Source organism: Ovis canadensis, chromosome 3 (assembly GCF_042477335.2).
Source record: "Ovis canadensis isolate MfBH-ARS-UI-01 breed Bighorn chromosome 3, ARS-UI_OviCan_v2, whole genome shotgun sequence".
NCBI classification, from domain to species: Eukaryota; Metazoa; Chordata; class Mammalia; order Artiodactyla; family Bovidae; genus Ovis; species Ovis canadensis.
In genome coordinates, this window is record NC_091247.1 from 155,427,535 (window position 1) to 155,708,952 (window position 281,418).

At 40.7% G+C, this 281,418-nt stretch overlaps 2 protein-coding genes and 1 long non-coding RNA gene across 11 annotated transcripts; 1 reads left to right on the forward strand and 2 right to left on the reverse strand.

The window, feature by feature from the left end:
* Positions 1 to 28,102: 28,102 nt before the first annotated feature.
* On the reverse strand, positions 28,103 to 150,358 carry MYRFL (myelin regulatory factor like). 2 transcript variants are annotated; one of them, XM_069584663.1, is made up of 25 exons: positions 149,084 to 150,358; positions 120,387 to 120,477; positions 104,877 to 104,944; positions 104,528 to 104,780; positions 103,359 to 103,450; positions 96,567 to 96,717; positions 92,239 to 92,434; positions 90,136 to 90,212; positions 88,227 to 88,337; positions 85,938 to 86,028; positions 78,319 to 78,519; positions 71,494 to 71,602; positions 70,548 to 70,657; positions 54,162 to 54,325; positions 53,462 to 53,525; positions 47,124 to 47,209; positions 44,492 to 44,566; positions 44,359 to 44,411; positions 44,058 to 44,237; positions 35,100 to 35,159; positions 34,363 to 34,450; positions 32,019 to 32,093; positions 29,028 to 29,148; positions 28,662 to 28,736; positions 28,103 to 28,381 (listed from the first exon to the last, which is right to left on the reverse strand). In XM_069584663.1, the coding sequence occupies exons 1-25, from the start codon at positions 149,127 to 149,129 to the stop codon at positions 28,295 to 28,297; spliced, it is 2,724 nt and encodes a 907-aa protein (XP_069440764.1). In that variant the 5' UTR covers positions 149,130 to 150,358; the 3' UTR covers positions 28,103 to 28,294. The 2 variants fall into 2 exon arrangements, with proteins under 2 accessions (XP_069440764.1, XP_069440765.1); XM_069584664.1 differs by lacking the exon at positions 149,084 to 150,358 and adding an exon at positions 122,486 to 122,825.
* A 14,393-nt stretch (positions 150,359 to 164,751) lies between these two features.
* On the reverse strand, positions 164,752 to 231,387 carry RAB3IP (RAB3A interacting protein). 7 transcript variants are annotated; one of them, XM_069584680.1, is made up of 12 exons: positions 231,158 to 231,381; positions 212,191 to 212,312; positions 201,185 to 201,460; positions 200,089 to 200,347; positions 186,200 to 186,295; positions 179,891 to 179,968; positions 178,848 to 179,051; positions 175,361 to 175,489; positions 173,804 to 173,916; positions 169,362 to 169,461; positions 169,207 to 169,276; positions 164,752 to 165,106 (listed from the first exon to the last, which is right to left on the reverse strand). In XM_069584680.1, the coding sequence occupies exons 3-12, from the start codon at positions 201,433 to 201,435 to the stop codon at positions 165,024 to 165,026; spliced, it is 1,383 nt and encodes a 460-aa protein (XP_069440781.1). In that variant the 5' UTR covers positions 201,436 to 201,460; positions 212,191 to 212,312; positions 231,158 to 231,381; the 3' UTR covers positions 164,752 to 165,023. The 7 variants fall into 7 exon arrangements, 6 of the variants coding, with proteins under 6 accessions (XP_069440781.1, XP_069440783.1, XP_069440785.1 ...); XM_069584682.1 differs by lacking the exon at positions 231,158 to 231,381 and adding an exon at positions 230,322 to 231,101; XM_069584684.1 differs by lacking the exon at positions 231,158 to 231,381 and adding an exon at positions 231,046 to 231,080.
* A 95-nt stretch (positions 231,388 to 231,482) lies between these two features.
* On the forward strand, positions 231,483 to 235,246 carry LOC138437415 (uncharacterized). Of its 2 annotated transcripts, none has more exons than XR_011255950.1 (3): positions 231,483 to 231,627; positions 233,915 to 234,010; positions 235,093 to 235,246. It is a non-coding gene; the product is annotated as an uncharacterized lncRNA (long non-coding RNA). The 2 variants fall into 2 exon arrangements; XR_011255949.1 differs by having other exon boundaries at positions 231,496 to 231,627; positions 233,915 to 234,142.
* Positions 235,247 to 281,418: the final 46,172 nt, after the last annotated feature.

The following is a 281,418-nucleotide window of genomic DNA, read 5'->3' on the forward strand; positions in this document are numbered from 1 at the left end:
GGAGAAGAGTGGAGAAATAGCTCCAGAAAGAATGAAGAGACGGAGCCAAAACAAAAACAAAGCCCAGTTGTGGATGTGACTGGTGATGGAAGTAAAGTCTGATGCTGTAAAGAACAATATTGCATAGGAACCTGGAATGTTAGGTCCATCAATCAAGGTAAATTGGAAGTGATCAAACATAAGATGGCAAGAGTGAACATTGACATTTTAGGAATCAATGAACTAAAATGGACTGAAATGGGTGAATTTAATTCAGATGACAACTCAATCTACTACTGTGGGCAAGAATCCCTTCAGAAAAATGAAGTAGCCCTTATAGTCAACAAAAGAGTCCAAAATGCAGTACTTGGGTGCAATCAAAAACAAAAAAAATGATCTCTGTTTGTTTCCAAGGCAAATCATTCAATATCACAGTAATCCAAGTTTATGGCCCAACCACTAATGCCAAAGAAGCTGAAGTTGAATGGTTCTATGATAACCTACAAGATCTTCTAGAACCAACACCAGAAAAAGATGTCCTTTTCATCATAGGGGACCAGAATACAAAAGTAGGAAGTCAAGAGATACCCGGAGTAACAGGCAAGTTTGGCCTTGGAGTACAAAATGAAGCAGGGCAAATCTAACAGAGTTGGTCATAGCAAACACCCTCTTCCAACAACACATGGAAGAGAAGACTCTAACATGGACATCACCAGATGGTCAACACTGAAATCAGATTGATTATATTCTTTGCAGCCAAAGATGGAGAAGCTCTATACAGCCAGCAAAAACAAGACTGGGAGCTGACTGTGGCTCAGATCATGAACTCCTTATTGCAAAATTCAGATAAAATTGAAGAAAGTAAGGAAGATCGCTAGACCATTCAGGTATGACCTAAATCAAATCCCTTACAATTATTCAGTGGAAGTGACAAATAGATTTAAGGGATTAGACCTGATAGACAGAGTACCTGAAAAACTATGAACAGAGGTTCATGACATTGTACAGGAAGCAGTGATCAAGACCATCCACAAGAAAAAGAAATGCAAAAAGGTAAAATGGTTGTCTGAGGAGGCCTTACAAATAGCTAAGAAAAAAAGAGAAGATAAAGGCAAAGGAGAAAAGAAAAGATATGCCCATCTGAATGCAGAATTCCAAAGAACAGCAAGGAGACATAAGAAAGCCTTCCTCATTGATCAGTGCAAAGAAATAGAGGAAAACAATAGAAAGGGAAAGACTAGAGATCTCTTCAAGAAAATAAGAGATACCAAGGGAACATTTCATGCAAAGATGGGCACAATAAAGGTCAAAAATGGTATGGACCTAACAAAGCAGAAGATATTAAGAAGAGGTGGCAAGAATACACAGAACTATACAAAAAAGATCTTAATGACCCAGATAACCATGATGGTGTTATCACTCACCTGGAGCCAGACATCCTGAAATGCAAAGTCAAGTGGGCCTTAGGAAGCATCACTGCAAACAAAGCTAGGGGAGCTGATGGAATTCCAGTTGAACTATTTCAAATCCTGAAAGATGATGCTGTGAAAGTGCTGCACTCAATATGCCAGCAAATTTGAAAAACTCAGCAGTGGCCTCAGGACTGGAAAATGTCAATATTCAATCCAATCTCAAAGAAAGGCAATGTCAAACTATGTTCAAATTACTGCACAATTACACTTATCTCACATGCCAGCAAAGTAATACTCAAAATTCTTCAAGCCAGGCTTCAATGCTACATGAACTGTGAACTTGCAGATGTTCAAGCTGGTTTTAGAAAAGGCAGAGGAACCAGAGATCAAATTGCCATCATCTGCTGGATAATAGAAAAAACAAGAGAGTTCCAGAAAAACATCTACTTCTGCTTTATTGACTATGCCAAAGCCTTTGACTGTGTGGATCACAATAAACTATGGAAAATTCTTAAATATCAGACCACCTTGTGTGCCTCCTGAGAAATCTGTATGCAGGTCAAGAAGCAACAGTTAGAACCAGACATAGAACAATGGACTAGTTTCAAATTGAGAAAGGGATACATCAAGGCTCTATATTGTCACCCTGCTTATTTAATTTCTATGCAGAGTACATCATGCAAAATGCCATGCTGGATGAAGCACAAGTTGGAATCAAGATTGCTGGGAGAAATATCAATAACCCCAGATATGCTGATGACACCCTCTTTATGGCAGAAAGTGAAGAGGAACTAAAGAGCCTCTTGAAAGAGGAGAGTGCAAAAGCTGACTTAAAACTCAACATTCAAAAAACGAAGATCATGGCATCTGGTCCCATCGCTTCATGACGAGTAGATAGGGAAACAATGGAAACAATGATAAACTTTATTTTCTTGGGCTACAAAATCATTGCAGATGATGACTGCAGCCATGAAATTAAAAGACACTTGCCCCTTGGAAGAAAAGCTATGACCAACCTAGAGAGCATATTAAAAAGCAAAGATATTACTTTGGCAACAAAGGTCTGTCTAGTTAAAGTTATGGTTTTTCCAGTAGCCATATGTGGATGTCAGAGTAAGACCATAAAGAAAGCTGAGCGCCGAAGAATCGATACTTTTGAACTAAGGTGTTGGAGAAGATTCTTGAGAGTCCCTTGGACTGCAAGGAGATCCAACCAGTCCATCCTAAAGGGAAATCAGTCCTGAATATTCACTGAAAGGCCTGATACTAAAGCTGAAGCTCCAATACTTTAGCCACCTAATGCAAAGAACTGACTCATTGGAAAAGACCCTGATGCTGGGAAAGATTGAAGGCAGGAGGAGAAGGGGACGACAGAGGATGAGATGGTTGGATGGCATCACCAACTTGATGGACATGAGTTTGAGCAGGCTCCAGGAGTTGGTGATGGACAGGGAAGCCTGGCGTGCTGCAGTCCATGGGGTCACAAAGAGTCGGACACGACTGAGCAAATCAACTGAACTGTCATTCCTGGTGATGAAGTAAAGATGGGAAGTAGAAGAAAAGATAAGAAAGGAAGCAAAGGAAAAGTGTCTGTAGAAATGTTCTCTTGAACAACGACTCGCATGTGGCCAGTACTTAAATATTTGCTGGGCTTCCCAGATGGTGAGGTGGTAAAGAATTTGCTTGCCACTGCCAGAGATGCGAGAGATGCAGGTTTGGTCCCTGGTTGGGAAGATCCCCTGCAGTACGAAATGGCAACCTGCTCCAGTATTCTTGCCTGGAAAATTCCATGGACAGAGGACTCGGGCTAGAGTCTACAGTGTCACAACTAGCTGGACATGACTAAGCACACTCACACTTTACACACACCTCCTAAATATTTGCTAGATGAATGACATACAGGAAATAGAAAAATAAAATTATATGAACAGCCAATGAGGTCAGTCCTCCTCCCGGCCACAGGTCTTAGCTATATGGATATTATCAGAAAGGTCAGCTATTCATCCCACCCTGAACTCTGTAAATAATGATTTCCCATCCATTTACCTTGAAGACATCTTCTATCAGGTAATCACATGAAATGTCTCTGTGTGTCACATTATGTTTACAGCTTTTTCTTTCTTCTCGCCGCTATAATCTACATGATAGACCAGCTGGGTGAGTAGATTAAAATCCTTTTCAGATCCACTCTTAATGCAGCTCTATGGTTCAGATAGGATGGAGTGTTTGTGAAAAAGCAGTGAAATCTCTTGGAACAAAATGTGATCATTTTTGCAATCATTCTGCCCCAAAGCACATTTATAAGCCAGTAAGTTCCCTGTTGTTCATTTCAAATTCTCATTTCCATCAGCCAAGCACAGAGCTCTGGAAGATTAGATTATTTTAAAACTATTTGAATGTCATTTGCTGATGCTCTGTGCTAATTTCCCTGGGCCAAGTGTTTCTAGTTCATTCCGATTAAGGATTTCCATTAGCAGGTAAGCCAAGTCTCCTGTCCTTGACCCTGGAATTGAGAGTGATGAGGCTGTGACCAAGACCTCCACTTCAACCTAGGTCAGAATTCGGTCTAATTGTCTCAGGAGCCTCTATAAATGTTAACAGAGAACCCCAAAGTTACTTCCAGTTCTCTGAAGAGCAATTTCCAACAGCATATGTCTTTGCTTATCATCCACAGGCTTGAGTCAGATCCCTTGGATCACAGTTTGGTAAGTTACATTCTATTGAGAAGTCTTGCAGTTTTAGAGAGCTGAAACAGAGTGGTCATTCCAAGAAGTAATGTGGTCAAGCGTGAATGTCCTACTAGTGGGGAAAGGTTGGTCACGTGGGCAGTGTCATCCTTAGAGCTAGCCAAGTATGTCCCCTGGCCTGCGCCCCACCCTGGTGTTCCTCTGGGCAAACTCCCTTCCAAGTAATGAGGAGCCATGAAGCCAGGGAGATGTGTCTGCCCTGAAGTCAACCCCCAGCCCCAGATCATCCTCGCCAAATGGCCTGTAGCAAATGCCAGCCTCTTCCTTGAATCCATCTCCCAAAGATAGTGCCACATGCACTCGCCGAGATAAGGCCAAGGCGTGACTGTTGGGTAGGCAGGGGCTGGCAGATTTTAGACTTGATAACTAGGGTGCTCTTATAGTTGCTCACATAAACCACTTTACCCCACCACCTCCCATTGTGATGGGGGCTTGAGTCCTTCATTTGTACTTTTGACCTGGGCTCTGCAAATGGCAGGAGAAGGGCCACAGGAGGAGAGGGGAGTGAATTAGTTGGATCACCTCAAATCTGCAGATTAATGAATCTGATTTGTATACCATAATATGCTAGCTCTCTAGCAAACACAGCCCTCAAGAAGGTGGTACACAAATCAGTGGCCAGTTTTTCTGCAATGAGAACCAAAGATGCCAGGCTAACTGGGATGTTCATACCAGTTGATCAAATATTTGTTCACCAGAGGAAACTCTGTACGGAAAACCAGATTATAATCACATGTGTTCTTATGAAATGTGGAGTCAGAGGAATGGGAGTCAAGAGCAAGGCCTGTGCTTCAGGTTGATGTTTTCTGAGATCCATCTCCAGGTTTGGGGATGCGCCTCCTATGTGGTCCCCGTGCTTACAAAGCCAGCTTCTTAATCAAACATTTCTTTTCTTTTTAGACAAGCTCTGAATGCACTTCTCCTGGAGGAGGGCATGACAATCCACTTCAGCTTCCTTGCCTAGAGAATCCCCATGGACAGAGGAGCCTGGTGGGCCATGGTCCATGGGGTCACAGAGTCAGATATGACTGAGGCGACTTAGCACACAGCACACATGAATGCGCTTCTGGGTTTGCTTTCCCTGCTTGGAATTTACACCTCTCATTTATCTACTGTAATTTTGGTTGTGCTAGGTCTTAGTTGCTTCGCACGGGATTTCTCCAGTTGCAGCAAGAAAGGGCTCTGCTTCATTGCGGGGACTGGGCTTCTCATTGAGGAGGCTTCTCTCTTTGTGGAGCACAGCCTTCAGGCACATGGGTTTCAGGAGTTGTAGCACACAGGCTTAGTTGCTCCTCAGCATGTGGAGTTTTCCCAAACCAGGGATCAAACCTGTGTTCCCTGCGTTGGCAGACAGATTCTCATCCACTATACCACTAAGGAAGCCCAGAATTTATACCTTTTAAAGTGAAATTTTCAGAAAGAAAATCTTGGTGGATGCTTATTGGACTAACCACCAGTGATAAACTTGAAAGAAAGTGTAGGAATCTTCATCGGTCATGAGAAGACTGACAACTAAATACATTATTTTAGAGTTGTTCCCATTCTGAGCAAGGACATGGGAAATTCTCAGTTTTTATTAAAATTACTTACCAGAATTTTACTTTTCATGTCCTTTGCTCATATTCTGGAGTAGCTTGCATTGGTTGTTCTAAACGATGTCTTCCTATATCCTGGATTTGAAATAAAAAACACAGCAGGGATGGTCTTCAAGCTTTCCATTAGCCCTTCCCTGCCAATTCCTCCATCCATTATTACCTTTTCTATTTTGCTAGTTACCCAGAAACAGAATAGACAGTACAGAGTGGTTCTCATCCTCATAGATAGGAATAAACATGAAGTCTGGCAAGTATGTCATGGGATACCTCCATCTCAAAGCTTAAAACGTGTGGGGATGTCTGTACTCAAGGTCTTATAAGAATCACAGAGGATTAAAATTCCAGAGCAGAGCACATCAAAAATGTGCGTGTGTGTATATATGTGTGTTTTGTTGTTTAATCTCTAAGTCATGTCTGACTCTTTTGTAACCCCATGGACTGTGGCCAACCAGGCTCCTCTATCCACAAGATTTCCCAGGCAAGGATACTGGAGTGGGTTGCCATTACCTTCTCCGGGGTATCTCCCTGACCCAGGAATCAAACCCATGTCGCCTGCATTGACAGGTGGGTTCTTGTACTACTGAGCCACTAGGGAAGCCTGAATATGTACGTGCATGTGTGAATATATGTGTGTGCATGGGCATTGGTTCCCTCTGTGCTTGGTGCTTCTAGGGATCTGTGATAGAAGCTGGAGTGTAACTGCCAGCAGATGCTTGGCTTTCCTCAACTGGCGATGAGAAAAGGAGGAATAGGAAAACATTGTCAGAAGAACCTGCTGACTAAACATGGGATGAGTGATGCCAAGTTTTGACAGGCAAAGAATGTGTTTCTGAATGGAATCGATTTTCAGGCTGTCCAAATGTACACAGCATATTTATGAAGAGCATAGATAACCAGCCCACTTGATTCTAAAGCTATATGGAATTTAGAAAGATGGTAACGATAACCCTGTATGCAAGACAGCAAAAGAGACACCAATGTATAGAACAGTCTTTTGGACTCTGTGGGAGAGGGCGAGGGTGGGATGATTTGGGAGAATGGCATTGAAACATGTATAATATCATATATGAAATGAATCACCAGTCCAGGTTCGATGCATGATACTGGATGCTTGGGGCTGGTGCACTGAGATGACCCAGGGGGATGGTGGGACGGAGGAGGAAGGGGGTTCAGGATGGGGAACACGTGTATACCTGTGGCGGATTCATGTTGATGTATGGCAAAACCAATACAATATTGTAATTAACCTCCAATTAAAATAAATAAATTTATATTAAAAAAAAATAAAGCTATCCCCTGATTCGGTGTCCACACTTACACCCTGGTAAGATTTTTGGCCACCTAATGTGAAGAACTGACTCATCAGAAAAGACCCTGATGCTGGGCAAGATTGAAGGTAGGAGGAGAAGGGGATGACAGAGGATGAGATGGTTGGATGGCATCACTAATTCAATGGACATGAGTTTAAGCAAGCTCTGGGAGATGTTGGTAAGGAAGGGAAGTCTGGTGTGCTGCAGTCCATGGGGTCACAAAGAGTTGGACATGACTGAGCAACTGAACACCAGCAAAAAGATTTTATAGCACACAGTATTTAAAGATCTCAGAAAACCCTTTCTAGACAATTGTGTGCTCAAGAATGCCTCTTGCCTTTATTTACATTCTTCTCTCTTCCTGCCTCCTTATGAATCTTAGACCATTGTGGGACCTCATACTTTTGCTGCTCAATGAGGAAGCCAGAAGGAATCAATCTAGATATATGTGTTGTCAAAAGGGGTGCTGGTCCTGGAGAGGTCTGTCAACCACAAACCCCAGCAAACTCTGATCATCAGCCTCACAAAATAAGGGGACAGTCTGTTTGACAAAAAATACCCCAAAGCTACAGAAAACTGGACTCAGAAAACAGTAGTAACAGCAACAATATTTACAGAAAATATAATCATACTTGAAGGCTTGGCAATGAATGATATTTCCACTCAGAATAATGAAAATGCAGTTCTGAATTGTTATAAAACTTTGATGTAAATATATTGCAGGATGGCGTTGAGGGTAGGGAAGCTAGAATCCTCACACACTTTAATGTCTATGTGGATGAACGATAGTAGCATGTGTGTATTATTTAGAAAAATGAGCCACATCCAAGAATCAGGAGCTTAAATAACAGAAAATGGTTGCCTCTGGAGAGTGACATGGGTATGCGTGAGAGAATTGTAGCTTCAGCAATAAGCTTACTGGTCCCGTTCAACTTCTGAAATTACATTCATGTATCACTGTGATAAAACAACATTTTAAAAAATTGAACTTTGTCTAACTCCATATATCACTGCACAGGGAAGTCAGCACAACTAACTTCTCATTCCCCGTGTAATGGCAGAGGTCCACAGTTTGCACACTCCTCAGTTTGGAGCCCTCTCTGCCTTGCAGTCCAAAAACACTGTAACAGGGACAGTGAATTTCCCTGGGCTAGAGTGACTCTGAAGGTCTGTTTTCAACATTCCTGGTTTTCTGCACACACAGGCTTCCTATACAGGCCATATTATCGATAGTTTAGTTGAAGGAGGGCTTGTTAGATAACATAGAAATAATTTGCAAAAAGAGACAAATCTGGCAGTTAGAGGCTGCTTTTAAGGGAATGCACCCTTCCCATTGCCACTGGTGACCATACATTTACATTCTAAATGAAGGGGCAAACAAAGCAGTGAAATGTTAAGCAACTCTTGGTTTGAAGGGACTGTTACTAGTCCCTTGGGAGTTTACACCATTCCCCTCTAGAATTCACTTGCACTTTTTCAGTGTTTTATTTGCACATGCATAAAAGATATTTCTTTCTCTCTGTGCTTATCTTTTAGTTACACACCAGAGGCCTTACCTGAAACTTGAACATTCAGGAGAGGCTGTTCTAAACAAAACTACCAGAGCTCAGAGCCAGAGATTCCCTGGTGACAAAGGCTTTTAAATCCAAGAGAAATGGAGAACTGCACAAAGCAGCAGATGGTCAGCTGTGAGCGGTGCCCTGCCACCCAACTCAGGGTAACCAGACTCCCTACTGTTCTTGGGGAGACAGCACCACCTTCGGCCAGGTAAACGATACTGATTTGATTCTAAACCCAACCATCTCTGGGTGGGGGAGGAAAGTTCTTCCTGGAGTGAACAGTACCGAACAGTGAGCTGCAGCAGCATTCCTGAAGTGCATGGCAGGCACGGCGCTAGCCAGCGCTACAGTGCCTGCCCCTTATCTCCAGGGCTCCTGCCTTCCCGTGCACGCACCCAGTCTCAGCTCCTTTGTGTCAAGAAGACAAACGGGGACAGAGAGACAGTTTGGTGACCACTGCAGTCACCACTGCTGGTGGAACTGTTTGAAACTGATATCGAGGAATCATGACAGACCCAGAGAGTCAGTGAGTGTGGTGAACATACACTCAAGCATCATAAGGGACTAGAAATCAGAGGATCTGTGTCCAGCTATCAGCTCCACTAATTCCCATCTTACAACATTAGTCTAGTTACCAACTAGTACATGTCTGCTACGAAGCAAAAACTCCTTAATGTTTTGTTAGTAAATGTTGAAGTCACTGGAACTTTTTGGGCCTCTGTTGCTCTGTATTAAAAAATAAGAAAGTTTCTATGTTGGTAATAACGATACCTGTTATTTATTGATCAATTACTATGTGTTGGGCACTGTTGTGAATTAATTAAATCCAATTAATTAATCTAAGTAATTAATTAATCCAATAAGCTAAGCTAATGAAAAGGCAAAGTTAAAAACCTTTTAACACACAAGGGAATAAAAATACAGAGAGGTTAAGTAACTGGCCCCAAATTATTCATTTGGTAAGAAACACTATCAACATTCAAAACTTCAAAGCCCATATGTTTACCCACTTTGCTTTTGTCAACTTCTAGCTGTATTATCGTTAATATTATTCTCATTTTTCTCAATTGTTATCATCAATGGGAAAATGTTTAATCTCTTCTTCCAGTTCTATGTATATTTCTTATATTAGTTCTCATAGATTGATCTTCCATGTGTCCATCAACACTTGAGCCTCTGAACGTCACTGAAAAGCCTGTATTTATAATCCAAATATAAGAAATCAGGAATTTTGTACCCACCTGTGGATATGGTGTGAAGTGGAAAGGGACAGCAAGTGTTTAGACAGAATCTCCAACCAAACATGCTAACAGATAATATAAAGGAGCAGACATAACGGGGTGCGTGGACTGGGATTATGCACAGCTGTGTACTTTCTGAAGTGGAAAGACTTGCTATGTGATTTCCCTAAGCAGTGTTACGGGCCAAGAGCTGCTATGTGCAGAGGAACCCTAGTTGTGGGGGAAGAAAAGCACAGGGCTTGGATTTTGACAACTAAATGGCTACACAACCCTGGGCAAGTCTGTTTACTTCATTGAACCTGCCTCCACTTCTGTAAAACGGGGTTGTGTCAGGTACCTCACAGGCTTCTTGTAAGGACTGAATGGGGTTACAAGGAAAATGCTTGGCCAGCTCTTAAGACTGGCTATACAGTGTGGTGCCCACCACAGAGCAGTGGCTTCAGCGCCACTTAGGAGTTTGTTCGAAAGGCAAATCTCAGGCCACATCCCAGCCCTACTGAGTCAGAATCAGCATTTCGACAGGACACCCAGGGTAGTCATAAGCACATTAAATTTGAGAAGTTCTGCTGTAAGACACCATATAAATGCAGCCTGTTGTAATTTGGGGCTCTGTTTTCCTTGCATATACTGCCAATGAACTATAACACGGCCACATTTCAAGGACTGGGCCTGCTCAAAGGCTCCACATCCTCCCTGCCTGGGTCCTGATGAGTGGGCCTAGTATGCACGTGACCAACCAAGCAGGTTATTCTTAGAGAGAAGTTCTGTTTTTTCAGGAAAGGACCACCCAAGAGAGGCATTGTCTTGTGAAACCCTTGGTCATTTTTGAGTTAGGAGAACCAATAAAATGCATACCCACATGTTCAAAACTGTCTCAGCCCTGGGAAAGGTTGTTAAACATGAGATTGAAGGGGCGTGTGTGCTCAGTTATGTCCGATTCTTTGTGACCCCATAGCCTACCGGGCTCCTCTGTCCATGGGATTTCCCAGGCAAGAATACTGGAGTGGGTTGCCATTTCCTCCTCCACAGGATCTTCCTGACCCAGGCACTGAACCCACACCTCCTGCATTGGCAGGCAGATTCTTTACCACTAAGTCACCTGGGAAGCCCATGGTTGAAGGGAGTAGCAGCCAAAGTGGAGGTGATGTAAATTTTAATCTTTCAGAGTCCCTGGGAGCAGCCGCTAAAGGAAGCCACTCAGTGGGAGGGCTTCTTGTCATAAATGTGTCTTTTATTAGATCCCTGTTGCGTATGGGAGACATGGAACAGGTGCTTCACGACTGCCTGTTAACATGGATTTAATACAGTATCTATCAGCTTCCTACCTGTTAATACAACTGTGAACACATGCTGTCCTGAAACATGGATATTGAATATTTTAAACTGAAAGAGTCTGAGAAAACAGCCAAACAGGATCTCTCCCCGCTTCCCCACTCTGTCTTTCTTCTCTGAAACATGGCACAAGAACCCCACGTGAGACGTGACCTCTCTAAGCTCTAGGGAAAGGAGAGTCCTTGTCTCAAAAACAAGAGACACTGCCAGAAGAATTCAAACAAACAGGTCTCACTAAGTTTTCCCCAGTTTACTACATTCCCCTCATATTTTTTGACCTAAAATATTTCTACATGACCACCCGCTCTTCATCAAACCCAGCATAAAGATAGTCAGGTTTAACCATTTCTTCAGGTCTTCATTTTATTAAGATTCCCATATCACACAAAATGGATAGTAAGTACACTTGTATGCTTGTTTTCTCTTATTTGTTTTTGTCATTTGAATTTTCAGACCCAGCCAGGGGCCCTAAAAGGAAAACGATTTTTCCTCCCTTTCACTAGATTAACTCCATTTTATGTGTATAGACGCAGGCTTACATCACCATTATTCCTTTTCGCCACTGTGATCTTCTTCACCTTCCATTCTCCTGGTCAAAGATTAACCAAGTGAACACATAAATTTTAATAACCTGTCAAAATGTCATAATAGAAGTGGAATGATTCTGTTTGTAAATCACTATTGACAAAAAATAATTCAGCATTTCAATAGATACCCTAAATTTGGTTTAAGAAAAGACTATGACTAACATATGAATGATGAACTAAAGTGAATTAATGAAGTATTAGTGCTCAGACAAATCATTGCTCATTGTTCTAAAATGTCAAAGGTCGGAGTCCTTTGCTGTGTAGAAGTGGGTCAGGGGAGGGAAAAACCTCCCAGGTGGAGAAAATCTCAACTGGAGAACGTCCCAGTTGAGCTTATGTGCTCCTCAGGACGAATACAATTCCAAATAGCTTCCTTTAGCTCCCATAATAGAGCACGGAAGCAAGCACATTGGCACCCTCTCCTTGAGCAGTGATTGTCTGGTGTGAGCCATGGAAGTTGCCTGGGAGGACTTGACCATCAAGATCCTCCGAGGCCCTTAACATAAGAAAGCTGTGTGTGTCCTGGGACACATTCGCACTCCCCAAAGTTTCAGCATGAGCTGACTTTATCACAGTGGTAGGTTTATATAAAACACTATTCAGTAACAATGGAAAGTTTGTCAGAAGGTGCCTATACATACGCAAGTATTCATTTACATTTTGTTCTAAAAGCTCCATCACTTAAGAGTCAAGCATCTCTATAATCAGATGGGGTGGGTCCTCAAGGTCTTTTAAAAGAGAGACAAAGAGGCTCATCCCAGGGGAAGCAAGTAAAGCCCCACAAGCTTGTTCTAGGACAAAAGCAGCCTCCCGGGAAGTGTTTTTAATAAAATCCAACGTTCAGATCATCCCCTGATCAATCTTCAAGTCATAGCTGACTTCTCAGAAGAGGAGGCTGCCAAAAAAAAAAAAAAAAAAAAAAAGCTGCCTCAGCACAGGTTCCATGGAAGACAAGTCCCTTGGTGGCAGTGGTGACAGAGCTCTCAACACAGGCTTGGGAGGCTGTGAAGGCACAGACACTGATGGCCAGAATCAGCAGAACCTTCAGCGGCTATCTGGGGCATCAGTGGTGAGCCACTAAATTTGGCGGTGCTGATGACCACAATAACAAACCAAGGAGCCACAAACGAGAAAAGAATGGCAGCTGTCACATGGCAACTAAGGATGATGCTGTGCACAGTGTGAACCCTCAGCGGCTCTGAGAACTGTCTACGGTGGAGTTTAAGTTGGGAGTGGCGGGCCTCCCTAATAGCTCAGTTGATAAGGAATCCACCTGCAATGCAGGAGATCCCAGTTGATTCCTGGATCGGGAAGATCCTCTGGAGAAGGGACAGGCTCCCCACTCCAGTATTCTTGGGCTTCCCTTGTGGCTCAGCTGGTAAAGAATCCTCCTGAAGTGCAGGAGACCTGGGTTTGATCCCTGGGTTGGGAAGATGCCCTGGAGAAGAGAATGGCTACCCACTTCAGTATTGTGGCCTGGAGAATTTTCCATGGACTGACTGTATGTATAGTCCATAGGGTCAGAAAGAGTCAGAGAGGATTGATCAACTTTCACTTTCATTGGGGGAGGGTGGTGGCAGGTGGTGGGGGTGGGATTGGAGGCGAGGGCTAAGTCCTGCACAGCAGGTCACATCAGAGACAAAGAAATACAATAAACTTTTGCTTCCCTCTCCCCAGTTCAAGACTGGTGGGATATGGGAAACAAAGGACAGAATAGAAAAGTCCAAGTTTGTGGAAATTCGAGCTATAAATCTGAGATTCAGTCATCCGTGCTTACAGAAAGCCCAAATGGGAAAATTTTTAACAACATGCCACTATACAGTTGGCAACATTCTCTACTCAAGCTTGTAAATTATAAATTTTTTTGTTGGACTCAATTTTTTTCTTAATTCTTCTCCCCTAGAATGGCACTGCTTGTCTCCATAAATATTATATGCTAATTTAGTGCAATTAAAAATGATAAAATAATAAATTAGATAAAGTAGGTAGTATGAAAAATAGTAGTACTATAGTATTATCATTTGAAGGAAAAAATTTGGATTTTGCACCACCTCAGCTACTGCCAAAATCTCTGCAGCAGCTGATAAGCCCCACAGATGCCAAGAGCACAGGGTCCACTGATTTTCAACTGTGTTTCCTGTTCAACTTTTCCTGATAGAATTCTCACTCCTGCTCACTTCTTCACTGACGGGTAGCAGTGCATTCTTCAAGACCCATAGTTAGGTTAAATGGGGGTAAGAATCAGTTCTATCTCTCAGAAGTACAGGCATCAGATGAGACCAAGAGACTATACTGAAGATATATGTGAGTTCCTTCCCCCGACACTTCCTAGTTTTAAAGGTATGATTGCGTTTATGTATTTGGTTTCGGCTCTGCTGGCTCTTTGCTGCCGCGCGGGCTTTCTCTGGCTGCCGCGACGGAGGCTGCTCTAGCTGTGGCCGTGGGCTTCTCACTGCGGCGGCTTCTCTCACCGTGTCGCATGGGCTCTCGGGCTCGTGGGCTTCAGTAGTTGGGGTGCGTGGGCTCATTAGTTGCTGTTCCCAGGCTCTAGAGCACAGGCTCGGTAGTTGTGGCTCACAGCTTTAGTTGTTCAATGGCAAGTGGGATCTTCCTAGACTAGGGATTGAACCCGTGTCTCCTGCATTAGCAGGCAGATTCTTTACCACTGAGCCACTAGGGAAGCCCATATTCCATGCTTTAGAGTATCTATTCACCACTACCCCCAGCTTAAAAGTAGTAGCCCTGTAGGCCACATGACCCTCTTCCCTGGCCTTAGCTGATGAAATGCCAGAAGGACAGCTGAGCCAGGCTGGACCAGCCAGATTCTCTTTCACAGGAATTTGAGAAACTGAGTCATGTAACCCTGGAGAACCAAGCTGGAAGTTGATGGAGACTTGGGGTCCAAGATTATACTCAGGCGTAGCCCTGATGGGTGTAAGCAAGTGAGTGGATGGAGAAGCCAGCCCACAGAAAGAAGAATGAAGTGGCCTTTCAGATAGAAACAGGCAAGAATCTGCATTCCCCCGAAGAGGAGAGATAGTGGGAGAAACTTCTAGTAACTGCCTAGGTCCCATACATTTCAGCTCAAAGGTACTTCCTATATTTGGTGTATAATTCTTCTATGAGTGAGTGAAAGTCTCTTTGCGACCCCATGGACTGAGGCTCCATGGAATTCTCCAGGCAGGAATACTGGAGTGAGTAGCCATTCCCTTCTCCAGGGGATTTTCCTGCCCAGGGATCAAACCCAGGTCTCCTGCATTACAGGCAGATTCTTTACTGTCTGAGCCACCAGGGAAGCCCAAGAAACCTGGTGGGTAGCCTATCCCTTCTCCAGAGGATATTCCTGAATATTCTAATATAATAAACCTACTGTTCTTGTTTCAGTTTAGTTACTTTAAGTAAGTTTTTGTTGCCTGCAAAAAAATAAAATAATAATAATGAGAGATGATTGTAAGATCATAAGATGGAAAGCACCATGTAAGATTGATTTTGTCTTTGAGTGTCACCTAGGACATAGCAGCCGTGAGGGAAAGGCAAGAGCAGTCCAAGTGTGCTTTCCAGACCCCGAAAGTGACTGACACCCTCATAAATAAGGTATCAGGATCTGGAGACAGCCAGAGGAACACCCTGTGTGGAAAAATGTTCAGATTCTTGACAAGGGCTGGTATTCACCACAACTCTTGTTGGGTATGTGGCAGAATCCAAATGTACTCTACTAAAGCAGATGGTGACTGCAGCCATGAAATTAAAAGACGCTTACTCCTTGGAAGGAAAGTGATGACCAACCTAGACAGTATATTCAAAAGCAGAGACATTACTTTGCCGACTAAGGTCCGGCTAGTCAAGGCGATGGTTTCTCCTGTGGTCATGTATGGATGTGAGAGTTGGACTGTGAAGAAGGCTGAGCACCAAAGAATTGATGCTTTTGAACTGTGGTGTTGGAGAAGACTCTTGAGAGTCCCTTAGACTGCAAGGAGATCCAACCAGTTCATTCTAAAGGAGATCAACCTTGGGATCTCTTTGGAAGGAATGATGCTAAAGCTGAAGCTCCAGTACTTTGGCCACCTCATGTGAAGAGTTGACTCATTGGAAAAGACTCTGATGCTGGGAGGGATTGGGGGCAGGAGAAGAAGGGGACAATCGAGGATGAGATGGCTGGATGGCATCACAGACTTGATGGACGTGAGTCTGAATGAACTCCTGGAGTTGGTGATGGACAGGGAGGCCTGGTGTGCTGCGATTCATGGGGTCGCAGAGTCGGACACGACTGAGCGACTGAACTGAACTTAACTGAAAGCAAAGGGAACTGTATTAGACCCCCAAATGCTAAGTCCATGGGAGGAGGCAAAGGGAAAGGGAGCCAATATCAGGCTTGGAAATCTGATCTTGGAAATCTTATCTCAGCCCCACTTTCCTTTGTATTAGCTTCATTCTCAGGCAAGTAACCTACCATGACGATAAGACAGCTGGCTCCCGGCAGCTCCAGGTTTAGTCCTGCCAGCTTAGTAACTCCTACCAAGAATGCCTTGTAGCTTATAGTTCCAGGCAGACTCCCAGGGATGGTTCTGATGGGCCTGATTTGGGTCATGTGCTTACCCTGAGCCAATCTCAGCTGCTGAGGGAATGCAGTATTTTCTTTTCTTGGGCCTGGGGTGAGGGAGTGGTGCCAACCTCATCTGATTCACACAGACTGAGAGCTGGGTCAGTTAGCTGCCAAAAGAAAATCAGTGGGTGGTGTACCCCAAAATAAAGAGGAAGTCATCCCAGGAGATGCCCTGAGCTTGAGCTTCTGAGACTTGAAGGGAGCTTGAATGAGAAAGGAGCTTCCTTTAGAAAGGAAAACCTCTTTATTTTAAAATGGGCAGAGGGACCAAAAGACTGATGGGCATTGGTTACATACAACTGGCCCTTACCCACTGCACAAATATTTATCAAACCCCTACCACAGAGAGAGGGAAAGAGGTACCTGTGGATGAGTTAGTCACTGTCCTGAGGCTCAGCCTCCCCACCCAGTCTCATCACCAGCTCCCTGAGTCATCCCAGGCCCCACCCAGTGAGTTTTGCCTTTCCCACAGTTTTCCTGAATCTCCTGGGACAGATGGCCAGCTCTTGGAGCTGAAAAGGAAAAGGGGTGTCTTTCAGAAAGAGGAGTGCCTCTCCCATAAGCAAAGCTCACAGAAGAGCTGGCTCAGATGGGCGGGGGTGGTGGTTATTAACTTAGCAATTCCTGATGTATTTAAAATCACATTTTCTCTCTTATAAAAGACTGATTCATAGGTAACTTCTGCCTTTTTCCATTTCTGTTTAAAAACACACACACAGAACACTTATCATCCTTTTAGATCCATACAGCTCAGATATCTCTTCCTGCTTGAAGCCTTTCCTTTTCCTCCCTTCAGTCTTCTTTCTCATTTACCTGAGAGGCAGAATGTATCACCTCCTGTACTCTTATAGCACACTATCAATGTCACAGTTACAGCACTTTTCACACTGTGTGATGGCTAGTCCCTCAGGCGGTGGATGCCTCAGAAATGTCAGGAAGGATGCCAGGCTTTTCTTGGGCCCCAGCACTGGACTGAGAGTCTGGTACATAGTCCTCCACAGATGGCAGTGACTGAAAATGAGCAAACTGTTACAGAGCTCGGAGGTGGGAGAGGTGGGAGATCCTCTGTATCAGAGTGTTTTCTTAGAGGTAAATGGACCTCTGTGAAGTAACTAAGAAACTTTTTCTTCTTAACACAATCTTGAGTAGCTCTCTGTGGTAGATAATTCAGGGCCAAGAATATACACACTAAAAGGAACTGTTTTTCAGTAATTGTATAGGATGTGAAGCCTGAGATCTTACAACTCACTTTAAGGGAAAACTACAACAGCTTAATTACTATCGTAATGCATGCAATGTTTGGATACAATATGAAACCCTTATTATACACTTTACAATTAATTTGCAATTAATTTAGATATGCAGTTGTGCTGTACGGAATAAAATGCAGAAGTGTAAATATAAATGATGAATAATAAGCCATAATGGACTATCAGGATCTGGGATCCTCTAAAGAACAATAGGCCGTTTGACTTTCTAGTTGGAAGTCATTTGCTGCTGCTGCTGCTAAGTCGATTCAGTCCCGTCCAACTCTGTGCAACCCCATAGACGGCAGCCTACCACGTTCCCCCATCCCTGGGATTCTCCAGGCAAGAACACTGGAGTGGGTTGCCATTTCCTTCTCCAATGCATGAAAGTGAAAAGTGAAAGGGAAGTCGCTCAGTTGTGTCCGACCCTCAGTGACCCCATGGACTGCAGCCCACCAGGAAGTCATTTGGGGGTGTTTAAATGGCAGCCCACTCTAGTACTCTTGCCTGGAAAATCCCATGGATCGTGGAGCCTGGTAGGCTACCGTCCATGGGATCCCAAAGAGTCGGACACGACTGAGCGACTTCACTTTCTCTTTCACTTTCACTAGATGTGTTTGGAGAATTAAAAACACTCTATTATTCCAAATAATAGCAAAAAATCACAGTTAAAAAGGGAGAGGAATTCCAACCTCTTTCAGTATGTCATCTTGCCACTCTCCCTGGTGAATGAGAGGCAATGTTCCCATTTACTCACTTTCCATTTAACAAGTGCTGACTGGGCATCTGTTGTGTGCTACATGTTTTCCAGGTGAAGAAGATGGTGGATGGAAATGTAAGTAACTTGCCCTAAGCACAATGGACTGAAGCTCATTAAAGAAAGTGAGGAGGACTTCCCTGGTGGTCTAAGGGCTAAGACTCCACACTCCCAATGCAGGGGGCCCTGGTGGTCTAAGGGCTAAGACTCCATACTCCCAATGCAGGGGGCCCTGGTCAGGGAACTAGATCCCACATGCTGCAATTAAGAGTTCACATGCTGTAACTAAAGATCCTGCATGCTGCAACTAAGACCCAGTGCAACCACATAAACATATATATTTTTAAATGAGAATTTCTAACTCCTTACTTACTCATTCAAAATAACATCTTCCCAGGGACCATTGCTAAAGACTCTTGTCTTTGTACACTTTCCACTTTACAACAAGGTTTTCCATAAATATCTCATGTAGTGTCCACAGTAACCCCTAGTGTAGATAGGACTATTATAGATTCAGTGTTGCAACTGAGGAAGTGAAATAAACTATCCAAGATGACACCAATGGTCAGTTATTGAGCCAGGACCAGGACCAAGGTTCCTGATTCTGAGTCTAGCTCTTTTCCCAGTTATTCTGCGTTTAAACAGGAGGTCAGACTAGTGTAGCTAAAAATGGTTTTAGAATTCAACTCTGGCAAAGACATGCCATCAAGAATCTTTCTCAAATGTGATCTCATCTATATTTGCATGGGGCCATGAAAAAATACCTGCCACCCACTATCTATTTTCTGGGCCTTCCCTGGTAACTCAGCTGGTAAAGAGTCCACCTGCAATGCAGGAGACCCCAGTTCAATTCCTGGAAGATCCCCTGGAGAAGGGATAGGCTACCCACTCCAGTATTCTTGGGCTTCCCTGGTGGCTCAGACAGTAAAGAATTTGCCTGCAATGCGGGAGACCTGGGTTCAATCCCTGGGTTGGGAAGATCCCCTGGAGGAGGGCATGGCTACCCACTCCAGTATTCTTGCCTGGAGAATCCCCATGGACAGAGGAACCTGGCAGGCTACTGTCCATGGGGTTGCAAAGCATCAGACATGACTGAGTGACTAAGCACAGCACACGTAAAAAAATGGAAGGAGAGATTGTGGTCATTGGTATCCATCCCTTCCTCCAATAATATCTCTTAATAACTGTTAAAGACTTTCTCCATTCACAGAATCCAGCCATGAGGAGATGAAACTGTATGTGGAACATTGTTGATAAACTGGAGGCCTCTGAAGTTGTGCTTCTGCAAGCTTTCAACAACCACATCAAAAATGCGCTAGAGTTTAAATCCTTGGGTGCTTCTTAGGAGCTCAACCGGCTGCTTAGAATCAGACACAAAAATCAATGACATATGTCCTTGAAGAAATGAAAACCAAAACACTTTTAGCTTTGCCAAGTGAAGTTTTTCCTGAAGTGTTCCTTGGAGTGAGGTTGATATTTAGCATTCTCAAGTGAGCTGTTAAGCCCTGATGCAATATAAATAGATATAAGTTAGTGGCTGGTGACAGGGGATTTTACTCACGTCTGTCCCTCTGCCCTCAGTCTAGTCTGTATTATGGCCAAACAGCCTGTAATAAATCCTATCCGCTCACAGGGCCTGGTGAGTGTAAGTATCTCTCACCAGAGCCATTAATGTGTTAGTACCTTTGAGGTAGGTCATTATCTGTGTTGGTGGTCTTTTGCAAACTTTGAAGAGTTGTGAGGAAAGGAAAAAATCTCCGAAGAGTAAGTGATGCAATTTTCTGAACTGAATTGTCTCACTGTTGAATTCATATTACTGAACCGAACTGGGGTCCATTCACCTGACGTAAGCAAAGGCAACCTGACACCAGTTGTGGTGAAAGAAAGTACAGCGTTTATTGCAAAGCCAAGCAAGGAGAATGGCTGGTTCGTGCTCATAAATCTAAACTCCCCAGTGGCTTTTAGGGAAGTGTTTTAAAGACAGTGCGAGGGGTAGGGTAGCAGGTGCCTGATCAGCTTGTGCACAATTCTCTGGTTGGTTGATGATGAGGTAACAGAGTGATGTTTCAGGAATCTCATGTTTGACGATGAGATCATAGGGTGATGTTTCAGTAATCTCAACCATCAAGCTTCTGGTTCCAACCAGTTTGGGGTCTACATGCTGATGGTCAGCATGTCGTTAACTTCTTCCACATGATAGGGATTTTATTATCTGCAAAACAGCTCAAGAATATGACTCAGGATATTATCAATAGCCCTTAAAGAGAAACTGAAGATCCTTGACTTGTTTTGTGGCAAACTATTATTTTTGTCTTGCTTGACAGTTTTCCTTTGTTCCTGCATTTTCTCAGTTCTCCAATTAAATTTGCTCTTTGGAATTCCGAGAGGGCCTAGGAGACTAAAACTTTTCTACAAACAAGAGGGACATGAGGAGTGGGCCTTCCCTTGAAAGTTTCCCTCGGGGTCCTGCCAGTTTTATGCTGAAGTCCAGTCCCTAATATGATGATGTTTGGAGATCTGATTTGGGGTGGTAGTTAGGTATAGACAAGGTCATGAAGATACGGCCCCCATGATGGGATTAGCGCCCTTATTTTTAAAAAGACACCAAAGAACTTGATTTCTCTCTCTCTCCCTCCCCCCATGTTCATGTACTAAGGAAAGATCATGTGAGGACAGAGCAAGGAGGCTGTCTCAGCTAAAGGATACAGCTCTGACCAGACACTGAGCCTGCTAATCTTAGACTATCCAGCCTCCAGCACTGAGAAATACATTCCTGTTGTTTAAGCCACTCAGTTTTAAATTTTGTATGATAGCCCACGCTGAATAAGATATGTGTATAGTGAAAGTGGATTAAATTTAACACCAGAAAACCTGGCTCATCTCTTATCCTCACTTAACCTCTTCGTGCCTCGGTCTCCTTATCTGTAGAATGGGGAACTATGAATAACTCTCACTCCACACATCACAAGGTTTTTTTTTTAAAAAAAAAAACAAACCAACTTTTAATTTTGTATTGGAGTTTAGCTGATTAACAATGCTGTGATAGTTTCAGGTGGACAGAAAGGGACTCAGCCATACATATACATGTATCCATTCTCCCCACCTCCTTGGGTTTCCCTGGTGGCTCAGTTGGTAAAGAATCTGCCTGCAATGCAGGAGACAGGTTCGATCCCTGGGTTGGGAAGATTCCCTGGAGAAGGAAATGGCAACTCACTCCAGTACTCTTGCCTGGAAAAATCCCATGGACAGAGGAGACTGGTGGGCTATAGTCCATGGGGTCATAAGAGTAGGACATAACTTAGGGACTAAACCACCAAATTCCCCTCCCATCCAGGCTGCCACATAGCAATGAGCAGCTTTCCCTGTGCTATACAGTAGTACCTTGTTGGTTATCTATTTTAAATACAGCAGTATGCGCATGTCCATCCCAAACTCCCTAACTATCTCTCCCCCTCTTCCTTCTCCCCTGGCAACTTTAAGTTTGTTCTCTAAGTCTGACAACATCAGAAGGTTCTTGTGAGAATCCAGTGAGGGAAGATTTATAAATTGCCAATAGAATTGCTTTTTTGATCTACTCTTGAGGATCTTTAGTTTCATGACTCAAATGATGTGTTGTTGAGAATCTGTCATTAAAGTTGAAATGGTAAAATTGTGTAGGAAAAATAAAAATGGAAAAAGAGATTAAGAGCTCTACAAAATATTTTTATTTTTAAAATGCTGGAGGTCTGAACCCATGCATGCTAATTGTTTTAAGTGAATGAATTTTTATGGTTTGGTTGTTTAAAAAAAAATCTGAGCTAATTTGAATTCCCGTATTAGAACTCAAGAAAAATCATTGTAATTCTTTTTGCTATGTTATGTGTTATTTTATATTTTATAGTATTCTTTAAGGTATTTGAAAGCTAACCCACCAAGCTCTTCTATCCATGGAATTCTCCAGGCAAGAACACTGGAGTGGGTAGCCATTCCCTTCTCCAGTGGATTTTCCTGACCCAGGGATCAAACCCAGGTCTCCCTCATTGCAAGCAGATTCTTTACCATCTGAGCCCCAGGGAAGCCCTCTGAACTGAACTCATGTGATCACAAATGGCACCTTGTGGTACATGTGATATTTTAGCCTAGCTGTTATGGACTGCATTTCTTACTTTTTGAAAGTATTTTTTTTAATTTTAGAACAATTTAGATTTATTTAAAAATAATGAAGCTAGTACACAGAGTTCCAATAAACCCCACACCTAGTTTCCCCTATTATCAATACCTTAACATTAGCATGATATATCTGTCACAGAAAATGGACCAGTATTGACACATTATTAATAACTAAGGCTATACTTTATTCAAATTTCTTTAATTTGTATCTAATCTCCTTTTCCGGTTCCAGGGTCCCCTGTAGAATATCACATAACATTTAGTTACACCTTTTTTTATGTCTTGAGAATTCTGGGCAGTGGTTAGTACTTGGCACTTTCACTACTATGGGCTCAGGTTGGGGAACTAAGATCTTGTGGCGCAAAGTTAAAAAAGAATAGTACTGGGTCAGGTATTTTGTAGAATGTCCCTCAGATGGGATTTGTCTGATGTTCTGCTCATGAGTGGGGCTTCCAAGGTGGTGCTAGTGGTAAAAACCCACCTGCCAATGCAGGAGACGTGAGAGGCACGCGTTCGATCCCTGGGTGGGAACAATCCCCTGGAGGAGGACGTGGCAACCCACTCCAGTATTCTTGTCTGGAGAATCCCATGCACAGAGGAGCACGGCAGTTCACAGGGTCATAAAGAGTTGGGCATGATTGGAGCAACTTAGCACGCGCACACACACACACACTGCTCATGGTTAGACTGGAGTTATGGGCTTTTGCGAGGAATACTGTTACAGACATTCCAATCACATGAATTTGGGAATACTCTAGGAGAGAGTCAGGTAATTCTCTGGCGTAAGGGAAAATCTTTGTCCTGAAGCACCATGGTCTGCAGTGGACATCTAACACCTAGAGAAGTGAGAAGTGTTATCCATACAAAAAGAAACTTACAGCAAGATCTATTCTAGACCTAACTAATCCCAAGAAGCCATAGATTGCCACAGGTCTGTTCTCTATCTTAAATCCTCTTGTTCTGAAGTCTTTCAACACATCTCCTACAGTAAGTTATCTGTGGGGAAAAGATATTCAGTTTATTATGGAATTTAATGGGAAAGAAGTGTTTATTCATTTTCTAAGAATCATTACTCACCTAGATATCTGAAAGCTCTATAGTATCCTGAACACAATAATGTACTGAGAAGAACTCATAAGTTTGCTGCTGACAAGCATGTACCTGTGTGTGCTAAGTTACTTCAGTTATGTCTGACTCTCTGCTACCCCATGGACTGTAACTGGCCAGGCTCCTCTGCCTATGGGATTCTCCAGGCAAGAATACTGGAGTGGGCTGTCATGCCCTCCTCCAGGGGATCTTTCTGACCCAGGGATCGAACCTGTGGCTCCTGAGGCTCCAGGATTGCAGGCGGATTCTCTACCAGTGAGCCACTGGGGAAGCCTCAGGTACCAGAGAAGAGTCAAATTAATGATGTCTCTACCACACCAAGCACCTGGGACATTTTAAAAATGGAGTGGCAACTCCAGTATCCAGACCAACGTCGTGCTGTGGTCAATTCAGAGAACCAACTCTGAATTTGAATCTAAGAAAATGTAGGAATTCTGAACTCCCAAGACTTAGCTACCTTACTTAATTTCCTGCAAAGGTTGTGCTATTAGTGAAGGGAAAACAATTTTCCAAACATAGAAAAAAATATGAATGTTATATAGTACACATGCATATGTTCTATCTGCAGTTTGATTTTTGCAGTTGACAGAATGTCTCCATGTATGTGAGTGTTCAGCTACTCAGTCTCTTTATAATCCCACTATAATCTTTATTCGGTTCTGTATAACAAAGCAGATTTACTTATTTATTTAGATTCTATCTGTGCATTATTTTATCTCATTTAATCCTATCTGTTGCAGGTACTTACTGTCCTATAAAATAAGGAAATTGAGGCTTAGAGAAGTTAAGTAACTTGCTCAAGATACACAAATAAAGTCAGGATTCAGGACCAAGGCAAGGACTATTTGACTCCCGAATCTCAGCTCCTACAGGGTTAAACTACATTTGTGTCCATAAGTTATTTCAAAATGCCTTCTGTGTAAGTAAGCCACATGTCTTTTCTTAGAAGCTCTTGTAATTTCCATCCACATGGCATGTGCTTAATCATACTTGAAAATAAGAAAAGAGGGATTTATTATTCCCACTAATTACCACTGTCAAGGTAATAAAAAAAATCCAATTGTCTCATAATAATTGACTCACAGGCTAAAAAGGATTCTGGGACCCAAGTCCACTCTATGGAGGAGTCTTACCCCCATCAGTTAAGTTCAGTTCAGTCGCTCAGTCATGTCCAACTCTTTGCAACCCCATGAATCGCAGCATGCCAGACCTCCCTGTCCCATCACCAACTCCCAGAGTTCACTCAGACTCACTTCCATCGAGTCAGTGATGCCATCCAGCCATCTCGTCCTCTTGCCCCCAATCTCCCCCAGCATCAGAGTCTTTTCCAGTGAGTCAACTCTTCGCATGAGATGGCCAAAGTACTGGAGTTTCAGCTTTAGCATCATTCCTTCCAAAGAAATCCCAGGGCTGATCTCCTTCAGAATGGACTGGTTGGGTCTCCTTAGAGTCCAAGGGACTCTCAAGAGTCTTCTCCAAAACCACAGTGCAAAAGCATCAATTCTTTGGTGCTCAGCCTTCTTCACAGTCCAACTCTCACATCCATACATGACCACAGGAAAACCATAGCCTTGACTAGACAGACCTTAGTCGGCAAAGTAATGTCCCTGCTTTTGAATATGCTATCTAGGTTGGTTATAACTTTTCTTCCAAGGAGTAAGCGTCTTTCAATTTCATGGCTGCAGTCACCATCTGCAGTGATTTTGGAGCCCCCCAAAATAAAGTCTGACACTGTTTCCCCATCTATTTCCGATGAAGTGATGGGACCAGATCCCATGATCTTCGTTTTCTGAATGTTGAGCTTTAGGCCAACTTTTTCACTCTCCACTTTCACTTTCATCAAGAGGCTTTTTAGTTCCTCTTCACTTTCTGCCATAAGGGTGGTGTCATCTGCATATCTGATGTTATTGATATTTCTCCCAGCAATCTTGATTCCAGCTTGCGTTTCTTTCAGTCCAGCGTTTCTCATGATGTACTCTGCATGTAAGTTAAATAAGCAGGGTGATAATATACAGCCTTATCCCCATATCACCAAACAATTCTCAGATACCAGCTAGGTGCCCAACAACTCAACCCAATTCTGGTACCATCTGTCAGGAGACAGCTTCAGATTCCATAGGTTGAAGGCTGAGTTCTATAGGACTCCCCTCAACCCCCAACTTCAGATGCCAGATGCAAACCTAGATTATCAAGTGTGCTTCTGACCTATCAGCTGTAGATTAGTATTTCCCCTGTACCCCCTCTCTGAGTTTGATTAAATTGCTAGGGTGACTCACAGAACTCAGAGAAACATTTTACTTACTAGATTATGTGTTATAAAAGAATGTAACTCAGGAACAGCCAGATGGAAGAGATATCCAGAGTAAGGTGCAGGGAAAGGGTGTCTTCTCCCCAAATACCCATATGTTCACTGACCCATAAGCTCTCTGAACTCCATCTTTTTGGATTTTTATGGAGGATTCATTCCATAGGCATGGTTAATTAAATTATGCCACTTGTGATTAAAATCAACCTCCAGCCCCTCATTCCTCCCCAGAGATCATAGGTGATGCTGGAAGTTCAAATCTTCTAATCACGTGATTGGTTGTCCTGGTAACCAGCCTTCATCCTTTGGTGCCATGTAGATGTCACCCCATTGACAAAACCAAAGACACCTTTATCTCTCTCAGCACTTAGGGAACTCCAAAGGTTTTAGGAGCTCTGTGCCAGGAACAAGACATAAAAATCAAATATACATTTCTTATTATAAATTACAGTATCACAGATGCCAACAGTAAGATAAGGGAAGGCCAATCATTCAACAGCCCCATTACCTGAAACTAGAGTGACTTGAACCTTCATGTCCTAAAACAGCATATTAATGAAAAATCTGAGGTATATGGAGGTCAACAGACAGAAGATGATCCCCACTGAAAGATAGTTTGTTACAGTTCCCAAGGGGAAGGGATATGACACTAGGGAGCACCAGGGTCAGTCAGGAAGAGGAAGGAGAGGGAAGAACTGTGGGCAAAAGCCTTTATGGTCATTTCCATGGAAGAAACAGGTGAGGCAGGGGAGACAGGCTTAGAATCTGCTAGTGTGAGTACTTTCAGCAGGCTCTGGGCAAAAGGGGCTGTCCCTAGGTGTCCATAGCCCTGGAGCAATCAGGGCAGGGGGATAGTAGTCCCAAATATGAGAACTTGATAAAGGAGGTGGTTGGGGGTGGGGGCTCTGGGTTGGCTGGTTGGTATTTGAAAATCATTGGTGGGCAAGTTTACTATCTCTAGGACTAGACTAAATCTAGGAGCTAGAATCCCATGAGGGTCAGCAAGACCCTAAGATATCAAAACATCAGCAAACAGAAAATAAAAGATACGTAGTTAGTACACTCTAGCTAGAGGATCTCCAGCTCTTCTAAGTTGGGAAGGGCATTCAAATCTACCCATAAGCTAAGTAGAAGTATCCAAAGCTAATTCAGCTGCAAACAATGGAGATGGGTCTTAATGCCCTGTACGAGAAACTCTTACATGTAGAGGAAGAACAATAAAAACAAGGCAATGTGTCTCTCCTCCTGCCCTGCAGATAGGTTCATGTGTACCATTTCTCTAGATTCCATATATATGTGGCAATATACAGTATTTGTTTTTCTCTGTCTGACTAACTTCACTCTGTATAACAGATTTTAGGTCCATCCTCATCCCTACAAATGACCCAATTTCATGCCTTTTTATGACTGAGTTATATTCCATTGTATATATGTACCATGTCTTCTTTATCCATTCATCTGTGATGACCTAGAGGGGTGGGATGGGAGGGCTTGGGGGGAAGCGCAAGAGGAAGGAGATATATGTATGCATATAGCTGATTCACACTGTTGTTCAGCAGGAACTAAAACACCATTGTGAAGCAATTATACTCCAAAAAATAAAAATAAAAGAATTTTTTAAATAACAAAAACCTAAATACAGGTAATGACAACTGAAAGATCAAATGCAACTATCTGAGCCTAGACTGTCTGGGTTAATTTAGAGGACTTGCCGCAAGCCAGTGCTTCCCAGAGGACACAAAATTTAGCACCCATCAACCATTACAAATTAACATTACAAAGATATCATTTTTTTAAAATCCAGTTTATTAGCAAGTTACAGTCTCTACACTAGCGTATGTAGTTCAAGTGCACGCACACACATACACACATAGTAATAGCTTGCCTAAATGTGAGCTCAGCATCAGATACCACCCACCCCTCCCCCAACACACACCAAACCACAGATTCTCAAGAGTCTGTGTTCAGTGGGTCCAAGTTGACATGGCTCAAATGGGTCTTTTGTTTTCCTCAAAAGCAATGAGATATATGAAGACAAAGTAAAGTCAAACCTGCCCATTTTGACTTCACAGCTTCCTTAGGAACAGAAGCAGTATTTTCAAATCCAACAGTGCTGTTTACTCCAGGAAATGTTTTCCTCATAGTCACGGCAAAATCAAACACCACAGTATCTCAAATCCAGCAAACACTTTATTCTCCTCACTAACGTCTCAAAACCTTTGGTAGCCAAAGGCTGGAAAGCCCTTTGGCAATAAACGTGAATGTTTTACAAAGGGTAGAGAGAAGTTGCAAGAGGATAAAAGTTTCTGTTAACTGCATTGGAGTATTTTTCTTTGGTAGAGTCCCCAAATAAACTTGAATAAATTATACACAATGTCGATAGAAGTAAAAGAAGTAGTCTGTAAAGAATTTCCCGGCAAAATAAGGGTCCGTTGAACAGTCAGCTAAGTCCTGTCAGAAGGGGAGTGGAGGGAGAGAATGATTAACATAAGAATTAGTTGTAATTAAAATTATCTACTTATCTGTTTGGAAAAGGAAATGGCAACCCACTCCACTATTCTTCTCTGGGAAATCCCATGGACAGAGGAGCCAGGTGGGCTACAGTCCATGGGGTCTTAAGAGTCGACACAACTTAGTGGTTAAACCACCACCACCACCATTCACCTCTCTATTTATTTAATGGTCCATTTCTTTCTCACTGAAGAGAAAAAAAAAAAAAGAGAGAGCTTACCGGTGCAGCTACCCGGAAATGGTACCCACTGTCAAAGAGTGGTGCTACAGGGAGGCTCCAAATGTGCTGATATCCCTAAAAGATGAATGAAAGAGACACCCATCACATAACTACATTTTACTCTTCGCTGGAAAAAGCCCAGGCTGAAAAGCATTCCCACAGCTTTTGATGGTGTTGCTGGAGAAGTCTGCAGCTTCCAAAGGATGCACAGAAGATGCTGAACCAAATCCTGTGACCAGAGTCAGCAAAGGGAAACACTGACATGTGACTCATGGCATCTCTTTCTTTTTGTGAGGATCAGAGGCTGTGCCACCATTATAGATGCGCTTCTGGAATGCAGAATGCCGAGGAGCTGGAAACTGTTACCTGTGTCATCTCCTGGGAGACTTCCTGTTGACTTTCCATCCCTTTGGCCTCGATTTTACTACGGAAACACATATTTCCAAGGGTGAACTTGCACTGAAAGACTATCAGCGGCTCTGTTGTGCTTCAAGAGACAAAGGGAAGAGCAAATGGAAAAGCAGTTATCAGCGCCCACAGGCTACACCTTGAGAAGAAGAGGGGCTTATGGGAACTTAACTTTGAAATCCATTCAAACTTCCAAATAAGCCTGTTATTACACGAAACTCATGAATGCCAATATACTAGTTCACATCTCATTATAATAGAAAGAAACTCAATCTCAGATCACTACTATTGTCGACTAAATGCTGGTGTCCCCCACCCCCCAAGTTCGTATGTTTAAATCCTAACCTTCAATATGATGGTGTTAGGAGGTAGAGCCTTAAGGAAGTGACAGATCCTGATGGTGAAACCCTGATGAGTGGGGTTAGCGCCCTCATGAAAAGGACCCCAGAAAGCCCTCTGACCCCTTCTGCCATGTGAGGACATGGAAGACGGCTACTTATCAACCAGGAAGTGGGCTCTTATCCTATATCAAATCTGCCAGTGCCTTGATCTTGGACTTCCCAGGCTCCAGAACTATGAGAAACGAATGTCCGTGGTTTAAGCCACCCAGTATTGCATCGTAGACTGGAACTGACTAAAACTAAAACTGAGGTAACATATGACAGTCCTGAAAATCTAGTGTCCTGACTTAAGCCACTTCAACATTAGAACTTCTTCTCTCCATAGATTTTAAAAATAATTTTGAGGTATGTCCCTTGTCTTTTCACTGGCAGCTGAATTTGCTTTCATCTGACATTTCCAGGATTTGAAATTCTGCAAACTTCTGGTCTGGATACGTCTCATTTGAATCAGAGAGGCAGACAACACAGGTATGGGTGTGGGGAGAGCCCCATTAGGAATTATCAGTCCTTATCCCTGGTGGCTCAGAGGTTAAAGCATCTGCCTGCAATGTGGGAGACCTGGGTTCAATCCCTGGGTCAGGAAGATTCCCCTGGAGAAAGAAATGGCAACCCACTCCAGTATTCTTGCCTGGAGAATCCCATGGACGGAGGAGCCTGGTGGGCTACAGTCCACAGGGTTGCAAAGGGTGGGACACAACTGAGCAACTTCACTTTCAAAGCTATCAGAGTGGAAGGCCTGTCAGAAAGAATGGTTCTTCTCTAGAGGTTGGCCCGGGAATCATCATCAGGAGGTCGGCCCATCTCTGGGACAGCCTACAATCTTGGCTGAGTATATGTGTTACTTTTAGATCACCACTGTTAGGAAAAAAATGATTCCTAAAGCCTGATTTATTGCGGGAGAGCCAGTTTCAATCCCTGGGTCGAGAAGATCCCCTGGAGAAGGGAATGGCTACCCACTCCAGTATTCTTTCCTGGAGAATTCCATGGACACAAGTTATAGTCCATAAGGTTGCAAAGAGTTGATCATGACTGAGTGACTAACACCCACTTTTCAGTGGTTCAAGATGGCCTTCTGCCACTCCAAGGGATATACTACTTCAGCTTACTTCCTTCCATCGAAGCTAGGGACAAACGAGGAAACGCTGTCCCAGGCAGCTCAGAGAGTGCTAGAGAATAGTATACTTAGATTTGCCCTGCCTGGCAATATGGTGGATTCTGAGTCATGAAATTTTAGCTGCTTGAAAAAAGACCATTTCAAGGCAAGCAGTTGGCTTGTGTTATTAGCTCATTGTAGAAGCAAAGTTGATGAAAGAAGGAGTATGAAGTCTGAGTGAAACAGAGGAAGAGGCCAGAGTGGAGTGGGAGGAAAGGATGGAGGAAGAATAACAGAGCTGGGGAAGCAGAGGGAGAGAGGGGAGGGCAGAGGAAAGGGAAAGAAAGGGAGAAAGGAGAGAGAGGGGAATGCGGAAGGGACAGAGGAGAAACTAACATCAAGAGACGCAAACGCCATCTTCATGGTGAGTACCTCACTTCATAACGTCCGCGGTAGTCTTCTAAAGCACCATGATTATTCAAAATAGCTGATAAAATAGATTCGAGTTTTGTGATTTTGGAGGAAAGGTAGTCATAATGTGAAGTGCCTGCTGTGTGCCAGGACGGGGCAATGTTCTTACGGGTCTCACCTCACTGGGGAGGCAGGAAAGTGATGGTCGAATGGAAGGGCTGATTGGAAGCCCATCTCCACCACTTATTTGCTCTTTCAGGACAAGCTTTTTGACCTCTCTAAACTAAGTGCTCCCATCTGCAAAATATAAACTAGAAAAAAACACCAACCTCAGAGGGTTGTTGTGAGGACTATATGACCCAGTAGTAAAGTGTAGAGTGTCTGGCATATAGTCTGTGCTCAGCAAATGGTAGTAATTAATTTTGCTATTATTATCACTGATTCTCACAGAGGCTCTCCATGTTATGGTATAATGTCAAATTCATCTTATAGATGAATAAACAGGAGTTCAGTGAGGACAAGTGGTTTTTCCAAGATTACAGAATTAATAAGTGATGGGGACAAAATCTGAACCCCAGTCTGCCCAGCTCCAAACTCTGACTCCATTTTTTAACTCCCCTGGGGGGAAGTAGATGGTGTCTGCATCAGCATTGCTCCCAGGAGCTCACAGAAATGTGCAGCCCCCGCGTCCAGGGAACATGCTATTACTCTAGCTCCCACCCCAATTCAAAGGGACACAGCCAAGGGCAGTCGGCAGCCTGAGAACATCAAATCCAAGGTCAGGCTCACTTTGCAGGTGTGAGCATACAGCCCAGAGCCTTTCTATCCCTTGGAAGAAGCTTGGAAGGCCCCAGGCTTCATTTTGAAAATCCCTCCCTCAAACTGGCCCACCTCTCAACCCAATTGTTGTTCTTTAACTGAAAACTTTCTACCTCCTAAATTATTAATAAAATTGTGAAGGAAACTCAGGCTTGGTATTCAGATAATAAAAACATAATTATAATATATTAAAAACAGAATTATCTTTTACAGCTATGAACTTACTTGATTTCCAGAGAGAATTTGACATTGGTAGGTGTGTACTTATTAACAGGAATATGGTAATAGTAATTTCCAGACCTAATTAAGGGAAAAAATAAAATCACAAATCAAAATATGCAGGGAAGGATTCAGTCTTTTTTCTATTTTTGTATACTACATAAACTGTGAAATAGTCTATTATATGTGATAGATATAGAAAATCAAGTTTAACATGGCATAGTTTCATGTTTTTCAGAGATATACCTGTCAAATTTCAAAGTGATCTCTTTCAGATTCAAACTCTATCAAATATACCACAAACAGATTCATGGTTTCTTAGAATACACAGAAGAAATGATGGAAAGTCAAATCCTCAACCAAATGCACAAAACTAAACCAATAGGAAATGACTTCAACTTCCCTTAAGGAGACAGAGATTTCAGAAAACAAATGAGGCAAAGGCCTCAAACTTAACAGTCCCTCTGGAAAGAACTGGAAATAATAACTACCAGCTTTGATACAGTAAATCACTCCCTTTTAGACAACATCAGCAGGAAATACCAGGTACTTTCAAAAATGGAATCAAGTAAAATTATTACAGTCCTAATTATCATTGAGTAATGGAGAAAACCACAGGATAGAAATGCTTATACAGGGATTCCTCCTACCCTTGGGGAGGGATGGTTGGGGAAAAGGGGGAGTTCCTTTGATTCATATTGCAATGAAAACTCAAGCAAAAAGGCACATTGTATCTAATACAAGTTCTTATGACTTTCCTATCCCTTTAATTATATACAGAAATAAAACCAGATAAATGGGGGAAAGGGCCAGTCATTTTAAATTCTCTTTAATGAATACTAAACTGAGTTGTTACAAATGAGAAAGCAAAACTAAAAGCAATAGATGTGAATTGGGACCAGGAGGACTTTGTCCTCCTAGAGGAAGCTTAGATAAATACAAGTCATTTCCTGCTATGTGCCTCCCAGTATCTGTGTGCTTCCCTGAAACCCAACTACTAGGTAGTAAATATGCTCATCTTACAGATGGGAAACAGGTACACAAGGAGAATGGACTTCTTGTCAGTTGGAATTTGAACCCAAATCATCTTACTGTTCATCATCACATCATTCTACCAAACCAATTAATGTCTGTCTCTGACTTGTTCAGGCTCACTGAACCTCAAGTTCTTTAACTTCAAAATGGGGATAAGTAATACCAACCTTGTGTGATTTTGTGAGAATTCAATGAGATAATGAATGTAAAGGTCATAAACAAATAATAAAGTGTCATACAGGTTATTTTAAAAAATCAGGTCCAGGAAATTCCCCAGTGGTCCAGTGGTTAGGATGCCCGAACTCTCACTACATGGGTTCAATCCCTGGTCGGGGAACTAAGATCCTACAAGCTGTGTGGCACAGCCAAAAATGAAAAAAAAATATATATATATAAATGTTTTTATAAAAGTCAGGACCATCAGCCTGAAGACTAAGCTATATCAAGCTTAAAAAGAAATAAGGCTGAGAGGACTTCCCTGGTGGTCCAGTGGATAAGATCCACCTGCCAGTGCAGGGGACATGTGTTCAACTGCTGGTCCGTGAAGGTTCCGTACGTGACAGAGCACCTGAGCCTGTGTGCCACAACCACTCAGCCCACACGCTGTAACTCCTGAAGACTAAGCACCTAGAGCCTGTGGTCTGCAAAATATGCAGCCTTGCCTGTAGGCTGAAATATGAGCAGGCTTAACTAAACCAGTGAATACTTATCAAATAAAGCCTCTCCATTCTTAATACCTTCAACTTGCATATTGTGTTTACTGAAGCTTCTGTGCTTGCCCTCTATGCTTCTAGATTCATCCTTACCTTGATGCATATGATACACAAGAGATGAACGTTGCTGTGAACTTCTGCAATGCCTAGATTTTTTTCCTCTTAACTGAAAAGGTTAGGATACGCTCTGTTTTTTCAGCATTTAAAATAATGATATCCCTTGTTATTAAAATATATAAATGTCAGCTCACTCGTAACTCAGAGCCATCAGTAATAATGTCTTCCTTTTCTATAAAATTAACTAACAGCTCTGTGCCTATGGTATGTGGCCTCCGAAAGCTGCCCCCTAAGCTTTTTGCTCTGGACTTACCCATTAAACCAGGAGATTTTAATCTTTGGAGCCATGGCTTATTGACATTTGCTAATACCAACCATTTTACGATTCCCTCGTCCACCATGTAACAAATGTGTTTTCCACTTGAGGAGCCATGTAAGCACACATCGATTTTGCCATGTAACATCAGCTTTCATTCCAATCTCCAAAGCTCTGAGCCCTGAGTAAATTCCAGAAACAATGGGAGATAGTGGGGAGGCTTACACACCCGCACTGGAGGCTTCTACTGCAATACCGCTGATCTATTATTTGCTGGATTTCCATAATCTGAATAGAACTGATGGTTGTATCAATCCCTGAATTGAGAAGAAATAAAGAAAGTAAACTCTTCTGCAGAGGAAAAGAGCATTGTGCTCCAGTGCAGGCTCCAAATTACCGAATGTGAAATAAGAGTTTTCTAGATAAATAGATTCCATTTGCATTCAAATGAGATAAAAAGAGAAGGGGAGAAGGCTTTTGTTGCTGTTAGGGTATATTTTAAGAAAACTGAAAAAATAAAATAAAACCCAAGCTCCAATAGATAGCCCCATAACATCCAAAAGAGAACCTGGATCATTGAAGTCCTACTAAGTTGAAATTTATTGAAAATGGACAGTGCAATGGGACATGCGATCTGGCCAATAAAGAAAGATATATTTTTTCAAGAAAACAGAAAATCAACTAAAAACTTAGCAGAAGAATAGGAGAGCAGGAAGTTCAAATAAATTATTAAAGATCAACCACAATGAAGATCAACCACAAATGCCTAGCAATATGCAACCATTACCAGCGCTTCCTTAATAGTTAGGTTGCCATTGATTACAAAACAATGTAATCCCCACAGGCGTTTGGGGCGGAGTGCAGCCTCTGTCCCTGTGCCTCTCTCCAGTGTCGCTTTCGTAGCTTGTTGTTACTCTGCCTTGCTCCACAAAGCCAAAGAAGAGGGTCACTTCAATCTGAACTTACAATCACTCCTCCAGTCGATGTTGGTTTGTGCCTCTGCTGCCAAGAATGATGCACTTCTGCCTGTTGAAGAGGAAAGTGTCTGTCAGTCTTAAAGCTTGTTCAGGATGAGAAGAAACCCAGCGTGTGCCCTAGCTTGTCAGTCAGTCGAATCTTTCTCCACCCTTTCTCTCTCTCACTTTTCAACCCATCACATCCCTATGCCACTATTTGTTTGTTTGCTTTAATCGATGTGACTGTGCCAAGTCTTAGTTGCAGCATGTGGGATCTAGCTCCCTGACCAGGGATCAAACCTGGGCCCCGTGCACCGGGAGCATGGAATCTTAACCTCTGGGCCACCAGGGAAGTGCTCCCTATGCCATTTCTTACAGATCTGGCTTATTGTCACCCTTCTCCAAAAAGCCACCTGTTTTGGAATGAATTAAAATCCTCCAAATTTTCACACATGTAGCCCTAACCTCTGGTACCTCAGAGAGTGACTGTGTTTGGAGCTGGGCCTTTAAAGTAATAATTACATCAAAGTGAAGCTGTTAGGATGGGCCTTCATTCAATTTGTGTGGCAGTTTTATAACAAGAGGAGATTAAGACACGAAAAGCCTTGTGTGTATGGAGGAGAACATTTGCAAGGAAGCAGAGAGAAGGCATCTCTCTACACCCAACTGTGAGCTTCTGGAACACGGCCTCTTGTTCACTGTTATATTCCCACATTCGACAAGGCCACACTCAGCTGTGATGCTCAGTACATAACTGTGAAAGGATAGAAGGGGGGACGTCAAGAAAGAGGGAGGAAGAGAGAAGAGAAAGCCAACTGTGTATCTTCTTTGAGCCCAGGAGTGGGACTTCAAGGAATCAGACCTGGTAACCCTTGAATCTTGGACTTCTAGGCTCCAGAACTGTGAGAAAATAACTTTCTGTTGTTTAAGCCACCTAGTCTATGGCATTTTATTTTGGCAGCTCCAGCCAGCTAAGACACCATCCTGAATCAGATCACTGCAGCTCAGAGCTCCAGCCTTTCCAGTGAAGGGTGTATTATTATTATGCTGTAGTGTGTATTATTACTGAATCCTCAAAGTGGTGACCAGTTAGTGATATCTTCTCTATCACTGTACCAGTGGGCTATTATCTCTGTTTTGTTACTTAACTTTCATGTATTTTTGGCCTTTCTCAACACCTCCAGGGCTTCCCTGGCGGTCCAGCAGTTAAGACTCTCGCTTCCACTGCAGTGAGCATGGGTTTGATCCCTGGTCAGGGGAACTAAGATCCCATGTACTGAGTGGGGCAGTCAAAGAAAAGAAAAGAAAAAAAAAGAACTCCAGAATAGGGGACCTTTATTAGCATTCTTTGAATTATCTATAACTCCAAGCATAATGTGATCCACACAGAAAAAAAAAGCGAGCTTAAGCTTCCCAGGTGGTGCTAATAGCAAAGAACCTGCCTGTCAATGCAGGAGATATAAGAGACACAGGTTTGATCCCTGGTTTGGGAAGATCCTCTGAAGGAGGGCATGGCGACTCACTCTAGTATCCTTGCCTGGAGAATCCCACAGACAGAAGAGCCTGTTGGGCTGCATTCCACAGGATCTCACAGTCAGACATGATTGAATGGACTCAGCACACACACAAAGTAAAAACTGAGCTGAAGTCATCTGAGAAGAAGAATCAAATCACTGCTGTGGGGCCAGAGTTTACTGATGGGGAAGGAAGCCAGGGGAGTAGTTATGATCGTCAGAGCCAAAAAGGCATTTTAAAAGCAATTTTGAAAAGGTAACCATTCAGATAATAGTTGTTAAGGCTGTGGAAAAAAAAGTGTATTTTTTAAAGTGGATTGTGAAAGCCATCATTTAGTGAGTTGCTAAGCTAACCTCACAAAAGAATTTTAAAGTGTTTTCAATAATTTCTTTAAATTTGCAGATTTTTTTGAGTAAATGTCCTCTTTATTGCAGTCCTTTATTTGCATTAAGTAATATCTATGTTTTTCAGTATAATTTTGGGCAAAACACAAAGACATTAACCTTATTTAACAAGAGATATAAGTTAATACAACATGTTCTGCTTTCATGGGAATGAAAAAGAAATAAGATGTGAACGTATGAAATTTCAGGAGAGAAAGCAAAGCTACTGTGTATTCCTGAGTGTCTCTGCCTGTCCTGGTTAGTACTTCTTACATGAAGTGGAATGGCTGGTTTACTTATCCAGTCACCCAACTGTGAGCTTTTGGAACACTGCCTCTCACTCATTGTTGTATTCCCACATTCGACAATGCCAGTCTCATCTGCGGTGCTCAATACATATTTGCGGAAGGATAGGAGGGACGTCAAGAAAGAGGGAGGAAGAGAGAAGAGAAAGCCAACCATGTCTCCTGTAGAGAAATGTTTTCTCTTCTGCATTCAAAGGAGAAACCCCCAGGGGCTGGGTGCAGAGGGATGCTGGGGGTAGATGAGGAAGCTGGACTTTTTCATCTCATTAGCAAGTGGGAGTGAGACAACTGGAAGGCAAGGCCAATTTGCTGAGAGTCTTCCCCAGTGCGATACTTCTCTTTAAGAAGAAATGGACCTTAATATATACTGACTTTCTAGAAAATTGAATATTTATTTCCCTTTACATATAAATATATGTGCTGTCTAAAAAGCCTCAAGATTACTTGGATTCCAGCTCTTCAAATAATAATTTTCAAGCACATGTTTCCTGCTATGAGTTTTGTTTAGGATTACTTCCACAGAAGGCTAATTTACAAGGCAAATGAGGCATAAAGAGAAGGGGAAACCAGACTTATGTATCCTGTTTTTTTCCTTACCTTTTATTCTATTTTCCTGCTGAATTTGCAGGAAAACAGCTCATTTATAAAGTCTGGCAGCCGAACTACAGAGTTGCCTTATTTTATACAGAAGCGTGTTTCCACATTCCTGGAGACATAGAACCCTAGAATAGGATTTAGCTTCTGACGGGATAAGGTATTTTTTAATGGTAATAAAAGGGTGAAGTTGAGCTTGCAGCTTAGAATTATGAAAATGGCTTTTCAAAAGCAAGATTGGAACTAAGAAATGTTGTCTCCTATAAAACACCTCTACTTTGTCACTTTTCTGAGGCAAAACTGTTCAATTCTGAAAGACTGGCTATTGGAAAACTATAAATTCTCCTGTAGTCATACAGCAGTAGCTCTCGTTTTATAAGAGCCTTCTAGCAATATTCCCTATAAACTTAATATACATTCCCAATGGTTTTCATCATAGAGTTGGAGAGGTATTTCACAATCAGCAGATGAGATCTCCCCATAAGCTAAATTAGAAACTTCTGGAGAAGAAAGATTTAAGATGGTGTCCAACCAAAGCATATCCTGTTGTGGTAGAATGTGTATATTGCATTACTTGTAAATCCGTACTGATGGCTGAGTCCCAGTACAGCATCTTGGATACCTTTCTCTTCCCTGATTGAAATAGACTCAGGCCAAGAAAAAGTCAATAAGCCCAACCAATCCATGACTGAGTCCTTTAACACAGGGAAACATTTTCTTTCAACCACTGGCTCGTCTCAGACCTGGTCTCCAAATCAAAGTAAGCATGACTTACAGATGTTTCTTGCTGTGTGAGATTTTTAAAAACTTTACCAAATCTCCTAAAACCTATATAATTCTGTTGGTGCTTTTTGCCATAGGCGCTTAACTTTTCAATATCTAATTCTGTTGCCTATTTAAATCTTTATTAGTTCCATAGATTAAAGTCTACTCCATCATACTCAGTTCCTCAGAAATAAGTTGAATATTTTGAAGTACCTGCTTTCCACTTGTTAGTTTTACTCAAACCTTTTATTAAGTATGGGAAGAGGGGGTATAACCTTTCTGAGACACTTAAAGCAATCAACTCAGGCCCAAAGGAAGAATAATGGCTTGAGCTCAACATGTCATAAAAATGTCAATTTCCTTTTGTTTATTTTACTAGTATTCTTACTCTTCAGAAAGGAGGCTCGTAAGTGTCTTATGGGGCTTGGTAAACTATGAGATATTACTCCACATCCTACTGAAGGTTATTCTACATTTTTTTTAATTGAAAAATGTATTTGTAAATTTGTAGTTGGTCTAAATGCCCCAGAAACACCTGGTTGAAACAAATATTTGCCTGACTTTCTCCGCTGTTGAATTTAGAAACATGGTGCCCTGGACAGAGTGGGGAGATGGAACATCAGCAGGGGGGGAAATACCTTTCTTCAGACCCCCAAAAATATCCTGAAGTGGGAATGACATCTCAATGGCTATAGGCACACAATGGGATACTACTACTACTACTAAGTCACTTCAGTTGTGCCTGACTCTGTGCGACCCCATAGACGGCAGCCCACCAGGCTCTGCTGTCTCTGGGATTCTCAAGGCAAGAACACTGGAGTGGGTTGCCATTTCCTTCTCCAATGCGTGAAAGTGAAAAGTGAAGTTGCTCAGTCGTGTCCAACTCTTCAGGACCCCATGGACTGCAGCCCACCAGGCTCCTCCGTCCATGGGATTTTCCAGGCAAGAGTACTGGAGTGGGTTGCCATGGGATACTGCTGCTGCTGCTAAGTCGCTTCAGTCGTGTCCAACTCTGTGCGACCCTATAGACAGCAGCCCACCAGGCTCTGCTGTCTCTGGGATTTTCCAGGCAAGAACACTGGAGTGGGTTGCCATTTCCTTCTCCAATGCATGAAAGTGAAAAGTGAAAGTGAAGTCGCTCAGTCGTGTCCAACTCTTAGCGACCCCATGGACTGCAGCCCACCAGGCTCCTCCATCCATGGGATTTTCCAGGCAAGAGTACTGGAGTGGGTAGCCATGGGATACTGCTCAGCCATAATAAGAATAAAGTAGTGCCGTTTGCGGCAACATGGATGGACCTAGAGAGGATCATACTAAGTGAAGTAAGCCAGGAAGAGAAAGATAAATACCGTGTGATGCCACTTAAATGTGGAATCTAGAAAGATGACACAAATGAACTTACTCACGAAAGAGACTCTTAGACATAGAAAACAAACTTACAGTTACCAAAGGGGAAAAGGGAGGAAAGGGGAGAAGAGATAAATTAGGAGACTGGGGTGAAAATACACACATTACTATGTATAAAACAGATAACCAACAAGGACCTCCTATACAGCACAGAAAGCTATAGTCAGTATCTTATAACAACATACAGTGGAAAATAATCTGGAAATTATATATATATATTATATGTATATTTCATATATATATATGTAACTCAATCATTTTGCCGCACACCTGAAACTAACACAATCTTGTGAATCAACTGCAATGGTAGTAGTGTTAGTCGCTCAGTCATGTCCAACTCTTTGCGACCCCATGGACTGTAGCCCACCAGATTTCTCTGTTCAAGGGATTCTCCAGGTAAGAATACTGGAGTGGGTTGCCATTTCCTTCTCCAGGGGATATTCCCAACCCAGGGATCGAACCCATGTCTCCTGTGTCTCTGGCATTGCAGGTAGATTCTTTACCATCTGAGCCACTAGGGAAGACCTAATTAGCTGTATTTTCCTAATTTTTTTTTTTAATGGCTATAGGCAAAGGGGAGGAGGCATAGGGAGCTGAAATTGCTTTCTAGAACCACAGAATAGACACTTTCTGCATCTTCTGGAGTTGATCTCAGGTAGATGCACACACAAGCCCAAATAAACAAAGGTTGAATGGTGGAGATGGGCACCTAGATATCGATTTCAACTTTACTCGTGATTCACAGCAGAATCTTAAGAAAAGTGCTAAGCTTCTGTTCCATCAGCAGTAAAATGGATAAGCTGGTACAAATCAGAGATCCTCCTGACCTGGGGACTTTGGAACCCCAGGTGACTGCATAAAGGGGTCTGTGGTATTGGTTGTGAACTTAAAAAGTAACATCTCTCCCATAGATATATACTGTTTTTCAAATGTTGCTGTTAGATTAACAAAAACAATTCATTTGAAAGCTTAACTGAACTTACATTCTCCCTCTATATATTAATACTTTTTCAGTCAAATAATTGTAAAAGCATAATGGATTCATAATCTCAGGGTTAAAAAATCAGGGCACCACTGGAGTAGCTGCTCTGTGACCTTCTATAACTCTAAATCCCCCAGAGTTTTCAAGTTTCCTGAAGGTGATAGTAAACAGAACATTTCAATCCTTTCCATTTTTTTTCTCAAGTGGAAAGAGAGAAGAGGAAACAGTTGCCCAGGGTGTCAGAGAACTTGATAAAGCAGAACTTCAACTCCATTCTTAGCCAGAGAAGTTGACTGCTGTGTCTAGGAGGACACAGCCAGACGCCTGGGGCAGATCTTCTCTCCAGGAGGCTCTCCAGTGTTTCTCGTCACTATGGAAATATAAGGTGAGCAGATAGTCATTGGGCCAGAGCAGAGAGCAGCAAATCTTCATCTGATTTGATAAGGTCTGTTCTTCCCAATCTCCCCTTGATGGGAAGAGATGGTGGCTATAGGAGTGAATTTGCACAGAAGTCAAAAAACCTTTTTGGAAGTGAAGATCAGGCCAGTGTCCAACCTCTTCCTGTTCAGAATCCATGATTATCTACCTCACAAGAGTGAGATGGTCTCATCTGAGCACTGCTCTCAGAAAAGGACACCAAGTGTCCCCAAGGTAGACTCCCACAGTAAGGGAAAATTGACCAGCCACAAGGTTCCATGTGTTCTAAACAAGAGATGAAGGTTCTGGGGGATTTTTGTGACAGTAATGGATTTTTCCATATTTAAAACCATTGAGGATGTGATGACTGAAATTAATTTCTTTCTTTAAAATGAACTTTTATCTTCATTGTAAAGTGATGCATCTGTTTCCAAGTTCAATCAAAAACTGCTTTCATGAGAGAATCAGTATAAACATTGCTTCCCGTAGCTTTGAGGAAAACTCTCTGTGCCTTAGCTCCCTTACTGGGGGAAAAAAGATCATAAAGCTGTCTATCTTTCAAGCTTTCAAGAACTAAACAACTTAGTCACGTAGACTACTTATGACGGTGCCTGGCCTACAGTAGTAATACCTCATAATATGGTGTTACTGATGATGGTGATAACAATGGTTTGTAGAAGCTATTTATTCAAGCTTCAAATATAAAATAATAGAGGAAATTACATGGCTGCCCCCAAACTTCAACTGTTGACCATAATAATGTCATTCATAATTTGGACTATTCAAAAATATTCTGGTTCATCTTCTCCCAGGCATGTGTAGGTCTGCACTTCACCAACTACTTTTAAATTAGACATAACTAATGTCACTTGCTTTGGCAAATAACATGTAAGCAGAAGTGACTTAGTGGAAGCCCCAACAGCCAGTGCACAATTTGCCCTGTTCTTTTGCCACCTCTGTAGAGATTCTGGAAATATGTACTGAGAAGGAGCTTCATCAGCTGAGTCCCGAATAGCACGATGTACACGATCCCTCTTTTGATCCACATTTGATATATAGAGTCAAATAAATTTTTGTCACATTAAGCATTGTGATTTGGGAGTTGTTACCACAGTATTCTAATTGATAAGTCACACTGATATGTATGTATTGTTATTATTAGCATAATCACCATTGTTATATTGGGCTTCCCTGGTGGTCCAGTCAGTAAAGAATCCCCACAATGCAGGAGACTTGGGTCAATCCCTGGGTCAGGAAAATCCCCCTGGAGAAGGGAATGGCTACCCATTCTGGTATTCTAGCCTGGAGAATCCCATGGACAGAGGAGTCTGGTGGGCTACAGTCCATGGGGTTGCAAAAGGTCAGACATGACTGAGTGATGCACGCATTACTATTTTAGACACTTGCTAATATGTGTGTATACAGAAGGAATTTCTGAAAAAAATAACTTACTATACATTTAGATGTGCAGTATTTGATCTTTCAGAGATAATTTTGTCCTTAATCAAGTTTCCATATTTTTTTTTTTTTTTGCCCTTGTGGTATGTAGAATCTTAGTTCCCACATCACGGACTGGACCTGTGCCCCCTGCAGTGGAAGCATGGTGTCATAACTACTGGACCACCAGGGAATTCTCAGGTTTTTTAACATGAACATTCTGATACTAAAAGAACACCAGTATGTAGGTGTGTGTGTGTGTGTGTGTGTGTGTGTGTGTGTGTGTGTGTTTGTCTATGTCCCAAGAAGATAACCTGAAAGTGAAAGCTTTTTTTCATGGACTTAAAGCTTACCCTGAACTCATTAGAATCTTCAAAGCCATTTACATCCTGTCACACTTGGTTTAGATAGAGAGCCCAGATGCTAGGTCACATTTTAAGCTCCACCCATCTGCACATGATGACTTCACTTGTGCTACTGTTACTATCTTGTTTGGCAAAGAACAAATGAGACCCTTTCACATGAATCCACCAACACTTCAATATTTGGGGAATTCAATATTTTAAATGTAATCATTTGATGTGAAAGAAAGCTGAGCAATGAAAAATTGATGCTTCGGAACTGTGGTGTTGGAGAAGACTCTTGAGAGTCCCTTGGACTGCAAGGAGATCCAACCAGTCCATCCTAAAGGAAATCAGTCCTGAATAGTCATTGGAAGGACTGATGCTGAAGCTGAAACTCCAATACTTTGGGTACATGATTCAAAGAACTGACTCCTTGGAAAAGACCCTGATGCTGGGAAAGATTGAAGGCAGGAGGAGAAGGGGAAGACAGCGGGTGAGATGGTTGGATGACATCACGGACTCAATGGACATGAGTTTGAGTAAACTCCGGGAGTTGGTGATGGACAGGGAGGCCTGCAGGACAGGACGTACTGCAGTCAATGGGGTCACAAAGAGGCAGACACAACCGAGCAACTGAACTGAACTAAACTGAAATGATTGCAAGTTTGTGTATTTGTGTTTTTAAAGATCTTGCCACCCCTAACGGAGGAGTGGAACCATTATCTAGACTCATTAACAGTCTAACCAAGTAAACATTGGGAAGGGGAACAAACCCCTCAGATTCAAAGCACTAGTCGTTACCCTTTGGTTGTTCTTTACCTGCCCATGGCCCCTGGTGCAGCTCCTGCTCCTCCGACTGTCTTTGCATGGGGCTTGAGAGGCCGCTTCTTGTTCTCCAGATGGGGCAGCAGTAAGTCTGCTGACATGGCAGGATCTCACAGAAAGTGATCTCAGGTACTTGGAAGGAGGGCAGTGTGGTTGCCAGCGTTGTATTAGGTGCTGCAAAGCATCAGGCAGAGGGGAGGGAAGTGGCAAGGTTAACCTGAAAGGCTGGTTCTTCTGTTGACAATTCACATGAAACCCAGGCTGGGTTTGAAGGTGACCGATGCGGAGATCTTACCTGAGGGGGAAGCTGTGGAGGGCAGAGCTGGCTCCTGAGAGCTTGTGAGGTTGCTGGAGGAAGAGAACAAAACAGTTAACAAAAGGGGCCTTCAAGAATCCTCCCCAAAGGAAAACAAGATGGGAACTCTTACCCGGAAGGGGCACTTGGGGTACATCGGTCTTGATCTTTTAAGCTGAGTATGTAAAGGGAGATTATCGTCAAGCCACTGTTTAAAAAATGACAAAGGAAAGAGTTACGTGGCTGATTTGATTCCAGGTAAATCTCACAGAACCAGCTGCCAGAGATGTGCCCTCCCAGACCACTCAGATGAGCGAGCTGGGGGCGGGCGGCCATGGAAACCAGCACAGTTCTGCTTCTTTGCCCTGGTAAGAACAACCTCCCAGTCTTCCTGGAGCTCAGAGGCTCCTGGGGTAGGTGGAGCTGACGCATTTTTCCACAAGCAGCCCCCTGACGCTGGCAAGCTGTCTCAGAAGTGTCTGTCACTAGTGGAAGATTACAAGAGGAAGTGTGTCAAGCACTGGAGGAAGCCCTCTGCTCCTTGCAGGAAAAAGTCAGAGTAAAGTTCACATCCCCCAGTGGAGGCGGCTGCGTGGTGGTGCAGGGAGATGAAAGGCCACACAGATTTAGTCAGCGGTAGGTACCAATCCTTTTGGCCCCTTCTGACATCTTCCTGCAGCCTGTCTTTTGAGAGCGCAGTGCATCAAATTGGACAGAGGAAGGAAAAGCAGTGCCATAAAGTATCCATTTCCACTTTACGTGACTTCAAAATAATGAGTGTATCATTCCCCACAAAGATTGAAACTTATACATCCAAGTGGAGGCTTTCCTCAAAGATCCTGAGCTTTGGGAAGCTATTCCTAATACCACTCACACATCCTAACACTCAGCATCCTCCTCTCTGGGAGAGGGGGGGCAGTGACTGTAGACCTCTGCCATCCTACTGTGTGTGGACAGAAGGGGACCTCACGTGACCTCCTGCAGCTCGATGTCACATCTGGTTCCCTAGACTCAACTCCTCATTATTTCGTTCCCCAACAAAGGTAGTGGGTTTACCATCATTAAATACCTACAAAGAAATGTACCCCCCATTTTAATTCAGCTCACAGAGAAAGAATTCCCAGAGTTTTCTCCGAAGCAGCTGGTTACTACCCAGCGGGCACAGGGCTGCTTGGTAAAAGCCATGCTGAGTCCCAAAGATGCCGTCAGACAGAATCTGTTGTGTTGCCGTGGCAACTACTTGCTGTGGTCCAGTCTCCCTGACTTTGTTCTCCCACATTCCCCATTCTCTATCTCCCTACTATTAATCCTTAAATATGTTTTCTGATCCATCTGCCATCTGCGTCAATGCATGGCCCAGGCAGCTTCTAGGATCATACACCAAAATAGACATCTGCTTCTTTCTTTAGGGTTTTGACCCCTCTCGGATACACCACAGGCTGGAAACAAGCCTAACACCACCTATTTCTGGTCCTGGAGGTCAACAGCATTGGAATTCATAAGATCTGATGGGCACATTTAAAAAGCAGTCTCTTCATGTCAAAATTAGACTTCCTATACGCTTTGCATTTGGCTTTCATGGGAACCTGTGTCTCTAGAGAATGTTAAGCATGTCTGTGAAAGGTCAAGGTGCTCACTCTGTCCTGAACTGAAAATCCTAGCAGAAGACAAGTTCATTTAGGAGAGAGAAAAAAGTATACCAGCTTCTATGGAAATTCTATGTAGTGGTGTGAAAATACTTGGGTATGCTTCCCACAGTGGGCAGTAGCAGGGGAAAAGTTAAAATGCTGAGGGGAAAGAAGGGTACAGAGAGACCAACAATGTCTCCTATAACTAAGAAGTTGCCTTAGTTCAAGGAACCGGAAGCATCTTTGGGCCCATTGCTTACTTAGCCTCTGAGGATAATTGTCTCATCTGGGACATGGCCCAGGAGCTAGTCCTTTCCCACACTAACACAGCATTTTGGAGGGATAGATAAATACCCATTTTACCCTGTGAATGGTCAGACAGGAAACCAGAAGGCAGGGAAGACACAGGCAAGATGACCAGGGCTCAAAGGCTGAGGAGCCGTCATAGCGGCAACATAGGCCTGAAGACCAGAGGCCTGAGACACACCTCTTATCCCACAGAAGCACGACTCCTCCTCCTGTGGAGGAGGGATGGCAGGCCAAGGGCATCCAGCACTTGCCTAGCAAGTACCTTGTCCTTTCTGTATTTGTTTGCTTTAACTGCTTAGCATGTTTGGCTAGAATTTCGTCATATTGCATATCTTGGGATAATCTCATGGTCTCTTTTGGCACAAAATCCAGAAGAATCCTAACAAATGTAAGTATCCAGGGGAGAGCGGATTGTACCTGATTGTTTACTCACTCTTTTCCTCCAAGTAGATGGGAAAGGAGAGCAAAGATTTTGCAACAGTTATTTGCAGGGCAGGACTAAACAACGTACACACACTTATGCACACACATACGTGCCTACACACAAACATGAAAGCCACAATGAGCTAGTAAAAAATAGCCAGTTGATTATAAAAAAAAGATCATTTCATATTTAAGAGCAGAAAGCCTGTGCTTTTTTTTTTCCTTCAAAGAATGAGTTTACAAAGGACTCCCTCATCTCTACATGAAATCAAAGACCAACACCTGGTTTAAAGGGCTTCTCAGTCTTCAAAGTAAATAGAAAGTCAGTCCCCAGTTCATGCGTGAGAAAGGAAGATGGAAAGAGAAAAAGAGCTTGACGTAGAATAACACTGATGTTTTTCTTACCAAAATGCCATCACAGCAATGAGGGTTATAACCAAGCTCTGGAAAACCCAGTTAGGACATGACTGTTTTTTTCCTGAAAAAGAAACCTATAAAAAATTCAGCAATGAGAAATGACAAGTCAGTGACACCAACTTTGAGAAGGATGTCGGAAGACTCACTCCCCAGGGGATCTTTGCTGCTGCCTTCAGCCTCTCTCTCCCTCCTCCGCTCTGAAAACGAAGTTCTTTCAAAGCCAAGTCTTTCCCTTTCCTTGGCACTCCAGGCCACGCTCTCTTTTCCCTGCAGGACAATTGTCTATGCCATTATTTAGTGCTTATTCTTGAAGTTTTATGAGAAAAGAGGACCTGCCAGACAAGATACTGTCAGAACACAGAGGTCCGTTTCTTTTAATAAGATACTTTCGAAAAACAAAATGCCTTCAAGACATGATAGAATAAATCCCAATGGAAGAATTTCAGGCAGCATGACAAATTGCAGAAAAGGTTTTTGTGGCATGAAATACTATTAATTACTCCTTAAATCATATATATTAGTATCCAATTCTGCCATCTATTTTTGAGAACAGTTCTGGGCCTATGTCTTATTTATTCTTATATCCCTTCAGCAAATATACATTAAGTACTATGATGAGTAACACTATAGGGGGAAATGAAAATAAGTAAATTACACTTTCTAGGAAATGAATGAGGTAAACCTTTAGGACTGGTACATATTGGCATTAAAAACTTGCACATGAGGAATGAGCCAGAACTAGGATAGACAGCTGTGCAGTTGGTGAGGAATCTGACTAGAGACAGGAGAGGTTTTCTGCCCAGCTAAATATAAGCTCTTTAAATACAAGTTTTCCTACTAATGCAATAGAAAGTGTTATGTTTGCTTCCTCCTGGGGGTCCAGGGTAAGAAGGGAATTGAAGGATGGCAGTAGACAAGAAAAAGCTTAAATTGGTCTTTGAATTTCTTGGGCAGATTATCTGCATAGAGAAACTGTTCTTCAGTGTAATATTGTGGGTGGGATTATCTGTACCCTTTTTAACAATTACCCAAATCTTGACGGCTATTATATATATAATATACTATATTATATATGTTATAATATATATATATTATAACTGACTCATTCATAGGTGCAATAAGAAGTCTCTTTGAATACCAATAGGCTTCTCTTGTGGCTCAACTGGTAAATAATCTGCCTGCAATGTGGGAGACTTGGGTTCAGTCCCTGCGTTGGGACGATCCCCTGGAGAAGGGGAAGGCTATCCACTCCAATAGTCTGGCCTGGAGAATTTCACAAAGAGTCTGACAAGACTAAGTGGCTTTCACTTTCACAGAATATCAATAGCTCAGTTGCTAAAGAATCCACTTGCAATGCAGGACACCCAGGTTCAATCCCTGGGTGGGGAAGATTCCCCTGTAGAAGGAAATGGCAACCCACTCCAGTATTCTTGCCTGAAAAGTCCCATGGACAGATTAGCCTGTTGGGCCACAGTCCATGGGGTCACAGTCAGACACAACTTAGCGACTAAACCACCACTGAATACCAAGAAGTAGATGGTTTACACCATTCCTACATCTCACTGGAACAGTTCTGAGGATGCTCTGCTAGTGATCTGTGCACAGAAAGAACTCAGCGGAATTTACTGAATTGATTAGAATTAAATAGTATTAATTTCAGGATAGCAGCTTCCCTCCCAGCCTACTCCCTAAAGGTGTCAGACTGTTTTACATCTCTGTGGTTTTGTTCCAAATCCTTTGACCTCATATAGGAAAATCCCCCAAGACCTGGAGTCAGACTTGGAGTCAAGCCCTGAAGAAGTCATCGAAGTGTCATTGATCCTCATTTCTCCATCAATAAAACAGGAAGGATGAAATCATACCTGCCAACTTTACAGAGTTATTGGGTGGATCTAATTAACAGTGTAATGGTTCTCAATTCAAGTTTGCATGAAGATTACTATGGAATTTGTCAAAAATCTAAATGCCCTGAAACATTCTGATTCAATAGGTTTCCATTCAGACTGAGATGGGGGCTGGGAATCTATAAGAAGCAGGATAATGAAAAGTGTCTGCATCAGTTCCTTCCCTTTCGCCCTCCTTCTCCATGTTCTCAGTGAATTTTTACTTGAACTCTGAGGTTTTTCCGACTTCACCCAAGTCAACAGCACACATTGGTATTTTACCAAGCTCCCTGGAAGACTCTGATACATGCCAAAGTATGAGAATCACTGAAAGAGTGGGTTTGAAAATACTAATGGTGAACACTTTTATGGCACTTATGTGCCACACCCTCTTCTGAGTGCTTTATGTATACTAATTTATTGAACCTCACAATAATTCTCAACAACCCTATAAGGCAAGTACTGTTCTCATCCCTGTTTTAGAGATGGGGAAAAATAAGGCTCAGGGAGCTAAGTTCTTCACTCAAGATCACACAGCTAATAAGTTACAGAGCCAGGCTTTGACCCAAAAAACACTTGGCTTCAGAATCTGTGGGGCTTCCCTGGTGGCTCAGACAGAAAGAATCTTTCTGCAGTGCAGGAGACCCGGGTTCGATCTCTAGGTTGAGAAGATCCCCTGGAGGAGGGAATGGCAACTCACTCCAGTTTTCTTGCCTGGAAATTCCATGGACTGAGGAGCCTGCTGGGCTACAGTCGATGGGGTCTCAGAGTCAGACACAGCTGAGCAATCAACACTTTCAGAATATATGCTGTTATTCTCAATGCCATGCTGCCTCCCTTTTACTATCTGTAAGGAAAGGAGACACTGCACAACCTATCGTTATTATTCAAAAGGTCTTCACGGCTACCAAATGAGCTCCTTAACTGCTGATCCAGAAACTGAGACTAACTCATTTTCAGCCTTAACCTCTCTCCTCCCTAACAAACTCCCACCTAGTCCCTGAAGCCAGCACCGGCTCCCAGGCCTTGGCTTGTGCCATTCCATCCTGCTCTGGCAGCTCCTGTCACTTTCCAGCCGAAGCTTTGCCCCCTTGAAGGCCCAGCTCCCATGCTACTCCCGCAGTGCTCTGAGCTTCTACATTATTTATCACTTCCAGGTATAGCTGTTCTTTTTATTCTCTTCTGATTTTCCCTGGCTACTTTAAACTTCTTTTCTCTTTTCTTTCAGATTTTTAAAAAATGTAGACCCTTTTAAAATTTTCACTGGATTTGTTACAATATTGCTTCTGTTTTCTGTTTGGGGTTTTTTGGCCCCAAGGCATGTGGGATCTTACCTCCCCAAACCCCTGGGTGGGGGAGACCTGCACTCCCTGCAATGAAAGGCAAAGTCTTAACCACTGGACTACCAAGGAAGTCCCTAGCTTAAAATTCCTTAGAAGAGGCGACATCTTACTCACCTTTGCCTCCACAGGCATAAGACAGTGACTATAAGAGGTCTTTGAATTGAATGGATGCTCTTCAATGTCTATACAAGTCCTGGACTCTGTGTTCACACCCCAACACCCCCGCCACCCATGCACCCAAGACATTAAATCTCTTAATGTTTTAAATTTAGATTGTTAGCCTACAGTGAATATTTTCAGACTGGGTCTCCATTCATGCATTGATTTAACGAATAGTTCTTGAGTACACACTATGTGCCCGTCCCTGGGGACAGAGAGTGAGGAAGGCAGACACAGAGTCTGTTCTCATTGACCATATATTGTAGTTAATATCCTGACAAAACTGTGAAGGAAAGAGATCCCTTAGGTACAAGATGGTTGCCACAAAGGTCACACAGGAACCAAATGCATGTGTGCTTGCTAAGTTGCCTCAGTTGTATCTAACACTTTTTCAACCCCATGGACTGTAGCCCACCAGACTCCTCTGCCCATGGGATTGTCCAGGCAAGAATACTGGAGTGGGTTGCCATACCCTCCTCCAGGGGATCTTCCTGACCCAGGGATCCAACCTGAGTCTCCTGCAGCTGCTGCATTACAGGTGGATTCTTTACTGTTGAGCCACCAGGGACGCCCACAGGAACCAAACAGTACCTTCCAATCAGGGCCTCCATTGATGTAGATACAGTTTCTTCTTTTCCCTTGCAAACTGGTTAGTACAAAGAGCACCTTCCCTACACAATATTGTTACTATTTTGTGTTTATTGAGTAACCTGCTATGTGCTAGGCATTGTGCTGAGGACTTTGGATCATTTAATCCTAGCAGTTATTTTTGTAAGGTAGCCACTACTATTATCTGTTCAGTTCAGTTTAGCTCAGTTTAGTTGCTCAGTCATGTCTGACTCTTTGCAACCCCATGGACTGCAGCACGCCAGGCTTCCCTGTCCATCAGCAACTCCCAGAGCTCACTCAAACTCATGTCCATTGAGTGGGTGAGGCCATTCAACCATCTCATCCTCTGTCGTCCCCTTCTCCTCTTTCCTTCAATCTTTCCCAAGATCAGGGTCTTTTCAAATGAGTCAGTTCTTCACATCAGGTGGCCAAAGTACTGGAGTTTCAGCTTCAGCATCAGTCCTTCCAATGAATATTCAGGACTGATTTCCTTTAGGATAGACTGGTTGGATCTCCTTGCAGTCCAAGGGACTCTCAAGAGTCTTCTCCAACACCACAGTTCAAAAGCATCAGTTCTTCGGTGCTCAGCTTTCTTTATAGTCCAACTCTCACATCCATACCTGAGTCTCCTGCAGCTGGAGACTACTGGAAAAACCATAGCTTTGACTAGACAGACCTTTGTTGGCAAAGTAATGTCTCTGCTTTTTAACATTCTGTCTAGGTTGGTCATAATTTTTCTTTCAAGGAGCAAGCATCTTTTAATTTCATGGCTGTAGTCACCATCCTCAGTGATTTTGGAGCCCCCCAAAATAAAGTCTCTCACTGTTTCCATTATTTCCCCATCTATTTGCCATGAAGTAATGGGACTGGATGCCATGATCTTAGTTTTCTGAATGTTGAGTTTTAAGCTAACTTTTTCACTCTCCTCTTTCACTTTCATCAAGAGGCTCTTTAGTTCTTCTTCACTTTCAGCCATAAGGGTGGTGTCATCTGCATATCTGAGGTTATTGATATTTCTCCTTGTAATCTTGATTCCAGCTTGTGATTCATCCAGCCTGGCATTTTGCATGATGTACTCTCCATAGAAGTTAAATAAGCAGGGTGACAATATACAGCCTTAATGTACTCCTTTCCCGATTTAGAACCAGTCTGTTGTTGCATGTCCAGTTCTAACTGTTGCTTCTTGACCTGCATACAGATTTCTCATGAGGCAGGTCAGGTGGTCTGGTATTCCCATCTCTTTAAGAATTTTCTACCATTTGTTGTGATCCACACAGTCAAAGGCTTTGGCATAGTCAATAAGGCAGAAGTAGATGTTTTTCTGGAACTCTCGTACTTTTTCAATGATACAAGGGATGTTAGCAATTTGATCTCTGGGTCCTCTGCCTTTTCTAAATCCAGCTTGAACATCTTAAAGTTCATGGTATTATCTGTTTCCCAATGCAATTAAGTAAACTTTCCCAAGAACACTTCTGCATGTTTATTTATCCATGTATTTATATCTGTTGGCACATACCAAGAAACTTGTCTGCACCATAGCATTTTAGTACTTTATAGTAGAATACTGAACTCTTCTTAAATCCTCTTAGAATAGTTCAGCGATGTACAAAAGTAGAGAGTAAACCAGGACAATGGCCCAAATATCAGGTCAGCCCTTAACAAGATATAGATGAAGGTCATAAATACCTTCTTCTGGGAACATCAGTGGATCTGAGGCATAAGCTGAGGTTCACAGCTTTCTATGAATGCACCTAGGAAGAGAGGACTGAAGCTCCCCTCTCACTGACACTTCTCTGCCATGGAGAGGCTGTCCTTTAAGCTAATAAATGATTAACCTTCACTTTTTACTGTAAATGTTATCCTATTTGATGAAATGCTCCATTCATTAATAAAAAATTGCCACATTTTAAGCTTTGCAAGCAAGTGAATACCTAGTCTCTATTTGCATATAGAGTACCAAATATCAAAGGGAAAAGAGAGATTTAGAGATTAACTGACATCCCTTTGGGATCTTTTGGAACCAAAGATAAGGGACTAAGTTGAGTCAAGGAATATAACCCAGGGCCATCTGCTGATGAATTTCACTTGTTGGGGAATATACACACAAAAACTGGTAGAGTAATATTTCTGAAATGAATGTCCCTAACCTCCTCTTTGAAAAACCAATTAATATCTATTAAAGGAATAATATTTAAATGACTTTGTGCATAAGGATACATACTAGAGAACCCATCAACAAATAAACGATGAGAAAAATTCTTGATTAATTTTCATAAACTCCATTTTAATAGAAAATATCATCTCTGTTCATTATAAATTTAAATCTATTTACCTTGCTGTTTTTTTTGGAAATGGTCCTTTTTGGAGAAGATGCACTAAGAGCTCTGCTAAATTTGCTTTAAAAAGAGAAAGAGAAGATTAATTACAAATCCAATGCCTCTCTGGGAGCCACATGACAAAGGCCCAGGCTGTCACTAGCACAGCAGTATGGCTCATTTTTGTAACAGTGGTAATTTTAAAAAGGAAAGTCAAGGCAACTGAGAGTTCTTTTTGCGTAAAAGAACTTTAGTAAATATAAGTAAATGCATTAAAATGTACATTTCCCTTTTTCTCAAAACTATACCCCAGAAAATATGCACTTACCTCCTTAAGTAATAAGAAATTGAATAATTTTTTGTCCCTGAGGATCAAACATGGTTTTCTAAATTTAGAAATGGTCCCCTTTCCTTGTTAAAAAGAGAGAGGGTCTGTTTGCTAAAATGTAGCACATCCTATAATCACCACTCTTAAACAGATCCATTATATTTTGTTTCATCTTAAAAGCAGCAACAGAAAAAATAAGAAAATTATCACATAAAATAATTGTGTTTCAAAACATTCATTCCAAAAGAAGAATAGAGACTTAATTAAAACAAAGTAATGGTTGCTGCTTGGTAGACAAACCATTCAGATTGTTATAGAAAGGTCTTTCTAGTTATAGAAAGACCTTCATTTTCCCTTTCTCCAAATTTCTGCGGCAGTCGTGGACGTACCTGATTGAGCTCGCCTCACTGGCAGAGGACTTCGAACTACTGAGCCGCTTTAGCCTGGCCAGCTTTCTGTTCCATATTTCTAACTCTTCTATTCTTTCTTCAAGGTTGTTGGTTAATTTGCAAAGCTGCTTCACTGCACCCACATTTTCCATGAAGATCTGGTCCTAAAAATGAAAATAATTCAGAGCAGATAAGTTTACAGTTTGAGACCACTAGACAAGAGTCCACAGCCAATCTAAAAACAGTTCAACACTCCACTGAAAATGGTTATATATATACACACACACACACACACACACGACACACATACAACCTCAAGTTCATTCAAGACAAATCTGGAGGCTTGAAACTTAAAGTGATCTTGCTAAACTTCTGGTTGTGCAGTAAAACTGCTTATGTTCAATTTGCAATAAAATGGAAATATGTCCTTGCAATCTAACAAAGAGAACAGAGCTGAAGGACATTGTCAAGTTTTGAATCCAAAGATTTATTTTCAATGGCCATTATGCTCTATTTAAAACTCATAAAAAGAAAGTAAGAACAGGCTTCTGAATGTTGATTTGTGTGTGCATCACTAAATCATCATAAGGAATGACTCCAGTTTTCCCTGGTAAAATGTACATCAAATTGCTCAGGTGAAGGGGCTGTTCTCTGAGCTCTGCCACCTGCTAGATGTGAAGCCCCAGTTAAATAGAACAACTGCTCTGAGCTTCAGTTTCTTCATTTATAAATGAGAGAACAATTCTTGAGGTGTTAATTCTGTCTTGCTATTACATGTAATTTATATTTTAGCTTAAACACAATTTTTAAAATAACAGTTAATTCTTCCTAATCAGAGAAAGTTATTGACATGTCAGAAAGAGCAAGAAAGGAGAGACCAACCAAAACCATAGGGTGCCAGACATGCCTTTCCCTGTCCACACACTTCAGCCATCATAGGAACATGTGTGTCTATCCTGTGTGTGCATGCTCAGTGACTAAGTCGTGTTTGTCCCTTTGTGACCCCATGGACTATAGCCCGCCAGGCTCCTCTGTCCATGGGATTTCCCAGGCAAGAATACTGGGGTGAGTTGCCATTTCCTTCCCCCAGGGATCTTCCCAACCCAGAGATTGAACCCATATCTCTTGTATCTCTTGTATTGGCAGGAAGATTCTTTACCACTGAGACACCTGGGAAGTCCCATAATTAACAATGCTGCTGCTGCTGCTGCATCACTTCAGTCGTGTCAGACTCTGTGCGACCCCATAGACGGCGGCCCAGGAGGCTCCCCTGTCCCTGGGATTCTCCAGGCAAGAACACTGGAGTGGGTTGCCATTTCCTTCTCCAATGCATGAAAGTGAAAAGTGAAAGTGAAGTCATTCAGTCGTGTCTGACTCTTAGTGACCCCATGGACTGCAGCCCACCAGGCTCCTCCGTCCATGGGATTTTCCAGGCAAGAGTACTGGAGTGGGTGGCCAGTGCCTTCTCCATAATTAACAATACTATATCATATACTTGAAAGTTGATAAGAGAGTAAATCTTAAATGTACTCACCATACACACACACAAAATGTAATTATATGAGGTGATGGGTTTGTTGATAAACCTTATTATGGCAATCATTTTGCAATATAAGTGTATATCAAATCATCATGTCGTATACCTTAAACTGACATAGTGCTGTGTGTCAATTATATCTCAACAAAGCTACAAAAATTCAGTTGTGAGGGAGGATAGTTTGTTTAACTAAAACAAGATCGGAGATGAATTGATAACTGTGGAATCTGAGTGAAGTAGACAAATTTTATTACTGTATATAAAGTATATAAATTTTATTACTCTTCTCTCTCATTTTGTATGTTTGAAATTTTTCACTAAAAAAAATGTTTAAAAATAAATACATCACAAAATAATAACAATTTAAAAAAAAATTTCCTGACAAAGGCTCTTCTAAATTTTCTAATTCTGGTACAGATTTTCCTTTACTTCTAAATTTGTTTTATAAAAACAACTCAGAAATCACAAAGATAGGAATGACATTCTATGGTTCTAAACCATAATAAATGTCATATTACAATTTACTATAATGAGTAGAAAGCCTTAGAGTAGAATTATAACTGTATTATTTAGAGTGGGTCACAAGGTCATATGATGTCCACTTAGCAGTCCAACACAGGCTCCCAAGCATCATCTCTGACTCTCTCCCCCAGTGGGAAATCCATCACACAGGTCATCATCCAAAATCTCCAGAATCTACCTATTTCTCTCCATCCTCACTGGAATTACTATTTCTCATAATATTTAAAATAAAAATTTCTTGGCAACTGGCTTCATTTTTTCTCCTTAAAAAAAAAAAAAGCTTGCTTGATATATTAATCTGTGATTTAGTTCACACTAAAACAGACTGTGGAAAATGATGTTGATGTCCTCTCTAAACCACAGTCAGTTTTTTCTGCCATGCTTCCCCACAGGACTTTTCATGCTGCCTCAAGACACCTGAGTGATGGCTGCATTTGTTTGGTTACATGTCAATAATGAGGAAAAGCCAGCTCTGATCTCTCCAACTCAAATTTGCCAGCACCGTGCATCTTCCATGTAGATCCAATGGGCAAGAAGATAATTCATGTGTTTTCCTATTTAAGAGGAAATAGAGTTGGAGAGGGGATTTACTACTGCCTTTCGATAGTAATGATGGCTTTGACTTTATGGGTCCAAAGGCAGATTACCAAAAAAAATAAATTTCTAGGACATGACATGGGGATTGACTCTTATTAGAAGACTTCTGACTTATCCGATATCACCACAGTGAAGTCAGTACAAATGTATTATTCAAAAACATTACATTTTTAATCAAAAACGTAATCTAGAATTTTCTGAAAATGACCTTTTCTATGCAAGTGGTAAGATCTCCATGAGTTCAATTTAACTATAAATGTACACCTAGATGGCTGAGGAACTTTTTCTAAGTATCCAACTTGCATGTAGAGGTTCATATTCATTAGGACTGAGAAGTGCATAGGGTTGGGGAATTTTGAAAAGCTTCCCCATCTGATGCCCACTGTTGGTTAAGAACTATTTTGTAACTGAATCTAATTTAATTACTCAACTCTGTCCGGTTATTAGTGATCATTTCAAATGAAACCCACTACCTCAGCTGAAATGTAGCTTTACAATCGTGATATAAAAATGATGAAAATTAATATGTACATTATTATGTATGAGGTAGATGGTTGGTGAGAACCTACTGAATAGCGTTTGTGAGCGCATAGTTGCTCAGTCATGTCTGACCCTTTGTGACCCCATGGACTGTAGCCTGCCAGGCTCCCCTGTCCATGGGATTCTCCAGGCAAGAATACTGGGGAGGGTTGCCATGCCCTCCTCCAGGGGATCTTCCCAACCCAGGGATCAAACCCATGTCTCATATGTCTCCTGACTAGCACCACCTAGGAAGCCCATTGTATAGTACAGGAGAAAGAAAGAAGAAGGTACAATCTGTTTATAGGACATTTATTAAGTCAATCTTTAAAATGCATGCCAATATACATTAGGTGCAGAAAAATACCGTTTGATTCCACTTATAGGAGACACCTAGAATAGTCAAATTCATAGGATCAGAAAGTACATTGATAGATGCCAGGGGCTGGGTTGCATGGGGGAGGGAGGATGGGGAGTTAGTGTTTAATGGAGATAATTTCAAATGAGGACCATGAAAAATTCAGGAGATGGATAATGGTGAGAGGTGAATATACTTCATGTCATTGAACTGTGCAATTGTGAAGTCGCTCAGTCATGTCCTACTCTTTGCAACCCCATGGACTGTAGCCTATCAGGCTCCTCTGTCCGTGAGATTTTCCACGCAAGAGTACTGGACTGGGTTGCTATTTCCTTCTCCAGAGGATCTTCCCGACCCAGGAATCGAACCATGTTGCAGGCAGATGCTTTATCATCTGAACCACCAGGAAGGTAAATATGGTTAAAATAGATGTTTTATGTTATGTGACTTTTACCATAATTAAAAAAAAATTTTTTAATGATTAAACCAGATTGCCACCAAAAATTGCTCATAAGTCTGGGGGTAGGGGTAGTCTTTACCCAGCATTTAAAAGACTTGCTTTGGGGTAGGGGTATACATGGACAGTATGAGCATAGTTTTTGGAAGGACACTCAGGGCAGTTTGGCAAGTGTGTGTGCACAGAAAAACAACAGGAAGAGTTTGTGAAACCAGAGACCTTGTTTAGCTTAGACGTGCCTCTGTCTCAGCCTTGCCTTTCACACAATCCCCTTCGCAGGCTGCGCTCTAATCATACCTAACTTTGCGCCCCTCATGGAACATATATCATGTATCCCCTGGCCTCTGACTGCTCCCTCCGCCTAGACCAGCTGTCATCCCTCTTCACCCACCTGCCTTTCGCTTGGTGTCATGTTGACCAGTATTATAAACCCCTGGAGACAGGGCCTGCCTCTCGTCCACAGCAGGTTCTTCAGCACCGGGCATACATGAATGAGCGTTTTTACAGCCGTGATTCAAGAAGCCCTGAAGCACTGGGACAACACAGCCTTGCTCTCTGGTGAAACTGAAGGGAGTGGCCAGACTTCCAGTCTGTTTCTTTACCTGAGGTTTCTCAGAGAAGCAAAGTCTATGTTCCAAATTCCCTTTCCATGTTAGGACATTCGAGTGAATTAAGCAAACCAACACTGGTGTCTGATACCCTCGGTGGGATGGGCCAGTGACTTGCTGGTCACCTGCCATGTGACTTCCACTCTGGTGGTACACATCCTCGCACCGCCTCCTCACCCGCTAGGAGAGAGACTGCAGAATGCTCCCGGGTCCCTTGCAAGACTGACAGTAAATGAGCCCCACATGGTGGAGCAGCCAGGCAGTGGACTTGATTTCTCCTCTCTTTGGGAATCCCAGCTTGTCTCCTGTCTAAAAACACTAAGGAAGGATAACTAAGCCTGATAGCAGAGAATGCTTTGAGAGGTTGGAACAGACTCTTATTGCTTTCCAGGGAGAGTCACAGACTTGAAAAATCTCTCCTTGTGGCATCTGATGTTGCATAGACTGATGTTTTTATAATAAAATCATGGGAATAAAGCTGCCTATAATTGAGTATTATGAAAATGATTGTCCAAGGGAGAAGAACTGTCTTCTAGCCAATGGGTGTGCCTGGCAATTGTTTAGGCTTTGGATAAACTCAGCTTTAGATCTTTGTCCAAGAGTTTATTTGTGGACAGCTCACCAAGCTTTGATGTGGATTTAAAAAAAAAAAAAAAAACCTAGAATCCCCAAACCAGAAAAGCAGGCTCTGAGATGATGTGGGAGCTCAGACTTCAGCTCAGTTTCTAGCAGGTCCCTGGAGGCGAGGTTTCCCTCTTCCCGGGCAGTTTTCTCTTGCAAACAGGGCAACTCCTGGGCTCACTCCTCTGGATGTTGTGTTTTCATCTCTGCTTTACATGGGAGGAGCACAAGTTCATAAAACTGTTTACTATTATGTGTTTTATTGTTGCCCTTTGTTTGTTTGCTTTAGAATTCTTGCTTAATTTTAATTATCTCTGTTTCAATATAATTTTCTGTGGAAGGGCTTGAGTCCTTTGACTGAGATAAGTTTCCAGTTGAACAAACACATGGCACAGTTGGTTGCAGTTCTTTGATTTCTTGTCTTCCCTGGGTGGCCAATGAGCTCTTTCTATGGGCAGCGTCTTATGACTCCTCAGGGCCAATGCATGGCACATGCAGTTCAATAGCCAATTAATGAACAGAATCAATAGTTCTTTTTCAAGGACCTGGGATGTCTTAAGTGTGTGTGCTCACTCAGTTGTATCTCATTCTTTGTGACCCCAAGGACTGCAGCCTGCCAGGCTCCTTTGTCCATGGAATTTTTCAGGCAAGAATACTGGAGTGGGTTGCCATTTCCTTCTCCAAGGGATCTTCCTGATCCAGAGATGGAACCTGTGTGTCTCTTGAGTCTCCTGCACTGGCAGGTGGGTTCTTTATCACTGTGCCACCTGGGAAGACTGTCTTAAGCACAGGGAGAAAACAAAGTAAGATAAGGTAGACAGGATCTTTACCTTCACAGACCATGTTTTCTAGTGGGGAGATTAGCCAAGAACAAGTAAACCAGAAGTAAATAATATAGTTTTAAGTTGTGATTAGCACTAGGGAGGAAGCCATTGAAACAAAAAATAATTGTTCCTCTCTTAAGCCATTGGTATTGATTTGGTCTATTTTATTTAAGAGAGCAATGATGGGAAAAAAAAAAACACTTAAATAACAGCATCAAGTGGAAAAGTATATTCTTGCCCTGCAAAAGAAAGGTAATCCAATGGAAAACTGGGCCAGGCAATTCACATAAGGAGAAACCTAAATAGCTAATATAAGAAAGAGATGTACAACTTTATCACTCATCAGAAAAACACAAATTAAAACAGTAAGAAACCACTTTACCCACATTAGAAGTGAAAAAAATAGAAAGTCTGAAAATGTCAAGTATTGATGAGGACACAGAGAAGCAGTCAGCCTCATGTACTGCTGTTATGAGTTGGAGCTGACTAACACTCTGGCAGCATTTTGTAGAATTAAGGCTGTGCATATCCTATACCACTTCCGGAATGCATGCCAGAGAAAACCGCCCACATATTCACAAGGAGGCTTGTGTGAGAACATTCATTGCTGCATAGTTGTGGTCAACAGAGTTGGAAGAGTCCATCACTAGAAGAGAACGTAAGGATACAAGCCAAGGCATTTCATGCATCAGAGTATGAGCAGATGTATATAATTCAAAGAAATTTAAAACACATTCATGGAACACTAATAATATTCCAGACAGCCTGACTATCCAAGGATATATATGAAACACATGAGCATGGCTGCCATTGTTGTCGGGGGTTGCATGGAACAGGAGGATGCGGAGAAGAAAAAATGTAAGAAAGAAAAAGAGAAGCACAAAGAGGAAGGTAGTACCTGCACTCTAAAGTTCCAGAGATAAAGACAAAGAGGGAAATCTACTAGAGAAAAAACAAAGAAAAGAAACAGATTTTACCTCTTGAGAGATACCACTCTGAGTCCAAGGTTTCTTTACCTACTCTCCAGTGCTCTTAACTCAGTTTGTCGTTCGAAGGCAGAGTGATGGACTCTACGTGGTTGAAACTGAGCTCAGCAATCTAAGAGCTTCATGGATGAAGGCTAAGCAAACTGAACTATATCTACAGGGAAGAAGCTGTTCTGACCTAGTGGTCAGACTTTACAGGTAAAGAAAAGCCAGGACTCCTCAGAAAGGGACTGGAGGATCCTTACAGACTTTATTTTTTAAGAAACTGTTGCTGCTGCTGCTAAGTCGCTTCAGTCATGTCCGACTCTGGGCGATCCCATAGACTATTCAAAAACAGTCTCTTTGAAACTTTTGGCTAAGGTCCGTGTAGTCAAAGCTATGGTTTTTCCAGAAGTCATGTAGGGATGTGAAAGCTGGACAATAAAAAAGGCTGAGCATCAAAGACCTGATGTCTTCAAACTGTGGGGCTGGAAAACATTCTTGAGAGTCTCTGGAACAGCAAGGAGATCAAACCAGTAGATCCTAAGGGAAATCAACCCCAAATATTCACTGGAAGGACTGATGCTGAAGCTGAAGCTCCAATACTTTGGCCACCTGATGCCACTGGAAAAGACTCAGATACTGGGAAATACTGAAGGTGGGAGAAGGGGAAGACAAAGAACAAGATGGCTGGATGGTATCACCAACTCAATGGACAAGAGTCTGAGCCAACTCCGGGAGATAGTGAAGGACAGGGAAGCCTGGTGTGCTGCAGTCCATGGGGTTGCGAAGAGTCAGACACAACTGAGTGACTGAACCACCACCACCACTTTGGTAAATAAAATGTGAAATTCCAGGTATTGAATTAGTAAAGGCATGAATAAATGGGCTACCTGATCTTCAAAGCTTTGCCACCACCTGCTGACACAATATTTAAATTGCAGTTTTAGGTGTCTGGAACAGTGCTTCTTTTCCCAAAATTTTATTACAAAAGTTTTCAAGCATACAGAAAAAAATTCAAGCATGCATTAGAAAAATTTTAATTGCAGAGTAAATGCCCACATACCACCTCCCACTTTAATTTCATAATTAGCATATTGCTCTAATTCCTTTGTCACACATCTGTCCATCCATCCATCCATCAACCCATCTTGTTGAAGTGCATGGAAAAAAATAAATGAGCAATTACTTTTTAAAGATATAGCTACAAAAAGAAACTTTCCAAGAAAACAATAAATGTCTTGCGTGTATGTGTCTGTGTGTGTTAGTCGCTCAGTTATGCCCGACTCTTTGCAACTCTGTGGACTATAGCCCATCGGGCTCCTCTGTCCATGGAATTCCCCAGGCAAGAATACTTGAATGGATAGCCATTCCATTATCCAGGGGATCTTCCCAACCCAGGGACTGAACCTGAGTCTCCTGCATTATAGGCAGATACTTTACTTTCTGAGCCATCAGGGAAGCTTAGTACATGGCATATTTCTCTCTAAAATTAAGAAACAAGAGAATTTTCTCCCTGGTCCCAGTGTAAAGAGCTCCTGGGAAAGATGATCTACATGGATTTCCCTAGTAGTCCAGTGGCTAAGACTCCATGCTCCCAGTGTAGGGGGCCTGGGTTTGATCCCTGGTCAGGGAACTAGATCCCACATGCTGCAACTAAGAGTTCACATACCACTTCTAAAGATCCCACACACTACAACTAAGACCTGGCACAGCCAAATCAATAACTTTTTTAAAAAGATAATCAACAGACAAGTGGTCAGTTGTTAAAATATCCAGAGTTAGTTGCAAAAGCATATGAGCTTCAATCATTCGGCTTGGAGTCAAGTCAATCAGTGAGTGCAACAGGGTGTACTAACTTCTATGGGAAATATCACTGCAAGTAAGGACAGAATTCTATTCCTCTCTTGATGAGAAAAGAAGGGACTTTTAAACTAACTGCTGGGACAGGGCAGAGCAGAGGGGTGGCACTCCTTAGTACCACATTCCCAGATCTGATATCAAGGGAACCAGAAATCTGGAATTTGTGTGAAGATCTCCTCATTTTATTTATTTGTTTATATTTTTGGCATGCAGGATCTTAGTTCCCTGACCAGGTATTGAACCCATGTCCCCTGCAGTGGGAGTTCTGAGTCCTAACCACTGGACTGCCAGGGAATTTCCATACTAATTTTTAAAAGCAAGCAATGAATTTGAAAATTTCTTAAACATGGTGAGGTAAAAAAGTATCTGCAGGCCAGACTTCACCACAGCCTTCCCATCTGTGACCTGCGACCATAACCTTTTCCTTATGAATTAATACCTTCACCCCTGTCTGCAGCTCCCCCTCAATCCCCTAATTGCTCACTCACGTTCTATACTTTCAGTCACCTCCATATGTCTTCATCTGAAAGTTCAGCTGGCATCCCAAACTTGAAACTGAACTCATCTTTTCCCCCAGAAAAACACCTCTCCTTCTGACTTCCTTATGTGAACAGAACCACGTCTCACTGCGATTCAAAAACTCATGCATTAATATAAGCAAAGTCTTATTGAGAACCCACAAGGTATCGGATACTGTTTTAAACAACACAGGATGGGGACTTCCCTTGCAGTCCAATGGCTAAGGATCCACTTTCCAATGCAGAGGATTCAGGTTCGATGACTGGTGGGGATACCAAGATCCCACATACCATGGGGCAACTAAGCCTATGCACCGCAACTACTGATCTCACAACTACTGAGCCTGGGCACTCCAGAGCCTGTGCTCCACAGCAAGAGAAGCTCACACAGCACAGTGAAGACCTAGCACAGCCAGAAATAAAAAAATAACCTGAACATACCCACATACACAAACACACACACGAGATCGAGGAGGCACATTCCTAACCTTGAGAAACTCTCAGTCCAGTGGAGGAGACACTGAACAGAAAAAGAAGGATAATACAATGCGACAAATACTCTAGAAGATGTCTATCCAAAGTGTGTAGACAGGAGCAACCCAGGCATCATGGAATTCATTAACTCAATCACCCAAGATCTCTCAAAATCCTAAACCCTGGGGTTAATGCCACATAGAACGTATTGGAGATAGAGTTTGGAAAAATATAGAAAGATTTGCTCTCACACAACCACCCAGGGAGCTTGGCAAAGAACAAATAGGCAAATAAACGAGCTCATGTCAGATAGGGACAGAAGTCTCCAGGATGCTGGGAGCAAGTCTGCCGTGTGTCCCCTGTTAGAGGCCCCGCTGAGGGGGAGCACGAGGCCTGCGCCAGCTAGAGGGAGTGCCCTTTTCAAATCACTGCCAAGGCGCTCTGCACCCTCACAGCGGCCCTGGATCTTAGAAACAAAGTGAAGTCAAGCACCGCAGACTCTTTTAGCCAAGGTGGTCAGGGAAGGTCTTGCTTTGCGATCCAAGTGATGAGATCATCTGAAGGGAGGGTCTTTAGGGCAGAGACCAGTCCACAGAACACCTCCCAGGCAGAAACAAAACTTGGAGTGTGAGGAGCTGAAAAAAGGCTGGTGGGGAGGAGCTGGGAACAAGACATGCGTGCGTGTGCAGATACATCAGATTCTGAAGGTCTCAGCTCATTCAGATGGTGTTTGGGGGCTGAGGGGTGTGAGTGTTAGGAAATGAGTTAGAAAGGGAAGATTCCATCCAGATTGTGGAGGGTTGTAGTCATAAGCCAGTGGAGATTCAACAATGGGAAAAGGGGATTATAGGATGAGATATTTGTTTTGTTTTTAAGGAAAATGATTCTCTTGGCATCTAGTAGGTCAGTTACAGGGTTGCTATGATAGCCAAGGAGAAAAATGGAGAGAATAAAGAAGGGAGCTGACACGCACGAGATAGTGCCAAAGTGAGAACAGCAGGACTGGGTGTCAGACAGATACTATGGATGAGAAAAAGGAAGGTTGGGGGCCCTTTATGATCCGCTTCCCCCCTTGGCCACACTGAGTCCCCACAACCCACCAATGCCTCCCTTTCTTTGTCTCTCAGTCTCATCACTTCCCTCCCATCTGAGAACCCCTGCCTAGTCTCCAGGGAGCCCCTCTCCTTCCTATGAACTGAGGTAACACTTCATCTATGCATTCCACAGATTCATTACATCTCATGTTTTAACTTGGAGCTTTATTTCTTGTACCTGGCACATCACCCTGCTTAGACTGACAGCTACTTGAAGGCAGGAACCAAGTGTTGTTTTTCTTTGCCTGACTCAAATAGATAATTCTTGCCACACTGCAGTTGTAGGAAAAATAGAACCCAAGAGAAAAAGTGGCCACAAACTAAGTTATGGCACGGTGGCTTCTAACGTGCAGTCTTAAACACACACAAACAGATTATTCAAGAACCAGTGCTTCATAAGATGAACCTCATCTTTATATAGACTCCATTGTGAATTCCTTTAAGGCAGTTGTTACATTTATTATGGACATTTTTATTTTACCACGTATACCTAATAACAAAGCTCAAGAAATGGAACCAGTTGTTCCCAAAGAATCATGCAAGCCAAAAGGCAGAGCCCCAGTAGGCTAGCTCAGGAGACTATGGTGTCCACGCTAAGACTCCCTTGCTCTCAGTATGAACCCCGAGTCCTCTTACCCCATCTCCCATGGCTGAGCTTTCACTGAGCCAGCCAAAACATGAGAAATTTGGAGAAGCAGCACATCACCCCAGGAGAGGTTTATCTCACAAGGTCATCTCTCCTGTTGAGAAGAGAAAGGTTACTTCCCTGGCCATCTAGGGATTAAGATTCACCTTCCAATGCAAGGGATGTGAGTTTAATCCCTGTTTGGGAAGATAACATCTCACATGCATCATGACCAAAAAAAAACAAAACATAAATAAAGCAAAATCAATGCTGCAACAAATTCAATAAAGGCTTTAAAAAATGGTCCACATTAAGTGAAACTCATATGTAAAACAAAAAAGAAAGGAAGAGAAAGATGAGTGGCTTACATCAACTTTGGCTGACATCCCTAATCTCCAACTTTGGTTGGTTGTATGGACAATCTGTAAAGATCCAGAATTCTCTTTCCTACTTCAGCTTCAAGTTGCAAAGTCTAGGTGAAAATGATATAGCAATCACGGAGCACAACATTTCAACATTTCCAGGTTCTAGTTTGCATTTTAGCTCCAGTGAGAATTTCTTTATAAAAGAGAAGAGCAATGGAGTGCAGAGGGAGAGACTTGTATCTTAATTGGATCTCCACCTATTATTATAACACACAAAGCCCAGGAAATGCTATAGAAGGTCTTGAAAACAAACAGGCCTGGACAAAGCAAGAAAGGTTGCCATGGTGCGACATGAATAGGGAGGAGCCCAGGAAAGCAAGAGTCTGTCTGTACATCTTTCTCATTGCACAGCTAAGAAAGAGCCTGGAGGTACTTCCCTGGCAGTCTAGTAGTTAAGACTTTGCCTTTCAGGGCAGGGGGTGTGGATTCGGTCTCTGGTCAGGGAACTAAGATCCCACATGCCTTGCAGCCAAAGAGCCAAAACATAAAACAGAAGCAACATTGTAGCAAATTCAATAAAGACTTTGAAAATAGTCCACATTAAAAAAAAAAACAAAACTTTAGAAAAAAGAAAAAGAGTGTGGACAATAGGAATCACATATCCTATGCCTTTTTTTTTTTTATTTTAACATGCATGCACATTTTATTTAATGCGATCTCATGGACTGTAGCCCGCCAGGCTCCTCTGTCTGTGGGATCCTCCAGGCAAGAATACTGGAGTAGGTTGCCATTTCCTTCTCCAGGAGTTTTTCCATATGCATGGGCAATTTCACAAGAGAATGAAGACTTGAAAACATGACCAGAGCAACAAGCTAAACTTCTAAACTCGTTAGACAAAGAGACAATACATTTGTGAAGAAGCGACACGACAGAGAGATTTGGGTTAGGGATAGAACAAAGTGAAGAAGTACCTAGTTAAGGTTTAGTTAAACAAGGTTTATTTATGCAAAATTCTTTGCCCGCAGTTCCAAAGGGCTTCCTTCCTCCTGGTACAGGGAGCTGCTGCTGCTGCTAAGTCGCCTCAGTCATGTCCGACTCTGTGCGACCCCAGAGACGGCAGCCCACCAGGCTCCCCCTGTCCCTGGGATTCTCTAGGCAAGAACACTGGAGTGGGTGGCCATTTCCTTCTTCAAAGCATGAAAGTGAAAAGTGAAAGTGAAGTCGCTCAGTCGTGTCCGACTCCTAGCGACCCCATGGACTGCAGCCCACCAGGCTCCTCCATCCATGGGATTTTCCAGGCAAGAGTAGTGGAGTGGGGTGCCACTGCCTTCTCCAGTACAGGGAGGGGACCTCTCATATCACCCTGTGCTACTTCACTACAAAAGATAATCTGGGATGAACTTATAATGTAGAAGAGGGATATTCCAGAGCTTTGAGGTTTAAACCAGCAATTCAAGTCTGTCCTCAGAAGTGAGTCAAAGAAGAAAGCCGGGCTTTAGAGTGTGGGGATGTTCATCTGCTCTTGGTGTCACTGATGCTGTAAATGACTGTGGCCTTGGTGGCGTTGCCATAGACCACATCACTACAAGGAAGAGAATCGTCCCTTTTCCTTTCTGGACTCTTGTCAGTTCTAATTATTTATAAACTCAGTGCCCCCTCGGCATGGATGGCTTTTCAGGTGATAAGTGAACCTGGTTGCTTGGAATAGGAATGCCACCCCCCTGCCACCTTCCTAGGATTCTGGGCTTGGTTTCCTAGCAATGAACTTGGGGTATAGCTTCCCCACAGGAAGTGGGGCATTGGCCCTCAGAACTGCTAATCTTCTTGACTGTCTCCATTCAACTCATCTGGGAATGGGAAAACACTAGGCCAGAGGGAGAACTATTAGGCTGGCCAAAACGTTCGTTCGGGGTTTTCCATACCATCTTACAAGAAAAACCCGAAGACATTTTTGCTGAACAGTGACAGGCCTAAGGTCCTCTGCAGGCGCTACCCACACAGGCAACATAGAAATCTCTATCCTGAATGTTCCAGGGAAGGACTGGAGACAGAAGTAAGACAGCTGCTACCAGACGAGACCCCGGGAGCCCCCACCTTGGCAGCCTGGTGACGTACTCCAGGACCCTGAGGCTGACAGCTGGGCTTCTGCTCTTTCTCTCACCCCAGGAAGCAAGAGTGTGAGGGTGACTTTATTTTACATATACCTCTAAATATATTTTATGTTTTCATATATTTTTAATGGCTTCCCAGGTGGCATAGTGGTAAAGAAACTGCCTGCCAGTGCAGGAGATGCAAGAGACGCATGTTCGATCCCTGGATCAGGAAGATCACCTGGAGGAGGAAAGGGCAATCTGCTCCAGTATTCTTGCCTGGAAAATTCCATACGATACCTCTGAATATATTTTATATTTTATTATATTTTAAAATATATTTTATAACATTTTATTTTATACATAAAATAGTTTGTAAATTAAATAAATTAAGTAAATTAAATACAAATTTTGGTGTTGTTTTTATTATCAAAAATAAATTTCTGGGTAACTCCCTGCTGGTCCAGTGGTTGGGATTCAGTGCTCTCAGGGGCCCCAGGTTCGATCCCAGGTCGGGGAACTAAGAAGCCACAAGCCATGTAGCATGGCCAAAAAACTTTTTTTTAATTTCTTCAAATACATTTCTGATGATAACACCTCTCAAGTGAACCTACATCTGAGAGACTAAAGAATTTCTCCTATGGAGGATGTGGTCCTAAGAGGCAGGAAAGTGAAATTGAAAGTTAAATTGAAGTTGCTTAGTCGTGTCCAACTCTTTACCACCCCATGGACTGCAGCCCGCCAGGCTCCTCTGTCCATAGGATCCTCCAGGTAAGAATACTGGACTGGGTTGCCATTTCCTTCTCTAGGGACTCAGAGGCAGGAAGAAGTATTAATAACTCAACTTCTACTACTCGGCCCTTGCAGCCCAGTGAACAGGCCATCTGATGCTGTTATCTAAGAGACTGTTGTCTAAGAACTTGTAGGTAGAAGACTGAAAGGGCCTACCTGGCTACTCCAGATGTGTCTTGCTGACCGGCAGGACTGGCAAAATAGGTTTTACCTGGAGGCTGGTTAGAAATCCAGGTAAACCAAATCCAGGCTGAACCAAAACCTGCATTTTAATAACGCCCCTACCAATGGCACCCCACTCCAGTACTCTTGCCTGGAAAATCCCATGGATGGAGGAGCCTCGTGGGCTACAGTCCATGGAGTCACTAAGAGTTGGACACGACTGAGCAACTTCACTTTCACTTTTCACTTTCATGCATTGGAGGAGGAAATGGCAACCCACTCCAGTGTTCTTGCCTGGAGAATCCCAGGGACAGGGGGAGCCTGGTGGGCTGCCGTCTATGGGGTCGCACAGAGTCGGACACAACTGAAGCGACGCAGCAGCAGCAGCAGCAGCCACTGATTCACGCTCACTTTGAAGTTTTTGAAGCACTGCCCCGATGAGCTGACAAATTACAAATTAGTCTTCACTCAAACATCTCTTCTGACTACCATGAAATCCCCATGTCAATCAGCCTTCCCTCTAGCACCAAATATTATAATGCGATGGAAAGCAAATCAGCCACAGAGTGAGTCTGCAAACCTTGTGAAAGATGCAGGATTTCACAGAATTAACAGATGTGATCTGGGAGAACCCCTCAAATCATAACCAAAGCATCAGCTCGTAAGGAAATGGCAGACTCCTTAACAAGCGAAGAGGAACTAATCTGCAAGGGTGGTGACTTTCCTTCACAAGAGAACGATTTGAAAAAAAGAGAGAGAATGATTTAAATATCAAAGAATTTCAACAGGCCCTTGGGAAAGAAAGATGAAGCTCATGAATATCTTTGTAAAAATGACCCACTTTATGATTGTGCTGTGAAAGTCAAACATACAGTTTTGTTGAAAACCTATGCTGAAAAAAAAAAAAATTCAACATTTCATTCAGTCTTCAATCATTCTAAGAGGAGCACATTGTGTTAATTATAACGTAAAGGATATCATGTGAGAGAAATGACACATTTGCAAGGGTTAGTCTCATTTTTCAAGACAAAGTCTAATCAAAACTGGCTGTCACTATTTCTCATGAGGATGAAGGGCAGTCCGGGTGAGTGGACTTTCCCAGGCCCACTGCTCCTCGGACAAGATCCGTGGTCTCCAGTGTTGTGTGTGGTCTTTCCCCTTTTTCCCTAACGTGACTGCTTTTTTGGTCCCTACGACCAGTGTGAGACAATTAATACCTGCTTACTCTACAGCTCAGTGAAGAATTCTTTTTACTGTCCCATTTCCTGGTTGGATATTCAGGGCACAGTGAATATCAAACATGGAATAATCTGGCCACAGAACCAGATTAATAACCAATAATCTGGTTCACTTGTGGGGTTCAAGTCCTAGGGGAGCTATCTGTTCAGGGGTTACCTTATCCACCATGAGGAAGTTCTCCAACGTCTCTCCGTTTTCACAGGTGACATCGCCAACCTCCCTCACAGCTCTGGGCAGGATCTCTCGCACCTCCTGGGCGATCATTCCTAGACACAAACACTCCATCAGGTTTCGTCAGGAAAAGACCTTTCCCCGAATGGGAATGGTGAACAGGATGACTTTGCAAATAGATACTTATCAGTGTTGGCTTTGATCTACAAGGCATTTGAAGCAAAAGAGGAATTTGGATCCCAGAACCACTCTAAGATTAAAATATGCATACCTATGACTGATTCATGTTGATGTTTGGCAGAAACCAATGCAATTTTGTAAAGCATTCATCCTTCAATTAAAAAATAAATGAATGTTTTAAAAAGTGGGAGTGTTGTTTTCTCCACTCTTTCTTGAGACTCTGAGCCCAAAGTTGGAAAGGATAAGTGCCTTAAAATCCCTGTGCATAGACGTAAGGCTGGAGCTTAATTTTCTCTCTTTTCCTACAGGCGGACTCTGATCCCTAAATGGTCCTTGTTTCTTTAGAATTCCTGGTCTGGAGTATAGACACCACTCTGCCTTTCCTCTGACTGGACCCACCAGCCTGGCCACATTCCCCCTCTACCCAGAGGCTGTCCAGGGCTGTTTGTTCTGCCATCTGCCCCTTAGCCCTCATCCCATGAGCAAGAGGACTCTGGGGAAGAGAAACAACGCATTCAGAATCGTCCACCAGTACCTTGGGGTGCAGGAGTTGGGGCGGGGGGTTGTTGAGTAAAGATGACACAGCAATTTCTTTAGCCTGCCCTGTTCTGGTGATTATAGCTTTCACAGGGGACATGTTAGAACGACAGGATGCTGTCAAGAGCTATGGGCATACAGCCTCTAGATGAAGTGGGAATTAAAACGTGAATAGTCAAGCACATAAAATCAAGAAGCGAGTTTGTGTGTGTACCTGTCTGATGGGCAGCATTTATTCCCATTGCAGATGCAAATTCAGGCTTGTAGTCATATTCAACAATCCTCATTTGGGCTATTCTTCTCAGCTGTTCGTTTGTGTCAACCTAATGAAATTAAAGAGCAGATTTCACGCACGTAGATGTTTGTTATTCAAATTAACACTCAGAGTGACCCAGAGAGACAAAGAATGTTGGCAGTGGGACTGTCCTTTCCTTTTGCCCAAACTATTTTAAGAGAAATTTATGTTTTTCTCCTCCAAGAAGCGAAAGTTTCAAAATTCATGTCAGTGACTTCCATCCACTAGTTTATAAAATTAGCCAGAATTAAATGGCTAAATTACAGGGGAAAACATTTTTAAAGACATAAAGGACTTCCCTGGTGGCTCACTGGTAAAGATTCCGCCTGCCAGTGCAGGAGACACGGGTTCGATTCCTCATGGGGAGGAATAACAGAGCTCCTGCACCACCACGACTGAGCCCACGCTCTAGATCCTGGGACCGCAACTACTGAGCCCAGGTGCTGCAGCTGCTGAAACATGAGTGCCCTGGAGTCTGTGCTTCCACGAGAGAAGCCACCGCAATAAGAAGTCCACACACTGCAACTAGAGAGCAGCCCCTGCTTGCCGAAACCAGAGGAAAATCCCATGCAGCAGAGAAGAGCCAGCAAAGCCGAAGACAAATGAAAGTTAAACAAGTCACAGGGCAAAGGCTCCCTCATTCACTACTCTGGCCTCACCTCTCTCTGCTAAGAGTTAACCATCTTTTTGAGAATGGAGCTGGCTGACCTTGGAGAAAAACAAGTGCTGTCCAAAATGGCAAGGTATCATTTCCAAAGGAGCACACGGTGTAAGCACTCAACAAACACAGCCAGCCTTGTATTTATAAGTTAAAAGAGCAGGGCTTGGTTCAAGTAACAACATTTGAAGAATGGGTATATAATATATCATTGAATTGCTGGTGGACATCTTGCTGGAGAAAACTTCTTCAAGGGGCAGTTTGCAAGCCCAGATGACCCACCAGCAGGTCCCTCAAAATTCAGGGTTCCTTCCTACAGATGACTTCTCCCCTAGACCACCCTACCCAGAGGTCCTCCTCTGAGCTGACCACTCTTACAGAAGTAGTTCAAACACTCCCAACTGTCACTGCAAGCTGCTCAAAATAAATTTCATGGGAGCTAGCAAAACGGTAACGATAAAGACAATATAGTGGAATTTTCCCAGGGCTAAATGTGCTGATTCAAAGACTTCTTTTTCAATTAGAGTTTTTAAAAAATGAATTCATAGTAATAGCATGATCGATTTTTTTAATGACCTAATTTGACAAGTTAAAAAGTTGGCAGTACTATGTGGGTCCCTAAATTTTCTTTTAGGGAACATAACTTGATTATGAAACCAGCATCTCTTGGCAATTAAAAATATACCACCTGGACATCATCTATACGTTGGAACAACTAGAAATGCTTTTCTGTTGTTTTAAGAAATCCCTGCTTTGGCCCTTAACTCCTCCCTGCACTCACTCTGTCGAGTGAGCAGGAAAATTCTTCCAACATCAGAAAGGCTCTCTGTTCATCCATTTGGCTGGTATCAGAAGTTGTGACTTGGTGCTTAACTGGATAAATGGACCAACTTTATTTCAGGTACTTGTCAGGGAACTCACAGCTGTTTTGATCATTGCTGTCATCAAAAGCTTAGTTCAGTTCATTCATTCACTGCTTCATTTGACTAATATTCACCAATCACCTTTGATATAGCAGGTACTACACTAAGCGTTGGAACTTCAAAATGATTGCTCTTTTAAAGTCCATGGTCTAGACAGACTCATCCCATAAAATTATATTACAATGTGAAAAATGCAGGTGAGGATGGAGTTATGAAAAGAGAATCCCATCAACTCCAAGGAGGTACCTAACGTATTCTCAGGGGACTGTGAAAAATGGCTTACCAGAGCTGCTGAAGCCCAACAGAGACCTTGGCTTATTTCAGTTCTCAAACACACTCTGCCCCTCCACAAGGTCAAGACCTTTGCTCAGGGCATTTCCTGCCTCAGAAGCTCTTCCTTCCTGCTCCTCTACCTCCATGTCCCCAATTTAAAACACCCCTTCACCAGAGAAGCATTGCTTGACCTCCAAGACTAGGAAGGCTCCCTCTGCCTTACATGCAGGCGTTAATCAGTTCATCACCAAACAACTAGTGAGTCACCTCTACGGTCTTATTCTATTGAATAGATACCCTTGTGAGGGTGAGGATGTATTTGAGCCCATGGGTTTCTGTTTGTCACCATATCACCAGTTTCTATAACGATTCCTTGCGTGTAGTAGGTGCTTAACTAATATTTATTAAATAAATTAATAACTTTAAGATAGGAGTGGGATTTCACTGGTGGTCCAGGGCCCGGGACTCTACACTCCCAATGTAGGGAGCCCAGGTTTGATACCTGGTCAGGGAATTGGATCCTACATGCTGAAACTAAGATTTCTCATGCTACAGCTAAGACCCGGTGCAGCCAAATAAGTAAATAAATAAAAGATAGAAATTAGTCAAAGGCAGATGTCAGCTAGGGAAGGGAGTGGAAAGGGTAAGAATAAGACGGAGATGCTGGGCAGAAAGAACACCATAAGCCAAGTCCTGAGGCAGCAAATCCCCTGAATTATGTCTGCACGACCGAATGCAGAGTTTGGTGTGTCTAGACTGTACAGCTGAAGGCCAGAGCAAGGAGAGCCTTGCCAGCTGTACCCAGATGGAGCAGTCAGAGTCTCACATTGCCCTGTGTGTACATGTCACTGTGAGCCACTTCATTCATTCAACAATATAAAATGAGTAGCTACTGTGTGCCAGATACTATGCCAAGCCCTGGAGACTCAAGGAGTAGTTCTTATTTGGAGCTTAAATTTTCATGAAAGTTCCTTCCCTGAGGCTGAGACCTGGATCTTGACCATCTAAGAACCTGCAGGGCACCTGGCACAGTGTCTGATAGGTAACAGGCACCCAGACTTTGAAGGAAGGAAAGAAGGAAGGAAAGAATGGAGGTAGTGAAATGGCAGAACCATCACTGACACCAACAGAATCGAAGGCAGGGTCAATCAGGAGACAGTTAGCCAGGCCCTGCCCTGGCCCTGACTCCCTGCACTCTTGGGAGACCTGTGCCCACTTGGCCTACTTCTCATTATCCCCTTGGTTCCTGCATGATGGCCCATCAGAGAGCAAAGCGGAGGCAGTGCCAGTCTCTTTGTTGCAGAGGGAATCCAGAGGAGAATGTGCCCTCATGCCAACAGTCCAGGCTACACAGAGGGAAAATAACTCCTGCTGTCTAAGTGGGATTCTTGACTTTGTTTTCCCCGAAGACATATTCCCAGACATAGCAATTAGATTCACTAGGACTACTACCATTGTATTCAGACAGATTTTTGGCCAAAGAAAATTTTAAGGGTTGACTTGGGGAGCTAAACACCTTCTAGAACAATCTTTATCTAAGAAAATGCTCTCATGACTTCTAATGCTGGATTGTAGACTTTCCAAAGCTAAATATACACAGCTTGAGTTGCATGTTCCCTGTGGCATGTACAGTGGCCCAGGGAAACCCCCAGAGACAAGGGCTGTGCCTCCTTGGAATCCTCTGCTAGGAACTATACCCAGGCCACCATTCAACCCCATGCCTTGCTCAGCAGTGTGTTGAGTAACAGCCTAGTGAGTGAATCTGGGCGTCTGATCTTGCCCACAGCAGCTTTGGAAAGTTTTGACTGTGAATGCAAATGGTTGTCTCTGTCATGCTATCTCACACTCAAGGTTTCCATACCATTAACTCAAGCATTGTACCGCGGAGAAGACATCACAGACCGTGGACTCCAGTCTGTTTAGGGAGGGAGATCTCGTTACACATGGCCCACAGCCCAGGCTATCAGTCTCCCATCAGGAGCAGCTTGAATGGCACCAGCTCACCCTGAACTTCTGATTTGGCTCATGGCCCTGAAGGGAGACTTTGCATGTTTGGCTGTCTTGAGCTCATCACACTTTTTCTTTAACTAGCACACTGCTGGTGCAATTGGGAGAAATGGTCTAGACCATTGTTCTAGACCAACTGAAATGGTCTGGATCATTTCACCTTAACTGATTTTTTTTTTTCTTGGCTTTTCTTGTTTAGGCCTTTGCTGCCTTATTTTCAGCCTTTACCACAGAATTTGACTGATGCATTCTACATTCAACTTCTTTATTTATTTATTAATTTTTTGCATTGACATTGCTGTTCTTCATGCCCCTTTGGTTCGCAGCACACCCTTTCCACCCTAATTTTGCTCAGTTTCCATTGTAAAAGCTGTGTTTCTTCTCCAGGTTATTATCGCCTCAGTAAACACCATGTCTAGGTAAGTGAAACTGCTCTTTCCAGAGGCCCATCTCATTTTCCAGAGCTTCTGTTTTGCAGGTTTTAGTCACATCTGCTTTATCGTCTCTGTGTCTTGGACGTGAGTCCACATGAGTCCAAGAAATCTCCTCCAGGCCTCTCCACACAGGGTGCCTGTGTGCTTATTATCTGCAAAGCCCCCTCCCCACTGCCTGGAGTGAGGAGATGCAGCCAGGCACTCAGCAGCTGCCATTTGTCCTCCCATCACAGCACTAGGCACAGGTGTAGCCACAGCAGTTGTTTCACAGCAGCTAATCCAGAAGCCAACTCTGGTTATCATGCCTCCTTAAAGAATGGGAAAAAGCCTCCAGCCCTATGCTTCCAATCAGATCAACCAAGCTTCACTTCCTGGCATGTTTGGAAGAATGACCTTCTTTTTAAAAGTTGGGAAAATTGAGTCAGGGAGAAGTGAAGATGAAGTTCACATATCTGTCAGCACCATCATCAACATTACCATCATCTCTCTTGCCTATAATGAATGGCGAATGAGACAGATAAGAGTTTTAGAGGTGTGCGTTTTATAAGTGTGGATAGACTTATGAAAGACAAAAATATTAATGTGAAATAATGGATGAATTATGTATATAACTTGCATTTTTATGTCAATAATAGTAATATCCATTTATATCTGCTTAGCTGTATACATCTATAAAATGTTTCCCATATATGAGCTTAGAAAAATCCTTTAATGTGAGTGAAATGAATATGTGTATTCCCCATTCACAGAATAATAAATAGAGGCATAGAGCATGTCTGGGCCAAAGTTCCTGGGCAAGTAGGTATCAGAATCAGGGCTCAGACTAGCCTTCTAACCAGGGACTTGCTTTTCTTTCTTCCCTCCTGCTGCTCTGGGCAGGAAGGGGACACAGGAACATCTCATCTAGAGCCTTGATTGGGTGACACTGTACTTTATGGAGAAGCTTCCTGGAGGGATTTGAGAAGTTCCAGGGAACCTTGTTATTTTAAGACAATATATTTTCTTCAAAGCAAGGAACATCATTCGATGAAGACATTTGATAAATGGTAGCAGGAGGGATTATGGAGGACTCTCCCCACTTGTCATCTTCCGCTTACATTTAGATAAGGCCTGGTGGGGGATTGTAGATCCAGTTGCAAGGATGAGTTTGAGTTGGTGTGATCTGAAGCACAAACAGTTCATCTCTTTTTAAAAGGTAGAAGCATGGTATCTAAGGCTGGTATCTGGAAATGTATATGAGAACCTCCCAGCCCTGAGAGTTCCCATCCAGCTAATATGTCACAGATCTTCTAATATGAACCACAACTTTGCAATCAGTATAAAAGTCTACTATTACAGCCTTTCTCTGGGATTCTCTCAGCCAACGAGGACATTCCTTGGCTAGTTTAGAAAAACCCGTGCAGATCTGCACTGGGAAAGGAATGCAGTCTGGTAGCATGGCCAGTGATTTACAAATTAAGTCTCCTATTAACTGAGAAAGAATACAGAAAGGAGATTTTAAAACACCATTCTGCCACTGCCTCAAAAATATTTACAGGAGACGCAGTATGTGTGAGAAGGTGGGGAGGGGGCAGAAGCAATGAATGTGGCAACAGAATTAAGGTTGGAATGACCTGGCATTTTCATCCTGACCCCTTAGGTCTTCACAGCATTTGTGACTCTCCAAGATGATTCAGTACTTATTGTCTCCATGAGTTAAAAATTATGGGGTTAGGCAGAGAAGCATCATCTCTACCTTATAGACAAAGACACTGGCATTTCAGTGAGGTTAGGCATTTTTATCCAGGCAAGCCCAAAGTGGACAAGTAGCCTCCTGCTTTCAAGGCCTGATTTCTGATTTTTATAAGGCATGCACGCCTCATTACAGAGGGGAAAAGTCTTGACCTGGAAACTGGGGATGATGGATGGGGTTGCCTGAGTGAGGACTGAGGAGGTGAAGTTTCTCTAAGTGTTCTCAGAAGGATGCTGAGCAGGGAAGACAGTGGAAGACAGATGCTGCCAGGCCTGGTACCAGGGACTCTGGGAGGAAGATGGTGGAGAGGCCCAGGAGAAATATGAGCAAGAACGGACCTAAGACAGCGCTCAGAAGATGAACAGGAGGATGAAAGTGTGGAGATGAAAAGGAAAGGCAAGTTCTAGTGGCTGACAACAGAAAAGCAGCAGCCTGTGGAAAATAACTCAGAGACTTCTTGCTTGTGAAGACAGTGTCACGCTGTCACAGCCCACTACTCCTGGGAGGTAAATGCATTCTCTCGGGTAGGAGCTGCATTATAGTTTCAGCAGAGATACCTAACGACTCCAACGCTCATAACTGTTAAGCGCCGTGTTTATCTCACGCCCGCAGGTGACGTGGAGAGCTGCCTCGTGCCCAGCGTGTCAGAGGCCAGGAGAGCCCAGAACTCCTGACTAGGGTGTCAGAGGAGGTGTCCGAGGCCTGCCCCCTGCTCACCTCCTGGACGTTCTGCTTTGCCCGGCTGTCAGAGGGATGCATAATCGTCCCCATCACTTTCATGTTGCCACAGACAACCAGAGCTTCGTCCGGTGCATCTGTGTTTATGCCCACTCGACCGTGACAAACGACAGACTCTGGAACTTGTCCTCGCTGCCATAATGCATCAATGTCATTTTCAAATTGCCCAGGGTTGGAGGCCTAGAAAAAAATACATGAATACATTACAATTAAAGTTATGGACATAGGAACAAATGATTGCTTTATTCCTCAAAGGAAAGCAGAATGTTAGCTAAGTTTTTCACTTGAGAATCATTTGTCAGATGGGACATTCTGATATATTCTAATAATTGCAGCCCAGGAGAACAAGGAAGTCTCCTTTAAATGCTCTGTATCCTCCACAGACCCCCGCCCCTGCCTCCACCAGCAGGAGCTCAGCATGTGATGGTTTGCAACATCCGGTCTCTATATGGAACTAAAAACGTGTCAGTTATAGTAGGTGGATGATAAAGAAGAAGAAAAAAACCTCAAAATGAATATCTTTTTAGGGAAAATAATAATGATTTAAAACCAGAATATTATGTCAGAAAATATTACAAGTTTATTAAAGCTCAGATAATTTTTAAAAGCCCTTGCATTTAGCTAGCCCTTTTATAGTTTCAAATCACCTGCATGTTTATGATTTCATATACAGTTGACAAGCAAATGACAATACAAGCATAATTCATACACCTCTGCTGCTGCTGCCGCTAAGCTGCTTCAGTTATGTCCGACTCTGTGCGGCCCGGTAGACGGCAGCCCACCAGGCTCCCCCGTCCCTGGGATCTCCAGGCAAGAATGATGGAGTGGGTTGCCATTTCCTTCTCCTCCTCAGCTATTCCCTAAGCACAAATGATACTGAAGGAAGCATTGTAACAGCTACATTTGCTGAGTGCTAATCCACACCCCAATTCCATGAGATAAGACCATTATCTTCCTTTTACTATACTGAGACTCTAAAACAGTAAGCCTATTTCCCAAGGTCACAAATCTAGTAAGTTCTAGAGTTGCGGTTATACTTCCTTTGATTATTAAACAATGATTCTAACTTTGACTTTTGTGTGGTATTGCATAGAAGCAGCCCTGGCTGAATGCAGTCTTCAAGGAAAATCCAAGTGGATCTATCAGACTAGAGAAAGCTTTGGAGATTTGTTTTATTGTTATATAAAAATTTTTTGCCAAATAATTTTCTACTTTACTGCTTTCCCTCTGCCCCATTTCCCTGTGGCCAGTGAACATATTTCCACATATCTTTTCAAAAACTATTTATTTATATACTTGGCTGCACTGGGTCTTACTTGTGGCATTCAGGATCTTTTGTTGCGGCACGTGGACTCTAGTTCTCTGACTGGGGATTGAGCCCTGGGCCCCCTGCAGTGGGGGCATGGAGGCTTAGGCCCTGGACCACAAGGAAAGTCCCATGTTTCCATATATCTTTGAGTAGGGAATCAACGAATCCATCAAAATCCTCACAACAAAATTAATGTTTTAAAAATTATGACCTACCCTTCTCTACCTACTCTCTTGGTATTATTTGAATGTTTTTACCGTAGTCATGTGTTACTAATTTACAAATAATAATGAAAAGAAATCTCAAAGTTTATTGCTAAGTTCAGGTTCAGTTAGGAAACCTAGGTGCTTTCTACTTCCGGTTTCATTGCCACCTGTCTGAACCCTGATCTGCCTGGAAGACTCAACCACTGACCCCACACAGACAAAAGCAGGGAAAGAAAACACAGCAACTTTGAACAGTTTTTGGTGTGAATTCACTTGAACAAAGAGCTTTTCTGGAAGGTCCCCAGAGCCTCCTTGGTTGTGAATGGCAATTTGGCTTTGACTCAAATCCTCTTATAGTGAGCAGTCAACTAAATCCAAAGGTATGCCATATAAAATGCTGATGTATTTTCCTCTACTATGAACATAATGAGCCACTTCAAGGAAACAAAACAGGACAGTGATGGATTTTCTTTTTCTTAATGAGCTCTGGGATAATTATTATCCTGTTGGTAACCTGATAGTACTGGAACAGCAGATATAAGTAGGCTCAATTTTGGGGGAACAATTATAAGAATCTCACTTGGCTTTCATCAAATGAAAACTCAAGTTCCTAAAACATATTCAAATCATTTTGGAATGGTCCATAGATCTACAAGGTTCAAAATACAGAGCCTTGAAGAGGATTCCTCCTTAGCAATGTGTGTGTGTTCAGTTGTGTCTGACTCTTTGTGACCCCATGGACAGGCTCCTCTGTCCATGGAATTCTCCAGGTAAGAATACTGGAGTGGGTAGCCATTTCCTTCCCTGGGGATTCTTCCTGACCCAGGGATCAAACCTGGGTCTTCTGCATTGCAGGCAGACTCTTTACTAATGGAAAATGTTATTATAAAATCTGTGAACTGATTTCCCTTCTCTAGTAACAGGAGTGTTAATGTATCAAAGCAAACTGAAATGGAACCACAGAAAAACATTCTGGGATCACAAATTTGTGCTTAGATGTGACCCAATAGTGGTTGATTGCTCTCAAATGCCAAAATAAAGTTTATAGAATACTTTTATTTGCCACAGCCTTACATATTTAGGGATGACCTGAACATTTTAGTTTGTGTTGTGACACAAACTGGCTGTGTGACTTTGGGACACTTACTTAAAGTTTCTCTACAAGTTTTCTCTGACGAATACAGATAATAATGTCTTTACCTATCTTGTGGGGTTGTGGGAGTTAATTGAAATCATGTATGTATGAACACTTTGTAAAAATGAGGATGAATGGTCTCAAATTCATGCTCAATACAATCTGCTGTGCATAGTAAGCACCATCCAACCTGTAGTCAATCAATCTGTCCCCTCAGTAGCATCTGCAGAGCTACACAATTCCGAGGGAGCTCTGTTCACAGAGAATACAATGGAAATGGCGCCCCCTGCAGATGCTTGGAACAGGAACCATCACTAGTAGCAAAGTTGGGAAAGGAAAGCTGAATTTCTTTGCTTTATCAGTTTGGGCTTCTAAAGAGCAGCCAAAGAGCGTAATAGAAAAGCTTGAGCTGAGGAAGGCAAGAAACTTTTGAAAGGACTATTGAAAATGGGCCTAGAGATGTGATCTACCAGGGCTACTCAAAGTGTGGTCCACAGGCCAGCAGTATCAGCATCTCCTGGAAGCTTGCTGGAAATGCATAATCTTGAGAGAGTAGCACTGAAACATATACATTACCGTATGTAAAATAGATTGCTAGTGGGAAGCTAGTGAGAGTCCCTTGCACTGCAAGGAGATAAAACCCATCAATCCTAAAGGAAATCAGTCCTGAATATTCATTGGAAGGACTGATGCTGAAGCTGAAACTTCAATACTTTGGCCACCTGATGCAAACAACTGACTCTTTAGAAAAGACCCTGATGCTGGAAAAGATGGAAGGCAGGAGGAGAAGGGGATGACAGAGGATGAGATGGCTGGATGGCATCACCGACTCAATGGACATGAGTTTGAGTGGACTCCAGGAGTTGGTGATGGACAGGGAAGCCTGGCGTGCTGCAGTCCATGGGCTCACAAAGAGTCAGACATGACTGAGTGGCTGAACTGAACTGAAGTGAGCAGGAAGTTGCTTTACAACACAGGGGGCTCAACCCGGTGCTCTGTGACAACCTGGAAGGGTGGGATGGGGTGGGGGTGAGAGGGAGGTTGAAGAGGGTGTACATACATAAGTATTCATATGTATACTTATGGCTGATTCACATAGCTGTCCAGCAGAAACCAACACAATATTGTAAAGCAATTGTAAAATTAAAACTGAATTTTAAAAGATAAATTAGAAAAAAAGAAGTGCATATTCTCAGACATCTCCAACCTACTGACCCAAAAATTGTGGAGGTGGGACCGAGGCATCCGTGTTTCCACCAGCTCTCCAGGGGATTCTTATTCTTAACATAGTTTAAGAATAACTTCTTTAAAAAAAAAAAAGAATAACTTCTTTATGTCATACACTAGTTCCATACCACTATGAAAGGGCTCATGAGTTACCCCTTCTATAGTTAGTAGGCTGTTCTGTTGAACTCCAACTGCACAGTGAGACAGACATTGCTCTACCCACTGATTCCTTTGGGTAAATAAAAATTCATCTGAACTTCAGAAGAGGGGTGTGTGTGTGTGTGTATGTGTGTGCGCACGCAGCTCGATTGTGTGTAGGGGAAGGGAAGGGAGGTTTGTGGTCAGAAATGGGCAAGGGCCAGGGAAAACAGAGATGGCACCTGGCGTGGCTCTGCTCTCCCCTCATCTCTCACCATCCTTGCATCTGCATTCTTTCCCTTGTCTTTCCCAATCCCGGGTGTGGCTTTCCCACCTTGTGGTACTGTGGTTGCAGAGCAGTAAAAGAGAATTTGTGGGGGGGGGCCTGCCCATTTCTATTCTTCTGGAAAAATAAGCTGGAATAAATTAGTGGTTTTCAAAACTAGGAAACCCTGGCATGTCTTGGAAAGGTGGACGAAACTGATCATTCCTCCTGCTCGCAACATAGCCCTTCCAACCAGGTTTAATTATGTGTTTTAGGAGAAGAATGGAGCTGAAGGAAAGTCTAGCTGTTAATAAGGAGAATCCGAAGGAGCTCTGCTGGGGAATGCTCCCCAAAACAAAGAGCTGGGAAACAAATCTGTTCTTTGGAGTGAGCTTTAATTTCCATTAAATTGGTCAATTTACAGTATGGGACCAAAATATCTTTCCAAAGCTGTTTTGATTGACAATCTGGATGAACAATTGCTGGATCCTGCCCCTGTTTCTCTCTCCTCAGAGAATTCTGACAAGCTTGGTCTCCTGAACTCCCCCTTGAGGCCTGAAATTCATCGACTGCAATCTTCAAGCTGTGTGTGTTGCGCTTAGTCATTCAGTCGTGTCCAGCTCTGTGACACCAGCGACTGTAGCCCACCAGGCTCCTCTGTCCATGGGGATTCAGCAGGCAAGAATACTGGAGTGGGTTGTCATGCCCTCCTCCAGAGGATCTTCCCAACCCAGGGATCAAACTCAGGTCTCCTGCATTGTGGGTGGATTCTTTACCATCTGAGCCACCTGGGAAGCCCAACCTCCCTCCATACATTCACCCTTATGTTAATTTCTGCTATGGGAAAAATGACTCAGTTCTCAAAATGAATCTGGATTTGCTAAATGCAATTTTCAGGTCTCCATATAATGTGGTCAAGTCTTATCTTGGTCACATTTCTCTTCCTTCATTCTAGAACTCGAACTAACAGACCCAGGCCTTGGCCCAAGAGGGCATATCTGGCTTTTTTGTAAAATATAGGCTGGTCTGCCCTCTGCTCAATCCATGGTACATATACCTGTTTAGTACCCTTTAGAATCTCAAGGGCAGGAAACGTGCTCTCTAAAACTCACTGATTCAAACAATAATGCCATTTCTTAAGTTCAGTTTTTCTGCTAGTTGGTTTAAACATTATATGCTTAAATAATGTAAAAGTCTGCATTCATTTTCACTCTGCATTTGGGGTTAGAACAAAATAATCTCAGTAAGATATTTCCAGTGTGAGAAAAGATATTATTGCTATCATATTTTTTTCTCATTGTTGTTAGGGTAACCCTTGAGTTATCCAGCATACATATAGAATAGGGTATTCTCTTTAACCAAAAATTATGGGTAGAAGAAAGCCATTGAATCTGGAACATTCATTTTTAAAAATAAAAACTTAGTGAATAATATGACATCCAATCTATACTAAGCAGAATTTTTTCAATAGTCATACTTAACATGAATTGCAGAAACTTTGGACTTCTCAGGGTCATCATTATGAGTTAAATTCCCTTTGAACTTTGGGTACGAGAAAGAGCCCATTAACAGAGAGTTCTGGGAACAGCGTGTCCGGCCACGTTCCCCTCTCACATTGCTGCTGTGGAGACTTGCACGGCAGCCTAAGCAGAGCTTTGCAGGGGCTGTCGGCAGGAAATGGAGAAATCTCAACACCAGGTAAATTATTTAAAGTACGCAGGTGACTAGCAGACTGCCTGACTTAAGCATGAATTTGACCACTCAAAGCAGCAGTTTCATGGTATCTGATCTACCCTACCATTAAAAAGAAAGGCATTGCCTGTATTTGTTCCTTCCTGTGAGGAATCAGAAAAAATAAGCAACCTAGGTTTCCAGACTTGACTTTAAATCACAGGTATTAGCACACCAAAGCAATCCCAGATGACAGCAGGTGAGGTGTCAGAGACCACCCCGACCCTGGGTGAGGTGTGGGCTTAACCTCTGCCCTTGGCTCATAACCTAAGGAGGGGCCCCACCTGCCTTTGCCCCAGAGGATGCTGTTTTGCCGAAGCTTAGATCTGGCCCCACAGAAACACAGTCCGGTATGCGTGCTGGTGGGCACACAGCCGGCCTCACCCACGGATATCTGGACGCACCAGTGTTTTACTTCATTTCCATCATTACTTTGCTTCCAATAAAACCCTGAGATGTAGTTTCAAGAGTTCCACTAATAGATGGCTTGTTATTTTTTATTGACTAAAAGAATTACACAGAGGGCCCTTTGTTTGAGAACAGTTCAAGGCAAGCTGTGGAAGACTCACTTCCCCAAATGGGCAGCACTTGTCCCCAGGCCTAAGTTTAACAGCCAGTTCAGTGGGCATGCCCCACTGTAAACCAGTTTCCCTACTGGAGTGTGCACGTCTCCCTGTGACACTTCAAAGACCCATCACCAAACAGCCCCTCCCAGGGCTGCCAGGCCTGTGGTTACCTGTTCCCTCATGGCCCTGGCATTCTCTGTGCTGGCCAGCCTGGCCTCACGCAGCTGCAGCTGCAGCTGCAGCTGCCAATAGCTTTATGTTTTTGTGCCTGCCAAGACTCCCGCCCAGAGCTGTGACCAATCATTCATTCAGCAAAACATGCTGAGCCATTACTATGCTCTGGGCAGCAGCCTAGAAGTCCCTGGGGTCACCGATCAGTCTGGGGCATGGGATGCCTTCCTGCCTATTCCCCCACCCTGTGGGCTTGGGGTCAGAGGGAACTGGGTTGTAACCCAGGCTCCATCATTGACTTACTAGCTTTGTGCTCATGGATGACTTTCTCTCCCTCTTAAGCCCCTCTTAAGAACTCTTAAGTTCCTCTGGGTGCAAAGAATGTAATGTAAATGTGAAACAATGTAGAATGATGTCATACAGAAATTATGTAGCCCAGTGCCTACAACATACAGCAAAATCCAGGGCTTCTCATCTACGGCACTACTTACATTTGAGGAGGAGTAACTCTGTTGTGGGGGCTGTCCTGGGCATCGGAACGTGTTGAGCGGCATCCCTGGCCTTAACCCACTAAATGCCAGTAGCACCCCCAGTTGTAACAACCACAAATGTTTGCAGACATTGCCAAATGACCCATGGGAAACAAAAGTTGTGGTTGAGAGCCACAATGTAAAAACTAAAATAACAATATCTGCTATTACTATCATTATCTTTGTCATCACTGGCAATTGAGAAACTTCATGCATACTTCATGCATTCCACTGAATATGTAAAGTCTACTTACAGGGGAAAACAAACAAACAAACAAAAAAAACCATGGGATCCTGAAAAGTCAAAGAACCGCACTTACCCTTACAATGATCCGTTCAGAGATGTGGGCAGACAACAGGTAGAACTGGCCTTGGTTAGCAGCATACAGTCCAACCACCAACATGAAGTATCTAGTTCAGAAACAACAGACCAATGCCCGCACATCAGGAAACAAGAGACATAGTGTGTGCCATCAAACTGATTAATTAACAGAGAATTTACCCAGATGGGTTTACATATTCAAAGATTTTCTCTTCCACTCTAAGTTGCCCCTCTTGTGAAACCACAGAGGAGTTGGTTCACTCACTGTTGTTCTGGGTCTGCCTTTCACTCAGCTTGAGGGATGAGTGTGCTGTTTTGCACACCCACAACAGCCATCACTGGGCAGACTGGGCTTGGCCCATCAGTGCTGGCCTAGTGCAGGCCTTACCCTGCTGGATCCCAGGGCCCTCAGCACAGCACTGCTCACACACACTGCTAAGTGCTAAGTCGCTTCAGTCATGTTTGACTCTGTGCGACCCCACAGACAGCAGCCCACCAGGCTCCCCCGTCCCTGGGATTCTCCAGGCAAGAACACTGGAGTGGGTGGCCATTTCCTTGCACATGCACAACAGAAAGTCACCTTAGAGGTGTGTTTGTCCAGAGCCATCCAAGCTACACATCCTAGGCCCCAAGGCGGGGGGGTGGGGTGGGTGACCCCGCAGGGCTGGCCCAGCCGCACAGGTTCCTTCCCATCCTGATCTGCTCTTGGTCATGTAACCTGCCCATTTCACAGCCTCCAGTCATGACTTCAGTCAAAAACCAGAACCCTCTCTTCCGACTGTTATCAAGGCGATCTTCCTCACTATTTTAAATGCTTCTTCATGTGTACCACTGATGAGACACTTCTAAGATTAGACCATTTCTTCTTTTTTTTAAAGAAGCATGATGTGTTTTTAAAACTTTTTATTGAAGTTAGTTTCTGCTATACAGGAAAGTGAATCTCATATATATGTCCACTCATTTTTAGATTCTTTTCTCACATAGATCATTACAGAGTATTGAATAGAGTTCCCTGAGCTATACAGTAGGTCCTTATTAGACCATTTCTTGAAAGTCAAAATATAAAGTATCCCTACCAGAAAAGCATTTACTTTAAGAATTGCATTAAAAAAAAAAAAACTTTGCCAACTTCTTCTGTAGCACTCTAAACAGTCTCCAGTCCTTAGGGAGTATGACTTTTCCCCTGTAACTAAAGTATGTCAATAATAGTAACAACTGTTACAATGATGATAATAATTAGCTATCATCCACTGAGTGCTCAAAATGGGCCATGTGCTGGACTAAGCAGTTTATCTACATTATTTCATTTAGAACCCTAAAACAACCTTACTGGAGAAGGGTATGGGTATTGAACCGTTTTTACAGAACAGGAAAATGAATCTCAGGGAGGTTAAGTTCCATGCTCAAGGTCACCCAGCTAGTAAACGGCAGTATCAAATAGTCAAACTCAATTCCGTCCAACTCCAAAACCTTTGTTCTAAAATCAGTGGTTCCTAAACTTGAGCATGCATCAAATCAGCTGGAGCGGGGCCTGTTAAAATATAGACTGCTGGACCTCACCCCAAATTTTTGATCAGGTAGGTTTTTAGTGAGTCCCAACAACATGCATCTCTAATAAGTGTCCAGGTGATACCATCTCTGCCGGTCCTGGGAGCACATTCTGAGAATCACAGGTGTAAATCTTTAATGCAAATGTACTTTCAGTCAAAAAAGGATACAGCAGAGCTTAGGAGCTCAGGGCATTAAAGTAGTGACCAGCACACAGAATTCGAGAAATGCCATCAATCCTCAGCCCTCAGCCAGTCACAAGACATGAACACATGGTCCCTCCAGATGCAGCTGTCTCCAACCTTCTTGGCACAAAGGGCCAGTTTCATGGGAGACAGTTTTTCCACGGACTGGGGTGGAAGGGGCATGGTTTCAGGAAGATTCAAGTGCATTACATTTATTGTGCACTTTATTTCTATTATTGTTACATCAGCTCCACTCCAAATCATCAGGCATTAGATCCAGGTGGTTGGGGACTGCTGCAGAAGGATCATGGGGAGAATGAAAACAAGCCACCCGGAGGCTGGGCAGGAGAGGAGGCATCGCAGGGTGTGAGGAAAGGACAGTGTCTAAGGGTGAATGAGATGTGGCAACAGCAGAGTCAGAGAAGGGAAGAAAGCAGCTGAGGAAGGCCAAGGGGATCAGAAGGGGCTCTGGGGGCCCTGGGCTGTCAGGTAGCATAACCAGCTACCCGCCCCCCACACCCCACCCGCCCAAGGCATACACACCACGCCAGTACCTCTGGTCAGGGTTTGGCTTCCCCTTCTTTCTCATGTTATTTGCTGTGGTTTCACTGAAGTGTAACCGGCCCAGAGTTACTTTGGTGACCTGGTCGGCCAGCAGGTTAATTCTAAAGCAAACAGCAAAAATACCAAGAGACTGTAAGAGAACATAGTTCTTGATCATATCTGATTCATTCTTAGATTCTGAGGTATGTTTAGTCCCCCATTCTTATCACACTGTGGAGGACACTGATTTTTGAGATAATACCCAGCCTGGTCCGGAATGGCTGCCAGGGAGTTACTCTTTGCTTAGTCACTAAGTCATGTCCAACTCTTTGAAAACTCATGGATTGCAGCACACCAGGCTTCTCTGTCCTTCTCAATCTCCTTGGCTCAAATTCACATCCATTTAGTCAGAGATGCCATCCAACCATCTCATCCTCTGTTGTCTCCTTCTCCTCCTGCCCTCAACCTTTCCCAGCATCAGGGTCTTTTCCAGTAAGTTGGCTCTTTGCATCAGGTGGCCAAAGTATTGGAGTTTCAGCTTCAGCGTCAGTCCTTCCAATGAATATTCAGAGTTGATTTCCTTTAGGGTTGACTGGTTTGATTTCCTTGCAGTTGAAGGGATTCTCAAGAGTCTTCAGCACCACAGCACGAAAGCATTATTTCTTTGGTGTTCAGCCTTCTGTATGGTCCAGCTCTCACATCCAAACATAGCTACTGGAGAAACCATAGCTTTAACTATATGGACCTTGATCAGCAAAGTGACGTCTCTACTTTTTAATACGCTGTCTACGTTTGTCATAGCTTTTCCTCCAAGGAGAAAGTGTCTTTTAATTTCATAGACTAGAAATGCTCATTCAGCAACAGTTCAAGCCCAGAGTACCTGGCTCTGAAGGGCTTGTGCTCCTACACTGGGGCTCTTTGATCTCGACAGCAGGAGAGAAGCCCTGTTATCTGCGTCACTTCCGCTACACTGCTCTCCTCCTGACAGAAGCAGATCCTCTAGGTTCCTGGTGAACTCCTTCTCATCTCCTTCATGCATTTGCCCTCTCCTGACCTGACTGTGGGAAGCTGTCTGCTCCTAAGGTAGACCACACACAGCCTCCCAGCAAGGGAAACCCAGAGGTACCAGGCAAGTTCAGAGCTGTCTGTACACGCTGGAGCTGCAGGCTGAGCTCACACCTGCTCTGTCCAGGCTCTAGCACCATCTTCTTCCCCAAATAGGACTGACTCAGGCTCAAATCATCCCCAACCAGTCAGTCAAAAAGCAAGTCTCACTTATTTGATATGGCAAGGTCCACCGTATTGTTTTGGATGATCCCAGTCCTGTGGCTTTCTTTTTTTGAAATATTATTTTCATTTATTTCTTGGGCTGCACAGGATCTTAGTAATGACATGTGGACCTGGTTTCCTGACCAGAAATTGAACCCAGGCCCCCTGCATTGGGAGCACAGGGTCCTAGCCACTGGATCACTGGGGAAGTTCCCCGCATTCTTTCTATTTTAGGGCTCATTAAGCAATCTAACAGCAGTGCTTTAAGAAACAAGATAAATGAATTATAAGCACAGCATGGATCCAGAACCTTAATATCAATTCAATCAATAGCATGCTGATTTAAATGAAAAATCGAAAGAAAGATCTAATTATAATCTGTCTCAGGAAACCGAAGTTGTTAGCAAGGTTGTCAGTAATAAATATTCTGTAAATAATGATGACCTAAAAGATGGGGCTTTTATACAGATTTTTTTTGCAATCATTTCAATATATCTTACCTACTTTTGTTGATAAGCATGTGTTCATAATACTAACACATTATTACTAATTTAGTTTGTATCATGGAATTCTTTTAAAATAAAATAAATTTGGCAATAGATTTTCTTCCCAAAATATGTTCACAAGAGAATTCAGAAAAGAAGTTCTTACTTAACAGGATTGAAAATCTTTTTGCTTCTGTCTGCTTGGGACTGTTCAATAGCAATTATTTGATTGGTGGCTTCTACCTATGTAGAATAACAAAAAGTAATTACTTCATAATTAATTTCTTTATTAATTAAAACATTCATTAGTAAATAATTTTCAATTAATTAAAAAATTTCCCAAGGCATTATGTTAAGCACTTGGCAAGAGGCACAAGTCACTGAAGGAATGTATAAGACAAAGACCCTGACCTTAAAGCAGTGTGCTCTTGGAGAGAAAAGAAACAAACACCTGAAGAGCTAAACAAAGAAAACACAAGACAAGAGAGAACTTCAGGTTAACAGGGAGTATAGAGCAGACTATGGATCTTCACGACCCAGGGATTGAACCAGGGTCTCCTGCATTGCAGGTGGATTCTTTACCCACTGAGCTATCAGGAAATCCCCCAAACACAAGAGCAAGGCAGCTCAACAGCTCCATGCACTCATTTATGCATTCATTCTTTCACTTCGTACATGTTTGCTGAGCATCTGCTTTGAATCAGGCATTGCATTAGGCAATAGAGGTGAGAAGACAACACTAACAGAAATCTCAGCCCTTTCAGAGCTTATTAATAAGAAATAACAATAAACAGTAAAAATGAATAAAACATAGGAAATGACATTTATTCAATAGTTGCTACAAAGTCTTCTTGTTATTAGTGAAGAGTAGCAAGTGTCTGCTGGTATCTGCCCTATGGCTTGTAGGTATTTGCATAGTCACTATCTTTCTGGAAAGCAATTAGGCAACCAACATCAAGAGTTTTAATACTGATTATATGTTCAATGTGCAATGCCTATTCTGGAATTTATTCTCATACAAAAATGAATATGCCTGGATGTTCACTGCAAAAAAAAATTTACAATAAATTTGTATTACCAAAAAATTTATAATAATACAAGAGTTAATATGGTATCTTGATATAATGGAAAACCATATCATCTTGGTAAATAATATTTTATAGTCTTTAATGATATTATATAATGCTATTTATTTTAATAGTAGAAAAAATAAGGAAAAATTAAGTTATTAAATTGTGGATCCCAAGTATGAATGAATTTTATCTCTTCTTTCATACTTTTCTATTATATTCCATAATGTCCACAATGGACTCATATTACTTCCATAACCAGAAATATATGTTTTATTATTGTGTGCTTGCTGTTTATTTTATTTTGGTTTGGTTTGCATTGGTTTTATTTAAGAGCTTGGTTTGGAGCAAGAGCAGCTGATATGTTTAGCTGTGAAGCACCACTTTGGGAGACTCGGTGCCTGAGCCCAGGTTAGTGATCAGAAAAACATGCATGCAGATAATGGATATTCCCCACCCTAAGGAGCTGGATCTGAGGTAATAATGCAATAAATCCTTGTTGACCCCTCAGAAGTCATCCTATCTGCATTCTAATCCCAGCTCTATTATTTACTATTTCGGGTGAATGGTGTGACTTTCCTGGGCCTCAGTTTCCCCTCTGTTAACTGGGAAAGAGGGAGCGTCGACTAGATTAGTGGTTCCTTGGCTTTTTAAGTTGCAGACTTCTTTGAGAATTTGGTGAAAACTATGAACCAACTGCATATGGGAACACACCAGCCTCAAAAAGAATAAACGAATTACACTCAGCAAAAGAAGTCCAAGATTTATGCACGAAAAACTTTAAAGCTGTAGTTTGAAGTGATGTTCTGCCAGATTCTGAATTGGCAGCTTCTATTTCCTATGTCTTGAAGTATTTATTCTTAGAGCCCATTCACCATGCTGTGAGGAAGCACAAGCTGTCCCACAGAGAGGTCTACATGGAGAAGAGCCCAAGGCCTACCAGCTACAGCCCTCTTTGAGCTCCTGGCTGATGGCCAGTAGACTTATAGACACTCACGTGAGCCATCTTGGAAAGTGGATCCAGCTAATGACTCCTGGGTAGAGCTGAGCCCTGAGCAAGGGGCAAATTTTTGATCCAAACCAATGAGTGTTATTATTTTCAGTTGCGAAGTTTTGGGATAGATGGTTATGTAGCAACAGACAACAGGGATACTTACTAAACGTTGGCTGAATGAGATGAAACTAAATAAAGGACTTACCTTAACCCCAAAAGGTTTCAAGTAAAACATTTCTATTGGCTTTAGACCCATTTGGGTTTTGACAAATTTTGGACTTCCCCAAACTTGAATATGGATGGTGATCTGAAAATGGTTCTTCTTTTGGCAAACAAAAGCTTCATCTGCTGGCGAAAAATTAAATCCTTTGTCTGTGACGACTCGATAGCCTACATCGGGTCTATGAAAAGTGGAAGCAAGAAACCAGTCTTACAAATATTTTCTACACATTTTCTTTCATGAGCAAAATTAATTATACAAACATTTTAGCAAAATACATTTTGGAAAGTATCTTTTGCTATATCTGAAAAATGTGAAAGTGTTAGTCACTCAGTTGTGTCCGACTGTTTGCAATCCCATGGACTGTAGCCCGCCAGGCTCTTCTGTCCATGGAATTTTCCAGGGAAGAATACTAGAGTGGGTTGCCACTCCCTTCTCCAGGGGATCAAACTCGGGTCTCTGCATTGCAGGCAGACTCTTTACCAACTGAGCCACCAGGGAAGCCCTCTTGCTATGTTTAATCAATCAATTTTGTTAATTTTCACCAAGGAAATGAAAATGGTATTTCAGAACACAGCTGGCTATCTCACAGCTTTTTTCCTTCATGAGAAGGAAGTACAATTCTTCCCAAATGGAATCATTGTCTCCTCAGCCTGCCTTTTCGCTTTGTGTTTCCTAGATTTCTAACTTGACTCCACTACACAATAGAAAGACATTGGTTAGAAGTTGAGAAATTACTATATTACTCAGACATATCAAATATCTGGGATAGAATTCATTTTTTTCCTTCTTAAGAAAAATCTCTCATTTCATCAGCATCACCACACTGAAATAGTCCCTCAGATGAATGACTACTCAGCTTCCTGGTAGTCAGATGAAAAAAAAAAGCAGACTGGTCAGAACTACCAGGAATAGCTTTCAACCAGATTAACCAGAGTCAGTCAAACTACTGATTGAAAACATGTTTTCACTAAAGTATGGCCATTTCCTTTTTATCCTTCTAATCTGATCATAGCACTGAATACCTACCTATGTTGTTTACTTCTGCAGAAAAAAAAAATAATAGGATGATGGTGGGTTAGCTAATCAGACTCTTGCTTTATTTGTTTTATCAAATCATGTTCAAGAGCTATACTTTACATATACGTACATGCTAACTTGCTGCAGTAGTGTCCGACTCTTTGCAACTCTATGGACTGTAGCTCACCAGGCTCCCCTGTCCATGGAATTCCCCAGGCAAGAATACTGGAGTGGGTTGCTATGCCCTCCACCAGGGGATCTTCCCAACCCAGGGATCAAATCCACATCTCTTATGTCCCACAGGTGGGTTCTTTACCATTAGCACCACCTGGGAAGTCCTTGTGTATTACATGCTTGATTAAATACTTTTTAATGTTAATAAAAATAAAACCTATTAAACATGCAACATTATCAAGTAGAAAAGAGAACATAAATGGTGAAAATTTTGGTAATTTTTTCTGTGTGTGTTGTAAGTATGAAACTTAATTTTTAATGCATCAAGTTTCCTAAATGTTCCTCAGGAAAAGAGCTCCTTCCTAGAACAACACACAGAGATGGCAGTTCTTCCTGCTTTGCTAGCTCTCTGCTGCTATGTGGGTCTTTGCTTCCTGGGATCTCAGTTTGGATGGCTGCCATTTAATGAACAACACAGACTTTCTAAATTTTTTTCTAATTTCAGTGACAGAAATATGAATGGATCTCTTGGGAAAAGAGCATTCATGTTCTTGGCAAGCTAAGCACCTCACCAATGGATCAAGTCACTAGGTCACTGAGTACCCTCAAAGTCTTCTCAGATGGCACAGTGGTAAAGAACCTGCCTGCCAATGCAGGAGACGCAGGAGACATGAGTTCTGTCCCTGGGTTGGGAAGATCCCCTGGAGGAGGAGGTGGCAACTCACTCCAGTATTCTGGCCCAGAAAACTCCATGGACAGAGGAGCCTGGGGGCCTCGTGGCATCTCGAAGAGTCCGACAGGACTGAGGGACTGAACAGGAGCACGAACTGATCACAGGCCCCACAGTCACAGCGCCCTCCAGCAGCAACGGGAAAATCCACCGAATGAAGGGTGTGATAAAAGCAGGTATTTTAAGGCATCTGGGACTTTACACTGACTCAGGTTTCTGTAATTTGCTTGTCAAAAGGCTAGATGGATTGAATTGTATAGATTTTACTACAGAGGGTAGTAAGAACAGTTTTGATTAAGAAAAAAAAACAAAGGAAATATGTTTGTGTGTGATCGTCTATGTTTCACTGTCAAAAACTCTGAAGAAAAAAGGTAAGATTTGCAGCTCAGGTACGAGCATTAGCCTGAAATTTAAAGACAGCTGTAAGCAGACACTATATCAACCCATAAAAATTATACAGTTGAAGAGTATTCTGAATTTTTAAAAAATGTCTGATTATAAAAATTATGCTATTTACCTAAGAGTAGTGATTCTGCTTTTGATATCAAAAGTTAATTATAAAATCAACTAAACTGGCCTTTTTAAAGGTCTTTAACACAAGTTGTAAATATCATTCAAAAAATGTAATAAAATTTTAATCTCCTAACTTTATAACTTTCAGGTTATTTAGAAAAATTATGCTTTTGTAACGAGTTACATCTACTAATCTAAGCAGAGGCAAGTGATTTTCCGTCTCAGCGATGTGAGTAGTGAATTTAAGACTTCCTGAGTTCTAATCCAGATGAATATCACCTATCTTTTTTGCTTAAGAAAAGTGAGTTATGGCTAAGCATTCAAAATAAATCTGCTTCTACATCTTTAAGTTGATACTATTCATGTATCTTTTTTTTTCCAGATCAGTGAAGCATAGATGGACTGCTCAGATAAAGTTAAAAAAAACCTACTCAAGTAAGAAAAGAGATAACAGTTACCTTGAAAACTTGATCAACTCAGATACATTACAGACTAGGAAGCATTACAGGTTTTGATTAAAATACTGTGCTTATGTGTGACAGTTTCATATCTGGGTACTCATACGTAAGATACTATATGGAACAACTGCCCCAAAACCATTAAATGAAGTCTGACTCAAAACCAGGACCTTTGGATCCTTCTTTTCTTTCTCTATTGCACACAGCGGCAAAGATACAAGTTGCAACATTTCAGTGATACAACTAGCAACTTGCTTGTTTTTGTCTCCTATTAAACACATTGAGTCCCAAAGTCTAACTCCTCAGATTTTAAGGAGAAGATTTCTTCCTTCTAGTTCATCCAACATAAAATTCCAAGTGATAAATTTTGCTCTTAAAAAACTGTTGGGATTAACATATATACACTACTGACACTATGCATAAAATAGATAACTGATGAGAACGGACTGTAGAGCACAGGGAACTCTAGTCAGTGCTCTGCGGTGACCTAGATGGGAAGGAAATCCAAAGAGGGATATATGGATAAGAATAGCTGATTTACTTTGCTGTACAGTTGAAACTATAAGCAACTATACTCCAATAAAAATATAAAAAATAAAAAATTATTTGGAGTTTGAAAAATACCTTGAAGACCCTCAAGTTTGTAGCCCAGCATTTCTCATTTCATGTTTTATTTATTAATTGAAAATCATATTCTTTACCCATTAACACACTTTAGTGTTTCAAGAAGGCATTTACAATCAGTGAAAATTCTAGAAGAGCTGGCTAAGTAAATTATATCCTAAGGAATAAAGAGAAAGCTTAAAAGATCTTTAAGAGCAATTGTGCATAAGTCTACATTTATTTCTTGAAACTATAATGTCATAAGAATAGGATGAAAATTTTCTAGTTTAAGAATATTTTGTATGGTTTGATTTCAGTCTCTTAATATAAAGCCACCCTCAGCTCTGATCACTACAGGCTATATTGACAATAAACTAACAGTACTGAATTGCAACATTGATGCTGGGGGAGCTAACAATTTAATATGCCCCCCAAAATAATTCTATGAAATTTTCAATTGACTGCAGGATTAAATATAAGTGATTTGGGAAATCTCCATTTCCCAGCTTTTAGTTAAAACTGGGCATTTGATCTCAAAAAGATTCTCTCTTCCTCCATCATTTAGTGGGTAAATTATGAGTTAGAATTACAAATCTGGATTCTTGAAGACCAAAACTCATGTCCCAACTGTTTATTGTTAAAATGCAAAACATAAGAAGCAAGACACAATTTCTCACTGACAAATTCCATTTGATCAGAGGTAGCATCAAAGCCCAAATAACTTGGATTTAGCACTGCCTTGCTCCCCAGCCAACCATAGGGTTAGCCCTGCCTTGCTCTCCAGTCAACCACAGGGGTTCCCTAAGGCCACTTACAGCTTTTCATATTGACTGTTTAATAAGCTATGCCAAGGAACACTTCGGTACGGCTGCCACTTCAAAGCAGGAGAGGGCTGGTCCCCAAGCGTCATGTTCTGTGTCTCGCTGTCCAGGTCTTGCACTTCGATGCTGTGACTCCTCCCTGTCACTGCAAAGAAACTGGTATGTTAGATCTTCCCTCAGAGGCTGTTTTCCCTAGACTCACAGACAACTGCATGGAGCGAATGCATAGTCCACATATGAGGCAGAATGACCCTGTGGGGAATGACAAGTGTTGGGAAGCAGGGGCATGTGGCTAGGTTTGTTTCCTCATCTGTAAATTGAGCAGCTTGGGGCAGTGATTCTAAGGTGACAAGGTGAGCATTTGTTGCCCTCAGTGTCTATCTACTCTATTTCCGATATGGCATCTCTTCATTCCCAGCCTATTTGGTTCTAGTGAATCCCATTCCCAGCCCAAAGAGGTGCAGTTTGAGTGAAGTCCATTCCCAGACTGAAAGGGTAGGGAACCCAGACTTAATCAATAGAACTACAGCGTTCACTATTTGCATCAGTAATTGTACATACATGGCCTAATTCAATCCAAGAAACGTGGGCCTCTGTGCTTTAGGGGAGATAGGTTCAGAGATGCTGACTCTTTTCCATGAGGTTTGAATCTAAGACACATCCCCCCAAACTCCTGGCACCATTCTGGGACAAGAGAGAAAAGCCTGTCTGGAAATGAACCGGCACAGCAGAAGGTAGAGTTGAGAATGAACACACCCAGTCCCAAAGGCATAGTTTGAGTTCTGGCACCCAGTACTAAATCTTGGGTTACAGGAGCCAATAAAGCCCCTCGTTTTGATTTTTTGTTTGGTTGCTGCTTCAGGCAGTTTGAGGGTTTGTTTTTAAATTGGTTTTGTCCTTTGCTTCTTTCTTTTTGCTCTTTACAACCAATACATTCTAATTTGTTACAGGTCCCTGGTGACACCAAGATTCTGTGGTCTAGCTTTTTTAAGTTATTTATTCACTTAGTGTCTTACTTCCTTCAATTGCAAAACAGAAATTAAAACAAGTGTCCTGCCCGTCTTGCAACAGCACACAAGCAGAATATCATAACACAAGTGAAAGCACTTTTAGAAGCTAATATTAAAACCAAGATAAATTAGCAGAGAATGCTTTGTTAGAAGTTAGTATTAACTATATGAAACTGCTTCTTTTGTACATCAAAAATGGTCCAATAACGACAATTTCGCATATGCAAGTTTCTAGTTTTGCATAATGCTTGCAAGTTGTCTAATTTGAGTATGCCTCCAAAACTTATGATTCAACCACAGAAAAATTTTATGTAAATCCTATTAAGATGTTTGCTATTTCCCTTTTCTGTGAGCTCCCTACCATCACTCATGCCTCATACCAGGAGTGAAAGGGAAATAATGTGTGTACATAAAAACTGGTGATGGCTATAAGCAACAAGTCAGGATGTGACACCACCTTCTATACAACGTGCACTTAGCCCACTCACCGTTCTGTCTTTCTTTATACTTTTATTGATGACTTCTTAAATAAATACCAGAGCTACTTCAGTTTGCTTCGTATCCCAAATGTCCCAGAAACTGTTTTTCATGAGATATCACTATTAGATGTCACCTAAGCAGAACATCTATTTTTTGAGTTCTGTGTACAATCATTTTGGAAAAGGATTTTCTCAAAATCCTGAAAAACTTTTTCCCAGCTAAGAATACATAAGGTCAGCAATCCTCGGAGTTCTTCACGTCCTCACTCCTCCAAAAGTCACCTGTCTTAAACTTTTCAAAACAACCAAAAAACCTTCTGTGGTTCTCCTGTTCATACCAAGTTCAAAGAAAGGGAGAAACTAGTTCTTCCATCTTTCCTTTCTCCCTCCTGCAGCGGAGAGAGGATAAAGGAAGTTCAAGAGCTTGGAGTTTGGAACCATATGGGACTGGGTTTGAATCACAACTCCACATTTTACTGGCCAATTAGGAAGCAGTCTAACATCTCTAGGCTTCAGTTGCTTCACCCGCAAAATGTGAGGAACAATATGATGCCTCCCAGAACTGCTGAAGGAAGTCAGTGAGTCATGTCTGCAAGTGTTTGCCAGCGTGTCTGCCTCCAGAGAGAGTTTAAACAACGGTGCCTTGGGTTAGTGTTAGCAGCGCTGTCCTTATCACAGGTACTAGTTTTTCTCAGGTGACTCAGTTCTTCCTAAGAAGCTTTAGCGAATACTTCTTTCTTGGCCTCCGTGGCAACTCTGATGTGAAATCATGTTGCGGGCCTGCGTGAATACCTAACTCAGACCCTTTCCTACTCAAGCGTGGCAGTAAGGTGGCAGGGGAAGCAATCAAAGGTCAGCTCTACCCCTCTGGGTGCTGGCAGGGAGGGTAGGCAGGGGGCAAGGGGTTGCTTACTACTAGTGCCACCCAGGAAGCCCTTACTGAAGTATAATATTCATGAAAAAGAGTGCACAGGTCATTAGTACACAGTTTGATACTTTTTAATAAAATGAGTTATACTGGGTAACTACCTCTAGATCAAGAAAGAGGATGCTTTTCAGCACTCTAAAAGACATGCTCATGCTCTCTCCTGGTGACTACTTTCTCTTGCTCAAGAATAATCACTATTCTGATCTGATACCATAGAGAAGTTTATAGAAATTATGTAATATCATATGTGCTGTTAGGTATTGCTTATGTGATCATTCGTCATTGTTGCAAATGATCGTAGTCCGTTCGTTTTTCTTGCTGTATAGTATTCCATTTGTGGCTATTATAACTAATGCTAGTATGAACATCTGTGGGAACTGTCTGTTATGGGCATTTGTATATACTTCTGTTCAGTGTATTCCTAGAAGGGGAATCACTGGACCACTGGATATGTTTCAGTAGATATAGCCAAAGAGATTTATAAAGTGACTATAAGGTAAGGATTCTTAACCCCATTTAACAAATGTAGAAATTGGGGTTCAAAGACCAGAAACACTTGTTCAGTGTCAAAACTGTTACCTGGGATAGATGGATTCAAAACTTCTCTCCATGCTGCACTGAGGAAGTCTTGAGAAACGTAACAGAAGAGAGAAGCGGAAGTGTGAAGGCAGCAAAGTCTCAACTTTTGGGAGAAAACTCACAGCTTGCATCTGAATGTCTTTCAAAATATTTTCTTTTACTTTACCTTTTTTTTTTTTTGCTGTATCGCATGTGGGATCTTAGTTTCCCAATCGAACCTGCACCCCTGCAGTAGAAGTGCAGTCTCAACCACTGGACCACCAGGGAAGGCCCTATATTACTTTAAAAAAAAAACCAAAACTCTTGGTGAAGTAGAAATTATGATTCTCATGTGATAATCAAGAAAGTCAGGCTTGAAAAGTCCATGATTCCTGGAGACATGAGACAGGTACTTTTCCTGATTCTACACTGGAAATTCTTTCTCTGTGGGCTAATGACCATGAGTCTATAGTTAAAAAACACTCATGCATTCGAAGTTTAAACCATAGAGGGCCATGAGCTCTCTTATATTTAGAATTTTCATCAGACAGGACCCGGAATCCTCTCATATTTGGGGTCCAGACCACATGGGGCCAGGAACCAGCTGGCAGAAGCCTGCCCAACACCTACTCTCTCTCTAAGCAAGTTTTTACATCTGCCTCCAGCAACCCAGTAATTCTACGTTGTGAACCCAATAAATGGGCATCTTGGAACCCTTGACCAACATGAACTGCTGAGAAGAAATTCACCATAAAAACCTTACTGATTGATTTAGGACATCTTCCTGCATCAAAAATTCTGCCTGTAAAACTAGCTCCTCCTTCCATTCCCCATATGCCATTTCTCCAGGACCTTTGTAAAACTCTTGGTCTCTGCAACAACAAATATGAGTTCCCCAGTGGAAGACTTCTGCTGAAAGCATAGCATTTGGATTAAGTGGGTTTTTTTTTTTAATTCCCCTGGGAACCTGCTCATTTTCATTCTGGAATTGCTATCTGGCGCCGATTATCTTTAGAAGGCTTTTCAGGGACCTTTGAATAGAATTTAAATAAGGAATGCAAGACTTCTGCTGTGCTGGGACATTTCAGTTACTTCTCTATGACTATTCTCCAGAGAGAGTGACACATCAATGCCCTCCCTAGGGACAGGCTGCAGCCCATCATCACAGGATGGAGCTGACTTCTGAAATGGCCAGGAGAATTTGAGTAGCAATCTAGCTGATGAGAAAGCTCTTGGAAGGTTTGGGTGACTTACTCAAAAGTACTCTCAGTGAGCTGGTGCATCTGTGGGAGAGTGAACAGATGGTCCCCTCATCTGGCTAGAAATTTACTCAGCTTTTGTGTTTAAGAAGCATAAATAAGCAGCAGGCAGTACGCAAGGATCCTTGAAGAAATCAGAGTAACCATGCATAGGAAGGTAGATGGAGAGCTCTATATTATTCAGAAACAAGGTTTTAATTAGCGTTCTGTGTTTCTAAGGTTGAATAAGGAAAATCAAGGCAGCTGCTGGCCATGATGGGACCATGCAAAAGACAAGAAGGCAGTAGAGGTTTGGTTTATATGATGGCTGGATGCCCGGGGCAGTACTACCACAGCACGTCCGGGGAGTGATGATGTGTGGGACTTGGCCAAGTGAAGTCATCATCCAGCGAAGGACTCCCACAGCCCGTGATGGAGCTGAGGCCAGATGTCCCTAAACAAACCATCAGGCTCCACGGGACTCAGAGGACCAATTCTCATCACGTGGCTGTGAAAGGCAAAGGCAGCAGTTTTCTCACTTGAGCAGGCGAGAAGGCCACGGGCACCTCCTGTCTGGGCAGCATAAACCTCTGGAGTGCGGGGACAAGAGTTGCAGGGGAGCCTTAAGAGGAAAATCTTGGGCTTCTGGCCAAACCGATGAGTAGGAATAAAAGAGACGTGATTTGGTATCCTGAGCTGGGGGCACTGTTCACACTGCCTACGTTAGCTATTTACAGTGGGTAGTAAGATTGGCATGGAATAGTGTCCTTTCCCCTAATAAGTGTCATAGCACTTACTCCAGAAATTCAGAAGTTCAAGGCTTCAGGCTCAAACACTTCAGTTTGTTCTCAATTTGATCAGGTCCCTAAGCTCAAAACATGATGCGCCACGTGATATATAAGACAGAATGAGGTGGGCTGACCACTTGGGCATTGTATAACCTGGTGCAGCCAAGAAATTAAGAGACGCTTACTCCTTGGAAGAAAAGTTATGACCAACCTAGACAGCATATTCAAAAGCAGAGACATTACTTTGCCAACTAAGGTCCATCTAGCCAAGGCTATGGTTTTTCCAGTAGTCACGTATGGCTGTGATAGTTGGACTGTGAAGAAGGCTGAGCGCCGAAGAACTGATGCTTTTGAACTGCGGTGTTGGAGAAGACTCTTGAGAGTCCCTAGGACTGCAAGGAGATCCAACCAGTCCATTCTGAAGGAGATCAGCCCTGGGATTTCTTTGGAAAGAATGATACTAAAGCTGAAACTCCAGTACTTTGGCCACCTCATGCAAAGAGTTGACTCATTGGAAAAGACTTTGATGTTGGGAGGGATTGGGGGCAGGAGGAGAAGGGGACGACCGAGGATGAGATGGCTGGATGGCATCACTGACTCGATGGACGTGAATCTGAGTGAACTCCGGGAGTTGGTGATGGACAGGGAGGCCTGGCGTGCTGCGATTCATGGGGTTGCAAAGAGTCGGACACGACTGAGCGACTGAACTGAACTGAAAAGACTTCTAAAATGGTTTTTGTTGTTGTTTTAGTAGCTCAGTCACGTCCAACTCTTTTGCAACCCCCATGGACTGTAGCCCTCCAGGCTCCTCTGTCCATGGAATTTCCCAAGCAAGAATACTGGAGTGGGTTGCCATGCCCTTCTCCAGGGGATTTTACAAAATGTCAAAGATCTATTGGGAATCTGCTAATTGGAAGCAAGTGCTAAGGAAGCTCAACTCTCTACCTTCTTGCTCCCCTGGAGAAATCCTCTCAAGTCCTGCTTCTCCCAGTAATTTCCTTTCCATGAGCCAGCAGCAGCAGCATCGCCCAGGAGCTTGTTAGGAATGCAGAATTTCAGCCCACACCTCACACGCACTGAACCTCAGCATCTGCATGTTACTAAGATCCCTGTTGTTTGCGTGCACATCTGTGTTGAGAAGGATTCCACTGAACGAAGCACTGAGCACACCAGCAGGCTCTGCAGGTGCTGCCACACTGCACAGCCTCCCCAGGCCTAGAGCCCGGGTCCCCCAAGACACAGCTGCCCCCAAAACTGAAAGGACCAGCATTTCATCTCTGCCAGAGAGACAGTGGCATCTTTTCCCAGGAGCACCTGTATGACCCCACCGAAGACTGCATGAAACATTACATCAAGAAGGAAGAAACAGGATTTCCCTGGCGGCTCAGTGTTAAAGAATCTGCCTGCCGATTCTGGAGACACAGGTTCCAACCCTGGTCCAGGGATATCTCACACACCGTGGAGCAATTAAGCCCATGTGCCACAGCCACTAAACCCGCGCTCTAGAGCCCAGGAGCCACAGCTACTGAAGCCCAAGCATTCCGGAGCCTGTGCCCTGTAACAGGAGAGGCCCCTGCTCACCACAACTAGAGAAAAGCCCGCATAGCAATGAAGACCCAGCACAGCCAAAATGTAAATACATAAATAGAATTATGAAGATGGAAGAAATAAACTCCCAGAGCATATCATCGCCCTTCTATGAGAGAGAAAGTGGTTTTTAGGGCTACTCCAAGGCTGGTAAGAGTCCCTTATTTAATGGCAGCAAGGGGCCCCGGGTTGGCTCACTGGGTCTGGAGTGGTAGGTCCCCACGTGACAGTCCCCGGAGTCCCCCAGCTCCTGTGTGCACTTTCTCTTCTTGGTTGGTGGCAATGAGACTCTAGAATCAAGAACCCAAAATAAGGTTAGGATTTTTCTTTGTTCTCCATGTCACATTAAATCAAATTAAATTTCCCAGGACTCTGCTCTTGACCTTCCTAATTCTAGTTCAAGTTTCTTGCATCCTACTTGTCTGTAATACTGGGTTGATACATGGAGTGGACGGAGCAAGCTCCTATTCCGTGAGCTCTACCAGTCTGAACTTAATTTTCCATTATCCAATGGGTCTGGAATTCCTGTATTTGAAAAAAATAGACAGACAACATTTCCAAAGGCAGAAACCAAGACAGAAGACAGAAGATACTTAAAATTTAAGGGTACATTTTACACCTGAAATTGTTTTTCACGTGGAATTTTGTCACAGTGTTGGATGGCCTTTACTCTTTTGATCATCCTCTAGACCCAGAGGAAGGAATGAAAGAGAGGGAAGGAGGAATGGAAGGGAACGAGGAAGAAAGAATATTGATTGACACATGAATACTGATTGAAAGACAATTGACACATGAGTTTCAGGAGCTTTCACAAATCACTTGAGTGGTCTAGCTGAGGCTTCAAACGCAAAGAGTGCTTTCTCATTCACCCAGAATTATCCCTCTACATTTCTGACATTTTGACTTTCCATCACACTTGGGTTCAGTGGGCTGTTATTTAAAAACTCGTCTAAAGCCAAGGGTACTGGGTATCTGATCTGTGTCTCAACACTGCCATCTACTGGAAAGGACTATACAGTTCATTCTACCAGCACTGGGGAGAGGGGCTGGCTGGACTTTCAAAACTAAGTATCTACAAACATCAACATGAATCAGTATACATAGGTATACATATGTCCCCTCCCTCTTGAACCTCCCTCTACCTTCCTCCCCACCCCACCCCTCTAGGTTGTTACAGAGTCCCAGTTTGAGTTCCCTGAGTCACACAGCAAATTCTATCTACTTTACATATGTTAATGTAAGAAGTAACACAATTCTGTAAAGCAATTATCCTTCAATTAAAAAATAAATAAATTTTCAAAAATTAATTTAAAAATAATAATAAAAAAAAGAAGACAAACAAGTAAACTAAGTATCTAGCCCTTTACCCAGGACTGTGGCACAGAGGCTGCTGATGGTAAGAACAACCAATTCCCCCAGACACAGACTGGTCCAGGGGGCTCGTGAGGTGACTGGCGTCTGGGTAGCAGTTGTGAAAGGCACTGTGGGGATGGCCAGAGCTGCTCATTTCAGACGAGCTGTGCAACTGGTGTGCAGGCGGAATCCCAGGTGCATTTGCCGAATGGAGGAGGCCAACTGGTGTCCCCGGGGCTGTAGGCGTCAGAGTCGGACAGCATGCACCTGGGGGAACACGCAAGTGAGGGAGGCCTCTCTTTCCCGCCACACAGGGCCCAGGAGAAATGCAAGACTTGTGAGAGGGAGGTGTGTCGCACTCACCTTTGACCTGTGGAGGATAGCAGGAATCTGATGCAGAATAGGGTGGGGTGTCCGGGAGCTGGCCTTGCCTGGGGATGAGAGACAGGCATTGCTTTTTTGTTGTAACCTATTTCATCATTATAGTTTTGTCACAAACTGGTAGTGTGTGCAGCAGCCCCCGGGGAGGGTTCTAGGTGCTCCTGGGGGCCAAAGCCCACCAGACCACGCCCAGCGTCTTGTTGACTGGGCTTCAAGTCAAGCAGACCTGGCTCTGAATCCCAGCTCTTCCACTTCCTAGCTGTGGATCCATGAACAAGTACTTATGCTCTCCAGGCCTCCATTTCCTCACCTACAAAGTGGGAATAATCATGATGCCTCTTCAGAGCATCATAGTGAAAATTAAATGAGATACTGTGTATAAAGCCCATAACATACACCCCAAACACAATGAGTACTCAATAAAGTCTAATTAACATTAGCGTTGCTTCTTGACATTCTCAAAGCACTTACACCAGAGAGACGGTTGGGCCAAAGCAGTATAAAATATCACTACTAAGGCCCTGGCTTTCCATCTGTGTTCTGGGGAATCCTAAAGGTCTTGGAAGGAGTTCAGGTGTTTTATAAAAGAAAAATTGTAAATACCTGGAGGGGAAAATATTACAACTTTTTTCTGTTTTATATATTAAGGTGCAAGTAAAATTTTATTTTTTAAAAAAATGAGTACCACCACTAAAAAAAAGTGTGAAAATTTCTGTTTAAAAAAACAACTCTACATATGTATACTTATGTATACCCACTGTTGTATGGCAGAAACCAACACAACATTGTAAAGCAATTATGCTCCAATTTTTTTTTAAAATGTTATTACAAGATAATGTCTATAAAAAGTAAAAAACCACAAACCTATCTTTTATGTTCAAAAAGTTTCTTATGGCTCTGATTCTAAGTGATGTATAAGCATCACCATCTTCCACCTGACTCCCTTGCTGGAGAGTAAACTATCTTGTTTTTCTTGGTTAAGATTTCAACCTCATGCAATAAAGAGAGAAGCGAAAGTTGCTCAGTCATGTCCGACAATTTGCTACCCCGTGGACTATATAGTCCACGGAATTCTCCATGCCAGAATACTGGAGTGGGTAGCTGTTCCCTTGTCCAGGGGAATAAAGTCAGAAGCCTGTCTTTATAAAGGTAATATAGAAACAATATAGAAAAGCTATATTTTCTCCTTAAGTTGGTCCTTTATAGTTTATTCATTTTTATTAATGAGAGAACATTCATTATCCTTCCTCCCAAAGCTCCACCCAAATGAAAGTAAAAAGGAATAAAGAAACACAAACATAAAAGGACACAGAGTCCATGAGTAGCGACCACAACTGACCATATTCCAGTAACAGTGTGGCAGACAGAAGTAGGATAGATGGTAACCGAATTAGCAGAAGGGAAAAGCAAAAACAAGACTGCCTGGGGATGGCAGAGGGGATGTAGGAGCCAACAAGACTTTTCCAAGTTGAATATAACTCCAGCAAAGCCCAAAACACTGATGTCACCAGCAGCCTCTGAACCCAGGGATAAGGTGGAGCTAAAAGTGAAAAAAACTGGGACTTCTCTGGTGGTCCAGTGGCTATGAATCTGAAGGTTCCCCACCCCTGGTGGGGGAGCCAAGATCCCACATGTCTCAGGGCAGCTAAGCCCACGTGCCACAATTCCAGAGCCCTCATGCCATGCTGTGTGCCACAACTAAGACCCTATGCAGTCAAAGAAACATATAAAAATATGAAAAATGAAAGTGAAATAAGTGAGTGAAAGTTTAAAGAAGGAATAGCTGGACCCTTAGATCAGCTTCCCCAACCTGCATAGTCTGGCAACTACCTCCATCTCCCCAACAGAAACTGGAAAGATTTTTATTCTCCAGAGAAACAGATCCCGGGTGATTGTAGAGCTTTGGGACCAAAAAATGGAAGGACTCATTAAAAGTCTAAATGCTGAAAGGTGAGACCCTTCTTCAACTTGGCTTTGCAAGCAACCAAGCTGATTTCCCACAGTAAGAAGATTGCTTCCTAAAAAATTCAGCGTCCTCAGGACAGGAGAGGGGGGAATGAGATTTGGAATTGAAAAGAAATAAAATGGCCAATCCCTGCCTGATCACCCTATAGTGAAACTCATTCTTTAAGATAGTGGTTTGCCAAATAAGTTCTTAAACAGGAAAAAGCACTAAAAGACCAGACATTTTTCAGAGAGCCTTAACCACTGAAGACAGAACAAACAACTAGATTCAAAAGGAATGCAAAAGAGTCACAGAGTTCTACATCTAATAAGACTGGTAAGCTCCAACCAGACTTGACCCTCCCAAAGATAAAAATATCAACTCTGGGAAATTTTATATATATATAGTTGTTGTTTTTCAGTTGCTTAGTTGTGTCTGACTCTTTGCGACCCCATGGACTGCGACATGCCAGGCTTTCCTGTTCTTCACCATCTCCTGCAGCTTGCTCAAACTCATGTCCATTGAGTCGATGATGCCATCCAACCATCTCATCCTCTGTTGTCCCCTTCTCCTCCTGCCCTTAATCTTTCCCAGCATCAGGGTCTTTTCCAAGGAGTCATCTCTTCACATTAGGTGGCCAAAGTATTGGAGCTTCAGCTTCAGCATCACTCCTTCCAAAGAGTATTCAGGGTTGATTTCCTTTAGGATTGACTGGTTTGATCTACTTGCAGTCCAAGGGACTCTCGAGTCCTCTCCAGCATCGCAATTTGAAAGCATCAATTCTTCAGCACTCAGCCTCTTTATCATCTTTGTTATGGTCCAACTCTCACATCTGTACATGACTGCTAGAAAAACCATAGCTTTGACTCTGCAGCCTGGTGGGCTACAGTCCAGAGGGTCACAAAGAGTCAGACACAACTGAGGAACTCAGCACACACTCATGCATATACCTGAAAATACTGAGAAGTAGACAACAGGAAGAAGATCTTGGAGGAGTTCTGAAACTTAGAAGAAAGTAATGGCATAGGGTGAGTTGGCTATTTACAGCTTTCAGCCTCAGGGCCAATCGAATAGCTAAAACTCCAATGTGTGTTAGTTGCCAGGTTTCTCTGTCCTTGGGATTTTCCCGGGAAGAATCCTGGAGTGGGTTGCCATTTCCTTCTCCAGGGGATCTACCTGACCCAGGGATCAAAACCCAGTCTGCCACAATGCAGGCAGATTCTTTACTGTCTGAGCCACCAAAACTCCAATAGAAACCCACAGTCTTTCAAGACTGAAGAATCAGAGAACAGAGCTGGGGGCAAACATAGCTACTGAAAGTGAGAGGGAAATCTTGGGAAAGAGGGATACAGAGAGGGGAAACCCTAAATTCTGTGTAAAAACCCTGGTCAAATGTGTGGCTGAACCATGAACCATCAACATGTCTTACAGAGGAATAAAAGTAGAAGAGACTTTTTAAAAGACAAATAATAAAGTGGCAGAATTAAATGCAATATCAATAATTGCATTAAAGGTTAATGGATTATATACTCCCATTAAAGGGAAGATATTGGAAGAATGAATTTTTAAAAAGCAAGGCCCAACTATATGTTGCCTGCAAGAAACACTTTAAAGACTGATTAGTTGAAAATTAATGGAGAAAGAATATGAGTATGGGAAGACAGAAGTGATTTCATGAATAACAGCTAAAATAGACTTAAAAAATAAAGAGACTCATTCAATAATAATAGAATAAATGGCAAAGTGTGGTCTCCTGGGGGTTGAAAGGAAGGCAAATTAAAAGGAGTGCAAAATAGATGTTCTCTTGAGCTGGTTGAAGTTAGTACATCCAGGACATCTGCATGCTGCCTCCAAAGCAGCCAGGATTCCTTTCAGATTGCAGCCAGGCTGGATTCAGCACTTACTGAGTGCCTAGTATGTGCTCATGACTCTACTAGACACCAGGCAGGACTTAACAGTGCTAAGATGTGGGCTTCCTGGGACTTCCTGGCGGTCCAGTGGTTAAGACTTGTGCTTCCACATCAGTGGGCATGGGTTTGATCCCTGGTGAGGGAAATAAGATTCCTCATGCCCTGCGGTAAAGCCAAAAAAAAAAAGACATGGGCTTCCCATGAACACCCAGCTGGGACTATTCACAATTCTACAACCCAGTCCTCAGTTTTCTCCAGTGACTCCACCCGACACCTTCACATGCCACCTGCATCTTCTCTAAAGCTCTATTGCACAGTGACATCACCTCAGCAGAGTGCCCTGTACAGAGTTATTACTTAATAAATATGAATTACTGTTTTTACCTGACATATGGCCATAAATATGTGTGTGTATATAAATTCATATATCAAGAGAATTTTCCTGACCACCAGTCTAACCTGGTAGAGTCTTCTCCCACCCCTTGCATTCTACCCTCCTACCCTACAGTTACTTTTCTTCATCTTACTGAACAACTTTATACAATCCGTCACTGTCTTTCTCTTCCCACTGGAGTCCGTAAGGACCTTGGAGTGCTAAGAGTGAATGCTGAAGGCATAGGAAGAGCTCTCCCCAGGAGCAGGCAATAAGGAAATGCATTGTCTTCTGAGAACTTAAAAACCAATACTTAAACCCACAGAAAGACAATTTGTTCTTTGTCATTATAACCACACACCACTAAATCAAAGAAAAGTGCCTGGGTGCCCTGCAGGGCAGACTGCTTTACCACACTGTCCTCGGTAAACTGTTAGCAGGAACTTCATTGTTTTGTTTACTGTTGTACCCCATCATGCAATTACAAAGATTGCTGTTACTGAAAGTATTTTCTCCAGATTTTCATGTGTATGATTCATGTCCTCCCACACAGACATTCACTTATGAGCGTGTCTTAATACTGTGTGTGTGTGTGTGTGTGTGTGTGTGTCTCCCGCATTGTGCCCGCTGGCAAGCATGAAGAAGTGAAGTCACTCAGGCGTGTCTGACTCTCTGCGACCCCATGGACTGTAGCCTGCCAGGCTCCTCCATCCATTGGATTTTCCAGGCAAGGATACTGGAGTGGGTTGCCATTTCCTTCTCCAGAGGATCTTTCCAACCCAGGGACTGAACCAGGGTCTCCTGTGTTACAGGCAGACTCGTTAAAGTCTGAGCCACCAGGAAAATCCATGTCTTAATACTGTGTGTGTATGTGTGCGTGTGTGTGTGTCTCCTGCATAGTACCCACTGGCAAGCATGTAGTAGGCACTTAATAAATAAGTATTTGATCAAGCTTGGTACCCCCCACCTGGAAGCTGGGATGGGAAAGGGCCTTGGCAGAAATGTCATCACCAGATAAAGTTGCCCAAGAAAATCATTTTATGATAGGGCAGTGGAAGCAAGAAAAGCATGGTGCAAAGCAACTATCCTACAATTAAAAAAAAAAAAGACAAGCAAGCTGCCACCCCTCATCTTCAGCCCTATCTTGGCAAACTGCAAAGACCCTGACCCTCTCACCACTCTCTCCTGCTGCTTGAGAAATAGACAACTTTTACTTTTTAAAAAATTTTTATTTTTACTTTATTTTACTTTACAATACTGTATGGGTTTTGCCATACATTGACATGAATCCACCACGGGTGTACATGCGCTCCCAAACATGAACCCCTCTCCCACCTCCCTCCCCATAACATCTCTCTGGGTCATCACCGTGCACCAGCCCCAAGAATGCTGTATCCTGCATCGGACATAGACTGGCGATTCGATTCTTACATGATAGTATACATGTTACAATGCCATTCTCCCAAATCATCCCACCCTCTCCCTCTCCCTCTGAGTCCAAAAGTCCGTTATACACATCTGTGTCTTTTTTGCTGTCTTGCATACCAGCCATATTTTTCACAGAACTAGAACAAATAATTTCAAGATTTGTATGGAAATACAAAAAAACCTCGAATAGCCAAAGCAATCTTGAGAAAGAAGAATGGAACTGAAGGAATCAACTTGCCTGACTTCAGGCTCTACTACAAAGCCACAGTCATCAAGACAGTATGGTACTGGCACAAAGACAGAAATATAGATCAATGGAACAAAATAGAAAGCCCAGAGATAAATCCACACACATATGGACACCTTATCTTTGACAAAGGAGGCAAGAATATACAATGGAGTAAAGACAATCTCTTTAACAAGTGGTGCTGGGAAAACTGGTCAACCACTTGTAAAAGAATGAAACTAGATCACTTTCTAACACCGCACACAAAAATAAACTCAAAATGGATTAAAGATCTAAATGTAAGACCAGAAACTATAAAACTCCTAGAGGAGAACTAGGCAAAACACTCTCTGACATAAATCACAGCAGGATCCTCTATGATCCACCTCCCAGAATACTGGAAATAAAAGCAAAAATAAACAAATGGGATCTAATTAAAATTAAAAGCTTCTGCACAACAAAGGAAAATAAACAACTTTTAGAGAGGACCTACTCTGGTCCAGTCACTGAGCTAACCCTTTGCATGTGTTGCCTCATCTAATGTCTGCTATGACTGTCTTTGCCCCTAACCCCCAGACAATGAAACTGAGACTTGATGAGGTTAAGTAATTTACCCGAGATTATTCATCTGGCAGCCAGTCAAACTGGAGTCAAAAGATCTAGCATCAGAGTTTATGCTCGAAGAGATCAAGGTGTTGGCGTCTCTGGTGGCTCTGTGGTAAAGAATCTGCCTGCCAGTGAAAGAGACGTGGGTTTGGTCCCTAATCTGGGAACATCCCACATGATGCAAAGCGACCAAGTCCGTGCACACAGCCACTGATCCTGTGCTCCGGAGCCCGGAAGCCGGCGGGCCTGGAGCCTGCGCTCTGCGACAGAAGCCCGTGCCCGCAACCATAGCGCAGCAACCAAGACCCCGCGCGGCCGAAAAGAAACAAATGAGACTATCTTTTAAAAAAGAATATGGTGTTTTTCGATACAGATATTTAAATATCTTAAACTCTTGACTGTAGGTTATGTCATTTTTTACAAATATCTTTAGAATTGATAAGTCATTGGTAATGCTTTAGCTCAGGATTCTGTTTAGCTTTCCTCCTACTGCATCCGTTTGAACCCAGAAATCAAACTGGTCGATGAACCCAGCCTTCAAAATGCTCATCTCACAGAATTACACAGACTATCCCACTCTCTTTCGCAACATCACAGTGAACAGTTGATCAGCCCTACTATACCAGTGGCAGAACTAAAACATGCAGCTGGTCATTGACTCCTAACTCGTTTTGCCATCCAACTCCAATAAGCCAAGTCCAAAGTGAAACCTGGGCTTCCCTGGTGGCTCAGCAGTAAAGAATCTGCCTGCAATTCAGGAGACATGGGTTCAGTCCCAGGGTTGGGAAGATCCTCTGGAGAAGGAAATGGCCACCCACTCCTGTATTCTTTCCTGGAGAATCCCATGAACAGAGGAGCCTGGTGGGCTACAGTCCATGGGGTCACAAAGAGTCAGACACGACTTAGCGGGTAAACAACAACAAAGCGAAACCCAGAATACCAGATGCTTAAACTCAACCCTTAGAATGAAATGACATGAAACCTGGCGTTGATTCTTCATGGGCCTAATATGTCTGTAAGTTCCTCTCCTGTGAAGTCACCCGTGGAAATCTGTGATTGGATGTCACCTCACTGCCCTAAATTAGTTCCCTCTTAACCCATCAGCAGCATCTCGAGGCCAGCCTAAAGCTTGGTGTGCCATTTACCTCCTTGAACACACTCAAACCAGACTGGATTACTTGGTTTGGGTCTTGGGAAGTGGTGGGGAAGGACATATATGCATGTGATCTAAAGTAGGGCTTCTCAGACTGTAACATGTATGTGAATCCCACAGGGATCCTGGTGAAAGAGCAGACTTAGACTCAGCATTCGGGGTCAGGGCTTGAGGTATGACATTCTTAGCTTTCAGGCGATGCTGATGCTATGGCAACCTCACCCACACTTTGTGTAAAGGAAGGAAGAAGGAAAACCTCTGGGCATTTTTGAAGAAAACAAAGCCTGTCTTGAAGATCCACTGGTCACTTTTCCAGAGTCTTCTTTCCTCTACACACATACACATACACACACACACACACACACACCACACACACACACACCACACACACCACACACACACACACACCACACACACACCACACACACATACCACACACACACACCACACACACATACACACACACACACACCACACACACACCACACACACCACACACACCACACACACACCCCACACACACCACACACACACACCACACACACATACACACACACACACCCCACACACCACACATACACACACACACACACCACACACACACATACCACACACACCACACACACACACACACACACCACACACACACACACACACACACACCTCTTGTCCTATCTCACTGTAACCTCCAGGAGTTTATGCTGCCCCCTAAGTCTCTAGCCTCCTGCTCTACAAGCAGTACTCTGTACCTGGACATTTCCCAGGGTGTTCAGCCACCACAGTTCACCCTTGTTTTTAGTGGGTAACTGTCAGGCTAACCTAGCAAATCAGAGGACTTCAGCCTGCTCCTCCTGCTCCTCCTGGTCAGACAGCTGCCCTGGACTCTCCACACAAGGAAACACAGGGGCGAGGGCAATTGTAAGAACGTCTCATCCTAACAATCCCCAGTTCAACATACCAATTAGAGTCACACAGAAAGATGAGATTGTCTTGAGCAGCACATTCCAATGCTTATATATGGGCCCATGCCTCCCAAAAGGGACTCCCAGCCATGTAAGTTTGAGAACACTACATACCATTTCCCTTTCACAGCTGCATATTAGCACAACAAAGGCTCTGAAAAGTCCTGCAGTAAAGAAATTTATCTAATTTTAACTCAGTAAGTCACAAGCTTATTTATTATTGACCATGGAATTTTAATTTTTTTCCCACAGCATATTATGGGACTACTTTTCCACAGAGCTTTTAGGGACAGCTGTTTCACATAGCCAAAATTTCATTTTTTAATGTATTTGAGATTTGAAAATATACCTATGAGATTCAAATTTGCTTTCAGAAATTGTGTAGCTTAATAGTCTCTTAAGTTGCTTAAAAGTTGTCATTGATAATTTTTAAAGTCACAATTCAAGGGCAATATGGTGGCTCAGACAGTAAAGCATTTGCCTATAATGCAGGAGACCTGGGTTCGATTCCTAGGTTGGGAATATCCCCTAGAGAAGGAAATGGCTACCCACTCCAGTATTCTTGCTTGGAGAATTCCATGGACAGAGGACACTGGCAGGCTACAGTCCAGGGGATTGCAAAGAGTCGGACATGGCTGAGTAGCTAACACTTTCACATAGTAGAGGGGAAGTAATACAGTGTTTGTAGTAAATTCATGCTTGAATCCCAGTTCTGCTACTTATTAGCTGTGAACCCAGGAAAGAAAACCTACATCCCAGGACTTCTGTGAGGAATACAACTAACCTGCAAAAAGAGAGCCTGGAATTTAGAGACACTCAACACTTGGGGTATTTGAATACATTATCCAGATTTATAATGATCACTGGACCAGCTCAGCAACTCCATGAGTACAGACTGGGGCTGCTTCCACTTGTTCTCTCTTGGATTTTTATTGCAGCTCCACTTAACTGCATGTACCTGAGCAAAGGTAGGTTATCTGATCATAGGACTTCTCTTTAACGTGCGAGAACTCTGACAGTCTTTGCAAACAATGGTTCAGGATCTGTCTGAGTCACAGCTTTCAGCACACAATTGTAGACACACTTCATGTGTTTCCCTGAGAGTCATGGAGTCTAAAAACATCTCCAAAATTATCAATTAATCCAAAAGATGCATGTAGAAGAAAAGGCAGGTGTTCTAGCGCCAGGCACATTTTAATTCCAGCTTTGTCTCTGATTAACCGATGAAGACTTACTTTGCATCTCAGCCTCTTCATGTCTAAAATATGGACAATACTGTGCCTATTTTGAAGAGTTAATGAAATGTGTAAAATCAAATATGTAATTAAATAAGTGAATAAATTACAAAGAATAACACCTAATAATTGGTGTATGTTCAACAATATTAACTCTCTCCTCTACTTCACTTCAAACTCTCAAAGGTAGAAAGTAAATCTGATTGAGCAAACTATGTCTGAATCTCAATAGCAATCATCCATGGCGAGATATCTGGTCTTGCTTGCAGGACCATTACTATCAGGGAGACTAAGATCCAATGACAGGTTTCTGAACACCCAGGTAGAAAGACAGCTCTTTGAATAAGACTTAAGACTTGTTCACTTTTCCCCACAAACAGCTAAAGTTCTTTCTGCTAGTTATAAAAGTGGTCCAGATGATTAAACAGATTCCGATGGGATAAGCTTTACCTTATCTTAAGAAGAAATCACGTGAGGGAAAGAAACTGGATAACTTCTGACGGACTATTTATAAGCAGAGATGGTTAGGGTAAACCCACTTGCCCATCCTTCTCGCAGGAATAATGGCAGCTACCTGGATGGACTGAGAGGAATATGAAAGCAGGCAGAGGGGCAATTTGTGTCTGGTGTCAGCCCATGCAGCCACCTGGAGCAAACAGCCAGCTCAGAGTGTGGGTCAGATATGTGGCAACCCATCAGTTGTGTGTGTGTGTGTGTGTGTGTGTGTATGTATGTGTGTGTGTGCTTAATTAGCCTGCAAAATGTTGAGCTTCCATTCTTCCCCACAGTCATTTTGGCATGGATGTTTTTTTGTTGGCAAAGAGCAACAAGAGCCAGGTACCAAAATACCTGCAAATAGCTTTCCCTGTTACTATTGAGATTCATGTCTTGTTTCACTCTCTGTCCTTCATGGGGGAGAGATGGAAGGGCATTTATAGGAACGTCGATGTGGGCTCAGCAACAGGAGGGAATGACAGAGGAGGGTCAGTGAACTTAAAGACAGATTAATAGAAATTATCCAATATAAAAAACAGAGAGGAAAAAAATGAACTGAGCCTCAGGGACCTATATACAACATCAAAAGTCTAACATATGCATCACTGGAGTCCTAGACAGAGGAAAGAAAGACATTGATACAGAAACATAAATGTGAAGAAATAATGACTAAAAACTTCCTAGATGTAGTGAAAAATAGAAATTTACAGTTTAAGAAGCAGAGCAAAACAGTATAATCTCAAAGAAAACCTTCCCGTATCCAGACACATTATAATAAGATTGCTAAAAATGTTATCTTGCAGGTAGAGAAAAATGATATATTATATATACAAGGAAGCAATGATTCAAATAACTGCTTATTTCTCATCAGAAACCATAGAGATCAGAAGACAGTACTGGGGGGAAAAGAACTGAGACCTCTAAATCCACAATCATTCTTGAGGACTTTGGCATTTCTCTTACAGTAATAGATAAAAGAAGTAGAGAAAAATCAGGAAAGTTGTGGAAGACTTGAACAACAATATTAACCAGCTTGAATACTTGACCCAACAACAGTGAATGCACAAAGCGCACAGGGAACATTCACAAGATAGATCGTGTCCTGGATCATAAAGCAAATCTTAACAAATTTAAAATAACTGGAATTATAGAATGTGTTCTCTGTCCATAAGGGAATTAAACAATGAATCAGTGACAGGAAAATTCCAAAATATTTAGAAATTAGATAAACCAATTCCAGCAACCCATGAGTTAAAGAGGATGTCTCAAGAAAAAATAGGAAATATTTTGAGCTGAAAGAAAACCAAAGAATAGCATATTAAAAACTGAGGAAGGCAGCTAAAGCATTGAATGATTAAATTAGAAAACAAAGAATGGTCTCAAATCAAGAACTAAGCCTCCAACTTGAGAAACTAAACAACAAGGAGCTGACTAAGCCCAAAATAAGCAGAAGGAAATAATAAGAATAGAAATTAGTGAAATTGAAAACAAACACAATGGAGGAATTCTTAAACTAATTAATGGCTTCATTAAGATTGCAGGACCCAAGCCCACTATATAAAAAACAAAAATAGTTCTATATGATGGCAATGAATAATTGGAACCTAAAATTTGGGAAAAAAAATTTAGAACCACTATTATTTACACTAACTCAAAGAAAAATCATGAAACACTTGGGTATAGATCTAAACAAAACATACAAGATTTGCAGCTAAAACTACAAACACTGATGAAAGAAAGCAACGAAAGCCTAAATAAACCGAGAGGTATAATATGTTCACAGGGCCTCCTTGGTGGCGCAGCAGTAAAGAATTTGCCTGCCAAGGCAGGAGATGCAGGTTCAGTCCCTGGGTTGGGAAGATCCTTTGGAGAAGGAAATGGCAACCCACTCCAGTATTCTTGTCTGGCAAATCCCGTGGATAGAGAAACCCAGGTGGGCTACAATCCATGGGGTCTCAAAAGAGTCAGACTAGACTTAGTGACTAACCAACAATTATGTCCATGGCTTCAGTCAGTTCAGTTCAGTCGCTCAGTCGTGTCCGACTCTGCGACCCCATGAATCGCAGCACGCCAGGCCTCCCTGTCCATCACCATCTCCCGGAGTTCACCCAGACTCACGTCCATCGAGTCCATGATGCCATCCAGCCATCTCATCCTCGGTCATCCCCTTCTCCTCCTGCCCCCAATCCCTCCCAGCATCAGAGTCTTTTCCAATGAGTCAACTCTTCACATGAGGTGGCCAAAGTACTGGAGTTTCAGCTTTAGCATCATTCCTTCCAAAGAAATCCCAGGGCTGATCTCCTTCAGAATGGATTGGTTGGATCTCCTTGCACTCCAAGTCCATGGCTTAGAAGACTCAATTTTCTTAAGATGTCGTATATGCATGCTCAGTTGCTAAGTCATGTCTCTTTTGAGACCCCATGGACTGTAGCCCACCTGGGTTCTTCTGTCCATGGGATTCGCCAGACAAGAATACTGGAGTGTGTTGTCATTCCCCTCTCCAGGGGATATTCCTGACCCAGGGATCGAACCTGCCTCTCCTGCATTGGCAGTCAGGTTCTTTACCACTGTACCACCTGGGAAGCCATTAAGATGTTGATTTTCCCCCAGATGGATCTCTAGACTTAATACAATTCTAGTCCACATCTCGGAGAAGGCAATGGCATCCCACTCAAGTACTCTGGCCTAGAAAATCCCATGGATGGAAGAGCCTGGTAGGCTGCTGTCCATGAGGTCGCTAAGAGTCGGACACAACTGAGTGACTGCACTTTCACTTTTCACTTTCAATCATTGGAGAAGGAAATGGCAACCCACTCCAGTGTTCTTGCCTGGAGAATCCCAGGGATGGGGGAGCCTGATAGGAGACCGTCTATGGGGTCGCACAGAGTCGGACACGACTGAAGCGACTTAGCAGCAGCAGCAGCGGTCTACATCTCAGCAAGATTGTTATAGATATAAACAAGCTGATTTTAATATTTATGTGAGGTCAAAGGAACTAGAATTATCAAAGTACTTTTGAAAAAGAAGACAAATTTGGAGAACTTATACTATATGGTTTTAAGACTTATGATTACAGTAATCAAGATAATGTGGTACTTGCAAAATAATACATACATGGCTCAATGGATCAGAATAAAGAGTCTAGATACAGACCCATACAAACATGGTCAACTAATTTTTTTTATAACAGCATAAAGACAATTTGATAGAGAAATATTATCCAACAAGGAATTCATAAAGCAACTGGACATCTATACACAAAGAAATTAATCTCAACTTGTATCTCAAAACTCGTACAAAAATTAATTAAAAATGGATTACAGGCCTAAATATAAAACTTAAACTTTTAGGAAAAAAACAGAAGAAAATCTCTAACAACTTGTTAGGCAATATCTATATTTCTTAGATATAAAACACAAAAGAAAAATTTGGTCTATTGGACATCATCAAAATTTAAAACTTCTGCTCTGGGAAAGACATTGTGAAGAGAATGAAAACACAAGTTACAGGCATGGAGAAAGTACTCATAATCACATATCCAACACTGTTCTAATATCCAGAATATTTAAAGAATTCTCTAAACTCCAAAATAAGAAAAATTCAGTTTTTCAAATGAGCAAAATATTTGAACAAACATTTTAACAAAGAAAATATATGAAAGGTAAACAACGACATGAAATAAGGCTCAACATCCGTTGTTGACAGGAAAATGCAAATTAAAACAAACCGGGATACCATGATAAACCTATTAGAATGGCTATAATAACATTTTTTTAAAAACCAATAATTCCAAGAACTGGTGATGAAGAGAAGAAATTGGCTATCTCATATATTGCTAGTGGTAATGCAATTTTATAAAGTTAAGCTTGTACTTATAACATGGTCCAGCAGACTTTATCCAAAGTGTTACCCTAGAGAAATTAAAACTTTTGATCATACAAACACCTATGCATGAATATTTATAAGAGCTATTTATAACTGTCAAAACTGGAAATAATCAAAATATCCTTGAATGAGTAACTGGACAAACTGCTACAACAGAGCTTGCTGCTGCTGCTGCTAAGTCACTTCAGTCGTGTCTGACTCTGTGTGACCCCATAGATGGCAGCCCACCAGGCTCCCCTGTCCCTGGGATTCTCCAGGCAAGAACACTGGAGTGGGCTTATCTCAGCAATAAAAAAGAATGAACAACAACAGCAAAAAGAATGGAAAAAAAAGACATTATGCTTAGTAAAAGAAGTCAGACTCATCGTATTATGTACCATAAGGCCTCACGTATATGACATTCTGGAAAAAGCAAAACTACAGGGACAGAAAAAGAAAGATTAGTGGTCAGCAGGGGTTAGGGGAGCATGATGGGTATGAGCACAAAGTGGAAATGTAGGGGAAATGTATCAGGTGAAGGAATGGTTGTGTGTGGTAACCATGGCAATAGTTACACAACTCTGTGAATTTCTCAAAATTCACAAAACCATACACAAGACAAAAATTGAATTTTATTGCTTATAAGTTGTTTCAAAAGAAAGTGGGCATGGCTATATAAATATTAGAAAATAAAAGCAGAAATCAATGACACAGAAAACAGAAAAACAATTAAGAATATAATTTTAACCAAAAGCTGGTTCTATAAAAGCTTAAGAAAACTGATAAACCTCTTGATAAATTATCAAGAAAAAAAGACATGAATATCAATGATATGATATCAATAATATCAATGACATGATATCAATGACAACACCTGTTGTTCACTATAGATTCTACAGACATTAAAAGTATAATAAGGAAATGTGATGAACAATTTTATGCCAGTAAATTTAATAGGTGATAAGTGAAATTTACAAAGCCATTCAAAGACATAAACTGCTTAAGCTGATAATTAATAATTGATAACCTGAATAGCCCCATGTCTATTAAAGATACAGAATTGGAAAAAAGGATCTTCCTATTAAAAAAAAAAACAAGCAAAACAAACCAAAAACCTCCAGACTTGGTTAGCTTCACTGATGAAATTTGCAGAAGGTTTATATTAATAGAAGAAATAATACCAACTCTACTTAAGCTCTTCTGAAAAGCAGAAGAGGAAGAAGCACTTCCCAGTTCATTTAATTATTTCATAATTTTTTAAACACCAAATGGAGAGCAGTGCTCTCATTACTTACAAGGCTCCCAAATCGAAGTCATTGCCCAAGAACTCCTCCAGTAGACTTGTATCCAGGGTGGGGTTCCCCAGAGTACCATTGGCACCTTGAGCTGCAAAGGCAAATTGAAAAATCTAGAGATTCATGAAGATTTCAGAGTGGTTGATCACTAACATTTCAAAGCAATTGAATGACATAATATATTTATTGAGAATGTAGTCTTCCTTCCATTCAAATATTTCCTTCAGAAATCTTTTTAGATGTTATCCTCTTCCAGTAGCCTTCCTTGACCACCCAAGGTTGGCTTAGGTGCCCATTTCTATGTGCTTTCATTAACACCATGTATTTTGCCTTATGTACTATTTTAATTGCTTGCTTTTGTGTTTGTTTCTATATCTAAATTCTCTAACTTCAGGGACTGTGTCTTTCTTATTGTATCTACAAGTATCTATGGTATAAAAAAAAGAAAAGATTTATTGGCTGGCTGGATGGACTGATGATTGGTTTGTTGGCTGGACAGTTTACTTCCAGTTAAGTCATCAAGAAGTTCAATATCTGGCCTCGTGTTTTTGTTAGACTTCCCAAATATAACACAACAGTTCTGTCCTTTTTCTGGATTTACAAAATGAAAATGAGCTTATTGATTTCCTTCTGATCTTTATAAAGATACCAGAATATTTAACAATACAAAATAGGTTATAAAGAAGACAAAACAATCTTTCTTTGCAGATAACATGACTGTATACCTAGATAATTCAAGAGAAACAATTGACAACACAAGGAAATGATCAGAAAAGTCAATAAAGTAGACAGTTAAAAATTAACTACAGAGACTAATTACTTTTGTATATACAAAAAATGACTAGTCAATCATTCAAATAAATATAATGGGGGAAAAGAAGATTTCACTCAAAATAATGAAAAGCCTAAAATATCTAAACATATATTTGGGGACAATATATTTTTTTAAAAAAACAGCTAAGAAACTCTATGAAGTATCATAAAAAGAAATTTGACAAATGGAAAGGCCATCATTATTCTTAGACTAAAATAATCATTATCAAAGAGCTTTTACTAGACATTATTTAGGATGTCTGCCAAACCCACAGTCATTTTCTAAGACATTTGCCCTTATAAAAAGTCTTGAGTTACCCTTACAAGTACCTGAATCAGAGAAAAAAAAATTGGTTGGACAGTGACCAATTCAATTATTTCTCCTAAAATTTGAACTGCTAAACTTTAATGCTGGTGGGTAAGATTATGTCGCATAATAGCTCTGGCAGAGGACTAGAGTGATAGTCTAAATATTTCTGCCAGGTTCTTTACCCAGATCCTTCACCCAGGTCCTTCATGATTAGAGGGAGGCTGGTTGTTCCCCTTTTCAAAGTCTTATATGCATGCAGTAAACCCTTTTGAATTGATTTGTATGTTATCTGAAATCAAATAATCCCCAAGGAAATGGTTCTGAAAATCTTCTGGAAAAGTAAATACATAAAAATGACCAGAAAACTTATGGAGAGGGGGCGGGGGGGGGGCAATAATTACTAAGAAATACACAGATGAACACATCAAAGGAACACACATGAGCCCAGGATATATCAAGAAATATTACATATGTATGGACTAAATCTGATAGACAGAGTGCCTGATGAACTATGCACAGAGGTTCGTGACATTGTACAAGAGACAGGGATCAAGACCACCCAGGTATAAAGACCATCCCCATGGAAAAGAAATGCAAAAAAACAAAATGGCTGTCTGGGGAGGCCTTACAAATAGCTGTGAAAAGAAAAGAAGTGAAAAGCAAAGGAGAAAAGGAAAGATATTCCCATTTGAATGCAGAGTTCCAAAGAATTGCAAGGAGAGATAAGAAAGCCTTCCTCAGTGATCAATGCAAAGAAATAGAGGAAAACAACAGAATGGGAAACGCTAGAGATCTCTTCAAGAAAATTAGAGATACCAAAGGAACATTTCATGCAAAGATGGGCTCAATAAAGGACAGAAATGGTATGGACCTAACAGAAGCAAAAGAGATTAAGAAGAGGTGGCAAGAATACACAGAAGAACTGTACAAAAAAGATCTTCACAACCAAGATAATCATGATGGTGTGATCACTCACCTAGAGCCAGACATCCTGGAATGTGAAATCAAGTGGGCCTTAGAAAGCATCACTACGAACAAAGCTAGTGGAGGTGATGGAATTCCAGTTGAGCTATTTCAAATCCTGAAAGATGATGCTGTGAAAGTGCTGCACTCAATATGCCAGCAAATTAGGAAAACAGCAGTGGCCACAGGACTGGAAAAGGTCAGTTTTCATTCCAATTCCAAAGAAAGTGAAAGTGAAGTCACTCAGTCATGTCTGACTCTTTGTGACCCCATGGACTGTAGCCCACCAGGCTCCTCAGTCCATGGAATTTTCCAGGCAAGAGTACTGGAGTGGGTTGCCATTTCCTTCTCCAGGGGATCTTCCCAACCCAGGGACTGAACCCGGGTCTCCCCCACTGCAGGCAGATGCTTACCATCTGAGCCACCAGGGAAGCCCAATCCCAAAGAAAGGCAATGCCAAAGAATGCTCAAACTAACACACAATTGCACTCATCTCACACGCTAGTAAAGTAATGCTCAAAATTCTCCAAGCTAGGCTTCAGCAATATGTGAACCGTGAACTTCCAGATGTTCAAGCTGGTTTTAGAAAAGGCAGAGGAACCAGAGATCAAATTGCCAACATCTGCTGGATCATCGAAAAAGCAAGAGAGTTCCAGAAAAACATCTATTTCTGCTCTATTGACTATACCAAAGCCTTTGACTGTGTGGATCGCAATAAACTGTGGAAAATTCTGAAAGAGATGGGAATACCAGACCACCTGACCTGCCTCTTGAGAAACCTATATGCAGGTCAGGAAGCAACAGTTAGAATTGGACATGGAACAACAGACTGGTTCCAGATAGGAAAAGGAGTACGTCAAGGCTGTATATTGTCACCCTGCTTATTTAACTTATATGCAGAGTACATCATGAGAAACGCTGGGCTGGAAGAAGCACAAGCTGGAATCAAGATTGCCGGGAGAAATATCAATAACCTCAGATATGCAGATGACACCACCCTTATGGCAGAAACTGAAGAGGAACTAAAAAGCCTCTTGATAAAAGTGAAAGAGGAGAGTGAAAAAGTTGGCTTAAAGCTCAACATTCAGAAAACGAAGATCATGGCATCTGGTCCCATCACTTCATGGCAAACAGATGGTGAAACAGCATCAGACTTTATTTTGGGGGGCTCCAAAATCACTGCAGATGGTGATTGCAGCCATGAAATTAAAAGACGCTTACCCCTTGGAAGGAAAGTTATGACCAACCTAGACAGCATATTGAAAAGCAGAGACATTACTTTGTCAACAAAGGTCCAAGGCTATGGTTTTTCCTGTGGTCATGTATGGATGTGAGAGTTGGACTGTGAAGAAAGCTGAGAGCCGAAGAATTGATGCTTTTGAACTGTGGTGTTAGAGAAGACTCTTGAGAGTCCCTTGGACTGCAAGGAGATCCAACCAGTCAGTCCTAAAGGAGACCAGTCCTGGGTATTCATTGGAAAGACTGATGCTGAGGCTGAAACTCCAATACTTTGGCCACCTCATGTGAAGAGCTGACTCATTTGGAAAGACCCTGATGCTGGGAGGGATTGGGGGCAGGAAGAGAAGGGGATGACAGGGGATGAGATGGCTGGATGGCATCACTGACTCGATGCACCTGAGTTTGGGTGAACTCTGGGAGTTGGTGATGGACAGGGAGGCCTGTCATGCTGCAATTCATGGGGTCTCGAAGAGTCGGACATGACTGAGTGACTGAACTGAACTGATGGACTAAATATATATATATGTGTGTGTGCTAAGTTGCTTCAGTCATGTCTGGCTCTTTGTGACCCTAGGGACTGTAGCCTGCTAGGTGTCTCTGTCCTTGGGATTTTCAGGCAAGAATACTGGAGTGGGTTGTCATGCCCTCCTCCAGGGGATCTTCCCAACCCAGTGATCAAACCTGCGTCTCTTGAGTCTCCTGCATTGGCAGGAGGCTTCCTTACCACTAGCACAACCTGGGAAGCCTCATAATACATATTATATTTACATATGTGTATATATATATACACACACACAATAGGTACATGATAAGCATATCCTTTCACACTAGTGAGGAAAGATTAATTATTCAATATATGTTGTGGGGAAAATTGGTTATACATCTGGGAGAAAAAAACCTGGATTATTTTCTTGTTCCCACGCCAAAATTCCAGATAGATGGAAAATTTCAACATAAATAAATAAAACCATAGAAAGAAAACATCAGTGACTATACTTATGATCTTGAGATAGAGAAGATTTTTTCAAGCATGGCACAAAAGTCAAAAATTATTTTTTAAAAAAACCTTGATAAAATTTCATTATATACATTTTTTTGTGCAGGGAAGAATTTTTAATGGATTATTTTAAAATAATTTCTAACCTAAAGAGAAACTACAGGAATACAAAGAAAGTCACACATAACCTTCACCCACATTTATCAGTTATTAACACTGTTAACATTTATTAACATTTTTATTATTCGTGCTCTCTCTCTCTCTCTCTCTCTCTCTCTCACACACACACACACACACAGATACATACTCACCTACACATATCATTTTGAATCACTTGAGAACAGGTGCCTTCATCCCTGACTCCTTCAGTATATCTTCCTCAGTATAACCATTATCTTTCCAACCACAATTCAATTATCAAAATCAGAAAACTTACTATTGATACAGTTTTATTATACAATCTACATTCCACATTCAAATTTTGCCAATTGTCTTAATAAATGTCATTAATAGCATTTTTTTCTGGTACATAATTAAATCCAGGGGAACGTAATACATTTAGTTTTCATGGTTCTATAGATATTTTTAAAGGCTATAGGCTGTTTTATAGAACGTGCTTCAGTTTTAGTTTGCCTCATGTTTTCTCAAGGTTAAATTCAAATTTTGTGTGTTTGGCAAGAGAATTACATAAATGATATTACATCTTTCTTAGTGCCTTATATCAGGAGGACCATAATATCATTATTATTGATACTAATTTTCACCTCTTGGTTAAGGTACTACCTGCCAACTTTCTCCACTATGAATTTACTACTATTCTTTCTGTAATTTGTGGCAAAATACTTTGAAATATGCAAATATTCTGTTCCTCATTAAATTTTTATCTAGTAGTTTTAGTATCCATCAAAGATAATAAGCATTTTAATCCACAAGGAAAGTTGAAAACAAAGTGAAGGAATATTTTCAGTATACATGAGAAAGTAACTATCCATAATACCCAAAATATTCTTTCAAATCAGTAAAGTAACAGCTACACTTCAATAGAAAATAGTAAAAGACTTAAAGAGGCAGTTCATAAAATGAAAAATCAAACTGGTTAATAACTGCACATAATATATTAAACTTTACTAAGAAACAATTTAAAATATAAGAAAATTTTCTTTTTTTCTTACAAAATTAGCATATATTCAAGGAATTAATAAAATCCACTGTTAATGATGATAGAAATAAGATGACCCTTTTATGCACTGCTGACAGGAATACATATTAAATAATCTATCTAAAAAGAGCTGGCAGATGTTTCAAAAAAGCTGAATGTGTGTATATACTCTGATCCCAAAAATTCACTTAATATGCTTATGATAATAGACCTGCTATAATAATAGAAAATTGAGAATAGATGACCATTAATTGACATTCACTTAATGAAATACTATGCAGTCATTTAATAAATTCTATAACAATTCAAGAGAAAGTAGTTTGCAAAATCTTTACCTACCCAATTTGTTTTCAAATATAAATGCAACAGACAGACAATTCCAAAATTTAAAAGTTTAGAGTAGAAAGCCTCATGACTTCCTCTTGAAAATAACTCCTTGGCAGTGAAATTCTACCAAGCAAAAATGATTCAAAAGAAAGAATGCAGAAATATAGAAATTGAAGGGGCAAAACAGTGATGAACAGTGAACACAGGACTTAAACTGAATAGCTGAGGGAAATACGGTTACAGATCACAACGGAAAAGTAAGAAGCCCTTAAAAAGGAAAAAGCATCAGCAACAAAATTCACCAGATAGGGAGGGGAAAATGGGAAGACGTGATAGCAATCTCTCTGTTATTCATATCTCAGAGTTCATCTTCATTACACTAAATCTCAACCATTGAGTAAAGAACTAACTGTTCCAGCTTTGTAGTGACTTTCAAATCCCCTTTCTTAATCTTGGAAGAATCATTTAGAACTATCTCTAATAGTAAAGAAACAATTATTTAAATTCTATAATTCCTTCAGTTTCCCTTCAAGTTCTTTTTATCTTATTAAATTCAATTTTAATTGAATAAAATTAACATTTATATTTAATATCAATATTTTATTTAAATAGTACATGTGAGCTAAGATCCATTTTTTACAAAATTATTTCTACCATCTATCTAGTTATCCTTCCATCTATAGATATTCATAGAGAAGATGAAACAATATTCTACAACTGTTGACAGTACGTAGATGGTAGGATTTAGAGTGATTTATAATTTTTTTTCAATTCCTATTACACACTTTGGAAAATTATTTTTCACTTTGCACAATTTTGAATAAAATGATTTTCTAAAACAAGTGAGAAATAAATTGCTAAAATAGATAAAAAACATAAAACCTAAACTAAACCAAAAGCCCTGGAGTAAATAGAGAAAATTTCCACTCATGACTATCACCCTATACTAGCATAAAAGATAAAAGTCCCAGTGGCATCATGAGTTATGTTCTAAAACATGATAATTCTTCTGCCTGCCATTTTCACAATTCTGGAACGTAAAGAAAGAAGTTCAGTTCAGTTCAGTTGCTCAGTCGTGTCCGACTCTTTGCGACCCCATGAACCGCAGCATGCCAGGCCTCCCTGTCCATCACCAACTCCCGGAGTCCACCCAAACCCATGTCCATGGAGTTGGTGATGCCATCCAACCATCTCATCCTCTGTCGTCCCCTTCTCCTCCTGCCCTCAATCTTTCCCAGCATCAGGGTCTTTTCCAATGAGTCAGCTCTTTGCATCAGGTGGCCAAAGTATTGGAGTTTCAGCTTCAAAATCAGTCCTTCCAATGAACACCCAGGACTGATCTCCTTTAGAATGGACTGGTTGGATCTCCTTGCAGTCCAAGGGACTTTCAATAGTCTTCTCCAACACCACAGTTCAAAAGCATCAATTCTTCGGTGCTCAGCTTTCTTCACAGTCCAACTCTCACATCCATCCATGACCACTGGAAAAACCATAGCCTTGACTAGATGGACCTTTGTTGACAAAGGAATGTCCCTGCTTTTCAATATGCTGTCTAGGTTGGTCATAACCTAGGTTGTGGACATTTCCCTGGTATAATTTCAATATGCATTATTTCAGCTGTCTATCCCACACACCCATATCCCTCATGTAATCCAGTGCCTTGAATTCCTCCTAGGGGTAGGGTACCTCGGTACTAGATCACTGCACTGTTTATATGAGTTGTCGGAGGGCCATTTCATCTTCAGCTTTGGGCTTGCTAATTCACCCATGGCATTAAAACAAAATTTTAAAAATCTTAAGCACCTCACAAATGGGAAAAATTGATGGGTGCTGAGACAGGCAGAAGAGAGGGAGGGGGAAAGGGAAGAGACAAAAGAGATCACCAGCTCCATTCAGTGACATGAACTCAGAGGGAGATGGACGGAAGATATCCCTAAAGGTCGAGATGGTCAGAAATGACCTCGTAGTGGGGCTTTGTCTTGAGCTAGACTTGGAGAAAGGATCAGATGGAGATGAGAAGAGACTCATTCCTTCTCTCATTGATTCAACCAGTACTTACTAAGCACCTACTATGCACCAAGCATTGTACAAGGTTCTGAGAACACAGCCTTGAGAAAAATTAACAAGATCCACTCAGGAGGCTTGCATTCGAATGGAGGGGAAGCGAGCCACAGTGGGGGAGGAGGTACATGACATATGAGAAACAATAAATAAATAGGACCTTTTTGGGTGGTGATGAAAATAAAATAGGATGGCATGATAGGCAGTTGAGGAAGGAGCTCCATTCAACCTGGAGGCTTTTCTCAGGAAGGCACCAGCTGTGAAGAATTGAGGGCAGAGTATGCTAGGAAGAGGAAACAGCCCCCAAGAGCCCGGGGGCTGGACTGAGATGGCTTGTCAGAGAAACAAACCATTCTAGTGTGGTCAGAGCACAGGAGCACAGAGGAGGAGGAAGGGAAGGTGCTCAAAGCAATGAGAAGCCTTTGGAAACTGAAATAATATGCTTTACATTTTTTTATTTGTTTGGCTGCATTTGGTCTTGGTTGCAGCACACGAGATCTTCGTTGTGTCATTGTGGGATCTTTCCTTGCAGCCCATGGACTCTCTAGTTGCCCCTCAAGGGCTCAGTAGTTGCCCGTGGGCTTGGTTGCTCTGTGGCTTGTGGGATCCTCCCAGAGCAGGGAATCGAACCCGTATTCCCTGCATCGCACAGTAGAGTCTTAACCACTGGACCACCAGGGAAGTCTCCCTCTAAATTTATAAAAGGTCACCATAGTTGCTTTGCAGGAAAGAACTATCCAGGACAAGAACAGTAGAAGGGAAATCAGCTTCAAGCCTGTCGCAGTTGTCCGGGGACTTTCAGAGGGAGTTTGGAGTTCTTACTCTGGAAAGGAGAAGCACTTTGCCTGACTTGACCAGTCCTCTTAACAGCTCTAGAGTGAGTGAAGTCACTCAGTCGTGTCTGACTCTTTGAGACCCCATAGACTGTAGCCTACCAGGCTCCTCCATCCATGGGATTTTCCAGGCAAGAGTACTGGAGTGGGTTGCCATTTCCTTCTCCAGAGGATCTTCCCAATCCAGGGATTGAACCCGGGTCTCCCACATTGTAGGCAGACGCTTTACCGACTGAGCCACAAGGGATTTCCAGTGTACAGAGAAGGCAACGTGATTACACAGGTTAACTAGCTCCCCCGGGGTCACACAGCTGTAAATGACCTGCAGCCAACAGGCCTGCCCTGATTTCCTGAAAGTGTTCTCGCTCCCATCCCCATCACTACTACCCCCAGCCTGTATTCCTCCTCCTCCCCAACAATGCCAGCCAACTGAGGGAAAGCAACTTGCTTTCAACTGGGCTTTGGTCAAGACAATTGCTAAGAGAAGCAGATGGAGGAAAAGATCTGTTTAGTTTTCCACTGAAGCCCCTGCTGGAGTCCCATCTGCTTTATACAGCCCACCCCACCCCACCCCCAAACACATACACACAACTCCCCACAGAGAAGTAGGAGGTGACCCATAGATTCTCAGACCTGACCTCTGTGCTGCTTGCATTACCTCACCCACCCTCCCCAACCTCCATCCCTAGGTAGAAATAGGAGATGGTCCACGGCATCCAGGACCTGCCTGTGTGACTTGTCCAAATTCCTTACTGAACCAAGAGAGATGAACCCCAGGCTAGCTGGCTTTCTCTAGGACTCCAAAACCACAGCTGTGCTTTCCAGACCCAAAGGAAATTATTCCACAATATAAATCTGTAGTGTCAGATAGAATTGTTTTCAGGAGGCTTTACACACACAGGGTGACACCCAAATGGCTCTTAAAATACATCACATGCTTTTTAAAAAATAATCACTTTGCTCTAAATGTCTTCAAAGCTGATCTATAACACCCAAACCTGCAAAGTGTGTGTTCTTGAGCATTCCACCCACTGTCAGGAAGGCTCAGGTCCAAACCTTGATGCCACCCTTTTCTAGATTTCTCTCTATGGCCCGGAAGGGCTGTCACCATCCTGCTCACAAAAGCTGAAACTGCCCAGGCCTCCAGGAGTCCCAGAGACCCACTCCCTTCATTGCTCTAAGGAAGCAAGGTCCTTTCACCCTAGCTCTCTGCCCCACTTCGAGGCACAGTGACAGCTGCAGGATGCTCACCTGTCCTGTTGCCCCTGGCCTCGGGCAGACCTCAATCCACCAGGGATGCCACAGACAAATCTAAGTTGCATCCACAAGACTCACTCATAGGCATACGTGTGCCTTTGGGGACACAGGGCTTCCCCGAAGTTATGAACAGGGGGCATACAGCAAGGACCTCCCTTTCTGTCTCCCTTCCACCCACCCAGCCACCACCAACCAGTCCTGTGTAAGGACCCTTCTTGTTTCCCTTCCAATATAACCCCCTCAAACCCAGGTGCCCCCTGTTCCTTTTTAACTACTCTTTCACTCTTTATCCCAAAACAGTGCTGCCCAGACTATTCAGACAACAGGTAAGATGACAAAATTTGTCTGTTAGGACAATTCTAGGATTAAAAAAAATTTTTTTTTGGCAGCCCCAGGTCTTAGTTTCATCATCTGGGATCCAGTTCCCTGACCAGGGATAGAACCAGGGATCAAACCTGGGCCCCCTGCACTGGGAGCACAGAGTCTTAACCACTGGACCACCAGGGAAGTCCCTTTAGGTTTTTTAGAGACTCTAAATAGCAACCAGTGTTCCCACCTCCTGCAACCCCCACCCTCATTGCCCTTTGAACTTAAACGTAGAGCTTCCCTCTGATGTACCAGTGCTCATGAGGAATTGTAGCATCATTGTTCGTAGATATGCCAAAGAAGGAGGGGGAGGGGAGGGAGAGGAAAAGATGGAGGATGGGAAGAGAAAGGAGACATCCATTTGCTTAAGGGTGTGTGCTCAGTTGCTTGAGCCACCCCTTTCGCCTTCAGTCTTTCCCAGCATCTGGGTCTTTACCAATGAGTTAGCTCTTGGCACTAGGTGGCCAAAGTATTAGAGCTTCAGCTCCAGCACCAGTCCTTCCAATGAATATTCATGGTTGATTTCCTTTAGGATTGACTGGTTTGATCTCCTTGCAGTCCAAAGGACTCTCAAGAAGAATAATAATCATAGAATAAAGATAATAAAAGCATTTACCTCAGGGAATTGTGAGGATTAAATGAGATAATGCATATAAAGGTATGCAGCATAGTTCTCAGCTCAGTACTGTCCTTTGTCATAACCATCCATTGCTGTGCTCAAGAAGTTCATAACCCAGTGAGAAAGACTGACATGAAAGCACACCATAGCAGCTTGATGTGGCAACTGAGTGTCACAGGGCATTACAGGTCACCTAAATGACTCAACAGGAGCAAAAAGGTGCCAGGGAAGTCTTCCAGGAATAGGGGTCCATGGAGCTGGAACTGTCAGCAGGGGCAAATCCGGGGGCTTTGAATGACGTGAGATTCTTTCTTTAATGTTCCTTACTGAAATTATTTTTTAAATTAATTTTTATTGGCATATAGTTGCTTTACAATATTGTGTTAGTTGCTGCAGTACAGCAAAGTGAATCAGCTATGTGTATACATATATCCCCTCTTTTTTGGATTTCTTTCCCATTTAGGTCACCACAGAACATTGAGCAGAGATCCCTGTGCTATGTAACAGGTTCTCATTTGTTGCTGACATGTATACTGTTTAGTCACTAAGCTGTATGTGACTCTTTGTGACCCCATAGGCTGTAGCCCACCAGGCTCCTCTGTCCATGGGATTCTCCAGGCAAGAATACTGGAGTGGGTTGTCACTTCCTTCTCCAAAGAATCTTCCCCACCCAGGGATTGAACCCGGATATCCTGAATTGCAGGCAGATTCTTTATCATCTGAGCCAGCTGGGAATGTCAATCCCCGTCTCCCAGTTTATCTCACCCTCCATGATGCCCTTAGTATCCATAAGTTTGTTTTCTGATCTGGTGCCATGGAGTTGGGGTCAGAAAAGTGGAGGAGTGTGCAGTGGTATGCTGGAGCCAGCTTGTACAAGCTTGGGCACGTCTCTTCCCAACTCCATAGTTAGAGTCTAGTAACTTGAAATTGGCAGTAGTGGGAAGATTTACACCATGGAAATTGGCAAACATTACAACTTAAGGAATTTCCTCCAAAGGTTTGTTAAACATTTACCAGCACATCCCTGGATGTGAGTAGTATTTGGGAAAAGAATCCCACTGAATTTAGTTACTGACTAGATCCTCCCATCTCTGTTTTGTTGGCTAGTTGGGAGGTGGTGTTGGTGGGTGGGGAGCCTGAGAAGGAGCTGGAGGGGTTCATCCACTCTAAGCCATGTAGTGTCAACCCTGAGAAGTGACCTGCAGGGCACTGCCCCCAAGAAAACCTCCACCTAATGACCTAGAATCCTGGGAGTCTCCCCAGTCTTCCTTGTACAAATAGTCCTGCACTGATCCAGGAAGAAAGAAGCTAATCAGTTCTTTCAGGTGGAGGTAACATGGCCCAGTGTGGAAAGCAGTCACCCAGTTAAAAGACTGTCTCTGAACTTTAACATGATATGAATCACCTGAAATTTATGTGTCTGATAATGAAAGATAAAATGAAAACCTTTATTCAACTTGAGTAAATAAATGAATCAAGCACATTGTGTAACAGGACGGCAATATCCACATAGCTTTTCAGAAACTGTCATGGATGCAAAATTCTAGAAAGGACTGCTGAACACTTGGCTGTTGGCCTCAGAGAACAGCAGAAGATTATCCAGGAGCCTGCATGTGTCCATCAAGAACTGGTCCTGTGGATGTACTTCATCTGCTTTCCTGACTAGATTAGGAACCTGTGCATGGAAATCTATATCTTGATTTCAATTAGACACTTAACAAAATTGTTAATTCACTCATCCAATAATAAATATTTTAATGAAGTGTTTGTGTTAGGCAGTGGGATATAACCATAAGTGACACTCAATCTTACCCTCGAGCCCCGGAATGAGAGTATAGACAGTAAAAAGGCAGGACTAAAGATGATACATAAAGCCCAAGAGACATATAGGAATGCCTTTCCCATTCAGCTGGGGGAAGGGCAGTCAAGGATGGCTATACTTGTAGCTCAAACACAGAAATGTAGAGGAAATTACATTAGAATTGGGTGAATTTGTATCTGGGAGAACAACTGAACTCCAGCACGCTAACCCAGAGAAAATCCTAAAATTTACTGTAAAAATGACTCTGCTCTTACCCTTCTCAATAAGGCTATTTGTAATTTGAACAAGTATAGAGAAGGCAAACCTGCCACATACACAGATGGCCCATAGGAGATGAGCAAGGTGCAAATACAGTATAAAGGAGTCAGGTCACTACAGATAGTCATACCGAGTGAGTTAAAGCCACTCAGTCATGTTTGGCTCTTTGCGACCCCATGGACTATACAGTTCATGGAATTCTCCAGGCCAGAATACTGGAGTGGGTAGCTTTTCCTTTCTCCAAGGATCTTCCCAACACAGGGATTGAAGCCAGGTCTCCTGAGTTACAGGCAGATTTTTTACCTGCTGAACCACAAGGGAAGTAAGACAGAAAAAGATAAATATTATATGATATTGCTTATATGTGGAGTTTTTTTAAACGGTACAAATGGTTCAGTTCAGTTCAGTTGCTTAGTAGTGTCCAACTCTTTGTGACCCCATGGACTGCAGCACACTAGGCTTCCCTGTCCATCACCAACCCCCAGAGCCTACTCAAACTCACGTCCATCACATCAGTGATGCCATCCAACCATCTCATCCTCTATCTTTCCCTTCTCCTCCTGCCTTCGATCTTTCTCAGCATCAGGGTTTTTTCCAAAGAGTCGATTCTTTGCATCAGGTGGCCAAAGTACTGGAGTTTCAGGTTCAGCATCAGTCCTTCCAGTGAATATTCAGGACTGATTTCCTTTAAGATTGATTGGTTGGATCTCCAAGGTACAGATGGACTTATTTACAAAACAGAAATAATAAAGTCACAGAAGTAGAAAACAAACTTACGGCTACCAAGGGAGAAAATGAGAGGATGGATAAATTGGGACATTTATGTACACAATTCTATATATAAAATAGGCAACTAATAAGAATCTACTGTTTATTACAGGGAACTCTATTCAGTAGTCTGTAATGACCTATATGGAAATAGAATTTAAAAAGAGTGAATATATGTATATGTACAACTGATTCACTTTGTTGTACAGCAGAAACTAACACAACATTGTAAATCAACTATACTCCAATTTTAAAAAGCCAGTCAGACTATACTACAAAGCTGCAGTCATCAAGATAGTATGGTACTGGCACAAAGACAGAAATATACATCAATGGAACAAAACAGAAATCCCAGAGATGAACCATGCACTTATGGACAGCTTAGCTTTGACAAAGGAGGCAAAAATATACAAGGGAGAAAAGACAATCTCTTTAACAAGTGGTTCTGGGAAAACTGGTCAACCACCTGTAAAAGAATGAAACTAGAACACGTCTAACACCACACCCAAAAATGAACTCAAAATGGATTAAAGATCTAAATGTATGACCAGAAACTATAAAACTCTTAGAGGAAAACATAGGCAGAACACTCTCTGACATAAATCACGGCAAGATCCTCTATGACCCACCTCCCAGAGTAATGGAAATACAAGCAAAAATAAACAAATGGGACCTAATTAAACTTAAAAGCTTTTGCAAAACTAAGGAAACTATAAGCAAGGTGAAAAGACAGCCTTCAGAATGGGAGAAAATAATAGCAAACGAGGGAACTAACAAAAAATTAATCTCAAAAATACACAAGCAGCTCCTGCAGCTCAGTACCAGATAAATAAACGACCCAATCAAAAAATGGGCCAAAGAACTAAATAGACATTTCTCCAAAGAAGACATACAGGTGGCTAACAAAAACATGAAAAGATGTTCAACATCACTCATTATCAGAGAAATACAAATCAAAACCACAATGAGGTACCATCTCATGCTGGTCAGAATGGCTGCTATCCAAAAGTCTACAAGCAATAAATGCTGGAGAGGGTGTGGAGAAACGAGAACCCTCTTACACTGTTGGTGGGAATGCAAACTAGTACAGCCACTATGGAGAACAGTGTGGAGATTCCTTAAAAAACTGGAAATAGAGCTGTCATACGACCTAGCACTCATTGAGTGCGTTCTAATGAGGTGGACAAAACTGGAGCCTGTTATACAGAGTGAAGTAAGTCAGAAAGAAAAACACCAATACAGTATACTAACGCATACATATGAAATTTAGAAAGATGGTAACGATAAACCTATATACGAGACAGCAAAAGAGGCACAGATGCAAAGAACAGACTTTGGGACTCTGTGGGAGAAGGTGAGGGTGGGTTGATTTGAGGGAATAGTATTGAAATACGTATATTACCATAGGTGAAACAGATCACCAGTCCAAGTTTGATGCCTAAAACAGGGCGCTCAAAGCCAGTGCACTGGAACAACCCAGAGGGATGGGATGTGGAGGGAGGTGGAAGCGGGGATTCAGGACACGGGGGACACATGTACACCCGTGGCTGATTCATGTCAATGCATGGCAAAAACAACCACAATATTGCAAAGTAATTAGCCTCCAATTAAAATAAATTAATTAATTTAAATTTAAAAACATTCAGGTCAAATCTCAGCAACTGAATTGATGGCTGACTTTGAAAAGATGAAATTTAGTAGGTTAAGCGTTCAGCTTTCCATTGATTTTCTCCATTATGTAAATATGAGATGGGGAAACCTGAATTTTGAGTAAATGGTTGATAGAGACATCAATTTAGTCTTGTCATCATGAAGAAATATTGGGAAAACAAACAAATTTCCTCCTGAAATCATTGAGGACAGAACTGGGAGGGTAGGTCCCTGTTCCTGTAGACACAGGTCCAATATTAATGACCTGGGCCCCATACCTTAAGAGGAATGTCCACAAATAGTAGGATGTCTGAATGAGAGCACATCAAGTGAGAAAGAATCATAAGTCAAGCCACAGACAAGATGATCAATGGAGACAAATATGAATAATAACAGTAAAACTTGGTAAATTCGCTGAGCATGCTTTATGTACCCACACCATGCGAAGAATTTTACATTTACTCCCTCACTCATTCCAAACAATAATTTTATTCTGCCAGGTAGGTACAAGTAGTATTCCTGTTTTTCAGAAGAGCAAATAGTCTCAGCAAACTTAAGCAACTAGCTCAAGTTGCAATAACACAGTTGTCGTTGCAGGGCTTCTTTTTGTTTTACGGCAGGGGTTCTTATTGCAGTGTTTTCTACTATAACATAATATACATGTTCCTGAACAAACTTGCACTCTTCAAAATCATGCGAAGTAATGAATGAGTAGGGGATAAATCACTCAAAAGCTAATAAAAGCAATAACATTCCTAGTAAAAATTTAAAGGACACATCAAGTTATAATTCATACAGTTAAGTACTTCAGAAAACACAGGGATTCACCCTTTATGAAAAGGTTGTTAGAAGGAAGAGTTGTGGCTACTGAATGCTGAGGAAGAGAAGAGGGAGGAGGCAAATGAAATTAAGATAACTGGTTTACATCACCTGCATTAGTGCCTACCCTTCCTGGGCTCAAGGACTCTCCTTTGTCTGAACACATTAAGCTTCTGTTAGGAGGAAAAAAGGTCGAGTGTCTGCTGTTTATAGGTTAGAAATATAGTTCTTCCAGCATTAACATTGTTACAATTCCACATGACTGTGTCCTGAATTGCTTTTTTCACAAACTCAGTGTTGTTCAGTGTAAATAATAAACGATGGCTGATTGGCTCAATACCTTTGGAGATCGGTCCTTGTGGCACAGCTTCTGGGAGAATCATCTAATAATTCACAGGATTTAAGGTAGGAGAGGGAACTGGTCTGTCTACTCAGTTTTCATGACAGTATTTCAGTGTCTTCACTAGCTGATTATCAAGTTCATACTTCTTTTCCTTTAAAATTAATTATTTGAAATATAAATTAAGCAAGATCCTCTGGCCTTTCTGGGAGCCTGGGGATCCATTTTTCCAGGAGCCTTCCAGCCTTTCAGCATAAGTATTAAACTTTTATGCTGTGTCCATTTTCTTTTAACAGCACATACTAATGTTAATACATACAGGAAAAATAAAACAAAAGAAGAGAAACAAAACACAATCAGCATGTTAACCATATTAATTTAACTGTGGAAGATAAATCTGGGAAACAGAGACCGATCACATTTCTTTTAAGTAGTATAGGAATACAACAAGGACTCTCTTTTATGTCCAAGATTTGAAGAATTATTGCTGTGGTTTATTCTGTGTGCACATGTGTACTCGATCATGTCCAACTCTTTGCAACCCCGTGGCCTGTAGCCTGCCAGGCTCCTATGTCCATGGGATTTTCCAGGCAAGAACACTGCAGTGGGTTGCTATTTCCCCCTCCAGGTGATCTTCCCGGCCCAGGGACAGAACTTGTGTCTCTTGCATCTCCTGAATTGGCAGGTGGATTCTTTACCAACTGTGCCACCTGGAATTCCCGGTTTGTTCTATTAGAAAGTCTAATTCTCAGCTCACTTCAGTTCAGTTCAGTCACTCAGTCATGTCTGACTCTTTGCAACCCCATGAATTGCAGCACGCCAGGCCTCCTTGTCCATCACCAACTCCCGGAGTTCACTCAGACTCACGTCCATCGAGTCCGTGATGCCATCCAGCCACCTCGTCCTCTGTCGTCCCCTTCTCCTCCTGCCCCCAATCCCTCCCAGCATCAGAGTCTTTTCCAATGAGTCAACTCTTCTACCGAGGGTCAAAATAGAGAAGGAAGGGAAAGCAGAAGGAAGAAGGAGAAGGAGAAGGATGAGGAGGAAGACAGCCCAAAAGAAGCAGAGCTAAAGTGGGGCTGCACACCCACAGTCAACAGGAGGGTTGACTCATCTACAAATCAGTGCCTCCTGGGCCTACTGCACAGATTCCAAAAAATGTGACCAGGAAGCTGCTTGTCCTGTGGCTTTCAATTTTCCTGCCTGTGTCAGCAAAGCCTTCCTTCCTGCCAGCCCAGACAAAGGGGACAGCCTGGCAGAGCACTGGCTGAGGGCTGAGTCTTTAGCCAGGTGTAGGACAGACTCATGTCCTCTTCAATGCAAGAAATAAAGGGGAGAAATCCAGAAGACTTAGGATCTTGAAGAGAGATCAGGCTCAGATTTGTTTATTTATTGATTTGGCAAATATGGTCAATTGCCCACTACTGTGCTAGTCCCCAGCTGCCAAGTCTATAGGAATGAATGAGACATAGTTCCTTACTACCAGGAGTCCACAGGAGATAGACACAGAAAAAGGTAATCCAGGCTTTGAAGGGTGAAATGCAAAGTGCCCTGGGATACACGGGAGCCCTGACAGGTGGATACTGAAGCAGGGACCCCGAGGGTGAACTAACTGCCCTTAGCCAGGTGAATGAGAAGGGGGAGGGTGTTCCAGAAGGAGGGAGCCCCATGTAACCTGGAGGTAAGAAAAGCAGGAGCTTTGGAAAATCACAAGTCAGTCAGACTTGGGTTAAACTCCAGTTCTTGAACCTCTTTGGGTCTGTTTCCTTTTCCAAAAAAGAAGATGGGTTTTACCACCTTAGAGTGTCACTTGCAAACTAAAAGTGATAACATATATAATCCCACTGCGAACAGACTGTACTCAGGCTCCCCTGTACTTTTCTCAGTGAGGTCTGTTTCCATGTTTCTCTCTTCATTTTGCAGTTTTAGCAAGAATCTTCATAAATCAGTTTAACCAGAATCCCTTGTCCTTCGGGTCTGATCACCCTCAATGTCAACCCAGCCCCTCATCCTCCACCATTCCCCAGGTCACCATCTGACTGCCCAGCCTACTTTCAGGATTAACCTGCTCCCTGACTATCAATTCCCACTTGCTGTATTGGGAGTTGAGCTCAGTCTCCTTCCCTCACTGAAAAATTTCACCCCAGTGGTTATTACTTGCAACAGCCCTTCTCTTGAATAAAGTCCTCCTTTATCATGCTTTGTGCTTCCCAGCTGGCTCACTGGTAAAGAACCTGTCTGCGAATGCAGAAGACAAGGGTTTGATCCCTGGTTTGGGAAAATCCCCTGGAGAAAGAAATAGCAACCCACTCCAGTATTCTTACCTGGGAAATCCATGGACAGAGGAGCCCAGCAGGCTACAGTTTATGAGATTGTGAAAGAGTCAGACATGACTTAGAGACTAAACAGCAACAATATCATGCTTTAACAAGAGGCATTGAATTTTTTTCCTTTAATACTATTAGTGTTTGACACATAATAAATATTCTTTCCCTTCCTATCCCTTCTGTTCTTCATCCCCACCCCCAAACACAGAATTTATGTAACTTGATAGATTTGTTTCAAAGCAACAAGATTCTCTAATCCACCAGGGAAGGAAAAAAGAGGATCTTTGTGTCCACATTTTGCCTCTATAAAGTCTCACACACAGAATGCATATGGAGCAAGAGGAGTAAAATTCTCAATAATGCTTTTTCACTATTTTAATATGCATAATGAGACAAATAACCATGCAGATTTAAAAAGCTTTTTCCATATATGCTTTTATAAGCTTTTAAAAATATATATTTTACTAGAGTATTTTACAGGATATTATATTTTTTTAATTCATTTTGGATTTCTAACCTTTACTTAAACTAATTCAGTTCAGTTCAGTTCAGTCACTCAGTTGTGTCCAACTCTTTGCTACCCCATGAATTGCAGCACGCCAGGCCTCCCTGTCCATCACCAACTCCCGGAGTTCACTCAAACTCACGTCCATTGAGTCAGTGATGCCATCCAGCCATCTCAGCCTCTGTCACCCCCTTCTCCTCCTGCCCCCAATCCCTCCCAGCATCAGAGTCTTTTCCAATGAGTCAACTCTTCGCATGAGGTGGCCAAAGTACTGGAGTTTCAGCTTTAGCATCATTCCTTCCAAAGAACACCCAGGACTGATCTCCTTCAGAATGGATTGGTTGGATCTCCTTGCAGTCCAAGACACTCTCAAGAGTATTCTCCAACACCACAGTCCAAAAGCATCAATTCTTCGGCGCTCAGCTTTCTTCACATTCCAACTCTCACATCCATACATGACCACAGGAAAAACCATAGCCTTGCCTAGACAGACCTTTGTTGGCAAAGTAATGTCTCTGCTTTTCAATATGCTATCTAGGTTGGTCGCAACTTTCCTTCCAAGGAGTAAGCATCTTTTAATTTCATGGCTGCAGTCACCATCTGCAGTGATTTTGGAGCCCAAAAAGATGAAAGTCTGACACTGTTTCCACTGATTCCCCATCTATTTCCCATGAAGTGATGGGACTAGATTATCTACATGTAAAAACAATAGAAGTAACTAAAACTTTGAAATCTTTCAAAGAAGTAGAGAATACAATTTTGTTAGGGGAAGCTCAAAGCCACCTTTCCAAACCCTGCCAATCCATGGCTGAATACCCTGTTTGAGGTCAGTGGTTACCAAGGTCATCAAAAAACATTTTTCATATGTATTTTACAGTGCCCCTGCCTTTTCCAAAAAACAACTGATAGATCAAAGAACTGCTCTTACAAGGAGAGCATCACAGAGCAGAAGTAAAATGAAACAAGTTCTCTCCTTAAAGTGAATTTGCAGTGCCCTAACTTCAGAACTTCTTACAGATTTATTGTGAAGTTAGCATAAATGCTTTAGACCATTCAAGAACAGACAATAATACCAATTTATTCCTTTTAACTTTGATTCTATCCCCAATCAAGGAAAGCCCACAAAACACAAATATGGTATTGTTTCTTTATTCTGTTTATTTTTTTTCTAAAATATGATGATTTCAAGATCAACATGGAAAAGCTGAACCTTTTGCAATAAAAGGAACTACTCAGTACTTTGTCCTTTGTTGCTTGGCAACTAAAGGCTATAAATGGATTTTATGATTATAAAGGCTCTGGAATTAATGTGAACATGTAAAAGTTGTAATAACTCCATGGGGACAGAAGTATTCCTTTGAAAAAAATGTATGTAGCTTTTACTCATTCTTGTTTCAAAATAAATAGAACAATTTTGTTCCTTCACACTTGTAAATGCTATAATTAAAAATCAATAACTATCATTTACCTCATCATTTCAATATTTTATCATTAATGCTCACAACCCCAAGAGGTAGGTGCTATTATCCCCATTTCACAGATGGAGAAAACTGAAACTTTAAAATATTAATTTAGGGGACTTCCCTGGTGATCCAATGGCTAAGACTCTGAGATCCCAATGCAGGGGGCCTGGGTTCAATCCCTGGTCAGAAAACTAGATCCCACATGCCACAACTAAGAGTTCACATACCACAAAGACCTCACATGCTGCAATGAAGATTGAATGGCTCAGCTAAGAACTGACACAAGCAGATTTTTTTTTAAGTTGAGATGACTTTAAAACAATATAAAATAAAGAGTATAAATAGTATGATCCGAATAAACACACCATAAGATCAACACCAAAATGTGAAGAGTTGTTATCACTAAATGGTGTGATTAACAGTGATAACTATTTCTTGTTTTAGGTTATCTGTCTTTCCCACAACTGTTCATGTATTCAATGTTTAGCTCCCAAGACATTGTGAAGTCTTCCAGAAGGTGACTTCTAACTCCCAAGTTGAGAAGTTTGACATCAATAACACCAAAGAAAGTGGTGGAGTCTCTGCTCAGAAGCATTTGTCTGAGTAATTTTATTCCAGGATTCCCTAGAGTTGCTAATAACGCTGGCAGGTCTCAAATGTAGGATGTGTGTGGTGACAGAAGTTAGCTCTGACCTAGTTACAGCACATTTTAAATTCTAATAAAATCGCCTTCACCTTAGGGATCCCAGCATGAAAGAATAAAGGATTTTTTTTTTTTCTTAATGGCAACAAGCCCATACCTCTTTGTTCTGGATGCTTCATGATAAAGAAACATAGTTTCTAACCACCTGCCAGCACCAGATAGAAGTGTTCAGATAATTATAAGCTGCTTGCATTATCTGGGTGGTTCTTCTTATCCTTGATGTGTTCTTGTTCCTAGTCTCCTGAAAAGTCTATACTGTTTCCAGACAGAAACAGAGGTGATCTCATCAATAAACAAGGAGCTGCTATCTCTGTGGGATAATTTCAGAGATACTAGGATGCAACATGATGTCTAAAATTCCACCATTAGAGATCAACCAAACCTACCCTTGGAGAAGGTAATCTTTTTGATTCATTTGATCAAAACAAATGTGTTCTATGAAAGTACATTGGATATGAAACGCTTTAGAGATGTCAGGTGGCATCAGCTCTTTCACCATTTGTACCTTCTGTGCAAGCTCAGGTTTTATTGGGACAGAAGGAAGAGGGAAGAAGGATGCTGGTTTGTGAGAGGTGAGAAAGGGGTCCTAAAGTGAATGAAAGACAAAGATTGAGAGACTGGTCAAAGATACCCTTTACCCACAAGACTCTTCCCCAGGGCCAGCCCTCTACACTGCATTCAGTTGCTCAGAGCTTCTGCTTCCAACCATAGGAATTCAGAAACATCAACCAATCAGAGTTGGTTTCACTTTTGGAGGAGTAATATCCAGGAATCACTTGAGACATTTATGACTTTACCTTTGGTAATAATGGAATCTGAGGCTTTCCACCAACTGGCAGCACTTCGTATAATCTGCCTCTGTTTTATTCACTGAACCTTTATGCTGTGTGTGTGTTAGTCACTCAGTTGGGCCTGACTCTTTGCGACCCCATGGACAGTAGCCCACCAGGCTCCTTTATCGATGAGATTTTCTAGACAAGAATACTGCAGTGGGTTGCCATTCCCTTCTCCAGGGGATTTTCCCAATTCAGGGATCAAACCCGCATCTCCTGCATTGCAAGCAGATTCTTTACCATATGCTAGTTTTTCTTCTTCTCATATCTGAACTTACTAGATGCTCCTAACCTAGAGTTTAAACTACTGAGTAGAATAGTCTTTATCCATTTATTCTATAAGTATTTCTGTCTACTGTACGCTGATACCATATAGGCACTTTTCCAAGCTACATTTCTCTTGTCTCAACAATTCTCCCAACACCTTGGAGACTTGAGGACTTTGGTGCCTTTCTAGACACCTTTCCAGATGCAGTCTATCTGGGGTCAGTCCCTTGAGTCACTGCTTTTCTGCTCCAGAGTTTTCAGCACTTTCTTCACTTCCAAGAAAACTTAGCACCTCCATAATATTCCTGTACAACTCATGGGTCGCAGATGTTTTTGCGTAAATCCCTACCACCTTACTTTAACAATGACTAATTAGAATTTTAAATCTTAAGCAGAGAGAGGAGGGCAGAAAATATTTTGACGCTTGTTTGACAGCAGCTTCCTGCAGGGCCTGTTCCTCCTCTTAGATCTCAGGAGCTGTTCAGGGCTTCCTGCACGTGCACAGCTTCTGGTTCTAGAAGATACCTTTCAACCCTCAAGCTTCAATAGGTGAGCAGGAGTTTCTTCAGCTAGTTTCCATCTTCTTCTTTTCCATGTGATTCACTCTTAGGAGAGTCGGCCCTCCATGTCTGCGAGTCACACATTTGCAGATTTCAACCAACCAAGGATGGAAAATATTTGGGAAAAAAGATCCCAGAAAGTTCCACAAAGCAAAACTTGATTTTGCCACATTCTAGCAACTACTCACATAGTATTTACCTTGTACTGGGCATTATAAATAATCTAGAGATTATTTAAAGTATGATGTACATAAGTTAATATGCAAATACTATTGCCATTTTATATAAGGGACTTGAGCATTTGTGGATTTTGGTATCAAAGGGGCTGGATACTGACGGACAACTGTATGTAGTTTTCTCATTTCTGCTCAGTCATGGCAGGAATCTCCTCTTTATTTCATGATAAGCCAACAAGCATTTGAGAACCTACTTCCAGACCCTATGAAGAGGATGAGCTAAACAGCTTCTCACCAACTTAGAAAATTTCTTCTTAAAGATTAAATTAATGAACTATAAAATATTCTCAAATTAGCTTTTATAAACTAAAAGCTAGTCTAAAATGATTCCCATGGGAAATATAAGATGAATCCTGATATCACAGTAGTCCAAAAGAAATACCCATAGGGAAACAAATTTAGAATGTAAGGTCACAGCTATCAAAATGAGTGAAGTAAACTGAGGGATGGGATATAACATACTTTATGTCATATTCATTTTTTACCCAGGGGGTTGTAAGAATTAAATGAGATAATGGTGTAAAGTGAATGCAATAGTACTTCAGTTCAGTTCAGTTCAGTCGCTCAGTCGTGTCCGACTCTTTGCGACCCCATGAATCGCAGCACGCCAGGCCTCCCTGTCCATCACCAACTCCCAGAGTTCACTCAGACTCATGTCCATTGAGTCCGTGATGCCATCCAGCCATCTCATCCTCTGTCACCCCCTTCTCCTCCTGCCCCCAATCCCTCCCAGCATCAGAGTCTTTCCCAATGAGTCAACTCTTCGCATGAGGTGGCCAAAGTACTGGAGTTTCAGCTTTAGCATCAATCCTTCCAATGAACACCCAGGACTGATTTCCTTTAGGATGGACTAGTTGGATCTCCTTGCAGTCCAAGGGACTCTCAAGAGTCTTCTCCAACACCACAGTTCAAAAGCATCAATTCTTCGGCGCTCAGCTTTCTTTACAGTCCAACTCTCACATCCATACATGACTACTGAAAAAACCATAGCCTTGACTAGATGGACCTTAGTCGGCAAAGTAATGTCTCTGCTTTTGAATATGCTATCTAGGTTGGTCATAACTTTCCTTCCAAGGAGTAAGTGTCTTTTAATTTCACAGCTGCAATCACCATCTGCAGTGATTTTGGAGCCCGGAAAAATAAAGTCTGACACTGTTTCCACTCTTTCCCCATGTATTTGCCATGAGGTGATGGGACCAGATGCCATGATCTTCGTTTTCTGAATGTTGAGCTTTAAGCCAACTTTTTCACTCTCCTCTTTCACTTTCATCAAGAGGCTTTTTAGTTCCTCTTCACCTTCTGCCATAAGGGTTAAGATGCCTAGTAAATGTTCAGTAATCATCATTAATCTGGTTTGAATTTAAGATAAAACAAAATCTAAGTTAACTAACTTAAAACTTGGCAACTGTTAAAGGATATATATTTTTAAAGATAAAATCATGACTTACACAAATAAAAGATGAACACATGTCAAAGATTTTCATTTACTTAATTAAGGAAATTAAGATGTTACAACTGATTCAAGGAATATTTAAACAGCAGACCTAGATCTAGGCATCTAGAAAGGTGAACAAAGACAGACAGATGGACAGATAGATAGACCTATATAGTATATAGATAGATAAGCAGATAGATAACCTGAGTCTAGCTATGCTATGGAATGAATTTAATAATAATTGGAAACCTGGGTTTTACTGATGCTGTTGTTTAGTCGCTCAGTCATGTCTGACTACTTTTGCAACCCCATGGACTGTAGCCTGCCAGGCTCCTCTGTCCATGGGATTTCCCAGGCAAAAATATTGGAGCGGGCTGCCATTTCCTGCTCCACTGAAACTCTACTGAAACTATAGATCCCCAAATGGAGATAATTGATTTACATATCTAGACAAAATTCATTGCATTGATATCAATTATCTACAATTTACAGAGTTTCAGAATAGCTCCAAAACAGTAAAAGGTGAAAATCCCATAGAATTTGATAGCCCAGAGGACATGGTGCAGGCATAGTTTTCTGTGGAAGATACCTAGTAATCTTTTTTTCATCCATGTTAATGTCTTTTACAATTTTTCTTCATGCAAAATAGAAACTCTAACAGAAGAGTTTTGTGGAATTAAATCCAATGCCCTTTATTTAAGATTACCTGTGACATAGCACATTCCAAGCTTGAAGCACTGAGATAATAAAGAAGAAACTAAAAATCTCAATATTCCTGCTGCTAAGAGACAACAACTGCTAATACTTGTAGTGTAATCATCCAGTTGTTACCATGTATATGTGCGTGTGTGTATATATAGTATGCTGCTGCTGCTGCTGCTGCTGCTGCTAAGTCGCTTCAGTCGTGTCCGACTCTGTGCGACCCCATAGACGGCAGCCCACCAGGCTCCCTTGTCCCTGGGATTGTCCAGGCAAGAACACTGGAGTGGGTTGCCATTTCCTTCTCTATTGCATGAAAGTGAAAAGTGAAAGTGAATATGTGCATGCATATGTGTATATATAGTAACTCTTTTCAGGTCAATTTAAATAAACTCTGTTCTAGAAATATATATGTATAATTATAATATACCAAATTTTAACCCATGTTTCTGCTTTATATCATGAACATTTTCGTTATCATCATCATTTTTACTAACTACAAAATATTCCATTATATAAAAGAACTATAATATATTTAACTAATTCACCACTAATTTAAGTTATAATCAACTTTTGGTTGTTATACATAAAAAAATGTGCCTCTCCTCTGCCAACTTTTCTCTCGCAGTGATATCAGCTTTATTAAAAAACCAAATATTTCACTTAATATCTGAGCTTCCAGTGGATGTCGAGATCCCTGGAGAATGTGATCCACCTCTTCTGCTTTAGTTGATGGGCCTACTTATTGCGTCACTGGCAGGCAATAAAATGAGGCCTGCCAGTTGCCTAGAACCACTCTTTGTTCTTGTCATTTTCCTGAGACACATGGTAAAGATTTAGCATAATCAGCATGAACTCTGACGTTCAAGGTCATTTAATTCACAATGATATTGTCAGTCCAGATACTTTTTAATACAAAAGTGTTCATAAGGAAAAATATATTATTTAGGATTCAGTTTATTAGAACAAAGAGTTTAAGGAAACGAAAACTTAGCTTTCAGGTGGGTAACAAATTAAGAAAACTTTTCTTGTTTTCAGACCTTGGTTTTTTATACGAGACTGTACTTAATTGGAAGATGATACATAAACAGGAGAACAACATATAACTGGCCCTCCTCATGAGAATAGCATATCCAATTTTGCTCTCCTCATTCTAAGGAATATTTGAGAAAGGAAATCTTAATCTAAGGGAAATTCTTCAAAGCCCTACAGGCTTTCAAAGAGGTGATTTCAAAGAGGCTTTCAAGTTGGACTTGGCATACAGTCAGTGATAGATATTTGCTGAATAGGTAATAAAAAATTAACAACCAGCCCTGTGATTTTCAAGGGGAGGGGAATCACTTAAATTACTACTTCTATTTTTTATTTCAAAGTTCACCATCTTCTCAATCTATTCATTCAAAGATAATGTAAGAAAACACTGAAAATTTTATTCTCTTTCCATGGAGAAATTACTCCTCCCCAGTTAAAAAGTCTCCAAAAGGAGCCCAAGTTTAGTTCAGGCTAAGAAAGTTACAATAATAATAATCGGATTTTTGTAACCAGCTATAGAGAGGATTTGTGGAAACTATATCTCCAAAGACTTCAGAAAATAGCATGAACAAGGACAACATAATGACCCTATAGGTATGACAGCACTACCAAAAACCAGAAGGTAGACCAGATGAACTTTTCAGGTCTTCTCCAGCTCTGGAATGAAAGTAGGTAGGGTTTGCGCTTTTATAAAATGAATGGCTTCTCTAAAATAAAGCAGATATAACTGTAGCTCAGAGCTTGCTACTCTATTCAAATGAAAGTTGCATAAGATATAAAATCAGATGACAACAATTGAGCCACATTATTGTACCTACTGTGTGACCCAAGTGGACACATTGACTTGGACACTGTCGGAGATAGAATATAATATAATGAGATAGACTATAGATATAGAATAACACAATACTTCTCTAGGTCCTATATTTTGCTTGCCCCATCTGGCAAAATTCAAGCCATTGGACCTACTGTACTGTGCTAATGCCTTCTGATAGTGATCTAGAATCTCACTGTTTCTTTGGTAGAAACACTCTTTAGTGTTTGACACAATATGGTCATTCAACCTTTAAACGTCTAGTATTTGTCAGGCACTTTACTAATCACAAGAAATGCCAAAAGCTCTTTCTCAATATGCTGCTAACTACCCTTGGGATTCTGTGAGCGAGCAGGTCTGCCCTCAATTATTCTCATACTCTCTCCTGGGAAATACCTGCAAATGTGCAAAAGCTTTGGCCACATTTCCTGTCCCATGGAAGTCTGAGCATGGCTAACTGATAAGGAGCTCTAGCTGCACTAGTGTGCGGCTCCCAGTGGCTCCCTAAAAGATGTCACACGAAGGCAAGGCCTTGCTGACATTTTCAGTGGACCCATCATGAGAATATCAACCTAACTAAATATGAGAAGTGCCACCACCATTTCAGGTGTTTAGAAAAAAGAAAATCTGTGAAACCATATCATATAGTAAGCCTCCCCTTGGGGAAAAAGATACTTACCCTCAAATACAAACCATCATTCAATAGTTACATATTTTTTAAGTACATATTTTGAAAAACACAGATGGAAATGGGGAAAGAGGTGCTTCTTTGCTGTTAGGCTGTTTTGTATTTAATTATACCAAGAGAAAAAATGTCTTTAGTAAACGTTGACATCTTTGTTGTGCTATATTCAATAATTTTAGAAGTAAGAAAAGTAGTATCTTATTTAGAAGTAAGTAGTAAATATCTTTCTAGCTTTATGAAACATAGGGATTGGAAAAAAATCTAGCACAGGACAGGGACAAATTCTAGTAACATAGAAATGCTGACATCTTGATTCTTTTAATAACCAAACTATAAGGTGGAAATCCTGAATTTAAAAAAAATCACTATCTACACCACTGATTTTTTTGCTACAAACACAACAAACCTGAACTTCTGACTTTAGAACAGTTAGTACAATTTTATTTCTTTGAAAGCCAAGTTTAAGTGAATTCCAAAAAGGTGAAACAGTGATTGTAAGCAATGTCACCTCCCAGGTGTTGAAAACAGGCCTCTTACCTTCAAAGAACTGTTGCAGGGCCTCGTTTTCGCCTACCACATCCATGGTACTTGGTCTCGGCTGTTACTTCCTCGTGGAACAACTACCAGATCTCAGGAACGAAGTGCTCTCCTCTTGGCTCGAAGCCTATGAATGCTCTTGAAAATTTTTCATTTTCTTTTTACTGGAGTGAAGCATCTCTTCAGCCATTGAACTGTGCCCAAAAAGATGGTCAGGTTTTCAAATGTGATTATATAGCCAGAAGGATATGAAAGCATGCAGAAGGAAAATTCATGAAGAGGGAAGTGGTAGCAAGTCCATCTATCTTACTATACAGAACTGCTTCTACTCTGCCTTTTGTCTTTGTTTTAAAGACCTTTGTCCTCGGTGACACATGTAATTACATAAATGGGCAATAAATACATAGTCTTATCTCCTATGTGTCCTTTTACACCAATATATTTATATCTCTGCCTCTATCAACCAGATCAATTTAGCTACAACTAAGCAAAGATACAGTTGATTTTTTCTTTTTACCTAGAAAAAGGGGACAAATCAATATAATCACTTTCATAGACATGAAGACTTGTAAAAAAGAAAAGTTAGGGTTTGTTAAATATTTCCATATCTACGCATAGTGCAAACTTAAATTCCTTAATACACACCTAGTCCATTTCCTCCAGCTTATTTCCTTAGAAAGTATAAGCCATAAAATATGAGAAGTCTCTCTAATGAGCAATAAAACTTTATTTCTGATTCTGTAACTCTTACAGCTAAGTACATGACTGACTGTTAGCTGGTTATATTCCTAAATATAAAGTTATACCCAAATAACTGTTTTGTTTTCATTGCTTAGCTATTAACTTCTCTATTATTAGATAAAAAAGAACATAGTTAGGAAATTAAACCAGGTATTTCGGCTTCTTCCTTTTTCCCTAAGTTTATTTTGAAAGTTTCTAACCTATAGAGAAACTGAAAGAGTAGTATAATGAAATACCCTATATTCTTCAGCTATATTTAGTAATTACTAATATTTTCCCTTATTGTTCACCTAAGAAAGGCCTCATAAGTGAACAATGCAAAGAAACAGAGGAAAACAATAGAATGGGAAAGACTAGAGATCGATTCAAGAAAATCAGAGATACCAAGGGAACATTTCATGCAAAGATGGGTAAAAGGACAGAGATGATATGTACCTAACAGAAGCAGAAGATATTAATAAGAACTGACAGAAATACACAGAATTACACAGAAAAAAAAGTCTTAATAACCTGGATAACCACAATGGTGTGATCACTCACCTAGAGCCAGATATCCTAGAGTGTGAAATCAAGTGGGCCTTAGGAAGCATTATTATGAACAAAGCTGGTGGAGGTGATGGAGTTCCAGCTGAGCTATTTCAAATCCTAAAAGATGATGCTGTTAAAGTGTTGTACTCAATATGCCAACAAATTTGAAAACCACACCAATGGCCACAGGACTGGAAAAGGTCCGTTTTCATTCTAATCCCAAAGAAGGGCAATGGCAAAGAACGTCCAAACTACTGCACAATTTGTACTCATTTCACATGCTAGCAAGATAATGCTCAAAATCCTTCAAGCTAACCTTCAACAGTATGTGAATAAAGAACTTCCAGATGTACAAGCTGGATTTAGAAAAGGCAGAGGAAACAGAGATCAAACAGCCAACATCTGTTGGATCATAAAAAAAAAAAAAAAATCAAGGGAATTCAGAAAACAGTTATTTCTGCTTCATTAACTGCACTAAAACATTTCACTGTGTGGATCACAACAAACTGGAAAATTCTTGAAGAGATGGGAATACCAGACCACCTTACCTGCCTCCTGAGAAATCTGTATGCAGGTCAAGAAGCAACAGTTAGAACCGGACATTGAAAAACGGACTGGTTCCAAATTGGAAAAGGAGTACCTTAAGGCTGTATATAGAAAACTAACCCATCTGATCACATGGACCACAGCCTTGTCTAACTCAATGAAACTACAAGCCACACAATGTAGGGTCACCCAAGATGAATGGGTCATGGTGGAGAGTTCTGACAATGTGGTCCACTGGAGAAGGGAAGGGCAAACCACTTCAGCATTCTTGCCTTGAGAATCCCATGAACGGTATGAAAAGGCAAAAAGATAGGACACTGAAAGATGAACTCCCCAGGTCGGCAGGTGCCCAATATGCTACTGGAGATCAGTGGAGAAATAACTCCAGAAAGAATGAAGAGACAGAGCCAAAGCAAAAACAATGCCAGTTGTAGATGTGAATGGTGATAGAAGCAAGTGCTGATGCTGTAAAGAGCAATATTGCATAGGAACCTGGAATGTCAGGTCCATGAATTGAGGCAAATTGGAAGTGGTCAAACAAGAGATGGCAAGAGTGAACATTGACATTCTAGGAATCAGCAAACTAAAATGGACTGGAACAGGTGAAGTTAACTCAGATGACCATTATATCTACTATTGTGGGCAAGAATCCCTTAGAAGAAATGGAGTAGCCATCACAGTCAACAAAAGAGTCCAAAATGCAGTACTTGGATGCAATCTCAAAAACGACAGAATGATCTCTGTTCGTTTCCAAGGCAAACCATTCAATATTATGGTAATCCAAGTCTATTCCCTGACCAGTAACACTGAAGAAGCTGAAGCTGAAGCTGCAGGTTCTGTGAAGACCTGCAAGGCCTTCTAGAACTAACACCAAAAAAGATAGGGGACTGGAACACAAAAGTAGGAAGTCAAGAAACACCTGGAGTAACAGGCAAATTTGGCCTTGGAGTACAGAATGAAGCAGGGCAAAAGCTCATAGAGTTTTGCCAAGAGAACCCACTAGTCATAGCAAACACCCTCTTCCAGCAACACAAGAGAAGACTCTACACATGGACATCACTAGATGGTAAATAGTAAAATCAGATTGATTATATTCTTTGCAGCCAATGATGGAGGAGCTCTATACAGTCAGCAAAAATAACACTGGGAGCAGACTGTGGCTCAGATCATGAACTCCTTATTGCCAAATTCAGACGTAAATTGAAGAAAGTAGGGAAAACCACTAGACTATTCAGGTATGACCTAAATCAAATCTATTACGATTATACAGTGGAAGTGAGAAATAGATTCAAGGCATTAGATCTGATAGACAGAGTGCCTGATGAACTACGGACAGAGGTTCGTGACATTGTACAGGAGACAGGGATCAAGACCATCCCCGCAAAATGCAAAAAAGCAAAATGGCTGTCTGAGGAGGCCTTACAAATAGCTGTGAAAAGAAGAGAAGTGAAAAGCAAAGGAGGAAAGGAAAGATATACCCATTTGAAAGCGGAGTTCCAAAGAATAGCAAGGAGAAATAAGAAAGCCATCCTCAGTGATCAGTGCAAAGAAATAGAGGAAAACAATAGAATGGGAAAGACTAGAGATCTCTTCAAGAAAATTAGAGATACCAAGGGAACATTTCATGCAAAGATGGGCACGATAAAGGACAGAAATAGTATTGATTTACAGAAGCAGAAGATATTAAGAAGAGGTAGGAAGAATACACAGAAGAACTATACAAAAAAGAACTTCATGACCCAGATAATCATGATGGTATGATCACTCACCTAGAGCCAGACATCCTGGAATGCAAAGTCAAGCGGGCCTTAGGAAACATCACTACAAACAAAGCTAGTGGAGGTGATGGAATTCCAATTGAACTATTTCAAATCCTGAAAGATGATGCTGTGAAAGTGTTGCACTCAATATGCCTGCAAATTTGGAAAACTCAGCAGTGGCCACAGGGCTGGAAAAGGTCAGTTTTCATTCCAATCCCAAAGAAAGGCAATGCCAAAGAATGCTCAAACTACTGCACAATGGCACTCTTCTCACACACTAGTAAAGAAATGCTCAAAATTCTCCAAGCCAGGCTTCAGCAATACATGAACCGTGAACTTCCACATGTTCAAGCTGGTTTTAGAAAAGGCAGAGGAACCAGAGATCAAATTGCCAATATCCACTGGATTATCAAAAAAGTAAGAGAGTTTCAGAAAAACATCTATTTCTGCTTTATTGACTATGCCAAAACCTCTGTCTGTGTGGATCACCACAAACTATGGAAACTTCTGAGATAGGAAAACCAGACCACTTGATCTGCCTATTGAGAAATTTATATACAGGTCAGGAAGCAACAGTTAGAACTGGACATTGGACCATAGACTGCTTCCAAATAGGGAAAGGAGTATGTCAAGGCTGTATATTGTCACCCTGCGTATTTAATTTATATGCAGAGTACATCATGCAAAATGCCAGGCTGGATGAAACACAAGCTGGAATCAAGATTACCAGGAGAAATATCAATAACCACAAATATGCAGATAACACCACACTTATGGCAGAAAGCGAAAAACTAAAGAGCCTCTTGATGAAAGTGAAAGAGGAGAGTGAAAAAGTTGGCTTAATGTTCAACATTCAAAAAACTAAGATCATAGCATCGGGTCCCATCACTTCATGGCAAATAGATCGGGAAACAGTGGAAACAGTGACAGACTGTATTTTGGGGGGCTCCAAAATCACTGCAGATGGAGACTGCAGTTATGAAGTTAAAAGACTTTTACTCTTTGGAAGAAAAGTTATGACCAACATAGCAAAATAAAAGCACAGACATTACTTTGCCAGCAAAGGTCCGTCCAGTCAAAGCTATGGTTTTTCCAGTAGTCATGTATGGATGTGAGAGTTGGACTATAAAGAAAGCTCAGTACTGAAGAATTGACACTCTTGAACTGTAGTGTTGGAGAAGACTCTTGACAGTCCCTTTGACAGCAAGGAGATCTAACCAGTCCATCTTAAAGGAAATCAATCCCGAATATTCACTGGAAGGACTGATATTGAAGGTGAAACTCCAATATTTTGGCCACCTGATGCGAAGAACTGACTCATCAAAAAGACTCTGATGTTGGGAAAGATTGAGGCGGTAGGAGAAGGAGATGCCAGAGGATGAGATGGTTGGATGGCATCACCAACTCAATGGACAGGCGTTTGAGTAAACTCCGGGAGTTGATGACGGACAGGGAGGCCTTGCATGCTGCAGTCCACAGGGTCACAGAGTCAGACATGACTAAGCGACTGAACTGAACTGAAGGCTGTGTATTGTCATCCTGGTTATTTAACTTATATGTAGGATACATCATGTGAAATACCAGGCTGGATGAAGCACAAGCTGGAATCAAGACTGCAGTGAGAAATATCAATAACCTCAGTTATACAGATGACACCTCCCTTATGGCAAAAAAGCAAAGAGGAACTAAAGAGCCTCTTGATGAAAGTGAAAGAGGAGTGTGAAAAAGCTGGCTTAAAATTGAACATTCAAAAAACGAAGATCATGGCATCCAGTCCCATCACTTCATGGCAAATAGATGGGAAAACAATGGAAACAGTGACAGACTTTATTTTCTTGGGCTCCAAAATCACTGCAGATTGTGACTGCAGCCATGAAATTAAGACATTTGCTCCTTGGAAGAAAAGCTATGACAAAGTTAGACACATATTAAAAAGTAGAGACATCACTTTGCCAACAAAGGTCCGTCTAGTCAAAGCTATGATTTTTCCAGTAGTCATGTATCAGTGTGAGAGTTGGACCATACAGAAAGCTGAGTGCCAAAGAATTGGTGCTTTTGAACTGTGGTGTTGGAGAAGACTCTTGAGAGTCTCCTTTGGACAGCATGGAGTTCAAACCAGTCAATCCAAAAGGAAATCTGTCCTGAAGACACATTGGAAAGACTGATGCTGAAGCTGAAGCTCCAATACTTCGGCCACCTGATGCAAAGAGCCAGCTCATTGGAAAAGACCATGATGCTAGGCAAAATTGAAGGCAGGAGGAGAAGGGGATGACAGAGGATGAGCTGATTGGATGGTATCACTGTTTCGATGGACATGAGTTTGAGCAAACTCAAGGAAATAGTGAAGGACAGGGAAGCTGGCGTGCTGCAGTCCATGGGGTTGCAGAGTCAGACATGACTGAGTGGCCGAACAAAAGCAACATTTTTCCCACTTTTGCTTTCTCTCTCTTGCTCTCTCTCTCTCTCTCTCTCTCTCTCTCTCTATATATATATATATATATATATATATATATATATATATATATCTTGCTACCTCTCTCTCTCTCTCTCGTATACACACACACACACACACACACACACACATATATACACACATATACTTTTTTTGGCTGAGCCATTTGAAAATAAGTTGCTGACATTGTTATTTCATTCAGAAATAACTGTATATGTCTCCTAACAAGGATATTTTCCCACATAAATCATGATATTATTACTATTATCATTGTACCCAAGAAATGTCATATTAATTTAATACTAATATTTTGTATATAATTCCCATGATTGTGCCAAAACTATCTTTTATGATTTTTTGTCTTATTGAGGATCCAAGGAAGGTTCTACATTACCTTTGGTTATGCATTTCTTAAAATATAGAACACTCTCCTTGTCATTTTTATTGGTTGGTTTTTATAAGACTGACACTTGTTTAACAATCCTGGTGTATTGTCTGATAGAATGTCCCACATTTTGAATTTGTCATATTATTTCATTTTTGTAAGAATTGGTATGGGTAAGGAGTATGATTCTTAATAAGTATTTTAAAACTTCACACATATAAACTGTTAAAACAAAAGAATTAATTTTATCCTGGAGAAAGAAAATGAGGCCTAGAATCATGTATCTTTAAGGATATCTTAAGGACATATCTTTAAGGACAAGTCATCAAGTTCTTCAAGAAATAGATTTTCTATTTGAAACAAATAGAAAACTTGTGCTAAACTCTCTGTTAGGTGCAGAAAATAAAAAGATGTGTAAATTATGGTCCCTGCCTCCCGAGGCTCAAATGCAGGGCATGAGAAAAATACAAGGAACTGTGTAATTCAAGGTAGAGTCTGATAAGAGCAGCGGAAAACATCCCAAGAGAACAGAGGCAGGACAGATTAATTTCATCTGAAGGGACTTGTAAAAGTGTCATAAAGAGCTAGAATTTGAGGAGACTTAAACAATGGATATGTCTCTAAACACTGAGCAGTGATTTGGAGGGGAGAAAGCCCATGAACTGAGACTAGAGTCACTGTGGATGCATGGTAGAGTGAGAAAAGAAGAAAAAAAAAAAGGAAAGTAGGCTGAAGAAGGGTTTGGATAGATTTTGAATGTTTGGCTAAATCTGAATTTGATTCTATGCATATTCATTCTAAGTATATCTACTGATGTTTTATATTTGGATAGTGTGTGGTACATGATATAGTTAAATCTAATTTAGAAAGAAGCTGTGTTAGAGTGTGCTGATTGGGGCAGTAACTAAACTTACAGCAGCTGAGATGCTACTGCAGAATCCAGATAGGCAGTAACAAAGCCTCAAGATGCTCGAGAACCAGGAAGAGGTGGCTGTTGATTGGATGTGGGGAGTAAGGGGAAATCAGATGTGACTTCTCAAAAGGATTTCTTTACCTTTAGGTGCAGTAAGAATTTAAATGTCTAAAATGTGTGCGTTCATGCTAAGTTGCTAATCCCATGGACTATAGCCTGCCAGGCTCCTCGGTCTGCGGAATTCTCCAGGCAAGAGCACTGGAGTGGGTTGCCATTCCCTTCTCCAGGGGATCTTCCCAACCCAGGGAACAAACCCTTGTTTCTCACGTCTCCTGCACTGGCAGGCGGGTTCTTTACCACTGTGCTGTGTGCTGTAATTAGTTCACTCAGTCGTGTCTAACTCTTTGCAACTCCATGGACTTTAACAGGCCAGGCTCCTCTGTCCATGGCGATTCTCCAGGCAAGTATACTGGAGTGGGTTGCAGGGGATCTTCCCAACCCTGGGAATGAACCCAGGTCTCCCACATTGCAGGTGGATTCTTTACTATCTCAGCCACCAGGGAACCACCTAAAACTTGTAGCCTATGGCTAAATCTAGACTCCAAAGCAAGCTCCCAGCCAAGTTTCCTGAAGGCCATTGGAAATTAAGTCAGCACAGTGCATCCTCTACCAAATGATGATTCAGGATTCTATGCAACAGTTCACCCAGAGACTTGACATAGTCAGCAGAGAGTAATGAGTGATAGGAAACAAATCAGGTTTCATTTCACAAGCTGAGAGACAAAGGTTAGACTTGGAGTCCTAAGCTCAATTATAGGACCAGGCAGATAAGTGAGTAAAATGGGTCAAAATAAGCAAAAACAACCATGCAAGCATACTGATAACCGACAACTGACCCTTAGCCGTGGTGTCCAGGAGACAATTATGGGTGGTGGGGCAGAGAGCAAACCAGAGAGGACACACCCTCAGGGTGGAGCTGCCAGCAGGTGGAGGCACTCAACCTCCTTCACGTGCTGCCTCTCAAGAATGTGCACTTAGGGTTCTTGAAACGGTCAACTTGAAAAGCGGAGCTGGTAACGCAGTTTTAAATCACATTTGTAAATGTTGCATTAGAAACAAAATAAAACAGACACTATCAAAGACAAATAACATGTGAAGGAAGGAAGTGAAGTCGCTCAGTCGAGTCCGACTCTTTGCGACCCCACGGACTGTACCAGGCTCCATCCATGAGATTTTCCAGGCAAGAGTACTGGAGTGGGTTGCCATTTCCTTCTCTAGAGGATCTCCCAACCCAGGGATCGAACCCGGGTCTCCCGCATTGCAGGCAGACGCTTTACTGTCTGAGCCACCAGAGAAGCCCCTTAATAATGCATGTGTGAAAGCACAATTCAGCCTTCAGGTGGCAACGTCTGGGTTGGAGGCTAAATCATAACCAACAGGGTTTGAGGAAAGCCTCAAAAGAATTCAGAAAAAGATTTTGGCAGGGCCAGAAAATATATCTGTATTGATGAATGAGCAGACAGCTGAGCACAATACAACTGGTAGCAACTGGAATTCAAGTGGAAGTTTCTCCCTCACAGTGAATAATAAATATTACCTATATTTTGCCTCAGTTCTGAGCTTTACGTCTCCAATTGCCTAAGACTTTCCAGTTCTACTAGGCATCCCATCTTGCACACATTTAATGGAGATTCATTATCTTGAGTAGCAATCTAATGTAGCTGTCCCTTGGATTTGTTTGGTATTAACATTTCCTAACACCAGTAGATAAATGATCAGAGCTGAGCTGCTGTGGTTAAATCTGGGCATGTAGTGATGGGAAACTTGTCTCTCTTAAGACTGTCCTTGGTGAGTGACCCCAGAGCCTGTTATACAGAGTGAAGTAAGTCAGAAAGAGAAAAACAAATATTGTATATTAGCCTATATATATGGAATCTAGAAAAATGGTACTGATGAACCTCTCTGCAGGGGCAGAAATAGAGACACAGACAGAGAACAGACATATGTACACAGCGGAGGTGGGACTAATTGAGAGAGAGTATTGAAATATACGCATTACCATATGTAAAATAGATAGCTGGTGGGAAGTTGCTGTGTAACGCAGGAAGCTCACCCTGGTGCTCTGTGACAACCTAGAGGGGTGAGACGGGGGGAGGTGGGAGGGAGGTCCAAGGAGGGAGCATAAGGAGGGAACCCGAAGTCCACATTCTTGAGTGGTAGCACGTGTTGTTGCGCTGTGCTCAGCTGTCTGACTCTTTGAGGCCTCATGGACTGAGGCCCATCAGGTTCCTCTGTCCACGGGATTTCCCAGGCAAGGATCTGGAATGGGTTGCCATTCCTTCTCCAGGGGATCCTCCTGACCTAGGGATCGAACCCTCGTCTCTCACATCTCCTGCATTGGCAGGTGGGTTCTTTACCACTGAGCCACCAGAGAAACCCCAAATTATTTTTTAAAAGGCTGTCCCTGAGACCCATAGCTCCAGAGTTCTTGTATTCATACCAGTCCTCCTCTTGAAGTCAGAGTGTTCGTGGGCTTGTACTTCTGGGACAGATGCCTTTGGTGTTTCTATTCTTTAACAAGCTTGCTTCTCTTCTCTATTTTTTTTTTTCATTTTAAAAAGATTCATGAATTGTTTTCAACCTGATTTTTATTGCATTTTTCTCTGTTAACAACCACCACTGTGGAAACTTGATGATTTCCTATTGAGTTTGGATTTATTTTTCTAAGAAGCTATGAAAGGACATTTTGATTTTTGTTTTTAAAATGATCATGTTGGCTGCTGTCAGGAATCATAGAGGGGCAGGAGTGGAAGCCAGGATACCAAGGAAGAAATTGCAGGAATTCAGGTGAAAGATGATGATGGCTTGGACAGAGTGTAAACAGTGAACATTGAGAGGAGTGGATGTTGCCAGGATATGTTTCTGAGACTTGATGGGACTTGCTGATGGACTGAAGTAGTGGTGACAGAAAAGGAGAAATCAAGAAGACCTAGATTGTGCTTAAGCAGCTGGGAAGTGTTCAGCCGTGTTAGATTTGAGATGCCCATTTGAAATCCAAGTGGAGTGGCTAAGTAGGCAAATGGATACAAGAGTCTGGAGCAAGGAAAGGGATAATGCCAGGGCTGGGGATGCAGTTATGAGCAATGGTTATATAAAGCTTTTAAAACCATGAGCCTAAATGAGATGATCCAAAGAACATTCAGATAAGGAGAAAGGGGCCCAGCACAAAAATCTGAGGATTCCAGTATTTAAAAGCTGAGTTGAAAAGGGGCCAGCTAGAGCCTGACCAGAGCTGTCACAGAAAACTCCCAATTTCCAACCATGACTTACTTACAAAGATCTGCATGGTCTGACTGCCCACTCCTCTTCTCTCTCACCGCTCTTCCTACCACCAACTGCACACTAGCTCTCCTTGCCGTTTTTTCATTTCTTCCTCAGGGGTTAACACCAGCTTTAAAACACTCTCCACTCAAGACTGGATCTCCTCACAGCCTCACCTAAAAATGCCAAGTCCTAAATGTGGCCTTTCCACACCACCTAATATGAAGTGGTCATCCATTCCCTCTAGCCATTATCCCATTTTAATTATAGGGGACGTGTCCAATCTTTGAACATTTGTCTTTTTGTCCATTTCTTACTACTGAAAGCTCCATGAGAACTGAGACCTTGTCTGTCTTGCTCACTGCGGTACCTGCCATACCTACAGCAGCTTCTGATACATACAAGACTCTCAGAGATGTGTGGATGAATGAATGAACCAACGTGTGGAGGAATTCTCTTTCTAGCAGTTCTACACACAATTATAGACACTACTAGGTCTTTGTCCACACAACAAAGACAAGAAAATCAGCTATTAAGGTGTATGGCATCCCATGAGGAAAATAAAAAATCATTTTCTAGCACAAATTCATACTGCTTTGGACTCTGGTTTTTAAATTAATTTTTATTGGAGTATAGTTGCTTTACAACATCATGTTAGTTTCTACTGTACAGAAAAGTGAATCAGCTCTCTGTTTTAAACGTTGTGTCATATGGGGGGAAGAATCTATGTAGGGAAAAATCCAATGAAGAAAATCTTTGAAAATAAAAGCTGAACAAAATCAGACCCATTTTAGACTCTGGGTGCATGCAACAAAAACACACAGGATTCACAAGGTGGTGGTGGTGGAAGTGGGTAAGTAGGTGGTTGCAAGTTCTTTTCAGGACGGAACAAAATCTTTATTCTTTCAATGTAGATGTTTAGTTAAAGGCTGTGGGCTGTTAGAGCTGGGAGAAAACTTGGACAACAGCCGATCCAGCTTTACAGAGGAGGCCAGAGAGGAATGGCCACCTGCCTAACTTTCCAGTTTTTGCAGACCCAAGCCTGGACCAGAATGTAGGTCTTCTGAGCAACTCCCAATCCAGAGTTCTCTTCACTGGGCTAGGCGCTCTCCCCAGCTCTGAACTTATCAAAAAAATCTTTTTTCAGAATTGGTAATCAGGGCAATTAAATTCTGGGTAGAAATACTCTCATGAACCTAGGTCACTGATCAGCACCCCAATCTTCCCTCTCCTCTGCCTTTTATTCCAATTAGCTCCTCTGTAGTCAGTCTTCTTCCAGGCTTTTCCTCTCCCTGTCATAGTAACTCAGGGCTCAGCACCATATTTCTCTGACTTCCAAGTATCCCCAAAGCTCTCATGGCTAACTACACCCAAACTTATCTCCTGATCTGACCTTACCACTGAATTTAGACTTGTATATCCAGTATAGGCTTCCCCGGTGGCTCAGTAGTAAAGAACCTGTCTGCAACACAGGAGACGTGGGTTTGATCCCTGGGTCAGAGTATCTCCTAGAGAAGGAAATGGCAACCTACTCTGGTATTCCTGCCTGGGAAATCCCATGGACAGAGGAGCTTGGCGAGCTACAGTTCATGGGGTTGCAAAGAGTCAGACGTGACTCGGCAACTAAAATAACAGCGTCCAGTACCTACTTATTTCCACTTTTAGTGTCTGTAGTGACATACACCTTTTCATTCCCATTACGGGTTATTTGGCATTTTCTTTTTTTCTTCAGGATATTGCTATAAATTTGTTTTGTTCATCTTTTCAAAGACTCAGTGGCTTAGATGATCCTCTACTGCATTCTATTTCTGCTCTTATCTCCTTCATCCTATTCTTGAATAGTTTCTTTAACAGGACACCTAGCTCATTTTTAAAATGTGGTGCTGGGAAAACTGGTCAACCACTTGTAAAAGAATGAAACTAGATCACTTTCTAACACCGCACACAAAAATAAACTCAAAATGGATTAAAGATCTAAATGTAAGACCAGAAACTATAAAACTCCTAGAGGAGAATATAGGCAAAACACTCTCAGACATAAATCACAGCAGGATCCTCTATGATCCATCTCCCAGAATTCTGGAAATAAAAGCAAAAATAAACAAATGGGATCTAATTAAAATTAAAAGCTTCTGCACAACAAAGGAAAATATAAGCAAGGTGAAGAGACAGCCTTCTGAATGGGAGAAAATAATAGCAAATGAAGCAACTGACAAACAACTAATCTCAAAAATATACAAGCAACTTATGCAGCTCAATTCCAGAAAAATAAACGACCCAATCAAAAAATGGGCCAAAGAACTAAATAGACATTTCTCCAAAGACGACATACGGATGGCTAACAAACACATGAAAAGATGCTCAACATCACTCATTATTAGAGAAATGCAAATCAAAACCACAATGAGGTACCACTTCACACCAGTCAGAATGGCTGCGATCCAAAAGTCTGCAAGCAATAAATGCTGGAGAGGGTGTGGAGAAAAGGGAACCCTCCTACACTGTTGGTGGGAATGCAAACTAGTACAGCCACTATGGAGAACAGTGTGGAGATTCCTTAAAAAATTGCAAATAGAACTACCTTATGACCCAGCAATCCCACTGCTGGGCATACACACCGAGGAAACCAGAATTGAAAGAGACACATGTACCCCAATGTTCATCACAGCACTGTTTATAATAGCCAGGACATGGAAACAACCTAGATGTCCATCAGCAGATGAATAGATAAGAAAGCTGTGGTACATATACACAATGGAGTATTACTCAGCCGTCAAAAAGAATTCATTTGAATCAGTTCTGATGAGATGGATGAAACTGGAGCCAATTATACAGAGTGAAGTAAGCCAGAAAGAAAAACACCAATACAGTATACTAACACATATATATGGGATTTAGGAAGATGGCAATGACGACCCTGTATGCAAGACAGGAAAAAAGACACAGATGTGTATAACGGACTTTTGGACTCAGAGGGAGAGGGAGAGGGTGGGATGATTTGGGAGAATGGGAATTCTAACATGTATACTATCATGTAAGAATTGAATCGCCAGTCCATGTCTGACGTAGGGTGCAGCATGCTTGGGGCTGGTGCATGGGGATGACCCAGAGAGATGTTGTGGGGAGGGAGGTGGGAGGGGGGGTCATGTTTGGGAATGCATGTAAGAATTAAAGATTTTAAAATTAAAAAAAAAAATAAAAAATAAAAAAAATAAAATGTAAGTAAAGATTTAAAGCTACAGACTTTTCCTTGAAGCCTTTCTCTGCATCCTTGTAGGTTCTGATATTATTAGTTAGCTCTTAGTATTTTTAAATTTCTATCATTTCTATTTTCTCATTAAGTCTTCTCAGTGCACTAAATTTTTAGCTTTATCTAGAACCTCTATTTATAATAATGCTTTTGTCTTAATGGCATCTGTTTTGTCTGTATAATCACACTAGCTTTCTTTTAGTATTTTCCTGATTACATTTTCCCATTCTTTTATTCTAACTTTTCCATGTCCTTATGTTTTGTTTAGTATATTTTAATCCAATTTGATTATCTTCTTACTAGTGGGTTTTTCTCATCTTACCTTTTATTTCCATATCATACTATTTGGTTCTCTACTTGGTCTTTTTTTGGCCTTTCACTTTTAACTGGTAATTCCATCTTTCATCTAACAACATGAGAACTTTAATATATTCTCATATTCTTTGGTCATCTCCCATTCTGTGTTGATACTGTGAAGAATTTCAGTTCTAAATTGTTATGAATATACTTGAAATTCAATGTTTTTCTTTACCTTTATTTTTTAATTCTTTTTAAGTTATCAATAAGCTATCACTTTTCATCTCAAATCTCAAGCATCTCCTGGATTTGTTTCTCTTTTTAGTATTTTCTTCAAAAGTGTTTTTAATTTGCATCTTTGGGTGGAAAAATCTTTTGAAGCTTCGAAAGTCTGAGAGAACGTTTATTATGTCCTCACATTAGAGTAACTATCAAGACATGAAATTCTAGTTTCAAATTTCATTTTCAATTTCATATTCTTGAGCTGGGAATAGTAATCTCCAAACACGATTAATTAAACTATGCTAACATCCTAAATCAAAACCTTACAGTGATTCAGCTTTGTAGAATATTTAAGTAAAAAAAAAAAGTCCACTTTTTGTTTCAGAAATGTATATATGTAGAAAATATCTGAAAATCTATTCTTCAAAAATATGGAGTAGCTTTCACTAGATGGAGACACTAAAGTAGTTTCTTGTTTCCTTTTGCTTTTCTGTGCTTACTATATGCAGGAAATGTAAGAGATGCATGTTTGATCCTTGGGTCAGGAACACCCCCTGGAGGAGGGCAAGGAAACTCCAGTATTCTTGCCTGGAGAACTCCATGGATAGAGGAGCCTGGTAGACAGACTATGGTCCGTGGAGTCACAAGGAGTCAGACACGACTAAAGTGACTTAGCATGCATGCATGCATCATGAAACTATTTACACTTAGTTTCTCCATACAATTTCTGTTTTATAATTTGAAATTTATAAATCAAGAAGTTCTATGATCAATCCTTTGCAGGTATCACTCTTTCAATCCACCTTCCTTACAACTCCCTGGAGGACACATCATATCAATTTATCTTTATGTCCTTTCAATGATTACAAAGTGCTCAACGAATATGAAGTATAGACACATTACATCAAGATGCCAAAGAATGCATCTCTAGGATAAAATGTGACTGTCTTCTACCTGATATATTTAAATTAATCACCACAACAATGGGATTCTTTAAATTAGAACCGAATGATTAAAACAGATAACTTTCTTTTCAGAAGTCTTTCTTTAAATAAAGTCTTTTCTTTTAATCCTAATGTATAAAACAGACAAAAATCGAGTCATGCTAGTGGGCGTAGTGGGAGGAAGGCGATCCTGTCCACTTAACCTTCTTCCTTGTCCTTCATAGGCTGCTGCACAGTTTGAAAATTACAGTTCAAATCCAACTGACCCTATGCACCATGTCAGAGCTACAAAAGAAAGCAAAAGGGCACTCAATTTAACATTTATTTATTTAGCTATTTTTTGCAACTATAAATTACAATCACTAGTACACCTGTAATTCTTTATAGTGTGTTCAACTAAAGAATAAGCAAACACAGCATAGGTCAGTTTAAAAAGAAATCACAGTACTTCTTAGTATAATCTGCAAAAGAGGGAAAAAGTCTTGGACCCGCTCCTTGGAAATAAATATCAAGTAACCGTAAAAATATTCAGCCATTTTCCAAGTCTTCAGGGAGGTTCATGGATGGTCCCAGGCAGAACATCAGAGTTCCTCTTTGAAATAGCCCAGCTTTGCCAATGACATCTCTTTTCTCAACTGCATAACTTCCCAAAACATTTGGTCAACTACACAAAGAGAAAAGAGGGACACATAAATCATAAAATATCATCTTAATTATTTTTGTTTCAATGAGAATTTAGGTAGCTGAAATGCCAACTGGACATTTCTAATGATGTACCTAATGCTTAACATCCTATCATTGTTTCACACTAACTTTTCCATGTACTTCTGAGCATCCCAGTTTTATTAATAAATACATTTACTGATTTTGCAATCACAATTTGTTAGATATTATCAACGACTACCATTTTAGTCCAAAAGAAGGTAGACATTTCAGTGTCCTGAGTAACTGGCAATGTTGCTGCCTTCTTGAGTAACTATTCTCAATGTTCAATTGTATAAGAGTTATTATCTCACTTATGGATCTTCTTGCTCTAATTTGCTATATTTTGGCCATTTTTCACTTTTCATTAAAACTAACAGAGTAAACAGGAAAAAAGGAAAACATGAGACAGTCCAGAGAACTTAATAACATTCTTTGTAACGAAAAGGAAAGATTCTGTGTATGGCTCAATTAGAAATAAAACTAAATTCAGAGGATATGCTGTAAATTTCTATTATCTCTGCTTCTGTAAGTCCCCTCTATTAAGTGGGGGAACGTTGGCTCTGTTTTAGATTATAAAAGGTCTCCCTCTGACATATGATCAGATTAGACTGATTTAGATCAGTGGTTCTTAACCAGGGAGATTCTGCCCCCCAGTGTGCATACAGTAACGTCTGTAAATGTTTTTCATTATTCGCACCTAGTGAGTAAAGCCCAGGGATGCTACTAAAACATCCTACAATGCACAGGACAGCCTCTCTCAATAAAGAATTACCTGGCTTAAAAGAGTTATAGTACCAAGGCTGAGCCACCCTGCTTTAGATTTAGCTGCCTTAAATCCTTTTCAGCACAAGGCACAGATAATAAATAGAATGTAAAATCAATAATAATTTACTACAAACCCACTCAATATAAATGTGTACTAAAGACTGTGAAATAAAGGAGTAAGAGAAGCCAGAGAAGACATCACTTTCATCACTGTCAACCCCCACCACTTATGACCCTTTCTTCCTGTTTTCATAAAGTAGAGTACTTTTCATGTGTCCCTATAAAAACTCTTTTTTAACAAGGAGAAAAAATACACTTGACAACTTGGCACAAATCATCTGTTCTTAAGCTTAAATAGTATTACCTACCAATAGATAATTTTAAAGATTTCCATTTCATTAAAGTCAGAAAAAGTCAGTTCAGTCGCTCAGTTGTGTCCAATTCTCTGCGACCCCATGGACTAGAGCATGACAGGCTTCCCTGTCCATCACCAACTCCTGGAGCTTGCTCAGACTCACATCCATCGAATCAGTGATGCTATCCAACCATCTCATCCTCTGTCACCCCCTTCTCCTCTTGCCTTCAATCTTGCCCAGAATCAGGGTCTTCTAATGAGGTAGTTCTTCACATCAGGTGGCCAAAGTATTGGAGTTTTAGCTTCAACATCAGTCCTTCCAATGAACATTCAGGACTGATTTCCTTTAGGATGGACTGGTTGGATCTCCTTGCAGTCCAAGGGACTCTCAAGAGTCTTCTCCAACACCACAGTTCAAAAGCATCAGTTCTTCAGTGCTCAGCTTTCTTTATACTCCAACACTCACATCCATACATAACTACTGGAAAAACCATAGCTTTGACTAGATGGACCTTTGTCAGTAATGTCATGTCTCTGCTTTTTAATATGCTGTCTAGGTTGGTCATAGCTTTTCTTCCAAGGAGCAAGCGCCTTTTAAATTCATGGCTGCAATCACCATCTGCAGTGATTCTGGAGCTCCCCAAAATAAAGTCTGTCACTGGTTCCACTGTTTCCCCATCTATATGCCATGAAGTGATGGGACTGCCAGGATCTTAGTTTTTTGAATGTTGAGTTTTAAGCCAAATTTTTCACTCTCCTCTTTCACCTTCAACAAGAGGCTCTTTAGTTCTTCTTCGCTTTCTGCCATAAGGGTGGTGTCATCTGCGTGTCTGAGGTTTATTGATATTTCTCCCAGCAATCTTGACTCCAGCTTGATTCCAACTGAATGCTTCATTCAGCCTGGCATTTTGCATGATGTACTCTGCATATAAGTTAAATAAGCAGGATGGACAATACACAGCCTTGATGTACCACTTTTCCAATTTGGAAGCAAGTCTGTTGTTCCATGTCCAGTTCTAACTGTTGCTTCCTGACCTGCATACAGATTTCTCAGGAGACAGGTAAGGTGCTCTGGTATTCCCACTTCATGAAGAATTTTCCACAGGTTGTGATTCACACAGTCAAAGGTTTTGACATAGTCAATAAAGCAGAAGTAGCTGTTTTTCTGGAACTCTCTTGCTTTCTCAATGATCCAGCGGATGTTCACAATTTGATCTCTGGTTCCTCTGCCTTTTCTAAATACAGCTTGACAATCTGGAAGTTCATGGTTCATGTACTGTTGAAGCCTAGCTTGGAGAATTTTGCTAGCATGTGAGGATGAGTGCAATGGTGCAGTAGTTTGAACATTCTTTGGCATTGCCTTTCTTTGGGATTGGAATGAAAACTGACCTTTTCCAGTCCTGTGGCCACTGCTGAGTTTTCCAAATTTGCTGGCATATTGAGTGCAGCACTTTAATAGCATCATTTTTAGGATTTGAAATAGCTCAACTAGAATTCCATCACTTCCACTAGCTTTGTTCGTAGTGATGCTTCCCTAAGGCCCACCTGATTTCACATTTTTATCAAAGTCATAAAAACTACTATACAGTTTAAAGACTGCTTGTATGCTCTGTAGCCTTTTTAAATTCAATATTGATTAGAGACAAGTTTCACCCCTATTATTTAGGTATTATAACCTAAGTACCAAAAAAACCCCAAAACCCCTAATTACATGTAATTATAAACAAATGACTATTTTCAATACACCAGAGTTTGAAAATGCTAAACTAAGTTTACCAACACAACTAATTGTTCGAAAGGATTAACATTCACTGGTTTACATTACTAAAACACAGTAGGCTTTTACCAGTTTTTCAGTATAAGAAAATTTTCAGGGTCTGGAAAAAGATAAACAAGATAATTCTCCACAACTTCAAATACAAAACTGATATGGACTTGTCCCTAGCTCAGTATCTGCTATTTCTATTTTAAAACAACCATATGCAAGGAGATCCAACCAGTCCATTCTAAAGGAGCTCAGTCCTGGGTGTTCTTTGGAAGGAATGATGCTAAAGCTGAAACTCCAGTACTTTGGCCACCTCATGCAAATAGTTGACTCACTGGAAAAGACTCTGATGCTGGGAGGGATTGGGGGCATGAGGAGAAGGGGACGACAGAGGATGAAATGGCTGGATGGCATCACCTACTTGATGGACATGAGTTTGAGTGGACTCCAGGAGTTGGTGATGGGCAGGGAGGCCTGGCGTGCTGCAATTCATGGGGTCACAAAGAGTCGGACACGACTGAGTGACTGAACTGAACTGATGTATTAAAAAATATATATTTTGGAGCTGTCAGGTCATGTTAGTTTCTATGGCTGGTATTTAAGACATCCGACTATAAAAACCACAACTAATCATGAAAGACTACAATTAAAAATGCTGCCACCCTGGCACTAGGTTAGCTCTCTGGATATATCATCTACACGTTTCTGTTGATGTAGAAGACAGTGATTTTTACTCCACTTGGAATTACCCTCACGACTACTTTGTTAACTCACACGTGAAAGGAGAAAATACAGAAAAAAGCTTAGTGCCTTGTGGGCTCCACTAATTAAAATAAGCCTGACCACATTTAGAGCTTGCTCAGTTTTATTTCTTAAGGAGTATGTTCAACAGGCTTTATGCTCCTCTCACATTTACCACCTGGTTTATCATATATTCCTTAGATGTTAAAACTGATCCTGCTTCAAATTCAAGAGTAAAATGTGGCAAATCTAAGGATTAAATACAATATGTTTTAAAAGATGCTTTTGTTCCCAAATTATTCACACATTTTATTACACCTATTAAAGAGATTCAAGATAAATGTACTAATAATGTTTATTTGAGCATTACTATTATGTCCTATACTTTTTACCAAACTTTTATGCAAATATTTTATAATGAATTGACACTCACCATCTTGCTGTTTCACAAGTCCCTGCTGAATGTACCGAATGTACGTGAAAAAGTTACAGACAGAAGTGATCTGGGCCAAAAAGAAAAGAATGTTAACCAGTCAAATGTTTCTTGTCAAAGAGCGCTTTATTAAAGTTAATGGTTATGTTACTTACCCTGTATCTGCAAAAAGGAGAAATATAGTAGTAGTTGCTTGAGTCCCCTAGTTTAATTCTGTGTTTACAGGACTTGCTCTGACCTGTGAGAGCACATTTTCTGTAAAATAAGGATAAATTTTAGTTTTAAAAAATTGAAAGCATTTTGCCCCTACCTTCTGAACAAGTTGCACATTTATTCAGACAACATATATTTGACAACCTACCCTGTATCAGGTACTCTGTGAAGATGAGAAAGACAAAAACCCTACCTTCTAGGGCTTACATTCTAGTAGAAGTTTACAAGCATAGCATTCAGCATGGTTCTAGAAATAAAAGCTAGATGTTTTAATATATGTCCTTGCTCAGTCACTTCAGTCGTGTCCGACTCTCTGCGACCCCATGGACCAAGGCCTGCCAGGATCCCTTGTCCAGGGGATTCTCCAGGCAAGAATTCTGGAGTGGCTTCCCATTTCCTTCTTCAGTGATAAAGTATGGAGTGAAGAAGTCGCTCAGTTGTATCCGATTCTTTGCGACCCCATGAACTGTAGCCTACCAGGCTCCTCTGTCCATGGGATTTTCCAGGCAAGAGTACTGGAGTGGGTTGCCATTTCCTTCTCCAATATATGTCCTAATCAGGAACAAAATTACAAATAAGTAATCAGCTGCAGGGCAGGCCACAGCTTTCCACTGGGACTTCAACTTCTGTCTTAGTTGAAAAAAACTTAAAAGTGACTGTTCAAGTCTCAAAACATGCTACTGATAGCCTGCAGGACAACAGTTTCCAGATGGGATACTTTTTGATGTGTTGGGTTGGTGTATATGCATTTAATGTGGCACCTAGGCCTGAGAAATACAAAGGAATAAGAAACCTTACAAACACACTGCATCTTAACAATTACAATTACACAAACAGTACATACTCCATTTAGACATACCGACCTTCCTCTTTGCATACTACAACATGCATGAGGGTTTTCAGGCTACAATAGGATGGAAGCGTCTTGAGAGCAGGGAATGTACTGTATTCATCTTGAAATGCCTGACAGTAAGTATCCGCCTGGCAGAGAGCAGACATTCAGTGGTTGCTGGTTAAGTGACAGGCCACCTGTCACTCTACTTGCTCAACAAGATCAGGTTGGACTCACAGAAGCCCAGCTGTCACCCTGCTAAATAGAAGCTTGACTAAAGACAGCTACCACTCCTTGTCAATGCAAACTTAGTGTAGCTCTAAAGTAAAATACAGTGGCCAATAGCATTTTATAGGACATTATAAGTTATAAAGAAAAATGTATTAACTAGACATTGAATTTTCAGCTATACTTACGAGAAATATGAAATGTATGTGGCTCCATATTAAGCAAACACACAACAAATGGTTACTTAAAAGAGAATAATTTTGGCCATTCAAATCACAAAAGAATTCTTACCTTTTCAAGAGATTTCACCTCACTGTTCCTTTATTAGAAAACACCTTTAATGATCTATAATAATATTTAAAAGCACTACTACTAGCTTGAGGAGGATGGACAATCAAGAAATTTAAGGCACAAGTGTTAAAAGTCCTTGGAACTATACTATTTTAAGTATAATTTACACAAGAGAAAAAAGTACCATCAAACTGATTAAAATCACCTTTACAATGCTCTTCTGGAAGCAGACATATATCTGTCTGTCTACTATTTTTCTAACTTTCAAATGACTCAGGTAAAATGGTTTTAAGTATCAACTTTTAAAATAATAAAGTGTTTAAGTTATCTCATTTCTGAAGCTAATATATTTTTATTTGAGCTAGAATTCAACGCTAAGTCTTCTGACCTCTAATTCCAATTAAAAAAAAACAAAACATACTACACTACCTCAGTATCTCAATAGCTCTAGTCCCAAGATTTCAAATCCTTGCTTGCCATTTTCACTCAAGAATGTCAGCGTGTCTAAGTCCGCATCTACCATCTTGTAAACCAGAGCCCTATTAACTTCCAAAAATTCACATCCCCCATCCAGTCACCTCTAACTTTCTTTACACATCTTTCCTCCCCATACACTCATCATCCTTTGAATGCAGTTTCCTTGTTCCCTTCTTCAGTCTTTGTTATCCAAATTCCACTCATGCTTCTAAAACCCAGATCAAACCAAAGCCCCTCCAATAATTGTTCTGATCACCACCAGTGGAGTGACTTCGCCTTCCACAAAATTCCCAGAGTACTATGTCATTCACTAGTGACTGTCTTGACAATCTCATCCACAAGAGCCTTAGCCGGGGCCATACCTCACGTTTCATTTTAGAAAAAAAAAAAAAAAAGGACACCATTTTCCTTTGGTTTTCTCCACACAATATGCACTGCAAACATCTTGGCTTCCGGCCCCATTTCCATAAGCACAATAATACCCTTAACTATGTTAATTGTTCCCTAAATAGCTCAGTTGGTAAAGAATCCACCTGCAATGCAGGAGACCCCCTTTGATTCCTGGGTTGGAAAGATCCGCTGGAGAAGGGACAGGCTACCCACTCCAGAATTCTTGGGCTTCCCTTGTGGCTCAGCTGGTAAAGAATCCACCTGCAATGCAGGAGACCTGGATTTGATCCCTGGGTTGGAAAGATCCCCTGGAGAAGGGAAAGGCTACCCACTAGACTATCCTGGCCTGGAGAATTCCATGGACTGCATAGTCCACGGGGTCACAAAGAGGTGGACATGATTGAGTGACTTTCACTTTCATTCAGTATAATTATTTTACTAAAATATTGTAAAAATCTACTGTAACTGAGATTTCATTTGATGATATTATATATTTAATATGTGGGATGGATACAATGCAACCATAAATTTAAAATCCTACAATAAAAACTGCTATTGTAAAATAAGATATAACACAGAACTTCAAGTACAAAAACTGCTATCATTAACTATCAGGATAAAAATACCCAGGAGTTTGTTGATGGGTAGAATTTAGAAATGTAAATCTCTTCCCCAAAATTCAGAGGCCACCATACTACAAGTGTGGCATGGGGAGCATAAAACAGGACACAACTCTAGGTGGACAGACTTGTGGCTCACGAACAAACACAGGACTAAAAAAATAAGTTACCCAAATACCAGCACTGACTGATCCTGCTGAGAGTGCAATGTGCATAACAGGAAACAGGAAGAACGACACAGCCCCTACATCCAGTTTTAACAGACCTAGCAGTTAATCTCTTAATGGCACTCCAGTACTCTTGCCTGGAAAATCCCATGGACGGAGGAGCCTGGTGGGCTGCAGTCCATGGGTTCGCTGAGTCAGATACGACTGAGCGACTTCACTTTCACTTTTCACTCTGATGCAATAGAGAAGGAAATGGCAACCCACTCCAGTGTTCTTGCCTGGAGAATCCCAGGGACGGGGAGCCTGGTGGGCTGCTGTCTATGGGGTCGCACAGAGTCGGACACGAGTGAAGCGACTTAGCAACAGCAGCAGCAGCAGCAGTTAATCTCAACCAGCCGCTTCTTCTTTTGCCTTCAAATAGCCTGCCTGACAGGATTCAATTGTTGCTAGCTAGGAGCTCTTTTGGGCCTCCCAGGTGATGCTAGTGGTAAAGAACCTGCCTGCCAATGCAGGAGACATAAGAGATGTGGGTTTGATCCCTGGGTGGGGAAGATCCCCTGGATGAGGTATGACAACATAGTCCAGTATGTTGTCCAGAATCGGACACAACTGAGCGACTTAGCATGCATGCACATGAGCTCTCCTAGGCTCTTCAGTCCCCTTATACTGATCTAGTTTTTAACCAACTAAGCAGCTTCCCCAAAATCTTTCAAAGTCACCTTTTAAACAGCTGTGCCAAAGGTTTTAGGTACTGCTGGTTTCAATCTTTTCCAGAACTGGTTGGAAAAAGGCTTGTTCTGCTATGAAATGTGGAGTCACCCCTGAAGGTACACAACTGTCAAATATTTCTTACACATGACGACAGAAATGTTTCTTTACCAAAGTGAAAAAGCTTTACAATGAGAGTACTGAAGGAGAGGACTAGCCAAGTCTTTTGGTGCCCTGTTTTCATGCTTGGCAAGACCTGGTCTAATTCACTGTCTTTTCAAATTATTTTTGACAGCAAACTTCAAGAAGAAATATTTTATACAAAAAGCCCAGAACATGAAAAGTGTAACAAAAAAAATCTGCTTATGACCCATAAAAGAGATTTCATAATCAGGTAATGGATTACAATATGTGGTTTACAAAAAAAAAGTTTCTGACACCTGATCTACCTGGATCCCACGTACAGGTCTGTAATTAAAGAGCTCTCCACTGACGATACATCTGAAATCCCCACACTGCCTGCGGGTTGGTCTCTGGGCTGCACAGACTCTAAACAGAAAACTGACGAGAGATTTAACCATATTTAAAACCAGAAAAAATTAAAGTAACTGCAACACATAAAATTTTTAAAACTCAGTATTCTTCCACAAGACATGATTTTGAAAACATACTTTGGTCCTCCGCATTCAACTGCAGATGCTTTCACGAATCGAACAGGTTGTAATCCCACTGGTTCAATGCTTAAAGTGTTGTTCTCCACAGCTTCCAGAACAGCTGAAGCCAACTTCACAGAACACAAAAAACATTAGATGCTGACAGGAAAATGGAAAATTCTAGTTCACAGTAAACTGATGTTTAAAAATTATTTTTCCCCAAGTTCCCCTAGATTTGCCTTAGCTAATGAAAAAGAAAGAAACCACATAAGCTTGGTTTGAATTCTTTCATAACTCCAATATTGTTATGAAAAGTGATTCAGTTATAGCTAAATAACTTTTCTCATTTTCTGGAAGGAAATTAAAGACATTAATTCCAGATCACCCCTTATCCAGAATTAACATCCACTATTACAGTCACTTCAAAATGAATATCCTAATGCTTGATTTTGCCAAATTTATGCATTATTTTTTAATACTGGTCATCATAACAGAGCAATATATATTAAGCAGAGCTATATATTTAATGATCTCGTGTTTATGTGCACAAGAGTATACAAAAGAATTAAATGAATTATCAAATATTAAATGCTCAGATGGAGACGGTAGTAACTGATAAACAATTGATGAAATGGGCAAACTACTTTATTCTGGCAAGATTACTTATACGTAGCAATCTACCTAAAATTAGGGCCAGAGGCATAATGACTAACAGCTATATATCAAAAGCATTTTAGTCTTCCTCTTAACTTCTCCTTACAAGTACTGTTGTAATTAAATTCTCTAAAGACTCTTAGGATTAACTTTCTTAAAACACTTATTGACTGGATATTTGCAGACAAACCTCCCGCATGTAAGAACAAATTAAAATTATGACCTTACATTTGCACAGCGTTTTAAGGTTTTCTGTCTACTTGAAAGTGTCAAAATGTTAGTCACACAGTCATGTCCGACTCTTTGAAGCTCCATGGACTGTAGCCCACCAGGTTCCTCTGTCCATGGAGTTCTCCAGGCAAGAATACTGGAGTGGGTAGCCTTCTCTTTTCTAAGGGTTCTTCCCAACCTAGGGATAGAACCTGGGTCTCCTATACTGCAGGCAGATGCTTTACCGTCTGAGCCACCAGGGAAGTTTTTCTATCTACTTAATTGACTTCGTTTTGTCTTAACAACCCTGAGACATGGGCAAGGAAGGCATTTTTCCCCCTGTTTCAACGATGAAGGAACTAAACAGGAGTTTTAAAATCACATACGGATAAACCGAACAAACAGCTTGAAGTATACAGAAATTCCTTTACACTGACTCTTGGACTAAAAGTTAAGAAATAAGCCCTACCCCCTTAACATATTTAATACTTCACTCCAGTGCAAAACATACTGCAGTGTGAGTGATCCTCTGCTCAAATAAGGAAGAAGGTTCAGTAAGTGAACGCCAAGAAATTATTATGACCCTAATATGGAATGGAGAAAATGGTAAAACATGACATTTTATAAATTATCTATGTAAGAGATAGTAAAATATGTAACATGTCTAAGAACAACTCTAATGCATTTCTATTAAAGTTTTTAAAAAATTACCTCACTTTTTGAGAAGGTTAAACAAGGAAAGATATCTTCCTGATAGACTTTGTCTAAGAAAGGACAGGTTCTGTCCATTGTGGGCTCATCCTTCCAAGATCGGAATTCATTATACAGGGATAAGTCAGCCTGACAAAAGAAAACATAAAATAACTTTAAAAAAAGTACAAACAGAAAATCACTTTATAAAACCAAAACCTAATTAATATATTACCAAAAAACAAATATTCTTTATTTAAAATAACAATTGAACCATTCTTGACTAGATATAATACAGGATAGCAATTTTTTAATTGAAGTATAGCTGATTTACAATATTGTTTGTTTCAGGTATATAGCAAAGTGATTCAATGAAACTTTTTTTTTTTTCAAATTCTTTCCATTATAGATTATTATAAGGTATTGAATATAGTTCCCTGTTGTTGTTTTAGCTGCTAAGTCATGTCCAACTCTTTAGTAACCCCCTGGAGGGTAGCTTGCCAGCTCCTCTGTTCACGAGATTTTCCCAGGCAAGAATACTGGAGTGGATTGCCATTTCCTTCTCCAGGGGATCTTCCCCACCCAGGGATTGAACCTGCCTCTCCTGCACTGGCAGGCAAGATCTTCCCCACTGAGCCACTAGGGAATCCCATGGTTCCCTGTACTATACAGTAAATTCTTGGCTTATTTTATATACAGTGGTGTATATCTGTTAATCTCATACTTCTAACTTATCCCTCTCTCAGCCTTTCCCCTTTGGCAACCATAAAGATCCCTTTCTATGTCTGTGAGTCTGTTTCTGTTTTGTAAATAAGTTCATTTGTACCTTTTTTAGGATTTCACATATAAGTGATCATATTTGTGTTTTTCTTTCTGACATCTTCAGAGTATGATACTCTCTAGGTCCATTTATGTTGCTACAAATGGCAATATTTCATTCTTTTTAAAAAACAATCTAAACTCCCAAATAACTAGCGGGTGCTTTTCAATGTAATCACTATGGTGTCAAAGATCACTACCATTACCTACCCACCAAAAAAAATGTAACACTAATGTTGGAGTTCTTCTTAAGACACAGGTGCACACTGTTCTGAATACAAAAGTCTTCTGAAAACAATTTGGAGCCAAGTTAATTAAAACAAGTGTTTAATAGAGGCTGACCAAACTGTGAAATCTATTTTGGGGTCAAAAGTGACACCAACTGTTCAGCTATTTAAGGCATTTCCAGAATTTTCAAAATTTTTACTCTACAAGCTGCAAAACTAAAAGCAGCACACACACACAGCCTCCTAAACTGACTATCTCAAATATGTAACACTCATTTAGACTTTTTTGCCATTTCAACATCTAGTATCTACCATCTGAATTACCTTATAATCCAGCTGGCACCGGCCTTCCTATTCACTCTTCCAGTTGTCTCTTCTCTTTCCTTCCAATTTAATAATTTTTCCCAAGTACTCTTCTCTTTGGATTCCCCCAGCCCAGCTCAATACTGCCCATCAGCATATAAAGATCCACCCAGCCCCCAGCCACCCAAACACAGAGCAGTGTCCCTCATCCACCCTCTTGTCCAGAAGCACTAGATACCCTGTAAATGAAACACTGACTGCATCTACGGCCTCCAGGACAGCTCAATCAGTTGTGCATGTAGTCTATGTGAAAGTAACGAAAGACCGGCTGTACCCCAGCTTTCCTAGAGACTTTCCTCTAAGGTGTATAATGGCAATCTCAATGTGAATTTTTTTCATCCCAATCCATAAATTCCTTGAATCAAAGCTAAAGGCAAAAGGATAAAAATATTAGCAGATAAGTAATACATTTTCAAATTAATTTTCTTTGTAAAATCTACCCTTTGATGGATATAAAACCCAAACTGGGTAAGTAGTGTTCTGAGAAAAGATTCTAGTTGAAAGGCAATAATTTAAACTACTTATTAAGAGCTGACTCTGTCAGGAACTACAGTAATAAGCACTTCACAAACATTTAATCCTCAAAGCTGGACAAGATAAATATTATAACCTCCATTTATAGATAAGAAAACTAGAGTTTAGAGAGAGAAAATAACTTGACCAAGGTTACCAAGCAAGAAACCAGTAAAAGTTCCCATTTGAGAGACTTGATCTCAGAGCCTTGCCTGACTGTGTGTGCATGCATGCACCTGTGTCCTCACTGCTTTCAGAAGAAACACTGTAAGTCATGACTGAGTGCCCCCATCACATTTTCTGCAGAAACATGGACATATCCCATTTTCTGTCCAACTGTATCTAAGATTTACACAGGTCAAATTTATGTGTTTCCTTTGTCTAATAAAACATTTTGACAAGTTTGTCACAAAATATTACAATACAAGATATAGCCAGAAAGCAGAACGTTATATGCTGCCTATATGCGTATTTTAGGGAATTTCATAAACACAAAACTTTAAAATGTTCCATGAGAAACATCCAAATTTTCTTAGTGTAAAAAACAGGGAGAAAAGGGTACATAATTACACACGCTGAGAAATCACAGCAAAAATACAAGCTGCACCAAGCAATTAAAAATGCTATCAATACTGAAAGAAATCAGAATTAAAGTTACGACTAAAAACATTTCTTAAATATTTAACAGAAACCAGTGTGAATTTTAATTTCATCACATTCAGATTTAACAAAGTATTGAACTTCTCTTTCACCAGCATCGTTCTTTCTTATGAATAACTAAACAATATACAATTCAATTAAAATGAGCAACAACCCTGGCTATTCAGTTAAATAAACTCCTGGCTTCTATGTAAAAATCTAAACAAGCACAGCTTCTTAAAGATTAATGAGAGACTTGAATTCGACAGTGTAAAATACAACTTTCAAGAAAAAAAATGGGAGAAGGCTGCTTGTTAATTAGTGATCAATCCCCTTGGACATGCTTTCTCATCACATGTAAGTAAAAACTATTTTACAATTACACAATTTTTACTCAAAACAGCTCAAACTATTAGCACATTATCTCAGCTATCCTCATAACGTACCTTATAAAATTAAAGCTTACCATCAGTTCTATTGTTGTTGCTTAATTATCTGAATTAACTCCAGGACTACCTTACTGATATAAAATTGTTTCTCCCAGAATTTAAGTAAAAACAACGCACTGTTCTTCAAGAAAATCACCTAATATTTTCATATATTTCTTATGTTCATATTTTGCTGGAGCATGCAAGCAATAAATTTTGACTAGCCAGATCATTAAAGTCACCCACTCTCCTTTATACAACACACGACAGTTTGCTCCCTAAATGAAATATCGAGATTAAGAAACTCACCAAGTTTCTAGCAGGTACTCCAAGGTCAGCCAGGAAGAGAAGGGAACTGAAGAATCCCTGAAAGCAGCCAGCTCTAGACAAAGCCTCCCCCATCTTAATACTGAATATTTTGTACTAAAAGTTTTGCTGGCAAAAATCATAACCAACAGCTCAGTGATGAGAATTACTAAGTATCAACAGAGTCAGAAGAGACAGTCCTGGACGAGTTACCTCTTTGCAGTCTTTTACAATTGGCTGTATCACACTGAGGTCCTGATGACTGCCACTCATAGCACTGCTTGTACTTTTATTTCTTGTATGCCCCTTTTTAAAATGTGCCTTTCCACCTGGCAGAGGCTCTTGTGTAGGTGACGTTGGAGAACTGGACAATACAAGTGTCTTCAATGCAGCTACTTCAGCTTGGAGTACATCAATCTTGAAAAGAAATCAACACAGTCACATGTACTGAATATGTTTTCTGACAGATGCAGCTAAATGTTAACAATTTGGTAACTTTCAGAGAAGAAACATAAGTTTAATGTGTATTTCCTGTGGAGTAATAAAAGGAAAGTAAACTAAATGGGTTTTGGGGAGGGCTTTTTATTTTTAATCAGTTTTTTGATGTTCCCATACAATCTGGATTAAGTTGCTATTCACAATGTCAGATGAAAATTTTAAAATTATCAAAATGTTTAACATTTCACTATGTGGATTTTCAGATGAGACTGGGTGCATTCAGGGTGGTATGGTTGTAGGCATCACCAACTCAATGGACATGAGTTTGAGCAAGCTCCAGGAGTTGGTGATGGACAGGGAAGCCTGGCGTGCTGCAGTCCATGGGGTCACAAAGAGTCGGACATGACTGAGCGACTGAACAGATGCAAATTTTCAGAATCTTCATATTTAAAAATAGTTTATGATTAGGCGCAGTTCGTTTCTAAAACAGTAAAATCTAGTAACAGTTCAGCGGCTTTTTTAGTGAATTAAAAAATAATTGACTTTAAAATGTAATTATATAATCCTTTTGATAATATGTGTGATTCACAAAGCTTTAAATCATTTGCTTCTAATATAAATGTACACCAAATGTTCACTATTAATTATATCTATGTAGTAGCTATTTTCTTCTTTATAGTGTCTTATAGTTTTAAAAATCTTCTAAAGTAAGCAGTACTTTTATAATCAGAACAAATCCAATAAACATCAAGGTATTTTTCAAACTGTAATTACTAGTTTCTTTATATTTTATCCTATTAAAAGCAGCAAAAACTTACTTTTCCTTGTGCTTCTTTTAGCTGTTTTTCTGCTGTTGCCTGCTTGACATTTGCTTCTCTCACCATCTTATGAGCTTCCTAAAAAAGTTAACATCTCATATTTTGGAAACAAAGTATTTATCAGTTGTTTTCAAAAATCTTTCAACAGGTGTCTATGATTGAAACAAAGATACACTAACAAAATTTTGCCTAAAATTAAGTATTCAGTGTCAACAGCTGAAGCAGCAACTATCATCAGGCAGATCAATTATTAGGAATAAAGAATAGGTACCTTCTTTTAGTATCTATTACCACAGAGGCAGGCAAGGTTAGTTTGATCATTCTAATCAATACTTGTGTAAAGACTGCAAATGCTAAAGAAGGAAAAGTCATGATCCACATGTCAAACCCAACTTCTTTGCAGTTAGGTTTTTATAATTTATATTCATATTACTATGCACAGCAAAGACATACAGGAGAAACAAGCAAAAATATTAACACATCAGTAATGCTGCAGTTTATAGGAGTAACAGCTGAGAAGCCTTAGAGCTCCCAATAAAAACTCACAAATCGATACTAAATCTTGATTTTGTGCAGAGCAATCAAAAGGTTGAGTTTATCCTTTCATAAGATCTTAATTTTTTAGTACCAAATATACGAAACTCTAGATATTTAATTCCATTTCATTCATACAACATTTATTCATCAAACACTTATTCATAACATCTCTTCCTCAGCTTGGAGAAGGCAATGGCACCCCACTCCAGTACTCTTGCCTGGAAAATCCCATGGACGGAGGAGCCTGGTAGGCTGCAGTCCATGGGGTCGCTAAGAGTCAGACACGACTGAGCGACTTCACTTTCACTTTCATGCATTGGAGAAGGAAATGACAACCCACTCCAGTGTTCTTGCCTGGAGAATCCCAGGGACGGGGGAGCCTGGTGGGCTGCCCTCTGTAGGGTCGCACGGAGTCGGACACGACTGAAGCGACTTAGCAGCAGCAGCTTCCTCAGCTACCGTTCCAGGTGCTGATAACTCTTAAGGAGCTTACACTCTGAAGACATTCTAATAATCAAATAAAATATGAGTACAAATTCTGGATTGTATTCTAAATCCATTATGAAGCCTTGTGGCCTTTTAAGAAAGAGAATGACATTCTGTTGTTTGTATTTTAAAAAGCTTACTCTGCTCTATGGAATAATCCCTATAAAATATAAGGGTGGACTGGAACAGTATACAGGGTGCTTGCAATAATCCCCCAGGATGTAAGAGCTTAGATCTTAGAACTTCAATTTACTGTTCACGAGGAAGAGAGTGATGGAAGGCAGAAGGAAGGAAATCAGCTTCAAAGATGTTTAACAATTTGACAAGCGAACCCTCACGAGGTCTGTCGGCTGTTCAGGGGAGAGTGGAAGTTCTCCACGCCACAGTTCCACGGTGGCACTCCCATTTGTTCATTTGCTCTTAAGAGTATGTAATGACATTACACCTTGTATGTGCCCTTGTATTATAATAAATTTACAGATATTGTTTTAAATAAGAAAAGCTTCACTATGAATGCTTATAATTAAATGAGATTAACTGTGAGAATATTCCATGCACCATTATGCTGGGTATCTTGTGTCAAAGCCTGTAGGAGCTATCAAATTTAATAATGAGATAAGCATTTTTCTTTTAAAAATAACAAGTATTTCAGATATGCTGAATAAGTGCTGAATTTTAACAAGTGACTGTCATTAAAATACTACTTGACAAGTAGTTCCCAAATAATAAGTATATCTAATCTGATCCTTCACAATAAGTGACATTTTAACTATGAATCCAGAAGTAATATGTGCTATGGAGAGAATATTTGTTTAATGTTTAGAATTGGATTCTGCTTTCATTAATGGCGGACCATGCAACTCAGAACAAACATCCTACAGAGAACAGTTTTTAAAAGCTGCACAAATGTTTTAAAAACGTTTTTGAAGGCATTAGAGAGCAACAAAATAGTGAAGAATCAGAGGACCAAGATCCAGAAGAAGTAAACTGAGGAAAGTGAGCTGAAACTTGGGGTGATTTGTCCCCTTAGAGATATAGGGATATACTGGAAAGGTATAAAATAAATGTAACTGGAGTCCAGAAAGGAAAGAAAAAAGAGCTAGAATGAGGCAAGAGGAGTATCTAAAATGATAATTCATAGGATTTTAAAAATTGACAAAAGACATCAAAAGACATATGAGCTTGAAAACTTTTCTATTACTGTCATTCTGAAACTGAAAAATTACTTAAGTATCATCTGCACAGGAAAGTCAGTAAACTTTCTAGAAAGGCCAGATAGTAAGTAGTTCAGGCTTCTAAGCCATATGGTCTGTTGTGTAACTACTCAGCTCTGCTGCTATAGTGTGAAGGCAGCCACAGACAATAAAACAATCAATGAATATAGCCATTCCAATAAAAATCCATGGGCACTGAAATATGAGTTTCATAGAGTTTTCATGTCACAAAATATTCCTCTTTTGATTCTTTTTCCTCCTCTTACCATTTGAAAATGTAAAAACCAACCTCAGCTCGTTAGGCTGCACAAAAGTAGATATAGGCCAGTTTTGGTCTGCAGGCTATAGTTTGCACACCTGTGATCTATACAAACATTCATGTCCATATATTTACAAACACAGAATTTTTTTCCTCTCTGGTTAGCAGTGATTCAAATTTAGTTGATCTTTTTTTTTTCTTTTTAAAAAATAATGTTTATTCACCATCTTCTGATTAGTTTTAAAAAACAATTCATTGGCATTAAAGACAAAAATTCGCTAGAGAATGTTACGGAAAAACTTTCACATAACTAGCAATGGGACTGAAAATTCATTATCATGACTTATTACAGGAAAAGATGTACTTGTTCCTTTCAGATGAGTGTACCTGTGAGTTATCAATAACATTAAATCTAAATTTTAAAAATGGAATTCAGACCATATCATCATTGGAGAAGGAAACGGCAACCCACTCCAGTACTCTTGCCTGGAAAATCCCATGGACAGAGGAGCCTGGCAGGCTATAGTCCAAAGGGTTGCAGAGAGTCGGACACGACTGAGCGACTTCACAATCACTATCATCTGGATCATAAATTTAAAACAAGGTTTCAAAAACAAGATAACATATTCAATCACAATGCTCTCATGAAATAAATATACATATATACAATGTATTTTAATGAGAATACTTCTATATTACAAAAAATTTAAGTATTTTTATTTCACTTTTTTAAAACTTTTGTGTTGTGTATGTATGTAACATTATGATGTGTGTTAGTATATGTTCATAATTTAAGTACATATGTCTAGAACAGTGACTCGTGCATAGGGAATTCTTAATATCTTCATCATGAGGGTTCACGCTCAAATTTGTCTCTGTGGCTTGAAAGAAAAGGAAGTGCCATTTATGGCTTTCACCATACTTAAAAGCAGGATCAAGGTCATGACTTTGAGTCCCAGCATTCTTCTTAACTCTACTTATGATTTTCTTCACAGACAAAATAATTTGTACTATATGTGCTTACAGCATTGTTGAGACAAACTAAGCATATCATAGACATTTACTAAAATTGGCTGAAAAAACCTTAAGACTACATATCTTTTTTTCCATGTTAAATGTAGACTACTTTGTAAAGCATTCTTTTAACCGATTTCACTTTATATTTTGCATTACCTGAAAATCCATAATACTATAAGAAAAAATATATATATACACATACATATACAACTTTATAATCTTGTATTTTTTGCTAAATACAAAAGTATAATTATATTCAAGATCATTCATCATATATAAATTCCTAATCTGAGTTTACAAGCTTACCAAAATTATATAAATTGAGTTTATTCAGAATAATCTTCAATTCTTAAAAAAAAAAACTATTTACACATATACATAAAATGTAAGCAAAAACATTTTTTCATAAAACAATGGTAAACTGAGATCATGAAGGCACAACCGAGACCACAGAAAAATTTTCTCTACTTTTTTTCTAAACTCAGTAAGCAGTTGGTTTGAATACAATTTTCTTCATTACTGAAATCATCTTTAATCAGTGTAATTTCTTTCCCAGAAAGTACACACAGTTAAGGTTATTAGTCACTGTTCAGTCAGAGATAAATTAGGGACCCCAAAATTATGCTTTTTAGATAACTTTTTCATTCATTGCACAAACTGCACTTCTGGTACTTCACATCCTGCTAGAGACAGGGAAAAGTTTCTGTTTGTTCTCCTACTTCATCTAACAAAATGACATGTACATGCAGCTGGGGGGAACTAAGTGGGGGCTAAAATTAAGGGCAGGCTGGCAGGAAACCAACATTAACATAAGCAGCATAATGTATTTGCTTTCTTATCTACTAACACTATATTGTAAAATTTTCTTCTAGCCAGACATTACTGAAAGAAATGCCTTATGTTTCTGTACACTCCTTCTACATATAAAAATGTAACATTACATAACTCCTGTTCCAGATCTTTGTATGTTAGTAGCTCAGTCACGTCCGACTGAGACCCCATGGACTATAGCCCACCAGGCTTCTCTGTCCACGGGATTTCCCAGGCAAGAATACTGGAGTGGGTTGCCATTCCCTTCTCCAGAGAATCTTTCTGACCAAGGGATCAAAGTCGGGTCTCTGGAAATGCAGGCGGATTCTTTGCGGTCTGAGTCACCAAGGAAGCCCTCCAGATCTTCAATTTCCCACTATTTCTAAGCTTAAATTTAAAGTCCTATTATCTCTGATAACTAGCTAACTGAACAAAAAAAAAGTTAGTTTTTAAACATTCATGAAAGAAAATCACCCCAAAAAAGACAGGTGAGAGAGCAAAGGGGTGTGAGCAGAGCGGGGCATGGAAAGCCCACGCTTCTGAAAATATCCTCTGCAATATTACTTACAACAATAAAAACTGTGGAATATACACTGGATAGATTATGATTTTCATTACACTGACTATATAGTAACATGAAAAGATGTTATTTAAAGTACAAAATATATGAGGATTACAACTATGGAAGCAAATATGCATATCTAAAACTAAAAAAGATTCTGCATATACAAAAATAACAAAGGTGAAGAAACTTTTCCCCTAAAATCCATTTTTACATTAAAAATTTTAAGAACAAATTTTCAGAGGAAAAAAGAAAATATGGTAGAGTGATGACGACACTAGCCACTCTAGTAACACATCAGTGTGTGTGATAAGGAACCTCTGAGGCCAAAGGTCTTATAACCTAAAGGAAATGCGCTAGGGAGTGGTTCTTAAGCTAGAAAATGATATCCTCTCCCCACCCCCCACAGGGGTACTTGAAAGTTGTCAAAATGATGAGGGAGTATTACTAGATTACTGGGAACAACGTCAAGTGTGATAGTTAATTCTGTGTGGCAACCTGACTGGGCCCCAGGTACCCAGGCATTTAAGGCAGACGTTCTGGATGTTTCTGTGAAGATGCTTCTGGATGAGCTAATATGTGAATTGGTAAAGTGAGTAAAGCAGATTGCTTTCCACAATGTGGGTGCTGCTCATCCAATCCGCTGAAGGCCTGTTAGAACAAAAAGGCTCATCCCCCAAAAGTAAAAGAGAATTCTTTCTGTTTTCAGACTCAAGTTGAAACACCAGCTCTTCCTGGGTCTCAAGCCTAACAGCCTTTGAACTATAAACTAGAACCACATGATCAGCTCTCCTGGTTCTCTGGACTGAGACTGGAACTACACCACAGTCTCTCCAGGGTCTCTAGTCTACCAACTCATCGTCCAGGTTTTGGACTTGCCAACCTCCTTACATAAGCCTCTTTCTACACGTATATAGATATATGTATGTACAGACATGCATCCTATTGGTTCTGTTTCCTGGAAAACCCTGATTAATACAGCAAGGATGCTAATGTCCTATAGTGTCAATGGCACCCCTACTGAGAAACACGGCTTGAATTGGGTAGACATTCTGATCCTGTGGCAGGCTGGACATAATGTTCCTCAAATTACCCCCTTTCAGAAAACTACCTCAAAGGTTTTCCATCTGTGTTATGGAATCATATAAAGTTACTTGAAAGCAGCCCCTAAATAGTTGGTAAAATCAAAATTAAAATTTACTTCCTCTCTTTTCATTCACATTTTTAAACCACCCGATTCTAGTAGCCCATAGTTTTTTACATCATTTTAAGTTGTAGCCTCTATATTTCTTGAATATTTTTTTAGAGGACTTACAAATATGCATGAAGCTAAGCATATCTTTTTCAAGATTCCCTCAAAAAATAATTCTATCAATATATAAAAATTAAGACGTTGCTCTTGACCAAGACATAAATAGACCAACCTCAAATAGACTAGCTGTGAGTTCCTCCAACTCCTGTCCAAGTTGATCTCGCACTTTAGAAAGCCTCTCACACTCTTCATCTTTTAACTTCAGTTCCTATGAGAAATTGATCATTTTATTTTTTTTTAATTTCCAAAGTTTGATGTTAGACTCAGAAGACTATATAATCTTTACTAATAAAATTATAAAATATTAATACTGCCCCCTCCTACAAATTTCACACTGGAAGTTTTTATTTAGCACTTGCTATGTGGAAACAACCAGGCAAATCTAAAATTACAAATAATTCCAACTCACATATTAAATTTTCATAAAATATCCAAAGATTAAGTATAATTATTCATTACCTGTGAAAATAAACAATTAAAGAACCTCATGTTTTTTCCTTAACTTTGCTCTGAACATATTTGTTTCCATCAAGCAAGGAATTTCTTCACTTAACACAGGTTCGTTTCAAGAAATGTTTAGTGAAGTTGTTTCATGTTTACCATAACAATTGTTGACCTATAGATAATTTCATGTACCATACTGCAATTAATCTAAAATGTCCATTCGGAGATTATACCCATTTAACACTGCAACCAGAGGCAAGCAATGTATATTACATTTAAAATCAAGAAGAATGTTAATGACAAAAATCCTGTATTATGCATAACTCCTCAACAGGTAATAAATAGATGCTAAAAAAGTTTCTTTATTAAGATGTCAAAATATGCAATTAAAAAAATTTTATATGTAAATTTATCTTTCAAAGTTGTGCTGTATGTAATTGTGGTGGCAGCACAGTTTTTGAATTCTCCAACAACTCCTAAAATCACTGCAGATGGTGACTGCAGTCACGAAGTTAGAAGATGATTGCTTCTTGGCATGAAAGCTATAACAAACCTACACAGTGTGTTAAAAAGCAAAGACATCACTTTGCCAACAAAGGTTCCTATAGTCAAGGCTATGGTCTTTCCAGTAGGCATGTACAGATGTGAAAGCTGGACCATAAAGAAGGCAGAGCACCAAAGAATTGATGCTTTAGAACTGTGGTACTGGAGAAGACTCTTGAAAGTCCCTTGCACAGTTAACCTTAAGGGAAAGAAACCCTGAATACTCTTTGGAAGGACTGGTGCTGAAACTGAAATTCTAATACTTTGGTCACCTGATGCGAACAGCTAACTCATTGGCAAAGACCCTGATGCTGGAAAGACTGAAACAGAAGAAGGAGGCAACAGAGGATGAGATGGTGGGATGGCATCACCGATTCAATACACATGAACTTGGGCAAACTCCAAGAGATGGTGAAGGACAGGGAAGCCTGGTGTGCTGCAGTCCATGGGGTCATGAAGAGTTAGACATGACTTGGTGACTGAACAACAACTCCTAAAAACCAAATATACCAACTGGGATATCAGAAGACCCCAATGACTACATCTTCAACAAAACTAAGTAAAAGGGAATCTCCACAAATCTTAGACCCTGAGAAAATGTGGATACAGTGCCTAGACCACAGATCAGCAGTTATGTGGAAGGGAGCACCAGAAGTGAAAGCACTTCCATTCCCACAGAGTCCCAATATCCCCCCAGCCCTCTGGTGGAGGTTTTAAGATTACAAGTGAATCTCCCTCACTTATGGTCTAGGTAATTTTCAAACTGTTGCTTTTGTGCTGGGTCTCAGGGTGAGTCTGCATGTGAGTCTTTCAGATTGGAATCTCAGTTCCCTAGAGCTTTTGGGTCTCCTGGACATAAGTCCCAATGATTTTCAAAGCCAAATGCTTTGGGGCTTATCTCTCCACTGCAGATCCCAGGGGTTGAAGTGCCTGATGTGGGGGCACAAACTCTTGGAAAATCCAATTCATTTAAACATGAAAGAGAAAAAAAAAAGATACGTGAAGTTACCATTATAAAAAAGTTAAATAGAAAGCCAAGTCAGCTACAAGGTAAAGAAAATCAGATAGGTATCAAATTTCAACAGCATTTTATGCTAACAATGGAGTCACATTTTTAAGATACTCAAGGGAAAAAAATGTGAGTTGAGAATTTTATATCCAGTCAAAGTATCCTTCAAATGTTAGACCAGAGATTAAAAGTTACAAACTTGTCACACTTTAGAAACTATATCTCCCATGAGCTTTCCAGACTAATCAAGCAGTGAATGAGTTTCATACAATCAAGCCAAAAAAAGGAGAAGCTTTAACATTAAGGACAGGGAATGAGTAACAAATGTATTTAACTGTAGAACTACAAATAAAAGATGAGGATACACAAAAATGAAAAGACAAGACACAGACTGGGAGAAAATATTTGCAGAAGACATCTGATAAAGGACTGTTAACCAAAATATACAAAGAAATCTTAAAACTCAACAGTAAGAAAACAATTTGATTAAAAAGTGTGCAAAGGATCTGAAAAGACACCTTGCCAAAGTTATAGAGATGTCAAATGAGCACATAAAAAGATGTTCCATATTATATGTCATCAGGGAAACGCCAACTACAGCAACAACATGATTCCACCATAAACTATTAGAATGACCAAAAAGCAGAACTGCAACAATATATACTGACAAGGATGGGGGACAACAGGAATTCTCATACACTGCTTGTGGGAATATAAAATGGTGCAGCCACTTTGGAAGACTTTCAGCAATTTTTTTTTTGCAAAACCAAACATATTCTTACCACATGATCCAGTAATCATACTCTTTGGTATTAGCCAGAGGAACTGAAAACATATCCACACAAAAGCCTGCACACAGATGTGTATACATTCATAACTGCCAAACTTGGAAGCAACTAAATATGCTTCAGTTAAGTGGATGAATAATTAAACTGTGGTATATCCAAACAACAAACCATTACTCAGCATTAAATGGAAATGAGCTATCAAGCCATGAAAAGATATGGAGGAAAAGAAGTGCATGACTAAATAAAAGAATCTAGTCTTAAAAGGCTGCATGCTATATGATTCCAACTATATGACATTCTGAAAAAGGGAAAACTATGGAGATGATAAAAGATCAGTGGGCTGCCAGGGACTAAGAAGTAGGGAGGGATGAATAGGTAGAACATAGAGGATTTCTGCAATGCAGGAGACCTGGGTTTGATTCCTGGGTTGGGAAGATTACCTGGAGAAGGAAATGGCAACCCACTCCAGTATTCTTGCCTGGAGAACCCCACGGACAGAATAACCTGACAGGCTACAGTCCATGGGGTTGCAAGAGTCAGGCATGACTTAATGAATACACTATCACCACAGAGGATTTTTAGGACAGTGAAACTATTCATATACTATAATGACAGATATACATCATTATATTTTAGTCAAAACCCACAGAAAGTACAACACCAAAAGTGAATCCTAATGTAAACACTAATGTAAATGGGGGGTAATCACATGTCAATTTAGGTTTACCAATTTTAATGAATGTATCATTCTGGGGCAAGATGTTCATAATGGGAGTGGCTATGCATATGTGAGGAAAGGGAACTTACGGCAGCTCTGTACGTTCCTCTCAATTCTCCTATGAACCTAAAACTGATCTTTATAAAGTCTGTTTTTTTTAAAGGGGAATAAAGTTGAGAATTTGGCTGCAGATGGTGATTGCAGCCATGAAATTAAAAGATGTTTACTCCTTAGAAGGAAAGTTATGACCAACCTAGACAGCATATTCAAAAGCAGAGACATTACTTTGCCAACAAAGGTCCATCTAGTCAAGGCTATGGTTTTTCCAGTAGTCATGTATGGATGTGAGAGTTGGACTGTGAAGAAAGCTGAGCGCCGAAGAATTGATGCTTTTGAACTTTGGTGTTGGAGAACCAGTCCATTCTAGAGGAGATCAGCCCTGGGTGTTCTTTGGAAGGACTAATGCTGAGGCTGAAACTCCAGTACTTTGGCCACCTCATGTGAAGAGTTGACTCATTGGAAAAGACCCTGATGCTGGGAGGGATTGGGGGCAGGAGGAGAAGGGGACGACAGAGGATGAGATGGTTGAATGGCATCACCAACTCGATGGACATGAGTTTGACTGAACTCTGGGAGTTGGTGATGGACAGGGAGGCCTGGCGTGCTGCGATTCATGGGGTCGCAAAGAGTCAGACACGACTGAGCGACTGAACTGAACTGCAAGTTGAGAAAAGTTACATACATATTATAAGCCTTAGAAATGTAAAAATACACACAAAAAACCCCAGCAGAATAGGAAAAAGAAATCAAATTCACTAACTTCTTAAATATTAACTGGGAATAAAGGGATACAATTTGAAGCTCATAAATCAATTAGTATAAATCTGAACATATTTAACCCCATAGAAATTAAACTAGAATTAAATGATAGAGGCAAAGCAAAGAAACAGTTACTAGAAAATTTTACAGTGCTACTTATAGTACGGAACAAAGTCAGTATCTAAAGAAAGGCTAAGAGAAATTCTTTGATTAAAGACAACAACTAGACTAGAAATCAAACCTTCCAAAATACAAAAAAGGAAAACATTAAAAAAAGGAAGAGAACCCAAAGAAAACAGTACACATAGTGAAAAGATCTATATACACACAGATTAGACATCTGAAAGCTATGTGACAGAAACAAGCCTAAATACAGCATTTTTTTTCAATAAACATATATGTGTATAACTCACTTATTAAAAGAAAATTATTTTCAGACTAGCTAAAAGAGCAAAATCCATCTCCAGTCTCTATACAAGAGATACACCTAAAATAAGTAATTCAGACAGGTTAAAAATAAAAGGCTGGTTAGAAGTGTACTAAAAAATATAAGACAAATAAAAACAAAATAGAGACCTCAATACTGATATCAGACACAGGGCAGAAGTCATTAAAGAAGATAAAAGAAACTTCATAATGCTAAAGACAACAACACAAAATGAAAACTTTAAAATACTCTCAAATATAAAATACAAAAGCAGATCTAAATAAATAAGAAAAAAGACATTATGTTACTGAAGAGAAAACAGGAAGTCATCCTAAAGATCCCAATTCTCCCTGAGTTTATAAATCTGTAAATGCATAAATTTAATACCAAGTCCTTCTGAACTCTAAAATTTCACAATTTTATAATTATATATGAAACTGAGTCAATCCATTCAATATTTCCTACTATATGGTAACCCTTCAGGATACCAAAACCAAGTAAGGCACTGTTCTTTGAGAAGCTTCCAATCCTTAGAGCAATACATATATCATTCACAATGGCATATTCTTGAATCGTTCCCTACCATCTACCACAGTAAACCTCACCTGATACTAAAGACCCTCTACAACATGTGCTCACTTTCCCTTCTCAGAGTTATTACACTTGATCCACACTCTAAAACTAGAGTTAAACTGTTCTGATTTGTTCCTGTTTCGTTTCCCAATTTGATCTCACCCATCTGGACTGCCATAAACGTTCGACTCTTTATGCTTCTAGATCCAACTCAAGCTACCTGTATGAACCCAAGTTTGTATTTCATGTGAATACTTTTTAAAAGGTCACTTGTACTTTTCATTATCAGTACCTTGTACTATAATACAGCTATATGAAATTAACTCCTTCAACAAACACTAATTTTGTGTTAACAATTCATCAGGTATTCATCAAGGGTCTGGAAAGATAAAAGGAAGGAGGCCTGCTACATGCTTTTCACAAAGCCATAGCCTACTAACAGTGGCAAATACCTAAACAGATTCACAAGGAAAAAGAAACAGGAAACAAATATTTAAACGGATTCACAAGGAAAAGTCCTGATAAGGACTATCATAGTGATATGCACATACTAGAAAAAGTAGGAGCTTGCCAAATGTAAAGACTGAAACAGTGTAAGCTATGGTAGCTAAAGACAGGGAAGGGTGGATGCCATACTTAGATAATGCCAGAAAATGTGGTTTATGGTGAGTCCTGAAAAACCTTGGCTAAGAAAGTAGAACTTTAAAGAAAAGAGAATATCATCTCCAGGGCGATGGAAAGTCACTGAAGGATTTTAAACATAATAGTGACAATCAGATTGCAATTCAAAAGAGTAACTTGAACAACGTGCTAGATTAAAAAAAAAATTAAGACAGGGAAAACAGTTAATTACTGCAATATTTTAGGCAACAGATAAGACACAAACTTAGAGTAGCAGTATTAGAGAAAAGAAACTTAAGAGACATTTAAAACAGAAAATCAGGACTCTAAGTATATGCTGTCAAATTTAACACTATTCTTAAGATAAAAATTTTATACATCAAGAGCAAAAAATTCTGGCAATGAAACTATCATCTGATGAGGTATTATTTTTTTCAGTTAGAATTTTCGTTTTATACTTTACAGGAAGAAGTCTTTTAAACTGATGGAGACACAAATTTTTATCATATGTCATTCTCTTTTGTACCTTTCTCTTTGTTTTGATGTCATATCATAGTGAGATCCTTTTAAGATTTTTAACCCAGTAATTCACAGTATCAAATACAGCACTAAACTCGCATAAATTCCAGATTTAATAACAACATGAACAGCTATAAGCAAGTTCATGCATAAGCAGACAATGACAATTGCCATGACTGTTGCCTAGCTGGGAGCAATCTTAAAACTCATACTGACTTCACAGATGTTAAAATGAAGGAAAACGTACAATTCAGAATCAATGAAACATTACCACATATATATATCTTTTTTCCCCAACTAGTAAACATCTTTACGAGTAAAGTCTTAATTTATTTTTCCCTCTACAGGCCCTCATAAACCTTTAAGTACACTGGTTACTCAAGAAATGTTTTTTCATTAAAGAACACAGTAAATGTTTACAAACAATCCTGGTACAGTTAGTAGGGCCATGCCAAACATGGATTTGTAGAAGTATGTGTTTCGAATGACTTTCTCTGACTGCAAGCTATAATATTCCACTGAATTTTATTTCCTAAGTCATTTTCATTTTCTTTTAAGGAAGAATAATTAAAAGTTGAAAGTAACACCTTATACCGGTAGGTCTCACACCTTAGTGAATAGAAGAATCAAAAGAATATAAGAATCAAAGAAAGAATATGTATACCAGAAACTAATAAAAACACTGTGAATCAACTATACTTCAACTGAAAAGGAAAAAAAGAAAAGAATCAACAGGATAGTTTATTGAACATGCATATCCTCCAGCCTCAATACAATAATTCTTTTTCAACAGAATCTGGGGTCGACTCAGGAATCTAAATTTTAAAAAGCATGTACTAAAACCCAACTTCTGCCTCAGGATTCCATCAAGGGCTGTTCTTCAGCAATGATCTTAGAAGCCCAGAAGAAAAGACTGGCCTACATCACAAGAAGTGAAGGACTACATCACTATCTCAAGTGCATCTCTGCGCTTGAAACTCAATCACCACACGTTTGGTCTCCCTATGTACAGTACAGGTTTGTGCTGGGAAGCTGTTGCCCCACCAATGACTACATTTCCCAGTCCATCACACATTTAAGTGTCAGCATGAAACTGGCTCACACCAAAGAAATATCAGTAAAAGTTAGGTGTATCACTTCTAAGTTCAAGTTTTTTAGAAGCAGGCGTACTTTCTCCAACTCTTCTTTACCCTTCATCTCACTGGTTAGATACAGATAATAAAACCCTAAAAGATCACAAAGATCCAAGATAGAAGAAACACAGATTCCTGAATTATTTCACAAAGAACTGCCTATGAACTATGAACATCTGCTTAAAAGTGCTAAGTGAATACAAATGAACTTCTACCATGGCAAGTCACTAAAATCTAGGGGTACCTCACAAGAAGCAGGAAGGCCTGGCGTGCTGCAATTCATGGGGTCGCAAAGAGTCAGACATGACTGAGCGACCAAACACAAGGAGCTAGCACACCGCTAACTAATATATTCTGTATGTGTCACCCCAACAAGTAATGCTGAAGAAGCTGAAGTTGAACCGTTCTATGAAGACCTACAAGACCTTTTAGAACTAACACCCACAAAAGATGTCCTTTTCATTATAGAGGACTGGAATGTAAAAGTAGGAAGTCAAGAAACACCTGGAGAACAGGCAAATTTGGCCTTGGAATACAGAATGAAGCAGGGCAAAGACTAATAGAGTTTTGCAAAAAAGAATGCACTGGTCATAGCAAACACCCTCTTCCAACAACACAAGAGAAGACTCTACACATGGACATCACCAGATGGTCAACACCAAAATCAGATTGATTATATTCTTTGCAGCCAAAGATGGAGAAGCTCTATACAGTCAGCAAAAACAAGACCTGTAGCTGACTGTGGCTCAGATCATGAACTCCTAATTACCAAATCCAGACTTAAATTGAAAAAAGTGGGGGAAACCACTAGATCATTCAGTTATGACATAAATCAAATCCCTTATGATTATACAGTGGAAGTGAGAAATAGATTTCAGGGACTAGATCTGATAGACAGAGTGCCTGATGAACTATGGACGGAGGTTTGTGACATTGTACACGAGATAGGGATCAAGACCATCCCCATGGAAAAGAAATGCAAAAAAGCAAAATGGCTGTCTGAGGAGGCCTACAAATAGCTGTGAAAAGAAGAGAAGTGAAAAGCAAAGGAGGAAAGGAAAGATATAAGCATCTGAATGCAGAGTTCCAAAGAATAGAAAGAAGAGATAACAAAGCCTTCCTCAGTGATCAATGCAAAGAAATAGAGGGAAACAACAGAATAGGAAAGACTAGAGATCTCTTCAAGAAAATTAGAGATCCCAAGGGAACATTTCATGCAAAGATGGGCTCCATAAAGGACAGAAATGGTATGCATCTAACAGAAGCAGAAGATATTAAGAAGAGGTGGCAAGAATATATGGAAGAACTGTACAAAAAAGATCTTCACGACCCAGATAATCAATCACGATGGTGTGATCACTCACCTAGAGCCAGAAATCCTGGAATGTGAAGGGAAGTGGGCCTTAGAAAGCATCACTATGAACAAAGCTAGTGGAGGTGATGGAATTCCAGTTGAGCTGTTTCAAATCCTGAAAGATGATGCTGTTAAAGTGCTGTACTAAATATCCCAGCAAATTTGGAAAACTCAGCAGTGGCCACAGGACTGGAAAAGGTCAGTTTTCATTCCAATCCCAAAGAAAGGCAATGCCAAAGAATGCTCAAACTAACACACAATTGCACTCATCTCACATGCTAGTAAAGTCATGCTCAAAATTCTCCAAGCCAGGCTTCAGCAGTACGTGAACCGTGAACTTGCAGATGTTCAAGCTGGTTTTAGAAAAGGCAGAGGAATCAGAGTTCAAATTGCAAACATCTTCTGGGTCATCAAAAAAGCAAAAGAGTTTCAGAAAAACATCTATCTCTGCTTTATTGACTATGCCAAAGCCTTTGACTGTGTGGATCACAATAAACTGTGGAAAATTCTGAGAGAGATGGGAATACCAGACCACTTGACCTGCCTCTTGAGAACTCTGTATGCAGGTGAGGAAGCAACAGTTAGAACTGGACATAGAACAACAGACTAGTTCCAAATAGGAAAAGGAGTACGTCAAGGATGTATATTGTCACCCTGCTTATTTAACTTATATGCAGAGTACATCATGAGAAATGCTGGGCTGGAAGAAGTACAAGCTGGAATTAGACGGCCAGGAGAAATACCAATAACCTCAGATATGCAGATGACACTATCCTTATGGCAGAAAGTGAAGAGGAACTAAAAAGCCTCTTGATGAAAGTGAAAGAGGAGAGTGAAAAAGTTGGCTTAAAGCTCAACATTCAGAAAACAAAGATCATGGCATCCGGTCCCATCACTTCATGGGAAATAGATGGGGAAACAGTGGAAACTGTGTCAGACTTTATTTTGGGGGGCTCCAAAATCACTGCAGATGGTGATTGCAGCCATGAAGCTAAAAGACACTTACTCCTTGGAAGAAAAGTTATGACCAACCCAGATAGCATGTTCAAAAGCAGAGACATTACTTTGTCAACAGAGGTCCGTCTAGTCAAGGCTATGGTTTTTCCAGTGGTCATGTATGGATGTGAGAGTTGGACTGTAAAGAAAGCTGAGCGCCGAAGAATTGATGCTTTTGAACTGTGGTGTTGGAGAAGACTCTTGAGAGTCCCTTGGACTGCAGGGAGATCCAACCAGTCCATTCTAAAGGAGATTAGTCCTGGGTATTCATTGGAAGGACTAATGCTGAAGCTGAAACTCCAATACTTTGGCCACCTCATGCGAAGAGCTGACTCATTGGAAAAGACTCTGATGCTGGGAGGGATTGGGGGCAGGAGGAGAAGGGGACGACAGAGGATGAGATGGCTGGATGGCATCACGGACTCGATGGATGTGAGTCTGAGTGAACTCCGGGAGATGGTGATGAACAGGGAGGCCTGGCGTGCTGCGATTCATGGGGACTCAAAGAGTCGGACAAGACTGAGCGACTGAACTGAACTGAATGTGCATGTAACCGGTGTCCCAAAGGAGAGGAGAGATAGAGGAGGTATGTAAATGCTTTGAAGAAGTAATGGCCAAATTTCCCAATTTCTATGAAAAAAACAAGCAACCTACGCACTTAAGAAGATCAACAAATTCCAAGCTCAAGAAACCTGAAGAGGACTACAACAAGGCACACCATAATCAAATCATTTGCAGCTAATGATAGAGAGAACTATCACATCACTGTACAGAGAAACAAAAGTAAGGATAACAGTTGACGTCTCATGAGAAACAGTACAAGCTAGACCAAGATGGAACAATACCTTCAAAATAATGATACTGGTAGAAAAAAATTATCAACCTGATATGCTTTAGCTGGTGAAAATACATTTCAAAAACAAAGATGAAAAAAAGATCTTTCAAGATACACAATAGCTAAAAAAAATTTATCAGCAGCATACAACAAAAAATGTTCAAAGGATGCCCTTCAAGTAGAAGGAAAATGTTATAAGATGGAAATTCTGGATCCACATAAAGGAATGAAAAGCACTATAAATGGTAACTACATGGGTAAATATAAGGATTCTGACAATTTCAACGGGCTTCCCAGGTGGCACTAGCTTGCCTGCAAATGCAGGTAGACAAAAGAGACACAGGTTCAATCCCTGAGTTGGGAAGATCCCCTGGAGGAGGGCATGGCAACCCACTCCAGTATTCTTGCCTGGAGAATCTCATGGACAGACGAGCCTGGTGGGCTACAGTCTGTAGGGTCACAGAGTCAGACACAACTAAAGTGACTTAGCATGCAAAGCATGCATATGGGTTTTTAAATCCCTTTAAAAATAACCAGTTGTTTAGCATTAAACCATGGCAGTCCCTAGCACAAATAATACCACCATTGCTATACAGTAGGTTCTCATTTGATCATTCTTTTTTTTTTTTTAAATTTTAAAATTTTTAATTCTTACATGCGTTCCCAAACATGCCATGGTTTAATGCTAATAGTTTTTAGTTCTTTTTAGTTTAGTTTAGCTAATTCTTTTTAGTTCTTATGGTTGAATGGTGTGGTGAGGTTAAGACTATTTTGCAGAAATAAAGGATTATTTTTCTTTGAAAAAAAATAAAATAAAAATAACCAATTGTTTAATGAAAAAATAAGCTAAATGTATCCTGAAATTTAAAATATATGAAGAAGTAAAATATATGGTAATCATGGCATAAAAACTGAAAGGGGGAAATAAAAGTACACTTGACCTCTGAACAACACGGGTTTGAACTGCACATGTCCATTTAAATGTGGATTATTTTTTCAATAAATACAAACTACAGTACCACACAATCCATGACTGATTGACTCCAAGGGTGTGGAACTATATATATAAAGGGCTGACTGGAAATTCATATGCAGATTTTCAACAACAGGGGTCAGTACCCCTGAATCCACATTGTCCAAGGATCAAATATATTTTTGTAAGTTCTTATATATGAAGTAGTATAATATCACTAGAAAGTAGAGACTGATTAAAGATGCATACAATAAACCCTAAAGCAATCATGAAATTAGCAAAAACATATAACTGATAAGCCAACAGAGCAAAGATGAAATCACAAAATATACAGAATTAATCCAAAAGGCATAAAAGGGAAAGGGGAGAAAGAAATACACGAGACAAACGGAAAACAAATTGGCAGATTTAAACCAAACTATATCACATTAAATGTAAATAGTCTAACATAAGCACACCAATTAAAAGGCAGAGATTATTAGAAAGGATTAAAAAAAGATCTAATGGCATGCTGCCTATAAGAAAACCCACTTCAAACAGGGAGACAAAAACAGATTAAAAGTAAAAGGATGGAAAAATGGGAACTGTTTAACCACTCTTAATCATCAAAATAAAAAGAATGACTACTGACATAATTTTGATTCACATGTTGCTATAATCCAGGAAATATTTTCATATTCAACAGTCCTTTACAAGTCTTAAGCTCTAAATATCAATACTATCTTGTATTCTTCATAACAGAATTGACCATTTGCATGTATTCACACATCATATCATTTCAATCATGTCAACAGTACTTCTAAATACAACAAACTAACAAATTTTCAATCTGAGCTAACAAATTAGCAATATATCCTGATGAATAAGTAACCACAATGTATTCTCAAACATGGATATATATGTCCAATAGTTCACTTCTATATAAATTGTGACTTCACTTAATATTCTGTGCTAAGACAAAAGAGTCTGAGCCAGATGACATAGGCCAAATATAACTACGTCTCACCACACCCCCTACCTTTAGGGAAAAGTTTAAAATCATATTGATTTTTCTTTCTGATATATTCAACCAAAATGTTTTAATGTCTCTTTATGGCTGTTTAACCATCAGCCATCCATTGAAGCATTTATAGAGACATATACACACCAGGCATTGTACCTTATGCTAGGCACCAGGGATACCAAAATCAGTGTTATACTCCTGAGAAACAAGTCTGTTGGGGGAGAAAATGGGAATATATATTTGTAAAATGTCATAATATGTGGAAATTATGTTATAGAATGATTTCCCTATCTTCTCAACTTTCTAAATGTGAATTGGTCCATTTCACCTTAGTGTGAAATCTATATACATAGAGCTGCTTGTATTATTTCTTTACTACTTTTAACATCTGCAGGGTCTGTAGTGATATCCCCTATTTCATTCTTGCTATTGTGTCTTCTATTCTTGTTTTTTTTTTTTGGTCTTGTTAGAGGCTTGTCAATTTTATTGATCTTTTTAAAGAAGCAGCCTTTGTTTTGTTCATTTTCTCTACTTTTTATGTTACCAATTTCATTGTTTCTGCTTTTTATTATTTTCTTCCTTCTGCTTGCTTCTGGTTTTATTTTGCTCATCTTTTTCTAGTTTCTTAAAGTGGGAGACTAGATTGTTGATTTGAAACTTTTCCTTTTCTCTAATGTATAAATACTTAGCGCTACAAATGTCCCTTTAAAGTTTAATTACAGACAGAAAAAGAATGAAATTTAGTCACAAATTTGGGAATATCAGAAATGTAAAAGATGAGCAAGTGAGAAATAGAACAAATTATGAAAAAAGACAAATCTCCAAGTTAAGATACAGAAAACATTCAAATTTAGCTGAATAGCACAGTATTATTACTAAAACTATTCCTCAAAATATAATGACTTGGATCTAATGGCTTCAAGTAAATAATCACAAAATCAACCACGTGTAGAGAGGAAAAAAATCCACACACAGAATGTAGCTCCCCAAATCTGCACTACAGAAAATGCAAGAGAAGGAAAGGGGGGAAAAAGAATTAGAGTCTCTTTTCTTCCGTTCGTATTCTTGGATGAGCTTCTTTACTATTGAGACCAATTCCCAGATTCCTAAATGCTGCCCAACAGCAACTGAGACTGCGCATATGCAAAGGAAAAGTGTAGAACTATAATTTCACTTGAGTTGCCCCCATGGACAAATATTCATTTTCAATGTAACATATAGAAGAATAAAATATATTTTTGCTTACCCTCTGAGCTTTTGCAAGTTCTTCTTTTAATCTTTCATAGCCCTTTTCTCTAACTTCCAAAACAGATGGGCTTCGTAAGCGGGACAGACTATCAGTACTCAACCCAAAAATATCATCACTGCCATCACAAGCTTCTGTTATAGTAGCACCCTGTAAAAACTCCCTCTCTGCACTACAGTTGTCCTTTCTTGTAGTTAGTTTAAGTAACCCAGCTGTGACTCCAGAGGTAGAACAAGGTGCTGGATCTGTACCATGGACGCTGTAAAGGAGAGTTCAAACAAACATCAGCAAGTGCTCAAGTATTAACTGGCATAAACACACATGCCTATAACTGCATTATCCAATTTGTTCACCACCAGAACTATTAATTAATAGTATGTCCAGAGCCAAAGCAACAACATTTCAAGTCCTTCATAGCCATCATAGCCATCATAGCCACAGAGAATATTTTCATCATGCCAGAAAGTTCTATTCGATAGTGAAACTCTAGAACAGGGGTCTGCAAACTAAATGCAGAATCAATCCAGCCTGCCACCTGTTCCCTGAAGGCCCACAAGCCAAAACTGATTTTTACATTTTCAAATGCTTGAAAATAATCAAAATAGTAATATTTTGTGGCTCAAGAAAATTATATAAAATCCAAAATTCAAGGTTCACATACAAAGTTTTACTGGCGCTTATCCATTTACATACTGCCTATGACTACTTTTGGAGAAGGAAATGGCAACCCACTCCAGTATTCTTGCCTGGAAAATCCCATGGATGGAGGAGCCTGGCAGGCTACAGTCCACAAGGTTTCAAAGAGTTGGACACGACTGAGCGACTTCATTTTTATGACTACTTTTACACCTTAGTAGTCATGTCCAGCAGTCAAAACAGAGACTGTGTAGCCCACAAAGCCTAAAATATTTGCTATTTGGCCCTTTACATAAAAAGTCTGTGACCCCTGCTCTTAATCATTAACATGTATTACTCTTCATAAACAACCTTATATTATTCAAATTTTCTAAAATAATAAAACTTAAAATAAGTTAACCAAGCAAAATTCATTTGTTTAATACAATGCTCTAAAACAAGCATCTTGATTCTCTCCTACCTGCCACTGGATATTTCCGCACAATTTAAACGTCTTGGGGAGGAATACACAGGTTGTGTAGGAAGGTCAGAAACATCTAAGGCATTAGCCTGGATAGGGGTGGAGCACAAAGCTGAAGGATGTGGCCGGTAGATGACGCTAGGTGAGGTAGTCTGCTCTTGAGTTCCTGGTTCATACACAGCAAGGAGGTCTGGAGAAGTAGGTGAAGCAAGGTTCACTTCATGGAAGCCTTCCAAGGGGTCATTAGCCATAGCAAAAGCCTCATCATAGAACAACCTACATTAAAAAGCAGAAAAATATTTTGAGATACTGACATTTAAAATTAAAGTAAGATGTATATTTATAGAATGTGTTTAACAATCCATTATAAAATATAAAATTAAACAGGAAAAAAACTATAGTCATTTAAAATTTAATAAGTGACCTCAGAGTATAAATACTATAAAAGGAAAATGATCTGATTCAAAATAAACTTGAAAGTGATGGATAACACTGTTACAGTAAGTAATTTAATAAGTAACAATGAGGAATGAATAAAAATTTGCTTGATATTAACTTTGCTATCATATGTGTCTTTGGTTAGAAAAAGAAGCAGCAGTAAAGACAGACAGATACACACACTCGGTAAGAGAGACGAGGTTCAATGAACTATTCTGTTCCGCTTCAAAGAAAGCCACACGTGACTGGATGACTCAGTGTTTTCTCTTCTTTTATTTTGAAATAATTTCAGATTTACAAAAAGTTGCAGATATATATATATATATATATATATTTCACCCACATTATGAAACTGTTAACATTTTAGAACCATTTGAGAATAGATTTTACACATGATAAGCATTACCTCTTAACATCTCAGTGTCTATATCCTACGTAACACATCACCAAAATCAAGATGTCATTAACACTAATCACTATTACCATCTAAACAACAGGCCCCAATCAAAGTTCACTGATTATCCTAATAATGTTCCCAATAGGCCCAGGATAACGCATTACATTTCTCTAAGCCTTAAATCTCAGGGCCGAGAGGAGATACTCCATGTTCAAGGTCAGGAGGGGCGGCGGTGAGGAGATACCCCTCATCCAAGATAAGAGAAACCCAAGTAAGACGGTAGGTGTTGCAAGAGGGCATCAGAGGGCAGACACACTGAAACCACACTCACAGAAAACTAGTTAATCTAATCACACCAGGACCACAGCCTTGTCAAAATCAATGAAACTAAGCCATGCCCTGTGGGGCCACCCAACGGGCAGGTCATGGTGCAGAAGTCTGAGAAAGGGAATGGCAAACCACTTCAGTATTCTTGCCTTGAGAACTCCATGAACAGTATTAAAAGGCAAAATGATACAATACTGAAAGAGGAACTCCCCAGGTCAGCAGGTCCCCAATATGCTGCTGGAGACAAATGGAGAAATAACTCCAGAAAGAATGAAGGGATGGAGCCAAAGAAAAAACAATACCCAGCTGTGGATGTAACTGGTGATAGAAGCAAGGTCTGATGCTGTAAAGAGCAACAATACCCAGCTGTGGATGTGACTGGTGATAGAAGCAAGGTCTGATGCTGTAAAGAGCAATACTGCATAGGAACCTGGAATGTTAGGTCCATGAATCAAGGCAAATTGGAAGTGGTCAAACAGGAGATGGCAAGAGTGAATATCAACATTCTAGGAATCAGCGAACTAAAATGGACTGGACTGGGTGAATTTAACTCAGATGACCATTATATCTACTACTGTGGCCAGGAATCCCTTAGAAGAAATGGAGTAGCCATCATGGTCAACAAAAGAGTCTGAAATGCAGTACTTGGATACAATCTCAAAAACGAATGATCTCTGTTCATTTCCAAGGCAAACCATTCAATATCACAGGAATCCAAGTCTATGCCCCAACCAGTAACATTGAAGAAGCTGAAGTTGAACCGTTCTATGAAGACCTACAAGACCTTTTAGAACTAACACCCACAAAAGATGTCCTTTTCATTGTAAGGGAGTAGAATGCAAAAGTAGGAAGTCAAGAAACACCTGGAGTAACAGGCAAATTTGGCCTTGGAATATAGAATGAAGCAGGGCAAAGGCTAATAGAATTTTGCCAAGAGAATGCACTGGTCATAGCAAACACCCTCTTCCAACAACACAAGAGAAGATTCTACATGTGGACATCACCAGACGGTCAACAGCGAAATCAGACTGATTATATTCTTTGCAGCCAAAGATGGAGAAGCTCTATATAGTCAGCAAAAACAAGACAAGGGGCTGACTGTGGCTCAGAACATGAACTCCTTATGGACAAATTCAGACTTAAATTGACGAAAGTAGGGAAAACCACTAAACCATTCAGGTATGACCTAAATCAAATCCCTTATGACTATACAGCGGAAGTGAGAAATAGATTTCAGGGACGAGATCTGATAGACAGAGCGCCTGATGAACTATGGACTGAGGTTCGTGACATTGTACAGGAGAGAGGGATCAAGACCTTCTCCAAGAAAAAGAAATGCAAAAAAGCAAAATGGCTCTCTGAGGAGGCCTTACAAATAGCTGTGAAAAGAAGAGAAGTGAAAAGCAAAGGAGAAAAGGAAAGACATAAGCATCTGAATGCAGAGTTCCAAAGAATAGCAAGAAACGATAAGAAAGCCTTCATCAGCAATCAATGCAAAGAAATAGAGGAAAACAACAGAATGGGAAACACTAGCGATCTCTTCAAAAAAATCAGACATACCAAGGGAATATTTCATGCAAAGATGGGCTCGACAAAGGACAGAAATGGTAAAGACTGAACAGAAGCAGAAGATATTAAGAAGAGATGGCAAGAATACACAGAAGAACTGTACAAAAAAGATCTTCATGACCAAGATAATCACGACGGTGTGATCACTCGCCTACAGCCAGACATCCTGGCATGTGAAGTCAAGTGGGCCTTAGAAAGCATCACTACGAACAAAGCTAGTGGAGGTGATGGAATTCCAGTTGAGCTATTTCAAAGCCTCAAAGATGATGCTGTGAAAGTGCTGCACTAAATATCCCAGCAAATTTGGAAAACTCAGCAGTGGCAGCAGGACCCGAAAAGGTCAGTTTTCATTCCAATCCCAAAGAAAGGCAATGCCAAAGAATGCTCAAACTACCGCACAATTGCACTCATTTCACATGCTAGTAAAGTAATGCTTAAAGTTCTCCAAGCCAGGCTTCAGCAATACGTGAACCGTGAACTTCCTGATGTTCAAGCTGGTTTTAAAAAGACAGAGGAACCAGAGATCAAATTGCCAACATCTGATGGATCATGGAAAAAGGAAGAGAGTTCCAGAAAAACATCTATCTCTGCTTTATTGACTATGCCAAAACCTTTGACTGTGTGGATCGCAATAAACTGTGGAAAATTCTGAAAGAGATGAGAATACCAGACCGTCTGACCTGCCTCTTGAGAATCCTGTATGCAGGTCAAGAAGCAACAGTCAGAACTGGACATGGAAGAACAGACTGGTTCCAAATAGGAAAAGGAGTATGTCAAGGCTGAATATTGTCATCCTGCTTATTTAACTTATATGCAGAGTACATCATGAGAAACGCTGGGCTGGAAGAAGAATAAGCTGGAATCAAGACTGCTGGGAGAAATATCAATAACCTCAGATACGCAGATGACACCACCCTTATGGCAGAAAGTGAAGAGGAACTAAAGAGCCTCTTGATGAAAGTGAAAGAGGAGAGATAAAAGTTGGCTTAAAGCTCAACATTCAAAAAATGAAGATCATGGCACCTGGTCCCATCACTTCATGGGAAATCGATGGGGAAACAGTGGAAGCAGTGTCAGACTTTTATCTTTTTGGGCTTCAAAATCACTGCAGATGGTGACTGCAGCCATGAAATTAAAAGCTTACTCCTTGGAAGAAAAGTTATGACCAACCTAGACAGCATATTGAGAAGCAGAGACATTACTCTGCCAACTAAGGTCCGTCTAGTCAGAGCTATGGTTTTTCCAGTAGTCATGTATGGATGTGAGAGTTGGACTGTGAAGAAAGCTGAGTGCCAAAGAATTGATGCTTTTGAACTGTGGTGTTGGAGAAGACTCTTGGGAGGCCCTTGGACTGCAGGGAGATCCAACCAGTCCATTCTAAAGGAGATCAGCTCTGGGATTTCTTTGGAAGGAATGATGCTAAAGCTGAAACTCCAGTACTTTGGCTACCTCATGCGAAGAGTTGACTCATTGGAAAAGACTCTGATGCTGGGAGGGATTGGGGGCAGGAGGAGAAGGGGATGACAGAGGATGAAATGCCTGCATGGCATCACTGACTCGATGGACATGAGTTTGAGTGAACTCCGGGAGATGGTGATGGACAGGGAGGCCTGGCGTGTTGTGATTCATGGGGTTGCAAAGAGTCGGAGTGACACAACTGAGTGACTGAACTGAATTGAAGCCTTAAATATCCCTCTAATGGGATGAGAATAAGGATAATAATACTCCCTTCATTAGGCTGCAGTGAGAATTGAGGAAGAAAACCCACATAAAGTATTTAGTAATGTACTATGCATCTGGCACAGAGTACAACTCAATAAATATGTTATCAGTCAGCCATTAACAGTAATATGCATGCTTCAGTTTCTCCATAAGTAAAAAATATTTCATAAATACACAACTATATAACAAAACTTACATGAAAACGAAAAAGTGTACCACTCAAGTTTTTCACTTGAAAAATATAAAGAAATCTTATAAAATTTTATTGATTTCCCACTGTCTAAAGAACAAATTCTGAACTTGTTATTCTGAAAATCAAGGTCTTCTACGTCACCTCAATCTCTCTTCTCAATTGTTTCTTTATTACAACAGTACTTTGATAATCATGACTAACACCTTCCCCAAACTCGAAAAAATCCCAAACACAAGCACTACTACAGCACATAATTTCATAATAAAATACAAAAAAAAAATTATTAAACTGAAAAATTTTACTCTCTCATATTCTTAATAAAAAAGTGTTAAAAAAAAATAAGACAAGTAGGGAACAACAAGGCCACAGTAAAGCTGGGAAGGAAGGGAACTGACAAAATATTTCAGTCAGTTCAGTTCAGAAGCTCAGTCGTGCCCAACTCTTTGTGACCCCATCAACTGTAGCACGCCAGGCCTCCCTGTCCATCACCATCTCCCGGAGTTTACCTAAACTCATGTCCATTGAGTCGGTGATGCCATCCAACCATCTCATCCTCTGTCATCCCCTTCTCCTCCTGCCTTCTATCTTACCCAACTTCAGGATCCTTTCAAATGAGTCAGCTCTCCACATCAGGTGGCCAAAATATTGGAGTTTCAGCTTCAACAACAGTCCTTCCAATGAACACCCAGAACTGATCTCCTTTAGGATGGACTGGTTCGATCTCCTTGCAGTCCAAGAGACTTTCAAGAGTCTTCTCCAACACCACAGTTCAAAAGCATCAATTCTTCAGCACTCAGCTTTCTTCACAGTCCAACTCTCACATCCATACATGACCACAGGAAAAACCATAACCTTGACTAAACGGACCTTTGTTGGCAAAGTAATGTCTCTGCTTTTCAATATGTTATCTAGGTTGGTCATAAGTTTTCTTCCAAGGAGTAAGCGTCTTTTAATTTCATGGCTGCAGTCACCACCTACAGTGATTTTGGAGCCCAAAAAGATAAAGTCTGACACTGTTTCCACTGCTTCCCCATCTATTTCCCATGAAGTGATGGGACCAGATGCCATGATCTTCGTTTTCTGAATGTTGAACTTTAAGCCAACTTTTTCACAAAATATTTATACACTCTCAAAATTACATGTAATCTGTAATCAGGCCTTCAAAGATATACAGTCAGCTCTCCATATCCAGGGATTCCACATCCTCAGGTAGAAAAAATTCAGAATAAAGATTCCAGAAAGTTCCAAAAAATAAACTTGAATTTGCCACACACTGGCAACTATTTACACAGAATTTATACTGTATTAGTTATTATAGGATTATAAACAATGATTTTAAGTATATGGGAGGATGTGCATAGGATACATGTTGATATCGTGTTATTTTATATAAGGGACTTGAGCACCCGGGAATTCTGATATGCGGTGGGAGTGAGTCTTTAAACCAACGCCCTGTGGGTGGTATTCAGGGACAACTGTATATGGACAATCAAAACTCTCACTATTAAATCTGCAAATACCAAATTTCAAATCCAATGAATGTTTTCTTTATTGTAGTAAACAGTAATTTCAGTCCTTAAAATGAAACTAAACTTTGCTCATTTACCCAAAATATTCACTATGCCAAAAGGAAGATCACATCAACAAGGCCTTTAAAGTATTTAACATTCAATTTTAATTTATTACCTTTCCCTAAAATAGTATTTTTCATTCTTTGTTCATAATACACACACATACAGCAAAGCAAACATCTAAACCTGAATATTTCTTTTTCAAGTGAATATAGTTTATCAGTCAATTCACTCGACACGAGAAATGAGGTTTTCATTAAACACTGACATTTTATCAGGAACCATGATACTTTTCTTTGATCTCATGTACTCCTAATTCACCTCTGTATACATGAGAGGTTCACTGAATCATTGTGGGAATGCATTTGCATTTCTGGAAATGTAAAATGGCACAAACACTATGGAGGAAAATTTGACAATGTCCACAAAATGACACAGTCACTGAATCTATGACTCAGCATGCCCACTTGACAGGGCTTTATCCCAATATAAATGGGCAAAATAAAAAAGAAGATACATTCATAAGGCCAATGGCACTAGCAGAAGACTGACTAAATGAACCAACACAGGTACATCCTCATCATGAAGCACTATATAGCTACAAAAATAAATGCGTGATACCTACATACTGCTGTGAAGGAAACCTGAGAATACACTGACATTAAAAAACAAGCAGTATATAATAAGCTACCTTTTATATAAGAAAGGAAATGTACAAATTTATATGTATATAATTATATATATTTCTATGTACTTATATTTTAGAAATAGAAGGATATTCCAAAAATTAATTTTTAAAAAAGTTATCTTTAGGAAAAGGGCAAGAACAGGAAGAGGAGACAGGCATAAAACCTAGACTTTTCCAAATGTACCCTACTTTGTAGATATCAATTTGAACTTGAACCATGTACATAAGGCAAAATTAGATTTTTTTTTTAATCTTTAAGAATAGAAGATGAATCTAGCTCCCTTTGGTACTTTATAACATTGAGAAGAACTATTTCAAATGACTTTAAAACACAGTAATAAAACTGTATATCCCAGTGGCATATATTCTAAGAACAAAAGGAAATTTTAAAAAATAATACACTATTCTCTGTAATCGTATTAGTAATGTTGATACTGCTATTCTGAAACTATTGTATAAGATTAAACTATCATTCAGAACTAAAATTTTCAGCATATGAGAAAAGAAACACAAATACAAAATCAAAGAATTTAAAACTCTGAAGTCCTAAATTTGAATGAGAAATACCAGGAACATCTCTTCTATGTATAAAAATGCCTACCTTTATCCACTGAAAAGGTATAAGAGCAGTAACCAAGTCAGGAGCAATGTGTACCTCTTATGCCCAAAGCAGTATCATATCCTACCAAAAAAAGAACAATGGCAACTCTGAGGACTTCCCTGGTGGCTCAGAGGTTAAAGCGTCTGCCTGGAATGCAGGAGACCAGGGTTCGATCCCTGGGTCGGGAATATCCCCTGGAGAAGGAAATGGCAACCCACTCCAGTACTCTTGCCTGGAGAATCCCATGGAGGGAGGAGCCTGGTAGGCTACAGTCCATGGGGTTGCAAAGAGTCGGACATGACTGAGTGACTTCACTCACTCACTCAGGCCTGGGGCAGTATATACAAAAGGATCTTGGAACATGTTGTTTTACCAAGAAGCAAGAAAGCTATCAAAGACTACTGGAGAGGTATCAAAAGGACTCCGACTAACCAAAGATGGGACAACCTGAACATCAAAAAGGACAATCTCTGTTAAGAACAAACAAACAAAGGGGAGAGAAGACAAGATGTTGGAGGAATAGGACGGGGGGACCACTTCCTCCCCCACAAATGCATCAAAAGAACATTTAAACGCTGAGTAAATTCCACAAAACAACTTCTGAACGCCGGCAGAGGACATCAGCCACCCAGAAAAGCGTGCATTGTCTTCGAAAGGAGGTAGGAAAAAATATAAAAGACAAAAGAGGTAGGGACAGAGCTCCGACCCGGGAAGGGAGTCTTAAAAACAGCTAATTTTTCAAACACCAGGAAACACTCTCACTGCCGAGTCTGTGGCGAGCCTTGGAAGCACAGAAGGCAACATAACAGGGAGGAAAAATAAATAAGTAATTAAAACCCACAGATCACGAGCCCAACGGTAACTCCCCCAGCAGAGAAGCAGCGCAGATGCCTGCACCTGCCACTAGCAAGCGGGGGCTGGGCAGGGAGGCGTGGGCTGCATTGCTTAGAGTAAGGATCTGGCCTGAATGTCCAGAGGGCAATCTGAGCAAACTAACTTGGGCTAGCAAACCAGACTGTGGGACAGCTACCATGCGAAAAGCCCAAAGACACCGCCAGGCCCGGAGCATAGAACAAAGGACTGAACAGAACTAGCCGGCTGCAGACCATCCCCCTCCAGTGACAGGCAGCCAGAGCTGGAAGGGGGCAAACACAGCCCCAGAGAGACATTATCTACCAACCTGCAAACAGGCTTCTTTGCTAACTAAGACTTTTTGGGGTTCTGGACAGTCAACATCTGCCTGAGAAGGTGCACCAGTTGTACACCCAGAAAACCAAGCGGCAGGGATGGGGGAGGCGGTAAGTTGCAGCGACCGCACTCACCAAACACCCCATCACCTGAGCTGCTCAGACCTGGGAAGGGCACAAAACGCAGACCCAACCGAGTCTGCGCCTCTGAGGACTATGCGAGCGCCTAAACCTGAGCGGCTTAGACCTGGGAGATGTATGCAGCCCAGGGCCGGCCTTGGACGGTTTCCGGCAGAGCAACCTAGAGCCTGAGCAGTGTGGGCAGGGAGGGTACACGCACCGTGAGCGGGGGCAGGCCCAGTGTGGCTGAGGCACTGCGAGCACATGCCAGTGTTATTTGTTAGCAGCGTCCCTCCCTCCCCACAGCGCAACTGAACAAGTGAACCTAAAAAAGGGGTCCACCACCGCCCCCTTTGTGTCAGGGCGGAAATCAGACACTGAAGAGATCAGCAAACAGAAGATGCTAAAACAGAGGGACCCGCCTTGGAAGTCACAGGTGCAATAGATTAAACCCCTGTCATTAGTACCGAATACATAGGAAGGGGCCTATAGATCTTGAGAAATATAAGCCAGACCAAGGAACTATCCAAAAATGAACTGACCCCACAATACCAACAACAACACCAGAGAAAGTCTTAGATATATTTTTACTATTTTTATGATCATTCTTTTTTTAAAATTTTAAGTCCTCTATTACTCCTTCAATTTTAACTTTTATAACCTACTATTAACTTTGCAAAAAAAAAAGACCCTATTTTTTAAAAGCAAACTTCATATGTATATATTTTATAATTTTCGTGACTGTTTTTTTTTCTTTTCTCCTTTTTTCTTCTTTTCTTTAATATTGTATTTTTGAAATTCCAAACTTTGGAAGGAATGATGCTAAAGCTGAAGCTCCAGTACTTTGGCCACCTCATGCAAAGAGCTGACTCACTGGAAAAGACTCTGATGCTGGGAGGGATTGGGGGCAGGAGGAGAAGGGGACAACAGAGGATGAGATGGCCGGATGGCATCACAGACTCGATGGACGTGAGTCTGAGTGAACTCCGGGAGTTGGTGATGGACAGGGAGGCCTGGCGTGCTGTGACTCATGGGGTCGCAGAGTCAGACACGACTGAGCAACTGAACTGAACTCTAGATTTTTAATCTTTGCTTTTTGGTATTTGTTATCAATTTTGTACCTTTAAGAACCCAATCTTCAGTACCCATTTTTACTTGGGAGCGAGATTACTGGCTTGACTGCTCTCTCCCTCTTTTTGGACTCTCCTTTTTCTCCACCAGGTCACCTGCGTCTCCTCCCTACCCTCTCTCTTCTCTACCCAACTCTGTGAATCTCTGTGTGTTCCAGACAGTGGAGAACACTTAGGGAACTGATTACTGGCTGGATCTGTCTCTCTCCTTTTGATTCCTCCCTTTTATCCCCCTAGCCACCTCTGTCTCCTTCCTCCCTCTTCTCTTCTCTGTATAACTCCATGAACATCTCTGAGAGGTCCAGTTGTGGAGTGTACATAAGGAAGTGATTACTGGCTAGCATGCTCTCTCCTCTATTGATTCCACTGCATCTCATTCGGGTCACCTCTAACTCCCTCCTCCCTCTTCTCCTCTCCATGTAACTCTGTGAACCTCTCTAGTGTCCCTCACTGTGGAGAAACTTTTCATCTTTAACCTAGATGTTTTATCATCAGTGCTGTATAGAAGAAGTCTTGAGACTACTGTAAAAATAAGACTGAAAACCAGAAGCAGGAGGCTTAAGTCCAAACCCTGAGAACACCAGAGAACTCCTGACTCCAGGGAACATTAATTGACAGGAGCTCATCAAACGCCTCCATACCTACACTGAAACCAAGGGCCAACAAGTTCCAGAAGAAGACATACCACGCAAATTCTCCAGGAACACAGGAACACAGCCCTGAGCTTCAATATACAGGCTGCCCAAAGTTACTCCAAAACGACTGACATCTCATAACTCATTACGGGACCCTTCATTGCACTCCAGAGAGGAGAAATCCAGCTGCACCCACCAGAACACTGACACAAGCTTCTCTAACCAGGAAACCTTGACAAGCCACTGATACAACCGCACCCACAGTGAGGAATCTCCACAACAAAGAGAATGCCACAAACAGCCAGAATACAAAAAGGACACCCCAAACGCAGCAATATAAACAAGATGAAGAGACAGAGGAATACCCAGCAGGTAAAGGAACAGGATAAATGCCCGCCAAACCAAAGAGGAAGGAATAGGGAACCTACCTGATAAAGAATTCCAAATAATGATAGTGCAAATGATCCAAAATCTTGTAATCAAAATGGAATGATAGATAAATAGCCTGGATTCAAGGACTGAGAAGATGCAAGAAAGGTTTAACAAGGACCTAGAAAAAATAAAAAAGAGTCAATATATAATTAATAATGCAATAAATGAGATACAAAAACATTCTGGAGGCAACAAATAGTAGAATAACAGAAGCAGAAGATAGGAATAGTGAATTAGAAGATAGAATGGTAGAAATACATGAATCAGAGAGGAAAAAAGAAAAACAAATTGAAAGAAATGAGGACAATCTCAGAGACCAATGTTAAAGGCCCCAACATTCGAATCATAGGAGTCCCAGAAGAAGAAGACAAAAAGAAAGACCATGAGAAAATACTTGAGGATATAACAGTGGAAAACTTCCCTAAAATGGGGAAGGAAATAATCACCCAAGTCCAAGAAACCCAGAGAGTCCCAAATAGGATAAACCCAAGGCAAAACACTCCAAGACACATATTAATCAAATTAACAAAGATCAAACATAAAGAACAAATATTAAAAGCAGCAAGGGGAAAACAACAAATAATACACAAGGGGATTCCCATAAGGATAACTGCAGATCTTTCAATAGAAACTCTTCAGGCCAGGAGGGAATGGCAGGACATACTTAAAGAGATGAAAGAGAATAAGCTACAGCTCAGATTACTGTATCCAGCAAGGATCTCATTCAAATATGAAGGAGAAATCAAAAGCTTTATGGACAAGCAAAAGCTGACAGAATTCAGCACCACCAAACCAGCTCTCCAACAAATGTTAAAGGATATTCTCTAGACAGGAAACACAAAAAGGGGGTATAAATCCGAACCCAAAACAATAAAGTAAATGGCAACGGGATCATACTTATCAATAATTACCTTAAATGTAAATGGGTTGAATGCCCCAATCAAAAGACAAAGACTGGCTGAATGGATACAAAAACAAGACCCCTACATATGCTGTCTACAAGAGATCCACCTCAAAATAGGGGACACATACAGACTGAAAGCAAAGCGCTGGAACAAGATATTCCATGCAAATAGAGACCAAAAGAAAGCAGGAATAGAAATATCAGATAAAATAGACTTTAAAACAAAGGCTGTGAAAAGAGACAAAGAAGGTCACTACATAATGATCAAAGGATCAATCCAAGAAGAAGATATAACAATTCTAAATATATATGCACCCAACATAGGAGCACCACAATATGTAAGACAAATGCTAACAAGTATGAAAGGGGAAATTAACAATAACACAATAATAGTGGGAGACTTTAATACCCCACTCACACCTATGGATAGATCAACTAAACAGAAAATTAACAAGGAAACACAAACTTTAAATGATGCCATAGACCAGTTAGACCTAACTGATATCTATACGACATTTCACCCCAAAACAATGAATTTCACCTTTTTCTCAAGTTCTCACGGAGCCTTCTCCAGGATAGATCACATCCTGGACCATAAATCTAGCCTTGGTAAATTCAAAAAAACTGAAGTCATTCCAAGCATCTTTTCTGACCATAACGCATTAAGATTAGCTCTCAATTACAGGAGAAAAACTATTAAAAATTCCACCATATGGAGGCTGAACAACATGCTGCTGAATAATCAACAAAGCACAGAAGAAATCAAAAGAGAAATCAAAATATGCATAGAAATGAATGAAAATGAAAACACAACCACCCAAAACCTGTGGGACACTATAAAAGCAGTGCTAAGAGGAAAGTTCACAGCAATACAGGCATACCTCAAGAAATAAGGAAAAAGTCAAATAAATAACCTAATTCTACACCTAAAGCAACTAGAAAAGGAAGAAATGGAGAACCCCAGGGTTAGTAGGATGAAAGAAATCTTAAAAATTAGGGCAGAAATAAATGTAAAAGAAACAAAAGAGACCATAGCAAAAATCAACAAAGCCAAAAGCTGGTTCTTTGAAAGGATAAATAAAATTGACAAACCATTAGCCAGACTCATCAAGAACAAAGGGAGAAAAATCAAATCAATAAAATTAGAAATGAAAATGGAGAGATCACAACAGACAACACAGAAATACAAAGGATCATAAAAGACTACTATCAGCAATTATATGCCAATAAAATGGACAACATGGAAGAAATGGACAAATTCTTAGAAAAGTTCAACTACCCAAAACTGAACTAGGAAGAAATATAAAATCTTAACAGATCCATCACAAGCACAGAAATTGAAACTGTAATCAGAAATCTTCCAGCAAACAAATGCCCAGGTCCAGATGGCTTGCCAGCTGAATTCTACCAAAAATTTAGAGAAGAGCTAACACCTATCCTACTCAAACTCTTCCAGAAAATTGCAGAGGAAGGCAAACTTCCAAACTAATTCTATGAGGCCACCATCACCCTAATACCAAAACCTGACAAAGATGCCACAAAAAAAAAAGAAAACTACAGGCCAGTATCACTCATGAACATAGATGCAAATATCCTTAACAAAATTCTAGCAATCAGAATCCAACAACACATTAAAAAGACCATACACCATGACCAAGTGGGCTTTATCCCAGGGATGCAAGGATTTTTTTAATATCTGCAAATCAATCAATGTAATACACCACAAAACAAATTGAAAAATAAAAGCCATATGATTATTTCAATAGATGCAGAGAATGATAAGAACTCTCCAGAAAGCAGGAATAGAAGGAACATACCTCAACATAATAAAAGCTATATATGACAAACCCACAGCAAACATTATCCTCAATGGTGAAAAATTGAAAGCATTTCCCCTAAAGTCAGGAACAAGACAAGGGTGCCCACTTTCACCCTTTCAACTACTATTCAACATAGTTTTGGAAGTTTTGGCCACAGCAATCAGAGCAGAAAAAGAAATAAAAGGAATCCAAATTGGAAAAGAAGAAGTAAAACTCTGTTTGCAGATGACATGATCCTCTACATAGAAAACCCTAAAGATGCCACCAGAAAATTGCTAGAGCTAATCAATGAATATAGCAAAGTTGCAGGATATAAAGTCAACACACAGAAATCCCTTGCATTCCTATACACTAATAATGAGAAAATAAAAAGAGAAATTAAGGAAACAATTCCATTCACCATTGCCATGAAAAGAATAAAATACTTAGGAAAATATCTACCTAAAGAAACTAAAGACCTATATATAGAAAACTATAAAACACTGGTGAAAGAAATCAAAGAGGACACTAATAGATGGAGAAATATACCATGTTCATGGATCGGAAGAATCAATATAGTGAAAATGAGTATACTATCCAAAGCAATCTACAGATTCAATGCAATCCCTATCAAGCTACCAATGGTATTTTTCACAGAGCTAGAACAAATAATTTCCCAGAGATAAATCCACACACCTATGGACACCTTATCTTTGACAAAGGAGGCAAGAATATACAATGAAGAAAAGACAATCTCTTTAACAAGTGGTGCTGGGAAAACTGGTCAACCACTTGTAAAAGAATGAAACTAGACCACTTTCTAACACCATATACAAAAATAAACTCAAAATGGATTAAAGATCTAAACATAAGACACCAGAAACTATAAAACTTCTAGGGGAGAACATAGGCAAAACACTCTCCAACATACATCACAGCAGGATCCTCTATGACCCACCTCTCAGAATATTGGAAATAAAAGCAAAAATAAACAAATGGGACCTAATTAAACTTAAAAGCTTCTGCACAACAAAGGAAACTATAAGCAAGGTGAAAAGACAGGCTTCGGAATGGGAGAAAATAATAGCAAATGAAACAACTGACAAACAACTAATCTCAAAAATATACAAGCCAGAAAAATAAACCCAATCAAAAAATGGGCCAGAGAACTAAATAGACATTTCTCCAAAGAAGACATACAGATGGCTAACAAACACATGAAAAGATGCTCAACATCATTCATTATCAGAGAAACGCAAATCAAAACCACAATGAGGTACCATTTCACGCCAGTCAGAATGGCTGCGATCCAAAAGTCTACAAGCAATAAATGCTGGAGAGGGTGTGGAGAAGAGGGAACTCTTTTACACTGTTGGTGGGAATGCAAACTAGTATAGCCACTGTGGAGAACAGTGTGGAGATTCCTTAAAAAACTGCAAATAGAGCTGCCTTATGACCCAGCAATCCCACTGCTGGGCATACACACCGAGGAAACCAGAATTGAAAGAGACACATGTACCCCAATGTTCATCGCAGCACTGTTTATAATAGCCAGGACATGGAAGCAACCTAGATGTCCATCAGCAGATGAATGGATAAGAAAGCTGTGGTACATCTACACAATGGAGTTTTACTCAGCCATTAAAAAGAATACATTTGAATCGGTTCTAATGAGGTGGATGAAACTGGAGCCTATTATATAGAGTGAAGTAAGCCAGAAAGAAAAACACCAATACAGTATACTAATGCATATATATGGAATTTAGAAAGATGGTAAGGATAACCCTGTATGCGAGACAGCAAAAGAGACACAGATGTATAGAACAGTCTTAAGGACTCTGTGGGAGAGGGAGAGGGTGGGATAATTTGGGAGAGTGGCATTGGAACATGTATAATATCATATAAGAAACGAATCACCAGTCCAGGTTTGATGCATGATACTGGATGCTTGGGGCTGGTGCACTGAGACGACCCAGAGGGATGGTACAGGGAGTGGGGGGGGTTCAGGATGGGGAACACGTGTATACCTGTGGCAGATTCATGTTGATGTATGACAAAACCAACACAATAATGTCAAGTAATTAACCTCCAATTAAAATAAATAAATTTATATTAAAAAAAGAACCAAAAAACCCAGTTTTAGGCTCAAGGTTTCATGATTATACTAAAAATAAACAAAAATAAATCTCACTGACTCCTTTTGATCAGTGCCATGTAACTAAAACACTATTTTGAAAACTAGTAAAATAAAGAATCCAGTATTTATCCTGACTTTCCAATATATCAGAGAACTAAGCGTTTATGAGGAAAAGTCCTTATTTTCAAAGAGTCCCACTTAATAACTTTGCAATCTTAATGAAACAATGAGTCTAGGCAACAATTATTAATAACTATTAAAACCCTTTGGTAAAATCTGGGAGACTTTATAATTAATGGATCAAAATGACAGTACTTGAACTCACTGATGACTTAATATCACGAAAAGGAAGAAAATCATAAATTATGAGAATTATGTGGTAAAACAGGGAAGAAACACTACCACCATTCATGAAGTATTCTTGACCCTCTCCCCTAATAAAAATAAAATGACCTCAATTCAATTAACCCTCTAGGTGATTATCAGTTTGTAGGAAATATAGAGCACAGTGTATGTGGGCTCAGTCATGTCCGACTCTCTGCAATGCCAGGAACTGCAGTCCACCAGGCTCCTCTGTCCATGGAATTTTCCAGACAAGAATACTGGAGTGGGCTGCCATTTCCTATGCCAAGGATCTTCCCAAGCTAGGGATCAAACCTGAGTCTCCTGTGTATCCTGCATTGGCAAACCTTTACCACTGCGCCACCTGGGAAGCCCAATAGAGGGTAAAAGAACATATTAAAAATAGCACCATACAGACAAAAACAGCAAAACCCAGACTTTGGAAACTCTACTGGATAAATCACCTGGTTTTTTCAATAAATAAAAATGGGGGGGCGGGGAAGGAATTTATAAAGAGACTCGAGACATAAAGAAATATAATGTGGGGGCCTTGCTTGAATTATCTGAATTAACCAACTATAAAAACATTATGAAAAAGTCAATGGAACCTGAACACTGGATATTACTGATATTACTATGAATTACTGTCAGTTTTTAGAGATAATAATGGTATGATGGTTATGTGAAAAAAAAAAAAGTATCCTTTAGGGATATCACAGAAATATAGAAGAAGTAAAATTCCTTGGATTTGCTTCAAAATAATCCAGGGGAGAAGGACGGTCTGGGGAGCTAAGTCATCCAACTACCCGTACCAATCTCACTGGATTACAGAGCTGTTTCTCCCTTCAGTTCAGTTCAGTCACTCAGTCATGTCCGACTTTTTGCGACCCCATGGGCTGCAGCACCCCAGGCTTCCCTGTCCATCACCAACTCCCAGAGGGTGCTCAAACTCATGTTCATCAAGTCGGTGATGCCATCTATTTACTGCTGCTGCTGCTGCTAAGTCGTTGAGCACTTACTAAATAGCAGGTATAGTTGCCAGTACATGTATAGCTGAGGAAGCTGCAGTTTAAGGCAACCAGGATTAAAATCTCTGGCTGCTGGGACTTCAGAGTCCTAGCTCTTAACCACACCACACTATCACCACTAGAACTGCTTTGCCTTTCCACTGTTAGATGGTTCATGTAAAAATGTTTCTCCTTAAACTGAATTAAAATCCATTAGGTGGCTCAGACGGTAACGTGTCTGCCTGCAATGCGCGAGACCCGGGTTCAATCCCTGGGATGGGACGATCCCCTGGAGAAGGAAATGGCAACCCACTCCAGTATTCTTGCCTGGAAAATTCCATGGACAGAGGAGCCTGGTAGGCTACAGTAAATGGGGTCGCAGGGAGTCATACACAACCGAGTCAGTTCACTTCACATCCCTGCAACACCCACTCTATTTTTCCTATAAACATTCAACTGTTCTTTCAATGAGTTTTCACGGACAGTCTACTATGTGCCAGGCTCTGGGGAAAGAAGATGGTAAATCATCTCTGCTCCCAAACAGTATCAATACAGCAGGAGACAATGACAATTAGAGGCAATGAACAGTGTGATAAACACCACAGAATAAGCAAAGGCTACTAAGAGACCACACAAGAAGGCCAAATAAATCAGAAGGAAAAGACTCCCAGGAAAAGTAAAGCCAAAGAGAAGACCCAAAGAAATAGGAAATAATGAGGAAGATAAAGCCCTTGGCAGGACTTTTCAGGCATGTCTAAGGTGTAAAAGTAAAGCATTTGTGGAAAATGTTCAATAAACTGGAGCACAGACTAGGAACATAGGATCCAAACCTCAAGGAGAGGCAGGTCTGAACCCTGGTAGTTCAGTCAGTAAAGAACCTGTCTGCTGTGCAGGAAACCCAGGTCCAATCCCTGGATCAGGAAGATCCCCTGGAGAAAGAAATGCCAAACCACTCCAGTATCCTTGCCTATAATATCCCATAGACAGAGGAGCCTGGTGGGCTACAGTTCATGGGCTCCCAAACAGTCGGGCACGACTGAGCGACTAACACTTTCACTTTTCTATCAAATTACTGGGCCAATGTGTGCCTAGCTTCTCTTATCTGGAAATCTAGCTTGGTTTGCTTCCTCACAGGTTGTGAATTAGAAGAGAAATTCAAGTATCATTCAGTAGAGTACCTCAGAGCACTGCCTTTATGTACCATGTTTTCATTCTGGGGGATACATTAAAACACTGTTTAAATTCCAGTCACTCCTGAAAAGGAGATTATTTGAAGATTAAATGTAGTCCCTTTTCCAAGCATGCGAAATTTCCATAAAATGTGTAACTTATCTGGTAATGACCTGCCAATCACAATGATCTAAAAATCTTTTGCTCTTTCAAATGGAAGCATTAAGACTTGTTTTGCATTCAAAGTTCTTATACGAATAAAATAAACTGCTATTTTTAAGCAGCAGTACTCTCTGTATTGTGTGTATGTGTTCAGTTGCTCAGTCGAGTCTGACTCTGCAACCCCAAGTGATGGCAGCCCACCAGGCTCCATTTCTTTCTCCAGGGGATCTTCTCAACCCAGGGATCAAACCCATGACTCCTGCATTGGCAGGTGGATTCTTGACCACCAGCGCCACCTAGGAAGCCCTACTCTCAGCATTAAGTAGTAAGTAATTCAATAACTCAATTTCAAGTGCAGTTATCCCAATTCATAAACTAAACTTGTCAGAGATCACTACAAATGAGTGAAAAGGATGATAGCGTTCAATTTTTATGGGTGAATTACTAACAGCTTCAGTGGCCTTATTATCACTCAGTTTTAAGTAATAAAGCTGATCTCCAATTTAAAAAGTTGATCAAAACAATTTGCTTCTGATTCATAGTATTCATTATATCTTATTTCTTCTTTCCAGAAGTCAGCATTATCACAGCAAAAACAGCAGCCAATACTGAAAGTTAACTATGCGTCAGTTAACTAAGAATTTCACATGTATCATCTCAATGAATGCCTAGAAAAATCTTAATGGTTTACAGTTATTAAATATATTTCATATCTATATTATTTTAGTATAAGTATAATTAATAATTTTATCAATTCTTTTTATTCCAGTTGAATGGACTCTGATGCTGGGAGAGATTGGGGGCAGGAGGAGAAGGGGACAACCAAGGATGAGATGGCTGGATGGCATCACGGACTCTATGGACGTGAGTCTGAGTGAACTCCGGGAGATGGTGATGGACAGGGAGGCCTGGCGTGCTGTGATTCATGGGGTCACAAAGAGTCAGACACGACTGAGTGACTGAACTGAAATGAACTGGAAGGATGATTGTCAGCTTCAACTCCTCAGGGAAAATCCTGGTACTAAAGTTTTAAGAATACAGATATGAAAATGAGCTAAAAAGAAGGTGGCTCAGAGGTTAAAGCATCTGCCTCCAACGCGGGAGACCCAGGTTCAATCCCTGGGTCAGGAAGATCCCCTGGAGAAGGAAATGGCAACCCACTCCAGTATTCTTGCCTGGAGAATCCCATGGACTGAGGAGCCGGGTGGGCTGCAGTCCACGGGGTCACAAAGAGTCGGACATGACTGAGTGACTTTACTTACTTACTTAAAGCCTATTATGGGCCACTAAATGATAATCCTAAAGAGAGAGGAGGAGGAAGACAATGTTTCAAGGAGAAGTAAAAATATAAGTTAGATTTTTAAATGCCGAATTAGAGTCTGTAGATGAGCTAAGCAAGGAAATAATATAGCATAGTCAAGGAACAAGGGTTTGGCACTAATGAAACTAACCAAACAAAAAAGAGGACAGAAAGTCAACCTGGAGAAGCAGATATGAGACAGATAATTAAAAGCTTCACTTAACATGGAAAATGTTACTTGGAGTTTCATCCTGAAGAGGTGCTCAGATCTACATTTTAGGAAGTACAGATGAATTGTGATGTCTTTAGAAAAATGACTCCCAAGGACTTTAACTAGAGACAAGAGACTAGAGGCAATTAGTTAAGAGGCTACTGCAACAGACTACGCAAGAGAGCATGAAGGTCACACACTGCAAATGAGGGGATGAAGGCACATATATTTAACATCTATATAGGAAAGCATTCAGAATAGCTTCAATTATATTTCTACGTATACACACATATCATTACATTATTACATTGTCTACTGTGACATATACATATATACATTATGTACATTATTCTAGTCATTCCTCTTAGCATCCCTTTGAAATGGTTCTTACCTCTATTTTATAGATTCAGAAACTGAGGATCAAAGAGGTTAATTAATTTTGTTAAGGTGAAACAGTCAGTAACAGAGGGAGGATTCAAAGCCTGGTGTGTCTGACTCCAGCACCTGCGTCTGACTCCACTACATCTTAAAAGGTAAGACTCAAGACAAAGGTTAAATGAAGACAGAGGATCTCTAAGGCAGTCTTACCCAGCCAATTTTAAGAAGAGAACAATCCAAACAGAAGAATCCTATTTAATCTATGAACAACTGTTTCACTTTCAGAAAGAAAAAACTAAAGTTTCTCTAATGCACTGCTATTGAAATGAGCATTTGCTGTTACTTTGCCATCCTTTCTATTTTTTCCCTACATTCTCTTGGCTCTCATCATTTCCTTACTTATTTTGCTGCTACTTGGACTTAAAATAAGTACTTATTCAGCCCCTTATAGTTTGTTGTCGGAGGGTAGGAATAGCATATAAATCAACAGAAACCTGATTTTAATATAATGGCCTTATGATATAATCAAAAAAAGTGTGCATGTTTGTAATTAGTAATCCTTACCTAAAAAAATTTTAAGTGTTAATTTTTTAAAGTGTGAAACTGTATTAGAGCTAACTGCCTTTACCTTTTAGAAATACATAATGATATATTTACAGATAAAATTATACAATGCCTGGAATTTGCTCAAAATAATACAGGAGAGGGACTAGTACAGGGGGTAGATGGGGCAGGATTGACAATAGTTGATGGGCTAGATGATGGGAAATTTGAAGTTCGTTAGATATTTGCATCTATGTATTTTGTTTTAAATTCTCCATAATTAGAAATTTTTGAGATTTATCCAAATGCTATATATATAAAGGAAGAAAAACAAAACAAAATGGTGTATAAAAAAATAATTTTCTCATTAACTCTCCCTAAAATTATAAAGTTGGTTTTCCAAACTAATATTTGGTTGTAACAAAAAACAATTCACGTTTACATTTTAGGAAGCAGTCTATGTTTATAAGTGTGAAATTAATTACTAACTCAAAGGTAAAATTAGTCAGATGGTCAGTCAACCTACACAATCTCCCCACTCATTAAAATAGACCACAAATTAATTTCCATTTACTAATACCACAGGATTAAATGTACAATCCGACATATTGCAAAATGTTCATTACTGCAGATTATTACAGGTTTTCAGAAATTCTCAGAACTTCAGTTCAGTTCAGTTCAGTGCTCAGTCATGTCCGACTCTTTGCGACCCCATGAATCGCAGCACGCTAGGCCTCCCTGTCCATCACCAACTCCCGGAGTTCACCCAGACTCACGTCCATCGAGTCAGTGATGCCATCCAGCCATCTCATCCTGGGTCATCCCCTTCTCCTCCTGCCCCCAATCCCTCCCAGCATCACAGTCTTTTCCAATGAGTCAACTCTTCACATGAGGTGGCCAAAGTACTGGAGCTTCAGCTTTAGCATCATTCCTTCCAAAGAACAATCAGGGCTGATCTCCTTCAGAATGGACTGGTTGGATCTCCTTGCAGTCCAAGGCACTCTCAAGAGGCTTCTCCAACACCACAGTTCAAAAGCATCAATTCTTCAGTGCTCACCCTGCTTCCCAGTCCAACTCTCACATCCATACATGACCACAGGAAAAACCATAGCCTTGACTAGACGGACCTTAGTCGGCAAAGTAATGTCTCTGCTTTTGAATATACTATCTAGGTTGGTCATAATTTTTCTTCCAAGGAGTAAGCATCTTTTAATTTCATGGCTGCAATCACCATCTGCAGTGATTTTGGAGCCCCCCAAAATTAAAGTCTGACACTGTTTCCACTGTTTCCCCATCTATTTCCCATGAAATGATGGGACCGGATATCATGACCTTCGTTTTCTGAATGTTGAGCTTTAAGCCAACTTTTTCACTCTCCTCTTTCACTTTCATCAAGAGGCTTTTTAGTTCCTCTTCACTTTCTGCCATAAGGGTGGTGTCATCTGCATATCTGAGATTATTGATATTTCTCCCGGCAATCTTGATTCCAGCTTGTGTTTCTTCCAGTCCAGCGTTTCTCATGATGTACTCTACACAGAAGTTAAATAAGCAGGGTGACAATATCCAGCCTTGACGTACTCCTTTTCCTATTTGGAACCAGTCTGTTCTTCCATGTCCAGTTCTGACTGTTCCTTCCTGACCTGCATACAGACTTCTCAAGAGGCAGGTTAGGTGGTCTGGTAGTCCCATTTCTTTCAGAATTTTCCAGTTTATTGCGATCCACACAGTCAAAGGCTTTGGCATAGTCAATAAAGCAGAAATAGATGTTTTTCTGGAACTCTCTTGCTTTTTCCCTGATCCAGCAGATGTTGGCAATTTGATCTCTGGTTCCTCTGCCTTTTCTAAAACCAGCTTGAACATCAGGGAGTTCACGGTTCACGTATTGCTGAAGCCTGGCTTGGAGAATTTTGAGCATGACTTTACTAGCATGTGAGATGAGTGCAATTGTGTGGTAGTTTGAGCATTCTTTGGCATTGCCTTTCTTTGGGATTGGAATGAAAACTGACCTTTTCCAGCCCTGTCTAACTCAATAAAACCAAGCCATGCCCGCGGGGCAAACCAAGACGGGCAGGTCATGGTGGAGAGGTCTGATAGAATGTGGTCCACTGGAGAAGGGAAAGGCAAACCACTTCAGTATTCTTGCCTTGAGAATCCCATGAACAGTATGAAAAGGCAAAATGATAGGATACTGAAAGAGGAACTCCCCAGGTCAGTAGGTGCCCAATATGCTACTGGAAATCAGTGGAGAAATAACTCCTGAAAGAAGGAAGGGATGGAGCCAAAGCAAAAACAATACCCAGTTGTGGATGTGACTGGTGATAGAAGCAAGGTCCGATGCTGTAAAGAGCAATATTACATAGGAACCTGGAATGTCACGTCCATGAATCAAGGGAAATTGGAAGTGGTCAAACAAGAGATGGCAAGAGTGAACGTCGACATTCTAGGAATCAGCGAACTAAAATGGACTGGAATGGGTGAATTTAACTCAGATGACCATTATATCTCAGAACTTCCTGGGTTACTAACACTATGAAGAGTGTTAGCTCCTCAGTCATGTCCGACTCTTTGTGACCCCATGGACTGTAGCCTACCAGGCTCCTCCATCCATGGAATTTTCCAGGCAAGAATACTGGAGTGGGTTGCCATTCCCTTCTCCAGGGGATCTTCCTGAGCCAAGGATCAAACCCGGGTCTCCTGCATTGGCAGGCACTGTATTACAAATTTTTGGAACAAAAATATAAAAAAACAATTGTTTTCCAAGTTTCCTTCTCTTAAAAATGGAAGCCTCTTTATTTTGTATATGTAAGAATACAGGTCAATTAAATATTCAATAGGCACTGAAGTATATGTTGATTGGATAAACAAGCAATAAGATTATTTAGGGAAGTAAATAGCAGAGCAGTGAAGAGCAGAGACAGAGATTCCAGGCCACCTTTACAAATTGGAGATAAAACAATAAGTACCGCAACAAGATTGGAGGAACTGTTTTTAAAGTTTGGGGGAAACTGAGCATTTGATCAAATAAGCTTCAGAAAACCTTTCTAATTCAGATTTTGTTATTAACTGGCTGTGTGAACTAAGGTATGTCACTTAATTTCTCTGAGTGCCAGTTTTAATATCTATAATGGTAGCGGTATTATCGCCCCTGCCTACATTTGAGAAAATCAAGTGGCTTATCTGTCAATGTAAAAGTGTCCTGAAGACTGTAAAGCACAACACAGATGAATGATATCTATAAAGATCTAAAAAAGAATAAATGAGGGGGTAAAGAATAAGAGTCTACAAAGCGGTTTGTCTTACAAACCAGAAGGGAACCTTAGTTATCCTTGATAAAGAAGAAGGAAGGGAAAAACAAGTCATTCTGAGGTACAGAGTTCAAATTAACTCTCTTCCCAACAAGAAATTAATTAATGTACATTTACATACCGTTCTTCAAATCTCCTTTAGTTGTTCTTTTATACTTCATCTAGATCTGTCAATCAGATGCCCACAAACACTCAAACTATTATCTGGACACATCAAATGACAATTCACTTATTTAAATGGCTCTAAGGGGCTTCCCTGGTGGCTCAGTGGTAAAGAATCTGCCTGCCAATGCAGGAGACATGGGTTCAATCCCTGGGTTGGGAAGACCCCTTGGAGGAGGAAATGGCAATCCACTCCAGTACTCCTGCCTGGAAAATCCCAGACAGAGGAGCCTGGCAGGCTACATTCCATGGGGTTGCAAGAGCTGGACACGACTGAGCGCACACACACGCAGGCTACCATCAGTATGTTTCTGTGTGAGTCAAAGCTACTCTCACACTCTTGCATGGAGTTTCCTTCCGCTAGAATGTCAAGTCATAAACTTTATTATGTAGAGTTTATCCAACTTCCATTATGCTTATACTTAAAACAGTCGTCAACTATAAGCAACAAACTTCTCAAACTTGAACTATTTCAATAATTTCCATTCTTTTTCCTCTGATCTAAGTAATCTTTGCTTATGGTTAAAGCAATTTAATTTCGTGTTGCTGATATCCTAAGATAAATCAAGATTACTTCTTCAATTTTCTATATAAAACTGAAGCTTGTGAAACCACCTCATTTAGCTTTAAGTTGAAAGGGAAAGCAGAAGGGAAACACAGAGATAGCAAATTAATGATACCTCTTGTTAAGTAACCTCTTCTTCCCAACCTCTTCTTCCCTTAGGCCCTTCAATCCCTACTCTGAACATTCACTTCCATTTCTACTGCTAGACCAGTTTCAACACATTTTAACATTTCTTTCGCTAACCATCCATCACCAAACAGCACAGTACCTACTAGGTTCCAGGCCCAAAACTAAAGCTATATGGTGGGGTAAGATGCATTAAAGCCCTGCCCTCAAAGCATGTGTTTACTAGAAGAGACCTCACTATCAACAAACATTTACAAATATGATGTAAATATCAAAATGATACCAAAATAGAGGCATGTGCTCTGTGCTTTGGAAATATAAAAAAAATAAATAAGTAGATATGCAGATGACATCACCCTTATGGCAGAAAGTGAAGAGGAACTAAAAAGCCTCTTGATGAAAGTGAAAGTGGAGAGTGAAGAAGTTGGCTTAAAGCTCAACATTCAGAAAACTAAGATCATGGCATCTGGTCCCATCACTTCATGGGAAATAGATGGGGAAACAGTTGAAACAGTGTCAGACTTTATATTTTTGGGCTCCAAAATCACTGCAGATGATGATTGCAGCCATGAAATTAAAAGACGCTTACTCCTCGGAAGAAAAGTTATGACCAACCTAGATAGCATATTCAAAAGCAGAGACACTACTTTGCCAACAAAGGTCCATCTAGTCAAGGCTATGGTTTTTCCAGTGGTCATGTATGGATGTGAGAGTTGGACTGTAAAGAAGGCTGAACACCGAAGAATTGATGCTTTTGTGGTGTTGGAGAAGACTCTTGAGAGTCCCTTGGACTGCAAGGAGATCCAACCAGTCCATTCTGAAGGAGATCAGCCCTGGGATTTCTTTGGAGGGAATGATGCTGAAGCTCAAATTCCAGTATTTTGGCCACCTCATGCGAAAAGTTGACTCATTGGAAAAGACTGATGCTGGGAGGGATTGGGGGCAGGGGGAAAAGGGGACAACAGAGGATGAGATGGCTGGATGGCATCACTGACTCGATGGATGTGAGTCTAAGTGAACTCCGGGAGTTGGTGATGGACAGAGAGGCCTGGCGTGCTGTGATTCATGGGGTCGCAAAGAGTCGGACACGACTGAGCGACTGAACTGAACTGAATGTGGCAAAGGTAAGGACAGCAGAACAGAAAAAGAGAAACTATAAATAGCTAGAAGTGAAGTTAAAGTCACTCAGTCGTGTCCAACTCTTTGCAACCCCACGGACCATACAGTCCATGGAATTCTCCAGGCCAGAATCCTGGAGTGGGTAGCCTTTCCCTTCTCCAGGGGATCTTCTCAACCCAGGGATCAAACCAGAGTCTGCTGCACTGCAGGCAGATTCTTTACCAACTGAGCTATCAGGGATAGCTAGAAAGGAGTCTTTAAATTTCTTTTTAGGATATCATGTATTTAAGTAATTTAGTAACCAATTTACCACCCTTCATTGAACTACATCTTGACTCGCACTCTACAGGGCAAAGGTTTGGTGTGAAAGGGTGTACTCCCTCAGATTACCCTCAAAGCTTTCCCTCAACATACAAATATCACTACCAACTACTACTCGTTTCTTCCCTACTCTCCAACTACTTAAGCATTTTGTCTTACCTGACACTCATTAAAATTACAACACCATATGCATGTGAAGGTACCTTCTAAATTTTGATAAACTTACAAAAAGATATGGCAATGATTACATGGTCTACCTTCCAGACTTCTTATAAAGTCTTTCCTTTAACCCCCACTGTGACTTGCAGAGTAGACACTCATAATGTCTGATTTAAAAATCACTGGTGATACACTAAGAATTACTTATTACACTAATATTAAGTGTCTCATAAAAGCTAAATTAAAACCAATTCTTTAGCATTATAATCTACACAGGAAGAAGTAGCGTGGTTACGAGCATGGACATCAAAGAAAAACTGCCCAACTCCTAATCTAGTCCCCTCATTAATTAGCTTTTGTGACCTTGAACAAGCTCCATAACCTCTCAGTGCCTCAATCTTCTCAACTATTAAATGGATAAAGTATTACCTAACTCCTAGGTCAATGTGAGAGTAAATGAGTTGGCATAATGCTCAGACCAGAACCCGATACAGCCTAAGGGCTAGACTCTCTAGTAGCAGCAGCAGTGCTCGTATCACATCATCATTAAACCTGTTTATATTTTAACCGGTCTTCTTAGTCACAAAGCTCTTTTTACAGAAGGTGTAGTTCAGGAACGGAAAGAGCAAGGCTGGTAGGATTTCCATTTTGGGCAGTCACACTCAGTGTTTAATCCTGGCTCTGCCATTAGTCAGCTATAGGACTACAGACAACCAAGTAACTAGAGGCAAGTTGTTCACCTCTCTGACCCTCAATTTTATGATCTGTAAAATGCAATACCACCACCTATATGCGAGGAAATGTCTCAAGAACTACAGAGTCAAGGTACTTGAAGCAACAAGCACAGTGCATGGCACACTGTTGAGCTCTAACTGTTCCCCTCCTCCACCCCCTACATGGAGTATCTCATCTAACTCTCATCCCACCATTATGAAGCTCATATTAGATTGAGCCATATTAAAAACAGCTGAATACTGACAAACCCCAAACCATTCAACCTAACACTGCTGCTGCTGCTAAGTCGCTTCAGTAGTGTCTGACTCTGTTCGACCCCATAGACGGCAGCCCACCAGGCTCCCCCGTTCCTGGGATTCTCCAGGCAAGAACACTGGAGTGGGTTGCCATGTCCTTCTCCAATGCATGAAAGCCTAACACTACCCTCATTTAAATGATTTACTTGAGGTCATACGCACGATTTAACTGACGGAGCTAAAACTTAAAAAAGGTAACTTTTTATTAAAATTGGTTCAGTGAGTCCTGCTCAGAAAGGGAGGGGGGAAGGGTATACTAATTACAATAATACGTGTATAACTACTGTAACCTGCAAGTTCTTGTTTTGCCATATTAAAAAACCAAGATGATGACGTAGTTTCTACGAATCTTTCAACCTTAAAAACTATTTGCAGCGGACTTCTCTGGTGGTCCAGTGGTTACAATTCCACACTTCCTCAGCAGGGGGCACGGGTTCATCCCAGGTCAGGGAAGTTCAACAGGCTGCACTGAAGACAGTCAACACACCCACACACAGACACACACCTACACACAGAGTGTCTATGTGGCTGTAGAAGTTGAGGCTTCAGTGAAAATTATAGGAAAATAATATTAAAGAAAGCATTAACTACACCAATTCAAAACCTACAACTGGATCTAATTAGAAACGCCACTAATTAGAAAATTCACAAAGCAGCTGAACATCAAATATTCATCCTGGTGAGAAGTTAGCGGTATTCAATACCACCGATGAGTTGTTTGCCAAATATACCAGAAGAGTTGCAGTCTATGCATGCCCTTTGGTTCTCGAAATAGTGGACATAGAAAAAAAAAAAGAAAAGCTTTTTTCTTTTTCCCTAATAGTAAGAAATATACTATTGTAGTAACATTATATAACCGCTAAGCTTATTTCTACATATTCCACAGGATAGGATTCTATCACACAAACCATACTTGAGGTACGTATCTGTCCAAACATGCAAAGTCCTATCAAAACGCACCACACTAGCAAATAAAACAGCAAGCGTTAACACAAGGCCCCATCAAAGTGGTGAAATCTTTTAACAGTATCAAATATTTACTCTGACTGGTTACAAATCTATTCTGACTGTTTTCTCCACTCTGCCTTTCTCCTTGACAGGTCATTCACCATTTTTTCCCCTTAAAATGGCATGAACAACAAAATAAGGATAATGAACAGAAACCGGGTCTTGCAACAGATTTACAATACAACAGTTTTGTTCTAATCCTCTTACTGGCCTCTGCTGCAATTATGTAATCATTTCACGGCAAAAGCTTACAAGGAAGTCTCTTTCCCGACCCTGAAATGAAGCTGGAGGGGGAAACAGAAGTGGGAAACAGGTAGCCTCGGAATTTGCTACATTTTCGCGAAACGAAACTGTCTGCATCTTCGGAATCACCATTACCTGAGCGCTCTTAATTTTCAAGACTTTAGCCATTACAGACTTTTTTCTTTTTCTTCTTTAAATCCCATAACAACTGGCAACTCTTCACGCGCTGCAGATTTCATCTAACACCATCACTTCCCGAGTCCATTAAACTCTCTTTTTCCCTGGCGATCAGAACGAGCTATCCACGCTGGAAGGGTAGTGTAATTACAATTATGTCTGAACAGCTCGCCTCAACTCCCCGAAACAAAAGTCAGGCTGCACGGAGCTGTCTCCTAAGGCGCCGGTTCTTGCCCACCACGTTTCGCCGAAATCTCCCAAGGGTGACCTCTACGCCTTGGCGCCGTGCCCGGCTCGCCGTCTCCTAAGACCCTCGGTCCATGCCTACTGCCTCGCCGGGTCCAGCTGCCGCGCGGCGGCGGCCTCCAGACTTGTTGGCGAAGTCTCTTTACAACCCGCTCCGCAAGCCCGGGCCCTCAGCTCCGGCCGCGCGCGCCCCGCCGACAGGTAAGCTGGGTCTGGCTCCACGCCTCGGGCGCTCAGGACAGCGCAGTTAATGAGTAACGCGCCCGAGGGACGGGGGAGGAGCCGCCGCCGCCCGACGCCCACCAGCGGCCCCAAGGGGCGCCTGCATGCCCCCAAGGCGCCGAGCCTCCGCCACCGCCGGCGTCCGCGAGCCCAGAGGAGCGCGCTCGCCGGCGCCAGGACAGCCGGGCCGGGGCCCCGCGCGCCGCGCCCTCACCTGCACCTGCCGCGGCCGCCCCTCCAGGCCGGCTCGCGGGAGGCGGGCGCGCGCGCACTGAGGGGGGCGGTGTTCCGCGTCCTGGGCCTCTCCCTCCCGCCGCCGCGCTCACCTGACTAAGCTACCACCGCCGCGGCCCGCGCTTAGGGGCGCTCGCAGAGCTGCACACCGCGCACGCCGAAGCACTCTGAGGCGGAGGCGGACGGCTGGCCGACGCCGGTACACTCTAACGCGGCGAGTGCACGGCTGGAGGAGCCGCCGAGGGAGCGCGGGACTGCGCCTGCGCCGGCAGCCGGGCCCGGAGCCTGGAGCCGTACGGCCCCGCGGAGGGAAGGCGGGGTTAGGGGCGGGGAGGGGGCGGGGCGGGAGTGGGGCCGGAGGGGCCGACGCGCTCCCGCGCCCCCTGGCGCCAGGCGGGGCTTTCGCAGGTGTTGGGCGCGGGCCCCAGGTGTCTTCGCGGGTGGTTTCCTTGGGAACCAGGGCGAACTGGCGCTGAGCCTTGTTGCCCTGGGCTTAACAGACGGTCTCCGGTTCACGTCGAATTTGTTGGTCTCTCCAGGAGTCGGAAGATGAACCTTCGATGTGAGTTGAGGACCACTATATCCAACCTGAGACTCGGCACGCATATGTACCTTCCAACGTGTGTCTGTGTGTGTGTGGGCGTGCGTGAGTCTCTGGGGGCATGGATGAGAGGAAGGGGAGTCTGATAGAACCTAGATCCCGGCATTCCAGCAACTGTTAGAGCATTCGAGAATGTCGTGTCTGTACCTACCTTCTTTCATCTTTCTCGTCAACTTTTATCAAACTTCCACCCCACTTTAGGTCCTCCAGAGAGGAAACGTGAAACTACAAACCATGTTTCCGAAAATCTGATCAAAAAGAAGCAGTCGCATCAAATATGCGTCTCTATGTTTAGTCAAAGAGATACGGGCAGTTTATGCAATATGTATATTGAGTAGGACCCCCATTCTGTGTATTGATGCCATCTATTAGCGGCAATAAAGAAGAGTAGGTTATGGGTATGGTTTATAGGAATCAGGATTGAGGAATCAGGATTGAGGAATCAGCTTTGAGGCTGGCACCTTCTAGCTGTTGTCGGTGACCTTGAGCTAGTTGATCTCTAACAGCCCCAGAAAATGGGGATAATAAGACTACCCACCTCAATAAGTCGTTAAGAAATTAAATGGCTTAATATATGTAAAATACTTAATGTACTTAATGACACAGTGCCTAATGAATATTGTGTATTTGTCTAAGTAGCTAAGTCGTGTCAGACTCTTGAGACTCCATAGATTGTAGCCTGCCAGGCTCCTCTGTCCATGGGATTTTCCAGGCAAGAATACTGGAGTGGGTTGCCATTTCCATCTCCAGGGGATCTTCCCAACCCAGGGATTGAACCAGGGTCTCCTGCATTGCAAGTGGATTCTTTACCAACTGAGCTAGAAGGGTGTGTAATGAATATTATCTATTAATAACATTATTACTGTTATCATCCACCTATAATAAAAACAAACCTTGAAAGTCATTATTTACCCTTTTGTACTCCATCTCCAATATATCAAGTCTTACCTATTCTAATTCAGAAACAATTCTTAAATCTACCCCATCTCTTATCTACTGGGACTAGACGTGATCTCCCTCATGAGGGAGGTCTGTTCTCCCTGACTCCACTGCTCTCCCTTACACCATGTAATTCATTTATCAAAAGTTTATTGTGTTCAATCTGTGTACCTACTACTAGACTTGGGAAGAGAGAAACCATTACACACAATCTCCATCATCCAAGGACTCAAACATAGTGAAGAAAACAAATATGTCAATAATAACTAAGTGAAATAAATAACTGCAACAGAAAGTAGTCTTTCCATGAAAATGTGTTATTTAAGAAATTTTTCTGGTGGCCAATAACAGAAATCCATTCAAAGTATAAGCAGAATGGGAGGAATTACTTTAAGGATATAAAGATTGCTTTCAGGATCCATGGGTAGGAGTGAAAGAAGGCTTGGGAATAGTCTGAAAACTGGGACTGAAATGTTGTGGAAAAGCTAGGAGGTCCCCTTATTGTGTCTCATCTCTCTTTCTCTTCCCTCTTACTGCAGATTATTTATGTACCTGGTATAGAGAAGCAATAAATAAATATTTATTTAGTGGCTGGCAATTTATGTAACTGAGAAATAAACTGGCTGCTGCTAAGTCACTTCAGTCGTGTCCGACTCTGTGCGACCCCATAGACAGCAGCCCACCAGGCTCCCCTGTCCCTGGGATTCTCCAGGCAAGAACACTGGAGTGGGTTGCCATGTCCTTCTCCAATGCATGAAAGTGAAAAGTGAAAGTGAAGTCGCTCAGTCGTGTCTGACCCTCAGCGACCCCATGGACTACAGCCTTCCAGGCTCCTCCGTCCATGAGATTTTCCAGGCAAGATTACTGGAGTGGGGTGCCATTGCCTTCTCCGGAAATAAACTGGACCCAAAGCCAATTCTCAAAATATTTCCTTATAAGTAGGTAACATGTTAAAGTGACTCTTTTGCAGGGGATTATACAGTTTACAGTCTAAGTCCTTAGACTTTTATCAGCCCTTTCAGCTCTCTGATTTTTTCAGATGCCTATTCCAACATCAGAAAAGATGTGAAATACAGAGTTGTCCATAACCGATTCCATGAGAGATACATTAGAGACAACTGTTTTATACATGAGTTGTGAAAGCCAAGTTTTTATGTGACACAAGTACTGGCCCACAAGTAAATATTTTGCTAGACAAGGAAATGATAGGCTACTTTCTGTTGCAGTTAAAAACTAACAAATTTAAAAAAGAATAAATAAAGAGAAAATTTTCAAAATAACAAACTTAAAATGTATTCCTCTCATGTAGATTTACGCAGTGCAGAGTTGATACGGTGGCTCTCTGATCAACATGGACACAGGCTTCTATCACATGGCTTCACAATCCTGAAGCTTCTACCATCAAGTAGGCTGCTCAAGCTCCAGCCATCACTTCCTTATTCCAAGCAGCGGAAAAGCAACAGAGGCTAAAAAGAACACCCGTCTACTTGAAAACACTTGCAGAAGTTGTGTACATCACTGTACTTACACCTTACTGGTCAGCACTCAGCTATAAGTGATGTTGAAACATACAGTTTCTATTGAGTGGGCATGGGCCCAGCTAGAAATCAGTGGTTCTAGTACTAAAGAAAACAGGAGAACAGATATTGAAGATAGTTAGCAATATCTGGTTCATCATTCCATATCAGACTTGGGATGAGAGAAATGGTGTTGGGGGAACATATGAATAGAGCAAAGGCATCATAAGGAAAACATGATGTGATGAACACTGTACCTGGGACAAGTGCTGACTGAAGAATATAGAATCTGGTTCAGTAGTCAGAAGAGGGTTTCTGAAAGATGTTGAGCTGGAGAGTGAAATGATCAAACCAGTGCTTTAGGAAGAGTAATGTGGTGGCAATACCTGGAATGTACTTGGTAGGGGTGAGGGAGGTGATGAGAGGCAAGGAAAATAGATAGAAACTATTATGAGATAGTAAGTGCCTATACTGCAGTAAAAATGGGAAAGAATGAATTTCAAAGAATGAGTTTGTCAAATGCAACAATTGAGTAGATGTCCTCTCTCTCTCTCACCCTCCCTCTCTCCTTCTCTAAAGGTCAGAATCATTCTACCTATTTGAGATTAGCACAATGATTTTATTTGGGAAAGTATCCTTCCACCATGTTCAGTCCAAGTGACCCATGTAAAATTGAATTCCCCACCCCCACTTCCAGGGTGAGTATGTGACCCAGGCTTCACCAGTCAGAGAATCTTCCTGATCTCTGTGATTAGCTCATGATAAGCAAATGACTCAAGCAGGGCTGATAAAAAGTCAATTCTGAATCTATGAGAATTGCTGAGACCATTAAATGTAAGCCTGGGGCTACAGGCAGTGATCTTGCCACCCAATGGAAAACATGCTTGAGAATGAAACTAATGGGGAAAAGGCAGAACTGAGAGATGAGAAAAGCAAGAGTGGGTCCTGATGATATTATTTCACTTCCTAGGTCAAGCTGTGACTGAAGCTGGAGACCCTGAACTTTTCAGTTATATCAGCCAGTAATTTTCTCTTTGCTTAAGCCAACTTGTATTGTGTTTTCTGCCACTTGCAAATGAATATACAGAAATAAAGGCAAGCATGATAATTTCAAGCCTTAAAAAGGGTACCATCTACCTTTGTCATACATAGTATTAAAAGACCTAGCTCTAATAAGTTTTATCTGTTCCAAAAAACCAAAACTACATTCAAAGAGAGGATGTTCGATATAGCTGGGAATGTTCACAATGCTATGAAACCTCTGAAAGTATTTAGAGTTATAAAACATGGGAGCTGGAGGTGAATATTAATTCATCTCACCTCCCCACCTGTTTTCACAAACGAGGAAACTGAGACTCAGAAAGATGAGATTTATGCAAAGACACAGAGCTAATATATGCTGGTCTTGAACCCAGGTCTTTGGATACTAGTCTATATATTTTTGGAATACTAGTCTACTAGTCATTGTATCATTCTGACACTTCAAAACAGGACATCTAAAAAATGCTTTCCAATACATCTGAAACACATGTACTACTAATGAAGTAATGTTCCCAGTTCCCATGAAGCAACTGTTTTGAAAGAATAATATTCATTTTGAAAGCCTGGGGGTGCTGGCAATATTCACCACATTCTTGTGAGGGTAGATGGTCTTTCTGCACAAGGTTGCTGTGACTCACGCCATTATACAATTAAGATAAATCAACCATGCTGTGTTGACCATTAATACCGGACCTGTGTAGTTGCCTGAGCCAAAATCAGCCCTGTGTGTTTTGATTGGATACGAGGAAGGTAGACCTTCAACAGCATTTTATTGAGTGAAATAAACCCAGTCAATACTCTTCTCTTTGACAATATGATTTTGAAAATAAGTATACGTGGGGAGAGTGATTATTCAAGCTCAGCTGGTAACCCAGAGCAGAATAAACTATCCCTTATGAAGCCTATTCAGTTCAGTTGCCCAGTTGTGTCTGACTCTTTGCGACTCCATGAACTGCAGCACGCCAGGCCTCCCTCTCCATCACCAACTCCCGGAGTCCACCCAAGCCCATGTCCATCAAGTCGGTTAATCCATCCAACCATCTCATCCTCTGTCATCCCCTTCTCCTCCTGCCCTCAATCTTTCCCAGCATCAGGATCTTTTCAAATGAGTCAGCTCTTCGCATCAGGTTGCCAAAGTACTGGAGTTTCAGCTTCAGTATCAGTCCTTCCAGTGAACACCCAGGACTGATCTCCTTTAAGATGGACTGGTTGGATCTCTTTGCAGTCCAAGGGTCTTGGTCTTCCCCAAGACCACAGTTCAAAAGCATCAATTCTTCGGTGCTCAGCTTTCTTATAGTCCAACTCTCATATCTATACATGACTACTGGAAAAAGCATAGCCTTAACTAGACGGACCTTGTTGGCAAAGTAATATCTCTGCTTTTTAATATGCTGTCTAGGTTGGTCGTAACTTTCCTTCCAAGGAGTAAGCATCCTTTAATTTCATGGCTGCAATCACCATCTGCAGTGATTTTGGAGCCCCTAAAATTAAAGTCTGACACTGTTTACACTGTTTCCCCATCTATTTGCCATGAAGTGATGGAATCGGGTGCCATGATCTTAGTTTTCTGAATGTTGAGCTTTAGGCTTTTTCACTCTCCTCTTTCACTTGCATCAAGAGGCTCTTTAGTTCTTCTTCACTTTCTGCCATAAGGGTGGTGTCATCTGCATATCTGAGGTTGTTGATATTTCTCCCGGCAATCTTCATTCTAGCTTGTGCTTCTTCCAGCCCAGTGTTTCTCATGATGTACTCTGCATAGAAGTTAAATAAGCAGGGTGACAATATACAGCCTTGACGTACTCCTTTTCCTATTTGGAACCAGTCTGATGTTCCATGTCCAGTTCTAACTGTTGCTTCCTGACCTGCGTACAGATTTCTCAACAGTCAGGTCAGGTGGTCTGGTATTCCCATCTCTATCAGAATTTTCCACAATTTATTTTGATCCACACAGTCAAAGGCTTTGGCATAGTCAATAAAGCAGAAATAGATGTTTTTCTGGAACTCTCTTCCTTTTTCCGTGATCCATCAGATGTTGGCAATTTGATCTCTGGTTCCTGTGCCTTTTCTAAAACCAGCTTGAACATCTGCAAGTTCACAGTTCATGGATTGCTGAAGCCTGGCTTGGAGAATTTTAAGCATTACTAGTGTGTGAGATGAGTGCAATCGTGAGGTAGTTTGAGCATTCTTTGGCATTACCTTTCTTTAGGATTGGAATGAAAACTGACCTTTTCCAGTCCTGCTGCCACTGCTGAGTTTTTTCAAATTTGCTGGCATATTGAGTGCAGCACTTTCACAGCATCATCTTTCAGGATTTGAAATAGCTCAGCTGGAATTCACCTCTACTAGCTCAGTGGAATCACCTCCACTAGCTTTGTTCATAGTGATGCTTCCTAAAACCCACTTGACTTTACATTTCAGGATGTCTATCTCTAGGTGAGGGAACACACCATCGTGATTACCTGCATTGTGAAGATCTTTTTGTACAGTTCTTCTGTGTATTCTTGCCACCTCTTCTTAATATCTTCTGCTTCTGTTAGGTCCCTACCATTTCTGTCCTTTATTGAGCCCATTTTGCATAAAATGTTCCCTTGGTATCTCCAATTTTATTGAAGAGACCTCTAGTCTTTCCCATTCTGTTGTTTTCCTCTGTTTCTTTGCATTGATCACTGAGGGAGGCTTTCTTATCTCTCCTTGGTATTCTTTGGAATTCTGCATTCAAATGGGTATATCTTTCCCTTTCCCCTTTGCTTTTCACAGCTTCCCTTCTTTTCACAGCTATTTGGAAGGCCTCCTCAGACAGCCATTTTGCTTTTTTGCATTTCTTTTTCTTGGGGATGGTCTTGATCCCTCTCTCCTGTACAGTGTCACGAACCTCCTTCCATAGTTCATTAGGCAGTCTATCTATCAGATCTAGTCCCTTAAATCTATTTCTCACTTCCACTGTATAGTCATAAGGGATTTGATTTAGGTCATACCAGAATGGTCTAGTGGTTTTCTCCACTTTCTTCAATTTCAGTTTGAATTTGGCAATAAAGAGTTCATGATCTGAGCCACAGTCAGCTCCTGGTCTTGTTTTTGCTAACTGTATAGAGCTTCTCTATCTTTGGCTGCAAAGAACGTAGTCAGTCTGATTTCGGCATTGGTCATCTGATGATGTCCATGTGTAGAGTCTTCTCTTGTGTTGTTGGAAGAGAGTGTTTGCTATAACCAGTGTATTCTCTTGGCAGAACTCTATTAGCCTTTGCCCAGCTTCATTCTGTAATCGAAGGCCAAATTTGCCTGTTACTCCAGATGTTTCTTGATTTCCTACTCTTGCATTCCAGTCCCCTATAATGAAAAGGATATCTTTTTTGGGTGTTGGTTCTAGAAGGTCTTGCAGGTCTTCATATAACTGTTCAAATTCACTTCTTCAGCATTACTGATTGGGGCATAGACTTGGATTACCATTATATTGAATGGTTTGCTTTGGAAACGAACAGAGATCACTCTGTCGTTTTTGATATTGCATCCAAGTACTGCATTTCAGACTCTTTTGTTGACTGTGATGGCTACTCCATTTCTTCTAAGGGATTCCTGCCCACAGTAGTAGATATAATGGTCATCTGAGTTAAATTCACCCATTCCAGTCCATCTTAGTTCGCTGATTCCTAGAATGTTGATGTTCACTCTTGTCATCTCCTGTTTGACCACTTCCAATTTGCCTTGATTCATGGACCTGACATTCCAGGTTCCTTTGCAATATTGCTCTTTACAGCATCTAACCTTGCTTCTATCACCAGTCCCGTCCACAACTGGGTGTTGTTTTTGCTTTGGCTCCATTGCTTCATTCTTTCTGGAGTTATTTCTCCACTGATCTCCAGTAGCATATTGGGCCCCTACCAATGTGGGGAGTTCATCTTTCAGTGTCCTATTTTTTGCCTTTTCATACTGTTCATGGGGTTCTCAAGGTAGGAATACTGAAGTGGTTTGCCATTCCCTTCTCCAGTGGACCACATTCTGTCAGACCTCTCAACCATGACCTGCCCGTCTTGGGTAGCCCCACGTAGCATGGCTTAGTTTCACTGAGTTAAACAAGGCTGTGGTCCATGTGATCAGATTTGCCTGTTGTCTGTGATTGTGGTTTCAGTCTGCCCTCTGATGCCCTCTCTCAGTGCCTATCATCTTACTTGGTTTTCTCTTACCTTGGACATGGGGTATCTCTTCACAGCTTCTCCAGCAAAGTGCAGCTGCTGCTTCTTACCTTGGACGTGGGGTAGCTCCTCCCATGAGGCCTATTTGTCATCTTCATTATAGGAATTCTGGAAAGCCATATGTCCTATAATATCTAATAAACCCTGTGTCTTTGCAATAATTCTTTAAGCATTCATTCCCTTATTTACTGACTGTTCCTTACATGCCAAATTCTGATTTAGATGTTGGGAATATGACAATAAGAATAAGACAGTGACCTGGCCTTTGTTGCTTACATTCTAGTGGAGAAGACAGCCAGTACAGGAATAGATATATAATAGCATGTTAAGTAATGAGGCAAGCTGTTAAGAAAAGGACTCATTACTTAATGAGAACTTGGTCACATGGCCAAACATGTCTGTAAAGGAAGGTTGGAAAGTGTAGTCTTTACATTGAAAGTCATCTGCCCAGGAAAAATAGAGAATTAGCAGTCTGCCACAAAGAATACTCAGGGGGAAGGAAGAGAAGTCGTATGCACTGCATCTAACACGTCCACAAATTAACAATAATTCACCATATGGTTAAGTTGACCCTATTGGAGTTCTTGCACGGTTGGTCACATAAATTGTAGATAACTTGTATTCTTTGAGTCAATTTTGGGGTTCTGAAGCTATCTGTCTATGAAACTAGGCCCTGTTTTGATGTTGCCATTCATCGATATTTACTGCATATTATCAGTGTGGTAAATACCACTCAGTTGAATGGATCACAGATGTCTCTCCATTCGCTAAGGGAACTATTCCTCCTCAGTTCTTCTCTGTTGCTACATATGTTATCTCAGCCAGTCTTATTTACAAAAACAATATCTTTTCTGTTACACATATCAAGAGTTCTCATGTAAATGCCCATGCCTTTATAAACCAGTCAGCTAATAGTATTGAGCAGCCATCTACAAGGTGTGATTATTGAACCACCAGCATCAGAATCACCTGAGGTGTTTGTTTAGCACAGCTTGATGACTTAGAATCTTTGAGGACTGAGACTAACTGCTAAAGTTTATACAAACACTGAAAACAATTCTTGCAATACTAAACTTCAGGAATCAACAGTGAATGCTATGAGGAAAGTAAAAGGATACCAAAAGGGCCCTACAATCTAGTTGAGATAATATAATATATACATAAAACAGTGACTTTTAAAATGTGCTATGGAGAAATTTCCAGAAATAAACTGGAAGAGTAAATATAGCATCTTCTACTATTTCTTCTACTCTAAGAAAGTATCCCATAGCAAAGATAATGGCACACAAGAATGCAAAATCCATTTCCACTGAAAACAGGAGACGCCTGAAACCCTGAACTACAATATATGCGGAGGTACAGTGAAGGGCAGGAAGACTGATTAAAAAAAAAAAGTCAGATGGCTACCGACCTCAGAAAACATCAACAAAATACACCTGGACTATTAACTCAGGGGAAAAACCAAGACTCTTTCATTTGAAACGAGGATAAAGGATGTGTATTGGCAGCAATGTCTCCCCTCAGCCTGATCTACTGTGAAAGAGACGTAGGTAAAGGCACAGTCGGAAGAGGAATAATTCAGACGTGCCATATATGCAGGAAGCACTCTGTTTCTGAGGCAAGATGGAAAAGATGGATCCTGAAATGTGAGCAGACCTGCAACCACCAGTTCCTCTTAGACGTAGAAGCTGAAGGAACCCATCCACATAACCTTTGTGTCATGAGAATTCCTGTTGGGCTGGAACATGGTTGAGCGGGGCTGTCCTCAGCATAAACCTTTTGTAAGTTGCATATGTTGGAAAACTTTTCTTTCATAGACGAGTAGCCAATCAAAAAGGAACCAGGATGCAAAGATACTATAAGAGAAAAAGAGAAAGAAATAGGACATAATGGCAAATTAAAATTCTCATTAAAAGAAATGTTGCCATTAATGGATGGACCTAGAGATTGTCATATTGAGTGAAATAAGTCAGACAGAGAAGGAGAAATATAATATGATATTCCTTATATGTGGAATCTAAAAAGAAATGGAACAAATGAATTTATTTACAAAACAAAAATAAACTCACAGAGAATGAACTTATGGTTGCCAGTGGTGAAAAATGGGGGTAAGGGATATTTAGGGAGTTTGGGATGGACCTGTACACACTGCTGTATTCAAAATGGATAACCGACAAAGACACATGGAATTCTGCTCAATGTTCTGTGGCATCCTGGATAGGAGGGGAGTTTGGGGGAGAATGGATACATATATATATTTCTCTGAGTCTGCTGAGACTGGTTTGATCTCCTTGCAGTCCAAGGGACTCTCCAGAGTTTTCTCCAACACCACAATTCAAAAGCGTCAGTTCTTCAGTGTTCAGCCTTCTTTATGTCCAGCTCTCACATACGTACATAACTACTGAAACAACCATAGCTTTGACTAGATGGAAATGTATAGCTATAGATTTAAAAAGCTAAGGGTGCAACTTGGAAGAGGATCTTTGCAATGAATTTCTGTTGTTTATAAGCTACCCAGTGTATGGCATTTTGTTATAGTGACCTGAAAGGGTTAAGACAGCCAGGGTTATTTGTGGTGGTGAGGAGTTGGAAGCACCCTGGTAATGATCACCAGGAGAGTGAATAAGTAAAAACTAGTAAATGCATAGCATGCAGATGTATGCCACATTGGAAGCAACTGGTTAGATCTAAGCAACAGATTAGATCTAACTGGTTAGAACAAAGCAATATGGATTGATCTTAAAAATGTGATGCTAAGTGAAAAAAAGAAAAAGATATATGATCATTACCATGTATGTTCATTAAAAAGTATATACATATAAACAATGCATATTTAACAAAAACACATTAAATGATATACATTTAACATAGGTTTGCGTGAATGATTGCCTACAGGGGATAGGAATATGAACAAAAAGGAAGAAATAAATAAGACTAGCCTTGTATGAGTCACCTATGTTAATGTGGAAAGCACTAACAAGTATGATTAACTCAACTTTCCTCTCTTCACTTGAAATTTTTGAAAATAAAGCAAAATCACAAAAAGAATTCAAATATTAATTGAAAGAAGTAGAAGGAAACAAAGTTAAACTATCTCAAAAATGAAGGCAGGCTTGGAAATAGCACAAAGAAGAATAAACTCTTATTAAGGAAAACAACAGAAATAAAGTATCACCCACCAGGCTCCCCCGTCCCTGGGATTCTCCAGGCAAGAACACTGGAGTGGGTTGCCATTTCCTTCTCCAGTGCATGAAAGAGAAAAGTGAAAGTGAAGTCGCTAAGTCATGTCTGACTCTTAGAGACCCCATGAACTGCAGCCCACCAGGCTCCTCCGTCCATGGGATTTTCCAGGGAAGAGTACTGGAGTGGAGTGCCATTGCCTTCTCTAAGACATAATCTAGTAAAGCTAATAGATTTCAAAGCTGATAAAAATCTTTTGGATAGAGAGATAAAAATGATCAAGATCTCTATTGGGGGGAAAATCAAAATCTGAATCAAAGGATTTTATATCCAAGAATTCAATACCAGAGCAACTTTTTCAAGTACAAATGTAATAGACAAGATTTTTTAAAATGCAAGCAATAGGGTTTTCATCGGCCTTTTTATAGGACATTAGTAGAGGATGAACTTTAGCCAACCATAAATTTAGAAAATTTAAAAGCTGGCAGTGATCCTTGAATCCATTTATCTGTAGAATTAAGTCTAAAGCAAATTGTGAGAATTATGGTCATAGAAGAGAGTATATTTTTAAAATCCTGACAATACAGCAATAAAACAACCAACAGATGATGAAAGAAAAAAGAAATAAGGTAAACATTACCAGATTCAAATTCATAAAGCAAGAACTGCAGAAATTCAAGAAGAAATCAACAGAAACCATGACTAATCATGTCATAAAAAACAGCAAAATGAGTAAGGATAGAGAAGACCTAAGTAACATATTTAATGAGGTTTATATGCATACATACATACATATGTATTTATATATTTTATATAAAGGTATAAATATATGTGAATAAGAATGTATCTTCTCTTCATTTATCCATGGACTAGTTAGAAAAATTGGATATGCATCAAGATGGGCTTTCAACAGTCCTGAGAATTTTATGTCTCAGCTCCCTTTTAGTACAACTGGCTTCTCTTTTATTTCCTTTACATATTGAACTTCCAGATGTATTAAAAAAAAAGTTTGAAAACCACTGTGACACACACACTTAAACAACAATGTAAAAATATTTAATTTTAAATTTAGAATATACAGTCCATGTGCCCAATGTGTGGACTGGAATGCTCTAAAGTAAATGACCCAAGTGACCTGATTACAACAGAGACATTTTCAAAGGCCATCTCTGCCAGTAAGGAATTTGAGAAGTTTGGTATAAATATGGACCTTTTTTATAGGTAGGGTACTTGTAGTGAAAGTGGGAGTAGGAATGCTCCAATTCTAATTCATGGCAAAGAAGTCTGATGCTCCTTGCATCATTCGTCAGGCAAAGTGGTGACTGGAGCCATATAAGAAAGATTCTTTTCCTGGTGGAAGAATGGAAGCTATCATGGTTGTTAACATTTTTTGTGTCTATGTTCTTAACCATCACCAGATTGGACAAGGACAAAGCAGTGTATGCAGTTTGGGTTTATTTTAATGAAGTCAGAAGGCTAGGTTATGGGAACCTAATAAAGAGACGTTTAGAGGTCAAGGACTTCGGGGAATAAAAGGACTCTCAGAGGCCCAACTTGCTCAACATTCAGGGGCCCAAGAGATTGTGCTTTCTTGTTGGTCTGATGAAACATCTGAATATACTGAGCTTAAAACCACAAGGGAAAGGAAGGGCTTTTGTTTCAGGAAGTAAAGATCTCAGGCTCTAAGCAGCCATGTAAATTGAGCTCATGGCAACTTCTCTGAACTTAATGGAATTATAGATTTGAGGAGCTGCTGTACTATTTTGGTAGAAATAAAGTCCAAATTTCAGAAGACACATATTTTAATGAATATGAACCATACTTTAGCTTTCTGCCACTGCTTTTAGTGTGCAAACCTCAAGATGTGTTTGAATTACCAAGTATCTCTCCTATCTACGCAGCTTGGTTATAAAAGAGATTTAATTTCACAGATCCAAAAGGAAACTGTGCTATCAAAAAAGACACAATTATAATTTGAGAAGTGGAGTATGAGTCATAAAATTGTCCTAAATTTCTGTCCACCTGGCTCCTTTTAATGAAACTCCTGAAACCTAGGCTGATAACAACTATCAGTAACACAAATATGGAGTAGAAATTCAGGATACACTGATTAAATACTGTCTGACATCTCAAGAATTGTTCAGTTGCATGCATAATGACATTGTCACTGACATAATCAAGATTAATCAACGAGTTTTGCTTTAGGTAAATATTTTTCAGGACTGGAAATACTCTGACATCATTCCCATGTGAGATATATCTTGCCAGACAGGCAGACACTTTTGGCTGCAGGGAATGGGCATCTGTCACCAATTGCCTGAGCCAGCAATGCTAGCTCAAGGCCCAGATGATTCAGATAATTGTAGAATCTGACCTTGAGGGAGCAGTGTGGGAAATATCTGAATATTGCTTAGCATGATATTTTATAAAGAATAAATGAACAATACAAATTCTTAATTAGTCTATCTCTTGGTGTCTTGAAATTCCCAGCATATTATAATTATGTGGCTTTGAGTAAGCCTAGCCAAAAGTGAGTCATCTCTAGTTTTGATAGGCTATATGTGCATTTTTATTAATAGTTGACTAATTTTGAAAGATTCTTTTTGTATTATCCTTAAAAATCGATAATTTTGAATACCATCAGGAGAGAATTCAGGCCACACTCATATGAATTCCTCATTACCCATAAAATATGAACATCATTATTCTAAAGAATTATAGAGGACTTGTGGTGAGAACCAACAACAGATGCACAAAAACCAAAGAGAAAATTACTCAAGCATATTGCAAAAGAAAATCATCAATTCACAACAGGAAAAGGGAAGAAATAAACAGAGAAGAACTACAAAAGCAACTAGAAAACAAGTAATAAAGTGGCAAATAAGTGCATAACTATCAATAATTATTTTAAATGTCAATGGACTAATTGGTCCCGTCAATGGACTAATTGTTCCCATCAAAGGACAGAATGGTTGATTGGATTAAAAAAAAACAGGACCCATCTATATGCTGCCTACAGGATACTCCCTTCAGAGATAAAGATACCTACAGACTGAAAGTGAAAGGATGGGGAAAGAAAGCAGGGTAACAATACTCATATCACACAAAATAGACTTTTAAAACAAAAGCTATATCAAAAGACAAAGAAGGCCATTATATAATGATAAAGACATCAACACAAGAAGAGGATGTTACACTTATTAACACATGTGCACCAAATACAGGAACTTCCCTGGTGGCTCAGCTGGTGAAGAATCTTCCTGCGATGTGACCTTGGTTCAGTCCCTGGGTTGGGAAGATCCCCTGGAAAAGGGGACAGCTACCCATTCCAGTATTCTAGCCTGGAAAATTCCTTAAAATATATAAAGTAAATATTAATAGACATAAAGGAAGAAGTTGATAATTATACAATGCTTTCACTTTCATGCATTGGAGAAGGAAATGGCAACCCACTCCAGGGTTCTTGCCTGGAGAATCCCAGAGACAGGGGAGGCTGGTGGGCTGCCATCTATGGGGTCGCACAGAGTCGGACATGAGCGACTTAGCAGCAGCAGCAGCAGTAGGGGAATTTAACTCCCCACTTACATCAGTGGAATAGATCATCCAGACAGAAAATCAATAAGGCAACAGTGGTATTAGATGGTACAATAGACCAGTTGAACTTACTAGATATCTACAGGACATTACATCTAAAACAAGCAGAATACACATTTATTTAAGCAGTGCTCCTGGAATGTTCTCCAGGATACATCACATAGTAGGCCACAAAATAAGTCACAAGAAATTTAAAAGGATAGAAATTATATCAGGCATTTTTTCACAATATAAAACTAAATCAACTACAGAAAGAAAAATGAGGAAAGTACAAAGATATGGAAACCAAACAACATTCTACCAGTTGGTCGATGAAAGAAATCAAAGAAGGAATTAAAATCAAAGAGGAATTTTAAAAACACCTTGCAATAAATGAAAATACACACAACTTTCCAAAGCCTATGGAATGCATTAAAAGCAGTTCTAAGAGGGAGATTTATAGCAATACACACCTTCCTCAAGAAATAAGAAAAACCTAAAATAAACAACTTAACCTACCACATGAAAGAATTAGAAAAAGAAGAATAAACAAAGCCCAAAGCCTGAAGAAGGAAGGAAATCATAAACATCAGAGAAGAAATAAATGAAATAGAGGCCTAAAAAACAATAGAAAAGATCCATGAAACAAAGAGCTGTTTTTTGTTTTTTTTTTCAAAGATTAAACAAAATTGATAAACCTTTAGCCAGGAGAAGGAAATGGCAACCCATTCCAGTATTCTTGCCTGGAGAATCCCATGGACGGAGGAGCCTGGCGGGCTACAGTCCACGGGGTCGCAAAGAGGCGGACATGACTGAGCGACTTCACTTTCACTTTCACCAATAAACAGAATGAGAAATGAAACAGGAGAAGGAGCAGCCAATACCACAGAGATGCAAAAAGAAACATAAGAAAGTAGAGGCACTGCTCTGGCTTCCATTGGTGTCAGCGTGACCACCAGGGCTCAACACAGGAACCTCCTGGGATTCAGACAAGGTGGGAGATCATCTTCGGGGCATCTCCTGCTTCGCCACCAATAGGAATGACTTCCAGAGGAACCTGATCCTCAGTTTGGAACTCTTTGCTGCCAGAGTATGGCTGGCCAGGAATTTGAGAGACATTGACCTAATACCACTTTCAGCCTGGGATGTAGCCATAAAGACACATGGAACCCCAGTGCTGTACTTGAATCTTCCAGCGCCTCCAGTCTGTGACCATCGCAGGACTTGCTCTGATGGCAGTTGAAGTTTGATTCAAATGGACACCTTCCCTTCTCGGCCTGACTTTCTTTCCTTTGCTGAGTCCACTCAGAACACCCTTCTCTGGTCAGCTGGTAGGTTTCAGCAGAAGTGTTGTCCTCTGTTCTGTGGAGTTCTGTGGGTTGTGTCCTCAGTCATGGCCAACTCTTTGCAACCCTTTGGACTACAGCCTGCCAGGCTCCTCTGTTCAAGGGATTTTTCAGGCAAGAATACTGGAGAGGGTTGCCATTTCTCCTTCTAGGGGATCTTCCCGACCCAGGGCTCAAGCCCATGTCTCCTGTGGCTCCTGCACTGCAAATGAATTCTTTACCTGCTGAGCCACTGGGGCCCTATAAAGGTCTGTACATAGTTCTTAATTATCTGCAGGGGATGATCTTTGGTCTTGTCCTGAGGAATAATCTAGGGGTATTTTAACAAATTAAGTAAAACTGTCCCTGTATGCAGGTAACATAATACTACACATAGAAAATTCTAGTCTCCACCAAATAACTATTAGAACTAATAAATGAATTCATTAAAGTTGCAGAATACAATATTAGTATACAGAAATCTGTTGTTTTGTATACACTAAAAATGAGCTATCAGAAAGAGAAAGCAAAAAGAATCCATTTAAAATTACATTCAAAAGAATAGAATACTTAGGAATAAACTTAACCAAGGAGGTGTAAGGATTATATCCTGAAAACTATAAAGCCTGATGAAGGAAACTGAAGAGGATACAAAGAAGTGGAAAGCTATTCCATGCTCTTGGATTTAAAGAATTGATATCATTATAGCCATACTACCCAAAGTAATTTATAGATTTAATGCAATCCCTATCAAAATACCCATGACTTTGGTCACAGAACGGGAACAAATAATCCTAAAGTTTATATGGACCCACAAAAGACCCTGAATTGCTAAAGAAATCTTGAGAAAAAAGTGAACAAAGCTGACAGTATCACCCTTCCTGACTTCAGACTATACTGCAAAGCCGCAGTAATCCTAACAGAATGGTACTGGTACAAAAACAGACACATAGATCAATGGCACAAGGTAGAGCCCAGAAATAAATCCATTTGCTAAGTTGAATTAATATATTAATAATAAAGAGAGCAAGAATATACACTGGCAAAAAAGACAGTCTCTTCAATAAGTACTGCTGGGAAAACTGTAAAAGAACGAGATTAGAACATTTTGGGGACTTCCTTGGTAGTGCCGTTGATAAGAGCCTGCTTGCCAATGCAGGGGACATGGGTTGGATCTCTGGTCCACAAAGATGCTGCAGAGCAACTAAGCCCACGCACCACGACTACTGGGCCACACTCTAGAGCTTGCGAGCCGCAAGCTCTGCTGCAACTACTGAAGCCTGTGTGACTAGAGCCTGTGCTCCGCAACAAGAGAAGCCACCACCGTGAGAAGGCCATGCACCACAACAAAGAGTAGCCTACTCACCACAACTAGAGTAAGCCCGTGCAAAGCAGCGAAGGCCCAGCACAGCTAAAAGTAAATAAAAATGTAAGAATAACATTTCCTCACACAATATACAGAAATAAACTAAAACTGGATTACAGACCTAAATGTGAGACCCCAAACCGTAAAACTCCCAGAAGAAAACAGGCAGAACACTCTGACATAAATGATAACAATATTCTTTTGGATCTGTCTCCTAAGACAAAAAAAAAAAAAAAAGTAAAAGCAAAAATAAACAAATGGGACCTAATTAAACTTAAAAGCTTTTGTACATCAATGGAAACCATCAACAAAATGAAAAGACAACCTACTGAATGGGAGAAAATATTTGCGAATGATATGACCAACAAGGGATTAATATCCAAAATATATGTAAACAGTTCATACAACTGTTTATACAATTTAAAAAAAGCCCATCAAAAAATGGTCAAAAGACTTGAACAGACATATTCCAAAGAAGACATATAGAGATTAACAGACATGTGGAAAGATATTCAACATCACCAACTGTTAGAGAAATACAAATTAAAACAACAATGAGACATTACTTCACACCTGTAAGAATGGCTATCATCAAAAAGTTTACAAATAACAAATGTTGGCTATGATGTGGAGAAAGGGACCCCTTATACCCTGTTGATAGGAATGTAAATTAATGCAACCACTATGGAAAATAGGATGGATATTCCTCGAAAAACTAAAAGTAGGGACTTCTCTGGTGGCAAAGTAATGTCTGGCCCACCTTCCAATACAGGGAAAGCAGGTTTGATCCCTGGTTGGAGGACTAAGATCCACATGACACAGGGCAATTAAGCCCATGTATTACAACTACTGAATCTGCACACCACAAGTAGAGAGAAGCCCATGAGCCACAACAAAAGATCCTGCATGCCACCGCTAACACTTGATGCAACCAAATAAATAAATATTAAGAGAGGGAAAAACAAAACTAAAGTAGAACTACCATATGATCCAACAACTCTACTCCTGAGTGTATATCTGGAAAAAAAAAAAACAACAACAACAACGATAATTTGAAAAGATGGAACACTTCAGTGTTAATTGCAACACTATTTGACAATAGTCAAGGTATGGAATACAGCCTTGATGTACTCCTTTTCCTATTTGGAACCAGTCTGTTCCATGTCCAGTTCTAAGTGTTGCTTGCTGACCTGCATATAGGTTTCTCAAGAGGCAGGTCAGGTGATCTGGTATTCCCATCTCTTTCAGAATTTTCCACAGTTTATTGCGATCCACACAGTCAAAGGCTTTGGCATAGTCAATAAAGCAGAAATAGATGTTTTGTGGAACTCTCTTGCTTTTTCCCTGATCCAGCGGATGTTGGCAATTTGATCTCTGGTTCCTCTGCCTTTTCTAAAACCAGCTTGAACATCTGGAAGTTCACGATTCATGTATTGCTGAAAGAAGCACAATCTGGAATCAAGATTGCCAGGAGAAATATCAATAACCTCACATATGCAGATGACACCACCCTTACGGCAGAAAGTGAAGAGGAACTAAAAAGCCTCTTGATGAAAGTGAAAATGGAGAGTGGCTTAAAGCTCAACATTCAGAAAATGAAGATCATGGCATCTGGTCTTATCACTTCATGGCAAATAGATGGGGAAACAGTGGAAACAGTGTCAGACTTTATTTTTTTGGGCTCCAAAATCACTGCAGATGGTGATTGCAGCCATGAAATTAAAAGACGCTTACTCCTTGGAAGAAAAGTTATGACCAACCTTGATAGCATAGACGTTACTTTGCCAGCAAAGGTCCGTCTAGTCAAGGCTATGGTTTTTCCAGTGGTCATGTATGGATGTGAGAGTTGGACTGTGAAGAAGGCTGAGTGCCGAAGAATTGATGCTTTTGAACTGTGGTGTTGGAGAAGACTCTTGAGAGTCCCTTGGACTGCAAGGAGATCCAACCAGTCCATTCTGAAGGAGATCAGCCCTGGGATTTCTTTGGAAGGAATGATGCTAAAGCTGAAGCTCCAGTACTTGGGCCACCTCATGCGAAGAGTTGACTCATTGGAAAAGACTCTGATGCTGGGAGGGATTGGGGGCAGGAGAAGAAGGGGACGACAGAGGACGAGATGGCTGGATGGCATCACCCACTCGATGGACGTGAGTCTGAGTGAACTCCGGGAGTTGGTGATGGACAGGGAGGCCTGGCGTGCTGCAATTCATGGGGTCACAAAGAGTCGGATACAGCTGAGCGACTGAACTGAACTGAACTGAACTGAAGGTATGGAATCAACCCAAGTGTCCATCAGAACAGATAAAGAAGGTGTGTTACGCGTATATAATGGAGTAGTACTCAGCCATAAAAAAGAATGAAATTCTGCCATTTGTAGCAATGTGGATGAACCTATAGAACATTATGCTTAGTGAAATAAGTCAGACAGAGAAAACGATATCACTTAACATGTAGAGTCTAAAAAATAAAAATAATACAAACCAATGTATTTGACAAAACCGAAACAGACCCACAGATATAGAAAACAAACTAGTGGTTACCAATGGGGAGAAGGAAGGGAGGAGCAGCACATTAGGGGTATGGGGTTAAGAGAAATAAACTACTGTGAATAAAATAGATAAACCACAAAGATATATTGTACAACACAAGGAATTATAGCCATTACTGTGTAATAACCTTTGATAGAATATAATCTATAAAAATACTGAATCAGTATGCTGTATACCAGAAACTAATATCATATTATAAATAACTATACATAATAAAAAAGATAATAAATATTTTTAAATAGTAATTTTGTCTTTCCTTTTGGTCTGATCAGTATTTTACATGGTTTCATGCATATTTTGATTTTTATTCTACAGCAGGTCTGTTATTAAGATTTTCTGAGAAAGAAATCCAAAGAGCTGAAGAAGGAAGAATATTTTGTGTTCTGTAATACAATGAATAGGCTTTAATGGGGTTAGTTAACTCTTAAAATGGATCTATTAAGTCAAGAAAATTGCAGATTTCCGAAATGCCTTAGTTAACCATTTTAGGGAAAGTGGGGGAAGGGTACCAGAGTGATCAGAGGCAGTAGCAGTAGCTGGAAAGGGAGGGAGACAGGCTGCCCAAGAAAAGAGGAAAAGCAGATGGAGTCCCTATTGCTTCCTATAGGGGTCATTACCTTCAAACCTGTCAAGATGTCAAAGCATTAACAAGATCAACGAAAAAAAAACCACAACCATAAGGTAAAAGAGTTTTCCTCTAAAACATAGAGGTAGTTTTTGATGTAGGATATGTAAAATTTCCCATGAGGTGATGCTTTTCTTATTAATGAACACTTCAAACCCCCCACCCCCCACCTCCGAGCCAGACCAGTGTCAGGAAATGCATAGTATCCTGCTCAAGTTCTCACCCCTAGGCCACTGCCTAACTAGTTCTATCTGCCTAAATTACAGAGGTAGGGAAACTCAGGCTGGGCAAAGTCAGAACACATAGAATTTCATTTTTGTATTTATTCAAGACACTTATTCACTGACAAGGTAACTCAAATGGAAAAGCTTCGGGCATATGCAAAAATGGAAAGTGATCTCCGCTCAGGGGAAGGAGCTCCTGGAGAGAATTGTGCCTTATCAGTGTTGCAGACCTCCATTTCCATGGGGATAGTCTTGATCCCTGTCTCCTGTACAATGTCACGAACCTCAGTCCATAGTTCATCAGGCACTCTATCTATCAGATCTAGGCCCTTAAATCGATTTCTCACTTCCACTGTATAATCATAAGGGATTTGATTTAGGTCATACCTGAATGGTCTAGCGGTTTTCCCTACTTTCTTCAATTTAAGTCTGAATTTGGCAATAAGGAGTTCATGATCTGAGCCACAGTCAGTTCCTGGTCTTGTTTACGCTGACTGTATAGAGCTTCTCCATCTTTGGCTGCAAAGAATATAATCCATCTGATTTCGGTGTTGACCATCTGGTGATATTCATATGTAGAGTCTTCCTTGTGTTGTTGGAAGAGGGTGTTTGCTATGACCAGTGCATTTTCTTGGCAAAACTCTATTAAGTCTTTGCCCTGCTTCATTCCACATTCCAAGGCCAAATTTGCCTGTTACTCCAGGTGTTTGACTTCCTACTTTTGCATTCCTCTCCCCTATAATGAAAAGGACATCTTTTTTGGGTGTTAGTTCTAAAAGATCTTGTAGGTCTTCATAAAACCATTCAAATTCAGTTTCTTCAGCGTTACTGGTTAGGGCATAGACTTGGATTCCTGTGATATTGAATGGTTTGCCTTGGAGAAGAACAGAGATCACTCTGTCGTTTTTGAGATTGCATCCAAGTACTGCATTTCGGACTCTTTTGTTGACCATGATGGCTACTCCATTTCTTCTGAGGGATTCCTGCCTGCAGTAGTAGATATAATGGTCGTCTGAGTTAAATTCACCCATTCTAGTCCATTTAGTTTGCTGATTCCTAGAATGTCGACATTCACCCTTGCCATCTCTTGTTTGACCACTTCCAATTTGCTTTGATTCATGGACCTGACATTCCAGGTTCCTATGCAATATTGCTCTTTACAGCATCGGATCTTGCTTCTATCACCAGTCCCATCCACAACTGGGTATTGTTTTTGCTTTGGCTCCATCCCTTCATTCTTTCTGGAGTTATTTCTCCACTGATCTCCAGTAGCATATTGGGCACCTAATGACCTGCGAAATGGCTGTCTGGGGAGGCCTTACAAATAGCTGTGAAAAGAAGAGAGGTGAAAAGCAAAGGAGAAAAGGAAAGATATAAGCATCTGAATGCAGAGTTCCAAAGAATAGCAAGGAGAGATAAGAAAGCCTTCTTCAGCGATCAATGCAAAGAAATAGAGGAAAACAACAGAATGGGAAAGACTAGAGATCTCTTCCAGAAAATTAGAGATACCAAGGGAACATTTCATGCAAAGATGGGCTCGATAAAGGATAGAAATGGTCTGGACCTGACAGAAGAAGAAGATATTAAGAAGAGGTGGCAAGAATACACAGAAGAACTGTACAAAAAAGATCTTCACGACCCAGATAATCATGATGATGTGATCAGTCATCTAGAGCCAGACATCTTGGAATGTGAAGTCAAGTGGGCCTTAGAAAGCATCACTACGAACAAAGCTAGTGGAGGTGATGGAATTCCAGTTGAGCTCTTTCAAATCCTGAAAGATGATGCTGTGAAAGTGCTGTACTCAATATGCCAGCAAGTTTGGAAAACTCAGCAGTGGCCACAGGACTGGAAAAGGTCAGTTTTCATTCCAATCCCAAAGAAAGGCAATGCCAAAGAATGCTCAAACTACCACACAATTGCACTCATCTCACATGCTAGTAAAGTCATGCTCAAAATTCTCCAAGCCAGGCTTCAGCAATACATGAACCGTTAACTCCCTGATGTTCAAGCTAGTTTTAGAAAAGGCAGAGGAACCAGAGATCAAATTGCCAACATCCGCTGGATCATGGAAATAGCAAGAGAGTTCCAGAAAAACATCTATTTCTGCTTTATTGACTATGCCAAAGCCTTTGACTGTGTGGATCACAATCAACTGTGGAAAATTCTGAGAGAGATGGGAATACCAGACCACTTGACCTGCCTCTTGAGAACTCTGTATGCAGGTGAGGAAGCAACAGTTAGAACTGGACATGGAACAACAGATTGGTTCCAAATAGGAAAAGGAATATGTCAAGGCTGGATATTGTCACCCTGCTTATTTAACTTATATGCAGAGTACATCATGAGAAATGCTGGACTGGAAGAAACACAAGCTGGAATCAAGATTGCCGGGAGAAATATCAAAAACCTCAGATATGCAGATGACACCACCCTTATGGCAGAAACTGAAGAGGAGCTAAAAAGCCTCTTGATGAAAGTGAAAGAGGAGAGTGAAAAAGTTGGCTTAAAGCTCAACATTCAGAAAACGAAGATCATGGCATCTGGTCCCATCACTCCATGGGAAATAGATGGGGAAACAGTAGAAACAGTGTCAGACTTTATTTGTGGGGGCTCCAAAATCACTGCAGATGGTGACTGCAGCCATGAAATTAAAAGACGCTTATTCCTTGGAAGAAAAGTTATGACCAACATAGATAGCATATTCAAAAGCAGAGACATTACTTTGCCAACTAAGTTCCGTCTAGTCAAGGCTATGGTTTTTCCTGTGGTCATGTATGGATGTGAGAGTTGGACTGTGAAGCAGGGTGAGCGCTGAAGAATTGATGCTTTTGAACTGTGGTGTTGGAGAAGACTCTTGAAGGTCTCTTGGACTGCAAGGAGATCCAACCAGTCCATTCTGATGGAGATCAACGCTGGGATTTCTTTGGAAGGAATGATGCTAAAGCTGAAACTCCAGTACTTTGGCCACCTCATGCGAAGAGTTGACTCATTGGAAAAGACTCTGATGCTGGGAGGGATTGGGGGCAGGAGGAGAAGGGGACAACCCAGGATGAGATGGCTGGATGGCATCACTGACTCGATGGACGTGAGCCTGAGTGAACTCCAGGAGATGATGATGGACAGGGAGGCCTGGTGTGCTGTGATTCATGGGGTAACAAAGAGTCGGACACGACTGAGCGACTGAACTGAACTGAACTGAGACCTCCATTTGAAAAGCCAGTGGATTTCAGTCAGTGACATAAGCCCAGGACAGCAAAGCCCTGTGCAAAATGCAATGGAACCTAAGTAATGCAGCCACAAGGATGAGATCAGTAAAGCTCCAGCCAAGTGTGGAGACTGATTTCAAGTACGATCTTTCTTTTCAAATTATTTTTAGCACTTTAGACTTCTTCTCCGGAAAGACTGTACATGTTCCTTAAGGGAAATTACTGTAATGTGGAAAACCGGGACAGCTTGAACGTCCATCCACAGGAAATGACAAAATCAGTCATGACATATCCACTCTCTGGAACTTGGGTATCTGCTTAAAAGAATGAGTTTTATCTCAAAATCCTGAAAGGGATAATGGCTATTTAAAAAAAAAAAACAAGTATCAGAACAATGTGTATATGATTCTAATTTTGTAATTTTTTTGTTTTGGCAACATTTCCATTTTGTAAAGCAAGTGTATTAAATGCAATCTTTGTGCACCTTCTCAGATTTCCTTTACTGTCTCTTTTCTTTGAAAATAACCTCAACACCTCTATTACATCTTGACCACGACCATTGCCTTCACTGAACTCCCTGAGATGGCTGGGGTTCAATGAAACCTTGAGCCTGCATAGCTCTTGCTTCCCATACACTGAATCCTATTGATATCAAGTCATCGCTTGAAATACCAGACTGTTACATAAAGGAATTTTCTTCCTGAGTGGCTGCCAAGGGCTGAAAATATGGAGAGTTACCCCTAGTATGGGGGCTTCCCAGGTGGTGCTAGTGGTAAAGAGCCTGCCTACCGATGCAGGAGAACATAAGAGACGCGGGTTCGATTCCTGGGTCGGGAAGATCCTCTGGAGGAGGGCATGGCAACCTAGTCCATTATTCTTGCCTGGAGAATCCCATGGACAGAGGAGCCTGGTGGGCCACAGTCCATAGGGTTGCACAGAGTCAGACACAAATAAAGAAAATTAGCATGCACACATGCACAGTCCCATATGAGGTGAAATTCGGCCAATGGAAAGTGAGAGCCAGGAGGCATATGGACAGAACAATGCCCTCCCCTTGCTCCTTGTAGCGGACCACTCTGAAGTGTGATTGCTTCTTGCAGCCTTTGCAGCATATCTGCTGCTCACCTGCTATGTCTCTGCCAGGCCTGTTGTGAAATGTGGCCAGAGCAGTGACACACCACATCACATTGCTTTGCATCTTTCTTACCCCACTTCCGTGGTTTCCTCACCTTCACCCACTTTAGTGTGCATTTGCCAAGTAAAGTGGACACAGGTTAACCCTTGCTTCTTCCTCTCCAGGCTAGAAGGCCCAGGCCAAAACCACAAGCAAACTAGATATTAAGGCTCTATGTAAATTTGTAGTGAAGGTATCAGACTTTCATAGAAATAACCCTTTGCTTGTAAATTCATAGACATGTGAGAAGGAGACACTTCAGATTAAGCAGTGGTTAGCTGTTGATGCTTACATTTTTAACATGTATTACTTTTATATATTGATCTAAACAATAAGTCAATACCATAAAGTCATGCCATGTTACCAAGCCTAGCACATGATTCACTCCTTTACTCCAGGCAATATGTTATTGTATTTCTCAGGCAAAATCAGTTTACAATATTCTTAAAATTTTTTAACTGTGTGACAGTTGTTCACTTGTCACCTTGGGAACACGAGAGACAAGCCAAAAAAGTCCAGAAAAGAAGACCAATGCCGTGATATCTTGAAGGCTGTGTATTAAGCAACAGTGAAGACTCCTACCCTCAAAATTCTTGGTTTGTGAGATAATAAATGTGCTCACTGTTTAAGAAACTTTTAATTGGGTATTCTGTTGGTTGCCTTAAAACCATTCTGGGGGGTTGTTTATATATGCATGCGTTTGTGTGTGTATCTGACTTTACTCATATAATAACATATATATTACCATGAAATACATGGTGTCATAAGAGTTAACATTTGTCTTATTTACCTTCATGTCCTCAGCTCCTAACATGGTACCTACACAGTGTAGGAGGTCAACAAACATTTCTTGAATTGAACTAACAAGTCCCATTCATCTTAATCTGTAATTTGCAAATTACACATCCAGTGGGAGGCTATAAAATAAAGAGAAGGTAAGGTACACAAAATAAAATCTCAATCACTTCTCATCCAAAAAGCTTAAGCCTATCAGTAAAGTTAACAAAAACTGCATTATTTAAATCATATCATATAGCACTGTCTAAACGATAGCAGCAAAATTTAAAATGAATAAACAACAAGGACTGCTATATAGCACTCTGCTCAATAAACTCAGCTCAATGTCATGTGGCAGCCTGGATGGGAAGGGAGTTTGGGGGAGAATGGATACATGTATAGGTATGGCTGAGTCCTTTTGCTGTCCACTAGAAACCATCTCAACATTGCTAGTTGGTTATATTCCAATATAAGAAAAAAGTTAAAAAATAACAATAAAGGATAGCAGCAAATCGCAGTGAGAATTAAAAGATTACACTCCTGTTTCCATGTTATTTCTAGATATAACCAATTAAAAACAGCTCGTAAAAGAGTTCTGTTTTGGGTAGGGTAATCATAGTATTTGAAGAGTACAAATAGGATAAGACAACAGAATACAACAAGGCACCAACCAAGAGTTAAGGTGGGTGGTGGAAGCAGTCGTCACCCAGTAAGAGCTATCATTTCCTGATCTAGATCAAGGCCCTCACCTAAACCCAGTCTGTCAACCCTTGCCTTTAGCAGCTTCCGAAATGCAATAACAAAACTTAGCCAACTTTAAATTACAGACATGGGTGGGAAAAACAGTTGACACAGACAAATGATATTCATTTATGCAATTTTTATTATCCTAGTACAATGTGCCAGGAAATGTTCTAAGTGCTTGAGATTCAGTAATGAGGCAAAGAGACAAAAATCCCCACCCACATGGAGTGTATGTTCCAGAATTGGAGGGGATGGGTTGGGAGGGACAGCAACCAAAAATTTCAGAAATTCATTTTAGTCCTTAATGTCCTAGCAAGGGTAGCTCTGAAAAATCTTGTCAAAGCAGCAAGGTTCTGCTGTTTTCCTCCCCACTGTATGGCCTGTTTTGCACCATGCTTCGCAGCTTCCACACTGCGGCCTCCATAACTACCTACTCAGGGTGATGAGTCTGGTCCACTGAGTCTCAGGAGGTCTTGAGATAGAGCCTGCTAATCTATTGCTGTTTCGTTTTGTTTCTAAAATACTCTCCAGATGGTTCCAATGATCAGCCAGCCTGCTTCAGTTCTCTCTCTCCTCCTTCTAACCACCCAGGAAAATTTACCGAATTTGTGTCTTTTCCCACAAATATGCTCACTGCATTCCACAGCGGTGCTATTAGCTCAAGCTCATGTGTTACCTTATTTTAATAACTTCATAATACTAAGGGTCTCTGATATTTGCAGAGTGCTGTTGTATTAACAGAGCATTTTCATGTATGGTCACTCTTTGGTTCACGCTGTTACCCCCAGAGATAGGCAGGGCAGGTTTTATTTCCCCCCTTCTTCCCTGGAGAGACTCAGAGCCCAGGGTCGCTCAGCTGGGAAGAGCAGAGTTGCTCAGGAATCTCCAACCCCTTACCCCTACTGCTTTCACAGTCCTTCATGCTGTTCTCTCCAGACGAAAATTTGAATTATTTTGATAACATTTCATTACAACTCTAATTGTGGAAATGCTAGGCACCAGAGTGGGGTGACGGGAAAAATTCTAAGGCACATATCTTTGCTATCTTAAATCAACTAGACAGATTTTCTGTTCTGCCTTCAGGTAAAAGTAATGCTGTCAGAATCAGTATCAAGTAACAGATATATGAGTAGTTACACTAAGTAACACAGCCTGTGTTTATTGGCAACTGGGCTCCTTTCTGTCCCTTTGAGTACTGCTTCTGGCTCCAGGAAACGTCTGCCCCTCTGCCCCACACCTCTCCACTCCAAGCATCAGCATCCAGACATTACCATTCTTCCCTACCTCCTCCCCAAATCCAATATTGCTGGAGTGACCATATAACTTATTGCATGGATCAGAGCAATTTGGAGAGAAAAAGAGGCCACAACAGATTAATAATTATCTCGGACCACTTGTGTAAAACAGGACCCTATTCATCACCTCCCAATAAAAGGAGAAAACTTAAAAAAAATAAAAACTGACTGAATTAACGTTTATTCTTCTTTCTTGGTCTGCTTCTGATAAAGATACAAGTACCTATAAATGCACTTTATGTCACACAAAAAAGAAAATATTCCTGAGAAGCTGCACGCTATATGAGGCATAGGAAAGCTAGCAAGTCAAGTGTATGAGTGTGCTCAGTCATGTCCGACTGTTTGCAACCCCATGGATTATAGCTCCTCTGTTCATGGGATTTCCATGTTAAGGAAACTTGTGAATTCTTTGCAAATGTAAAAATACTCCTTTCATGATGCACCTTCTCATTTCTTACTTAAGATTGTAAAATTTAAATTTTTTATAATAGCTTCAAAAATGACAGAACGATCTCTGTTCATCTCCAAGGCAAACCATTCAATATCACAGTTATCCAAGTCTATGCCCCAACCAGTAAAGCTGAAGAAGCTGAAGTTGAATGGTTCTATGCAGACCTACAAGACGTTTTAGAACTCACACCTAAAAAAGATGTCCTTTTCATTATAGGGGAATGGATGCAAAAGTAGGAAGTCAAGAGACACCTGGAGTAACAGACAAATTTGACCTTGGAATGCGGAAGGAAGCAGGGCAAAGGCTAATAGAGTTTTGCCAAGAAAATGCACTGGTCATAGCAAACACCCTCTTCCAACAACGCAAGAGAAGACTCTACACATGGACATCACCAGATGGTCAACACCTAAATCAGATGGATTATATTCTTTGCAACCAAAGATGGAGAAGCTCTATACAGTCAACAAAAACAAGACTGGGAGCTGACTGTGGCTCAGATCATGAACTCCTTATTACCAAATTCAGACTCAAATTGAAGAAAGTAGGGAAAACCGCTAGACCATTCAGGTATGACCTAAATCAAATCCCTTATGATTATACAGTGGAAGTGAGAAATCGATTTAAGGGACTAGATCTGATAGATAGAGTGCCTGATGAACTATGGAATGAGGTTCCTGACATCGTCCAGGAGACAAGGATCAAGACCATCCCCATGGAAAAGAAATGCAAAAAAGCAAAATGGCTGTCTGGGGAGGCCTTACAAATAGCTGTGAAAAGAAGAGAAGCAAAAAACAAAGGAGAAAAGGAAAGATATAAGCATCTGAATGCAGAGTTCCAAAAAATAGCAAGAAGAGATAAGAAAGCCTTCTTCAGCGATCAATGCAAAGAAATAGAGGAAAACAACAGAATGGGAAAGACTAGAGATCTCTTCAAGAAAATTAGAGATCCCAAGGGAACATTTCATGCAAAGATGGGCTCGATAAAGGACAGAAATGGCCTGGACCTAACAGAAGCAGAAGATATTAAGAAGAGGTGGCAAGAATACACAGAAGAACTGTACAAAAAAGATCTTCATGACCCGGATAATCATGATGGTGTGATCAGTCATCTAGAGCCAGACATCCTGGAATGTGAAGTCAAGTGGGCCTTAGAAAGCATCACTACAAACAAAGCTAGTGGAGGTGATGGAATTCCAGTTGAGCTCTTTCAAATCCTCAAAGATGATGCTGTGAAAGTGCTGCACTCAATATGCCAGCAAGTTTGGAAAACTCAGCAGTGGCCACAGGACTAGAAACGGTCAGTTTTCATTCCAATCCCAAAGAAAGGCAATGCCAAAGAATGCTCAAACTACCACACAATTGCACTCATCTCACATGCTAATAAAGTCATGCTCAAAATTCTCCAAGCCAGGCTTCAGCAATACATGAACCATGAACTCCCTGATGTTCAAGCTAGTTTTAGAAAAGGCAGAGGAACCAGAGATCAAATTGCCAACATCTGCTGGATCATGGAAAAAGCAAGAGAATTCCAGAAAAACATCTATTTCTGCTTTATTGACTATGCCAAAGCCTTTGACTGTGTGGATCACAATAAACTGTGGAAAATTCTGAAAGAGGTGGGAATACCAGACCACCTGACCTGCCTCTTGAGAAATCTGTATGCAGGTCAGGAAGCAACAGTTAGAACTGGACATGGAACAACAGACTGGTTCCGAATAGGAAAAGGAGTATGTCAAGGCTGGATATTGTCACCCTGCTTATTTAACTTATATGCAGAGTACATCATGAGAAATGCTGGACTGGAAGAAACACAAGCTGGAATCAAGATTGCCGGGAGAAATATCAGTAACCTCAGATATGCAGATGACACCACCCTTATGGCAGAAACTGAAGAGGAACTAAAAAGCCTCTTGATTAAAGTAAAAGAGGAGAGTGAAAAAGTTGGCTTAAAGCTCAACATTCAGAAAACGAAGATCATGGCATCTGGTCCCATCACTTCATGGGAAATAGATGAGGAAACGGTAGAAACAGTGTCAGACTTTATTTTGGGGGAGGGCTCCAAAATCACTGCAGATGGTGACTGCAGCCATGAAATTAAAAGACACTTATTTCCTGGAAGAAAAATTATGATCAACCTAGATAGCATATTCAAAAGCAGAGACATTACTTTGCCGACTAAGGTCTGTCTAGTCAAGGCTATGGTTTTTCCAGTAGTCACATATGGATGTGAGAGTTGGACTGTGAAGAAGGCTGAGCTCCGAAGAACTGATGCTTTTGAACTGTGATGTTGGAGAAGACTCTTGAGAGTGCCTTGGACTGGAAGGAGATCCAACCAGTCCATTCTGAAGGAGATCAGCCCTGGGATTTCTTTGGAAGGAATGATGCTAAAGCTGAAACTCCAGTACTTTGGCCACCTCATGCGAAGAGTTGACTCATTGGAAAAGACTCTGATGCTGGGAGGGATTGGGGGCAGGAGGAGAAGGGGATGACCGAGGATGAGATGGCTGGATGGCATCACTGACTCGATGGATGTGAATCATAAGTGAACTCCGGGAGATGGTGATGGACAGGGAGGCCTGGCGTGCTGTGATTCATGGGGTCGCAAAGAGTCGGACATGACTGAGCGACTGAACTGAACTGACAATAGCTTCCTACTGGGTGGTAATCAGTACCGTCCAGTTCATTGCAGCAGAATATTTAAATCCCACACAGACGCTGTGAAGCAGCATCATATGGATCATATCTACTAGGAGTCTGCCTTGTCCAAGCCTAGTCCTGGATCAGATCCACGCTAGCAACAAAATCCTTACTCATACAGAATTTGTTTTGTGATGTAATATTGTAAAATAACATACATTCATTGTGAAAAAATTTTAATATAGACAAGTTCAAAGCAGAAAAACAAATCACCCACAACTACCACCTCTCAAGTAACTATTATTACATTCTGGAATATTTAATTCCAAATATTTATATCTATACAACCTTTTTTACTTAGTTATAATCATAGTACATATAAAATGTACCCTGCCTTTCACTTAAATATTATTCCTTGTATTTCTGGTGTCATTATAAATTACTTATAAGCCCGTGTGTGTGAGTCACTCAGTCATATCTGACTCTTTTCAACCCTGTAGACTGTAGCCCACCAGAATCCTCTGTCCATGGAATTATCCAGGCAAGAATACTGGAGTGGGTAGCCATTCCCTTCTCCAGGAGATCTTCCCAAACCCGGGTCTCCTGCATTGCAGGCAGATTCCTTATGGTCTGAGCCACCAGCGAAGCCCATATAATCATAACTTCACGTAAGTTAACTGTTATGTGGAGAACATCTCGTTTCTTTAACTATTCCCAGATTGTCTGGCATTTAGGTTGTTTACAACTACTTCTTTCAACTACTTCTTCATTCAAAACACAAAGACCACGGCACCCGGTCCCATCACCTCATGGCAAATAGATGGGGAAACAATGGAAACAGTGACTTTATTTTCTTGGGCTCCAAACTCACTGCAGATGGTGACTGCTGCCATGAAATTAAAAGACACTTGCTTCTTGGAAGAAAAGTGATGACCAACCTAGACAGCATATTAAAAAGCAAAGACATCACTTTGCCAACAAAGGTCCATCTAGTCAAAGCTATGGTTTTTCCTGTAGTCATGTATGGATGTGAGAGTGGGACTATAGGGAAAGCTGAGCACCGAAGAATTGATGTTTTGAACTGTGGTGTTGGAGAAGACTCTTGAGAGTCCCTTGGACTGCAAGGAAATCAAAACCAGTCAATCCTGAAGAAAATCAACCCTGAATATTCATTGGAAGAAGGAAGAACAGATCCTGAAGCTGAAGCGCCACCTGATGCGAAGAACTGACTCATTTGAAAAGACCCTGATGCTGGGAAAGGTTGAAGCCAGGAGGAGACGGGGAAGACAGATGATCAGATGGTTGGATGGCATCACAGACTCGATGAACCAGAGTTAGAGCAAGCTCCCGGAAATGGTGATGGACAGGGAAGCCTGGCATGCTACTGTCCATGGGGTTACAAAGAGTTGGACATGACTGAGTGATTGAACTGAACTTCATCTTATAAATAATGCCATAATGAACACTTTATACTAAAAGTTTTCTCTGTACTTCATGTCATTTCTTGAAGCTAGATTCTAGAAACTGAAATTATCTTAAAACATATGAACATATTTAAGATTCTTGTTGCATATTACAAAAGCTGTCCAACAGGTTTTTATCCAGTTTACAAATTTTTATCCATATTCAACAATGATTATGACCCTTAGCAGCACAGAATAATTTTATATGTAAAACATGATCTATGTTTTTTGTTTTGTTTTGTTTTGTTTTATTTCTAGAGAGGCTTAGCTCTCTCTCATATCCTGGCTAACTAATTGTATATTCTATCCTATGAATTGTTTGGTTGCATCATTTGCTCACCAGAATTTTTACTAAAATCACAAACTAGAAATATGTATAGCATACCTTAAAAAGTTCTTTATGTTCAGACAATAAAAGTAACAAAGATCCACTAAGAATTATTATATGTATAACTGATTTGCTTTGCTATATCCCTGAAACTAACATAACATTGTAACACAAGTATACTTCAATAAATCTTTTTAAAAAAGAATTATTACATGGATTATGGAATGAGAATAACATAATTTTCTACAGAGAAGAATTTAAACATAAGTATTTAAGCATATTTAGGCTTCCCTGGTGGCTTAGAGGATACAGCGTCTGCCCACAATGCGGGAGACCCGGGTTTGATCCCTGGGTAGAGAAGATCCCCTGGAGAAGGAAATGGCAACCCACTCCAGTACTCTTGCCTGGAAAATCCCATGGACGGAGGAGCCTGATAGGCTACAGTCCATGGGGTCGCAAAGAGTCGGATACGACTGAGCGACTTCACTTCACTTCATTTAAGCAACAAAACTGTGAAATTCAGTGAGATGTTGATATTAATTTCCATCCTCATCAAGAACTGACAAATCTCTGAGCCAAGGAGGCCCTGCTCAGTGTGCCGTACTCTGTGTTCATAGTCTCCTTCGTTTCCTGACCTCCTCTGTGCTTGAACGTTTAATCCTTTATGTCTCCCATAGTAGAAGCTGAAGCAGGTGTTATTGTCCTCTTTACAGATATGAAAACAGGAGTTCAGACAGACATGTAAGCAGCTCAAGATCACACAGCTGGTAAGGAGTCAAACCCTTTCTGATTCAAAAATCTCGTGTTCTTTCCATTAAAGTGCCTTTAACCTAAAGTCAGATGTTTAAAAGTATTCAGGAAAATGAGGACACAAAGGACCCCCAAAATTTACTAAAATAGCAGCTACGATGCGTTAGAGATTCCTTAGCCAGGCTACATTGAGCAGCAGCAACAAAAGTACTCATTTGCTCTACATCACAGTTTCAATTTTTGTAAAAATCCCTGCCTGCTTCAGCTCCATTCTCTTAGGCACTATTTTACATGAAAGGTAGCACAGCGCAGTGAGTAAGAGTGCAGGCTCAGAAACCCATGTCTGTGTTTTAATCCCAGCTTTGCCATTTGCCACCTTGCAGCCTGGGAACATTACTCAGATGCTCAGTGCTCTCCATTTCCTCATATGTTGAAAAACAAAAATGAAAAATAGGAAGGTGATGATAACAGTAATTGCCACACAGAGTTTTAAGGAGGAGTAGATGACATATTACATGTAGAGCACTTTAAGTCTGCCTGGCACATGGCAAATATTTGCGTAATGATACTTGTTGCTGTCATTACATGTATTAACTCATTTAGACTCATTATAACCCTGTGACCCATGACAACTGTGATCCCCCTTTTACTGATAAGAAAACAGAGACTTTACACAAATTATGAAAGCAAAATGTAAGGCTTTATTCAAATCTTAAAAGGATCCCTGACTGTATGGATGAAGCAGATTTGGAAACAAACAATACAATGTGTTTCCACATCAACAAAATACAAACAGTTAAAGGAAGTAAGTTATATTTTGGGTCGGAAACAAAATTAAGTAACATTAGACACTAGCATATAAAGCTTTTTTGTCAGAATTGAGTGGGCAAGAAATATTGTAGAGTTTTAAAAAGTTCTCTTTTTACCATGAAGTTCTGGAAGAAAAAGAAAAAAATCTTCATTACTAACCTTAGAGGACTGACAGGGATGTGGACAGATGCTGACAGTCTCCTCCTTTGTGCTGTTTAAATACCACCTGTCTCTGTTCTCAATAGGCTTAAATGCTTCGTTTCTGTTGCCTATGACTCATATTTGTAAATAATAAATGTATGAGATGCATATTTTGTGCATCAACATACACTTTCATTTTGAATGAAAACACTTTTTTTTTTTTTAACAAATCAATCTTTATCCTGAGAACAACCATACACCAAAACCCTAGGGAAAGTCAATATAACTTCAATATTTTTATGAGCACTGTCCTTAGGAAATACAACATTAAGGAAAACAGTTACTCTTGTCTTCTTTCTCCTACTTCCCAAACGTAGGGGAAGACCTTACCAAGGGATGGTCTCCCACTGGGTCCTAGGAACTCCAGCCTGACTCAGGGGGAGAAGCAGGCAGGGACTGGAGATGGCTGCAAATATGGAGACCTTGAATGATTTGTCAGTGAGTGGCAATCCACATGTGAGATGCCTAGAGAAAAAGGAGATGGTAGTCAGCAAGGAAAAAGGGAAAATACAGACATGAGGGAAAACAAGGGGAATGGACACAGATAGAGGACTAAAGTGGTATGAAAGCCAGCAGACAGGTAAATTTCACCTATCTCAAAAGAAAATCAGGCTGTTGAAGAGATCCGTGGGCTGTGGAGAAGATAAACGAAATAGTTTATTTCTAAGAGTACTGAACTGTTAAGTCTGAGCTGAGAGGTATAATGTATGGAGAAAATTATAAAAATAAGCCTCTTAGGTAGCCTGTTGCTTTGTGTTTACCATAAGTACACACTCTACTGGACTGCAAGCAATTGACTTCTCTATATATATAAACTTGACCTGGGGTTTCTCCCATTTTTCATCTGTAGCGTGGTTTAATCACTAGGACATCTATGTTTGCAGATTTGCAGAAGTGAATGTTATTATCGAACAGCCTGGATGTGACCTGAGTATTTCTTGTATAGTTTAGCCTCCTAGATTCATTTCAGCCATCCTGGAGCTCCCTGAGTTTCAAATTAGTATTGAGCCTCCCTGAAAAGTGAAATAAATATTGGGTGGGAAGAAGGGGAAAAGATTCAGAGGGGTGGGGATGGAGAATGGGCCATGGGAAGGGATCAGGTTTGCTAATACACCTCAGAAAGGATGAATCTTTTCTCTGAAAAGACCCTCTGAACACTGACCCCCCCAAATTCCCTGGGTCTGTACTATCTCACATTTTTGTATATGTAGAATGGGCCTTCCCCAGTGGCTCAGCAGTAAAGAATCTGCCTGCAATGCAGGAGATGCGGGTTTGATCCTTGGGTCAGGGAGATCCCCTGGAGAAGCAAGTGGCTACTCACTCCAATATTCTTGCCTGGGAAATCCCATGGACAGAGGAGCCTGGTGGGCTATAGTGATGGAGTTGCAAAGAGTATGACACGACTGAGCACGTATGCATATACAGAATGTAATCTCTCCCTGCCTGACAATGGCTTGTCTGTATGTCTGTCTCCCCATCTAGACAGTAAATTTCTTGAAGGCAGAGATGGAGTCTTATTCATCTTTGTACTCCTAGCTCCTAGCACCAAGCTTGGTGCATGACTGCTACTCAATATCTATTTGTTAAATAAAGGAATCAAATGCGCAAATACATTTTCCCCTTTGAAACATTATTATTTATGAGACTTTTTAAAGCCTACAAAATAAGGTGAAATGCATTGTTTTGTGCTCAAAATCCCTTCAGTCTATATGGAAGTCAATGGAAATTTATGTGATCTGATTATTTATAATGTCTCCAAACCTCCAGAATTGGACACAGACTGAAGAGCAAACCCAGTTAAAAGAGACAGAGGGACATACAACTACTTTGCACAGTGTGTGATACATTAATATAAATAAATTTAAAAGCTATTAAAAATACACATCTTAGAATTAACCCTTAAGTAGGTATTCTTAATTTGGGGTCCATGGAGCCTTAGCAAGGCCAGGCATGGACTTCAGAGGACATGTCTATGCACCACACACACAAAATCAAAGTCAAAATTAGGTATATGAATGTGCATTTTGCAAGGGAGGTGATGCATAGCTCTTGTTAGATTCTCAAAGGTATCTACAATCCAAAACACACAGACTGTTAATGCAAAGAACAACTTGTAGAAATATGAAAAGAAATATGCCCAAGGATGTTCATCACGGCATTGTTTGAAAGTGAAAACTGGAAGCTATCTAAATGGACTTCAATAAAGGGGGTCAAGCACCTACATAAAACATGTGTGATATGCAGCCTGTATGTTCAGTAAAGAGTCGATTACCACACAGCACATATCATGTGTTCTCACTTTTGAAAAATGATATGCATGCATGGGGAATTCCTTGGTGGTCCAGAATTTAGGACTTGGTGCTTTCATTAATCTCTGGTCAGGGAACTAAGATCTCACGAGCCAAAGGTGCAGCCAAAAAAAAAAAAAAAATGCATGTGTATCGAGACATAGAATGATTCTGGAAAACCAAGTGTTAATAGATATTGTTGATTAGTGGAACTTAGGATGTTCTTGTCCTTCTTCTTTATACACTCTGAATTATTTGAATTTTTATATTGAGCACATTGTCAACTTAACAATAGTGGTGTTTTCTGGAATTGGAGGGCTTATCTAGAGAAATGTAAGAGAGACAGAATCACAATAGGCAACTAATAGAAAGTCAGAAATTGTTAACCTTAAAGATGGCATCAGAAAGATCACTGATCTGTGTCAAGTAGACAGCAGAGTAAGATAAATTGTAAGGTTGACACTGTGTGGCAATTACTATGTCCAAGTTTGCGTGCTCCAGTTCTATGTGACCCCATGGACTGTAACCCACCAGGCTCCTCTGTCCATGGGATTCTCCAAGCAAGACTACTTGAGTGGATTGCCATGCCCTTCTCCAGGCAATCTGTCCAAATTTAGGCAGAATTTAAAGAAAATGACAAGTGGTCTTAGAAGGTCCTATCTTCATCTAGCTCACCGTGAACTGGTTTTTCTGTGAAGATGCAAGAGCTCCGTACAGGAATAAGACGTGTGCAAGATGACATGTGCAAGAGGCAGAGGTAATTGCATATTTTTATGCAATTGCTATTATTACATGTGGCTGAGCCAGTCAGTTCAGTATGTGGCATGACCAGTTCCTGGAAAATCTCAAGCTTCTCATCATCTGAGTCAGACTAGAACCTTCTTTCCTCTTTAGTGGACAATGATGTACCTTCAACCTTACGTTTCAAATGTGAGACATTCATTTATGAGATTCAAACCCTTCTTGGAAAGACCATGTGCAGTAAGGGCTTACATTTGCCAAAAGTCAGGGCTACCCCTTCAGTGTGTCTTCATTGAACCTCTCTGGTTTGCTGTCATAGGAATCTGCCTCAAAAGCTATGTATTTTCAAAACTTTCCGACATTTTGGTGACCCCAGATTTTCACATCCTGGAGTAATGCACCATAGTAATATTTGAGATGGGTGAGAAGACTTTTCTTCTGTCAAGTAAGAAGTTATGAAAGGGAAAGCAGATAATTTTAGGAGAGAATATACATCAGGAAACTGAGTCTGGAGAATGATTCGCTTAAAACTATCCATGACCCTTTACCTCCTGGAAACGCATGTGTGCTCAGGGGTATGTGTAGCCCAGCCTGAAGGCCATTGCTTTAGTCTACCTCATTTGTTCATAGGTATGGAAACTGCAGTTCAGTGCAGTGGCCAAGTCAAGACTAGAACCTAGGTCTTCCAGAATGCTGACTAAAGGGATTTGGGCTCTATGACACTGCCTTTATTGTGACCTTGGATAAATCTTTTCCCTCACTGAGGCTTATTTTTCTCATCTCTAAAATGAAAGGGATAGACTGGCTGATTTTGAGTTCAATACTTTTCCTTTTTTCCTCCCATTCTCCAAACTTCTCCACTCTGGTCTTGGTCCCAGAGGTGGATATGCTCAAACCTCATCACCTCATCTAGCTTCTGGGTTGAGTGCAGCCAATGGGAGGCCCTGGCATGAGCTTGGAAGGCAGAAAGGGAGTAAGAATGGACCATTTGTTCACCTGGATTTCCTGTTTGGTTACCATGGGCTGTTCGTATCCTGCCCCTGAAGGCCATAATCTTCTCAGGAGTTCCTTCAAATTGTTTCTTGTATCATATTTACATACCTCCTAATTTTTTAGTACTTCCTGGCCTTTGGACGCCATAAGATGCTCCAGGCTCAACTTATATTTTCCTTGGAATCAATCATTTCTGTAAGAAGCCCATTAATTATTTGTCCGGTCCTAGTATACATGTAGTTTCAGAATTCCTGACCCATTGTATGTGTTAGTCACTCAGTCCTGTCTGATTCTTTGTGACCCCATGGACTGTAGCCTGCCAGGCTCCTCTGTCCATAGAATTCTCCCGACAAGAATACTGGAGTGGGTTGCCATGCCTTCCTCCCAGGGATATTCCCAACCCACAGATCGAACCTGAGCCTCTTGCATTGCAGGCAGATTCTTTACCATCTGGGCTACCAGGGAAGCCCCCTGACCCATACAGCTGAGGGAAAAATTTTTACTAATTAGAGTCTAATGTTTTTGCACAGTTGTGTCTTTAATCTGACATCGTATGGTCAAAATATTGTTTTTCAAATTTAGTTAATTTTTCCCCAACTTCTTTCATATGGTCATGATATTCATTCATAGTATAATTGCGTCTATTTGTTATTCTTTGTATTCTAATTTGGGCTCTCCCCCCATTCTGGTTGATTTTAATTATTTATTTCGGGGGTATTTTGGTTCTAAGCGTGAGAGCCATTCATAAAAAAGAACAGCAGGTAAATATCCCTCCCCCACCCCTGCTAGCCCATTCCCACTTCCTCACTCTTTCCACTGCACTCCCATCCCATGCCTCAGTAACCAGTCTCATTAGGTTTAACTCTTATGTTTCTTTTGCACAAATGGAACAAATATGGTATTTTTAACTTTATACTTTGTTACCTCTTCTTATGTCTTCCATGAAAGGAGGCACACTATAGCAACTCTTTTTTTGTTGTTGTTATTTAGGTACAATTCACATAATATGAAGGGCCTCCCTGGTGGCTCAGATGGTAAAATGTTTGCCTACAATGCGGTAGACCTGGGTTCCATCTCTGGGTTGGGAAGATCCTCTGGAGAAGGAAATGGTGAAATAAATCATTTTAAAGCATGAAATTCACTGGTGTTTAGTATATTCACACGTCATAAAACCACCATCTCTCTTTTATTCCACGACATTTCCACCACCCTGAAAGGAATCCACATACCACTGAAAAGTTACTTCTCATTTTCCCCTCCCTCTAGCCCCTGCAGTGAATAATCTGTTTTCCATCACTATGGATTTGCCTATTCTGAATATTTACTATAAATGGAATCACAATATGTGTGAACTTTGGTATCTGGCTTCTTTCACACAGCGTTACATTTTTATGCCCATCCACATTGTAGCATATATCAGCATTTCATCTCTTTTTATGGCTGAATAATATTCCATTGTTTAGATATACCACATTTTCTTTATCTGTCCATCAGTTGAGGACATTTGGGCTGTTATCATCTTTTGGCTATTGTGAATAGTGGTGCTATGAATATTTATGTACAAGTATTTTAATATCTATTTAATATGTCAGAATATAGGCCTAGGAGTAGAATTTCTGGATCACATGGTATTTTTAACTTTTTGAGGAACCACTAAAATATTTTCCACAGTAGCTGCATCACTTTACATCCCACCAGCAGCATATGAGGGTTCTAAGTTCTCCACATGCTCACCAGCATTGGTTATTGTGTGTGTTTGTTTTTAAATTATACCCGCCCTAGTGAGTGTAATGTGGTATCTCATTGTGGTTTCGATTTGCATTTTCCTAATGACTAATGATGTTAAGCATCTTTCCAGGTGCTTAATTTGCTGTAGATAGGTTTTGTTTTGTTTTTTCACCCAGTACATGCTGGAAATCATTCCATATCAATTCACAAAGATTGTTCATATTCCTTTTGCACCTGCACAGTAGATGAATTTTGTGAATTACCATAGTATATTCAACCAGTTGCCTAAACATGGGCATTTAGGTTTTTTCCAACATTTTTCATATAAAAAGAATTCTGCATTGAATAACTTGGTACATATGTATTTTCATATTACTAGAGGCATTCTTTAGGGTAGATTCTTCATACTTCATGTGGAAATGGGATTGCTGGCTCAAAAGGTAAGTTTGAATGTATTTTTGTTAGACATGAATGAAGTTAGCAAGGAACAATACTGTTTCTCTTAAATAGTTTAATGATAAATACAAGGATTGAAGCTCAAGAGGAAGAAAAAACTCAGCCAGCTGTTTATCATGAGAAAAAGAAAACTTGTATAAAAGTTACTTTTTAAAGATAATCTTGTGTGCACACTCATCTGCTCAGTCATGTCCAACTCTTTGCAACCCTATGGACTGCAGCCTGCCAGGCTCCTCTGTCCATGTGATTTTCCAGTCAATCTTATCTTATAAAATAATTCTATGCTAAGGGAAAATAGTCTTGTTAGCACACAAACATACCTCATTTCCCTAAGGTTAGGATTTACATTTTTATAGAATTCCATGAGGTCTAGTAGAAGCTGAGTCCTGTGTTTGCTTTTATGCAACTCATTTTTGTGTTTTTAATTTAATTTAATTTTCACTCTGTGTGAAAAACAGGATTAGAAGAATCATGAATCATTCCAAAATTATCAGGGTATGTAGGAGTGGTAAGGAGTGAAAAGAGAAGATACGCTCAATTCTCAGTTTACTTCAGTTTTCAAGTCACAGAAATATTGAAATATATCGGAATGAGTTCTGAGATACCACTTTAACAGTGGATCTGAATAGCCACATCTCTCATATACTATTACTCTGCCATTGGGATTTAGTCATTAAAATTCTACTGAGGGACTTCTGCAGTTTAATCTTTACCAAGAATCATACCTCCCAGTCCAGAAAGGCCTTCAAGATCAAGAACCTCAAGAGCCACAAGAATGACATCACCACCACCTAGATTATCACCAGAGAACACTCACTGCAGTCATCCTTTCATTCTAGTGTTATCTTAAGGGGTGTTCAATGCATTTGCCACTAGCCAAGTGAGCATTCAGTCCATGCCTGGACCAAATGGTGCTACGAAGTAGTCAAAAGAAGTAAAGGAATCAATTTATTGCTGCCTCTACCCTTATAGCTCTTTAATGTGCAGTGGTATTTTCAACTGAATCTCCTTGAGGTCAGTTTGAAAAAAAGAAGCTGAGAGGCACTGTTCCAGATGGGTTGCCTGGAAGACACCATTGACACCCATACTCTGTGATTAGTTAGCTAAGGATACAGAAACTCAGGAGACAGGAATGCAGAGAGGTAGCATTCCACAGTACAGAGAGAATGCGAAGTCAGTTCTCAGGGGTCCTGAATGATATCTGACTTTAGCTTTCTGGAGTACTGTAAAGCCTATACCTCTGCAGGAAAAACTATCTTTTTAAAAAACTCTATAAAAAACATGTATATGAAAAATATGATCTAAATATCTGAATAAAAAATATATGTTCACTTATTTACTCCACAAATATTTATTGAGTGCCTACTAGATGCCAGACACTTTTCTGGGTACTGGATCTAAAGCAGTTAACAAAGAATCATGGCAACCTATGGACTGGGAGAAAATATTTGTGAATGATGCAACCTACAAGGGCTTAATTTTCAAAATATACAAACAGCTGGAACAACTGCATAACACCAAGAAAAACTAACTAATCAAAAAATGGGCAGAAGAACTGAATAGATATTTCTACAAAGAAGACATACAGATGACCAACAGGAGAATGAAAAAATGCTCAACATTGTTAATTATTAGAAAAATGGAAACTGAACAATGAGGTGTCACCTCAAACCAGGCAGAATGTGCGTGTATGCTTGGTCACTCAATCGTGTCTAGCTCGCCAGGCTCCTCCGTCCATGGGATTATCCAGGCAAGAATACTCGAGTGGGTTGCCATGCCCTCCTCCAGGGGATCTTCCCAATGCAGGGATTGAACCTGTGTCTCTTGTGGGTCCTGCATTGGCAGGCAGATTCTTTACCACTGAGCCATGAGGGAAGGCACACTGAGCAGAATGGCCATCATTTAAAAATCAACAAAGAGTAAATGCTGGACAGGGTGTGAACAAAAAGGAGCCCTCTTACACTTCTGTGGGAATGTAAATTGGCATAGCCACTATGAAAAACAGTATGGAGTTTCTTTAAAAAACTGAAAAATACGTGCGCCCCAATGTTCAAAGCAGTGTTATTTAGAGTAGGCAAGACACAGAAGCAACCTAAATGTCCACCGACAGATGAATGGATAAAGAAGATATGAAGTGAAGTGAAGTCGCTCAGTCGTGTCCGACTCTTTGCGACCCCATGGACTGTAGCCTATCAGGCTCCTCCATCCATGCGATTTTCCAGGCAAGAATGCTGGAGTGGGTTGCCATGGGTATATATATATTCAATGGAATATTACTCATCCATTAAAAAGAATGAAATAATGCCATTTGAAGCAACATGGATGGACCTAGAGATTATCATATTACGTGAAGTCAGTCAGAAATAATAGGATAAATACCACATGATATCACTTATATATGGAGTCTACAGTATGATACAAATGAACTTATTTACAAAATAGAAACAGGCTCATAGATATAGGAAACAAACTAATAGTTACCAAAGGGGAAAAGGAGTGGGAAAGGGATAAATTAGGAGCTTGGGGTTAGCAGGTAAAAACAGGTTGTATATAAAATAGACAACCATACTGTATACCACAGGGAACTATATTCAATATCCTGTAATAAAACATAGTGGGAAATAAAACTGAGCCACTTGATTATACATCGGAAACTAACACAACACTGTGAATTAATTATACTTCAATTAAAACATTTTTAAAAATAGTCATGGAAACCGATCTCATGATATTTACAATTGTGAGAAAAAGTGGAATCCTGTCTAGCCTCTTTTAAAATTTATTCGTTCAAAAAATATTAAATGAAATAGGACTCCTGGTGGCATTTTGTTTTCTTCAGTAAACAAAACAGAGAGATTCGTGCCCTCATGAAATCTCCAGTTTAGTAGGGGTAGATAAACAATAAACACAATAAATGTGTGAATTATATGGTAGAGTCAAGGGAGATAAGTGGTGTGGATAAAAGGCAAAAATCAAGCAGGCTAAGAAGGGGTATCAGGTGTGCCGAGGGGAGAGAGGTGTGCAGAGTCAGCAGGCAACTTTAAGTAGGGCAGTCAGCTCACTGAGAAGATGTCTGAGCAAAGACGTGAAAGGTGAGGGTGACAGTCCCTCAGATACCTGGAGAAAGATGAGCCATCTCGCAGGCTTTAAGACGGGACCTGATGTGTTCAAGGAAGGAGAGGAGGCAAGCGTGGCTGGAGAGGGTCCGCAAGAGAGGTGACAGTAAGAGGAAACGAGAAGAAATGGGAGCAAACTGTGACAGACCTTGGACTGTTTAAGGGCAAAGTTCAAAAGGATACATCCATCCTGATGTTCACTGAAACACTGTTTATAGTAGGCAAGACATGGAAGCAACCTAAATGTTCATTACTGGACTTCCCTGGTGGCGCAAAGGCTAAGACTCAGTGCTCCCAATCCTGCAGGCCTGAGTTCGATCCCTAGTCAGGGAACTAGATTCCACATGCCCCAACTAAGAGTTCTCGTGCTTCAGCTAAAAATCTGACATGCTACAATGAAGATGGAAGATCCTGCGAGCTGGAACTACAAATAAATAAATATATGTATGTGAGACAGCAAAAGAGACACAGATGTATAGAATAGTCTTTTGGACTCTGTGGGAGAAGGAGATGGTGGGATGATTTGGGAGAATGGCATTGAAACATGTATACTATCATGTAAGAAACGAATCGCCAGTCTATGTTCGATACAGGATACAGGATGCTTGGGGCTGGTGCACGGGGATGATCCAGAGAGATGATATGGGGTGGGAGGTGGGAGAGGGGTTCAGGATTGGGAACTCATGTACACCCGTGGCTGATTCATGTCAGAGTATGGCAAAACCAATACAGTATTGTAAAGCAAAATAAAGTAAAAATAAAAATTTAAAAAAAAATAAATAAAAATAAACAAAAAATGCCAGAAAAAAGGTAGCCACTAACCACATTTTTAATTTAATTTAAATTTAAATATGCACATATGGTTACCTTATTGAACAATGCAAGTCTATGGGGGAAGAACAGAGTTTGTGTCCTCTGGCAGGTTCAGCAGAACCAATTCTAAACATATTTATGTATAAAGCAATTTCTTATTATTAGAAAGTAACTTATCAGGGATAGCATTGTGGCACAATATGTGTTTGTTATTATCATAAAATCATAATTCTGAATAATATATTTGGTCCATCTGTAGTATCTGTAAAATGAAGTGGCTTAAAGGGATGTTTGTTTCTATTTTTAAAGCATGTAGCCTTGAAAATGCTCTATTTCTTGAGTTTGCAAACTTTGGTGCTGAGACTTCTATAATTTTCAAATGATTGTGATGACAGAAGAAAAAAAGTAATTGGGATTGTAGTTGAAGTGGGTACTCTGCAGAATTTTCTTTCACTAATTTAAATAAATCAACATCTCTCCTTGTATGTAAAATTTTTGAAATAAATGCAAAACTGTCTTAAATAAATAAATAAATACACAAATGTCCACTGACAGATGAACGGATAAAGAAGATGTGGTACATAGATATGGTGGAATGTTGTTCGTTGCTGTTTTGTTGCTGGCGTATCCGGAGGTGGAATATTACTCAGTCATTAAAAAGAATGAAATGCCATTTTCGACAACATGGGTGGACCTAGAGGTTATCATACTAAGTGAAGTAAGTCAGATGGAGAAAGACAAATATCATGTGATATCACTTATACACGGGAATCTAAAAATAATGATGCACATGACCTCATTTACAAAATAGAAATAGACTCACAGATTTAGAAAATGAACTTATGGTTATGGGGGGAAGTGTTGGGGGGACAGGATAGATTGGGCATTTGGGATTGACATGTATACACTTCTATATTTAAAACAGACAACCAACAAGGAACTACTGTATACAAATAAATAATACATTTTTTAAAAAAAGAACTTGGGCTTTAACTCTAAGAGACGAAAGAAGCCAGTGAGGGGTTTTAGCAGAAGAATGGCATGACACACCTGACTTGCCTTCCACACCACCTTTTTGGCAGAGGAGACTGGAGGGAGCAAGTAGAGAAGCGGGGCAACCTCCTGTTAGAATAAGCTGGGAGAAAGATGAGGGGGCTCTGATGAGGTGGGAGGAGCTGAGACAGGGATGGAGATGAGACAGTGAGGTGACAGACTCTGAGCAGATCTGCAGGTGGAGCCAACAGGATTTGCTCAAAGACTGGACTGTGATATGAGAGAAAGGGGAGAGCTGAGAACAACTCCAAGGCTTTTGGAAGAAAGGAATTTTCCCCAGTTGAGACGAAAGGTGGCAGGAGGAGCATGTTTTACGGGAAAGACCAGGAGTTCAGTTTGGAGCATGTTGGGCTCAAGATATTTGGGAAATTGTCAAGACTAGCTCTGGAGTTGGGTGAAAATCGAGGCTGGAGGTATAAACTTGGAAGAAGCATCATGTAAGATGTTTTACTGCATATGATTAAATATGAAAATATGAAGGTGGTTCTAAAAGTACAAAATTTTATGAAGCAAAAGTTTGAGTTTCTCCTTCACTGTATTACTCCAAACCCACGACCCTTTTCAGTAGTAACATTGCTAAGGAGCTAGTATGTACGTGTTCAGAGAAGGCATTGGCAACCCACTCCAGTACTCTTGCCTGAAAAATCCCAGGGACAGGGGAGCCTGGTGGGCTGCCATCTATGGGGTCGCTAAGAGTAGGACACGCTTGACGCGACTTAGCAGCAGCAACCGCATGTATGTGTTAAGAAACTAAAAATGACTTCAGAATATGCAATCTGCCATTTCAGAGATCCAGAAAAAATCCTTGTTCTAGGATCCACACGCAGATTTTTTTTCCATTTATCTGTATCTTCCCTTTGTGAGTATGTACTCAGTCGCCTCCGACTCTTTCAATCCTACGAACTACAGCCTGTCAGGCTCCTCTGTCCATGGGATTTTTCAGACAAGAATACTGGAGTTGCCATTGCCTATTCCAAGGGATCATCCCAACTCAGGGATCAAACTCGCATCTCTTGCTTTAAAAGAAGTATCAGTGCCAAGCGGATTCTTTACCACTGTGCCACCTAGGAAGCCCTATGTCTTCCCCTTATCTACACAGTAATATAATTTCCAGAATGGCCATCTTCCACCATTATGGTACTGAAGTAACAGAATTTCACAGCTGTTTGGAATAAACACTATACTTGGCTTTGCATACCTTTTCTTAAAAATTAAACTGATTTTTAATTGGCCCTATGTTGCAATTTTTTCTTTAGCCATCTGGAATGTGCCTGAGCTAAGCAGTACCATTGATTTGAGAAATATCATTGATTATAGAGTACAGGATACACTTTAAGCACTATAGTAATAATTCTCTAGACTCTAGGCTTTCATCCCTAAAATAGAACAAAGTTTCCATACCTTCCATTAGAAAAAATGTGGCCTTTAGAATGTGAACTAATGCATTTCTGTTCTGTTGAGTTGGCAATTACTTCGTGTAAGGAAAGTAATGATGACTTCTCAAATAGCCAGTCTTATGAGTTTAGACCTTCATCTGTAATAAAACTCAATAAGTCTTTCGAATCACTGGAGTTCACTATTTCTTCCCTGGAATAAAGAGAAAAAAAGTAATTGAAAAAGAAAAACAAATCAAATCCACTTTAGTTTGATTTTTGACAGAGTTCACTCCAAGAGCATGTATCAGAAACCTCCATACATCTGGATTGACACATGGTTTATCCCAGTCAGTTATTTGTTATACAACTATCGCATCCATCATGGTAGCCAATAAATAGGGAAGAAAAAAACAAGAAAGAGTAAGGCATAAGTTCTCAAGAAACTTACAGTTCCACTAAGCCAATAAAAATTTATCTTTAGGGAAAAAATATCACTGTGAATGATTCTCAGACCAACTGAACCAGGTATTCTGCTGACAGAAACAGTAATGTCTGACTGTTTGCAATTGAAAGTTTACTGTATGAATTTTTCTTGCAACTTTAGCGCTAACTGCTGTCTTTTTCTAGAGAGATCCAGCACATAGCACAGTGAATAAGTGCCAGAGGCAGTAACAGAAACTGAAGCTCAGCCAATTATATTTAATTCAATAACTTGATTTTTACAAACACATGAGTTCCTATTTGTGATTTTACTTTGCAACCATTTTTTTTCTGATAAAATGTTCCTATTTGCAAGATCAAATAAAACATGTCAAAATTACACGGCACCCTGCAAAGAACTGTGTCACCTGAACAAATTTGTTCTTCATGTGCAAACGGGCTCAAAGGACAAAGCAAGGGTCATATCAGACTTCTTCCTCCTCCTCCTCTCCCTCCCCCCACCTCCCTCCTTTCTTTCTCCTCCAGTTGTAGTTTGCTCTAGGCTCTCTCTCACCGTCCTTCCTGTGCATTCCACTCACTCACCACCCCAGGTAATACTAGAACAACCATAATAACTTCCAGACTGATTCCCTTCCTTAGTCCCTGCCCACTCAAATCCAGCACATTCTCATCTCATAGACTCATCTTTCTGCAACATAGACTTTTGTCAGACCCTTTTCCTGTTCAGGAATGTTTACTAATTCCTTGGTGGCTCAGACTGTAAAGTGTCTGTCTACAATGCAGGAGACCCGGGTTTGATCCCTGGGTTGGGAAGATCCCCTGGAGAAGGAAATGGCAATCAACTCCAGGACTATTGCCTGGAAAATCCCATGGACAGACGAGCTTGGTAGGCTACAGCCCATGGGGTCGCAAAGAGTCGGACACAACTGAGCGACTTCACTTCACTTCACTTATTCCCCATTTAATAATGCTCAACAATCTTAGAGTCAGAACAAAAAATTACAAAATACAACCATTTCTAACCTTTGGTTAATATCTGAATGCAAAGTTTCGCATACATATGACTATGTTCAACCCAGTGCTCAAAAGAAATTTGGTAAAAGATTTTTCACATCAGTGACAATGAATAGCTGCTTCCCTTTTAGGAAGTGGCGTGGTCTATTTAAATTTTATGGGTTTTGTTCCCTTAAGGAATAAAGGATGATTTATCTTGACATCTATGGATGAACATCAGCATTTCCATCACTTAGAAATGATCAGTTATTCTTTTTTTATGAATTGTCCTGTCACTAGAGGTTTACTGGAATTAAAGACAAATGTATTTATCAGGACTGCTGAAAACCAGAGTTGTCAGGATGGCAAAACTTGATGCTTGCTGTCAAAAGAAAATATGGCTAGTATGGTTATTTCATAGAGCCCTGACATCACATAAGTGTCTACCACATTGTTTGCTATTTATTAGAGAATTTAAAGTGTCTTCTGCAAAAGTCTAAAGAGATTAACTTTATAACTAAATGATTACCACCCCCCTAGGGAGGCATTATAGAGTATCACTCTGTTCTTTATATGTTGTTTTACATTTTATTTTTAATACACATGTTAACTTTAGAATCCAGAGGGGGAAAAATAGTATGCCTATTTAAACAAGAAACTTTAAAGTTTCTTGAAAAATTCATATAGGGACTTCCCTGGTGGTCCAGTGGTTAAGACTTCACCTTCCAATGCAGGGGGTGAGAGTTCAATTCCTTGTTAGGAAGCTAAGATCCCACATGCCTCATGGCCAAAAAAACCAAAACATAAAACCAAAGAAATGTTGTAAAAAACTCAACAAAGACTTTAAAAATGGTCCACACCAAAAAAAAAAAATTTTAAGTCATATGAATAGTTAGCTTTGCAATTTGGTGTTTGCCAGATGTTTGAGATTTGCTGTAGGAGTCGGTCCCCTCTAATGAATTAATTTCTGAATGGCATCTTGGTACCTGTTAGAAACAGCCACCAGACTCAGGGCTCAACAATGGGAGTTTGTTCATTCAATCCAGTCATTACTGACTAATTTGCATTTAGAATGCTAGCTCAACCGTTACTTAGTCATTCCTGAAAACAGCCCGATTAGAAAGATAATTTCCCCTGCTTAAAAGTAAGACCAGCCAACAGTGGTCCATAGAGGAGGCCAGTTCCCCTGTTATTCAGTCATGACTGCCGGGAATTAAGCCACATTTCAGGGCCACCATATATCCAGTAAGACACCCAAGAGTGAGATTCAAAAAAAAAAAAAAAGCTCCAATGTTTCTATTTCATAAGCACTTGGGTTTAGATTTGCTCAAATTCTATGACGATCAGCCTTGAAAGCAACATCGGGTCTATCCAACCACTTTTCACAGTA

Coding starts and splice junctions, on each gene's coding strand:
- RAB3IP (XM_069584678.1), bottom strand. CDS start 201,435: ATGGCTAATGACCCCTTGGAAGGCTTCCATGAAGTGAACCTTGCTTCA. Junction 186,296..200,088: donor AACTTGCAAAAGCTCAGAGG/GTAAGCAAAAAT, acceptor AATTTCTCATAG/GAACTGAAGTTAAAAGATGA. Junction 173,917..175,360: donor TAACCTTCTCAAAAAGTGAG/GTAATTTTTTAA, acceptor TGTTCTGTGAAG/TTGGCTTCAGCTGTTCTGGA.
- MYRFL (XM_069584663.1), bottom strand. CDS start 149,129: ATGGATGTGGTAGGCGAAAACGAGGCCCTGCAACAGTTCTTTGAAG. Junction 35,160..44,057: donor GCACCAGGGGCCATGGGCAG/GTAAAGAACAAC, acceptor CCTCTTCAACAG/GCAGAAGTGCATCATTCTTG. Junction 28,737..29,027: donor TCTCCCAGGAGATGACACAG/GTAACAGTTTCC, acceptor TTCATCTTTTAG/GGATATCAGCACATTTGGAG.